Source organism: Phaethon aethereus, assembly GCF_964289735.1.
Source record: "Phaethon aethereus genome assembly, chromosome: 1".
Taxonomy (NCBI): domain Eukaryota; kingdom Metazoa; phylum Chordata; class Aves; order Phaethontiformes; family Phaethontidae; genus Phaethon; species Phaethon aethereus.
The window spans coordinates 4888526-5140484 of record NC_138575.1 but is presented as its reverse complement, the minus strand read 5'-3'; the positions used below and the strand labels follow the sequence as shown (position 1 = coordinate 5140484).

Sequence of the window (251959 nt, the reverse complement as noted above, 5' to 3'; positions counted from 1 at the left end):
GGACTTTGCTGGGATGCCATTTTAGGAGAGGGTTTTTAGGTGAGGAGCAATACAAGTCTCCTTCCTACTCTACCTACTGTATTCCTTGGAAAATTCCTTACTATCAAGTAGCACCAGACCACTTTCAAACCAACCAGAAAATCTCCTGTGCAAAGGTCAAGGGCCAGCAAAGTCACCCTTGCCTTGCATAAAGACAATTCTTACAAATTTTGCATTGATGTTTGGGGTGGGACTTATCTTTCCTACCTCCAGGTACTGGCAAAGCCAGTATCTTCTGTAGAGCTACTCAAAGCAAAGAAATGGGCACTGCCACAATGTACTTGATGTCCTAAAATGACTGCCTAAAATATGTTTAAGGTTCAGACCTTCGAAGTGCATTTTTATCTCCAATTACTGGTGAGAGACTCCATTACCTGTAAGTAAATCTCTTCTCTGTAGGGTCCAAAGCTGTCTGGGAAGAAACTCAAGCCTGATGACACGTGATAGTTGACTAGATATACCTGAAAAGGGCATTCCTCCAACTTGATAATTAGCCTAGTCTAAGGACCTAAGTCCAAGCATGAGGAGATAGAGGAACATGCAAAATGAGCCAGGTAACACAGCAAGCACAGTCAGAAACCTGCCGTAAGAAACATCAGGGGGAAAACTCAGTTATTTTCTGTGTCCACAGTGAGTCACTGGCCATTTCCCATAGACAGTGATGCAGGTTTGGGAGATCAGAGGACTCTAAGTACGTGTCATTTTTCAGAAACAGGAGTATTGTTCCTGGATATTCACTACAAAGAGTTTGAACACAAATGTTGTTCCTATTTCACACGGCTCAACTGGTGGGTATCATTCAGGACATATCTTCATTCTTTGAATTAATTCCAGCTGTAGTTTCACAGCTCTAACACCATCAATTACATTGATGCACTTGAGGGCAGAGAGAAACATTTCCTGGCCACCTAAAAATGTAAAGGACCCTGCCCAAATGCTGATCTCAGTCCAATATAAATAAGGTGTAACTCCACCTTCCGTAGGTATAAGGGAGGTATAAATGTACCAGGATACCGGTATAAAAAAAGCAATGCCAGAGAAAGATCAGGCAACATCTTTTTCATGTCTTTTTTCATTGCTTGAGTACACGTGTTGTGAACATTTCGAAGGAAGACTACCACCACCATAACACCCCACTCACTGAATATCAGCTGAGTGTGGTCAAGATTACATCCCAGGCTTGAATGTCCTCCTGGGAGTTTCTTTTTGAAAAGCCTCACACTCCAGGGCAGGCAATGACATTTATTGACAGGTTGTTTGTTCCTTTGAGGACCAAGAATGGCTGACAGCCCAGGAAATCCAACATCTGACCCTTGCTCAGGGCTGATCCAAAGCCAACAAATGAGGCAGGAGTCTTTCCATCAACACTAATGGCTCTGGAGATGGGCTTCAAGGGAGAGGACAGGGCCTTTTCAGAAGCAACATCTTCCAGAAGATCAGGATTTGAGTGGTTTCATATATCTGAATCAAATACTGAATCAACTGAATCAATCCTGCTGCACTTACTGCTGCACGCTGCCTCTGCTTTGCTGAATGCAAATAGCAGAGTCAGCAAATAATTACTTGGGCAAAAGCTAGAGGCCATGGGAAAGCCTTAAGGATGGAGTACATAAGAGAGGGGAATGGACTCTGAAATTAATGAGAAGACACTTGAGTGCATGGTCTTTTGAAATGAGGTCATGAATTTTTATACATAGGAAAGGTTTGGCTATGGTTTAGCAGAAGGGATGCAGAATAAACCGTTTTGCAGGTCAATCTGGTTAATTATATTTGTGGGTGCTCATCCACCTGACATAGACTCTGACATGCTGAGATGTGCTAGATCTTGTGCAGACCTGTGAATCTATCACGGGTATTGCAGCTCCTGATACATTACTGCAGCTCGTGTGGACACAAATATCTCTGCAGCCAGGAGCTGTGAAAAGGATGCATGCTCCATTTAGGTAAGGCAGTCCACCCATGTTCCTAAGGCATAGTCAGTCACCAAGCTGAAAAATGGTCAAAGACGACATCTAAGATATATTACAGAACTATCTAAAAACACCTAGAAATCTTTGTGATTATCCTGAAACAGCAGGAATCTGTTTATCTGGATTGATCTTAGGCCAAGCACTTATCAAAATCAATAAACTCCTATAGGTTTGATAGATGTTTTCCCTTCCATACCACTGGATTCTCATTGACCACAGACTTCCCACTGTCTTAAAGGAAAAATGGCTCATGTTCCTAACACAGCACGAGATTTACGGTGGAGAAGAAAGAAAATTTGGGTATCCAATGGCCTGAAGGGACAACTTAGTCAAAGGAACCCAGTTATCCCTGGGAGTGAGCAGAGAATGAGACGTGGTAATTGATCTTAACAACACTGGGATGAAGACCTGATCCTCAAAGTTTGAAGGCAGATTTGAATTGAAGGGTTATTCACTCTACATACACATTAAATACGCATGACATCCTGTCAGAGACGTGGATCAAGTAGACCAGAGGGAATGGAAAGAAAATTCTGTAAAAACACAGGATTTCCTCATCTCTCCAAACATTGTAAATCATGTCTGAGCTGCCAGCACATTCTATGCTGATCCATCCTACTTGGATAAAGCAAGCACTTATGTGACTGACCAGCCTGAGGTCTTCAAGAAGCCAGGAGGCATGAAGACATACCACTTGAAGGCTTGGAAAGCCTGTTGCCTCTTACCTGCCTCCCAACCCAATTCTTCCTAAAAACCTCCCAGAGACCAGCTAATTCCAATGGAACGGGTCAGGAACAGGTTCAGCAGATCTCCTCTGCACCATGGCCAAGTGAAATCTGAGACACACCGCTAAAGCCAGAAGGCAAGAAACAGCCGGGTGTTGTCCATTCTGAGAGCAAGAGGGGAGAGAAGGGACACTGAAACAGTGACTCAGAGCAGATACTGAATTTGATGCTCGGGGCTTGTGTGATAAAACTTCAAGTCAATTTGACAATGAGGTGGTAGGGAGAGGTGTCTTTAAACCAGAGCCTGCACCCAGCTTTTAGATCCCCTGATCTGCTCTGTAGAGCAAACGTTAACAGCCATTCCTGTGTGTCATCCATTAAATATCTATGCATACACAACAGGGACAGATACACATCATCAAATCCATAGGCTTTCACCTTCCTCTCCCATGACCCTTTTGGAAAGGGTCCACTAAGTACAAACAAGGTTGAGAGGCCCATATGCAAGCATAACTCTTTTTTGATGTACATGATTTTGTAGAAAAGCCACCCTACAGAAATTAATAGACAACAATATCCTTATTATGTACATATATACAGCACACACAGTATGAAAATTCTTATAGAAAGGTTATCAGCGTCTGACAAATTTAATAAAAGAAAACATCCTGCCTGCTATTAATGGAAAGACCCTGGGTGACTGGTCAGAAATCCATCATAGGTTCAGTCCCTCCTTCCTCATTTTAGGCTTTCCCATGGGTCCTGTTCAATTCCTACTTGAGGATTCTCCTCTCTCCAGGCTCAGAATAATTCTGTATTCCCCTCCACTTCCTGTCCCATACTGGTACTCTTAAAAAAAGTCTATTATGAAGCAGCTGCAATCAAGAATCACAGTTCAGGACCTGTGCCTATTCATTATTGTTTCCTCAGAGTCCCTAAATATAGTTTAAAATTTATCACAGAATCTATAAATCTGCTCTAGTACGACTCCACAGGAAGTAAATTCATCAGCAGCGATCATTTCTGCATGCATGCAGAAAAGGGACAACCTTCTGCAGCTAGCTTGAGCTTCTGCAAGTGAGACAACTTCACCTCTTGCAGAGAGGGCTCCTCTGGCCTCCCTGGCCACGCACAGTCTTGGCACATGGGGGAAGAAATCAAGAGTGTCAAAAAGCCAACAGTCACCAACCCCCTCCCTGTGTTTACAGAAGTTCATACTGCTTTCTTCTGACGTCTTAATTATCCATAATGATGCCAGCTGAGAGAGGAAGCTCTCCTATGAGTGGCGAGTATTAGGGAAGAGTGTAATTAAAAGCAGAATTGGAGCTGAAGGGTTGTATCCTGACCAAAAAAAAAAAAAGTTACCATGAAGCAACCCAGATCTGCGGACAGCAGTGCTCCCTGCAGTCAGTGGGACCACCCCGGTTTACACACCGGGTGATTTGTGGCTTAGTGAGAAAAAGAGTTATCCAGCCAAGTAGTGTAAGGAGATTAATGTGGTTCTAATACAGAAACAGTTAAGCAAACGATTGCACTATAATACTGCAATATAATATTTATTGGGAACTAGAACAGTTCATGGGCTAAGCCTAAATACGCATGCAGAAGGTCAGCTAATCATCCACGTTAGCATGAACATCAGCCTGTGAGGCTCACAAACAAGCTTTCCCCGAGCATTTCAGTCACTCTGTCTTCCCAGAGGACAGGTTCTCATGAATTATTTCAGTGCCTCTGGAGTCGACAGTAACCCAGAGTGGAAATGTAAAAGGACAGGTTAAATAACCAGGTGTTTTGTACCTTTAGAGGAAAAAAATGAGTTGAGCTTCAGGTCAAAGCCTTAATTTAAACTTATAACAGGGAAATATACTTCTAAGATAGAGTGATCCAACATCCACCCGGGAGTCTGCATAGCCTCAGGGAATTGTGTGAAACAGGTATAAATTTGCTCTACGTTCGTGTTGTGCCTTGGTTTCTGTAGAGCTGTAGCTTAGATATCCGCACAGGCACACACAGAACATCGCACAACCAATAGAGACAGGTGACCACAGGCGGCCTCCAACTCTCTGGGTATAGACACACTTACTCGTAGGCACGACACACACCACATTTCCTTTGCTGACAAGGTATGGAGTCCATACCACCGATAAGCACCCATCTATACCTTTACATGTATAATTTTACAGAAGAATGCAACCAAAAAATGCATTTAAAAAAGTGTCAAGATTAAAAAATCAACCACTGAAATGTTAGGAAACACCAGATTCAATTACTCACCTTCCCTCCACCTCCATTGTTCCTTCTACATATGACAATCACACCAATTTTTTTTTCCTTTGCCTCATTCAGGGCAGGGGGAGGACATTGCCCTTCATGAGCAGTGGACCTGTGTTTTGCTTGCTCCTCACGCCTTCCTTCCTGCAGTCCTGCTGAAGCTGGTGGGTTGCTCATCAATCTGCATCCAAGCACATCATAAGTGATGGATTTATCTTCACAACACATCTTTGAGGAGAGAAGGAGTTATTATCTGTTCTCCAAATTCGGGGATGGAAGGAGGTGGAAGAAATGAAGCCCTGGATTTGCCGTTCAGGTTGAGATTAACCCTGTATTTTTAAAGAATTTGGTATTATGTGGCATTAATCCAGGCACAAGATCCCCTGGCTTCAGATATCACTGAGAGCAATGAAGATTTCGGCAAAGCAGACCTCAGGGTGTGAAATTAGGCATCTCCGAAAGGGAGGATCACATTATTAGTGGCTGTCCCAATGTGAGAAGACTGAATTGAGTTCCCAAATGACATATAGAACCTCCATGAAAGACGTAGGAAATAACATGATGCTTTTTAAGGCTTAGGTTACAGTTTTTTCATAAGAACATCATCTGGTCTGTTGTCCCAAACATCTCCTAAACTCTGCAAAAAACAAGAAAGGTTCCCTCTAGTCCTGTCATCACTCACCCAGATTCTTCCCCAGACTACAACCAGCCCTGAGTGAATTAGGGGTCTCGGTGACCAAAAAAGAGTATGAGAACATGTGGTTTATAGCAACGTGTTCATTAGCAACAGGAGTGACTCTGGAGGGAAAAACGATGCGTGCTGAGGACCCAAAGACCGTATTTTGGGGGGTTGCTTCAGGGTAGTTTTAGTCTGGCCCTGTGGTCTGAGTTCCCGTTAGTGTAGCAGCACGTTAGGTGGGGGTCCAAGGAAACCGTGTTGCACGAGCCAAGGTAAAATCTCATCACTCTAAGGTGGGACTATTGGGAAATCGCTTCAAAAGCAGACTGCTAATCTGAACCTAAATGCAGGTCTAGATGCATCCTAAGACAACTCATAATTCAAATGCATAGGAAAAAAATAAAGATTTTGCAGATGGTGTTAATTACAGCATTACTTGTTTCTTCAGCCTTGAAGCACTGAGCTTGGTAATCTTAAAAACGTCTCTTCGATATCACGTGTGTATGTGTGCACATGTGTGTACTGACATAGGACTGGTGCAGCTGAAAAGTTAACTAAAGCAGATAAATCAAGGTGATAACACTGAAATTAATACTTAGGAGGTCTTGAGTCAAGTCTTATTGAATTACTCATTAGGAGTCTTTCCACTGATATGAATGGACTTTCTCTTGGATCGTGAGTAAAATGTAGTTACCACAGTCCCGTCGGCACAGCAGCTATTACTCACGGAAATTCCCAGAAGGTATTTTGCCTGCATAAAGACCACAAAATTTGACCCCCGCTAATGACTTCCATGGTGTTTTCTACAGAATATAGATTATCAAAGTAGAGAGCGCCTTCCTGCTCCAACCTGCCTATCAACAGCTCTTCCCTGCAATTTCAGAAATTAAGAAAGGCAGAGTTACTCTTCTCAAGACATTTGCCCAAGAACAACAGCTCTTGGCCTTTTCTGTAAACCAGCTTTTTCTCATGTGTTAAAGGGAAGGAAAGAAATAAATAAAAAAAAACCCCAAGCAAACAAACAAAGCAAACAAAACACAAAATATAACAAAAAACAAACAAGGAAACAAAACCCTTCAAGACATTAAAATTCTAGAATATTTGCTTTTGGAGAAGAAAAGAAAAAAAAAAAAAACCACATAACTGAGAAACTGGTAGACCACTCATGTTAATTTAGACTCTCGGGCAGTAATTAGGTGGTATGTGACGTGAGAGGTCCTATTCATCCTGCTCCTGGCATCAGAATATAAGATAATTGATGTAAGAAATCTCTAGACAAATTGTATATGTTTCCTATACATATATAGGAAACATATACAGACAGAGCGTCTGCATTTGTGTGTGTCCTTTCCAGGATGCTTATTCTCTGAGCTGGCCCCAATCCTGCTTCATCTCGCTCAATGCCCCTAAAACCTGTGAAACAATATCAGAACGAAACTGCCAGAAGAAGATGTTTCCATTTTTTAGAAAAAAAATTAGAGTGAGAAGCTCAGGAGCCAGTTCCCTTCAGAGCAAATTGAAAGGTTCAAACACAATAATACACAAGTGCAAAATTCTGCCATGCAAATCCTCTGCTAATATTCACCATTGCTGAGGTCCTGGAATCACTATCTTAGTCCAACTGCAATCTGTTGATGAGCAAAAGGAGGGAAAGGTTGTAGCATCACAAATTAAAAAATAATAATCTCTCAAGCTTAATATCAGCAAAGATGATTATTTTCTTTGATTTGTCAGACTAATTGAAAATAGCTTTATAGTTCACAGATGATTAATTAGGAGCCAACAAGATCTCCATTAGCATCTCGGTAATTCTTCACTCTGTTTTATTTCGACATTTAGTCTTTATGCTTAAAATATTCATTGAGAAAGCAGAAAGGTGATTAACATAAGATTTTAAATGTGTGCCATTTGTTCTGACTTTTTTTACATGTTTTTGTCAACAGAGAATAAAGGAAAGAATATACAACATTACAAAACGATTACTGCCTGTTCCGCTTACATCTGCTAAATCCTCCTTCATGGTATACATAGTTTAACCAGGTTCATTTTGAAACAGGGGAGAAAAAGCCCAAATAAAGGTCAGTCCTCTTCCCCTCCTCCCCCATTCCCAAATTAAATGACTATTTGACCTCTGTATAACCATCCTGAAAGTTTCAAAGTGGTCTTTCTTACATGAAACCTCTTTACTCATGTGAACCATCCTGCAGAAGAAGATTAGACCATGCCACCGTTACGCTCTCCAGCTATCACCCAAGAGGAAGTGGGTTCAAAATAGCATCTGACAAATACAGTGGTATTTTTCCACCCTCTTGGCACTCAAGATCAGGAGTGCACATATTTCTGGGTGAAAGAACTCACTTATTTCATTCCACGTCAAAAAAAAAAAAAAAAAAATCATTTGCAGGTCACGTCTGTTGAGGTTTTTAAGTTTGGGGGTTGTTTTTTTGTTTGGGGTTTTTTTAAACATTTTCTCACAGCCTTGGCAACCTCTGTCTTATCACACCATGCTTAAACCTCCAGCAAATGGAGTGGGGTGATAAGACGTTTAACCTTTCATTTGGAAAGTAAAAGCCCAAACTTTATGATGGTATAAAGAAGATGGAAGAGTAAATACTGAAGACTAAAAGGATGACCAATTCCTAAGGATTAAATCATCAGAAATCGAATTATAATAAAAGCCAAACTTTGCTATTAAAAATAGAAATATTAATACAAACGGCTCTATTTCAAAGCAAACTCTTGCATGAAGGGACTGAATGATGGCCTTGGAATTTTGGGGAACTGTCCTCTATTTACCATCATCAGGTTCTACCCGTTTCTCCAAGCACAGGGGCAGGGTCTGGTCCATCTTGATTTCACATCAAGATCTCAACTTCAGACGATCAAATTATACCACTGAGGACCCGACGGGACAGAGCAGAAAGTGCTTTTCCTGTTCCTGTCCAAAGTCTCGGGGTCTTCCCTAGTACTGCCCAAAAAGTAGCCAGGACCGAAAGGGCTCTGCCATACCTTTGCAGTTATCCCAATCCCAAATTGTCATCGACACAGATTTGCCACCGTGGTGGCCACGGTTGACTGAGACCAAAAGAGACCCATCCCACGTGGGAGTCCAACATCAGGCAGGGGCAGTGGCTGGGCTGTGGTCTGAGGGACAGGGAGCACACACCAGACAGTGGGGTTACTGCAGCCCGTTTATTTCTGAGGGTTTTTTTTCCTTTGTTCTGTGGGGTTTTTTGATCAAGGCACCACAAACTCTGTGTTGGTTGTCAGCATGAGCACAGAGACGCGCATTCCCATACCCGTGGTAACTATGTAATAAATACCATCAAAACAAATTTAAAAAAAAAAAAATTCCTTTTCCCACCCCCAAGCACAAAACACTTTTAAGTCAACAGAATTTAATCTAGTTTATTCTCCAAAAAAAAAAAAAAAGGAGGAAAAATACGAAAACAAAACAAAAAAAGCAGGTCTTATCACTAGCAGTAAATAAATTTGTACAACCATTCAGTCTGTATAATAGGATGAAATAAATCTACATCTTTCTTATTTTGGTGCGTTGAATTATACATACAAACAACAATTACAGGAACTTGTTCACAATGCGTATAGACCTGGAGAATGGCTATCTGAAACCCCTTGTTGGCAATGTCCGCATGTTAACACTGATTGCCTGACACCATTGGTACTTCCTATGTAAAAGGCCCATGGCCCAAAATGAATGATCTCCCTACAGGTTTTATTTATTTATTTATTTAGTTATTTAATTAGTTAGTTAGTTAATGCATCATCAAAACCGTTCTAGCCAGCCCCCTCCCCCTCCCCAGAAACAAAAAAGAAACAAAACGAAACAAAAAAAAAAAAAAACACAAACCAAAACCAAAAACAAAACCAACCAAAAAAAAACAAAATAAAAATAAAATAAAAGGAGAAGACATGACTGGCAGTTGGTCCATTTGTTCGTAAGACCGCGTTTCCTCTTGGTCTGCATTGTTTGTTTTTCTGGTTTTTAAATTGTCCTCCCGTCCTCTTTTTTTTTTTTCTTTTCCTTTAAAAAAAAATTCTCTCGGAGTCCTTCATGCCTTTTTCTTTACAGCTCCCCAGATGCAATAAAGTCTTCCTCAAATGTACAGTATTTCTTACAATATAAGTTATATGCAATGTTCAGCGTTTTTTATTTTATTTTATTATTTTTTTCACAGCACTAGAGATCCTGTCCAATAGGGAATGCAAGTTCTGAATGGCTTATTCACAAATGGTATCCAGATTCAGTGGGTAAGAATACATAGACGCCATAGTGAGTTCCTTTAAAAAGTGGCAAACATCACTTTTTTTAAACTTTTTTTTTACTTTTTTCTCTTTTTTCTTTTTTTTTTCCCTTTTTTGTGCTTTTTGTAGTTTTTTCTGGGTTTTTTTTTTATTTATTTTTTTCTCTCTTACGCCTTCAAATAACTTTTTTTTTTTTTTTTTTATTATTCTTTTTTCCCCCTCCCATTTGATTCGGGACGTCAGACCCATAACCACACGCCTGCAAAAATGCAAGTATATAAAGTAAATCTCATTTTGAGACTGTAAGCATTCAGCAGGGGAGTCTCTCGCTAACCCATGGCAGTGACCATGCTGGAAGGATGGTGAGGTCCAAAGGAGAGGCTGGATGGAGGATGCATCGGTGTCGGTGTAGTCAGCATGTGGCTGGAGTGACTGAAAGGTGAAATGTGGCTGATGGAGGACATGTGTCTGGAGAGGGCGGCAGGGTTAAAGGAGCTGCTCTTGGGAAAGTCTTCCAGGTTGTCATGGACCTTTTTGCACTTTTTGGATTTGCTAGACATTTTTCGGTTTCTGGTCTGAATTCCTTCTTTCTTCATAGTCAGGGGTCTGTTAATCTAAACAAAAATCAATTATTTTTTTTTGTGCTTCCATCCCTTCTCCCCAAATCACCGTGGGATTTGTGTACCCCGTGCCCGGGCAGTCCCAGGGATGCGCCCAGAACCAGCTGGGCAGCCAGCAGCCCCCTCCTCCCCTTGCAACCCCCTATGTCACGGCTATACAATGCCTCCCCCCGCCCCAATTCCACCAAGAAATCCCAAATTCGGCTGAAATTTCTGAAGATGACAGAAAACTGCTGGCAGAGCTTCACGGGAGCAAAACACACCCGAATAACGTGCAGCGGCTGAAAAATTTCGGCTCTCCGCACATGAGGTAATTGCGCCGTGTTTAGGAACGAAACCAATCGTTATCGCCGTGAAATGTTCCCCGCAGACACCATCCCAGCCCGAGGCTTCCTGACTGATCTGAAACCAGGATTTCAGTGCTACGGGGGGTCCCAAACTTCCACAGCGATTTTAGGGAGCTGGGCAAACTCTTCACAACAGTGACAGGTATTTGCCTTCTTTTTCTTCTTGCGAAGGCTTTTGCTCTGACCATCCTTTCAGGTTTACTTCAGCCGATCCGATTTTATTTCTAAAGCCTTTCAGGGGTTTTTTGGGGGTGCTGAAACAGATATCTCTGCTGCCCGGCAGAGCATTTTCGACTTTCATGCAGAAATATGGGAAACTTAAGCATTATATTCTTCCGTGTGTGTATATAAGCAGCCGCAACGGCCAACGACACACGCGTCAGGGCTGGGAAATGGTAGGTCTGTCAAACCTCCCGTAAGAAACTCCTGTTGCTGCACAGAGAGCCAGCACCGCAACATGCATTAGCACAGGTGCTGTGAAAGCCCCGAAGACCACTCTTGGGAAGGGACTTATGCATCCAATACCCATAAGCATCCTTAAAAATCTGGACTTGGGAGTCTACATGGGGAGGTACATAAGTCCTGGACTGGCTCCTCTGCAGAATTTCACCTGTAGCAGAAGGAAGGAGAGCCCAGCAAACCCCCCAGGGCTGAACACCGCTTTTCATAATAAATGTGAGCACACGGCAGTGCTGATGGATATTCTGCAAAAGGGGGAAAAGGGGGGGAAAATGGATCTGCTATCCACCGGTGACCACTGTCTCAAGCCCAGTGAAGGACAATGAAAAGCGTTTCCTGCAAGGGTCCTGAGCAGATCTTCATCCATAAGATCTTAAGTCCGTGCAAAGGACAAAGCACTCCCTTCTTCCAGACCACAGCAAAGTTTCACTTCTTGCTCATCAGCCACTGCTTGTGCCTTTCCCCGCAGCATGGGAATCATTCACGGATTTCTCTCCCCGGGGAGGCAGGGATACAATAGCTCCCTGTTACACCCGGGGATGGAGGCACAGGGAGAGGAAGGACCAGGCTTATCGGCTCCAGTTTAGGCATCCCAAAGCTCGTCATCCTAGTTTGAATTAGTGACTCCAGGCTCTCCGTACCAGCAGTGATGGGAAACTTCACCTCATCCTAAAAATAGGTGAATGAAAGACTTGATTCCTCTGCCTCTGGATGAAGGGAACCGGGGGGAGCAGCCCTGCTTGCTAAAGGTAGGAAGAAGGAATCTGCCCATGTGCAGCCCAGCAGCAGCCCTGGGGCAGCAGCAAGCAAAACCTCAAATGTCATGGGTTCTAAATACAACACCAGCCGTCTCCCTGGCTTCCTGTCCTCGCTGAGAGAACGGGGATACACACTCAAGGAAGGCCCTTTGCTCCAGCTGGATGGCTGGGATGGGAAATCTTTGCCTGACCTGTTTTAAGTCAGTCAGCACGGTCAATCTGCCCAGGTTCAAAGCTAGGAGGCAGCCCCAAGTGAGGCCCACCAGGCAGCGATGCTAGAGGAGACCTGGAAGTTTCAATCCCTGATGAATCTAGCTCAGATTTGGGGAGGCACGCATGAGCCCCCGGGCTCCCCAGCTCCTAGTGAGGATTGGCATCCCGACACTGAGGCTCAGGGACAGCAAGAATTGATTTCCAAGTGGAGCAGCAAAGGGGCAAGCTCAGGAGCTGGTGGTGGCAAAGCGACATGAGCTTGGTGCTGGGACTGGAGCTGTGCTGGCTGTTGGAGCAAGCATGGGGTCCTGACCTTGCATAGCTTGGTGTCGTGTCCTGCAGGACAACGACCACTTCCCCAAAGCAACGTCTCACATGTTTCACTCAACCGCTAAGAACAGATTGGCCCAGGCCATGATTTGATGTGAAACTTAAGGATGGGAATACCAGTTTGGCTTGGGACAAAGCCATGGCCAGCCCTGCAACTGGGGTCAAAGATGCCATCCAAGCTGTTAGTTGGAAACATCAACCCGGTGTACATGGTCTCACCCCCCAGCAGGTACCTGACCCAAGTGCCAAACAGATAAGGACTTCGGATAAATGTCAGGAAAAGTGAGACCAGCACAGTCACAGCAGCAAGCTGGAAATTTTTTCTAGTGACTTCAAAGGCCAGTCACAGGACAGTTAAAGTGGTGCCCATCAAAGCCATGCACCCATCTCTGTTTCTGGGTTAGAGAAACAAGAGACCCAGAGGGAAGACCTTCTCCATGAAAATTCATTGTGATAAAAATGACAAGCACATGCTAAATTAAAATTAAACCAGCCCAAGACATGTATATGAAATCCATTGATTTCAGATGGAGCCAATTAATTATGGGCGGGAATTACGCTCTTCGTTTTATCATATGCAAAATATCGACTGCTCAGCTCTTGGGACGCGTAGCCCTGCTTTAGGATATTGTGAAATAAGAGGCCTTTTCTGAGGACTTTTACCAAAAACAATGGCAACTCACTTATTTCTATGGGAACAGGCCAGTCTGCTGTGCACCTCCACCAAGGTATGCTCCCACCCATCCCTGAAGTGAGTGAAGGCTGATCCTGCTGCTAAGAAGGACTGAAATAACAAGGATGAGAACCTCACATACAGCAGATCAAATCCAGGGGACAGCCTTAGACAGTATAGGTCTGATCTTGCTCTGACTGAAGACAATGGGATTTTGCCATTGACCTCAATAAGGTCCTGTCACTGAAGCGGATTTATCCTTCAAACACAGTCATTACAATGTTGGGTTAATCTTCCAGCTGGCTGTATCTTACAAAGCACTCTGGGATGCCACAGGATGAAAGGCACCATATCAATGTCAAATATTAGTCATTGTTAATACTAGTGTTAATGGAGCCGGCTCATGTTGAAGTCAGTGGGAGAAATGCCAGCAGCTTCACTAAATGCACCCCAAGACTGTTACGATTATTGCTTATATCCTGACAAATGGGTTCGCTTAAGCTGTGGGAATCAACAGTAAAACAAACTGATATAGCACCATGAAAAAAAATAGCCTTTTCACTGCAATCGTTCCTGGTGAGGACTTAAAAACTGGGTGAGTTTCATCTTCAGATCAATCCATTCAAATACCCTAATGATCGGAAAGTCCAAGAAAAATTCATTAAATGCAAAAGGAAAGCCAAAAAGGTGTGGGGGCAATAAAAAAGCAGCCAGGAATTTGCTACAACCTAGCCTGAAACGGGGTTAAGGCATCTTCCGAGCAGCCAAAGACCTTCTACTGGCATTGACACAACGTCTGTGCAGACATTCAGCTGCCTGGGAAGGACACGCTACAATGAGCTTCTCTATTTCTGACACCTCTCCTGATGAACTGATGCAGATAAAGCAAAGGGAGCAGGACCACAGCCTACACAAATGGGTCTTGCACTTTAACAGACCAGACCAGTTTGCACCAGCCAAGGAGCCTCGTGCAACCACCAAACTTCCTCCCTGCCTTGAGCTGATTAAAGGATGATGCTGGTGCCATTCACCAGGCCGTTAGCACAGCTCCCTGGGTCCTGCCTCCCAGCAGCCAAAAAGAGAAGGCATCTCTGTGAAGCTACCACCACCTTACCACTGGTCACAAAAAACTCACTCGTATTTGCCTTCTGAGGCACAATGTGGCTTTCACGATCACAGCCTCTAAAGCCATTTGGGCTGCAGAATAATACTCCAGTGCTCTGCCATCGTGAACCTTTAAAGCTGAGGGTGGTCCGTTCAAGGGCTATCGGCTGCGATGTTGCCCGTTTATCACCGCAGTACTAACTAAACATCATCTTAAAAAAGTTTAAAGAAAAGATCTACCCACTCATAGCCAGATTTTAGTATCCTTGCCTAGTAATATTGCTACACACTGTATCTCAGTCCTCTAGGGGTTTCATTTAAGCAAGTCCCATTAATGGAGTTGCTCGTAAGGCAAGATACTACTTGACTTGAGTAAGTAACTGCTGAGCTTTTAAGCAGCTGTCGGGGTTTTTAATGAATATGAAAATGGTTCCAATGTGCTCAAGGCCTGCCCCATGTCACAAATTTCACAGCTGCATCAGAGTTTCCCTAAACAGTGGATCTAGGGGTCAATTCAGGCCAACTAAGTTCACAATGTTAGTGTGAAAAAGAAAAGGAGAGAGGGAACGAGGGCTCATGCAGGCATGTTTCTAGAGAACTGTGGCACCCAGGCGCCATTCTAGACACCTTAGGTGGGATTCTTCCAGTCAGATGTCTACAATGCCGGTACTCACATCTGAGCTTGTCACCCTGCCACCCTTTGTAGTCCTGGGCAGAAACTACACCGTCTTCAAGGATACAAATCATCTCATCCAAACACAGGCATCTCCACCAGGTCCAATGAATGGCACTTGAGAAGAGCCTGTTTTCTTCAAAGGGCTTTGCTGGGGTGCAGGGGGAGCAGCTCAGGTATAGGTGTCCCTATTGTAGGTCTCCCAAGCTACGTGATTTAAGTTCTACCACTGGTGGTTACAAGGCCAAAATGAAAACATAGCACACGTGTGGACTCCTCCAGTGAAGCTGGCTGACCTTGCTGCCTTCTTACCATGGAAATAGCAAACAGAGTATGTTCTTGTCAGATATCCTGAGAGCTTTCACTCTGGCTCCAAGCCCTTTGTTTGCAGTGATCACACTGAGAGTTTGATGGCAATCTTTGCTTGCTACATAGGACTCAAAACATGCTGAGATGCCTGCCCACTAAAGAGTAAATACATTTTCCTTTTTTCCCCCGCCAAGAGAGATGCCTTTCACAGAACAGGTGAAAAATTAGCCTGGTTGGTTTTTTTTTCTACTTAATCCAAACTTGTTTACTCATCCCAAGAAACCAAAGAGCTTGAAATAACAAATAGAAGGGACTGAGACACCACAAGGGCTGGGTGCCCCATGAAACCCGATCCATCTTTGATGTGTTTGCGTGGGTGGACATGAGGGCGAAACATAGCCAGATTTCTAAGCCAAACATAAAACAAATGACCACTAGGAAAAATTAAAAAAGCGATATCAAAGCAGAGAAATTGAAAGTCTTTTCCTTCTTTTGACATAATAATTATTCTAATGCCACATGTGGAATGAAAGTAACAGGAGTAGCCTTAAGACTCCTTTATTAACAGTATTACTCAGTAGAAGACTTCAGATCCCTTTAGCTCTTTCCCTGGGGCACATATCCCTGGTTCCTGCAAGCTGGCTTTGCATGGAGATATTAGATTAAATCTGCCAGCCATTTCATTTCATTTTTCCTTCCCTTCCATGACAGACACTTTAAAATTCACATCACAGGTTGAGCAGACTCTGCAACCCACTAACTAAATCAAGTCCTTTTTGGTTTAGGAATTGCTTGCGTCAACCGGGGCAAACACAAGACCTAAATAAATCATCTTTGGGGACGGGTGGAGGGACGGGACAAAGGCAGCCACAAACCCAAGAAAGATCTAAATATTTGCTGGCACATTTTGCTTTTTTTCCAGAGTTGGTATTTGCTGGAGGAACCAAGCTACGCGTAGAAGGGCAATTGGCGTGCAGGACGGCATGTTGCCTTTTCCAACGCACTGAGCCCAATCAGCAGCAGATAATGTCTGTGTTGATCGACCTGTCCTTTCTTGGCTCAGGCATGGGAAAGCTCTAACACCACCCATGTACAGCCCTGCTTTATACCTCCCCAAGTCAGACTGGCTACGTGCAATGGGATGCCAACTCATCGCTCCAACCCCCAAGGTCCTCAAAGGGATAAAGGAGGTCTCAGCACCACCCGAGACTGGAAATCCTTAAGTCAAGGAAGAGTTTGGACCATCGAGCACCGAAACCGAGGCCCCACTACTGAGCGTTACAGTCACACTTACATTGTGCAGCTTGTAGTAGAGCCCGCAGGCGTTACAGACGGGATCGCCGTTGGCATTTCTCCTCCACAGGGTGGTAGTGGTGGTCTGACAGTTCGCGCAGGACGTGCCCGCCCTCCTGGCTGCAGACTGTGGGGAAGGAGGGGAAGAGACAGAGAGAGGGGAAGAGGAGAGGGAGAGAAAAGCACCCGTGTTAAAAAAAAAAAAAAAGATGCAATCAGCAAAATTGCTGAGAAAGAAAACATCAACCCTGCAAGACTGACGCACATCGGCAGAGGCCTCCAGAAACTGGCTTGTGAGAACAAATAATAATTCTGAAAAAAATCCCCGAGGTACTTTAATCCCAAATTATATATGAACTGAATCAGGTGCCAAAGGGCATCCTAAAAGTGAGTGCTAAACCTCTGATAGAACTCATCAAAATTAGCAGCGCTGGCACAGCCCATTCCAGAGGGGAAAATATTATTTAAATGCCAACATGTCTTTCCATCTGAATTCTCTCAGACCCCCCAGGGGTCTAATTCTGCAGTCAGGGCCTGAACCAGCAACTGCTGGAGTCGACGGCATGAGTCACGCTGGCTCCAGCGAGCGCCGGGTGAGCTCTGCGCTGAGCTTGGTGGGCAGATGCTCGCCGGGTCCGACCGCAAGCATGGCCCGGTCCCGTAAATTCAGCTCAGCTTCAAAGGATACGGGCTCCAGATCGGAAATAACACTGTGGCAAAGAGCGAGAATCCCAACTTTTTAATTACACCCTTTTGCAGCCTAAACCTTCATGTTTATTTAAGGATTGGTAATGAGCCTGAAAGAAGAATTTACCATTTCATAAAGGGGGAGGAACAAGAAAAAAAGTCTACGTGTCAAGGTGTATAAAGAAGTTTTTTGTTAGCTGTGATAATGATTTAGCGAAGCCAAATTTAGCAAAGTCGCTCCTCTTTCACATGCATGAATTCGTGCTCATTAGCTAAAAACTGTAACTTTAGCAGAAAAATCTTCCTTCTGCCACTAAAGGAGGAAAAGGGGTTTGCAAACTTCGGTGTGAGCGTGTATGCATGTTTGTGTGTGTGCAAGAGCCTACAGCTCCTAAAAAAAGACCTTTAGATCCCCGTCCTATCTCTTCTTCATCAATATGACACAGTCCCACAGCTCTGATTTCATCCCGATGCGTTGCTTTCAATGGGACTGCTCATGTGCTTAAAGTTAAAACATGTGCTTAAGCGATTTGCCAGATCATAGCAATGCTTGGCACCTTGCAGAACTGAGCCTTTAATGCTCTCTTTTGTGCTCTTACTGTTTCAAATTTACCCCTCACCCCACACAGCCGCACACTGTAGCACATCCAACATTTAGGGGGGAAAAAAAAAAAAAAGAATACCGCATCTTTGGATACCGTACAACAAACCCCAAATGCAAACATGGACACTGGCACAGCGCTAGCGTTAATACCAACTCTTGTTAGGTCATGTTGCAATTTTAATCATAATTGAATGCGGCGTAGGTGGAGAGAGGACGAGTTGGTTTTGTTTTAGATAGAGTAGGATTTTTTTTTTTAATTAGACAGAGAGGACTGCGTAAAATATACATAATATGATGCCCATGAGCATTAGGAAGCATCAGAGAGTGCCTGATCTGACACCAAGGGGTTCTCACCGGCTGCCCGTGGGGACAGTTCCATTTTGCCGACCATAAACCATGCTGAAACAAGCCGATCTCAAGCCCGATGAGGCCTCGAGCTGACTTCTCCGTGCTGATGACAAGCAGGAGCTGGGAACGGCACGCAGGTCTCCGGTTGCAAAAACCCCAGCGCTGGCAGGAGAAGCTGAAGCATCCCACCACGAACAGCCCTGAGCAGATGTGCGCACACACGCCTCGGTCCTCTCCTCCTCTCGACCGTGCCACGGCCCCAGATTTGGTTCCCATCAAATTCACCGGGTTAATACACGTGCTACAAACGCAGCACGGGCACAACCGCGCGCAGAGCCGGGCTTTCGCCGAGAGCCGGGGCCCGCAGGTCTCTGTCCCCCCCGGCTCCCACCAGCCGGCACGGGTGGCTCAGAGGCTGGACTGAGTCTCTCGGTGGCAGCTCTGCCCTTATCAGACCCAAAAATCAAGCCTAAGGAAATTTCTAAAAACCAGTGATATTTGACTCAGCCCACACAGGGGAAACATCCCCTTTGAAGATATTTGGGGTTTCTACATGGTGCTCACCATAATTTCTCTTACAGCAAATGCCTTTAAAAGACAAGCCTAGTCACCGCCTTGCTACCTTCACACTAACTCTGCCATTAAAAAAACGAATCTGTCACAACATCCAACCTCTTCTCTAAAACCTTTTCCATCTGCCGCGTTTCCCCTACAAGAATTCAACATCCTTAGCTGAACATTTTAAACTCTGTGCTCTTTCACTCCCAGACTGCACCTTTTGTGCTGTACCAACTTACACCGGAGACACTGGCAGCGGGCAGGAAACAATGAATAATAACGCTATTGTAAAAGCTCCCAGCAATGGCATCCACTGACGCTAATCACCAACCGAGCCTGGCCACGTAGGTAATGGGATGACTAACAGGGTGCCCCATATCACCTGTAGGACCAGACCCCATGGCCCAGTTGCATGTGAGCGAGGGGACAACTTCGGGAGTGCTGACAGTGACGGGAAGGTGGAATTGAGGATGGTGCAGATGGAGGAACCGAGCACTGATAAAGGTCTTAATTAAGGGGCATTTTTGGTGTCTGGATTTACATGGGATAGCCAGAAAGCTGCAAACAACAGCTTCCTAAAATAAGATCACACGTGCATGGTCCTTCTGAGAAATTGGTTATAAACCTTCCCAAACCAGGAGGGCTAGACGCAGAAACGGAGCGCTCTGCGTCCACATGGGCAGGGAACTGAAGAAAATCCAAAGGTTGGTTTTATCTCAGCAACATCAGTGACGGAGCTGCCGCTGGCTTTCACAGGGACACGAACAGCCTCCAAGAGGGCTGCAGATCTTTCAGGCAGAACGGCGGCGTGGTACCACCTGCCCGTTCCTGATGCCCCTGCCAACATCTCCAACTCTTCCACCTTCCCTCCAAAGCAGACCTGCTTGAGCCCACTCAATCGGCAAGGCTCCGTCCCTCTCCCCTAAAGCAAGACCTTGCAAAGACACTCATTGAATTTAATATGGCTTGGGCTGCGTTCTCAGCATCTGAGGATTTATTTGCCTTCTCTCCCCAACCCATCGGAGTCCTGTCATTAGTCTCAGCACACCTGGGATCAGAGCCTACAGAACCAGCCCGAGGTCAAGCAGGAAACTTGCGGCAGAGGGAGAGGAGCGTGGATCGGATCCCCACCTCGAGCCTCCATTCACACGTCGCCTTCCCCAGCCCACTCGCCTTCACGAATCAGGAAAGATCAAGTCAAGCCACAGACACATACACATCTACATCCATGCGCACAAAATGCAAACGTGGGCCCAGCTTTTTTTTTTGGAGGTTATCAAGAGAAATAAATATAGACGCAAACAGCATTAGAAATGTTTCTCTTCCCCCCCCCCGGCAATGCTGGGGAAAAAAAATATAGAAAAATGTTCCCATTTAGCAGAGGCCGTATTCAAAGAACGGGACCTTTTCCTAACTTAAACTTTAACTGAAATACCCAAGATTGAAGTGATTATGCAAGACAAATTCCCTCTTGACTTTTTTTCTTTCTCTTTTTTTTTTCCCCCCCAAGAATGACCTTTTACAATGTATTTATTTATATAGTTCATTTTACATGTGCCGGGCCGAGGGTGACTCGGGACATTCTTTCATGGTTCCATCAGACACTTTTTGAAAGCTCTCCCCCCCTTTTCCAGCCGCTTTCCTATTCTGCCTCCCCCTCCGCTTGTTTGGATACGCTCAAGCTCCTGTGTGTTTGGGCTGGGGAAACAGAGCTGTTGTTTAGGAGTTATCTCCAGGGCTCAGATATCCGGCAGCTTTTTCCTAGGAAGTTAACTTTACACATAAAGGGAGAACGAGGGGGGGGGAGGAAAAAAAAAAAACAAAACAGGAAAAAAAAACCACCCAAAACCACCCAAGGGGTGTGTGTGTAAGACAGAAGGGCCAGGGTAAGGAGGAGACGACAACAAGAGAGCTGCCCAAAAAAATTAAAATCCCAGCCTGTACTTCCCTCCCTAGAAAGCTTTTCCTTTTTTCTAACAAGGCTGTGAAAGATGAGGGAGACCAACGTTTTCCTACACGGGGAAAGCCCGTAGAGGAAGGCACAGAGAGATCCTGCCTCAGGCTGTGCTTCGCCCACGGGAAGTTTGGGGGTAGAGGAGCAAACCCACATCTTCCCCAAAATCCGCACGGCCAGAGCGAGCCGACGCCGCTGCCCCGCACAGCGTAACCCCTCCTGGGGCCATGTCCTGCAAACGCTTCCCGGTGCCTGTGGGAATAATGCCGGTCCGAGTTTGTGGGCATCTCACAGGTGAGGAAGCCGAATCCATGCCTGAGAGTTGCCGGACCGAGGCCGTGAGCACCTTCGCGGGGAGCACGAGGCCAGTGAACCACCCCTTTCCTGCCGGCAGGATCCGGCCATGCCGGGCACAAGCCTCCCGCAGCCGGGGAGATCCATCCATCAGCTCCGAAACTCCGTGGAGAGACTAGAGCCGCTTTTCCTCTGCATTTTGAGCAGCCCCAAGCGCCCGTCCACGTCTTTAATCCTAACGAAACCAAACATGCCTCGATTCAAAACGTTCAATAACTTCCCAAGCAGGGAACATATGTGTTTTCCCCTGCTTGATATATTTTTTTCCCCTTGTGGTTTGCCTGATTATTTGCCAAATATACTTCAACACATGTACTAGCCATGCCCACAGCTTCCAGACCTTTTTGTGGCTTCCAGGGAAATTCATAAATAGATCACTGGGGATGCTGTACCGTATTGCCTGTGCGTAGTACGGTTGTGAGCCTTGCAACTATTATTTCAAGTATTTACCCGCGCATTTCGTCTTCCTCAAACTTCTGCGGCCCCGGGCACACGCTCGGTTTTGGCCGCTCACCGGGTTTGCTCCTACTTTGCCATCCCCTACCTGGTGTCCTGCCCACTCGGAGGGGCTGGCAGCTGCCCACCGGGGTAGGAGTAACACAATTTGAGACCCGCACGGCTCGGGTACAAATGACCACACCAGGTTCAAGCAGTACCTGGATCATCAGCCGAGCACTTTGTAGGACCAAGGTCCAACCGGTGGCCAAGTGGACACCAGCCTGGGTCTCCCTCCACGACACCGCCAGCCAAGGGGGATGGAGACGCACTCGGGAAGGGGAGGACAGCAGCGTGGAGAGCCCAGGAGAAATCCTGTTCTCCTGATAATCTCTTCCATCACTCAGAAATTATTACTCTGCCCTTAGCCCCTGGAAGAGCCACCGTCCTTGGGTCGCCATCCAGAAGCGCTGCGCAGCAGCATCTACCCCATTGCAACCTGGGAGAAAACTCCATTCTGGTTTGCAAGAAGCCCTGGATCTTGATTTTTTTTAATCTGTTTTGCAGTTTGCAGGAGGACCAGACAACCGAGGCCCACAGCGGCTGGGAGCATCTCTCCCAGCATCCCCCCCTCCCAGCCCTCTGATGCAGTGGGACCGGATTTTGGAGCTGGCTGAGCTTCCCCTCTCCATCCCAGGCTGCACACAAGGAGAAAAGATCACAGAAGAATGAAAAGAAAGAATAAAAAAGGAGACTCACCAGCCTTCTCTTGGGTTTGATCAGGGGCCGGTTCTGCCCGTTCATTTTGTGATAGAGTCCACAGGCATTACACAAATAGTGCCCGGTGCCGTCTCTTCTCCACAGAGGGGTTGAGGTAGCCCCACAATTTACACACTCCCTGCCTTCTGGAAACAAGAGAACACATAGTTCACTTAGGGAAAGCAGAGGTAGAAGGGGCTGGGGAAAGCCCCCCCAAAAAAACCCAACCTCCCAGGAGTCCCAGCCATGCCAGACCCTGCCTAACCTCTTGGAGCTCAGGATGTCCAAGCAAGGGTCCAAGGCCATGGCTGAGCAACATCCCCAGCACAGGCTGAGGAGAGTCTGGTGGGGCCTGATCCTGTCTCCCTCCCCAGCACTGCCCACGGGCAGCATCAGGCCTGTGTCCCAGCAGCAGGGAGGAATGGTGACAGTGACAACCCGAACCCCACGGTGGATCTAGGGGCTCCCCGGAGAAGCTCTCCCTCCTCTTGCGGGTCCCTCCCTTGGGGAGGGCAAAGTGAGGGGTTGGCAGTTCCCTCTCACCTCTGGAGTAAGGCTCCTACGGCCCTCCAGACCCCATCTCGCTATATGGACCAGACGAACTTTGGCAGGCTTTGCAGGAGTCTCCAGCCTCCCGAGATGGACAGATACCAAATTGAAGTCCATGCTCCCCTTTCTGACGTGTATGGAGACCCTGGGGTCACGCCGTGAGCACTGACCCAGCTCCCAGGAGGGTGCATGAGCCAGGGGGGCTCTTCCTTTGGCCTCAGGTCAAACCACATCAAGGACCTCCAAAACGATCTTTGATCAATGACCAAAGCACCTCTCCTGGCCCCAGCCAATACACAAACACTCTGCCAATACCCACTATCGATTAATTTGCAATTAAGCTTCCACCTCCCAACTTGCAGAAACCCCTCTGCTTCCTCACCGCATCCACAGCCTGATGGAACATCCCTGATATTTGGGACCCCAAACCCGCCTGAGCCCTGATTAAGGTCTTTCCCTCCTTTTTCTCCTCCTTTTTGGCACCTCTCTATCCTCTCCCCGGCTTTTGGGGAGGGTATCCCCCAGCCCACCAGCTCCCAGCTTGGAGGAGGGAACTGAGGGGACACAGCCATGCCTCCCCGGCTGCTTTCAGAGGGTTGAGTGTGTTTTTTGGGGTGTTTGGTGGTTCGTTGTTTTTTTGCGTTTTGGTGTTTTGTTTTTTTCTTGCACCTAATGACACTCCCAGCCCGTCTGAGAGCAGCAGAAGACCTCAGCCGGCCGGAGCAGAGCTACCTCAGCAGAGAGCCAGCTCCTCGCTGCCCCAGCCCGTGCCGCGTTCGAGCAAGAGGCATCCGCGCCCTAACCACAAACAGCAACCGTTTTTCCAGAGCCTTTGCACTAAACCCCTCTCCTCTCACCCCCCCAACAACAACAACAAAAAAAAAGAAATACATTTGCAGCCGTTTCTCCTTCTTTCATCCTGAAAAAATCACCCTCTCCCTCCTTTTCCTCCAGCACTAACCCTCTTTGTCTGCGAGCTTCCCAGCTTGCTAAAAATCAACTTTTAAGAAAGAAAACCAAACAACAACAACAAAAAAAAAGGTATTGCTCCTGGGGTTGGTTTATCACGAACCGCAGACGTCTCTCTAGAAGGTAAAGTAACAGAAAAGTGGCAAAAGGAAAACAAGAGGCGGGGTAGGGGCGGTGAGGGGGGGTGGGCAAGACGGTTTGAAAATACCGCGCAGCCGGGGGAGCACAGCACCGCCCGGTTTGCACCGGGAGCGAGAATAAACCGGTCCCTAACCCCGACACAGCACCCGGTCGGTATCGGGGCCAGGCGGGGAGCCGCTCCCGTTAATACCCAGGTCGTTTTGTTCCCCTCTGGTTAAAGGGGGCAGGCGCTCTGGGGCTGTTTGAGTCTCTGTCCCTCTCTTTTGTTTCACTCTCTCTCTCTCTCTCTCCTGCTTTCATGTACAAAACATACAGGTCTGGGGTTTTTGTCACTCTAACCGCATCCGGACTCTATTAAGGTTCCTGGCGCTGGATAAACAATGCAACTGTCGCGTGCAGCAGTCTGAAAATAATTGGATTAGCTCAAACATATCAGCTAAATAGAGACAGTCCCTGCTCAGACAGACAGAGTAAATGTCACCCTGGAAAAACCCTGAAAACTGATCTCATTCATGCCAGGCAACCCTGCAGCAGCCTCCTCGGAAAAAAAAATAGAAAAAAAAAAAGGGGGGAAAAAAAAGGGGGGAAAAAGAGTTTTAACTAATCGCCCTTTCCTCTGCACACACGCAGACACAAACACACACCCCTTGGTGCACCCAGAACGTCCAAGCCCGGAGCGTTCAGTCAGAGCCGCGCAACTCCCGCACCCCCCCGCGCCGCTCCGCGGGGTGCGCACAGCGCTGGGACCCCCTCAGCTCCTCCCCGAGCGGTACGGGCCGGGGGATGCTTTTGGGGTTTCACTTTTGGGATGGTGAAAGACCCTGGCACGGAGCTGGACGAGGCTGGGGGCAGCTTTGGGCTAACCCCCCTCCCCACCGCCCCAGGGCAAAGCCCCCCCGCACCTCCGGGCGCCGCACGGGAAGGCGGAGGGCAGGCGGGGGTGGCCGGCCGGGATTTAGTACCGCTAGTAAAATAGAGAGAGCTACACCAGAGCGGCGGTTCCCTCGGTTTCGCTCGCTCCTGCCGTCGCAGCGGAGCACACCCGGGGCGTTTGAGGCGGCGGAGAGGGCCGGATCGACACACACACACCCCCCCCCCCCGCCCCGGGCAAGAGCCCTGCGGCAGCGGTGGGAGGAGGGATTTGGGCTCCTGGGCCGGCGCGTACCCCCCCAGCCGGGTTGGCCAAGGGGGAGTTTGGTTATAAGCCCAGCAGGGCAAGGTAAAACCGACCTCCGCCCCACACACCCCTCCCCACCTCGGGGCTTCAGCCCCCACTGCTTTCATCACACGGATGCTTGTGAGCATCCCTCTGCCTGCGGAGAGGAGAAGGAGGGTGGGATGAAGAAGCCGAAAGCCCTACCTGTGCTTGACCGTGCTTTCGGTCGCGATTTACACCCGAAGCCCGTGGGCGATCCTCCTAAGAGGCTACTGGGGGGAAAAAGTCCAGAGCCATATTCTGGGACATACGGTGGGTAGGTAGTGATGGGGTGGTGAGCGGAGGAGGTGGCTCCTCCTAAAGAGGCCATGCTGCTGCGAGAGTGGGAAGACTCCAGCTTCATGGTATCGGCCAGGGACACCTGGTATTTGATGCATTCCTTCTCGTCCTGCCGGGTGGAGCCGGTGGAGCCGGGGGTGGAGATGGACGGATCCGGGGACACATCTTTAGGAGGGGTCGGTGGGAAGGTGAAAAGGTGCGGGCTGGAATGGCCGGCTGATAAAGTGGAAGAGGAGGCGGGTGGATAGACGGAAAGGGGTCCCGGTGAGCTGTGATGGATGGAGGTCTTGGAGAAAGGGCTGAGGTTCCAGGGGGAAGCGCTGTGGTGGCTGCTCAGCGCTTTGCTCCCGTCCAGCCAGGGCAGCGAGCCGTGCAGCAGCGGGGGGCGGCACACCTGGCTCCCTGCTCGGAGAAAGCACAGCGGAACGCCCGTTACACTCCCCCTGCCGCCCCGGCACCCCCCCGGGGGGCTGTGTGCCCCCCCCGGCGGGGTGCCGGGCTGAACACCCCCCCACACCTCCCCCTCCTCCTTCCCAAAGGGCTCAGCATGCTGGGGGGGGGGGAGCAAGCAAAATTATTACATCTGATGCAAAGCCCCACTCCCCTGTAAATATTCAAATTTAAAAGCTTCGATAGCCCGAGGTGGCGGCCCCGATCCTGGTCAGGACCGGGGGGCCCCGCTCGTCGGGGCCCCCCGAGCAGGGCTGCCAGCCCTGGAACACGGAATTTGGTGAGCTCTGCTTCACCCTTTTCCCAGGCAATCCCACGCGGACTTGGAAGCCAAGATCCTGCGTGAAATTGCCAAGCCCCGATTGCAGAAATCCTTTTTTTTTTTTCTTAGCTGGAAAATAATTTTCTCCGAAGGCAGCCGTGGGCTATAAACCCTGGGAATATTCTGGCCAAACGAAGAAGACCAAAAGATCCCCACAGCCGTGATAGTAACCTTTCCACCAGAGCTGCTAAACTTTGCAAACAGCCTAGTTTGTCTTTTTTTTTTCTTCCGTGAGGCTGCACAGAAATGTTAGACGGCTTTTTCGTGGCGATGTGGCACAGGCAGAGAGTACCAAGTGTCTCAAAAGAAACTCTCCGCCCTTTTCTTATGACAAGAGATTGTCACTTTTATTTCAAAATACAGACCTGGACTTTAAAAAAAAAAAAAAAAAACCAACAACAACCAAAAAAACTGAACCACTAGATTTAAGCAGTCAAATCTTGTTTTCTGTGGTTATAACTGCTCTTAAGGGATGGTACCTAGTATTTTGCATTTTAAAATTAATCGCTGCTCTTGCTAAAATATATACATATAACTATTTCCAAAGGATCACATTTACCCAAATCCACAGCAACTTGAACACCTCGCTATAAGCTGAAAAACAGAGTTCTTCAGCTGGAAGAGAGCAAGTTTCCGTCTACTAATAAAGCCCTGGAAACGCATTGACATCTAGAGAGCCTTTATCCTCTGTAGGTATCGTGATACGTGTATAGAGACGGCTAAATATACAGGAGGAGAGATGCAAACACAGATCTATGGGGCCACAGAGAGTTAAAGAGCTGGGGCAGTGTGGACACGAATGTTTGCATGGGAGCTTGGGTGCATCTAGAAAATCTCCAAGCTGGTTTTCACCGTCCCAGACATTGGTGAACAATACTGAAAGTAACTGCTCGAAAGGAAGGGAAGGTGGGTTATACGAATAGAAAGGGTCAAGATTCATTATCTTCTCCAGGAAGTAACATAGTAAATAATATTCAGGCTAGATCAGAGAGACCGCATTTCCACTTTCTGATGATATATTGGGGGAAAAAAAATAAATGAAAAGAAAAGAAAGAAAGGACAAAGGCTGCTGATCCTTAGAAATAATTGTTTTAAAGGGACTAATAGCAGAACAATGCAGTTACTGAGCGGAGCCTAATGCAGACTCGCACTCAACAAGTAGCTGAGGGCTGGAGCAGCCTCCTGATCCCGGCTCGCCTCTACCTCCCCTCGCTCGTCCCCCTTTCTTCCCCTTCATTTTGGGGTGATTTCCACTGCTAACCTCGGGATTTTTGGATTTAACTACTACAGAGGCCACGGTTTCACAAATCAGCATCTGCTTTTTTCCCCTCCGTTTTTTAAGTTTTCTCTTTTCCCGATTTTTTTTAACCATACAGGTGAACTCCAGCTATAAATAACTGGATCTGCCCAATTCTTCGTAAAAAGACGGCACCGAAACTCTCATCCCTCCGCAGACCTGGGCCGCATCAGCCCCAGGTATTTCACCTCCTCTCTAAAAACTGTGGCCCAGGCACAAAATTCACATCGTGGATCGCTACCTTCCTGCAGGAAAACACACCAGGTCTGATACCTAATTACACCACGGGATTTTGGTTTTTTTAATTTTTTTTTTTTTCTTACTTTTAACACACGTCGTGGTGCGGCCCTGGGTGGATGTGTAAAACTTTCGACCCAAGCCTAACAGGCTCACCAAGTGTGAATGAAATAGCCCAAGCGTGAGGACAGCAGGGTCATTTTCACACCCCTGCTCTCCAGTTTGCTTTTCTTCTCCAGAGCAGCTTAATCGTGCAAAAACTAAACACCGTATGAAAACCCTAACTGTTAACCTAATTAAAAAGGGGAACGGGACACACACACACACTAAAGCGAACGAGAGAGGGAAAAAGGAAGAAAACAAGGAAGATGAAGGGAAGCGAGAGAGAGGGGGGAAAGGGAAGAGAAGAGAGGGATAAGAGGGGAGAGTGAAAGAGCGAAAAAAGTATAAAAAAAGAAAAATAGAAAGAAAGGAATGAGAAAGAAAGATGGGGAAAAAAGAAATAGATAAAGGGAAAGAAAGGACAGAAGGAAGCCTGGATTTTTATTTATTTCCAAGAAGTCAACCCCAAAATCCACCCGTGACCTGGCTTCCCCGCCGGCAGCCGGGCCGGCGGGGCCCGGGGCCGCCCGGTGGGAGCGGGGTTCTCGCCGGGGACACTCACCGTGGTGGGCCGTGGGGTATCTCTGCACGGTGGCTCTCACGGAGTTGCCGTAATACGGAGGGACGGGGTTGCCTTGTCCGTCGATATTAAAAAGTACATCCACCTCCTCGGCGAGAGGATACTGCGTGGGGTCCATGTAGGTATGGCCAAGCGTGGGGTGGTGCGAGTCCGGGTGCTGCCCATTGAGCACGGCCGGGTGGTGGTGGCTCACCCACCGCGGCTGGTCCGTGGAGACCTCCATCTTCCGCGCTCGATGCTCCGCCGCTGCTCTTCTTCCTCCTCCTCCTCCTCCTCAGCAAGGCGCGGAGGGCTTGAGATAGGAGGGGGAGACGGTGCTGAGGTTATGCAGAGGGAGGGGAAAGTGCTCGGCGAGTTTGGGGATGTTTCTGGTTAGGTTTGGTTTAAAGTGGAGGGAGGGGGGGTTATGGTGATAAACGATCGATTCCAAAAAAAAAAAAAAAAAAAGGAAAAAAAAAAGAATATAATAAAAAAGGGGAGGAAGGGAAAATAAGCAAACTCAGAGAAAAAAAATCTCTATGAAGTGAGATCCCTTCGGTATCTTCCGCTCTTTTGCAGATGTTTCTCTTCTTTGATCACCTGTAACGAGAAAGAGGAAAGGAAAGGAGCAGAGAGAGAGAGAGGCAGAGAGAGAAACGTGCTTGAGAAGTTCTGAACTTTAGCACCTGACTTTTTAGGCAGGAGAAAACCCATCCCATCCCTGGGAAGCGCCTGCTCTGCCCTGGACCCACCTCTCCCCAGCGCTTCTTTCTCTTTCGCTCTCTCCTCTCCCGGCTCGCAGCGCAGCCGAGCAGCTCTTACTCTTGCTTTTTTTTTTTTTTTTTGGGTCGTCTCGGTCCTTTGTTTATTTGTTTATTTGCTCTATTCGCACCTGAGAAGCTCCAGCGGCTTAAGCCGGTGAGAACTTGTGCCATTCGCTGCTCTGCAGCCGAGAGTCCCTTTGATTGCTCATTAATTATTATGCAACCCAGAAAAAGGGGAAGAGGGGGGAAAAAGAAGGGAGGGAATCGAGGAGAGGAGGGTAAAGCGATGGAGAAAAGCGTGGGGGTGAAGGGAAGGAGCGAGGGGACAAGCGGGGAGAGAAGGAGGGGAAAAAAAAAAAGCAACAAGTTGCTAAAGAAATTCCGCACAAACCTTGGTGGAGAAGCAGTATGTGACCCAGGAGGGATGAAGCTGAAAGTGCTTGATCAGATCAGATTGTGCTCGCTCGCCCTATTTTTTTTTCCCTATTTTTTTCTCTCTCTCTTTTTTTTTCTTTCCTTTTTTTTTTTTTTTTTTTTTTTTTTTACAGGGAAGGCATTCTTTCTGAAAGGAGCAGGATGGCGCCAGCCGGCTCAGTGCTTACAGACAGCTGTGGCGAGACGCAACTTAAGGAGGTTCCAGTGTCATAAGCCCGGGGGAGGCGGAGCCTGTCCCCGCCTGCGGAGGAGACCGGCGGGGCGCACCGGCCGCCTCCGCGCTGCCCCCGCCGCGCACCCGCGGGAACCCCCTTGTACCAGCTTCTTTATCCTTTCCCCCCCCCCTTTTTTTTTTTTTTTAATTCTTCTTTTTTAAGGGGGAAAATAAGTTTTTCCCGTCGAACGGGAAATTCGGCGGCCGGTCACTTGGGTTCTCCTGCCGGCACCGCGGGGGATGCGAGGAGGGACCGGAGACCCCGCGGAGCGAGGCCGGGCCGAGCGGGGGGGGATGCACAGGCAGGTGCAGCGCCTCGGAGGGGCTGCCCACCTGAAATCTGCCTCTCCTGCTACCCCGGCGAGTTTAGAGCTGCTCCGTCTCATAAAGGGCTCTATTATCATTTTTAAGGGCAGAAGCGCAGAGAAGCGGCCGCCTTTGGAAATAACATGATTTTGGGATATTTTTTTTTTTTCCCCCAGTTCCGCTGGAGATCCCAGTGGGGCGCCAGGAGAGACGGGGGTGGCCGGGCTCGGGGCAGGGCAGAGGGAGGTCCCCATCCGAGGCGGGGCGGCGGGGGGGGGCACACCCCCGGGCGCCCCGGCCCCGCGACACCCCGCGGGCTCGCGCCCGCAGCGTCGCCCGCCGCCCAGCGGGGGCCGCCGCCGCCGCAACCAATGGGGGGCGAGCAGGAAGTGGGGCGCCGGCCCCGGGAGGCGCTGATTGGCTGCCCGCCCGCGCCCCGCCGGTCGGCCCGGCCGCTGCGTTGAGCCAGGGCATCCCCTAGCGGCCCCGCCGGCACCGCGGCGCGGCCCGGGAGCGGGCACGGCCTCCCCGCCTCGGGGCACCGGGCAGGGGACAGCCCCGGGCCGGGGGACCGGCGGACGGAGAGAGGGAAAGGGAGACAGGCAGCGGGGCACAGAACAGAGAGAAAGGGGGAGAGAGGGCAGAGGGAGGAGAGAGGGGGAAAGAGAGAAAGTCAAAAGACGCAGGGAAAAGGAAAGACGGGCAGAAAGACGGACAGAAAGACAGAAAAGAAAGGAGGAAAGAAGGAAAGAGAAAGAAAAAGAAAAAAGAAAAGAGACAGAAAAAAAGAAAAAGAAAAAAGATAAAAGGAAAAAGAGAAAAGGAAAAGGGAAGAGGAAAAAGGAAAAGTTCGGGGGAAAAAAGCAAAAAGAAGAAAGAAAAAAGAAAAGGAAAAAGAAAAAGAGAAAAAAAAAGAAAAAAGAAAAGAAAAAAGGGAAAAGAAAAAGAAAAATGAAAAAAGAAAAGAAAAAAGATAAAAAGGAAAAGAAAAAAGATAAAAAGAAAAAAGGAGAAAAGAGGGGGGGGGGGAGGAAAGAAAGAAGAAGAACTGAAAAAGAAGAACTAGAAGTCACTTACAGGCTGCCTGGGCGTGCTGTCTCTCCGCACGCCGGCGAGAGAGCGGCTGCCCGGGCGCGGAGGCAGCGCCTCTCAGCAGCTTTTATACAGGGGCTCTAATTAAAAACCGGGGCTCGGCGGCCGTTGCCGTTGCCGTTGCCGCTGCCCCCGCCCGGGAGGTCCCCGGGGCCAGCGCCGTTCCCCGCGGCGGCAGCGCCGGAGTGAGCTCAAGCTGCAGCCTGGAAATGCCTCGGCGGACGGAGGAGCTGAGCCTCCAGACGGACGGACGGACGGATGGATGGATGGATGCTCCGGGTCCTTGCGCCCATTTTAAGCCCGGTTTTAAGCCCCCGGTGAGGCCCGTCCGCCGTTGGGCGTGGGGACAGAAGAGCACCGTTGAGGTTTCATGCTTCTCGGTGGGGATGAACACCCATATCTATATCTATAAATTTATTTTTTAAAAAGTCGCCTGGGGCAGGTATAAAAGCCGGGGAACCAGCCGTGCGCTGGGGGCTCTGCAGCCCCCTCCCCGAGCCGGGGGCTTCACCTCGCTGCGGGGAAGCTCGGGGTTCCTGCTCCCCCCCCCCGCCAGGAGCCGCTTCGCCTGAAGCTTTTTTTTTCTTTTTTATTTTTGGGGGGGGGGGCAGGGTACCCCCTCCTTTCCCTACCCCAGTTTTCGGGGTGCAATGGGTGCTGGTGGGGGGGGGAAACCAGCGCCATCCCTCCTGATGCGTTTGCGCGGGTGCCCCGCCGGCTCCCTCCGAAGCGGCCGGCCCCACGGCCTCTCCCCACCGACACCCCGGCCGTATGGAGGGGCGGCGGGGTGCCCTTGCTCACCCCTTCTCGGCAGGGGGGAATTTCTTTGAGAGAAGGAGAAGAGTAAAGAGAGGAGCATCGATTGCAAAGCGTTTATTTGCTTTAATGCATTTCATGGACGTGAGGACGAAGTGTCCCCCCGGATTTTGCCCCTGCGCCTCAAATCTCCCCAGACCCCAAGCTGACCCTGCGGGTGAGGGTGGTCTCCAGCACTTTGGAAAAGTCACTTTAAAAATAAATCTCTTTTAACATTGCGGGGGGGCTTAGTCCCGAGCTGGGATCTTTGGGCAGGTGAGCTGAGATTCCCAACCTCCCCCTCCCGCAGTTACAGCCCTGGGACCTACAACCGTGGGATCACAGGAGGGGAATTTCCGTCTAAAGGTCACAAAATTGCTAAAACATCGAGAAAACGTGCCTTTCCCCCGGTCCGGGGGTAGGGGAAGGTTCCTGAAACCGCTTTTCTTCGGCTGTTTCGAGGGCACGGAATTTTTAATGCAAAATAAAATGAATAAAGTAAAAAAAAAAAAGTTAAAAAATATAAAATAAAACAATAGCTACACCAAGTCTGATCTGTGGTGGGAGCGAGAAGTGGGAACAGTCCTGAGGGCCCCGTCCTGCCCCGACGAGGGGGACGCACCCAGGGGACAGGGGGTGGCACGGCGAAACTCTGCGCGCCGCCTCCCCCCGGCCGCCCCAGCCTCAATTTCGGGAGGAGGTCACCCTCTTTCAAATCAAGTTTTCTCAGCCTCCTCCCTGCATTTTTACCCCTGCCCCGCAGCCGCGATCTACTTGTCGTCTTCCCAGCCTGGGAGGGGACACGACACTGTGGTGGGGAGAGCAAAAACATCCCCTTCCAAGGGAAAAAAAGAATAAAAAAGGCCAAAAAACCCACCAAAACCATTCTTTTTCCCCCCTCCTCGGATTAGTCTGCGATCCCCGGGGGGGCTTGCGAGGAGCGCTGGCCTTGACCGTCCTTTTCCCAGGCTACAGCTGCCGGCCCATCCCCTCGCCCCCCGGCCCCCCCGGCAGGGTTTCCAGTGACAGCTCGGCGTTAATGAGAGCCCGTTGTCGGAGCAATTAGCCCCAAGCTCGCCACCAGTCGCCAGATAAGGCTCGGGGGTTAATTCTGCCGGAGGGGTGTGCTGCGGGGAGGGGGGCTCCAGCATCCCACTTAGCTAGGGGAGGGGGAGAAAATGGGGCTAATTCTGGCGCTAAAAGGTCAGGAGGAAACTCTTTTATCCCCAAAGGGAAAAAAATAACAAAAAACCCCAACACATCAACCAAAAAACCCAAAACCAAACTCGGGGAGATGGGGCGGTTACCCAGCCCACCCCTCCCCTAAAAATGAGCAAAGTGCTGCCCCCCAGCACCCTTTTTTTTTTTTTTCCTTTTCCCCTCCAGCTTTTCCTATTAAAACAGGTACAGGGGAGGATTTTCTGGTGCCGGGGCCACCCGCTGCCTCCGTCCCCACCGGTGCCCGCCGCTGCGACCGGCACCCCGGGGCGGGGACGGGCAGAAATATCCCCCCTTCTCCCCCCGCTCCTTTAGCCCCCTTTTAGACGACAGTTGACTGAAAGCGGATTAAGTTACGTTTGCCGGGCTGGCTTTTTTTGTGTGTTTTTTGTGGTGGGTTTTTTTTTTTTTCAACAGGGTACCAGAATAGTACAGGTAAAGCTGTACAAACAGCCGGGAGCGACAGTCGGGGGGTTATGGAGAGGACACGGCCCAGGGCAGAGCTCCGAAGATTATTTTTTATTATTATTATTATTTTTATTTGATTTTTTTCCCGTCCTGTACACAGCAATTTGCTCCCTTGCCGGGTTGTGAGCGGTGTTGCCATCTCCCCGGTTGGGCCGGGGGAGGGAACCGCTCCCGGGGGGGGGCACAGAGCTTGCCAGCCCCCGGGGACAGCCCCCGGCGTGAGGCTGGCTGGGGCCCGCTAACGCTGCTGAGAGAATCTCGGGTGAAACAAAGGCGCAGAGAAAAGGGAATATTTTGTTTTCCTTTTTTTTTTTTCCCCCCCGCCTCTGTGAATCAGGCAGGAATTATGATCTGTTTCCCCAAGGCCACCTCCCCCCTCGCTCTTTAACAGTAAAATGATAATCAGCTTCCCTCCATTTTCTAGGGGCTGGCAAAATAATAATAATAATAATAATAATAATGATGATAATAATAATAATAATATCCAAGAAAAAGAGAGACGGAGACACTAGACTGGCGTTTCTGCGCCTCCCCTTCCTCATCCCATGTGAGCATTCCCCTCTGCTTCAAAACCAGCCACATGGCTGGTTTATCTTCTTTACTCTTTTTTTTTCTTTATATAAATACATATAGATATTTACGTTCTCTTCTAATAGTTGATTTCTCTCCCCTTCGCGAGGGGGGAGCCGCAGCTCAGGCACACAGCGCGGTGCCGAGCCGTGCAAATTCAGAGAGAACAAATCAGCGGCTGATGACACTGGGACCAATTTTTTTTTTTTTTTCCAGCGTAAATGATGCTATTTGATTGGGGCGGGGGGGGGGGAAGAAGAGGGGGAAAACCCTGCTCTGCCGAAGAGAAGAAATTCGAAGAATTAAAACTGGGAGGAGAGAAACTGGGACTTTTCTTTCCCCTCCTCCCCCCCCCTTCTTTGAAGCCGAGAGGAGGGCGACTGCCCCGGGACACTGCAGGAGGGTTTTTTTAAAAAAAAAAAAAAAAGTCTGAGAAAGATCAAAAACCGGCTCCGCAAGTCCCAGAGGCGGCTTCTCCCCCCGCCACATTCCCCAAACTGCGTGCAGGGGCGCGGAGCCGGGCGGGGGTGGGGGGGAGCCGTGTCACCCCCGCCGCCGATGCCCCGTCCTGCTCCGGGATGGGAGGCAGAGCCCGGCTCCCTTCCCTCCCTCCTGCCTGCCCTCCTGCCTGCCTGTCTCCTGCCTGCAGCACAGCCCCTGTTCCAAGCTCAACCCGGTAAGTCCCTTTTCTCCCCCCTCCCGGCCCTTTCCCTTTCTCAGACAGCAAACGAGTGGCTTGAAAAAGGGTTCTCCTTCTCCCTTTCAATTTTTTCCCCTTTTTTTCCTCCCTCTCCAAGCTGCGCGGAGAGGCTCTCCGCAGCACCGCGCTGCGCGGATCCCCGGCCGCGGCACGGCGCTGGGGTCGGACTTCTACCGGATAAATTAAAAAAAAAAAAAGAGAGAGAGAAAAGAAAGACTAAACATCTACCTAAACAGCCACTCCAAATTACGCTGAGGTTAAGGAAATGCGCATTAGGGAAAAAAATTAAATTTAAAAAAAAAAAGGAGGGGAGGGGGAGTCGGTTTATTTCGGGTTTCTCGGCTTTACTTTATCTCCCAGGTCGGGTTTGAAGGCGGATAGGAGCGAAGGCTTTAAACCCGAGCCGCGCCGTTTTCCTCGCACCCCACGGAGAAGGTGAAGCTGCCGTCGGGTTTGATGACTTTTTTTAAATTTTTTTTTCCCCAAAAAGCAGAAATTACCCTGGGACTTAGATAACGGCAGAAAACACAAATCGCCAGGCGCTTGGCGTGGGAAGAGGCGGCAGAATTAACACCGGTTCCTCGCCGAGGCGCGGGGGCATATCCCGACCTCCCGGGATTAAAAATGCGATTTACACTGGGAAGAGTCCGGCTGCCGCTAGTTTAGAGCAGTCCCTGCACCCTCAACACCCCCCAGAATAAAACTCCTGTGTCCACAGCCTCGCCCCCCCCGATCCCGCGTGTAACCCCGGCCGCCTGGCACAGTGGCACACCCGTGGAGGGGGGTCAGGCTGAATGTCCCAACCTCCCAAATTCAGACGGTAACCAGGTGGGGACGACAAAATCGGCACGGTTTTTTTTGGCTCTAAGGGGAACACACAGTACCTCACTCCAAATTCCCCTGAGGTGCCCTTATAGGCACCCCCCCCCACCCCCTCCCCACACCCCGGGGGGCCAGCGGAGCCCCCAGACGGGTGATCCCCCCCGCACCCCGCTCCCTCCCTGCCCCTGCGGGAAGCACGTCCTCGTCCTTTTTTTTTTTTTTTCCCTTGAAATTAAAACACCCCCCTCGGCTCTATAGGAAAAAAACCCAAACCAAAACAAAAAACAAACAACAAAACCAAACCCAAAATCGTCCCCGGGGAGAAGGCAGCGCTTTGCCCCAGCAGGGAGGAAAATGCCGGGTTGGGGGGGAGCCCCGGCTCGCCTCTTCCTTCACCAAAATAATGGAGAAACCAAGGCAGGGCCGGCGGTTATTAATTAGCCGGTTGCATTAAAATCCGTCACCCGGAGCCCGCTGCCTGTGTACGGACACGCAAAGGTAAGAGGAGCTGGGATGGATGGATGGATGGACGGACAGACAGACAGACAGACACATCTTTTGTCCCCTTTCTGTTCTGAAGACGCCCAGTGACAACTAAGGCGCATTTTTGGACAGCCAGGAACCATTTCCGAGCTCCCTCCCGAAATACCCCCCTCCCAGTGTGAAGGATGAAAAAATTTTCCTCCAAGGCGAGGAAAGAAAAGAGAGAGCTAAATCCAGGGGTGCAGGGAGAGAGGAGGGATCCCTCCTCGTCCCTGGGGCACGGGGATACGGTGTGGAGCCCTCTCCCTCCTCGCCTCCGCGCTTCTCTCCCCCGCGGCTGGGGCAGCTGTGATTCGGGTTTGCAAGGTTTTAAAAAGGAGGAATATTTGCAGAAAGGGGGCGGAAAATCGCCCCAAGTAGATCCCATTAGAAGCGCGGTACGCTTGTTATCTATCATATACTCTCTATATATTTAAACGGCAATATATATAGCGCTAAATCTATAGTATCTGTTATGTAGTGTACAGCACAGATGGACCTGACACAACCCGAATCGGGCAGCGGCACACACTGGGTCTCGAAATGGACGTGACAACGCGTCTGCGGGCCCCTATATACAAAGGTATATATGCCTATAGGTTACAAAGGCAGGCAGGGGAAGGCCCCAATCCCCTATACAAAGATGCATCCCTCCCCTGTTCGGAGGAATATTTCACGTTCAGATATGACAGTGCCGTGCCCCATCTCCCACCCCCGACCATCCTACCCTCACTCCTTCGCCCCATACACCCGGTGCTAAACCGGCTTTTTCCAGTCCTTTTCCCAAATTTCGGAAGGGGGGGGGGGGTACCTTTCCCCAAGGTCAAAGTCAAACCCCCCCCCCCCAAGCCCCAGCAATAAGGGGGGGTCGGGTTGAGTTTTAAGCCGGCGGCTGGTGCCCTGAGATCCCTGATGGGTCATGATGCACGTGGAGAAGGAGTCAAAAAAGGAATTAAAAATAATAAATCAAATCAAAGGGGGTGTGGACACGGAGATACGGACACGGGAATCGGAGCGTTCACTGACCTGGGTTTTCTGCTCTGTCCCGCTCGGCCGGAGCTCTCAGGGCCGGGGCGCGGAGCCGCCGCTGGCATGGCGCAAGCGGCCAGCGAGGGGGAAAACCTGGGGGAGCCGCATCCTCCAACCGCCCACCCTCCTCCTCCTCCTCCGGGCTGGGCTGAAGATCAGAGCTCTTCCGGGTTGGGAAAGGGTAGAGAAAGAGTGAGAGAAATAGGATGGGTCGTTTCTTTACACACCCAGCCCGGGCATCAGACGGGGCGGGGAGGTGGGAGGGGGACACACACACGCACATACACGCACACACACACACACGCACACACACACGCCAGGTCCTGGGGATCGCAGAGGTGTGAGAGTGATGTAACCCGTCCCGGAGGCAACTGTCATCGCCGTGAGCTCACAACGCCTGGGAAGGGGGAGTGGGGGTGGGAGTGTAGAAATAAAAAAATAAAATAAATTAAGCGTATGATCATACAAATAAGGCAGGCGATCGCCCCGCTTGCATCGAAAGCTTTCGAGGAAAAGCGGTGACATTAGCTACCAGGGGCTACTTCTTCCTCTCTGTCCCCCCTCTTCCTCGGGAGGGACTTTTATTCACCTTGTTTTCCTTCATTTAAATTTTAAAAATATTTTTTTGTTTATTTTCATGTTGTATATATGCCTGTACAAGGCTCCAGGATCTGGACAAAAAAAAAAAGAAAATACAGAATCCACTCGCATCCCCTGGCACTCCGAGAGCGGGGGGAGACTGTTCCCCCGTCCCCCGGACCCCCCTCTTCATGTAGAGGAGGAAGGCTCCCGGACGCGGACAGGAGCACGGCACCTCCTCAGCGAGACCTCGACCCTGGGGTCGATCCTAGCCCGGGGGTCGCTCTGTCTGGCTGTCTGTCCCGTGTGTGGCCCCCGCCCTCCGCCGCTGTCTGTCCTCCCAGAGCTGGACGGGCTTGAACCCCGGGCCGATCTCCGTGCGGAGCGAACGAGGCGGCCGGGGGGGGGCCGCAACCCCTGCCCGCCCCCCAACCCTCCCCCACGAATACCTGGGGGCTTTCGAGGGCAATAAAAGCCCCCCCCCCCATCTGCTGTGGGGACGGGGGAGAAGCCTGGGAGCCGGGCCGTGGTCACGCCGCTGGCTACGGGGGGGCCCCAAATTTTGCACCGATGAGAAGGAGATGGAGGGACCCGGAGGAAGCTGATTTTCCACATTTAACCCTCCCACTCGTGACAGTGCCCAAAACCTAGTGCTGCAGCCTCAGCGTGGGCCCTCCCCCCCCCCGCCTTGATCCACGGCAGATTTGCTTGGGAGGAAACTTCCCCGCGGTTTGGTGATGCTCTTTTTTATTTATTACTGGTGGGTGCTCGTTTCTGCAAAGCCCCCACGGATGGGGGGGAATCCGTCAGCAGAGTCGGATAAGACCTGGAGGACTAGACAAGGGAGGGGGTTGCTCCTCCACGGAAAACGCGTCCGAGCGGCCACGCTGTTCCACTTCCCGGAGTGGGAGAAGAAGTGGTAAGGGGGGAGAAACACCCTCCCCCCCCCGATTTAACATCAAACCACTGGGTGAAATGCCCCCACGGGAATAAAACAGAAGCGCTTTATTCCCAGGGCTAAACAAGGGGCGTGCAGCAATCCCCAGGCCCCCACGAGTGAGATACCCATCCGTATTGGGGAGGGGGATGCAGAGCCGTCCGCCCCGTCTCCGCGGTACTCGGCGGAGATCCCCGCGCATTGCGGCGGCTCTCAGTCCCGGCGCTTCAGAAACGGGGGCGAAAATTGATCACTTAGGCGGAAAAAAAAAATTAAAAAAATATAAATACACGCTCCTGGTTCTGGAGGGATATTGGTTGGTTTTTTCTGCTGACGTTGGGAGTTCGCTATCACCGCTTCTAGAGTGACGCTCAGTTAAGGTGAAAGGTAACGCGATCGCCTCCCAATTCTATCTTTAGAAAACACATTCAATTAAGGTAATAAGTTAAAGCTCATTAGAGGTGCGAAGGGAGCCTTCCTGTCGCGAAACACCGATGGAAACAGCTCGGGCACCCCAGCAGCGGGGGGAGGCGGGTTGAGCCCATCTCCCCCTGCCAGAAAAATGTGGCTTTTGTTAGGGAAAATCTTGGAAAATGAGTATTTTAAAGCCGTGAGGTTTGTGTGGTTTTCCCGGAGCCGGGAGAAGGAACCGGGGCTAAATACTTGCAGGGGGAAAAAAAAAGGAGAATACAGCTAAAAATCATTGGGGAGGGGGTGGTGGCTGGGGGTAGTGGGGTCCCCATCACCAGGCACGAAAAATCCCTGAGAAATCTTCCGCTCCTCTGCGGGAGGGAGGCGAGACCAGCGTGGAAGAAGCTGTTGCCGGATCCCTCCAAAACTGCCCAGAAAAAAAAAAAAGAAGAAAGGGGGGGGGGCCTGGAGGTGGAGGGAGCTGAAGCTGGGGTGTCCGAGCGCTCTGTGGAAGTGGGGAAACAAAAAAAATCAAGGATCCTCCTGCAGAAAGCGTTTGGGAAGCCCATGGAGACGGAGTCCCCGCGTTACTGTCTCTGTTCCCCGTGCTGGGGCTTGCTGGGGAGGGGGGAGAGGGAATTTGGGGCAGAGGCGCAGGCGCACCCCCACTCCCCCGCAATCACCCCGCACCGTGAAGTTCATTTCCAGCTACGACGGCTGGTGCTGCAAAGGTTAAACGTAACTAATGAGGCTTTAAATGGCACCCGGGGTTTATCCTAAATATCACAGACCTGCCTCGACGCCTGCAGTTTAGGTCCGAATATACATTAAAAAGCAACAGTCAGATAGCCAGAGGTCATCTAAATAAATAAAAACATGTGTATATATATATAAAAATATAAAAAAATATATATAACTCGTGTGTGTGTGTATATGGATTATATTTATACGGCGTGTATATATATATATGGTATATATATACACACATGGGATATATATGTAGAATATATATATGGGATATATATGGAATATGTATGTAGAATACATATAGAATGCATATGGAATATATATATGGAATCTATATGGCAAAATATATAAATGGAAAAAAAAAATTATATATTCCTTGTGTTTCCCAACTAACTGGGGGAGCCTGTGGTTCTCCGAGAGCGTGTGGCTTAATCCCACCTCTCGCTCTCCTCCTGGCACACATCTAGGCATCGAAATAGATACCTACACACTACACACACACACAATCCATAGATTACTGCTGGCGATGAGGGCTCCGCCGGCCGCAGGCGGGGGGTGCAAGGAGGTGTTTTATCCGCTAGAATTAAAGCGCCTTGGCTGCCTCTGGGCAACCCACCCCTCTCTGCCCCCCCCCCGGTCCCCCCCGGGAGAAAAGTTGTCAATAATCAATAATTTCCCCCTCCCCAGCGAGGAAAACACGGTCTCAGCGAGATTATTTTTTAATATCACGGTTGCGATCTCCATTTCCAAGGAGGGGGAGAGAGCACCCTTTGCCTTGATCTCCCCAAATCAGCCGGTTTGGCATCGATCCCGCGCTTTGTGCGCGCACGGAATATTCGCTTTAAAACGATTTCCATTGAACGCAGCCTCCGCCGGCGGCAGGAGCGACCCGATGACTTTGCGGGAAGGGTGGGGAGGGAGAGCCGGGCCGGGGGGGGACCCTTGGAAATTAAAATAATTCCTTGCCCCCCTCCCCTCCTCCTCCACCTCCTCCTCCGTCCACATCTTCCATTCGCCCACATCAGGGACTTGGAAAATAAAGTCAAATCCAGAGCCCGACAAATAGCCCCGCTTGCAAATTCCTATCCCTTACAGCCGAGGTGCAAAATATATTTATAAAAATATATAAAGCACGTGGAAGTGGAGAATTTTAATTAAATCTTACTGCGGTTCTAACAACATCGAAGTGATATTTCATTCGGAGCCCGCCTCTTGCTTGTGTTTTATAGCGTTTTCTTGCCTCTGACTTTATTTAAAATATTAGACGAGGTACAGAATTATAAATGACTCTTTCCTTATCTGTGCTGCTCACATATCCAGGATCAGAGGAGCTGATTAAGAAAGAAGTCAGAGGCAACGTTGGATTCATAATGATTCGGAATAATGAATCCTTATCTCTGCTTTCCAGATTATCACCCTTTCAGCTCCCAATGTTTTGTTACATGGGATAATTTATTGCATCTAATACATCACAATGAATCTGATGGCGGAAAGCGATGGGCAACGTTGGGGGAAAAAGAAAAAACCACAAACGGGGGTCCTTATTTTAGTTTAGTTTCATCCTGGGGGCAGCGACACTGATTTTTTTTTTTTAATTGGGAAAATGCAAAGTAAATCTGATAATAATAATAAAAAAAAGTGTAGGGGGGTAAGGCGCTTTAATTAGTGTGTCACTTTCAGACTGAAATTAAGAAAATCGACCGGAGCTTCTCCTCTCGGTGCCTGCGAAAGCCTAATTTTACATGATTTATTTTTTTATTTAAGGGGAAGATAATGCATCATAAACATTGAATAAAGCACGGAGCCGGGTTAACATAAAACACAATTTGCATCTCTCTCTTTTCCCCCCCTCTTTTTTTTTTTTTAAAGGGAGGGTTGCCGATAATGTTCAATATTCTCCCCGCCCCGTTGCCAAATAAATACACGCATAGCAAAAAATCGATAAGACTTCTGCTAGGAGTCTCTCCTCTCTCTCTCCCTGGTCTCTGCCTCCTTTTTTTTTTTTTAAGGCATTTCTCATAAACTGGAGAAACTCCGCTGGTTGCTTTGTATGCAAATGAACGCTGCTCTGTGTTCCTGGCTGCAGAAATTAAAAAGGAGTGTGTGTGTGTGGGGGGGCATTCACCTGGAATTATTGATATTCCTGTGCTGGAGGAGGGGAAGATCTGCTGATGTTTTGCTGGATTTGAACGTTTTCGTTTGAATCCTTGAAGGGAAGAAGCAGCCGGTGTCTCTGCCTCCTCACCTGCGCAGGGAAAAGATGCATTTCAAATATTTTCTGCGGCGAATAACCCCCTGTACTCCCCTCTAAGGATGGGGGGTGTTTCCCATCGCAATAACAACTCAGCCCAAAAGTTCATCTCGACTGAACCACCGCGTGGGTCAAACCCGATAATGGCTCAACCCCCACCCCCCAAGAAAAAACTAAACCTGCGAGGGGCTGGGGGTGCTGCTGACCCGCGTTAGAGCATCCCCGCCTCTTAATTTCTTGGACAGCACCGGAGAGAAAATGGTGCCTAAAATCCTCTTCGCGGTCAATTTGCTGCGCATGGCTTTTTTATTATTATTTTTTCTTTTTAATTATTTTTTTCTTTTGTGTGTGTGTGCACAGACACTCTTGATGCTAAAATTTCTGGGCACAGATGCTGGCAGCCCTCTTCTTGGTTTAAGTTTCCCTGGCTCTCTCTCATCCCTTTTTGGCTCTCACGGCACAGGGACGGTGTTTAACCATTAACCAGGTTTAGCGCGGTCCTTTTTTTTTTTTTTTTTTTTCCCCCCCAGGAAGCGGGAGAGGCTTCTAAAATGAGGTTGAAAAACAACTTGTTTTTTCCCTTTTGCCTAAAGGGTAAGGCTCTCACTTGGGGGTTCGGGTAGGGGGGACAAATGTACATCTGTGCGTGTTTCAAATGTACATCTCCCTGCTATAGGATCCTCATTTTATATACGGCGTTTCACAAATCCCATCCAAACGGTAATCTCTGCTTCCCTACTCTGCCGCCACCGTATATTCCCTGCAATATTTGTCAAGGAATTTCAAGTATCAATTATAACCGCAATTTTTGACACCCCCTCCCCCCAATTTGAAGTGTAGATGATTTGATAGGAATATACGTATATATAATACCGGTTCTCCCTCAGATGCATTTATTGGACCGCGTCCCACCCTCAGATGAACATTCAATATTCCAGCATTATCTCCGCACTTAAACTCGCTTTCTCCGTTTCTCTGCCAAGATAAATTTGCATAATATTTGCAGTTGTAATTAGCTGATGAACATCTCCCAGCCTTCCCCTTTGTTTTCTGTGCGTTTGGTCTTCAATTGATGCCACTTTTGATCTTTAATATTACACTATCCCGATAAAGTATTTTATATCTTATCTGCAGCGCATGAAAGTCGCGCAGAAAAGCAGCGAGAAAAAAAAAAACACCACCAAAAAAACCCAACACCAAAACTGGCGAGAAAGGAGAGGGAGGAAAAGGCACCGAGGGAAGCTGAACTAATCAGAGTTTCGAAAGGATGCCTGAATCCACAGTTGCGGGGCAAACGCCAGAAATGTTAAAATTAGAGCCATTTAAAAATAACATAGGGCTTGATCAGGTGAGGTACCGCCAGCATCTCTGCATCACCCGGGAGGGGCCCCGGGGCTGGGACACGGGGCACCAGGAGGTGTGGGTAGGAGTGGGGGGTGTGGAAGTGTGGGGGTCTGTGTGTCCTCGGGCTTGGGGACCTGAGAGGAGGCGCCCAGCGGACTTTTAGGGACTCGAGCACCAAAGTTGAGGGGTTTTTTTTAGTTTTTATGGGTTTTGTTTTGTGTGTTTTTTTTGGGAAAGATGCTTTTCTTCACCTGGCAATTGCATCAGGAGCAGCCCCCGGTACCCCCGAGCATCTCGAGTGAGCAGCCCACCCCCCACACACCCCCCCGGGGTCACCTCCGCTCGCAGAGCCGGGAGTGAAGGATGTTATCACGTCGGGAGGGTTATTAAACCGCTAATGAATGAGTGTCTGTGAGACTCTGGACAGGCTGGAGAGACTGCGGGAGGGGGCTGGGGGGGGAGAGGAGGCAGAAAGGCTCGATCTTCATGCCAATCTCTGGAACAAATAGCTAACATTTAACGTTTACACCCTGCTTGGCGACGAACTGGCGCTCCACGGACCCCTGATCCAGGCTAAAATGTCCAGAAAGCCTTTGGAGAGAACGAGTTCCGAGCTATCAGGTTCTTCTGATCTCTCTCCTCCTTTCATAGGGCTTTGGTTTCAGGCTGGACTTGTCCAATGTCTGCTTTACCGCTGCGCGCTCCTAAATGAGTGTCAAGGAGGCGAATATCAAATAGCAGAGAGGTCAAGGCGATTTGGTTAACCGTCGGCTGGGCTGATGGCTTTAAACTTGTGTGGGAGGCTGGGGACGTGGCGGGGGGGGACGTGGTGGGAGCCGAGGGGAAATAAACCCAAAAGAAAGGCAAGCAAGGAGGGGAGAAAGGAAAAGGATGGGGTGTGGGGAGAGATGCGGGGCTTGGAGAGCCCCAAAAAGCCAGGGTCGAGGGATTCGTGGTGGTGGAGGGCCATGCAAACCCTTGGTGGAAGCTTTACTGGTGGCCCTGGCTAGATTGGGGGGTGTCCAGCGCGTGCAGTTTGCTGGCATCTACATTCGGGTTTGAGCGTGCTTGATGCCGGGTGTCTTACATGGGAGGCTGCAGGGCGCGGGTGGGTGCACCCCGGACGGGCAGGCGCAGCCGCAGCGGGGTTTGAAGACGCGGGGGGATTTTGTGGCGTGTGGGTGGAGGGGCCCCGCGGTGTTTGCGTGTGGGAGAAAACCCTGAAGATGCACCCGGGAAGCGACTTTGTGCGAGGGGAGCACGAGGGCAGGACGGGGCGGCAGGGCTGGGCGCCCGCCTGCGCGTTGCGGTCCCAGGGGTGACGCAGGGCGCGGATGGTTTGGGGTGAGGGGGCTGCAAGGGGTCTGTAAGGGGGCTGCCATATGCGCCTGTGCATCAGGAGGGAAGAGGGATGTGTGGAAGTGTTTATCTGCCTGTGGTGATGGGCTACGGCAGGACAGGGGCAGGCGAAGAGCCTGTGCACGTATGGAACATATAGGGGCGGTTGTAAAGCAGCTGCGCCTGTAGCTGAAGCGCGAGGTGTGAATCAGCTGCGGGTGTAGGATGAGCTGTGCCGGGGGTCATGCAGGGGTGCAGGGCCGTGGGCGCACGGGGCCCACGCTGTGCTGGCGAGCGGGTGTCAGAGGGGTGTGGTGGGGGACGAGCACAGGGAGAACCTCAGGCTGTGGAGGGCTGGGTGGGCCAGTGATGTTTTCGGGGTGCAAATCCCCTCCCCGAGTGCTCTTGCACTTCCCGACGTGGGGATGGGCTGGACGGCTCAGCAGGCAGCGGAGACCCCAACGAGAAATTTTATTTTCCCTGTAATAATCATCTGCTTAAAAAAATTAAATAAAAAAGAGGGAGAGAATTTCTTGGAAGAGAAAGTTTTGTATTACTGAAGCGGCCAATGAACAGAAAAAATAATGGAGGCTTTTTCCAGCCACGCTCCTCCGTTACGAAGCCGCACGAGCCCCCCCCTTCCCAGCAATCACATTTTGCTCCCGACATTAGCAGAAAACTCACTCTGCTCGCAGGTAATGTAAAGCTCGTCGGCTGAATCAAGGCAAACAATCGCCATAGGAAATGTGTGCACAGCTACACACGGCTGAGCAGCGCCGGGAGTTGTAGCTAACAGAGAGTTTGCAGTAGCTAAAACCAAGAGGGAGTTAATCGTGGCTTTAGTTCCCGTGCCCTTGACCTACGAGTTGCAGGGCCCAGGAGTGCGAGGCCCACGGCACATACACGCGGGAAGCCACCGAAGCCCTCAATCTAAAGCCATCGTCTCCATATCACCCCGACTTTGGCATTTTGAACATGTTACAGGGGAACCAATTCCTTCTGCTCTCCCTTTCGGAGGTGCAGGAGGGACTTCGGGGGGTCCAGCCCCTGGGCTGTCCCGCAGGAACGAGGGATGCCAGCGGGGACACTTTAACAAAGCCTGGTGAGGACAGGAGAGAGGATGAGCAAATGTCAGAATCAGATACGCATTTTGGATTATTTTTAATTTTTTTTTTTTTTTTTTTTAATTCTAGTGGTTTTCATTTGCTCGGCTGCTCGGGGGAGCACGGAGCCACGCATCGTATGGGCATTGCAAAGGTGTGTCCCTATGGAGAGATGCCTCCCGCGTGTGTTTGGACACGAACGTATAGGTAGCGTGTGCGCAGGGGATGCTTGTGCATGTGCACACCAGCGCTCGCAGATATCTTGCGAGATAGAGATATATAAAAATATATATATATATATATATTCCATACGAGGCTCAGAGCTATACGTCTCTCCGTCATGCCTGCATACATCCACATACATACACCCACTAAAGGTTGCGTTTCCGGAGACATTCTCAAATAGAGCAGTGTAATTTCTCCGCTGATTTTGATTGACATGCTGTCCCTGGGATCATGTGTTAATCCCTTCTTCACTCAAGCCTTTTCATAACTCATTTCTCTCTGCTAGATGGAGACTCTGATGGTTACCGAGGCAACGATGATAGCACTAAGCCATTTCCCTCTCTGCACGGAGACCATTATTCCGCATGCATAGGCCATTTGCAACAAAGGTCGCCACAAAGTCATCCACAACACAGCACACGTTTATTAAACTTTTATTCTTCTTTTTTTTTTTCTTCCTTCCCTCCCCCTAACAGAGAAACTAGCCGGCACGTGCGCAATCTCTCCCCCCTTTTTTTTTTTTTTGAGATCTTTGTAATATAGGTAATAATAACTGTAGCTGATATTATTGTACCCAAACTATATATCACGCAGATCAGGGGCTTAGAGTTCCTGGTCCAGAAAGATCAGGCTTAGATGGCGAGGTTTTGCACCAATGATTCCTATTTGTCTTTTGTTCTCCTATCAAATACTAAACTTTAATAGCAGTTGGAGGAAAAAACCAGCCAACAGCAACGATATGAGAGCGGTGCGAGGCGAATATCTGAATGTAAAACCCACATGGGGATTCGCCCTGCAAAACCAAGCACCTCCCAAGCACAAATAACTAAATGGCCGTCGGCAGTGACCACCGCCTTGCCAAGGTGACTCTCTTTTTAAGGCCAGTTTCTACCTGGCTCCTTACCTGGGCTTCCCAGCTCTGGGTGTAAGTTGCCGGGGGTCCTGGCTCCGGGTATAAGTGGTGTTAGGGGCTGGTTTAAGGGTGTTAAAAGGCAGCTTCGGCTGTAAGAGGACAACGGGTCCCCGCTAACCTGAGGTGCTCCCTCCCCACCAGCGAGGCTTTGCCCACATGGGGCCACGCTGCTGGATTTGATTTCAGCCCCGTCCTTCGCCTCTGGAGACCGAATGCGATGCGTCGCTTTGGGCTGGCTTTTAGCGAGCAGCCCTTTCCCATCGGGAACAGCGTGGATAAAGGCACAAATGCCATTTCGTGGATTCGTGAATTTGGCAGTGCAGCCACCCGCAACGGATGTCCACACTCAGTACCTGCTGGCCACCAGCTCTACCACCTCTCAGTGCCTGGGATTATGAGTCCGTGGCCTGAAGACATTTATCACCTCTGTCAGGCTCTGTTTTAAGGCAGCTAAACATCTCCGGAGGTCTAAATTTCCAAGCGCATCAGGACAGAGACCCCCGCGCTGCTGCGATGGGTCTTGCAGCCGCGGCGCCCGATGGCAGCGGGGAAGGGCGAGGGCTGGGCGGCTGCTCGGACAGTCCTGCGGCATCAGGGCTGCTGCGGATGTGAAAGAGGAGGAGAAGATGGCCCACGGTGATAAGCTCCCAGGAAATTTCTACGGTGCCTCCTACTCTTCTCTGTCCAGACAGCTCCAGCACCACTCCAGGATCTTATCTCTCCATATTGCTGCACTGCTCCGGCCTCCCTCCTACAGTGTCCTGCTCAGCTTCGTGCAAAACACACTCCTAATTGCACCGGCCTGGCCCAAAGCTCTGATCCCATCTGCTCTCCCTGACTCCCATCACTGGCTTCACTGGTTTTATCACCTATTTCGTTTAAATTTTTGATGCCGCCTCTTCAAAGCCACACAGAGGTCAGCCCTGCCCCAGCTCCTCCACTGTTTCTCCCTTTATTTTCAGTTTGGGAATTAAAAAAAAAAAAAAAAATTAGCAACCTTTAAACATTCAGCTGCTTCTCTTGGATACACGGAGCCACCAAGATGACTGGGAGCTCCACATGAGTCCAAGTGCATGAAGTCTGGAGCTTGGAGATCCACCTAGAGCAAAACATCTCCCAAGAGCAAACCGTCACTTGCAGAGAGCCGCAGTGGTTTCCAAACCAGGCCGTGTGCTTGTTTACAAAGTTTCTGTTTTGCAAGATATTCAAATAATCAGAGACAAACAGGAGTTGGGGTTAATCCTCCCAATCTGTTGTTTAGCTGAAGAATCACTTTCCCACTACCATGCAACCACCGTGGAGGAGGGTGAAACACCGCCGGTCCAGCTGACGCACGGGAGCGTGGCTTACGGCGTGGGGTGAAGTGGCTCCTCTGCGGAGGTGGTGATTTAGCAGAGGTGTTTGAAGAAAGCAGCTGCCCTGGATCCTCGGCCGTTGGTGTCCAAGACCTGCCACGTCCACCCCTTTGAGCTGGTGGTGAGCAAGAGCAAGGCTTGCTCCATGAGCGTGACGTTACAGTGGGGACCCGAGAGGGACTGATCCTGCAGACGAGGCCCTGCTGTCAGGAGGATGCACTGTCTCATGGCACTTTTCACTGTGTTCCCAAACCGCCTTTTGGACTAGAAGCCCGTTTCCCCTTTCCCCATCCCCTGCACCATCCAGCGCCCTGCCTGCTCTTGCACCTCTCCTTCCATGGGAAGTCTCCAGCCTGCCTGGCTGGATATGAAAAAAAAAAAAGGTGGAAAAAAAGTATTTATCCTGATTTCTCCTCATAATGAGCTCTCCCAGCTCAGGCAGGGATGCTCGAGGCTGGGAAACGCACAGGGCTATTTGCTTGTGATGCAGCCCTGGGATGGTGCTGGGACTTTTGAGCGAAGCGTGGCAGGTATTTCCGAGCCCCCTGCACTAATTGATGGGCTCTCTATATATCATGCCAGATAAAGGGCTCTTGTGCAGTAAATGCTGATGTTTAGAACATCCTGATAGTGTTTTGTTAACAAGAAGATAACAGGAGAGCAAGATACGTTTGTTTAGCTGCCTATAGATAAACCCAATAGGGTCTTTGTTAAGTTTTCATGACTGATGGCAGGTACTAAATGCGATAAATAATACCCCAGGTCCTGATTGGAGCTACTGTAGCACAAATTATAACCCACAGCACTGACCTGTGAGGGGGGATGGAGTGGTCGAAGGCTACAGGAGTGAAGATCTGGGTTTTTTTCTGGGCAGTGACCCCTTGGTTCTGAGCCATCAGTGGTCCGCTAAGGCTTTTCCAACACTCCTGCAAAGTGGTACCCACCAGAAAAGTGAGGGGTGAAATGGATGTTGGCAATAAGGTGTGTGGGGCAGCAGAGAGGGGGCGAGGCTGCAAAAATTCATGGGGAGAGGGTGGCAGTGGACAGCCCCCGTCTCTAAAACCGGCGGTGACCTTTTCTCCAGGGCTTTTCACCAGCTCATCCAGGATAGGATGCCCCAAGAGCCTTTGGAAATGGAGTGTGAGCACGGCTATGTCGCAAAATCACGTCCAGCATATCCCGAGCACCCTTCTCCCCCCGCCCCAGGAGGACGCTGAGTCAAGGCAGCGTCCGCCCCCCTCCCGGGCTGGCTTTCGTCAGGGTGCTTATTAGCTTTTCGCCCCAAACAACCTGCTAATTGCAAGGTGGGTCGCTGTCAGCCCTCTTACAAAAGCAGGAATCGTTATTGCGAGGCGATGTGGTCGCCCTGGCCCTGAGTCACGGGAGGGGAAGAGGGGCCACGGGGTCTGCCCACGATGCTCCAGCGTGTCCCAAGGGTGTCCCCACCGACGCGCCCGCCCGCGAGGCCAAGGCTCGTGTCAAGCCCATGACGAGTTACCAGCAGAGGGAGAGCTGCTCGGCGGAAGCTCTCCAAAGCCTACGGTTGCAAAACCTGTCAAGGTTTAGAAGTCAGGCCATGAAACAACCCAGCTCCTCTCAGCCGCTGAAAGGGATTATAATTACACTATCTCCAGCACCATCTTCCCCGAGAAGTCAGTAATTTGCTCCCGTGTTTTTGTTTTATTCTTCTCGTGTAATTTTTTTTTTGTTGTTGTTTTATTCTTCTCGTGTCTTTTAGGAGAGGAGGCTGCAGGAGCTGCGCCGGGGTGATGCTAAAGCATCCATGACCCTTAGGTCGGTGTCTTCCTGGTGCATCCCACTGAGCAAGGGGATGAGGAGAGCTGCAGGCCTGGCTCCCTGGCTGAAAACCTCTGGGATGCCGGGAGTCTCGGCTCTTTTTCTGATGGAAGGGAAAGCAGAAAGCAGCCGTGGCACCTCTGAGCTGGTGCACGAGAGCCTGCTGCCTGGCCCGACGGGAAATTTCGGCTCCCTAGGAACTGGGAACAAGGAGCTCCCAGTCCCTGTTTCCGCTTAGGAAAAGTGTCCCGCTCGAAGGGCAAAGAGCGTGGACGCGATGCTGCTCTGGCTGAGCAATCCAGCTCGCAGGAGATGAGCAGGCTGGAAACAATTCAGGGAGAAAGAAACGGGGGATTAAGCAAATTCTGGAGGGTTTTCTGCCTTTAGTTTTGCTGATCGTAGATAGTAGCAGCCAGAGCATACTTGTTCCCATCCTCTGATCAGCTCCATTTTTGCAAGGGCAGCTGTAGGATTTGGCTGTAGATAAACCTACTCCTGGCAAATAGGCTCTAAGTCCAGATTAATTTCCAGCTCTGGATTCTCCCCAAGCAGAAATATTGAAAGAGGAGGGAGATTTTGTACCCAAGGCTGGACTATACACATTTAAACACTCAAACCTTGAAAATTTATGGATGGGGTAGAAACTCTGCCATGTAAGTGGTTGGGAAGATCCTAAATTTCTATTTTGCATCTGTCTGCGATGCGGGACTCATGCTGTGCTGCCAAGCGAGCACTCGGCCACGGCCTCAGAGCTGGCCAAGAGTGATGGAGAGATGTAAATGAAAAACTAGTGGGTCTTCCTGAGAAAACTCTGAACAGGCATCCAAAAAATGAATGTGTTTTCTTCTAATTAGGAGTGTTCGTTATATCTCATGGTGATCTACAAAACAAGCCACATGCCAGTTATTGTTGGTACAAGCACAACAATTCTGACTGTGGGAAAAAAATATTTCCAGGCATGTAGGACACAAAACGTACTAAAGGCATTTTAATGACACTTTAATTAATCTCTAGGCATAGGTTAAACAGAGAATATCTAAAAAGGTGTGTATGTGTGTGGGGGGTAATAATGAAAGTTAGGACTCAAATCAAAAGATGCTTTAGTACCTGCAAAAGCTATTAAATATAATTATATTCATTTAAAATATCCCCACGCACAAAAAATGGTAAACTGGAATGAAGGTTGCAAGCAAATCTCAGTAAATCAAGGCTTAAAAAAAAATGTATCAAAAGAATGTTGTGATTATCATACGAATAAAAACAAACCCGAATAAATTTAGAGTTAAGGTGAGACTTGACTTAAAAAAAGAAATCCAAAGAAGCTAGGTGTGGAAAATTACAGTGGAGGCAGCTAAACCACTTCAACTCGGAGCTGCCGTGCAATAACCTAAAGAAAAAGCAAGTGTGGATTTAGAAACGCATTATCCTGACCTGGGACCACAGAAATGGAAATGCCTTTCTCAGATGTCTGTTGGCTGATAGTTTATCGCAGCCAGTTGGGAGACTCTCATTTCCAGTTAGCTCAGCAGACCACAGTCCTGTCTACATGTACATCTGTGACAGAACGACTGGGGTCTCTGCAGAAACGCGTCTTTTGGTTCAAGAAGAAATGAACCTGATTTTACCCAAAATCATCACTTCCTGCCCAATTCTTGCAAGTGCTTTGCTGAGCTCGCTGTGCGTTGTATCCCGGTTGTGGTTGGGAGGTGCGTCAAGGAGCCTCGGGGGGAGCCCATGTACAGACATCTCCCCATGCCTTTGGCTTGGAAGGACCTTGTTGAGGGATCCAGACTTCTGCATGTCTATTATATAGAGATCTTAGCAGCTGAGATCCACTTTTGGGATAAAAACTCAACGTAAGCTGGTGCCCCCAGTGACAGGTTCATGTAAGGGTGTCTGGAAAAGTACCTGGAGAGATACCCAATGATGAAAGAGGCTCAAAGGTGTATTTTGCAAGCGGTGTCACTATTAAAGCAAGGATGAGCTGGTAGAGGGGTCCTCAAGATTAGAAAGCAGAAGAAAGTTTCTCTTCTTGAATCATCAGGCAACTTCGCCACAGATACTGACCCTCTTGGCCTCAGACAGCTCCGGCACCAGCCCAGTCTGCTTGGTGTCAAGGGGAACTGGGAGTTCAGAGGTGCCCATTCCCATCTCAGCTTTGCCTCTGACGTGCTCTGTGACGTGGCACAAATCACTTCACCACCCTGCTTCGGTTTTGCTGTTTGTAGTGCCAGCAGAAAACAAATCAGTCCTTGTTCGCAGAAAAAGAGTGACGCTAGCCCGGCCCCATGATTTCTCCAAGAACATCTGATGGGAACTACTGCAGCTCTCGAGTCTTTAAGCCATTAAACTAATACCCACGCTGAGTAGTTACGTGTTTTTATTACCTTCTCCCAGCGACTGCTGGGGACATCCACCCACCTTGCCCAAACGTGTGCAAGTGTAGGAATGGCGTGGTGGGACGTGTTGCACCGTGTTGGCAATATTTGACTAGATGTCTCAGGAGATCCCCTTATGTCTTAAATTCCTATAAAGAGTCATCAGTTGTGTTCCCCGGCTCTGGAGTGTGTTGCCAGCACGGAAAGGGCAGGTTGCTATCTGCTAAGTCTTATCTCCAGCAGCATCCGTGCCCCTGGACACCAGAGGTGTGGAAGGTGTATCTCCAGAAGATGACAACAGGCAGAATGTCCTGCACAGAGGGGAAATAGGCAGTGTCAGACAAGTAAAAGTGAGGGACCCATTTCAAGCAGCAGGACACTTCTGATTGAGATAAGGATAACTCAAAATGGAGATGAACAGCTAAATTACTAAGTTGTTGCAGAAAACTGCAGTACCTTGGGGGAGGCAATGCCAAGAGCGGACTCAGCTCTGAAACTATTTTGCAATGTGTGCATCCAAGGCTGGATTCATACCAGAAGTCCGAGTAATGCTGTTTGGTAAGTGTTAACTCCATGACCAGTGCATGCGATCCAGAAGGGAGAAGAAAAACAAAAGATGTGATGCAGCTCTGCAGCCATTTAAGCATGGCTTTGGTAAACAGAGCTGGTAGAATACTCAGCGGAGCCTCAGGCACGGGTTAAGGCACTGGCTCCTCCCTCCACCCACCTGCACACCGGATGACTTGTAAAAAATTTCTCCTAGTGGGAGACCCTGCAGTTAATCTGGCCCCCCAGTGTCTCCCCACCCTCCTTCCTTGACACCAAACCAGCATGCTTGGCTCTGCTTGTAAACACAACCGGACCATCAGCTGAGGCCAACTGAAAATGAAGAGTCGGGTGGGCATCCCAAGATCTGTAGCCTGTTAAAAGCCCAGGGAACGTTTTCCAGTGGAGCGTAGCTTTGCCAACATGGGCACCTGGGTGTGGGAAGAATGCTGGCAGGGCGATGAACTCATTAAGGTGGAGCTCTGTCACCACCTCCCGAAGGAATCTGAGATGAGTCCATCGTGCTGCCGTACCCTTGTGCAAGCAAGTGTAGGAAGGATCAGTCACTGGAGCTCCACGCTCCCCTTGCTCTACCCACCGAAGTCAACGTCACCGGGAGAAATAGGAGCCCTTTCCATGTAAGCGAACTGACCTGGCTGATATCAAGTGACTCATTAAGGGCTTACAAAACTCAAGTAGACCATAGCGTTGCTCTCTAGTAGTGGGAACTTCTTGGCTTGAAAGGAGGATTTGATACCTACCAAAAGCTCACCTTGGGCCTCACCAGCTTTAGCAATAGCAGATCTGCCCTTGGACTTCCTTGCAATAAGTGGCAAAGTGTGCCTGTTTGAGCCCTGCAGAATTGAGTTTTCCGGAGATTCTGGGCACAGAGATGAGCTGGATCTGCACTGGGCTAATGATGAACTCCAAAGCCTGCAGCACAGGCGATGAGGGGTGAATCCAGCTGTTCTTATGCTGAACAAATATATCTACTCAAACTGTGTGTTTTCTCAGTAGTTTACAACATTTCACCCTATGCTCATCCTTTTCTCATCCAAGCCCCTCAAAAGAACGAAAACATCCCATGATGATTAGATTCATTAGAGACAAATTAATCTAATTTTCTATATTGGCAGAAGCCACGCTAAGAAAAATAGGTCCATGCCCTTAGGTACAGAAGAATCTGTGTTTGGACAGATGTGGAGAAGAGACTCAAAACTGCTGGAAAGGTGACTACCACGTATACAGAGAACAGCTGAAACTTTGCCGCCAGCAATATGGATCATGTAAGAAGTACCTGTTTCTCCTGCACTTTTTATTACCACAATAATAAAGAGGAAAAAGGCCCCACAAGGTCCTGAGCATTGGTTTCATCACGTAGCCGTGCTACCTAGTGTGTTGTGGGTGGAAGGCTGAATGCACTTCAGGTTTACTCCTTTCAAGGCGTATCTGCTTTAACAACTGCTAATCCAGAGGCTATAAAAAAAGGACAAACTTCCCATCAGTTGCCTTCAGTGTGCTGCTCCCAAGTACGTTTCTGTTGTCCATGGCCCAGATACATGCTTGCTTGAAAGGGGAGGTGTATATATTGTCTTCAAAATCACTAAATAGCCATCTTAAACACATCTGAATGGGAATCACTGTGGCTTGGGAGCACAGGGCAAAACTGGTCCATCCTTCCGGCCCCCATAGCTCATGTAGCCAAACCTTGCAGAGCACAGAAACATGAGATGTAGAGAATCAAATGGAGCAGGATTAGCTTCCAAAGGAGTTGGTAGGCAGGAGACATTTTTCCCGACACTAAGGGACACAAGGGTTTTGCAAAATAAATCCCCTGTGGTCTGAGTAAAATGGGTAAATAGAGTCTGAATAAAGGTTAAGCAGATGCACTGCGATGGTTGCTTGAGCTCACGGCTTTGCCCTGTTTGCTGTGAAACCTCCAGCTAGACTTAAAAAACATCCCAGGCAGACATATGCGTGACACCTGAAGTTTAGGTTGAGTGAATTTGAAAGACATTTCTCCATTGCAAACTGTCCACCAAACCTTGGAGCCTCTCCAAGGGACTCTTTCACTGGTTCAGCTCAAGGCTTTGCACAGGTCATGGTTTCATTCCCTAAACGTCATCTCATGTATTAGATAGCTACGACACCTCTGGTGGGACCCTCAGCACAAAATTGCTGAATATACTTTGTGAAATTTTTTTTTGGCCAGGCCAAAGCAATCCTGCAAGCAAATAAACACAGCAGTTAGCCAGTGGCATCTGGGAGGGTTGAAGGGTTGTGCTTCCTCCTGAGCCGCGGCACTGCAAATCCAGTGTTTTGGAAAGTGGGTGGCACTAAGAGTCGATGGTTGGGGTGGGTTATTAGATACTGAGGCCAAGGCCTGGATTTTGGACTTGACTGAGCGTCTGTCTTTGCAAAAAAACATAGAGAACAGCAGCATCACTTCATTCTCAGCATCTTAATACATGCCAACTGCAAGCACTAACTCAGGCATTTCACAGCCCACAAAACCTAGAGAAGGGAGCTATTGTATGAATTATGAGGGGTATATTTTGATGTCCCTGAAGTAATTCTAAGCAAGAAACGGTTTCTCAGATAAACCCCACCAGATATCCCTGGAAGAAAAAAAAGAACCAGTAGCAAAATAAGGTCTTGATACGAGCCCAGCCAAGCTCCTTCCACAGAAAGGCTCAAAATCAGCCTTTCTCAGCATCAGGGTTGGATTCATGTTGGAAAACTTCTTGGATGAGGGCCAACTAAAACCTGGAACATCACAGGATCTGCCTGGTTCAGGAGTGTAGTAGATGGTTTCCAGCTCCCAACCTCAAGGAAAGCACAAGTGCAGAAGTGCAGAGAAAGGCTCAGTTGAGGAGCAAGTTCAAGGACAGACCTGGCGCTGGGGGAGCTCCTAATAGTTCTGCAGTTTTATCCACCTCACGTGAAGGGTGTTATTCCAGTTATTTAACCCGTGGGAAGGTCTGGCCTGTCTTTACAAGCTTCACATCACCTGGGTCCAAGGCCAAAGCAGAGCAGCCAGAGCAGGAAACGTTATCCTCCTCCTGTGGATGGAAACTGGGACACGCACCGATACTGCGCCCAAACGCACCAGTAAAGCCACGACAGAGCTGAGAACTGTGTCTGACTTTCCCAATAACAAGACAACGTTTCTCCCTTTGAATACGTGCAACGGTTACCACGTGGACAACAAAACCTACGAGCAGATGTATAACCCTAAGATGACAGTTCTTACAGCATTTATTAGAAAAGTGCTGTAAATGACATCTCAATTAAAACTAAACAATTGCACATTATTCCTTGCCCCTATTTCCTAATTTGTTTCTGTAAAAGGAAAAAAAAAAATTTTTTTTTTTTAATTTGGATAGATGCCAAATTAAAAAAATCGACAGCAAATAGTGGCCAGTCCCACACTTGGGGAGGGATTAGCTTGAAGGAAGATGACCGAAGGTCTCCTGCAACGCAGCTAAGCAGCAGCGGCGCCGGCGGCCCTGGGTGACACCAGGGTGGCAGGACGGTGACACCCCATCACACTTGTCATTAGTCCCACAGTAAGCAAATGACAGGCACAGTAAGTTGTCAAAACCACGCTGGCTTAGGGAGGAATTGACAGGCAAGACTTTCCAATTTATCAACCAAATTCCTCCTCGTGACAGGTGACGAAACCTAAATTTTTGTAAATGTGTTTTAAGTCTCTTTTTCGCTCATGCCCTCGTTTAGGCAATAAAACAATCTAATTATTTTCTGTTTGATTTTATAAATCTGTTTCAAAGTCCTTATGGGAACACCCACATTGAGAACACAACAGGGAGCTCTATATTCATTTGAAAGGTCTTTCTCCTTGTCTTTTTAAAAATATGTGGAAGATATTCCACCTAACCTGGGTCTACTTGACATTTTGCTTCTTGAAAAATTGGCCTCCTTGGTCGAAGCTCGAGGCAGCAATATTTCACCGAATCTCAACTCTCAGCACCCGCTCAATGCCCCCCTATTTGAAGGCAAGTCCCTGTTTGTGGAAGGCACCCAACAGCCGCCGAGCTGCTGTGGTTCCAGCACTGGCCACCAGAAACCTGAGTTAAGGGTCAGATCTCTGAGGAAAACAAGGGATGGAAAGAAAATTATGGGGCAGAGGGAACACAGTGGTCCCATGGCCCCCAGCTCTCCTCCTCTCTCTCTCCGGAGAGCATCACAGGATTTAAAGTCCTGGTACAAAACGTCACTCCTTAAGCATGAAGGGCTGCATCTTAGAAACACAGAATAGTTTGGGTTGGAAGGGACCTTTAAAGGACATCTAGTCCAACCCCCCTGCCATGAGCAGGGACATCTGCAACTAGAGCAGGTTGCTCAGAGCCCCGTCCAACCTGACCTGGGATGGTGCCAGGGATGGGGCATCAACCACCTCTCTGGGCAACCTGGGCCAGGGGTTCACCACCCTCATCATAAAAATTTCCTTCCTTGTATCTAGCCTGAATCTGCCTTCGCTTAGTTTAAAACCGTTACCCCTTGTCCTATCGCTACGGGCTCTATTAAAAAGTCTGTCCACCCTTCACCCGGCGTCAACCTTGAACAGGCTGCAACAGCACCTTCGAGGGAAAGCCCACCAGGACCAGCTGCCACAGCTCACCTTTAAAGGCTTCTGCTCACGTCAGCCAGGTACGAGCTGTCTGCTGGCCGTAAAGCCCCTGTTACAGCCTCCCCTGCCCTACAGCACACGGGGGTTAAGAGCAGTTTTCTACTTTTTAGGTTACAGCGGATCCGAGAGTCCCCAGAAGAAAGGGAGAGTTTCCTAAGCTGCATGACTGACAAGACTGCAAAGAGGGAGTTTATTCAGAGCATTATCTGCTTCATTCCCTGGCGAAGGAAACTCATCTACTTTGGAGACTGAAAACTTCTAAAGAAAACTGCTATGATCTAAAGAGATTGGCCATAAAACTATTTGTATTGAAAACTTAGCCAGCGTGCCTTTAGTGAACTTCATTCATTAGCATGCTTCCTGGCAAGGTTTCCATATCTCAGCGTTCATTTTATACTTTAATTTGGTTAGTAGGTCTTTGTTTAATCGTCCTATTGAAAGGAGAACAAAGAAGGTTTAGGTGATACAGTGAAGCAAGACACTATATTGTATCTCTGGAAAGCCCAGACAAAGTCAGCAGGCTCTGATACTCTCCGATTCTTTTTTTTTTCCTTTCTCTTCCAGGACATTTGGAATCACAAATCAGTTGCGGAGCATAAAGATCCTCACTGTACTTAGCTGCGGACACCTTCAGAAGAGAAACACCTTGTCAAGCAGAGAAATGATGCTTTGAGCACGACTTACAGCCCTGAAGGAAGATTATCTCAGGAAAAGCGCATCCCCATTACTCCAGGGATGGATGCTCTGCATTTATCTCTGTCCTCCAATAAAAACCAGTAGTCATGATAGTTTCTTCCATTTCTGAGCTTTGTGCTTACCGTCTCGATATTAACGTCATGTTTTTTTCTGGGTGCAAAACTCGTTAAGAAGTTGCACTTTTGCCTAACGACTAACACGCTTTGCAGCGAGTGTCCGGCACGGCTGTTTTCTCCAGCATCCTGCAGGCAAAAGCTGCCCTGAAGGAGGATTTACAGGATAAAAAGGATAAAAAAACCCGCCTCGTTTCAGAATAAACGGAGCTGCTCCCCAGCCCCAACGTCGGCCGCACGAGAGGGCAGATCCTGGGCTGGTGTAAACTGACACAGCTCCAACTGACTCCCAACTGACTCCAGATAATAATCTGGCCCCAGAGTAAAGGCAGGATTCAACAAGCTGTTCTCACGGAATTGCTTTTACGCTCTGGAGTATTTGCTGCCCATACTGGCGGTGCGGCGTAACTCCCCTCTGTACGGTGCATCAGTAAAGGGGTGAAATCGGTCTTTCCTTTATCCCGTGGGCAGACAGCGAGTTGTCTTCTCCTCACTAAAAACTCTTGAATTTTTGACTTTCTAAACTTTTAACCAGTTCTACACCAACTACCTGTGGAAATAGATGTTTTCCAGAGGCAGTGCTCACAACTGACTTTGCTCTTTGATGAAGCTGATGCTCTTTGACCCTCCGAGGCAGGCAAACCGTTCAGAGACACCGATGCTCTCCCATGACATCCAACGAGCAAACCAACTTGCAACCCACCCACCGTGCCCTCTTCCCATGGGCAGCGGTGTCCAAAACCCAGATCATAAATGGATTCAGAGAAACACAAGTGCCCAAACCTAAAATCAAGCTGCGAACCAAGGGAGCAGCCCCAACTCTGGCAGAGTTTTTGGAGAAGAAACACAACCTGTGAAGTTACAGCAGCCAATACAAACATCTGGGGAAGCAGCTGGGCTTGCCCAGCGTTGGGTGGTACGAGGGGCTGTAAGAAAGGTCCATGCCACACAGCTGCTTGGGGACCACTATTTTTGGAAGCCGATTATTCTTTTATGACACCGATTCCCAATACACCCCAGCGTAAGTGACAGGGGAGACAGGCTCCACACGGCTACGGACCAAGGCTGGCTTCAAACCGATGACCCGGAGGTGAAGGGCCCCTTCTCCCGTTACTAATCCCGTCAGCCACACAAGCCTCCTGAAAATGATGCTTTGGTTTTATTGCCACAGGGGTCATTTATAAAATCATAAAACCCAGGGTAGGAAACCAACCCGGTGGCAGCAACGCACAAGCACACACAGAAATCGCTGAACAGCCGTTGAAACGGCAAAGTTCAGCCCTCTCACGGCACCTTGAATAATTTAGTTCATTAAGTGTGAGAAGTTCTGATTAACGGAGGGGAGGAGGAAATGGATAAACAACTTACCAAAAGCTAGTTCTTTATTATTGCAACCAGATATGACCAAAGACTGGGTATTTTCTATGTCTGCACATTACACGTGGAAAAAAACAAGAATCAGGTTTGCAACATCCAACAATTCAAAATAATAATAAAAAAAAAATCAGACCCAAGAACTTTCTTGACTGGTAATTAGCAGGGACGGAATATAAATGAGGTGGCATTGAACAAAGAAGGTAACAGTGCACTTTTAATAAACCAATTTCATCCATATCTCCACCGATTTGCAATTTAACACTTCTATCAGCAAAGCCTCATTTCCCTAACTAGACTGGTACTTTAAAAAACATGACTAATTCTTTCTCATTAATATCAATTTGGATGCATTTAAAAAAAAATCTCTTAACATCCGCGCAACAGGTTAAAGGGCCGTATTCTCAAACATTAGATGTTTCTCACTGTACGGTTGAAAGTAGCAATATCTCCAAATTAACCAACGACGTCTAAAATCGCTTTGGAAACAAAAGGTATAAATTCTTTTCCAGATTTATTTTTACATTTTATTCAGCTCTCAGACCCATTGCACTACAATATCTAATACTGACTTATTTTTTTTTCCCCCTCTGCAATTTCCCCCATCATTTTCAATGGGGAACACGACGCGTATTCTCTTCATTGGTCTTGCCAAGGGGATACACAAAGCAGAGTAACGCATCTTCTGGCCTCGATGCCATTCTCTACCTCCTCCATCTAAACACGAGCCCGAGTGTTTTGGCAAACTCACTACCGCTTGTTAAAAAAAAAAGAAAAAAGAAAAAAAAGCTCAGTTCCAGCTACAGATTAACGCACTGTAGCTACCGTTAAAAGCGCGGAGCCCCTGGCCTAAGCTCTCAATTCAGAAAGCATTTAAGCACATGTAGAGCGAAGTGTGGGAACAGGCTCCTTGAAGGCAACAGGATTACTCACTTCTTAAGAAGTTACCACACGTTTAAGTATCTGAATCGAGGCCTAATTATGGTGCTGGCCGCCTCCTCGTGCGCGTACCACTGGGGCAGAGCTCGCCAATCCCTTACAGCCGTACGGACAGGCGTCTGTCGCACAGGCTTTCAGTAGCTGCTAGGTTTGTATTCTCAGGCAAACGAAAATAAAAATCCTCAAGCCCTAAAAAATAATAATAATAACAATAAAAAGTACTTTATAAATATCAGGTATTTACACGTGTGAAAATCTTTTAATGGGAAGTGTTTTTACACACCAATGAAATGTACAAGCAATGAAAAGGTACACTGACAAAGACTAAAAAACAAAAACCAAAGTATAAAATATATTACAGGTCCACTGAAATAAATTCACACAGAAGAAAAAAATCGACACAATAGAAACTTTTTTTTTTTAAAAAATAGAAGATATATCACAAAAGCTTGACCATGTTTATTTTATGTTAGTACTAAAAATCAAGGAAAAAAGCTTCATATATTCTCGTCACAAAAATATTTACCAGCCACTTTTTATTTCCACATTATGATTATCTGGCTCAGCAGCAGTAGAGGCTGAACTGTATCCAGACTACAGAAATCATTCCAGAAGGTCTCCTCAGTTTACAACTTACTGCAATTTACATTTTCTCCTCCTCTCAGCACCTTACTGCAAAGGTTCAAGAGGGATTAATAACAAATCGAGAAAGAATAGGACAGATATCTGTATTTACAACATTCATCTTTGCTGCTGCCGAGCCGCGGGAGCGGTACCATGAACTACCGAAGTCTTCGTATCGCTCTGTGCAAATTTCCCTCGGTAGGTGAAAAGGCAGCCTCAGAATGTACCAAAATCCGACCCCCGGGCTCGGATGGTCCGCGAAACGCAACAGCCCGCGAGGGAGAGCATCTCCTCGCCCCTGCTCCACTCCAGAGTAACCCGAACAGCCGGTGACGGAGGGTGAGACACGAGCAGGCTGGATCCCCCCTGCGTCGGCGTCAGGGCAGAAGGTGCCGCGGCGACCGCACGACTTCAGTCCGCTGCCAAGTCTTCAGTGTGCCCTGTGCTTCCTCTTCTTGTGTTTTTTATCTTTCTTTTTGTTGGCACACTTGGAGCAGAACCATTGGATTTCTTCTGGGGGTGCAGTCGTAATCCCAACGCAAGGCCTGTGAAGGACAGGAAAATATCGTACCATCTCAGTGGAGTAACGTCACTTTTGTTTCTTACCCAAAGAAATGGAATTTTCCAGTGGGACACAGAATCTGGCCTTCGAATTAATATAGTAATTATATTATCATTATCGTAATGAATATAATGATCGAACAGAAACCTAAAAAACCACTTGCTTTGAAACAAAAAACAATAAATCGAAAGGACACTCAGGTAAGAAATGTTATTTCAATAGCAAACATGAGCGCACTTTCAGGTATAATAGGCTAAATATAAAATAATTTCAAATGCTTCTTTAACACATCTGCAAAAAACCTTATGATTTTATGTAGCTGTTTAAGAAAACACCTAAAAAGTAGTGATTAATTCCCTCCAACCCTTTTATAAGAGCTGACATTTATATTACTGTTCATACAATGCTTCGTAATTTGAAATGCCTATCTTTATACACTATGCTCATCATCCCGTAGTTCTCACAAAATTACCGGAATCAGCAATATTTTTCAAAAACAACTGTTATCACCAATGCCCATTAATTAAAAAGTAACTCTCCTTCACAGCGTAAAATCTGCTTCTTCAAATTCCAGAGAAACAGAGATAAAAATATCTTCCAGATTATTAAATTGGACAGAGTAAAGCCATTTAAATATCCCCGGCGTCGCGAACGATAAAAAAAAAAAGAAAGGTTTTTAATAATACAGCCCCGATCTGCAAGGGAACGGCGGAACAGGATGGATGAGAGCAACTTACCAGTGATACCAATCGTCGCAGTCGTCACAACCTATCATTGGACTGCCATCATCTGGCTTGTTACAGCCAGGACAGATCCAGATCTGGTTACCCCACTCGTCTCGGATCTGGGCAAAGAAAAGGAAAGTTAGCTGGTTTTCAGGGCTAAGCAGGCAGCAAAGCTGACATTTAAACAAACAAACAAACAAACAAACAAACAAACAAACAAAGGCAGCTTTCTTATCTGCAAAGCTATCCAGAGGCCACCGTTGCTGTTTATGAATTCTCCGACTGTAAGTGCTCGGCGTTATGTTTTAATTGATTTCTCTATACTGTACTTGTTGACAAAGGCGTCCATTTTTCTGTACTGTCCTGTAAACCAGTAAAGCCAGTTGTACCACCCGACCTCAGCACAGGCACTCGCATACAGCAGCCAGGGCTTAAGGACACGGTTCCTTCTGTCTATACTGTCGTGACTTTTTAAATTCTACCCTGTTAATGGCAAGAACGAGCAACGGCAGCCTCCTGCGTAAGATAACAGTCTGATATGCATGTAAAATATACAGTGCCATGTGTATATGTTGCCGTATTACTTATTAGCCAAAGTCTTCAACTTCAACTGGCTGATAAGATCAGGATATAAAAAAAGTTGTTACTGAGTAACTTTCCATTCCCCTTATGACATTTATGTCACAGAACAATTTACTAAAGGGTAAACGAAACCAGAGAGGCAGATCATTTACAGTATTAGGCAGCTGCTTACTGGGTTTATCATATTCAGAGCTTTATGAAATTTTTTTTAATGTTTATATCCTGCTAGACCCGTTATTTGTATTTTTAAATTTCAAGTGGTTTCTTTAACCGTTCTTTGGTAAAAACATACATGCAAAACGTCACGAAATCCATCCCAAGAAGTGCCATTAACAATACAACATACAAAATGTCTGGGGTATTACCCTGATGTCATCATGCCTTTATGAAGATTTGCACATTATCACTGGATCTCAAAAACGTAAACGGCTTTGTTCTCAGCTTTTGTGCATTAGTGCATTTACACATATCTAAGGCAGTAACTTTTTGCTATCTGTACAGCTTACAAAAATGATATAAAAAACTAGTAGGTGAAAAGCCCCTCAAATGCTCTTCGGGAAAAGTAAAAAAGCTACTACACGGTGGTCTGTACACCTTATACCACTTCCCAAAAAATCAGTTGGGGAATTCACACCACTCTAGACTGACTCTTCTTAAAGCCCTGAATTTTTTTTATGACTTAAAACTAGAAAACACAAAGCCCAGGAACGTCAAGCAGGGAACAATCCCCTTCCCAACAGTGACACGGAGCAGGCAACGTCACGCAATGAACTCGACTGTAAAGCTGATTGATTGCAATGACCATTCCTATCTACGCATCCAATCTCACATCCGCAAAGACATTTTAAGTTGGTAGAGAAGCATCTGCTCCGCAGGTAAACCGCCTGCGCCCGGCGTGAAAAGGTCCGTAGTCATTCCTGGGGGATAATCCTGCTGGGGAAGGAGGAGCCGCTCGCACCGTGCTGCTGCAGAGAAGCAATGCTGCGGGCTGTCGGGCTGACAGCTACAGTCCTTTACAACTGGCTTGAGCAACCTGGCTGTACCCGCACCATCCTCCGGCACCGGCACCCACCCCGTCCAGGGTGCTGCCCGGTTTCGGCACTGGTGCTGCCAGGTGTAGGCGGCACAGCCCGACGTTGCCCCAGGAGGAGGCAGATATCCTGACTTTCCCAAACTCACGTTTTTCAGGGGGGACGTTCACCTGCAGAATACCTGCCTCGGGCTTTCAGGGGCTGGAGAGGGGCAGGGTGGTCTGTAATTACTGAAACCTCTGCCTGTTTGTTAAACAAGAACTTGGGCTGCTGAATGAGGATGTTAAAAATATTGTGTAACTTCTCATTCCTTAACGAGCCAAGGGTCGTGGAAGGAGGGACAGTATGTGATTGCCAAATGCTATTTTAGTACAAACCGCTGAGAGTTAATGATCAGAGCACACTTACTGAGATGCTATCCTACAGGAAGATCCCACATTGTATTTTTTTTTTTTTTTTAATCTATAAAATCATCCTCCTGTCCTCCCCTGCAGAAGGGAGTTAGGCACCTCTGTTGCACTGGCTTCAGCCTTATCTCCGGAAGAGCTTTCCCGTGCGATTTGGGGAAAGCCATTTCATCATTCGGTGTCCCTGATTCCCTTCGTACAAGGGGCTAATAGTTATTAATTATTCCCCTCTTTCTCAACCTCTCTCTCAGCTTTCTGACCTATAAATGTCTCGCATCTGAAGTCTCTCTGCCTGTGCACATAGCTGGATCCCAGTGCAGTAAAGCCCTGGTTTCAACGATAATGCTGTAAGAGAAAGAAATAACCTGGAGCCTACATGTCCTCTGAATTCTCCGTAAGGTGCTAAGAGTGTTACCACCAGAAGTACCTAAGAAAACCTCTAGGTTTTCATTCTTTAAACTAACATAATCTCTAAATTATTTGCTTTTAATACTTACTGTACTACATCCCATTTTCTTCAGTATGTTGGAAATGTTTCTCTCTCAGAGTGAATTTCCAAGCTTCTGGGCACTACTGTGATACGTCAGAGTGACACTGCACTTACACTTGTGATACAGAAGGTGAGGATGTGTGTCCTACACCCTAAAGATATGCACAGCCTATGTGTGGTCACTAGTGCTGTAACCCACTCGGGAGTGAAATGTAGCAGCTGTTTAAATAGAGACCAGTAACACGATACAACTGTTTAAGTCCAGCAGGGAAGAGCACCTTTTCCATTAGAAATGTCAGGGTAGATTTACACTAGGAATCGTTATAAAAACAGGAATGATAAAAAAAAAGAGAAAACTCATGCAGACGTTGCAATGAAAGCACAGAAAACTCTGTAATAAAAGCAAGTCTCACATGTTTTAAATTGTGAGATTTTTAAACTGCTACCCACTACAGATAAGCAAGGTGTCATCAACCAAGCTGGAACTTAGCCAGGACAGGGAGGATAACACCACTGCTACCGTTGTTAATGCTGTCTGCTGTTCTTCAATGACCAGAATTGGTCAGGACTTCCATTTTACACTGCATCTCAAGCAGAAATTTTCAGTAGCATAGCAATCCTAGTCCTGCCCAGGGGTATGTCCGTGTTCTTTTAGAGAATGCAGTTCCTACAGCATGTTGAACGGGAGACTTTTCTAAAGGAATGAAGAAGTCTTAATGCTACCAGAGAGAAGGCAAGTTCAGAGCATATGTCAAACAGACTAATGAACTGTAGACTGATTAACTATCTACAGATAGTTAATCTGTAGATAATTTTGGTGTTAGCTTGAGATACACAATGTTAATTTGAGATACACAAACATCTGCAATTTTGTATGTTGAGGAAAGCAGAAAAGAGAGTAGTAGACTCCACACATCTCGAATGAGGGCTAAGTCAAATTCTTGATGTGGTATGAGGGTTCTGACCTGACAGACAGCAAAATCTATGGTGAGTTTGACATTTGAGGTTTCAATTCAGCACTTAGGAAAGCTTCTGTAAAAAAATCCCCACCTCCAAAAATAAATGCTCTAGCTCAGTTAGCAGAAAATACCAAGTGAGATAGAACTGGACTTGTTAGAAGAACCTTAAACATTGAACTGGGAACACAGAAAAAATTCAGTCCAAGTAGTAGTGTTTTAATTATTAACCCCTCAAAACAAGTGCATGGAAGCAAGGGCTGGATAAAGAGTAGCTACCATCAGTTTGAGATGATGAGTTCACCCAGGAGCTCAACAATTCAAGAGATGAATGTCACTGGCACGGACAAAGCATGGCAGCACGTGTTACCTACCACATAAGTACTGACGGTCTCGGTCACCACGCTCCTAACCGGAGCTTTGGAGCCTCCTGCTGCTGAGACAGCTGGAGAGGGCGGTGGGATCAGGACCGGTGAGACAGTAGCCTGTGGAGGAGGAGGAGGAGCTGGAGCTGGAGGAGGGGTGACATGAACGGGAGCTGGTACCGGTGACGGCACGGGTGGAGGTGTTTTGGGCCGGCTCACAGGAGTAGAAGGTTTGGCCTCTGGAGCTGGCACCACTTTGCTGATGACACTGTAGGAGCAAAAATGGGAATCGTTAAGAGTTGATGGGAAAGAAAGCAATGATCGATCACCCACTAGATGTAAAGAAAATATAGTGCTGCTAATTCACATCACCTTTGAGTAATCAAAGAGTCTGTTTCAACCCAACACAAGGACTGTTGTCACTGCTACACCCATCCATTGGATAGGGTAAAGCACAGAGCCATTACAAAGCAAACACCAGGACTGCCTGAACCACTCTATAGCTCACTGTCACATAAATATTCTCTGTGGCTTTACTAAACCTTGTTTCGTTAAGTTTTATTACATTAGCTCAATTTGTGGGAAATATTAGAAAGGAAAGTTAATCAGCTGTGAACAGCACTGATTTTAATCTTCAAACTGAGAGACGATATCATCCTCTTAAGATCCTACATTAGGGGGTTCTCCAAATATTTGCTAGTTTGGTATTTCTTTCCCCAAATGTTTATGAAATCAGCAGTGGATCTAGTCAGGACAAATAAATGACGCACACTATATACTCAGCAGTTAAAATATTACTACTTACTTGAGTAGCTGAAGTAGACAGGATGTAGCTCTAGTAAACATACAGTATAGAATAATCTTGCCCAGGAAGGGGGATACATAGGGGACCCAACATTTATTAATGGATGTTGATACAGTGTTATAGATGTGCATGCAATTTAATGGACAAGACAGAAAAAGCCCTTGCTATAAGGCTCTAGATTGGAAACATAAAGAGAAGGAAAAGGATGTTTTAGAAAACAAAACAAAAAACCCTCAAACAAAACACAGGATAGGTCTATTTGGTTTACCACATTTTGGTAAATCATTTAACTAACTTATTTATATTTGAATGGTAACTGTGGGAGTGCAATTGATTTATGATGGGACTGTAGGAAGAAGGTGATTTAAAGAAAGGTTAGACATTCCAGAGAGGAGGATAACTTAAGAAAGCAAAAAATGGAGACATCAGTAGGAAAACCATGACGAAAATCAAATTCCGGCAACTTCTGAGAGCCAGGAAAGTCCAGCTCCACCGGGAATTTTAAATTCAACTTTAGATTTTACTGCAACTCTCTTAGGACATTCAAAAGGCAGTATCACTACGATCGGAAACATTGTCTGCATTTCAAGTCAATAATCCAAGCAATCATTTGAGAAAGGCTTGGAATTATACAGTATTTAATGCTTGGCTGAGATAATAGTGTTTTTTTCCCAAGATATGCCACTTGCACTACTAAGTCAGAACTATGGCAAGTTATAGTAAGAGACTTAGTAAAAGGAAAAAGAACAATGGGTTTGGTATTCCTGCCTAACCTGCCAAGTGTAGCATCACACCTACCTTCCGAGACCTACTATGACTGACTAGGGGAAGAAAACCAACAGCAAGGAAGTTTAGAAACTTAGAGTGGAGCAGAGTCTAACAGGTGTTAGGTGATTTTTCATCAGCAACACCGAAGGCATTCACACCACTTGATGTCCTAGTGATTGCTTCAGGTACGTAACCTGGGAGCTCAGGCTCTTTCTATGTGTCAGTAAGGTGCTAGACTGTGAGTCAAAGTACAGGACTCCTAATGTACGTCTGTGACTTGCAGAAGGAAGAAAGTCTATTATCAGGCCATCCTGGGAGCAACCTACACATCAAATCCAGCCTCTTTCTCCTGTTAGTGGGGTACATCCAAAACCCCACTCTTCTCTCCCACCAAGAAAATTTTCTCTTTGGCTCTTGTGAATGTCCATGATGTGTTTCCGCTTCAGTGAAAGTCTTAGCATGTGGCTCCCTGGGGGTCCTGCCAGACTGGCCACCCCAACTCAGGTGTTTCTTCTGTGCCTTCCTCCCCGCACTGCTCCCCCAGAGAGCCCTGGCTCCCAAGGCTGAACGCCTAAGACCTTGGTTGGTGGCAATACTCCCATGGTTTGCAAAGTCACCCTCACGACTTGAGAGTGACCTCTCAATAAAAAAAATAATTTTAGCAAATAATAAAAGCGAGGAGAGGGACAAGAAAGCAAAATATTTGGCATGGCAGAAGTAATTTGGATGGTCTCAAACATCATTACCCCTTCTCTCCCCTCCTCCCTCTTCCACCCCCTGCAAGTAAACAAAGTCCTGCTATGAGTTCTTCAGGGAGTCAACCCTCCCCAAGTCTAGACTAGGAAATGTATTAGCTAATAGGATTTTAAACACAACTTTGCACACAGTGTAAACAGTTTTAAAGAAGTATTAGCTAATACAATTTGAATGAGTGACCATGCCCAGCTAACATATGAAATTAAATTCCACAGTTTCTTGGCCTAGATAAAGCCAGGTTCTCCTCCTGCACAGGGTCTTCGAAGTCATGCTGCTAATAGCTGCAGAAGCTACAAGCAACATCACATATGAAATCTTCCCAAACTACAAATATTCATTAGCGGGCGACACACACTCACTGATTGGCTGGTTTGCTTGAAGTGTGCAATTAGGACACAGTCAGTATATAGGGCAGCTTGTTTATCTTGATTTTAGAGCTCAGTTATCAAAACAGGAGATCGGCATTTCGGAGCACGCTTGGGCCTACCACTCCCTTGGGCTAATAAAGTTCAGAGGCTCCAGAGTGGAGAAATGAATGGCTTTGTGCTACACCATTAGAGGTGATGGAGTAATCTCAGCGAGGGTGGTTTAGCCTGTCCTCCTTCCTGAAGAAGGGGCTGCATACACGGCAATATGGAGGTGGGGAGAAATCAAAGGGAAATAGCAGTCCCACGACTAATAATTAATGTTACTTCAGACTTGGAAAGAAACCTGATATCAAAACACTATGTAAATGATGGCAAGATTTATGAGCTCTATTTTATGGACGGGAAAAGTGAGGCACAGAGCGCACTGCAAGCAGGCAGTACTCCCCACAGCAAAGCTTCGATCCGCCTGGTACCTAAGTCCCTGCTAGGATTTAAACCCTACATTTGGACATCAGCATACATACATTCTTTCTCAAATGTGCTTTTCATCTGCTTCCAAAAGCAGCGCTTGTATATTAGAAGTCTGTAAGTACAATACTAAATAAGACAAAATTTCACCTCCAGCTCCCCTCCAAAATCCAAAGTATCTAAAACTGAGGTTGGATTAGTATTTTTTGAAGTAATCAAACACAAATGAACATCAACCACCATCAACACTCTCAGAGCCCTGAGACAAGAATTGCAGGCTGCTTGTGTGGCAATATATCACAAACACATTCTACACTGAAACATAAAAACTTGGTTAAAGTTGTTTTTGAATCAAAATCGTTCCTCCAGAACGAAGGGGTGTTAGAAAACCCTTGGAATAGAAGTGGTAATAAAAGTATAAATCATAACTAAACCACTCCCTTTCAAAAAAACCCAGAAATAATGTAAACATTGTGTATCTGGTTGTGTCCAACCTAAATTCACTTTGGATTTCTTTTTAAATGCTAGCAGGAACTGTATTTCTTACAGAACCTCAGCATATTTATAATTGAACGCATGTATCGATACACCTTTTCATAATGGTAGAATGAATGAAATCCAATTTTCATCATTACTCTGGGGGAATCACCCCGTTCACAGCTACAGATCCAAACCCAAACAGGATGAAGTGTTGGCTTGCAGGCAAAGTGCAAATTCTACCAAGATTTTAAGTGTCACGATAGGTCAGTTGGTTTCTAACTGGCATGAGTTGTAACACGCTACATCTGGAGCAAAATGTGGCTCCAAGGTGTGAAATGGTTTCCTATCTTTGGAAGTAATTGATTTGATTTCATTTGGATCCTTGCGGCCGAAAGCCCCATTGACTGCTTCATATAAACACGGGGAAAAGACATTTGCACCAAAAGGAAACGGCTTTTCAAAAATAGGATATGAATCACAGGGCTGAATGACTGCTATGGGTGATGAGCTCCAAAAAAATGCTGTATCAGTACTTTGAAAGGTCTAGTAAAAAATCACAGCACTCTCTCGGAGGTAGAACTCCAAGCAGCTGTTTCACATATGCTCTGCCCAAAAGAGAAATGACATTTGAAAAGTCCTAATTCTTTTAAAACCCAAGACTCATTTTTAAGCAAGGAGCAGGAGCTAAGGGAGTCTTTGTATGCAGGAAAATTATACCATCAGCTGCACCAACATAACTAAAACGAGTACCACTCACTCGGATTAGTACAAGTGATATTATTAACCATTAGTATTGATACTCCCTTATTGACAGAAGTTCCTCGATGCTAGAAAGTTAAGTGGTGTAACTATTTTATTACTAAAAAATCTCACATCTGGAACTGAGATTGATGTACCAGAAAAAACCTAAATACTCTAAGAGCTATGGGTAAGAGTATCAAAAACACCCAGGGGAATGAGGAAGATTTCCATATGGTTTAGATTCTTCACAGATTAGAGGTGATTTTGAAAATTTTATCCCAACCCTGGAGGAGAATCAGTGTAATTTAAGCTCTGTAATGTAGGCTAATTCCCATATTACTTTTAGAAAGAGAAATTTAGTTTTTATCTCTTACGCCCTACTGAATATTTTATTCTGTGCAAGCAACTCTTATTGGCAGATACAAGCTCCACAAATACACGCTATGACCAAGTCACGTGTTTGCAGAGTGCCAAAATGCACCAAACCTCCAGCGGAATCCCTAGCAATTTTGCAACTGAAAAAGAGTTCAGTACTTAAACTTCAAATTAAAAAAATATAAATATTTTCACGTGATGTGATATTCTTTTCTATCATGGAAAATGAACACTTGAACACTTATTCCAAGATGTCATCCATTTTTGTGGACACTGCCTGGTCTCATACACATGGTACAACTTCCACGTAAGCGTGTTGACCTTCAATGGTGCACGTGGAGCTCAACAGCCCATTCTCCATTTCATCACTATGGCAAAACCCCGCAAACATACCTTCCTGGGCAAATGAGTCCAGTGATTTCGCAGGCATCGTGTCACTTAATCCCATTCACAAGTTTCTTGAGCTTCATCTTAAAACCGGTTAATCTTTTTGTCCCCACCATCACCCTGTTCCACAACCTCACTGCTCTGGTGACACAGCAACCTCTTCTAATTTCCAGCCTACACTCACAGCCAATTAATTCCCATTTGTTTTTATGCCAACTTGTTCTTTAGCTTAAATAGCTTTCTCCCTCCAAAATGTTTACTTGTCTGATGTATTTGTAGCCAGCAATCATATCCCCTCTCCACATGCTAGACTAAACACATGAAGTTGCTGTCCTCTCCTATGATAACACAGGCTACCCTATGCTTCCCCTAACAGTGCTCCAAGCCCTCTTCTGCACCTGCTCTTCCCAATTCATCCTCCCTGAACACCACCTGCCTTCAAGAACGGAATAGAACATTTCAGATGAAGTATCACCAGGTTCTCACATGACAGCCCAGACACTTCCACTATCTCCGCTAAAATTACCTCTTGCAATGCACCCTACGGTCATACGTGGATCATGTTGACAACTCTGTTATTCTGTGATCAACTAATGATCCCTCACCCACTTAATGCATCTACTGTAGCGATACGTCTACTGATCAGCTTTTTACTTCTCGCTGAAGCTTCTATCGGTACACTTCAAATGCAAAGCCTTAACTGCAGTTTTTCATTTACTGAATTAAATACCATTTTTTCCCTTCTACTCTATCCAGGTCTTTCCAGACAATCATCAGATCCTTGTTTGTAATGACACAATCCTTCAGCCTTACTTCCAATAAAAAGCATCAGTGTTCTACCTCCTTCTGTGACAAAAATTTAAATGAAATTATGAAATCAAACCAGTCCTGAAATACATCCTTGAGCATATTCACTAGTAACCTCCTCTCTGGTTAGATAACTCTTACAAGTCTCAGTTGCTATCTTCCTTTGAGCTAGCTCCTTACTGCTCAGCAGTTCCTCTGCTAATCTCCTGTCTTTTCCAGCTTCACTATGAATGACCTGTGTGATAGTATTAAACGTTTTCCTGAAATCCAGTTTGGATTTGCCACCTGTTATTCACCCAGAAGAGAGCATTCCTTTCTCCCAATGGTAGGACAGATGTCAACTTTATTCCAGCTACACCCATGCGAGTGTCCGAGCTCTTCTCCACCGCAGCTGAGACTCCCTTGGAGGTGAAGCGATCTGATCCTGCACCCAGTGACTGCTTCTCCAGTCCAGAAGAAGTCTCTCTGCAGTGGGAGGCAGAAGCAGCCGCTCTCAGCATCGGTGGTGGAAACAGATACTCGAGATGCATGGCAAAAAAATTAGCCACCGCCAGCCACATCTCTTGCAGGGACTACCAACCGGACTAGGCTAATCTAGAAAATCAGTTGCTTTATCAAAAGATAAGATATCAAGGCTGTTGGTATGGTTTCCTTCCGTTTTGTGTTTTATTCCATTACTTCCAAGCCTTTAATCAGCCCTTCCTCCAAAATGTGTTTTGTAATTATGTGTACTGCTGTCACCAGGTGTCTAGATCACTTTTCCTTTCTCCCCTTCTTCAGCACTTCTATTTTTTCTATTATTTATTAGAAATAGATTTAACAAACATTGCATTTTTAAATAAAAGGAGATGTATTAAAAACTACTTGTCACTGAGTCTTGAAATTCACGACCCAATTCTTCTGGAACTTGGGAGAATGATTATCCCATTCCTTGATTTCAGTGTGTAAAGGTCCCTATATTTTGCTTCCCAGTTCATTATGGTAGTTTCCACTGCTGTCAACCTGCTGCTGGTACCCACCTTGTCCCATTCCTCAGTAAAGGAGAGACTGAACATAGGGCCAGAAGGAAAGTATTCTTCCTGTTCTTGTCTCATACCTGTATTACCCTTCATCTTCTCCCTGTCTTCATTTCCCTGGTCCTCCTTTTTCCCTTCTTCTCCTGTTTGCTCAATATCCTTCACAACATTTAATTCAGCTTGACTTCTGCAAAGCCTGACAGTCTTTTGCCTGGAAGAGGTAACTTCTTTGCTAACGGTCCTTTTCTCCTAGAGGTAACACGCTTATTCCCAATGTCCTTTAGGAAGGAGTTATTCATACAATTCACTCTGTAGTCATTTTGCTACAAGTGCCCCCTTCCCACAGGCAGAAAACACCACTTTTGAATCCATTAGGCCTTCAGTCCAGCTGACATTTCTAGGTAACTCCTTTGGTTTATGGACATTTGCACTCTTGAAATGGAATTACAGGTTTTCTACTGTTTATTTTTCCATTACTTTAAGTGAAATAGAGTTCTGCCCTTGGCCTCTGCCCTCTGTATCTGTTACACCAGGGTACTTCTCCCAACAGCCACAAACACCTTTCTGCCGATGACTCCTCAATCTCCCTCCCATTCTTTCTCACCATTCTTACATCTCCGGATGGTTCACTGCCAGTCTGACAAAACAAAACTGAGCTGGTAGCGTGGCGTCTTGGTATCTTTCATCTTCTTTTCTCTCTTATCATCAATAACAAGCTGCTCAGAGCTTCGATGTGAAAACCACCTGGCATTATCCCCTTCTGCTGAGCTCTCAACAGCAAAACCAGAAGCTGGTAAAACATGTTTATGCCCATGAGCTCTTTGCAAATCTTCTCTTACGTGTTCCTTGCAAACTGCCCTTTATTGTCGTTTGTTTTGGGAAATGTTATGGGATGAATGATCTAAAAGCTTGCCCGTAAAACCTACATCTACCTTCTTTAATGGGAACTAGTGTAGAATATGAATTTTATGAACTACCAGAAAATTATGCCAGCATAGGTTTAGAAACCTCTAAAACTGTAATTTCCAGCTTGTTACTGAGACATGTTTTTGTAAGAACCAAGCAAACCAGCCAGTCCTGAACTTGGAGGCTCTGTACAGCTACAGATCAATTGCTCACAGGACAATTTCATGAAATTCAGGTAGGACCATCGTTTTCCTTTGTGTTTACAGTTGGCTACTTCTCTACGGCCCTCTTGTCCACATCCAGCTCCCAGGAACTACACTGTGAATCCCCTGGTCTACACAGTTCACTCACTTTGGTTTAAAAACTTCAATAAAAGAGTGAATAAAAAGAAGTACCTCTCTCAAAGACAAGAACAAATCAGCACCTTTCTCTTCCAGTCATCTTCTATGGAAGCAAAGTATTTTTTAAACAAATACTCATCTGTTTTTCTAATCTTTCACACATATTTGATCGGTTTCTGTTGTGCTTTGGCAGCTGCTCATGCTCATTTACACAAGCAATTCTCTTATGTGTCTAAACCTGCCTGAAGTATTTTTTTTTTTTAATTGTGGTATACAGTATACAATTTCTTTACTCTTGAGTAATAAGCAGCAAAATCAAAGAATCTCACAGTAAGTTGTTTTGTTTTCTAATGACTCAAGCCTTTTTATGGATTCACTTTTGGAGTCATCACCCAATGTGGCCAGCAGCAAAATGAAAATAATTTGCCACAGCCTACCACCTACCATAAACAGGATGAATAATTAGTTGGGGTGGCTTCAGTAATTAAAAAAAAAAAAAAGAAAAAAGCTAAGGACTACATCTGAAGTTGGAAATAAATCATGCTCAATGAAGAAAAAAACCTCTGCTAAATCACCTTTAGACATCTAAACAAAAATGATCGTTTACACATTTTGGTAAAAGGGATGCAGTATTCTTCAGGTTTGTTCCCCCCCCGTAAAAGCTGCAATCCTGCAGCAAGGGAGGAACCTCCACCGAAGTGAATGAGACTTCTGAACGGATACAAGACCACATACGGGGATTTTACTGCAGGATCAGGGCCAATATGTTACACTCAAAAAGAACAATCGGGAAAAGGATATGAATCGTACCCAAGACAGTATCTTCATTAAAATATGTTCAGCGTTTAAAAAGGCATTGAAAATCAGTCCTCCAACTCTTAGCATTTAAAAGACTACAGAACAGAAAAATGCAGCTGTGTATAGACACACACAAACACACATGCACAAAGAGTTATGAAAGCTGTAAAGATCACTGGAATTCCTAAAGCACACCTCTGAAGCCTTGGAGAGGAGCAAGATGGTTTGTCATTACTCTGCCTCCTCACTCAGGTGGTCTATTGATCATGTCAAAAATGATTTCACCATTACACGCTCTTTTCCGTCTTACAGCAAAAGTTGGACTGACGCAAAGAGCATTAATTCTGTCAATGGACTGTTAGCATGGTCTTCTCTTCTAAGTGCTACACTGTAAAATAATTGGGATGCCCACTAGTCCTGCAATAAAGAGACTTTCACTGCCCGGATTCTATTGTTTAATTTTCCCAAACAGTGGTTTACCCTTCTACATTCTTCTCCCTGAAGTATCACTTTTTCCCTCCTATTTAATCCCACAATAAGTTCTCCTCCAGAGCTTTCTGTTGAATAAGCAATGTCTCGCAGGGTAACCAACACCGCCCACAGCTGTGTCCCACAATAGCCCCATGCTGCTTGCATTACGTCTTTCGGAGGATTTGGTCACGGTGCCTTAACTGCTCCAAACACTGCTCTTATTCATAAAAACGTGCGGAAGGAGGGGCTTCCAGCAGGATTCCTTTACCTGTTTCCCCACCACAAAACAGTGAAATAAATGGAACGGGTCATGAGCTACTTGGCCAGTAATGCAAACCTTCGGCTTGACAAGTCAATAAAAAGCCAATGCTTTCCTCCCCAGCCACACGTAGGGAGCCAAGGCTAGAGGCAAACAATTTGGATATGCCTACACAGGGAGGTTAATGAACCCCATTATTCAGCTATTGTGGGCAAACACTATGAAGACAGTAATGTAAATTACCAAAGTCTGAGTAGCTCTCCACTAAATAGCACCCAAAGTTCAAAAGTTTCTTCACAAGGCCTGATATATCTGTATGAGAACAACCCTATTAAAAATCAAAGCTCCTTGAATATCCACCAAAGATTATATTGTAAAAATAAGATGCATTCTTGGAAACTATGTAGGGCCGAATTCTAGACTAATTGAAGCTAATAGCAAAGTCCTGTCTTAGATATTTAGCTTTTTTTTTCCCCAACTCCCAGGGAGTTTGAGCAGTTTTCAGAAAAAATACATATTCTCATTACAGCAGCAACTACAGATCCTCAATGAGCTTAGGGGAACACCAACACAATCCTTGCCTAGTTTCTTGTCTTCAACCAGGTCAATAAAAAGCGTATCAATGGATTTGCTAATACCTTTTTCTTGTCTCTTCCCTTGGTGCCATTGCCTTTTTAAAGTCTGATTGTGTATCTGTGTGTATAGTTTTCCCAAGAAAATTCAATCCCTGGAGAGTTTGTAGCTCAATGCTTAAGTAAATTAAGCTTGTTGCAGATAGAAGATCCATCATTTAGGCATCTGTTTTTTTGGAGAACATTACTCTATAATACACTTGGTGGTACTCTGTATGCTGCAGGTTAGATAATAAAGTTTTACAGGATTTCAAATAGTATGACTAAAGAACTGTTCTGCTGCAATTCTGTTGCCCAACTGTGGCTGTACTTAAAAGAATGAATTCTTGAACAAGTAGCAGTGATGACCCAAACCATGTAAATTTATGAAAAACAAACTCCTCTAACAGTCCAGCTGTGTTTCAGGTAGGGTTACGGCTTCAATGTGGAGATTTTCTCTAGCTGTATATCCTTTCAGGCTTCCATTTTTTTCAGACACATGTTATTTTTCCAATTTATAAAAATACGTGCTACGAGCATCCTATTTTGGTTGAAGTTCTGAGATGGATGATCATAGAAACTCGGTGTAGTAAAACAGAAAGCAACAGGACAGCTTCCCCTGTCCTCTTAGTCCCAAAAGTATGCTTCTGGGTCACCAATATTACACAGAGAGGTCACGTCTAATGGTCACAAAATGATTTGGTCTCTATATATTATATATATGCCACTTGGCTTTGAGATTCCCTACAAAGGATGTCAGCTAGCTATGCTGGTGGCTTTTGTCATGGGGATATCATGCAGTCGAGTGAGCCTCAAAGCAAACCTAAGTTAGGCCTTGGACCAATAACATCCTACCAAGCAATAAAAAGCGTTAGTGGAGTCAATTAAATATGTGGATAACAAAATTTCTTCTATCCCTTAATCCTTTTTCAGGATTTTATTTTACAATCCACAGGTTATTTAATATACATTTTTCATAGACACATACACATACATATCTGAGCACACGTGCTATTTTTTTGGGAGAAAGTCACATATCTACTCACTTCAAAAATATGTAAGACAAGGGGCACCTTTATGAGAGCGGCAGGTCATGTTGACACATTAAACACTGTTAAAATACCTGTCTTTCCCCTTCTCATGTCTGGTTTCCAGGTTCCCTGCTGATGGCAGAGGAACTTGTACAATGCAGTACAAGTCTGGAGCAAAAGCCTGACATTTGAAGGTAAATTTGGAGACCTGATTTAAGAAAAAATATATATCCTGCTCCTAAGTCAGAGGAGCACTGCAACAGCAACCAGTGAGTGGTACTCTTCTTTGTGGTCTGGCATTAGTGTCAGAAACCATGTGTTTTTTCTTTAAATGTAGAATAAATTTATCTGAAGTATTAAAAATTACAGCACATACTTTTGCTGAAGTTTATGTCAACTGTGGTAGCAGCTGGAATGTCAACACCTCATCGATAGATGCCTTTAAAAAACTTACATGTATGAAAGATGATTGTACTTAGGAAAGATAACTAGACAAAAAGAAACCATGATGCAATTGAATAAAAGTATTAATTTCTGCTCATCATTTGCAGTTGATTTAAAATTTAAAAATCTATACTAGCTGTGGTTTTTTGCTTTGTTTTGTTTTTTTAAAAAAAGATAGCATCTCTAGTTCCTTCCTATACTAACTCAGTTAGCAATCTACCTTGATAACACTGGAATGGGAAAAAACCCCAGTGAAAAACCCTTCCAAGGTATCATTCAAATCATATCTAAAAAGGTGGTCATAAATATTTTAGAACCCAAGCAAACTAATAAGAGCTAGGCCCATTAAGGATAAGATCTTTTACAACAAATTAAATAAAACAATTTATTGAAGCCTGGACTTGAGATAAACTAGATTTACTAGCTGACCTTTTATTCATTTAAAGAACAAAATTAGCTCTAATTGCATTAGAATGGAATCCAGTAAATTTCTTCTAATGTGGCATCCATGCAAGTATTGCTGTAATTGTTTACAACGAAGATGGAAACGCTTTGATTATAATCTACTTTCTTCTCGTTTTACTGTGCAGTTAAAACACTTGCAAAAAACCCTAAAGTAGAACAGTTTTTCCAATATTGGTTTCTCCATCCTTCAGCAACAGTACACTTTCATGTCTGTTAACCTAGCATTATTAATAGCCATCGCTTTTGAACTGATGTGTGTTGTAAGAATATTTGCACGCCAGACAAGCTCGAATGCAGACATCACCTTGAATCTAGGAGCAATACGTGCTTGTATTCACAGAAACAAGAAAGAAGGAGTCCTCTCTGCCACTACCATCACTGCTTTGTGTGCTGGTCCAAGCGTAGCCAAGAAGCAAAATGACAGAGACCAAACTGTCTGCTACGCTGCAAAAGCATTTTCCTCACCATTGCTGCATTATTTGAGTAAACCTGTGTTACCGTCGTTGTGCTGTTTATAGTGTGATGCAAATCTGCATTTCAAGCACCATCAGTCTGACACTTTTTCTTCAGACACCTGAAAGACTTCGTGGCCTCACCAAGATCTGTAAGTACTTCCATTAAAGACAGTGTTTTATATGAAGTTGCCCCAAAACAAACCAACCTCCAGCTGCATAGCTACTTAAGTACCTCCAAAAGCCTCCAAAACAGCTCTTCTTTCTGACAGAGGAAACTGAAATAACTCATTAGTCCATCTAGTTCTTACTCATCAAATTCTATGAATCCCCAAAAACTTTTCTCATCTCTTTCCATGGCGATTCACGGTATTCTTAAACAATCCCACGCTAATAAAGACACAAGACATGCTATCAGAAACACGTTTCTGTATGATCATTACCAGATATTCAGAACTTCATTACCAACACAGACGAAACTGAAGTTTAACTTTCCCTTAACATAACACGTCACAAAAGCTTTTGTTTCTGCCTGTTACGAGGTACTTAAAAGGATGATGATGCTACTACGGTCTTTTCAACTAATAACTTCAAATAGAGGGTCACAGAGACTTCTAGTATTACTTCAGACGTCCATGCCACACACACGGCTATGTAATCCTTTGCCTCAGAGCTATGCCAGTCCTTTTCATAATGATCACAACACATGAAAATTAAAATATGCCCTGAGTTCAGGCCGAATATTAATTGCTGAGGATGAAAGCAAAAGTATTATTTAGAGCAGGACAGCTACGCTGCAAGCCCGGCCACATTAGACACCAATTGCACGCAACGCAGAACAGTTCCCAGAGCCACGTGGCGCAAACTGTATTTACTTGTGTAATGGCAAATTTCTTCCTGGATTTTGGCTTGGAAAACTATGACGAATCCTAAAAGCTATTACAAAGCTCTTAAGTTCTTGTTTGGCATCAGTCAGAAGGTGTAACTGGGTGATACAGTCGTTGCAACGGGACAACTTTAGGGTGTCAGTATGGTGGGCAGTGAGGAGATATTTAAGGTAGAAAAGGGAAACCAGTAAGCACATAGAGGTGGAATACTAATGACTCAACCTCATTTGGTTATGCAGCCTAAAGCAATCTCAAGGATGAGTGTCATGTGGAGAAGGTGAAGTTCCCCTCCTAGGCCCAGGACAGATGCTGCAGAGAGCTGCAGCACAACCACTTTTTAGCATTTGCTACCAGCTGGCTCCAGAACTCCACCGCCCCTGAAGACCTCAGCCTTGGTGTTTAATTCTCCCCTAATTCATCTAGAAACTTTGAGCTACGTCAGCTTTGTGTAGCTCCCATGCTGGAGTCGGGGTTTAAACTCTAGGCTCTGGTGTGCTAAGGATCACTACATCTGAGGTCCTCAGATGGTGGTCAAGGTGCCACTAAAGATACACAAACAAAACTGGAATAGAAGCAAGTTTCCCCAAAGGCCATAAAACAAGGTGTCAGTATCTCTGACCCACTATGGGCTGGCAGGGCTGATGATGACGTACCCATATGATTTGTAGCAAGCAGATGGAGTTTGACGTCCCTTCTCAAAATGCGTGTGGATATGAGACAGACTGGGGTGAGATAAGGGCAACGGAGCTGGTGAGGGGTCTGGAGCACAAGTCTTATGAGGAGTGGCTGAGGGAACTGGGGTTGTTTAGTCTGGAGAAGAGGAGGCTGAGGGGAGACCTTATGGTTCCCTACAACTACCTGAAAGGGGGTTGTGGTAAGGTGGGTGTTGGTCTCTTCTCCCAAGTAACCAGCGATAGGACGAGAGGAAATGGCCTCAAGTTGTGCCAGGGGAGGTTTAGATTGGATATTAGGAAGAAATTTGGTCAAGCATTGGCACAGGCTGCCCAGGGAGATGATGGAGTCACCATCACTGGAAGTGTTCAAAAAACATGTAGACGTGGCACTTCGGGACATGGTTTAGTGGGCATGGTGGTGTTGGTTAATGGTTGGACTTGATAATCTTAAAGGTCGTTTCCAACTTAATAATTCTATGATTCTATAAGATAGGAAGCAAAGTCAATTCTTTGGTGCTAAAATATAGCTTCAGAACTTTAGCTGTGCACAGTCAAATCATGCACAGCAGGACAGACAACTGCTCAGAGAAAGCTGTAGCTTTCCCACAGTAATCTGAGGCACAGAAATTTTAGATCACACTCAAATATTGTGAAAGGAAGAACAGAAATGGTTGAAGAGCAGGAAAAAGCCCTGATATTTAGGGTGGGGGTGTCCCATAGAAACCAAGAAATGACTGAAGTCCCATAGCAACTTCAAACCAGTAAAACTCGCAGTTACCTGCTGAGGAGGAGTAGGACAGCATAGAAAAACAGAATAATCAACAAAGATGCTATTTAACTTATAAAGCCGAAAAATTAGCGATTAGGAGATTTAGTTCAGAATGGCTATAAAAGAGAAAAAACTACATTAGTGAGATTTAATGTGATGAATGGAAAGGAAAAATCTGTTTGGTGCTCATGTTTACCATCAGACATGAAAGTGTGCTCTATGCCATTAAAAACATGAAAAACCTGATTAAAAGCAACCCTTCACATACAACACAGGACCAGTCTAAAAAGCCCAGTGATGCATGGTTTCCCCAGCCTCTCCAACCACCTGTTTATGATGTATGATCTCAGGATAAGGATCATCCTATTTATGTTCATACAGTACAAAGTAACTATTATTTGTACAACAGCACCCAATAATTAGGGAGCTAATGAACCAACATTTGAAATGCGTTAGGTACACTCATGAATAATCATCAACAGTTATAATAAAACAGATGCGTATAAAGGAATTTCAACTGTTACGTTTTAAAGCATAAAACAACTCTTGGCTGAAAAGCATTATGAAACTTAGCTGTAGGTTACACTAGGGATAACCATCCATTAGGGAAACCTCACTAAACGTCACCGGAGGCATCACACAAGTCTAGATGAAGTCTTGTAATCTGTGCCCTAGAAAGGCACGGAGTGGGAAACACAGTAGGATGGATAGAAGATGATGGGTCCCACTTGGAAAGCAAAAGAAAAAGGGCAAAATGTCCAAAAAGCTTTTACCGTTAAGTGTTCTGCTTTGTTTTTCATTAGAATGGTCAAAAGATGTCATAGCTCTATGAATATAATTTGCCACTAATTTTTAAGCATCTCCCACTGAAAAGATGAGCTACCACAAGTGACAGAGGATGAACTGTGGTAAGCATACTCTTTGCAGATGGATTTATTTGTACTCACATCTTGTCTTGGCCTGCACCCACTCTTAATGTCAGCCGAGGAATAACCGGTGATGGAGCTGGAACAACTGGTTCCACCTTTATCTGTACAAGGGAACACAATCATCAATCAATGACTGCAAGCAAACTCCCAAAATATATTCATTACATGAAAGCACTGATGGAGTTAACCAAATAGAGTATATCGGCTTAATGAGACAGACCTATGACAGACTGAGCACCACTCTCTCATGCTTCATGATGTAGCATGGATGGTCAGTTTGTTGGGGAGCTCCCAGCCATAGCAAATCATAAATATGAATTCTAGACTAAAAAGTCAACTTGAAATTTTGTTGCCTTTGTACCTGCTCACACACTTTGTTAACAAGTCTTCCCAATTTAGTATTTTTCTAGAGACACAAAACCCCCCAGTATGTTACAAAACAATGACATGAAATGCTTTGACCTTAGTACTCAAACTTGATAGGTGCCCACTGGTGTTTGAACTTTTTTCTGAGATTTAAATTCAGTTATTTCCCAGGTTCATCACATAAATGTACCATGACCCTCTTGAATCAAAATTAGACACAGAGGAAGCAAATAAATCCCAAGCACCAATGCTGAATGCTTTATGAAAGTGCTTATCCACACAGGTATAACAGAACCACTGCTTGTCAATGCAATTAGGCTGAGGTTTCTAATGGCTATTTTTCAAATGGCCTGGTTTCCAACCTCAGTATCTGGTGGAGCTTAGACAACTTGCATGTGTCCTTAAAACTCTTTGAACCAGTATCTGCCAAAAATTTGAGCATGTGTGTCATTGTATTTAATAAAATAACCACTGAGCTGAATCTCGTCTAGGAACCTTTAGACAAAAATAGTATCCATACACTAAATGGAAACCTGAGCAACTGTCAGTGGGAGAGATCTGTTTTAAAAAGCTTTCATAAGGAAAAGGAGGGCAAACAATTAATTCAAAGCACAGAAAGAAGTGCAGGAGACAGCAGGCCAGACTGGGAGGACTCAATTAGGACTTACACCGAGGAACGGTAATGACAAAGTCCCATGCCCCAGACCTTGCTCAAAGAACCAGAGCTGCTCATGAGGAGATGTCTACTGGAGAGAAAGAAGGGCTGCAGCCTGAGTAGTATTGCTGTTTTGACACAGTTACGCATGCTTTTCAACAAAGCTCTCTATGGATATGTATTAGCCTACTTCACAGGTCTCCTTCTACTCTTTTGTTTATATAGCACATTTTTTTTTATGTCATTCCCCTGGAGTGTTGCAAAAGGTTGTTTTCTCTGGAGCTCCTAATGCCTGGAACGATTTCACTGCCACTTTCCATAGGTAATCTCATAACTGCTTTCCCAGCACCTTAACCTGTAGCATCGTCCACCGGATAGAGACATGGAACTGAACCCTGGGTACAGGAGGCTCAGGCACGTGCCTTAGATTATCTTACCTCTTTTTCTGTAGGTTTTCCTCCTTCTGTAGCGTCTATTTCAAATACAAAACTTCCTAGGACAAGCAGTGCTACTTAGCTTCCAGAACACAGCGCAGAAAGATCCTCATGTCATCCATCCTTTGTATTAAGGTCTTTTGTATTATTATTATTTGTATACCACCAAGATGTTCTAAACAATGGTGGTGTGGGCTCACGTGGCAGAAGAAAGCACATACAATACTTCCTTATGCTCAGATAGCAACACTGCAGTCTGCTGAGAGAGGAAAACTGGCCTCCAAGACAATCCTAAATCTTCCCCTTTGATACAGGAGGAGAGGAAGCATCTTTCTACAATGTGGGTTTGTGTGTAGGGTTTGCATGACTGGAGCAGAGGGAAAATTAAGGAGCATTCACAGATATATCCTGGATATCCTCGTTTTCCTCTACACGGACAACAGGATTTTGGTTCACGAGTACGGGCAGTCTACTTTGGGGCAGCACTGGCAAGCCTTGCCCCGATGCAAGAATGGCTCCATTTCCCACGAAGCTGTTCCTCAACTACTTTAGTTTACAGCTCAGTGTATTAAGGTTAGCCGAAACTGGGTCAGCAGCTGCCTCCTGAGCTGCTCAGTCACTCCTACAGCACACCCCGTAATCTCCCTCCTAGAAGTGGGGTGTAACTGTTTCAACTGTCTGCTTTTAATTTGGTACTGCCTGCCCCAGCTCACTGAATCCTTTTCTGGCTCCAGGGGCAGCACCCCAACGCTGTGGAACCCAGAGCTGCAGGCAAGCCCTATGCAAAAGCTCCTCTTCCTCGTCCCACCACCACCGAACACTTCCAGCGTGCAGCCTTCAGCTTCTGTTTTCTGCCATTTATGCAGAACATTGGTTGCTGTTCTCTGTCTTCCAGCAGCCCGGGGCAAAATTGCATGGAAAACTTGATAAAAAGCTTCAGTTCCCCAACCGGATGGGAAGCACAGTTAGGGAATACCTATAACAATACTCAAAAATGGAAACATTACCGTTGAATCGCTTTTTGTTTCAGTATAGCAATATTAGAAATAGAAATCTGGTATTTTCTACTGGCCATCAAGAGCTGAACTGCAGTTAGCCCACAAACTCATCTTTCAGGTCGCGCTTACGCCGCCGAAGTGGATGCACCGTGGAAGGTTAAGCGTCCGAGCGGTAACTTGATCATTTGCTCTTACAGCACAACTGCTGGCTAAATAAGTCATTGTGTGATCTAAAAGCTAAATTAAGGAAACATGTACTTTTAGGGGTTAAAATGAAAGAGCAGCATTCTGGAGTAATACTGGGAATTGGGGCCAGCAGAAGAGCATTTACAGTGGATTACTAAGCTTCCCAAATCACCAAAGAGGTAAAGTCCAGCAATATAAGACTCCTTTGTAGCTAACTAAAAATACATTGTCAGTGGATTTGTCCAGTTTTATGTATAAGCAATACTTCTTTCACCTGAACTAATACTAGTAGTCATATAAGCCCCTTATTGCCATGTGCTGCATTTTTTTTGCTAATCTTCAAGGATTTAGCTTCTTTGCCACATACCTCAGGGCACCAACTGATAAAGCTCTAACTCTCCATTTTTCCAGGACACCAGCAGTGCGGCCTTGCAAAAAATGAAAATCGCTCAAGAGATTTAAAGGGGAAATTTATTTTTAAAATCCTGACTTGCAGCAAAGAGGTGGATTTAAAAAAAGCTTATCTATCAAGAATCAGTTTAAATTTTAATTCTGTCTGGGGCCTCTTTCATGCATTCTAGCTTTAAAGTTTATCTCTTGACAGGGACTTTTTCCCAAGGTAATGGGCAGCTTTGTCAATTTAATTTGTCCAAGTTTTTATTACTGTTGAACTCCTTTTCCTAATATATATACGTTTAGTCTATACTGAAGCTTTACCAGTTTGTATTTGTTTGTGTATCTGTTATAGTGCTCTAAAGCAAAATAGATATAGAGATTTGCAGAAGAAATGCAAAATCGAATGTATGAAAAACAAGCAACTCGTTTGCTTTATTTATATACACACATATTTAACTTAAAAGGAAATCTCTGCAGAAATTCTCAACGAAATACTGACAAAACATCTCAGGCATCAGGGACAGACAGACAAAATGGGGAATCCGTGAAAGTGTTTCTGCAGTCTAAAACTGGACATTAAATTAACATGGACAACTGGACCACCACCCTGTTGATCACCGACTCATCCACAGCAGACAGATGTTAGTTCTCCAGGTCACCTGGATTCTGCACTGAAAAACCATCTGTCAACTTAAAAAATATAGGAAGTTTTTAAATCAGAAGTTTGTTTCAAGTCCAGAAGGTAGCACAACAGGGCACAGTGACAAAAAAGGAAAATGAGGAATGTCCTAAATCTGAGCTTGTACAAACTATTACACTCAAAGCAGGATGTAAAGAGTATCTTGGTAAAACCAGAACTGGTATAGTGCTTCCTAATGCTAAGGATAGAGATTTAGGAAATGCTGTATCCAAGGTTATCACATATGAAGACAATCTCTTTCTTTTCTTCTTTTTTCTTCTTTTCATATTAACAATTTAATGCGTATTATAAGGTGAAGTGGCAAAAAATTAGAGCAACCCCTGAATTAGGGGAGCTGTTTCTAATGGGATTTCAAATCTGATAACATGCAAATATGCTGGGTTCATTTCTTAAATATTAAATATATTCTCAAGATTAGGTGATATTGGAAAGAAGAAATTATCTTTGGCTGGTGCAAATCAGTAAGAGTTACAGGAGTGGAAGGAACTCAACCCAGTTGAAAACTAGCTCTCCTCTCCCTCAAGCATAAGAATCAAAACAAAAGGTGACATTTGAACATTTAGACCAGAATTTGAAAACAATTTTCTTACTTCAAACAAATTGGAGCAACAAAGGGGTAGTCTTGCTAAGAGAGGATTTAGCAGCTCTTCCAAACATTTGACATAACTGATGAACTTGTTTATTTGAAGGCAGTCCGCTCCTCATTTCTGTCCATCTGGTAATTTACAGATTTCTACAAGCTTCGAAACACTCTAGACTTTTAGAAACTAAATTTAAAGTTTATGTGGAAGGTACACGGTTGCTGGCCCTACTAGTCGAAATCTACAGAACAAAATTTGTGCATTGCAACACTACATACATTTGTTACGTGCATGCTGATGACAAGTCTGAACCCCAGCTTTTCAAAGTGAAACGTAAGTTGAGAAAAAGCAGGAAAACAATCTCAAATTTCAAATTGACAAAATTGACCTTCCATTGTTTTGTCTTCCAAAGAGGTGGGGCAATCCCTGAAACTCTTGGGGGCATGTCTTCCTTGGAGCTGTTATTTTTAAAAAAATACCAAACCTGTAATCACACATCTCCTCAAAGCTCTTAAACAATGCTCAGGAGCAAATATAGGAATCCATGTGCATTTTTCAAGCAATTATGCCATCTCAACTCATCTAAGAAGCTTACCTTTTCATGTTTGTGTTTCTCTTTTTCTTTCTCTTTCTTTTCTCTTTCTTTCCTCTCCTTTTCCTTCTCCTTCCTTTCCTTTTCTTTGTCCTTCTCCCTTTCTTTCTTTTTCTTCTTCTCTTTTTTGTCTTTCTTCTTCTCTTTTGGTTTCTCTTTGTCCTCAAACAGTTTTTCAGGAAGCATCGGAGACAAGGAAGGTAACATGCTGGGAAGCCTCATGGCAGTTGGTGTGCTGAACAAGGGCAAAGACATTTCTTTGGGAGGTAACACAAGAGGTGCTGATGGAGCCTTTATCTTATCTTCCTTACCTTTATCTTTAAGTTTCTCTTTGTCTTTCTTATCCTTGTCTTTTTTACCTTTCTCTTTCTCTTTCTTTTTATCTTTATGTTTTTCTCTCTCTTTTTTGGTATTGCCATCTTTCAACTTTACTTTTGTGTCAGCATCCTCAAAGTCCTTTAGTTTGAATTTATAGGGGTCAAGATCATCATCTTTGAGTAGTTCCTTCCACTGAAATTTCGCTTCCTTGTTTCCTTCCTTGTCTTTATCCTTCTCCTTGTTCTTTTCCTTCTCCTTATTTTTCTCCTTACTTTTCTCTTTATCTTTTTCCTTTTGTTTTTCTTTCTTCTTCATTTTTGTCTTCAGCTCCTTTTTCAATTTCTTTTTCACTTCTACCGATGAAGCCAACTTGGTTTTCTCCTCATAGACTTTGAGAAGAGGTTCTGGAGTTGGTGGTGAAGCAGAAGGAGAGGAGAAATAAGTGAAGTTGGTAGGTGGATTAGAAGGTGCCCCCATGTTTGCCTTTCGAATGACCTCATCAATTGAGTCATCCATTGTCCATGAAATGTCTGAACTTGAAGTTCCACCTGAGGGAGGTATTGGAGTTGTTCCTGCCTTATTTGCATTACTGGCAGAAACAGAAGGTTTAGGAGTTGTTGTCTCAGAAATAGAAAGTCTTTTAGGACTGGTAAAAATTTCCCCTTCTGATTCGGAACCAGAGGAAAACTCAAAAGGATCTGGTTCTCGTTCTGCACATGCACGAGCAATCACAGCATCGATTGAATCATCAATGGTCTTGTCCATTACTGGTACTTTCTTAGTCTGGTTTTCAATATTTGGCTTGGTGGCAGGCTCCGGTGGTGTCTGCCCTTGTTTTACTTGAATGTTTTCCTTTCCTATCTTGTCACTTAATGCAGCCAGAGGGGTTCTACTTGGTGTTTCAGGCTTGACAGGTGGTTGGGGAACATGAGCAGGAACCTTTGGACTTTTAGGACTTTTTGGGCTCTTGGCACGAGCTGGTGACTTTTTTTCTTTGGATCCAGTTTTTGGTGAACGTATGGGACTTCCGGTTAACACTGGCGAGGGTGTAGTTTTAGGTGATTTTGTCTTCTGTCCTGGAGAACTTGTTTTGGACTTTGTTTTGGGTACAAACGGCTTTGCCTCTAAAGTTTTGGGGGTTGGCACTTGCGATTTTGCAATGGGAGCCAACATTGGTGGTTCTGGTGAAGGAGGGGCTAAGTCTGTACTGTCCTGAACATGAACTGGAGAAAGCATTGGTGGTACTTTTTGAGTATTTATTGAGCTAAGAGGCTCACGTGGTTCCAAAGCTCCGTCCAAGGTGTCCCCTTTGGAAACAGATAGTTTTGGTCGTTTCACAGGTGGAAATTCCTCAGCATCAGGACTTTCTAATGGTCTCTTGCTCAAGTAGTTCTCATCATTAATTGCCTCATCCTCTTCCATATCTCCCTCTTCTTCCAGTGGCACCTGCATGGCCTCCGCAGATGTACCTCCATCGGTAGGCACCTGTTCCTCTTCTTCTTCTGTAACAAAGAACATTTTAAAAAAGCATTAGGATAATTAGAAATGTGTTTCCATTGTTCACAGAAACAAACAAGCATCAGAGCAAATGTTCACATGCATCTCAGCCCGTAAGAGATAACTGGCCACCTAACAGCTTCTTACTGGTCTACTTGGAAGGTAAGTGTGGCACCTCCTCTGTCTCGTATCAGTCACCATGACAACTGGCAGGTGCCCTCATCGTGTTGTAATGTCAAACCCATGAGCAAAGGATATGAGGGTAGAGCTCACCAATGATGGTATACCTTGTGGAGCAGATCCAAAGTGTCAGTTCTACCTAAAAACATCCTGATTATTTCTCACTGCAGTTGTTGGGATTACAATGACATGAGCCTGCTTCATTCATTTTAAATGAAGGGAGAGAGGTTGAAGCATTTTTTGCTGTAACAAAGTGGACTGCAAAGCATACATCAAAGTAAAATTCACTGGAATTAGCTGTCTTGCTTATGTATCACACAATTTTGACTGCAGATTAGCTACTTGGAAAATGTCTTCCTAAACCTGGTTTTTCCTGAAGCAGCACAGTCTGAAGGTTAAAGCAGAGGACTAAGCCCCATTCAACCTACCAGGTTCTGTCTCTGATACCATCTTAAGAGCTTGCTGCACATGGACATTAGCTGCTACGTTTATATAGGAACACTCCAGCATTGCGTGTGTGCGTGCTGGTCTGGATCAGGAGCACGCCTTTGAAATGCATCTTCCCATCATCCCCACTTACTGTTGCTTTGTTTGCAGCACGGAGCAATCCTGGAGTGCATATGCTGGCTTCCTGCTATAGTGAGACCAAACTGAGAGATGTGTTGCCAGAGGCAAACACCTAACACACTCCAGTTGCAACTGGGCATTCGGGCTATGAGACCAAAAATCCAGCCTTTGAAAAGAAAATAAAGCCTGAAACATGCACAGTGTGAATATCGGGCACCAACTGCTTCAAGCCAGCATGCACACCACCTGTGTGATTGCTCTGGTTTTTTGTTTAACAGCAATTACTATTTTTCCCTACATATATGACCATCTTCAGTCCTACATGTGTGATGTGATGGTGCAAAGAAAGGAGAAAATTCACTTGAGATTTCCCAGCAAAAAACATGGCAGGTTTGAGAAGAAGAGAACCTCTGATCTACCCAACCATAGCCAAGCACTTTATCCTTTTGGATACACTTCCTCGCTTTCAAAATGGAATTATCCAAGCAGGAAAAGGGATTCTTAGTCTGGAATAAGAACGTTCACACCGGCGTTAACCTGACACATTTATCCTGGCTGTAATTACGTCATTACACCTATGCCAGTTAACATTCCAGCGTAGGCAACCTCACTTCATTTTACCTTATGTCTCTGTTTACCCACCTGCAAAAACACATGACATTTTGCCCAGCAGGGTTTCTGTGGAAAGATATCAAGTGCCCAAAGATTCTCGCATCAAATAGGTGGTAAAAAAACATTTATTATGACAGTGGATAAACCCCAACTTCTTAATGAGCAAACACCGACAAACTTATACAGTTCCACTAACACCATTTAAAGCTTTGCAAGACAGCATCTTTCTGAAATATCTCTTTTCGAGGCATTTATTTTCAGGTTTTCTGTGCTGCTGTTTCTCTACTGTAATGTGTCAATGCTCTGATTTAGGAGAGTTGAGTCAAGAGCCCTGGGCTGCAGCACAAATCTTGCCAGCATCACAAATTAAGTAAAATGAGCTAGCAACTCTGGCTTTTGCCAGGGCCCGGAGGATTTACAGCAGCCAGCCCAGAGAGGAGACTTTGCCTGAGGATAAAGTCTTAGCCTTCTGTGAAAAACAGAAATGTTAGGGAGTTAGGTTTTGCCTGGCTGGGCACTGACATTAAGTTTTTTAAACTGCAAAGTTAGAGTATAACTGGGAAATCACTGTGGACCGAGCCTGCACCTGCTATGGGGGGAAAAAAAAAATCTGCTTCCAGATCATGGAAGTCATTTCAATCTCTGTTTAAGCTGTTGCAGAAATCAGCTGCCTTCATCTGCTCAAAACTGTTTTGGGGATGAAGAATTAGCATTCATCAGATGTCATACAGCACCAGTTGCTACTGAGCAATTCCCTCCCAAACCCATTCAACCTAGTTCACCACTAGGAGTTTGTTTTCATTTAACATTTTGAAGAGCAATAAAATTTAAAACAAACACCATACTTTAAAATTGGGATTTAGAGAAGTCTTTTGCCTCAGCTACAAGGTGAAAAGTGTAGCCAAATTCAAACATTAGGAAAGACAGGGTTTGACCACGCAGGCTTTAGAGATAGCAACATAAACCATTTCAATATAAAAAACACAGGAATAAAAAGAGTTAATAAAGTGGAGGAGAAACTACTGCAGTGAATAGTTAAAAAAAAAAATTTACTAGAAAAATCAGAACATTTATTTGCTAAAGATTTCTGCCCGGTGTCCGCTTAAAGAGCCATTCCGTTACACTGTGTCTCACGGAAGTGCACTGCAATATTTCATATTTTTGTAACTCCTTCTCATCCCAAGGTGCTTCTCATGTTTTACCTACTTGGGATTGCAGAAAACCAGCAGCTGCTGGATCAAAGGCAAAAAAACAGTTTCAGAGGAGGTTTGGAGAACAGGGACCGGAGTTTTGTACAATAAAAAAAAAGCAATGCTTATTTTTTTTTAATAAGACCAAGTAAAGTTTGCAGCAGGCCCACGAAGTTTCTGTGATCTTGTGTGGAGATGCCAGGGAAGGGCAGAAAAGGTTAAAGTGCAGTTTGTAGAGGTGAGACTAGAAATCGGGGTGTCTTGGCTCCAGCTTTCATGCACATTCCTGCAAGCCACAAAGACAACTTAGTAAGGAAGCAGAAGCATTACCATCCCTTTTATATGGACTTGGATTCCCCAAAACATCTGGAATAAATTGCCTGGGTCAGTCCTGAACAATCCAGGGACTAAGGAAGTTCACGAGCACTTAACTACTGACACACATTCACCACTTTTCAGACATGCTCAGATGACAATCTGGAATCCCATCGTGGTCAAATGAAACCCAAATTTCTCTTGGAACAAGGCCACGGTCTGATCCTCAGCGAGGACTGGTCTTCTGCCAGGCAGCGGCTTTCAAACCTGAGCCACCGCAGCTGCGACCGTGGCAGAAAACAATAAAGCACTTTTTTGGGGGGGTTTAAATTAAAGAAAGTGAAATCTCTGTCTTACGTACAAGAGGTACAGGCTCTTTCCTCCAGGAGGATTCACACAGGAGCAGGAATCAAATACGGGAAAACATCAGCTTTTAAGTGCAATCTACGTGACTTGGCGATGAGCATTTAAAACCACGCAGCCACTTTTTCACCTTTGTCCATCTCATTCGCCACCCGGCACTTCTCGACGCGCAATCCTTTGTGCACAGCATTGCTTTTTAACTCTCTTTTACTGCCATCTCTCCCTATCTCCGGCCACCTTATTAATGATCCGACTCTTGAGTTAGCATCTACAGGTCAAATGGATATCACCTCGGCCATCTGCCCTAATAACTCTCTCCCGAAATGAAAGGAGACTAGAGCTGTTTGGGAGGTTTCTCAAGATAACAGGTACAATTTTTTTTTTCGGTTGTTGTTAGAGAAGTCAGTGCTGGATCAATATTAATGCTCACATTACTAAGCTATAGAGAACAATTGTTTATTATGTCAACCGGCCCCACGTGCAGAGCCCGGGTTCAGCCGATGCGCAGGTTACGGGAGGGACGGGTTCAGCCGTCGCAGCGCAGCCCCGAAGGTGAACTTGTCCAGCGCCGAAATAAAACACGCTGACAGCTGTTAGCATGCTGCTTCTGAAAAAAACGTTTGGTAAGACAGCATTTCTTACTGCAGCAGATTAGGAGGTGTAACATCGCCCGTGTCTACGTAATGAGGCAAGTTCCTCACTTTCATGGAAGGGTGATTTTGAAGTTAAGGGAGGAAGGAGCCCACTCCTCTCTTGACATGGGTCTGCAGTGCAATCTCAGGCAGGTCACACTACGTACTGTTGTCTTCCCATCTGACAAGCGATGGTAATTTCATCTCACAGAGGCACTGTAAAAGCTGAACTTGATAAATACGTAGCTCCTCGGGATCTCTGGACAGAAAGCATGAAAATCCCAAATGCAAGCTGTGGGGATCTGTCACCACTTCAAATGCTGGAAAATTTCTTCAGCTGAACAGTTCAGGCAAGAAACCAAAGCTCCTGCACCTTTTTAACAAAAACCCACTAAAGAAGCACAAAATTTCTTTCTTTGTACGTCACAGTCCTATAGCACAGCAGTGACTCCAAAACCAAAGGCTTATTGAATATACCTTCTTAATTTGGCCACGGTTTGGTTTCAGGACAGCAATACTCAACACTTCAGTAATGAACTTCCAAGTTCACGATGATCGAGGGACTATTTGTCCCTAAAACTGACACAGGGGTACAAAGGAACAGAGATTCTGTCTCTATTGCAGAAAGAGGTGCAATCACCCATACCACGCTATCATGCTCTCCTGGCTGCACACGTTCCTCTTTCAACAACAGGTCAGATGGGAGTGAAGGCAGGAAAAAATAGATGCAAAACTCTTTCAATTGAAGAGAAACACAGCTATGTATAGACATTCTTCAAGCAAGAAAACCTATGACACACGCTTATGTATATAAAAATAGATATATAAAATTAAAATTGTCATCATCTTGGTCACTACCAGACTTTTTACTTGGTAGCTTTAGAGATAGCAGCATAAGCACTTACAGCTAGATGATGTCCCAAGGAACATGGCACAGCTTGGGACAGGTAAGACCTCTGCTCAGCTCTTGACTCTGCCAAAAACTTTCTGTTGGCTGGTATTTAATTTAAGCAAAGTTCCAGTCTCTCTTCTGGAAACTAGATTCATATTTCCCTATGTCACAGGGTGGTGGTAGGATAAAACCATCTGGCTAAGACCTGGAGATCTAAAAATAAACCAGTATTTCTTAGGTACAAGATGAAGCAGAGTCAGACATGGTGGCCTCAAGAGAGACATCACTTGCTGAAGAAAGCATAACATGATGTTAGTAATAGCAGCCTTTTACCTCCAATGCAAAGGCTAACATATTACTTGCACAAAGCTCTGGCAGGTAACGGTTCCTGTGGTAGCCAACTCTTATTATAATAATGCAAGATTTTGGCATTTGGTATTTGATATTAACTTTAGTATCAGTTCTCAGCGCAAACCCACTAAGGATACAATTCTGAATGAGCAGACATTTCCATGCAACTCAGACATGCCTATTTTCAACAATTAAATTTCTTCCATAACCCTTTTCTTTTTAAACAGAATTTGAACATTTTATTTTCTAACAGAATGCAAAATGGCCAAATAAAGATCTATCACTAGATCATGTATTTCTTTCACACACGGTTCTGCTCATATCAGGTCTCTGGGCTGCTTTGCACTGCATGGCACCAAGTACCTAAGCATGAAAGTTGAAAGCATCAGAGTTTTTAAGGAAAATTAGGGCTCATGAAAGGAAATACTGTGGCAGTACCTGCATTGAAATCTTCAACCCATTTTTCTTTCCAGGCATATGCTTGGAAGGTTTTATACACAAGCCAGCTCAGCCTCTCAAATGCAAGAAAGGAAGTGGTCATTCTACAGCATATGAAACTTTTTAGTGAAAAAGAAGACTCCAAAATTTTTCTGCAGACTTCCAAAATGATTTTCCTATTGTCTAGATATAGCATGAGATTAAGCCAAAGATATCTTTTGGGAAATTTTAAGTCACCAAGTCAAAAGCTTAGCATCCCTATCCTATCCTAATAACTCGGGGCTTTTGACTTCTGTTAAAAGTGAAAAGTTTTTTTGTTATGCCATGATAGGTTTTATCTCTTTAACTTGTAATAACAATGGCTTTTTCCCAAAACAAACAGAAAGTGTGCTTGTAGTCCATAAAGGAAATGAATGAAAGAGTGACAAAATTCAATCCTGATATCCTACAGGCCAATATCTTGATACCCTAATGCAAAACGAACACACTAAGATACCTGCAATACATTTTGAGCTTAAAATGCCAGATTTTATACAGATATATGTGTGTGTATATATATGTTATATTTATATATTATTTATATATAATATTTCTCTGCCATATGAACACAACCGATCACTGATGTGACTTGTTTGCCAAACAGACGATACACCAACAGATTTCTCTTTTACTGCATAAAGGAGATCAACCAACCTATTCCCAAACCCCAACATTTTCCAGCTGACACTTTCTATGGGAAGAGAGCTGGTAAGGCAGCACCACCAAGGAGCTCATCTTCCACGTGTCTCAAATTTTTCCACTGACACTGCCAGCGAGTTCACTCCAGTGCCTTCTCGGTATGCTCTAAAACGCAGAAACCACAAATACATTAAAAAAAAAAAAAAAAAGAAAAAGAAGATCTTTCAGGTGTGGGTAGTGATTTTGCATACATAACCGAAACACTGTAAAGAGGATGTTAAAGGTGCCTGAAGTTAAGCATTCAGACTCGTTAGTCACACTGGAAAATTTTGGCCCAAATGGCTGGGTGGTGCCTTCAACCATCAGTATTAGCTAGGATTGAACCTGGAGGTGTTCCACAGGGCTGAGAGACTTGATGTATACATTTATCAATCACTCCAAAAGTAGTTATAAACCTGTCCAAGAAGCTACAAGTGGTCAACAAAACCCCCCTCCATCCCTAACGACAAAATACATCCATCCATCTCGAAATATGGATGATCGCAATAATCTGGTTCAGGACTCACAAATTTCCAGACCAATTCAGTTACCCCTCCACCTTCTTGAACAACTGCTTCACACTCTTGATTAGGCATTTCTTGGTATGAAATCAACAGAGACACACTTTTGAAAACCAGCATGACAGTAAGATATCAATAGTTTGCCAGAAACAAACCACAACTTACTAAAGCTGTAGTTCTACATCATAGCACTGCTTTAAAAAGAAACAGTTCCATCTGTTTTTTTTGGTCCTGGTTCAAGCATTTGTGCAGGAGAATGAGGAACTGGTTGAGGCTAAAATAAGAAAGATTATCTGTTAGTTAGAACTCAGATCACCAATCTGGTCTGTCATGATACTAATCACACTTTTGGGCTAGAACAAGTCAAAAGTCCTGCACCTCCTTTCTCATATCATCACCTTGCCCCTTCTCCATACTGAAGGGGCTTAATGGGCTAACTCAGGTGGAAATACATCTGGGGGTGGAAGGGGAAAAAAAAAAGCCATTCTGTCCAGTTGCCAAAGTAAAAAGCCCACCTCAGTATCATGCAAGCCTAAGGATGTGGGAAAGATGAGGAGAGAGGTGCAGAGCATCCCTCTTCGGGCATCAGATCTTGGCTTAAGGTGTAATGTGCAACTTCGGCTTCTAGTGCTGCTTTAGGATACTGGATGCAATGAGAATAACACTTTTAAATACTTACTAGTGGCGGTGCCCATTGTAATACTTTTTAGAATATGCAATCTTTATGAAGCCAAACTACCCAGGATTCTTAAAATGACACACCCAGCTTCCTGCTGAAGACAGAAAAACATCGTTGGCAGATTGTTATCAGTGACACTCACAAGCTCTCTCTGACCTGACAAAATACCAGTCCTGCATTTGCACTGCATATAGCAACCAAAAATGTGTTTCTGCCTAAATTACAAAGAGGGAGACTTTATTTTTGCTTTGACTTTTTCATAGTGGCTCAAGAGTTTTTGTAGATCACACACACATACACAAAGAGATGGATGTGCATGGCATGTGTCTGGAGCTGTTATGCAGACTTTGGATGGAGAGTAAAAACAACCACAGAAGTATCTTTAGGAAGTGATTGAGCGAGAAGATGCGTGAGAACCAGCCAGCACCCTCTCAGCAGGGCAGCCTTGGTTCAGTCACTTTGGTGTTGCTCTGAATTACCTGTGATTTGAGTCTCTCCCCTGAAATCTGGAGAACGAAATGTAACATGAAAACCACCGCTGTTCAGTCAAGACATACAGCTGAAGACAGAAGACCTCCATAACAAAATCTGGACAAATCTGCATGCTTTTTTTAATACTTTTTACTCCCTATGGGGTGTGTGATCCTTAACAGAATCGAGAACTCGCCCTGACATATGTGTGCAGGTGTAGAAGTTTTCTCTTTAAAGAAACATTTTGACTTCTAAAAAATGAAATTATTAGCAAAGACAAGGTAATTAGGCAATGACAATTCATAGAGTACATCCAATCAATAACAGAGTACATTAGCAAGACTGACAGAGGTGTGAAGCCGATGCGTTATAAATGGCTCTATACTGACCTGTAAAAATGCAGCGTTTCCCTAACATTCGGCACAATAAAAACCTAAAATGCTATATAAGCAAGCCAACCTGAAATGACACCTAGTATTATAAATGGCCTAATCTATATGTTAATACTGTTGTATCACATAACTGCAGCAAGACTAAGATAACAATATGACTTTGGGGTTTCTATGGCTACATCCTGGGCTAACGTGCCTGAAAGGGCTTGCTGCTGACACCACACAAGCTTTCTGAGTGCTTCTCTTTGGTTATTTATGATATGATTTATGATAACGACAACATCTCCTATTTTCTCCCCTCGTCAGATACAATAAATTGCCATCGTTAATCACCGTTCTTGCTTCAGCTATGATTACAATAGTATAATAGGGCCTAGCTATGGTAATACTGTGCATTAAGGTGGTTTTTCCCCCCCTTTAAAGAAATATGCACAAGTAGATCTTTGTAGCTGATGTCAGTACCTGTAGTATTTTAACAATCTTCCTGGAAGTATTTCTGGATGAGAATTTCTGTTACAACCAAACTTCGGTGCTGCTCCTCTTGGAAAGATCGAATTTATGATCTAAAGACTCAAAATCCACATTGTATTATCTGTATCTAACAATTCTCAAATGTAATACGAGGGGTTTATACGTATTTTTCGTGACAAAAGGAAAGCAGATGGTCAGTCTTTTCACTTGCACCTCCATATCTAATCTTCCTGGCTGAGCTTTCCAAACCAGCTTTTCAAGTATCACAAATCTTACTAAAAACACTGAACCTATATAAACATTTGGAAGGATTTTACAGTCCCTTTCCTTTTATATATTATGGTCTTGCGTAAGAAAAATATACTGTTCTACCTTCAGTAAAATCCTGTGCTAAAAACCCCCAGACTTTTACAAATATTTTAGGAAGTAACTATTTATACTTCGTAACAGAGGAACAACCTAGGTATTTATTACATTGCACTAACTGTACTTCTGCCATACTAATTATTTTTATAAACACACCTAGCATTGCAGAATTCGTCTGAGCCCTTCACAGATTTGCAACTTGCATACGCATTCAGGTACTTGGATTCGGAAGTGAGAAAATACAGTGATTATTTAATATCTTATTTTGCAGCAGAGCTAAAGAACCCCAAAAAGGGTAAGGCGTAATTGTCCCATAGACATCACATATTTCTTTCACCATCTATTACCTCGGGCCTCACTCATTCTTCCCAAAAGTTCAAAATTTAAATACAAAAAGCTTTACTTTCTGTGTAACGCACCCACGAGAGCAGAACTGTGGTTTAGGGCACAGGTGCTAGAATTTAAGAGTCGCATTTCTTGTCCTCAGGAGTCTCGGAGACGGCAAGTAAGAGACAGACGTGATGGCATGGTGGGGTATTTTAGATTGTATTAATAAGCAGGTTTCTATTTATATTGCTGCTATAAATATAAACACGCCCTTCAGCCCAGCGATCATTAGTGACCTGACTCGTTACTGGTTTTGTGGCAAAGGTAGAAGAGATGGGAGGGGAGACGGTGGCAATATTGATCCAAGCAGGGAAGACGTTTGACGTGTAAGCGGTAGCATGCAAGAAAGGGGAGCATGAAGACAGTGGTCTGCTATGGAATGACTGGCTCATCTCCAAGTTCTGCGGATAAACATGGGCACCGCCGTGCTAGGTGGGCACAAAATCCAGGCGGAGAGAGAACAGCTCTGCCAGAGGAGGTCTGCGATCAGCTACAACTACCTGGCCTGCCCGTGACTTGCCTTCCTCCCTCAAAAACAAAACTGAGCTATTTTGGGTATTAATCTGTTATACGCTTGCTCACATGATGGAGCTTCTGCAAAAATGCATTAACAGAAGGAAGCTTTGGCTCAAGACAACTTAAAAGACCATCATCACTCTTGCTATGCAGGACAAAGATGTAACTTTGCCATCGTAAAAAGGCTGTGAGTGTTTATATCACCTTCAAATAACTTTTTAGTTCAACAACTCGTTTGGCCATTAATTGCCTTTCCGTTCCTCTTCCTATTGCGTGTTACTTGCAATTGCAAGGGCACATTCAAAACCAAATGATAAGCTGTTCAGGGCAAAAACTGTATCTGTATTTTTCAAAGTGCTTTGGTTACTTCTGGGCTCTATAAAAAAACCCAAACAACGGAGCATGTATTTAGGGACTCTTCCATTCATTTGATTGTCTTCATCGGATAAGAAAGGGAAATGAAGCACTTTCCCAGCAATAAAAAAAAAAAATTATATCAAAATGAGGAAAGACTGGGGGAGGGAGAATTTTACTTTCACTATATGAATTGAGATGTATAAAAATGTCAACCAGGTCCTGTGCTTTAGAATAAAATGAGAAAAGTATGTCTACACTGTTACACAACCCCGTGATCTGTGGTATCTACCCATAGTGACACAGATGAACATAAGCCACTGAAATTTAATAATAATAATAACAACAACAACAACGACGACGACAACAACGACAACAACAACAACAACAATAAATAAAAAAGCCCTGCCATTGATTGGAAACTCCCACTAATGCAAACAGAGTTACTACATCTTCAAAGTAAAAAAAGTCATGTATTCACCCTCTCTCTTACTATATGTAGGCACACCATACTCAGAAGTGTTTACCAAATATTCCAGCTGTTGGGAATGGGTATATCAGCTCATTTCTTTAAGGATACCAGCAGCAATTAAGGAATGCTTTTGCCATCCAGAGCAATGGAGTTATTTAAATAGTTGCTAACTCAGAAATACAAACGCAGTTCCAGTTTACGACTTTGAACAGCATCCGAAGTCTTCACGAATACGTGTTGACAACGCACACCCCGGGACTTGACTACTCTGAATTGGTAGTGGTGTGTCTTGGTACATACCTGAAAACCCACATTTGCTGGGAAGAATTCTGAGATATAATACGAATCCCATAACAAATATAATCTTGATCTAGCAGAGAAGGAAATCACTGGTGATAAGGCTTTAATAAAGCTTGACAAGCCTCAAAATTAAATTTGCTGGGAAGGGTTCACCCCCGAAACGGATACTTTCAAGCTGTCTTCACAAAAGAAGCCAAGGAAAGACTGAAAGAGAGCAAAATATTTACTTTAAGAGTTTTTTTCCTTACAGCTACAAATCCAATTAGTGACTCTCTCTGTCTTTCAGCCTCTCTGCCTTTGGTCTGCACGGGCGCACACGCGCGTCCCGGCTCTCCCCGTAACCCTGCCCACAAGAACGGATCGGGGCAGCGCGCTCCCCCGGACACCCCGGCAGCAGCGCTCCTGCGGCGGCGCGCACCAGCCACCTGAACCAGATGGGACAGCCCAACACTCAGGTGGCTGCAAACCGCTGCTCTCAGCACCCCGGGCAAAAAAGTGCTATGAGAGCATGGGGTGACCATGCTGAGTAATAATTCCGCGGGCAGCTTCCCATTCCGGCAAGGAGCCCAACTCAGGAGGCCGTAGGAAAATTTAAACCACATCCAATTTAAAACCTCTGCTTTTTTTCCGGCGACCTTATAATTTTTCAGGGACAGCTGCTAAAATCTATTGCTTTTTTCCATAGTACCTCATGGATCACAGCAACATCTTCAAATAAATCTCACTTCCAAGGGAGCTCAGAGGCGAAAAACAGAGCAAAGGAGTCTGTTAGATGCTCTTACCACACAAGAGCTTTTTGGGGGACAACTGGAAGGACCTCGTGGTCTTTTGCAAAGCCACAGCCATGAAACAATTCTACTCTTCCACAGTTGCTGCGAGCCCTTGTAGGACAATTAAGCTATGCAAAAAGCAGTGTAAAAAACCAGAGGAAAAGGAATAGGAGATTCAGAGATATCAGAGTCCTGCAGGTTCACCAGGAGAGCTGGGGTGACCATCGCACAGAAGTGAAATGATTTGTAATACACTCCTCTGGGTATCACTGGCGATGGATGCGAAATAACAGAGGATGTTATTTCATGTGGAAACATGAGGCAAGTTTCAAAATATTGTCTCTTTTTAGAAACATTCCAAGCCATTTTTTAAATAAAAAAATGACAGCTCCGTCAACAACCCCAAAAGCACCGTTGCGTGATGCCACACTTCACACTCAACTCACTCTGACGTACGCAGCAGCCTTCATCTTGATGCAAGGTCTGCCCCAGTGCTCCTGATGACCTTGGCAAAATTCTTAAAACAAAACAAAAACAAACCCAAAAACCACACACACAGCAACCTCCAGGACCTCAGGCTCTAAAGCCATTTTAGAATTAGCTTTGAATAATTGTCCCACAATAGGAGTTTTCTTGATTAATTGCTTCAGATAAGGCCTCCTTTTCCTTGCTGGCCTCCAGTGACTCCCTCTACTTCCCATAATCACTTTTGTCTCAGTCTCCTGTTTGCTGGGAACTGCTAAAGGAAAAATCAGAGATACACTAACTCCATTACCTGAGGATTAGCCACGAGATAACCCTATGTATTCCATTACTGACCATTATTTGAGTAATTATTCAATCAAGTTTAGGCCATGTGAAAGATGCGCTAATTGTTTTGCAAAGCTTGCCCAAGCTGTATATCTAAGGGATGCAACTTGTGTCCTTTAAAAAAACAAAAATGATGTGCTGATTGCAAAGGAAAATGAGAATTGGTTTTATATCGAACAGTGCTCTAAAAAACCCCAAAAAACTAATCAGGCTTAACTAGAAGTTAAGGATCTATTTTCATCAAATTTCCGCACAAACTGGATTGTACATATACTTGATCACAGAAATTTTGCAGGACACTGCTCTTCCATCTGAATTATTTTAAAAAATGGTACTTGGCCATCAGTTTTCTAGCAGTTTATGCTTTCTAGAGATAAGCATCTTGAATATAGGGAAAACAGGGATAGCGGAGAAAAAAAGAGCCAGTAACCAGCAGGCTTAATTTAAACAAGAAACTTGTGCACACACATCAGTACTACACTCAGAGGGCTTGATATCCTGATTTAAACTGAATTAATGTCTTTTAGCTAAGTAATATTTTTCTTGGACACACGGGAGAAATTAAAAAACCCTGTGAAAACAAATTTAGCAAAGGAATTGGCTTCAGTAGGCAGCTTTACGTAACATCAACTTTCCACTCAGACATAAAAAATCTTTCATTTAGAGTTGTCAGATTCCCATGTAATTTTCCTGTTTCATGGACCTGACACTGGTGCACTACCAGGTGACTCCCTGCTGAGAGGGAACTGAAATTCCCAGGGACACCAGCCGATTACAAAGATTCCCAAAGAAGCCACAACCTAAAGACAATTTCTTCATCTTGAGATACAAAACCTCCCTTAGCTATCAAATGCAACAAAAGCATTTACAGCCGATGCAAAATTAATCTGTAATGATTTATTTGACCACCTTCTTCTTCCTGCCACACCTTCTAAACCTCTGTTCTTAAAACTGCCACCATCAAACAAAATCTACAGCCTTTATTTTTAAAAGCCCATCAACCTTCCAGCTCCAGCAGAGCTCATGTAATACCTTGTATAAGCTACTTTCTAGACATAGTTTCCTCGTAATTATAAGTGCCATTCTGGAAGATGGATATAAGTAGCCCTTGCTAGCATCTGGAGGGGTAATTGGAGGTAAATTGGAGGGATAATTGGAGGGGTAAAATTTGGCACTTTTTAACCTAGGTTGCTTGACTGCCTTCCAGCTCTTGGCTAACGCAAATTAAGCTTCCACATGGCTTCCATAAACTCAGACCTTTACACCTCTGTCTTCATGAGTTTCGAGGAGCGGAGGGGAGATTTATCTATGGGAGTGAGCATAAACGGTTGGTATTCTCGCGATTCAGGCAGAACGAAGCGTGCTCAGCCGTGGCGAGGGAGCTCCTTCCAAGTTAGGATTAAAGCCAGTGGTAGGGAAGCTTGGGTTTTAGTGGATAAATTGTTGCAGAGTACGCTCAGCCAAACACCTTTGCTGATGAACAGGACTTGAAATTCGGTGAGGAGGGATTATCTTCCTACCATGGCATGTAATTTTTAGGAACACCCCCCTATTAATCTAGTTACGTGCCAAATAGCAAGCAGCAGTTTGACCCAAATCCTATTAGCAACAACAATCTGTCGTTACCTCCTCTCCCCAAAATGAAATATTCTCTGGGATGTGTTACAGAGAAATAAACTGAAATGTGGGAGGTTTTCTGCATTAATTTCTCCCACCTCCCAATTCAAATTGTAAATTCACGGGGCAGGGACCTGAATTATGTTTGTAAAGCACTACCTTCACCTACACCGCTGCATGACTAAATCACGAACGTAAACAATACTGAAGATTTTCTTTCCCATTTCTTTGTTTCTTCTTTTTGTTCTTGTTCTCTCTTTCCTCTCATCATTGTATTTTCCTCCTTTGGTTTGGTCTTCATTGCCTGTCCCTTCCAAAACCCAGAAAATATTATTTTTTCTGTATTACAGTTTTTCTGCCTTTTCCTGCCCCTCACTCTGAGCTTTCTCTTTGGCTACCATTTAGCAGAAAGATAAAAACTAGAAGAGGAGAGAACACATTTGAAGGAGCCTGGTGGCCAAAGGCAAGACTGAAGCACAGGGTAAAGGACAAAAATCCAGGAAGCCCATGAAACACTGGGAGATGAGATAAAGAGGAGTTACGCTAAATAAGTATTTCAGGGGCAAAATGACGAAGATGGGACAAGTAAGGATGTGGACACATGGTCAAAGTGACTGTGGAACAAGACAGAATGTGAATGGGGAGCAATCACTTGCTAGTTTGGTCTCTCCATCCTGTAGTGCTAAATCCCACAAGTTTTGATCCTCGAACACTCGTTTAGGGAGAGTCTCATCACTCCTGAGTTCTTCCATCTCACACCTGCCAGTGCAGATACTGTGGCTTCATTTCTTATGCACATCCAGAAAAACAAAAAATGCCTGAGGATACTCTTAGATAAGAAGCTGTTCAGCTGTGACGTATCTCAGCAGTTATTAAAAAGTAATTACACCTCATATTCTCGTGAAGCATTCATTACTTTCAGAAGGGATTTAGATACCTAACTTTTAGATATGCAACTTTTGCAGATCCTGTTTTATTATTCATACGTTATAGCAGAAACCAGGAATAGCTGAAGAATCCCAGTTTGGTCACTAAGTTACAGATTATCTTGCTTCCAACGGTGCATTCAGTGCCAAACCAGGAGAATATATCTGTCCAGCACAACACAGCCAAGATGAATTAGCTTACAATCTCTTGTTTTTTCTGGTTTCTAATATAGTGCTCAAGAGGATGAAGCTGCTTGCAGTGATCAGCAGCTTGGGACACGGGGTACCGACATGGTCTAACACAGACTGCCTTAGAGCGTGGTTGCACGTCACCCTTGCTTCAAGCACAGCCATGCTCTGACATTCGTGCCACAGCACCCTGCAGCCGTGCAGCCACACGGCAGAGCAGTTCAGTGCGCTGAAGGAAAAGCCAAATTGTCCTCTCCCTCCTCCCTGAAAAAAACCCAACTTTTAGCCTAATCAACTTGTTTAACCAACTCAAAGGAAAGGGGAAGAAACGAAGAAACGACCAGCCAGAGATGAGAGCACGCCTGCTCCTCTTGGCAGCATCCCACAGCTACAGCAGATAAACCTTCGCCCAGCACGGAGCAGCCTACGTCCGACATGGGGGTATCAATCCTCTGACTTAGAAGAACGGCACACGATGAAAACACAATGTTCAAAGACAGTATATCACAGTATATGTACACAATTTCTGTTGCTAACTTTGCTTATTGTATTTTTAATAGACTTAGGAGCCCTTTCAGGTGAGATGGGACTTTTTTCAACTTCTCTTAAGGCTAGATACGGGCGCTTGTGTACCGATTCAGCCTCTTGTTGCAGATGGAGGAAGCTCAGGAGAAGACTTACTCAGATCTTTTACTTTGCGGTAGGACAGAGGATTCTTCTTCCATCTGGGGCAGGAGATTTATTTTTTCTTCCTGAATGGCATCTTTGACTCAGTAGAGATCAATCCTCAGTTTACCTTCTAAATTTTGTTTTGTTTCCCTCCCTTTACACCATATTATTCCCTAACAAAGTGGGAGAAGGAAAACCCTTTCCTCTGTCCGTCCCACCAAGAACTGTCACTGCTCTGCATTGACAGACAGCAGAAGAATTTCAGGTAATGTCTAGAAATTGCTCTCAAAGATCGAAATATCACTGAGATGTACAAAAAGAACCCGCCACCACTTCTTTTGCAGGGATCTAAAGAGCCTTTAACAAAGAATTTCAGATCCACAGATATTTGAGTTTGTTTCAAGTGCTTGATAAGACCCTTGCAGACACCAAATTCTTGTTTTATTTCTGAGCTTCTCCCCCCTTCTCCACTATTTCTGTGCTACAGAAACACAAAACATTGGTGTAGTCTGTGTACACCCAGGAACTCATTAACTTCAATCAAAATGACCTCCAGAACTGTGGGATGAAGTAACAAGAAAAACAAAGCATTAGGAATTTTAATACAATAACTACTTGCTTCCTTTTGCCATAAATTTTTTAAGGGTCTCTAACATACATCTGCTACCGTGGGATAAATATCTCATGCTCTGGCTATTAAGGTTTCCTGCAAAAACCCAAGACTCACTGAGCTATCTGCACAGAAAGTTGTTTAAAAAAATCTAGGTGCCTTACAGGGAGAAAGAAGTCCAACCATAAAATCTCTGAGCACGAACAAGGACACCTTCTTAATCCTTTAAGAAAGAAAGGTGTTGTCAGGACCTGCATCTACACCTTCTGCAAATCAGAAAAGAAAAAAAAGTCAGTTATGGTCAAAAGTATAAGGAACTGGGAGGTGAAAAGACAGGTAACAATTCTAGTCAGGACAACAGAGAAACTGCAAACACATTATTTCAGTTTTCAATATGCTACACCACTGCAAGAGAATATTACCCTTGACATATGCCAGACATGCTGAACGACAGAGTGGTAAAAAATATAATTTATCATAAGCAATATGATTAATAAGCTCTGTGACTGCTCGAGAATAGCAGGTATTTAGAGACACAAGATACCTGATTCAGAATAAAACTCTAAATTCATTCTTGCCCAGGAATAATATTTTTGCCAAGCCACTGTTCTATTACCAAGACCAGATATTTCAGGACAACCTGCTCATGGCACAGCCACATATTTTCACAGGTTCTTCATCCACAGATGGCAAAGAATTTGCACAGACAAACAGAATCAGGGGTCTCACCTTACAGAGGAGAAGACAAACAGGGCTCAGAAAGGACAAACTATTTACATATGGCCACTGTCACGCAGAATACATGTGGCAGAGCTGAAAATTAGAAGTACTGGATGAGTCTGGAAATCTAACACTGAACCTACCAGCTCACCTTTTGCTTAAGAGAAGGTGTAATCTGGCTAATCAGGTATTTTTTATATAGTCGGAAGGAGAAAGAGTCCATGTCTCACTCCTTGGATTAGGGCAGATGTCTTAAAAAAAAAAAAGGAAATGGTGTTTGTTCATCTGCAGTATGATCCTGCATCTCTCCTTAGGAGAGGCAAGCTCCTCCTGCCACTGAAACCGTTAGTAGTTTCTTCTGACAGAAAGAGTAGTTTAATTCCTTGGAATTCATTAGCTGCTTTGGTCACTGGGCTATGTCCGATTTGGGAATGCCCATCACTTTGTGGCTGACGCCTCATTTGGAAAAAGTATGGTTTTTAATTTTAAAATAAATCACAAAAGGACCATGAGACTGTAACATCCACTTCTTGTACCACATCCTTCTCCCGGCCTCTGCCCCCCGCAGTGTGGATTAGGATGGGGAAAAGGATGAATTATCTCTGGAGAACTATAAAAGATAGAATTGATTTTTGGTAAGAACTCCAAGTTCGTTCTTAATACCACCTTATCTTTGTGAGTAATACAGAAATATTCCTCCGTTGAGTGAGCGCCTATCTTCGAAGCTATCCTTGCCAATGTTATCTCTACAGAAAAGCAGCTTTGAAGGATAGAAAATAATATATGTTCCCCATTGGTTGAGACAGAGTTGTGTCAAAACTTCTAATACAGAGTTCAGGTTCGACACTAGCTATTTCCATAACTTAGGGGAATTCAACAAGTTCGCTGCTGTGACGCTAGCATGAGGCCAAGATAAGATTTGCCCATCTTGCATAATGAAATTTAATAACCGTGATGCACTTCAGAGCACCTGCACAAAGCTAATGATTTGACATCGCCCAAATTCACAGTTTTGCACGTTAATATTTTTATTACAGCATGAATTTGTGAAGTTTCTTTAAATCTCAAAAGAAATTTTAAAAATCCATCATCTTCAAGTATTGAAGAAAGGCAGCAAAGTCTAGGTTTATAAGGCGAAGCAATCTCCTATTAGACTAGTAAGAACAGATAGAAAAAACACGTTGTTTTGGATGCAGGACAGAGGCTTGTGTGCTTGAAAGTGGGTTTTTTTTTTTTTTCCTGACCACAACAGGAGGTCAAAGAGGATATATTACTGCCTCCTACAAACTGTCTGATCCTGGCTGCAACATTATCAACACAAATACTGGATTGTCCCAACCTTAATAATTTAGGGTAGTCCCCCTACCCACCTTCTGAGCATTTAGGTCAAATGTCGATTTTCTGAGAAAGAGAAGCCTTTGATTCTGAAATTCCTGTTTCTAAGACAGGCTCATTTAAATGTGCGTGAATCTCTGAATGTCATCTTCCTGCCAGTCCAGGGTTATGCTTATGTATAATACTTTCCTCTTTATTTTTAGCCCTTGACAACTGGCAAGGAGAATACACACAGAAAGCATCTTGCAGCTCCTCTAAAAACAATCCTCTACTGCAGCCGAGCAGTCTCTCCCAAGAAAATGAACTTCTTTTTGGTCATCTGCCGAAGCCAGTAATTCTGTTCTTCAGACTCCCAGGATTTCTGCTATCTGATGGAATATTTAAGCGGAGACTTCATTCCCCCGGCGGAGCGCCGACGGCTCAGCCACTCCACTCCGGTGTTCAATGAGCTCTTGTGTTCTATTACAGAAGAAATGCGATTTTCTGCCCAGCTGGAAAATGATACTTCTTCCTAGTGCAGAGATTTGTACCCACTCTAACCCGTCTAAATAGGTCACAGTCACATTTTCACAACACTACCAATACATCCCTTCAGAAAATGCAAAAGCTTATTGCACCCAGGGCAAAGACTATCTAACATGGAATACTCCAGACGCTCTCCTTTGTGAGGAAAAATAAATAAATCAAACTAAAGAACATGTTACATCTCTCTATAAAACCTCCTCCTCCGATCCGGCGGGGTGGAATAGGCCTCCCGTATCCCCTCTCTCATCAACTTCCCTATTTCAAGCAGATTTGAAGGCCCCGCTCTGCCAGTGACCAGCTCAGTGGTGCTTGACAAGACACAGTCTTACTCCCACCGTCCATCAAATGGGGATTATTGATATTTTTCCCCGAGTGCTTTCAGCTTCCCAAGTGTACCAGGAAGCCTTATTTATTCATTTGCCTGCCCCAAACGAAACAAGCTCTGTCAGTCCTACCAGGCAGGATGCTATAGCTTTACTGTTCTACATAGTGTCAGTCTGCCAAAAACATGGACATGTCCAAAAATATTAGGAGTTTGAGGTCTAGTAAGATGTCTTGAGGAAACAAGAAGTGTGATATGCTGTTAGATTTTTTCTTCAGGTGTCTTCTGTGCATGCTTTTCTTATGCTGCTTCACCAGTCAAACACAGTAATTAAGCACCGATCAATGTGCCCTTCAAAAGCACACACTGTTCCCAGTTACCCTGGTGTAAATCTGGATTACGCTTAAAAAAGCCAAAGAGTTAAACCCTGCATGTGAGCAGACTGAAACTTCCAGTGTCAAAATACGCTCGAGGTAAAATGAATCAAAACCTGGAGAAAGGGGATGCTCAGAATTGATTTTTCCAACAAGGCATTTCCAGGCACGCCAAACACGATCTCCGCTTCAAACATAAAATAGTCATTGTGCTGATTTGTTACAGTACGGCTTGCTAACGTATTTGATTCCACATTATCTGAAACTCCCACTTATCTGAGGTCTCATCTTCTTAATGGAAGGGAACGTACAAAAGCGGAGCACTCACTCTAACACACAATGTATTATCTATACAAATTGGTACTCATTCAACAGACAAACTTAAAAACCAAATTATGGTTGACTATCAATTTGATACTCTGCAGCAGAAAACACCGCATAAAGTCTGACAGCTTATAAAACCTTTTAACGACATTTCTTGGCATTATAAAATACTGGATCTTGACTACGTGCTAGAACTCGGTAGAATGCTCCCATGAGAAGAAAACTTTTGCTAGCTGGTTGTTGCACCTGAGACCTTACCAAATATTAAACAAATATCGTACTGTGGGCTAAGATATCAATATTACAGAAATGTTTCTTGGCATAATACCCCACTGCTGTGTCAAAAGCGAAGATTCCTGATGAAGGAACATGCTGGGTATCTCAAAGGAGATGGTTTGGAAACAAATTCCACAGGCAACCCTGCACCTACGACACTGAGCCAGCAGCCAACTGTCATCTTTGCTTTGCCACCTCTAAACTAAGTTGCCTGCAAAATAAATTCAGAGCCTTGCCTCAGTTTCCCCAATTTCAGAGACTGCAGAATCTGCTTGAGAACGGTGAACTAAAACTCAAACATGGAAACGTAATTCACCAAACACACATACGTGTACACACGCAGAAATGCAAATTGCTTTTCCATTCCAACAGACTTCCTGCATTTAACAAAGTCAGATGTAGAGGTATTACTATTTATTTAGATATTTCTACAGGGTAGTAAATAACACTTTCTAAAGTACATGGGTTTTTGCCTTCAGCAGATATTTTTGAATGCGGGGCCATATTCTCAACAGCGTTTCAGTAATCCAGGAATAACAATCCCAATAACTTTCAGCAGAAATACTATTTTATATTTCTTAGGTACTCAGAAGAACCTACCTTAATTTGCCAACTCCTTTAATTAAACTTATTGGAAGTTCTAACTCGCAATCAAAATTCTGTAATAAAAATGGTAAACCTCACATCTCATTCTACAGCTTTTCATCAGGATATAAGCCAGATCCTCGTCGTACAGTATCAGACATGCTATTAACAACACAGCACACTGTACAGTTTACTAAATAAAAATTCAAGTCCACAGTACAGTGACAGATATTTGGATGCTACTAGGCAGTTCATGTTATAAACAGAGGCATTTCTCTTGAAAGTTCAATAAGGTTGAAAGCCAAAACAGTGATATGGCATCAGGGATTTATCATCTAATAATAAAAGAGTGTTTGTTCCTCTGGATCTGCTCCTAACAAGTGGAGTCTCATGCTGAAAGAGCAGGTTCAGTAGGCATGCAGCTTTTCAATTGCACTCCTTATTGTATGCTTTATATTAAAGAAAGCAATTTAACTTTTGAGGACAAGAAAATTATCTTGAAACTGAAGACCTGCCTAAGCTCAAGGCCAAGCTAGAAAAGAACATATAAAATTATTAAAAGGTCTTCAATTATTACTATAGCTGGAACACTCGCAACAGCTATAATTCAGGGTGCCTACACATTTTAATTATAACCCCCACGTTATAGCTTTCCCTATCATGCTAAAATTTATCAGTTCTGGCCTGTCATAACCTTTAAAAAAAAAAAAAGTTTAGCCATATTACTCACTCCTGCTCAAATCATGGGGAAGTTGAACAAATCCAAAAGTAACTGCAGCTCTGCTGCTCCACGGGTGACAGAGCAGAGGTGGAAACCACTCGAGTAACCTCTCTTAATAGTGAGGTTTTTGGTGAAAAAAATCTTTTGGAGTTTTTTGGCAAAAACTAGGTATGGTATCATTGAATCCCCTCATGTAAATTCAATAAAGTATAAAATAATGCAAGCGAGAATTTACATGGCTGCCAAAGCAATGTGAAGCAGAGGGACATCATCCTCCAAGAAGCTGCGTTGTACCACGCATATATGTGAATTATTTGGCCCTACTTTCACAAGTATAAATGAGGTTTCCTGATTAAACATGTCAGGGCTTTTAGGTTTTTACCTTACTCCTTATCAAGCAAAAGTCAACAAAACCGGACTCTGCAGAAATTATCTAGGACAGCATCTCCTGGACCTTAATTTTCTACTCATGGACTCTCCTACAGTAGTAAACCCCGCTTCCCCCATGTGTGCAAGCTTCGATGCAAGGCACAACTCTGGTCACGTGCAGAACAGACCAATCTGCTAGTGTGCAGCCAAAATTAATCCTATGTATTTTTTTTTCTTTTAAATATCCAACAAATTTCACATAAAAATATCCCGAGACAGTGACAGGGATGCCTGTTAACTCTTGAAAGAGTGGAAGTGCTTTGACTTGAGTTATATATCTTTGACAGTGCAGACGGGCCCAGCTGATGACCTGCTGCTTCTGTGTGTCCTGCCAGAACAGAAAAACCAATCTGCTGCCCACTCTTCTACAGCAGCATGTCTGGGGAATACCTGGAAAAATCAGAGCAGGCTGAAGGACTTGCCCTGGCCAAAGCATCTCGCTCCCCTTGTTTTCTTCTCCTAGGTCTGCTCAGAAATGGGTAGGCTGCAAAGGCACAGTCAGCTTTAAACTGGGAAGCACTGGATTAACTGCGTGTATACAGATCGCTTGTACTAGGCTTCAGCACTAGGTTAATTTACATGACATACACCGATTAAAACTTTGCTGTTCTTCTAAAATGCTCCTCTGGATTCTGCAATAGTCAATGTAAAGTATAATATTACAAGTGAATAGAAGTAAAGCAGAAAAGAATCTCATATACACACAATGACGAGTACCTACAAAACTATACACCAATGACTATATTAGATATTAGGTGCCTGGATGTAAATATCAAGCAGAAAGTAGTTTTGTACATCCAGATTTGCTGAATCAACCTCCAGAAAAGCACTGCTCTGAGTGCACAACATCATGCTGCACCCTTCCTGTTTACAGAGTTCTGAAAAGTCAAATATTAATGGTACCGTGCACTGGAGAAATAAGTTGTGATTGTAACACACTCAGGCAATGACATGTTAAGATTCTATGTCCAACCTCACCACTGGTATTTCCTGACTTTTTTGAGCTTAACAAGTATAACCTCATACGTCTCAGCGTTTAAAGGAATGATGTAACATAATAGTAGCTTTGAATTTATGATTGTTGTTATTAAAGAAGCATCTTGGAGACCCCAGCTAACAACAGAACTCCATTGTGGTAGATGCTGTCCAGACTTAACCTGGAAAGCCCTCAGTCAGAACAGTTTACAAATCAAATACGGAAGACATATCTAAGATGAAGGAAAGGAAATATTACTGTAATAATACTGATTTATGGAGGAAGTGACCTACCTAAGGTCATGAAGCAAGGCTGACCCCGATCTTCTGAATCCCAATCCACCGCACTAATTGCAAACCTGTTCTTCATCTTCCTCCTGAGACGAGGAATTGGCACAGCAAGGCTGATGCTGCACCAGGAGAGCTCAGGGCTCCAGTCGGCCAAGACAACAGAACAATTTTACAGCTGCAGACAACAATGATAATTTTAAGGATGGGAAGAAAAAATCTTTAGTTGCCTTTTCCCTTTGCCATTTTGCCTCACAATTTTTTTTGGTTTGGAAAATATAGCTCCAACAATCTGTGCAGGCTCTCAAAGGACTTTCTAAATGGTGTACAGTATCTTCCTTGGTGTCCTAAAAAGTTTTATTCTCACACAATACTCAAAACCCACAGGTGTACTGTCCCTTCTACACCCTCTGTGTCCAGAAAATGTAGCATATACCATTGTCCTACCACTCAGAAGCAAGTTCTCTATACACAACATTCTATTTATTTGTACAATATACTGGTATTAAGTGCATTTTTAAAGTATTACATCACACTAAGCTGTGAAAACACCCATTTCGCAGGTGAACAAACTGAGATTAAATGATACAAGACTGCTGGATCAGCTGAAGGCTCGACATAAATTCAAAGAGCTCTTGAAATAAGATTCCTTATTCACAGTAATGAACTTGCAGGATGTGCAGAGAAACCTGTTAAAAATATATTTAACAGGATCCACAATACAGAAAACACTCACTGCAAAGGTAAGTGGTCCAAGACCTTCAGCTTACACTGGCAGAAGGCGATGAAGAACATGAAACGGGTCACCCTGAGGCTAGCGCAGAAGTAGCCACCCCTCCAGGGGCTCTTTAACTCTCCTGGATGCTGACAGAGCGTTTGTATTTAAAATACGCAATACCAAAGTATTTTAGGTCACTCCAAAGGACTTCAGGTACAGGTTTAGTTACCAGTTCACTGGGAGGTTCTATATATTTAAGCTGTTAATGTAAATCATCATTCTGGTGATTAAACCATAAGCATTGCAAAGCCCTTTCAGCAGAGTGTGAAAACACGCTGATCTTGGAAGCCGACAGGCGTCCTTATTAGTTTATTTTTGTCTCCACCTCCAGAAAGCAAAAAACTCCTGTTCTGGGTTAGCACAGGATCAATTAAGAGCCTCTTTTAACTGAGTGGAAGCCAAGCTTTCCTTCAGAGCTACACGGGCTCTGTATTCACTGATGAGAGGAATTTCTCCCTTGCGTGACTCTTTGGGAAAGTTTCCTTCCATGTACACGGGAGCTGGAGAAACTCAGACATCAAACCTTAATTGCTGGGCCGAGTTTTTCTTTAAGTTGATTTTTAGGTACTTTTAAACTTTTCATTTAAAACACTAAAAACAAATAAGAGGCCAAGTCTTCAAACACAGTCCATGTTAAATGAGCATTTATAAGGTTACAACTAAGGAAACAAGTGCATTTGTAGGAGAAAAGCAACTTGAGCTTCTGCTAGAAGGGAGAGGGGTGGGTGGGCAGGGAAGGAAATACAAAGAAAGTTTCGGGCAATTTTTGCATGACCTGCATATTTTGACTTCTGATTTTTCTGCCTATCAAACAGTAACACGCACAGACTCAACAAGTAAAGCTCATTAGGGACGGAAATCACCACAGGAAAAAGCTGCTGAAACACAGGCTTGTTATCCTCTGCTGGAGCAGCCCGACTAGAAGATGCTGGCGTGGGGGAGAAGAAAGGACCACCGTGGTGAGGAACCCGGAGCAAGTAATGCCGGTAACTCTTGAACCGCAGCTGGTTTGCAAGCCATGTACTTCCCCGACACAGGAAAGCACCAGGACATCCTTCCCGTTACCTGGACTAAACCTCATTTCATGGCTATTACAGAACAGAACAAGACAAACCAAAATAATAAATGCAAGTCATGCACATCGTCCACCCCGTAAAATCCACGAAAAGAAGTTTTGCTCTTCCCTTCTCTCCCGCCCCTCTCCCTGCAGCCTGGCGCCAGGCTCGGCCCAGGGAACAAAACCCACGTCCTCACGACGGGTATTTTCCGACGTGAAGCCGTTGACGACACGCAGCCATGAATACCTTCTCCTCTTACTGTAGGGAGCGAAGAGCGGTCGGGTGGCGTTATTGTTTTTACCCAGTTACATCCTCGAGCCTGTCATCGGGTACAGAAGAAGCCTTTATGCAGCAGTTGTACCGTCCCATTTCCTGGCTTCTGTCAAGCTTAACAAAACCCAAGTACTAAACACATTTTATGCCTTGGAGTATCAAATGTTCTTTGCTATCAGTCAAAATGGAGCTCTGTTCATTTTCATTATTGCTTCATATGAAAATGTTAGCTCTATTCATATTCCATATTCAAGATGTTTAACCTGGGTTCGCTGTATGAAAAGTCAATCATGTGTGCATAAATTCAATATATTTTCCCCATTTATTGCAGTACAATGAATATCTTACAGAGAGCAATGTTTGTGTACTGATTCAAAAATATTATCTCTTTCTTTTGCCCAATTTATTTTGTATTTATTTGAGGTGAGGCAGGTATATTTGGGTTAAATAAGCTTTATCATTGCTCAGGTTTTATTACGTTCAGCACAAGAAAGAAGGGCGGCGTAAAGAAGGAAATAAAAAATCCATCTTCAAAATCATGCCAGCAAGTGGGAAGAAACACTTTTGCTGATAAACAGGAAATATTTTATTTCTAAAGTTAACATTCTTAAGTGAAAAAACAAACACTTCAGCTAAATTTGTGGGTTTTAAAACAAACTGTGGAAAACATTAAGGGAACTAAATAGAAACCATCTTTCAAGATGGTAAAACTGGGACAACTGCAAACACGAGGTATTAAACAAGCCATGACAACGAACATACACAACAGCCAATTTTAACACCAATTAAACATCTCCACGATCAAAACCTGAAAAAAGCAAACCTTCGAGAAACTTCAATAAAATTATTATGTGACAACATAAACCCTTTACATGATTATTTATATTTCAGGAAGTTGCACGTGCTCCAACTAGCATCCAGTGCATTCAAAGCACCCTCCAACCTACCAAAAAGATAAATTAAGAGAACCCTTGCTCCAGAAAACATGTGGCAGATGCGACGTCTGGAGAGAGCTGGGGTAGAAGGGCAAGAGAAGAATGATTAATTGACGCAACTCATCTGGGAAAACCCGCAAATGTTGGCAACGTTCTGCCTGGGTTCTCCTTTACTGCAAAGGCATTGGTTTTGCGCTGTTCATGGCATGGCAACGGTACATACTGTTGAATTGAAAATAAAATATAAGCAGAAAACATCAGTCTTTGGATTTTTTCCCGCCCCTCCTTTCTGCAAGTTTGCTCAATAATTTAAATGAAAGCTCTAAAGGGAGTTTTCCATCTCTGCTGCCCTGTGCTGGAAGTGAAAACTGGATTTCAGAGACTCTTTAATAGAAGAATTGTAAGGTTTCCTTCTGAACCGAAAAAGCAATTTTGCTGTATTTTTTTGCACAGAAAAAAAAAGTAAATCAACTACACACACGGTTTCTTTCCATCAATCTGCCTATTCTATCAAGTTTCTTCACCTAATGGGTCAACAGACTGAACCCAATTTTTGCAGCACAGATTCACATGCAACACGCAGCGGCAGCAATCCACCACCCATAACAGGCCCAGGTTTCTCATGGGTAAACATGCTTTTTTGTGCAAGCAAAATTAAGATTTTTAGAGTCAGCGTAACACAACACACAGCATGTGCCAAGGCGTAATACGCACAAGTGACTGAGGTCTGTTGGACTCCTGCCCACCTGTGCACCCGCTCTGGGCACGCTGCTGTACCGCAGCAAGCACTGGGCAGACTGGGACACCGGGGAGGTCAATTAATGTGCAAAAAGTGCTTTGAAGCCGAAAAGCAAGAAGCCAGCACTAAGTATTATATCCCATTTCAGCACGTCATTTCAACAGCTGTGCAGGCTTACGATAAACGCAAAATACCTTAAGAAAAGGGCACGCGGGTAAGGAAAATTTAGAAATTCAGCCCCAAGATTCTACCTGCAAAATACTTGATGTGATCAGGCACGACGCAGCCCTTGTAACCAATTCATGCTGTACAGAATGGGCACGCAAGAAGATCCTGAAAGTGCTACTACACACCCAGACAAGCATAAAACTTTTCTTTAAAATACCGGGGTCGAGTCACCAGCCATGCATTTCGCTTAAGCATGGAGCATTAAAGGAACTTAATATTCTTGCGACAAGAGGCAATCTGGAGGAAGCCCTGCTCTAATTTCTCTCTTCTGTTTAGATTCGTATACCAACGTCAAAACGTCGATGACTAAAGCAACACGAATATTATGCTATCATATTATTTACCTATGGTGGGGGAAGATAAAGAATTTTAACAGAGCGAAAGCAAGTAAAAAACCCTCGACTTCAAAGCAAAAACTAATTATGCGTTTTACTAATTACATTTTTAAAAGATACACAGGGCATTACCAGCGAACCCTGCAAAACTGAAAACACAACTGTGTCTCAAGCTGCCTTGGCCTGGAAAAGAGCTCCCGAGAATTACCAAGGGATTCCTGCTTCCCGCAAACACAGCGCCACTAATATTCTCCAGATTTGCTGGCCCTGCTACGAACCATCTCAAGAAAATGTTTACATTAAAGTCGGGTTCAGCTAGGAGGTCAGCTAACTTTAAGGCTTTAAGAAATCAGCAGCCGTCTTGTCTCCCCAGCAGGGCAGGGGGATGGGGAAAGGGTTTGGGTTTTTGGTGGTTTTTTTTTTTTAAAAAAAAGAAAAAAAGAAAATCATTAACTTGCCGGATGGACAAAACTTCAGTTTTTCACTCCATTTCATTTGCTGCCAGAGACGTGAAAGTTTTGTTTGGTTTTATTTTTTTCTCTCCCTGTCTTTAGGTGTCCATCAGTAAATTGTCAGCACATCTCCAAAGTTTCTGCATACTTCGAAGCTGCTTTTAGACTCAGCCACAACATCTCCCGTTTTAAGCCTACGGTGAAAATAACAGGTACTATCTCACACAATTAGCTGCGATTTTTATCAGGTTTCTGACTTTCGAACTGCACGCGCATATCAAGTAAACAAGATAAGGAATTTATATTGTATGTATTCAGCCTTTATTCTTTAAAAATTGCTTCGATGAACACAGAGGGGATGTCAGATGATTTTCTGTTTCATTCTGTACCACACAAGAATCAATACAATCTGGTTTTATTTGAGCCAGGCTCCTAAGCTTACGTCGTATTTACATCTCGCAACTGATAAATGATAGCAATAAAAGTGTGGCATTCCACAGGAAGAAAGTGAGATTACACTTTATCTAATTGTTTAAAGTAGGAGAAACACTATTCCCATTTGGAAATAAATGCCTTAAAGGCTTCCACTGGTATAATTGTATTGCAAAGGTCTAACAACTCTATGCTGAGCAACAATGGCTGCAAATACGACAGTAAAAAGTCAGCTTTTTTTTTTTTTTTAATAGCTGTGTATACATGTAAACACGTCAGAAAAACAGAGCCTTCGTTCAAAGTACTTGGAAATAATCAAAAAACATCTATGGCAGTGTGTGAGTAAAAGACTGTTCATGTGCAGCGTTAAATGAAATCAGATGCACCTTAGCAGAGAGCGCGAAGGCAACTGTTAATATTTGCTCCTACCACAAAATGCATTTAGCAGATCCGGGGTGACACACAGGGTGCTGCTTACAGCCACTGTCCCACCAGACAGGGACTTGTATTGTGGCTGATTGAATTTTTATTTTTTTTTTTTTAACTCCCAGAACCAGCTCATAACAGCACACAACCAGAGGGAAGGGAAATACCTGCACCGTGTTCTGGTTCTGTCTCATTAACTTTAATTTATCTGTACTAAGTGCAACTATTTTAGCAAGAAAAAAAAGCGTAAGCACGCATGCATGAGCTACGCAAGTAAAAAGAGAGGTATAAACAGACAAGTAAAATCCAAATGAGAAATAATTTGTGTACAGAAACAATCTGAGTAAGTTAAGAGACTGAATTAGCACGAGGAATGGATGCAAAAAAACTTCTGGAAAGGAATTGTTACTGTCCATTTTTAACTTGCGAAGTCAGCCTTTCTGCAGGGTCTGACTCCTTCGAGCAACTCCTTTTCCTGCTCAATGAATCCCAAAATGATTTCCAAAGCTTTCACTCATTTTGACACAAAGGATACAGGAGACTGTTTAGACTCCTAATAAGCCAGGAGCCGTTAAAGCTGCACAGTACTGTTAAACACTGGATGGCGGCAGCCAAGAAAACAATTCCTTTGAGAGGAAAACAGCCAGCATGTGCCCTCGTGTAGGAACCACATACCAGAGGAAAAGAACTTTCTCGGGCTGGTGTGGGACGTGGCTGGACGATGCTTACTGTGCCTGGAGGGGCTCCGTTTCTCTGGCGTGCCCCTGGAAAAAGGACATTTATTTCAGCCACCCAACCTCGCCGCCACCTGCCGAAGAGCTCGGTGCTTGGTACTGCTGTCCACTGGCAGTGCCTAATAAACAGCAGGGTCTTATTAACACTGGATCTTCCGAAAGTTGTGCAGAAAGATTTTTTTAATACTACTATAAATGTTCTTTTTTTTTTCCCCTTCTCTCCTAGGAACAGTCGGTCACCCCTTAAGAGCTCCTCAGCGGTGCATATAAAATTGCGCTCATCCGAAGTCCGGTAATCTCTAACTATGCTATAACATGGGAAAGAGCACAGCGCAGTAATTAACACATCACTACCATATTTCTTCCAATTCAGCCAATTTACAGCTGAAAACAATTCTGTGTAACCCAATTTAATTACATTAAAAATTATGCAACTTATTTTATTAAAACAGGATTGATTGCTCTACAAAGAATTTAGATCCAACAACGACCTTCTGTGCTACTGTAAAAGGTGTTCAAAACCCAATAAACATACAATGAAGGCTCTAAACCAGAAACTAATTAGCTCACACACAAAATATTAAATCTGTTTCACAAATTATGTAAATCATATAAAAAATGAGGTATAATACCAATGGCAAACTTTATAGTGCCAAAATGGAATAAGCTGTATGTATACCTGCCTTCAAATTAACTAAAGCAATTATACTGTAAAATCATTAGCCCAAGACATAGTTTAAAGTCAAGCTTTAATAACTTAATGCTACATGTATTTTCTAACCACAGAAAAAGCATTACATACGTTTACACTTCCCACTAAATTTAGAGGAGGTTATGCTGCATTAAACCAAGCAGGAAAAATAAAGTATCAAAAAAAAAAAAAAAAAAAAAAAAATAAAAAAAGAAAAAAAAAAAAGGAATGCCAAAAATGTTTACTGCAGAAAATATGCACAAAATCAAACTATCATTTCCTCTGGAGCTCTGTTTCCCCATAAAAACAATGCATTATTATGCTTTTTGAAACACTAGCACATTTATTCTAACTGCCACTGTCAAAAAAAAATTAAACAAACAGCTCTCCTGAATGATGAGAAAATAAACCACAATTTTACATCATCCTGGCAACACTTTAAAATGCCAATTATCTGGTCTCATGGCTCTGTATGTCCTATGGCCAAAATCTCTTACTACTTCGCATCAGGGTAGGTGGAAGAAACGGCAACTGACGGTACGAGCGTCTCTGTACCGCGAGGAGCACTGCTACGTCCGCAGTCCGAAGGGATGGGCTGAAATGTTTAATTTTTTTTGCAGATGTGGAGTGCTCAGAGACCCTTGTGCAGAATCCTAATGGGATTTCCAACCTGCTTTTCACCCTTTTAAGATAACTGCCGTGGAGCTTGATGCATCTACGTAGGAGTGAAGGGACTGCAAATAAGGCAAAAATAAACCAGCTTTCTTCCTCTGCTCAGATGTGAAATTTGTTATTGCAGTTTTCGTAACACCAGGGTATATAAGACAAAGTCCTTTGTGCCATCGTGTGGGAGAACAAAGTTTAGGCAAAGGGCTGTTACCTTTCGCAAGAGATGGCTCTACTGTACCTTCATATGGCTTTCTGCAGGCGTGACTTTTCAGCTGCTTTGGGATTTCCTCAGCATAAAACCAAGACACTGTGTGCATGGTTTACATCTGAAAATGCTCACATACAAAATACCCAGATAACAGTCTTCCTGGCCTGATTTGAGAGGACTGCATTTTTTGGGGGTGAAGCTAAAAGCCAAAGCACAACAGTGATGCATAGGTGTGTGCGTGTGTGTATTTAGAAATAAAGATTATAGTTCAGCTTTAACAAATAATAACTCAGACCTTTTAAAATTTCTTCTAGCTTTTCACAGCCAAGGTGTTACTGTCAAACTTCTAATGGACAGAAACACTTCTTAGATTGCTACTTTTTTTTTCTCCCCATTTAAAAGAAACTAGCTTTTTCTCACATCAACATTGTTTGTTATATTATAAACTGTATAAGCTAAAATTTGGTGCTCCATACCCCTTCCAAATAGCTGGGATAATGTACTGTCACGATACACAGAACCTAACCACTGCTCTAGGAATGGATGTGGCTTTGTTGTGTTATACAGGAGGAATTGCAGAGGATCTTTCAAAAATTGAGTACAAAAGGCAAGAATTTTTCCTCTTTTTCCCAAATACTGATTAATAAAAAAGCCATTTTCTGACTTTGTAACAGAGCTTTTAATACTAGAAATTCAATGGGAGACTGATCAGCAGCAAGGTCAACTGGCCAAAGACGTACAACTATTTTTGCATGTATACAATCTACAATCATTAATCCCCATGTAGTCAATACACACAGACTCCACATTTGCTAGGGGCTGCTATAATACTGTTTTACTATCACCGTCCTATGAAGAAGAGTATAAAAAGATGGGCATATGCTGGGAAGAAGTACTTGGGATGAAGGAGAGAATGGAAAGAATTACGGAGGGAAGAAACTGGGAAAATCTGAGCCATATCTAGGCTAACCTGTAGTGAAAATTAATAATGTCCACGCAGCCAACTGAGAAAGGAGGACTGCAAGGCAGGATTGATGATTGAATCTTCTAATAAAATGCATTTGATTGGAAAAAGTATTTTCTTGCCTCAAAGTATTCTCACAGTGATCACACTATGATAGAAGTTGTCTCCTAAATATCAACTGCCTCTTGATGTTGCATGACCATCTCCCTCACTCTCTGCAAACAGAATATAAACACTATGGTAATTACAGTGACTGATGACATGTAAATATTTAATACAGTTTAGTTTTTGTCTTTAAAATGTGTTTTAGAAAGGGAAGTAAATTAGTTTCCTGAGCTGAGTCCGGAACTTGGTTATGGAGAGTAAGTACTGAAAAGGAGATAGTCAAGGCAAGGCGTTTTGCCTGCCTGGCACTCCAAATTTAAGGGAAAAATACTTGCTGGTGTAAACTGCATTTCTAATTTGTCAAAGTAATTCCAAAGTAGATCTTTGGCATCAAAATAGAAGCAACAAAGCCAGCTCCCTGACAATATTTTATCTGTGTCTTTTTGACTTATTGCTTGAATCTGCACACGTGCCAAATGCCGCAGTACTTGCTAACCACTTCATCTGTTTCCTTTGAAACTCATCATCAAATGCTCATTTCTGTACAGTTAATGGCAGGGTCTTTGTAATGTGTTTTCTTTTTAAAATGTAAATCCAGTGTCTTGGGAAGGCTCTTTTTTAAAAAGAAAAAAAAAACCCCAACACAAAACCAACACAAACCTATGAAGTCTCATTCCATGCTTTTAAACAGCAATGTTAAGTATAACACATTAAAGGAAAAAGATGTCACTGATTTGAAAATACCTTAGAGAGTCATACTTCCCCTTCTACAAACTTTTAATATATTATTAAATATTTTCTGAAAGAACAAAATTACAGCCTTTCCATCTGTTGTTTAAGCAGCCCTAAACCCCTCTTTAGCTTTGAGAAATTTGTATTTTTAAGGGAAAAGGGAGAGAATGAATGAATGAATGAATAGGTCATGAAATATCCTCAAAACAAACAGCAAGAAAAACATCATTTCAACTGTATTACAGCTCCAATTACTACTTACACCCCATTTTCCTGGGCTAGACTGTATCTTGATCAATGATATCCCAGCTGGTTTTAGTTGAAAAAGTTTCCATTTCTATCTCTGCTAATGGTGCCACTGATAAAGAAGGAGAAATCCGTTTGCGTCTGCAGCAGAACTGAAACTCCATCGAGGGATATATATTCATATACGCATGCATGAACTGAAACCGTCAAGGAACATATATATTTATGAACCCTCTTCCATACACGTAACATTTAGAAATACAGAAATCTGAACGGGAAAGTAGAGTGCAAGAAGCGTACAGTATTAAAAAATATGCCAGAAAAAGGACTGCAAATCTTACATCTCTAAATGCTGAATAACAGATCAGTGGAAAGCAGGACGTTTCTGCAAAGTTATATGAGAAACCCCCAGCTTTACTGTATCACAATATTTAATTCCCACTTCTAATTTTTCTAAGAGCACATTGTCTGCAGGTACAGATGCAACAGTTAGATGAAAAGAAAATAATATATGCAAGGTCAAGCACGCTCAGGAAGTGACTGCTATAGCTCAGCTGATCCTTATGCCATCCCCTTCCCTTGTTTTATTGCTTTCCTGAGTTACAGTGAAGCGTGGGTATAAAAATGCCTCCAGAAAGCTGGCAGGAGGATATTCTCACTCCCTGCATCCGTACAGCTTTGGCAGAGAAAGAAGGCACGACAAAAACATGGTAGCCTGCTTCAAACAACCAGTCTCCTCTTCTGTGACAGCTGAAACCACGATGGAGTCGGCGCCGATCTCCACTGCGCCCGGGGACCGAAGGCACAGCTGGGGACGTGCGGCCGGACACCGCGAGTCGCAGCCGTGCCCTATGGCATGCCCAGCCCGGCCAGCGAGCCCGCCCGGAGCTCGGCGCAGCTCCCCGCCGCCGCAGGCTGCTCCGTCCGTAGGTTAGCAACAACATCGGCGTAGGGGAGAAAAAACCCCAAACTCTAACCGAAAACTCAGCTGAGGTTTTGCTCATTTTGCTTCTCTCTGCTTGTATGGAGATTTTTGGGTGCTTGTTTCCTTATTTTCGTCTTTTTGGGGAGGGGGCGGAGGGGAAGGCTTGGCCTGTGTTTGGAAACAGTACGCAAACCATGGCGATATCTCACCACACGCACCAAGGCTGCAAACTTTTTGTTCCTTAAACGTTGCTACTGCATGCTTAAAAGACAAAACAGAGGAGCATGAAGCCACGATTTGGCTAACAGGAGTAAGCTGCAGAGCCCAATTACTTTGACAGGGTCCTTTTCAAATTCACATTCATCTCCCAAGCAAAGCCAGTCTGGCATCGAGGATTCAACAAGTTATACTGTAACTGGGTACTTGTGCATTCTTAAAATAAACATTTCTTCTCTTTGCGTGGAAATGTCATCCCTTTCAATTTACATCTTTGGAAACAAAAGCCCCTGGAAAAGTATACAGAAAAAGCTGGAAAAACCCCATCCTAGTTTGGAAAACTGAAGTAAGATACACAAAGGAAATGAACCTGTGATACTATTGCGGTAACACAAACACTCACTGTCCACCGCCACATTTAATTCACATAACGTGCTTTTTTTCATCCCAGGTTCTTCAATTTAGCAATGACGAGCCACATTAAAAAAGAAAACTTAAATAGTGGCATTTTTGCAGATTGTGTTGTGTTTAAAACCAAAACAATCTGCAAAACAAAGAAGGAAGCAGCCTGCCTGTAGTTTAGATATCCAATGTTCTGAATCATCTTCCCTGTCTCTCTGTTCAACGGCTTTATGGGAATCTTTGGTTCCCATTTGTAATCACGTGTCAAACAACGCAGATATCTGTATTAGCCTGTATTAGCCAGTGTGAATATTCCCATAAATGTTTAAAGAGGATCCTGAACCAAATCCCTCAACAGGAGCAATTTTCATTTTTTTAAAAAACGTTTAAACCTAAATTTCAGAGCTCAACTCTGCCTCCATATTCAATTAAAAGAAAAGTTAATGAGATTACAGTCAAGCAAACATACGAAGGCCTGAAAGTAACACTTTGTAGCTGAAATTATGTTGTTCCGTGGTTTTTTTTTTTTTAGTATGTATTTCAACATAAAATTCTCTTGTACAAGCAGCACATCCCCTCCTATCCATCCCAAAATGTTTTGTGCTCTATGCACAGCTCTTCACAGCCAAAACCAGACTTCCAATGCATGCAGAGTTAGGTATACCAAAATCCATATTCATGTTACAACCAAAGGACGTAATTTAATTTGTGGGCATTTTCTATGTAGCCAAATTAAAACAGCTATCAAAAACCCAAACCCAATTTCCTGCCTTTTCTGCCCTTGTATTTCTACAGCATCGTGTTAATAATCAATTTTTCTATGGGATTTCCTCCTGCCTAAGGAAGGGATCGCTACTGATCAGCTGCTCAGACACGGCACAACTTACTTGAACGAGCAATGTGAGATACGAATGAAGGCACTGGCTATGTCCCAGTGTCCTCACGCGTGTACAAGATCCCTCACTGAAATAAACGCAGCTGGGTCAAATTTTGATGCGCTGAGTGCTCCAAAACTACGCTCCCCATTACGCTGGAGGTGAAGATCTGGGTTACACCTTGCTACATGAAAAGCTATTGTTTGGTGAGGAGGGAAATAGGCACAACAAGCAGCCTGTAAACACAAAATTTAGAACCAGTGAAAAATTTGCTAGAACCTGGGAAAAGCCACTGTTTAAAGCCAGAAAGAAGAAACCATCCCATGCCATCAAAACACTCATGGAGTTGAGAGCTTGACGTTAGGAATAAGGAGGTGCATTCCAAGTGTTCTGCTTCTGCCCTTCAAATGAAGTTTTACAGTCTCAGAAGTACGTTGCAAAATGGGACTCCTCCACCACTGTTACACAGCTGCACTGCTTTGGCACTAGCCGGACCAAGTACAGGGATGCTGCAACAAAAAGAGACTTCACGTGGAGTTTTCCCACTGGACAAACTTCTGGGAATTGATTCACAGTTTGTACTGCTACAGGAAAAAAACAACCAACCAAACCACATGGACATATAACTCTTGCCATTCCAAGTACCATGAAACCCCAATTTTATGGCATATACGTAGCTAAGGTATTTTTACCATCTCCATTACCAGGGAGGATGCACCTCCAATCTGACTGATGTGGTGAGCAGCCACATACCAGAACGTTTATACGGGAATCTGTGGCAGCCTATCGCTATAGCAACTGCCAATAACTAAGAGCATCAACAAAGTTGTTTATTCATCTATTGTAACGTTGTTCTTGCTTGTTTGGGCTGAGGCCTCTGAACACATGACTGCCAAAATGAAAAATATGCAAATATTATTTATTTTCATAGTAAACCCTAACAATTAAACCCATTTTTAAAAAGGGTAGCAAGGAGGACCCTGGGAACTACTGACCCATCAGCCTCACCCCTGTGCCTGGGAAGATCATGGAGCAGATCCTCCTAGAAGCTATGTGAAGGTACATGGAGGACAGGGAGGGGATTTGAGACAGCCAGCATGGCTTCACCAAGGGCAAGCCCTGCCTGACCAACCTAGTGGCCTTCTATGGTGGAGTGACCACATCAGTGGACAAGGGAAGAACTACCGATGTTGTCTATCTGGACTTCTGTAAGGCCTTTGACATGGTGCCCCACAACATCCTTCCATCCTTCTCGCTAAACTGGAGAGAGATGGATTTGGCGGGTGGACTGTTCGGTGGATGAGGAATTGGTTGGATGGTCGCATCCAGAGGGTAGTGGTCAATGGCTCAATGTCCAGATGGACAAGTGGTCTCCCTCAGGGGAGTACTGTGACCAGTATTCTTTAATATCTTCATCAATGACACAGACAGTGGATCAAGTGCCCCCCCAGCAAGTTTGCAGATGACATCAAGTTGAGTGGTGTAGTTGATTCGTTGGAGTGAATGGATGCCATCCAGAGGGACCTGGACAAGCTCAAGGAATGGGCCCATGTGAACCTCATGAGGTTCAACAAGGCCAAGGGCAGGGTCCTGCACCTGGGTCAGGGCAACACCCGGTATCAGTACAGGCTGGGAGATGAAGGGATGGAGAGTAGCCCTGCCGAGAAGGACTTGGGGGTACTGGGGTATGAAAAGCTGGACATGAGCCGGCCATGTGCGCTCGCAGCCCAGAAGCCAACCGTGTCCTGGGCTGCACCCAAAGCCGCATGGCCAGCAGTGCTGCGTCCAGCTCTGGAGCCCTCGGCACAGGAGAGACATGGACCTGCTGGAGTGGGGCCAGAGGAGACCCCAGCAATGCTCCGAGGGCTGGAACAGCTCTGCTGGGAGGACAGGCTGGAAGAGCTGGGGGGGTTCAGCCTGGAGAAGAGAAGGCTCCGGGGAGACCTTCTTGCAGCTGTCTAGTACTTCAAGGGGGCTTATAAGGAAGATGTGGACAGACTTTTTAGCAGGGTTTAATGGTTTTAAACTAAAAGAGTGTAGATTTCAACTAGACATAAAAAAGAAATTTTTGACAATGAGGCTGGTGAAACCCTGGCCCAGGTTGCCCAGAGAGGTGGCAGATGCCCATCCCTGGCAACATTGCAGGTCAGGTTGGACAGGGCTCTGAGCAACCTGATCTAGTTGAAGATGTCCGTGATGATTGCAAGGGGGTTGGACTAGATGACCTTTAAAGTTCCCTTCCAACCCAAACTATTCTATGATTCTGTGACAAAATACCAATTATTTCAAAATTACCATGCTCTTTAAGGTCAGGTAAGAGGCCAGGAATCAAGAAATCTCACATGCTAATACTAGTCTGGCCACTTATTTGCTACACAAATTGACCTAAGCTGCTCCCGCAGAGTCTGGGAATGATACCTGGTATTGCAACGACATATATTTATAGGGCAATCCAAAGAGACCCATCATTATATTAATGAAGTGCCTTCTGACACGGTTTTGCTTTAACACAAATGCTGATGTTGCACATATGGTAAAGTAAGGTTAATGGGCAAGCACACAATTTAGCAAATACTAAGTGCTACTAGAAAGTGCTACTGGGACCATGAGGTTGGTTTTCATCTAAAAGATGAAAACCCAATGTATCCTTCTAGAACCACCATCACTGCATCGCATGGTCACTGCAGTTTGGTGCCTCTTTTTTTCCCCCTCCTTGCTGCCCTCTGTACATGCAGCTTTCCAACCAGACTGTTTTCTCTGGTTTACCAGCACAGCTTAATGAAAAGGCACAGTCATTCAGATGAAGAAACTGAAGTCCATCCAGGGAACAAAGAAGGCACACGAGTTGACCCAGGGACAACTTCCATGCCACGGTACAGCAGCATTTCCAAACGGAAACTCTGGTTTCTCCCTTGAATAGCTTTTGCCATATCAACATTTGGCAAAAATGTGACTTTTTCCTGGAAAAAGTCAATGTAACCTCCTCCTGTTTCCCCTCCTCTCCTATCACACTTTTTTGAAGGTTTTAGGCTGCTGCCATCTCCATGCCAGCTGCTGCAAGTGGGACCAATAAGCACAGTTTCAGAGAAGAGAGGAAAGACTGATGCAGCTAAAGCCCCCAGTAACAACTTTGGGGGCAAGAATACCCTGGTATTCATATTTTATTTTATTTTCTTCCTCTCCTGGGGTACAGGCAAAGGATAAAAAAGCAAGGACCTTTCCTGCTTTCAGTAAACCTCACATAATGTTGATAGTTTAGTATTTAGTTTCCTTAGGAGGCATGAGAAAAAACTGTAAGTGGTCTCTGCTATCTCTGTATTTTAAAGCTGGTCAGAAAATGGTTTCCTGCAAAGAACTTTTCCCTACAAGAAAAAAAAAAAGCTTTCTGGTTTACCACAAAATGGCAGTTTTCTACAAAAAGCAAAATCCCTTTCAAGAAAAGTATTAGTGCAATTGAGAACCTTATTTTCTGTTAAAGAATAGCTTGCAAATTTTTTTAAACAGTTTTTACAGTTAAAACTCTACAGAGCTGGTCACCGTTTACTGCTTCCCGCGTTATCAAATCATATATTTATGCCTCAAGACTGAGCTTTTCAGGGAAAAAACTGCCCCTTTGTGTGCTTAGGAAGCACCCAGAAAACGCTGCTTAAGCACCAGGTAAGTTAGGAAACTAATGAAGTTATGGAAATATGAAGATAATGAACTCTTTCAAGTGCTATTGCTATTTTTTTTTCCATACAGAAGCATCTATTTATGTTCTAAAACTCTACCATCTATAACTCCAAAGCAAAATACTAAGTTGTTAACATTTTCTCTATAATAGAAGGAGGCTGCCTGAATCGAAAAAGACACAGAACAGTCACATTTACACTAACAGCCTTTAAATCCTCACTGAAAGCTTAACCCTCTGAAGAAACATCTCCAAAATGCCAAAATAGAATATTAGTTTCTATTTTACTGACACGCCACGAAAAATAACCACACGGTGTAATCTGATGCATTATCACCTCAGAAGCTAAACGTGGTGTCAAATTTACTGAGCCAATTTAAATCTGTAGGAAACTGGAACTCTTATTATTATTACTAATACAGCTTCATTTTGGTGCAGGTTTCGAGCTCCGCGGCGTATTTGAGGTTCCTTCGTACTGGCCAACAGCAAATCCTTTGGAAGGGAGTCAACGGCAGAGAGAAGGTAGCATTTCGGTGGCTCCGATTCCCAGGATAAGCAAAGAGAAATGGTTTAAACCCAACAGTGTGCTGATCTCTTCACTGAAACATCTGTGCTTCTCTCCTTCTCCCCATCTCCTCCGAGCCATGTGGCTCCATTTGGCCACCCCGCTGTTGTCTGGGCAATAAAGGGACGTGCCAGCATGGAGCAGAAGATAATCCCGTTAGTGGCAGCATTAACTTTTCACCTGGATATTCATATATGGGTGAAGGTGCTGCACAAATCTGCCCAACCTTTTCTCCCCCAGCAAAGCCCCTGACCTTCCCTGTGCCTTTGAAAGGAGCAGAGCAGAGGACCCCACGTCCAAGCTTAGGTCACTCCTTCAAAAAAGCATCTGTAAAATAAACAGTTATCAAATGCAACTCTGATACATCTCAAACTGAGAAAATAATTAGTTCATGCTACAATTGTTACAAAAATGAAGAGGGAATAAACGACCGAATATAGCTGTGCACATGCACTGCTCCAACAACTGTAATCATGAAAAAATATTCTTTACACTTCTCAGTCTAGTATTAACCAACAACAGAAGAGGTAAAACATCAAACCCTTCAGGAAAATATATACACTGAGGAGACAGTCTCCACTTACAGTGCTAAGGGGTTCTTATATGAATTTGAAGGCACCTCTAATTTAGAGTACGTAAGTCTGGTCCCACTGCCGTTTGATGTATTTAAATATCAAACAGAAACAAAAAAGTCATGAGATACTGTCTCGGTAACATATGGATGTTACATGTAATTATATACACGTGTGCGTGTATTTCTGTGTGCATATGTGTTTTGTTTTACCTTACAAGACCGGTTATACGGTCAGCCCACCTGGGGCAAAACCCAGTTGGAGTCACTCAAACTTCACGTTCGTGGCACCGCAGCTCCCCTGCAAACACAGCGGAGCGCAGCGCGGCCTCGGTCCTGCTGGCAGCCACCGGGCGTTGCTCTGCCGTCGTATTTTAGGAAAGCAAAACAACTGGAAACACGCGAATTCTCTTACAATTCATTGTTCGACACGCATGAGGCCGTAGGCCCCTATAAAGTAATATAAAATGCAAAAATATTAAAGCAAAACCAACAGGAGTTTGACTCGGACTCTTCTGCAGACCTCTGCATCAAGAAAACATCCGAAGAGCAGTTTAGCCACACAGGTGAGAAGCCCGTGCTAGTACACCAGAGGTGGCTTTACCGGCTAGGGATCAGAGACTGCCCGGTGACGTAGCTGGAAATGAGAGACGGACTTGAATCCCGACCGCAGATCCGGACAGCAGAGCTGTGGATGGAGCGGAGAGCAGCTCCGACCCGCACGTCTCGGTCTCACTACGGTTATGCAGATCAGCTTTTTGGAGCTGTTGGCAGCAAAGCTAGAAGGCCAGCCCTTGAGCCAAAACACAATTATCAAAGAATGGGGGAAATGAAGAACGCCGTGTTGGAGGGACATGTGGGACCCGGTGTATTTGGGCCAACTCTTGCGGTCCCAAGGAACGGTGCTGGCAAGCGGCTTCTGACAGCTCCCTGCTCTTGGAAGCAGCCCTGGTGGGACCTCCAGGACCGGGGCAGGGGCACAACGCAGCAGTGGACAGGAACAGCAGAGGGAGGGGAGGCTTGAAGTTAGGGGAAACAAGCAAAGGAGAAAAAACCAAAACCAAAGTAAGCGATGGAGTCACTGAAGTGGCTTCAGTGAAAGGTGATCACCACCTTCTCCCAGCAGCACCTTTAATCATCCTTGATGCAATTTCACTAAAGCAAATTCTATTTAATTTCATTGTGCCTGACCAAGCAATGCAATTCCTACTAGCTGGACACTTTCTAGCCTTCATCAGGCTTTTGCAATAGCACTCATTGCCTCGAATTTATCAGAGCATTTATCACAGCGGTTCCAAAAGCACCAGCTCCATGAGGCAGAACCTGGTGCTCAATACTTTATTTGTATTCAGCAGATCAACCTTTGCATTCTGTCCTGGTACGCTGATAATTTCCCCTGTTTCCAAGAGAGCTCCTTCTGCCCTGCCACGTAATCACTCCCTCGGTTGACGAGCAGAGCACTTTCCTTCACATAAGCTCTGGCGCCTTGCATATTTATACAGCTTTTAGCAGTCCAACCAGCCTTAAGTTTAAACCCATAGATATTTAATTTTGTTCTGCTTACAAGAACAACAAAACTTAGCTATTTACATTATGGGATTTAACTCCAAATTTAACAATTTTAGTGATCCTTTGGAGGAAAAAAAATTAATATAAAACAATCAAAGATCAAATTGAGAATCTCAACATACAGGATGCACTTAAAAAAAAATTATATCTTGTAACAATGAGATTTATACTGCCAGTCTAAAGGACATGGGGCACTCAGTAAAAAAAACAAAACAGAACAAACCCAGAGAATCTTTCCCTTCCAGTTGTTTCAATATGCAATCACTTGTTAGCAAAGCAGCAGGAGATTAAAGGTGAAAGGAGATTATAAATGATATTGATGTGTATAGAAATAGGTAAAAGTTCTAAAAAAAAAAAAAGTTATTCAAGTATTTCTCAAGCATTATTCTTAAAATATATGTTATCACATCAGTTCATCCTTTGGAAGTCAGTATTTTTTTAAATTTGGGGTTTACACTTGCACCATTTGCCATTTTAACGGTAGAAAACGTGATCTATGTAGCATAATTCATCTTTAGGTTGGATTGGATCCAGGTCAAAGAGCTCTGTATTTTCAGCCCATTAGTCATGGGAATTAAAAGTATTATACAGTTGCTTTTAATTGGTAGTTCATGCTCAACCACTGCAATCCAGTCTATGATTGCAAAACTAGCTAAATTATATTCTCAATAAAACATCATCCAGCCTACAAAAAACCTGTCCCAAAGCAAACTACATCTCACATGCATAAGTAAAATATAACTAGCTCCACACTCAACGATCATGGGAAAAATGTTGATGACCAGCCACAACTGGCCGGCGGAGCAAAGCTCCAGCGCAATGCCACGTTCCACCCCAGCTCCCTTTCAAAGGAAAGTCGTTCTCAATGCTCGACTGGTCAAACACAACATTAAGTAGCAAGCACTAAAAAGTTAATTGAATGTTTGCCAGGAGACGTATGCCCCATTTTTATACTGGATAATTAATTTCTTTGTTTTTATAAGAATTTTAAAGAGTGACCAACATGCACCCTGAGGGTAATGATCTTCATTCAAGGGAGACTTCTGACTTTTTGTGACATGGGACTTATTTGCATTTGGAGACACTCCAAGATTATTCTCATGTAGGTGCTTGCTTTTAACATTACACAAACTCTCGTATCTGTTTTATCTTAAGCAGCTGGTACCTTTGCACACCTCTCCTAAAAGAAGACTATTTCAGTTCAAGGATCTCAAAAATAAATTTGTTCTTAACGTTGTTTTACAAGCAAGGTGAGAGAGGCACAGGTGAAGCACCTTGGGCTGGGAGCACACTGGAAGACCATGGATGGCTACGGAGAAGGGGCCGTCGCTACTTCTAGTCATGTACTTTACAAGACCTGTCCTTTCTCATCATGATAGCCTCTAAACCCTATTACACACAGTAACAGGGCTTTGCTGCTGACAGTGCAAACTACTCATTAAGATAAACTGCAGTTTCGGGGTTTAAAAAAAAAAATTTCTTAGGTTACTATCAACCCTGTCAGGATTAATCGTTTTAAAGTATACTTAAACTGTCAAAACAGTTCCATATTTAGAGCCAGAAAGGAAATACAGACTATTAGCATCTCACAACATGTGCCAAAGCTCCAATGTACCCGCAGACTTCTGGTCTACTACTGTTTTGGAATAAAAATCCAGAATGATCTTTACCACAATTATGTCTTTGCTGCTAACAATGAACATTGCTATAATTTAAATTCACATTTAGACGTAATCATTCCTAGATCATTGCAATCTGTGAATAATTTCTATTGTTCTGCAAACAAGTATTTCAAACAATCAATCCCCCATCCTAAAGCAATTATCGACAAGCAAAAAAGCAATATTGTGCCTCCCTCTTCAAACCCTCCCAGTGATAACTGCAGGAACTGATTACAGCTGTCATGAAAATATACCAGCTATGTACATGGCATTTAACTTCCTTAGGCTCTGCCATTAAACATGACCAACTATCAGAATGACCACAGAAACACCAAACTCCTAAACAAGCAAACTGTGAAATTTCTTTAAGCTTTCATCTGTTTTATTTAAAAGTTTGCGCAGTTTTCGGACTCTCATTTTTGACTGTCATCCCAACTGCTATGTCATCTAAAATTAGCCCAGTTAACATAATGAGATGTTTTTTATAATCAATGAAAATCAAACAAGGACAGGAGACTTAAAGAGTAACAGGGCAATGACACGAGTTTAGCCGCTAACCCAGGCTAGCTCTTGCAGGTCTGAACGTGTCTCCACTACAAAATAATCAACAGGCTTTCACTCTGCACAGGTACCTCCAATCTTCTTCCTGCTATCGCTACTAGATCTTTAAAGAAGTTTTTCTGCACTGCCTGAACACCTGTACAAGAGCAAATTTTAAGTATCCACACCATAAAAGGCAAATTGGTGTCGAGGTGGTCGCTGATGAAGCATCTCGCTACCGCTAGCTGGACCTTCTTCTAACTCTCAGCTGGAATTGCTCCTGGCAAGATGAGAGTTGTCAGTGAAACAAATTCTGCCATCCACCTCCCTTTGGTCTGCTTGCTCTCTAGGTTACCTACATGCTGGTTGAGGGTACAAGCATTCACAGTCATGACACCTTCCAGTTTTACTACTCTTGGGATTGCAATTTTCCTGCTTGAATGAGATTACCCTTAGCCTTTACGCTGCAGCTCCAAGTACGCCAGAAGATCGGAGCTGAAGGGCACAGTGGTGTCTCCACTGGTGAGACTCAGGTGATGGGCACAAAGGTTAATGTGGATAATCCCATAAGGAAGCCCAATCTTTTTGTCCTTGCTTGCATCTGGAAACACAGCCCAGAGTTATTTATGTTGAGACAGTCACCATAAAGCTCCTTCCCAGTCAGTGAAGTCAACTGGAGGAGAACTTGGGCGGAGGACACTCGGCAATCACCAGCACATAGACTGCTGCCTGCGGCTCACGGACACGTCCACACATCCCAGTTTGAGTGAAGGCAGCACCTGCACCCAGCAGAGCAGCCCAGTCCAGGGTAAAAGCACCTACAAATCAGATCTGAAGGTCTTCTGCATGTGGATGGCAGCAGATTTCACTTCAAGTCCAAGTAAGGCAAACTAGAAGGAACATCTCCTCTCTTCACACTACCAAAATAGCAGAGGAGATGTAAACCTAGTAGCTAGGTTTTTTTGCAGAGCAAGAAAAACCTGCACTGTGCCATCTCCCAGATCTTTGTTGACATGATGACAAATAAAAGAGAAAATCTACTGTTTCCTGTGGAAGCAGAAATACTTTTAATAACACGGGCACACACAAATATTTAGGGGCAGACAAAGCTGCAGTGTTGATGAGGGGCTCACAGTGTCCCACCAGCCCCGCAGCAATAATTTACTTTATTGCAACATGCCAACTGGAAGTGCTGGAGAAGCTACTGGGCTGGTGGCAGCTTATGTCTGAGGTTGTAGTAAGCTCAGCTTTATATGCCATCTTCTGTTCTAAAATAAAACATACATGTTTATTGATCAAATACGAATTGCTTAGCTGCACATGCTTTCATAGCTGTAGCCTTTCCAGACACTGTACTACCATGCTATAACACTCTCATAGTCAAGTTAAAGCCGATATTCCACGCACACTGGCAATTTTCCACTAACAACAAAACCAAGTCTAGTAGATGCAACATTTTTAAACGCATGCAAACTATTTAGATGAATTCTTTTTATTGACAATCCCAGGGGAGTGGAGAGAAAATGATTTGTTTTACCCTCAGAGCTCAAAGCTCTCTTGGGAGGTAATTCAATTGAAATTTCACATTCAGTCTAGCCAGGCAGTGATAAACAGATGCTTAAATTAGCTGCATTACACCATAATCAAATATCTTATGAAGGGGGAAAAGTTTCCAATAAACAACGGGGGTGGAGGGAGCTTCCCAGTATTTTGAGAAGAAATGTTTTTCATACCTCTCAAAAGCTCCTGCAGCATCTAGCACTCCTTCAGACACAGAAGCATCTAACAACGCAGGGAACATACACACAAACACAAAACCAAAACACAACTGGCACTTCACTGAGATCTCTGGCAGATCAGGCTACCTGCACCCCCGATGCTTCCTTTATCTACTACACTTAAAAAAGAAGATTTCTATGACGGTGTCCTGCTGCACAATGCTGCTACTTCGGCGATTTTACAAAAATGTTTATCTTCTTTTTGTTTAAGCAAACTGTTGCATAAAACGTTCACGCACAAGGAGAACTAACCAGATCCAAACACCTCCGTACAGCCCTAACGATATTGTGCATCTCCATCCCCTGCTTCCACTACCCGCCAGGTACTCCCTCTCCCCTTCCTTCTTGGTCTTTCCCCACCCTGCCAAGCAGAAAGGCAGCAAAAGCAAGAAAGCCTGTGTCTTGTTCCTGCTCCAACTGTCAGGAACAAGAAATTTCTCCGGAAATAACTAACTGCTTTGTCCATGCTGGGCAGTCCCCTTGTTACTCCTGAGAAATCCCTGGAAGGGCACGAATGGGTCCAGGAGAGTATTAAAAATACAAACCGTATACAGTTCTCCCAACTAAATTTGCTAATCCAAGCAGCTAAGGGAAATAACGGAGGGGGAAAAAAAAAGCATATTAGATGTTTTCTAAATGTTACCACTTTTTTTTCTTTTAAAAAGAGGTATTTTGTGTTTCTCTCGGGACTTTATGTGCAGGTCCATGAGATTGCATGAGTGATCCTGGCTTTCGCTGCAAACACTTTCTAGTTCTCATGGTTATGAAGGTAATGTGCTTTAAGCCCATCCAGAAGTTTCAAAAATCAGAAGGAACAAAATAATCACGATTATAATCAAGGTATTCCAATAATCAAGATTTAATCACTGAGAAGTTTCCAGTTACAGGGTTTTGTGCTCGCTTGCTGTGTCGCTGCAGACCCACAGCCATCCCTTTGCAACCAATACAAACAAAATGCCCTGAAACAGAGGGTCAAGTTAGCAGAGGTCAAGCTTTGAAACACTGTGTGTTTTAGGGGTTTTTTTTATTTCTTTTGAAGTTCACTGTCACTTTTTCTATCAGTAAGTGCTCCTTAGCCTGGCCCTGCAAGTGAAAGCATTTGCCTGCTGCAAGAGGTGTGCACTGGCAATACTAGAGGAGAAAGTTAAGATTTAAAATTCCAAACGTCCTGGACTCCATACAAAGCAAGCTGATGAGAAATCTACTGCCTGTTATACTGAAGGTTGTACTAAATGTTATAATGATTCCTCTGGCTTAAAAAACCAAAACCTGTGAATACATTAAAGTGACTGGAGGTTCAGTTCTGGTTGAATCATCTTGTGCAGCATCACAACTCTAAGATCCAAAGTGTAAATGGCTCCTTGGGTTTGTAATACTCAAAACCAGAAAACTACTATTTCACAAAACTTATTTTTCATTGGTTGTCTTGTCTAATTTGGAAAGTACTAAGTTTTAAGCAAACACAAATAGCAACATTGGGGGAAATTCTTAAAAAGGCAATTCATCCTTCAGATCAGCTACCACCTAAATTTTTAAACTACTTTTTGAAGCAAGCATGTGTTTAGTATATGAATGCTTGTAACAGAGCCATTCCTACAAAGATTAGATCATATTTTAAAGCAGTATGGAGCACCACAATCTGAAAAATGAGGCTAAGAGCTGGTGGATACTTATGGAAAGCTGGATTTTGCTGCTACTGGTTTGAAAATTTAAGCAAGCATCGAAAATGCACGTGATGGATGAAATAAAACGCAAAATGTTGGCTCGAGTTTTTAGTCAACTGTAGCATGTCCATGGTAAGATACTTAACAAGTCCTATCGTAAGATAAACATGGCATGCCAAAACATATTTCTTTTTAAATCACATTATTTGCCATCACAGTAGCTCAGGCGAAGTTCTCATCAGCGAGTGAAACAGGAAGGTAAGAGCTCCTTCTGAGCGGAGGAGGAGAAACCAGCAGATGACATGTATTTCTCTTCTCTTTCATGCCAAACACACCAGGAAGGAGCTGCTCTGAAAACTTTGCGGCAGCAGCGGCGTGCGAGCCCGGCAGCAGCGCAGGGAGTACCGGTTCACAGGAAAAGCTTGATAGACATAAGGACAGACCTAATGCTGCAGTTCAAGTTCGCCTGACCCTTAGGTTACCACCACACTGCAGGCGATGGTGGTGGCGTCTTTCTCTGAAACCCAATGCATCAAAGCTGTTTGTTTTTGTTTTAAGGGATGGCCAAGTTTCCAACTTCATTTACTTATAAGGTTAAGAATATACAGTAATTGCAGCAGATTAAAAAGCAGCAAGGAAAGGGTCTTGAATCAATCTCTCCTTCGTATTCCTGTACCTTGAATCTTCCATCTACGCTTTCATAAGCTAGACGGACTCCAAGTTTCTCATCTCCTAAAAAAAATTAAAATAATAAAATTCCCCAAACCCACAGCTTTCAGCCACCCACTACTTTTTAGTGCTAATATTTCCAAATAGAACTCATGGCGTTAAAAGGCTCCATGAATTAGAATAATGCCATGAAATCAGTAATTTAAATTAAGTAGTATTTTAATTGATTCTGACATTCAGAGACGTTTCTTAGCATTGCCACCTCTTTCCGCCCTTTCACTCAAGTGTGTTTCACTCCAGTGATGGATACTAGCTATTTATTGTTGTCTTTGAAGTTATAAATGCACAGTAGCAAAATCTGCACCCAAAGAAGTAAGGGGACATTTCCCACTAATCTTATTGAGAACAAGATTTGGCCATGAGAAGCCTAATAAAAATTGCTCGAGAATACTGAAATAATACACCCAAACATATCTAGCGAAAGGGCTACAAAATCAGAGGCCCCTTCAATTATTGTGGTTTCCCTTGATAGGAGGGTCAGAGGAAAAAAATAAAAATAAGTGATTGTTACATGCCAAACAACATAATATGGCAATATAACAGGGCAGCTAATTAGACCCCCACAGGCAGAGCTCACTGGCCAAAGCTGTGACATAAGTATCTAATAATCTTCCATGCCTACTTAAAAGAAAAAAAAAGACAAAAAAAAAAAGCTGTATAGGTAGAGGTACATAGAAGGTGAAGACAAATTAGGCATTTCATTCCCAAAGACAGCAATATAAAAATGCATCTTGACACCCCCAAACCCAAAAGTTACCACCAAATGCAGGAAATGTATTACCAAACACCTCTAAAGTTTGTAAAAAAACTTGGACATAATGTGACATATTTAATAAGACTAGCCAAAGCTCTAATAAAAAGAAAATTTCTAAGTCCTTATGATTCAGCATACAAGCCTTACAGGGGGAGGTAAGGGAAAATGTTTTTTTGGAGGGTAGAACATTCTACAGTTGTCCTCCAAAGGACATTTCATACTTTTCTGTGATATACTTGGAATTTACCTATCACATACAGGACAACAAACCAAATCCTCTGTCAGGATACAGACCCGCCATGATACCACCGGGATTTCTGCTTTCTTAGAAGTTAGAGATCTTTGTCATTCTAGCTCCTGCTGACTCCTATTTTCACTTCTGTTAATTACCAAATTCTGAAGAACTTTGTCAGCTTCTGACTCATCCTTTACCTAGTTAGTCATCCTCCTCCAAGCTTCATGTGACATACCTTCCCTAGTGCTGTCTAATGATTTATCATTTTTCTAATCATCAGCTCTCTGGAAAACACAGAACTATCTATATTCACGCAGAGCAGTATAAACATTTTAATTTAAGACTTTCATTCAAGATTTTAGACACCACCCCCCCACCTTCAAGTAGATTACTTCTTGAGCAAAACTATCTAACAGAGAAGTAACGTCTCCGTGTTTTCCCAGAGTGAATACATAAATATTTCTTGAGTGCAGTAAATCATCAGAAAATTGGGCAAGAGGGGCAAGAATTCAAGCAACGTGTATGAGAGCGTGAAGTCTGCAAAGTTCTATGTAACAAAAAGCATGAATGCAAATGCATACATGAAATATAAGAAGCCCCATGCAAAGCTTCAATTCCCCTTTAGCTCTCCTTTAAAAATAAAGGTTATCTCGAAAACTTTTGGTTTCTGTACTATCTGTTGTTTGTAAGGTCAATTGTGTATTTAAGCAACAGCAAGTTATAATCCTAAATCATTTATCTGCAGCCATAACAGTATTTTAATGAACTTATTATTATTTACAGTTCTACTTGGTTTTCCTAAACTTCACTTTCCAAAGCTCTGCACCTACCTTTTAAATCAATCACAATTAGTTTCACATCAATTAAATATAAGCAGTAATGAAATTAATAGCTGAGCACAGAAACCCCTTTGCTCCTACTACCCTACAACTGACGTAACCACCCACAAACGGAAGAGACGAAAGTTTCTCCCCCACCATCACATTTTTACCGTGTTTCTCCTTGCTTTTTAATTTCAGAGGATCACAAGTTCTCCGATCTATTCAAGCAATATCAACACACTCATTTTCACAAACGCGTGACCCAAACAGGCACTTTAACAATCCTACTTTATATTTTTTTGACTTGCAACCGCTACTAGCATGCTTTTGAAATGCAAGATTAAAATCAACCCTAAAAGAGAAAAAATACAATGCAATTTATTTGTATATACCATCCACATGACAACGTACCTCCTTTGTCTAATCGACTCCCGGGGAAAAAAAAAAAAAGGAGGTCAGAAGGTGAGATCTGAGGAGAGGATGGAGCTCAGTGGGACGGAGGAGAGCAGAAAGCTCCCCAGACCAGGGCAACACAAGTGAGATACTGTGGAACCACAGGAAGGGGAAAAGGAGAGACTAGAGGTCAGATCCTGGTGTTTTTGCACATCAAACTCGCACCAAGGCTGGTATTTTGCACAACCAGTTTCAGGCTGCGATCCCAGGACACCGGAGTCGAGGCACGGATTTTAACAAGGCACGATGCTGTGTGCGGGGAGCCAAGCATCTCGGGATCTCGCCCGAGCCTTGCCCTAAAGGGGTACGCAGTCAGGCGGGGGAACGCACGTTCTGCACAGGGAGCAAAAAATTGAAAAGAAAGCAAACAAGGACGAGAAATGGAGAAAATGAAACAGAAGAGCAGTTTGGCTCTTGCTTTCTGGCCTCATAAATTCTTACTAGCAGAAGAGAAATCGGATGGAACGAAGCATAAATAAAGTGTGAGGTGAGTTTTAACCATTTTTCAGGGCAGGGAGAAGGAAAGCTAAACAGACTGCACCTCTCTACCCTCATTGAGATGCAAACCACACAAAGGCGAAAAACTCATCTTGATGCACTGGTAGTTACGCATGTAAATTCCAGCGCAGGGAGCAAGATAAGCCCAAAGAATGCAGTTTCTCTCACCAGAAAGATTCAGCTCCGTGTATAATGCTGTAGTCTAACTACTGTAACCATCAGGACGACTCTGTTTAATATCAATAAAGTGAGCAATGTGTTCGCCTCATGCTAAACAAGCAGAAAACCCAGAGCAACCAATTCCCACAACCTAGAAACACCCATATGTGAAAAGAGCAAGCAACTTTGCTTCAATAAAAAAACCAAAAAACAAACCCAACAAAACCAAAAACCCAACTTCTTTCCACTTCAGGCTCTTCTTTCTTATCCAGAGCAGCAGAGAGGGGTCTGAAATGAGAACCCACCTGTGCAACGCAACGTGAACCTCAAGTCTGTTCTCCTAGGGGAAAATAAAGTTTTATTTTAATAAGACAGGCCCATGACATGCCCTTGTAGGAGCCCTGTATGGTAATGTTGACAGTACCGCTTCGCAACCTCTTTCTCTTTCCTCTGCCTCATCTTTGGCTAATTTTTTTTTTTTTTAAGTTATTTTGGCAGCTGCAGAGCATACAAATCTGCACACAGCAGAACACTAGTTTAGTTATCTAGATGCGAATTTTTTTTATTTTAACCATTAACAGCAATAATGAAGCGTTTCTTTTGAAAGGCGATAATTAGGGATCACAGACAAACAGTGGATGTGGCAGAAAAAGATAGTACCGGTTCTTTGATAGTACAAAGCAACTCACCAAGGCAGCGTGATAGTACTAGTTTCATTCCTTTTGGAGTTCATCAGTTGTGAGCGATTGAATTCTGCCTCATGACTGATAAATGCATATTTTGATTTGTTTCCCCTTGAAAGCCAAGTACTCTTTTATTGGCAGGCTGATTAAAGTGGAATTAAAATGTTCTCTGAGGAAAGAGGTGAAAACTTGTCACCTTTTCTGCAATGCTCTTTTTTCCCCCTTTAGTAGATAAGGGTTTTTCTGAGTCACAGACACCGGATACTTGGGGGTAAATTAACCAAACTAGTCATGTTTTAAAAGGACAATTGTTCTATTTTTAAAGCTGTCATTTTCTGAATATTTGATTAGGGCTGCGTTACAAAAGATAACTTTTGCAAACAGTCTGCTCCCCCCCCCTTATTAATTTTACATTAGATTTCGACTCTCTTCCAGCAAACCCCATGGTAACTCCCTGCTCCATAGAGGCTTCCTTACTACAGTGATCTCTGCAGGATTTCAGCACGGCAGAATTCAGCTACATCAGCAGCCAGAAACCTCAGGCCCCGATCCGAAGTGCAGCTAAGCTTGGAAGAAATACAAATATTTAAAGACAGTGCAGAGAACCAATAAAAAGCAGAAAAAAGAATTTCAACAAAGCGTTTACATGACATAAAGCTACTAGACTAAAATAAATGTGGCCCTCGTGAATTTGCTATACCAGAAGTTTACACTTCCCTCAATTTAAAATTTTCAAATAAAGAGACTAAGTACAAAGCCCTGGAGAGAAAAATAGTAGAAAGTAATATAATTATGAGAGCAACATCAGCCATTGCGAGTGATATTGTTATTCTCCATCAAGGAAGCAATAACTTTGATGAATAATCCCCTTAATGAAGACCAAGATGGGGTCCTGCCTCCCTAATTAAATTAAATTAAAAGTGTCAGGTATCAAACCTCCGTGGTAAAGAGGAAGGGAAGCTCCACAGCAGCTTCTGAACAATCAAAATCAATCCCGATTTTTAATTTCAAAGTATTAAAAATACAAAGAAGCAATCTTCGGTTGCTGTGGAGCCAGGAGGGGTAGAAAACATACCTACAAAAGATGACAAACAGGGTATTACTAAAAGACCCAAAAGTAGATGACTGTGGAGGAAAGGTGGAAACTTTCTCCTTAACTTAGTCCTTATGCTACCATGGCCTCATCGCATGGTTTAAAAGATCAACTGCAGAAAACAGAGAAAGCAAAATGAGTTCCAGGGAGCCATGCTGTCTTATATCCGGTAAAGATAATTTGTTGATAAGTCAGATCTTCAGTATTACTTTAGTAGGATTCTTCGTGGGTTAATTTTCTTACTCTCTATCTGATGCAACAGAAAAATACAAAGCCTGAAGGAAAATAATCCCTATAATTTGCATTTTTTAATGCCCCTACATAAAATACATATTTAAGTAGATGCATCATAATAGATGGAATTATTAAGTTACATAAGTATTTAGAGAGATTATGAAATACTTATTGATTTAAGTGCATAAATATGTACCTAGGGAAATTTATATCACAAATGAAACTGGCCTAAGCCACTCTGTCAAAGCCAAAACAAAGACAATTATCTTGTCAATAAAACATGGAAGGTAAAGTTCAAAAAACCTAAAAATAGAGCAACTTTATAATCATAAGAGGTAACTTAGTGATAAGCCTCATAAATCCCTATACAGACACCCAAGTGAACAGAAAGTAAACACATATTCTGATTGTGTCCTAACAATCTGTTAGGATTTGGCAGGGGGAGCATAAAGCTCCATCCCCGTTAAAAAACATAAAGTTGTACGCTTTTTATTTGTAAAAATACCTCAATCTATAATTGCTTAGGCCCTGTTATAAACAACCATTTAGGGCACCCACACTACACTGACAGAGTCTTACAAGCTTTAAAAATTCATTAGGATCTTGGCAATAAATATTGCCAATGTATTTTACTGTAACTGTATCGATCCTAATGCACTTGACTTATCTATAGAGATAAAACTTATCTTGACCTTGTCAAATACAAACAGTCTGGACTAAAAACCTGCGATAGCCTCTCATGGGGAAAACATACAACAGATAACAGCCACAGAGATGATACAGGAGCAGTACATCAGCATTAACGTTTCAGAGGAAACAAGAATTTCCTTGAATATTAGCCTACCAAGCAGATGTAAGGAGACGCTAATAAATAGGAAACAATATGAAAGAAAGCTTTAAAGAACAAAACTGTACATTTAATTAGAGTCTTCTTGGGCACAATATTAGTCCCCTTAGAAAATACGTAACGCCAGATCGTTACAAACCGCTACACAGCAATATTACCGCGTATGCTTTTTTTTTTTTTGGAGGCAACCGCCTCTCTCTGTGAAAGTAAAAGCCAGTTGCATTGCACTGCCCTGACGAAAAGCAACGCAACCAACTTTTGCCTTTGTTATTTCAAGTCGCTGTTTCCAGCTTCAATCCTAGCGGCGACTTCAGACAGTGGCATTGGCCTTGAGACATGGGTCCGGCTGCAGGCAGCCGGGCAGTCTGCGGCCAGATCCTGCAGAGCACGGGGCCCTCCGTTCCTAGGGACCCTACAGACCACGAAGGCACCAGGTCTGCAGCAGGATCAGGCCCCGGCCCCAGGATTTCCCGTGGCAGCCCTCGAAGCGAAGCACCGCACTGATCCGCACCGTACGCTTGGGTTTCAAACTCTTCGCTGCTCCTTTCCTCGCAATCCTCCCGACTGCGTTTAGCTGCAGATAACTTCATTAACATTCTCAACTACCAAAGGGGGAAGAGAAAAAAAAAAAAAAAATTTCCCACTATTTCTAAGGCAACAGAGATTTTTGGAGATGATGTCTTTTGTGGTTGATTTTTAAATGAATGTAAAAGTATCCTGCCAGTCAGCGGCAGAGCGTATCCCTCAATCTTTAATGCAAACTTCTCCAGGTTGTTCATTTAACTCAACCAGTTACAGACAAAGAGTCACTTTCTGAAAGAAAACTAGAACATGTTTTTCGCAATTAATTCTGTACATATTTGCCAATTTAAGAGCCAAACACATCAGAATATTAATAGACTTCCATCTTCCAGATATCTTCTCTTTACAAGCAGTAAGAGCATTCTAACGCACTGTAAGCATTAAGATTTAAGATCTCTAGTACCTCAGAAAATTATTTCTTTCTGACACAATGTTTTGTAGCTGGTCTTCATAAATTAGAAAAAAATTAGGATGTTTACAGGTATTTGGACAAGCAAACTATTTCTAGGTCACAGTAATTACTTTGCATTTGCAATTAATGAAAAATAACTATGCCTGATCACTCTGTAATTAATATTTCAATATGCTAAACAGTACAACTTCTTGCAAAGATACAGAGGAAAACAAATTAAAGAGGAAAAAAACCCCTGCCAAATAAAATCAATAGGTTGCCCACATAATTAAATATTACAAGTTTGCATATATATTTTTAACAACCTGCAAGTACTGACAATCCAAAAATATTATAATACACATTTGGATACCAAGGTAAAATTATTATGGCGCATTAACTCTGCTATTTCCCAAGCCACGAGCAGGAACTTTAAAGGTTTCCTATTTACTCTGAGCGACTAAATGGAACTAACTACACAGTTTTGTATTTCTACCTTTAAATATTGCTTAGCTTTGAGAGAGAGCAATAAAACTTTCTATGTTTTGATAGGCAACAGTATTTTGCATTGACTGAAGGCAAATAGAGACAAAAATAATACTATCCACAGCAGTGGCACAAAGAATAAGGCTCCATTGCTAATTATACAGGGAACTCAATTTAATTACATGGAGAACATTAAACACTTTCCAAAATAAAAAAAAATAATTAAAAAAAAATCAAGAAAAGCTGGAGAGGAGCCTTTCAAGTGCCTTTAATGCTACAACAGTGCCCTCTGCTGAGGCATCAACATAATGCTGAATTATTGCAGGAACGCCAAACAGGACACAAAACCAGGCATCGGTATTTCAGGGTCATTTCTGCTTAAAATTAAGCACCCTCACAAAACCAAATTAAGCCAGCTTCCCGCAGGATGAATAGGCCAGCGTGGCATTGCGTGGCAGGCGTGCATTTTTCAATGAGATTGCAACTCATCTTTTCAGAGACAGTCGTAGTTCCAAGACATTTAAAAAGCAATGTCTGAGGCCTGAATTGTTTCGTTCTCGCCCACAGGATCCATCTAGCGAGGATATTCCCAAAGACTAATCTGTTTAGGATCCTGTACTAAAGCACTGCTTTTCTGAAGAGCCAACTTAGTTTACTTATGCATTACAACAGATACAACTACTAGAAACACCTTAGAGAAAGCAAACTGGCTACGAAATAACCCAAACCAAATAAAAAAATCCATTTCATTATTCAGTACCTTTTAATAAGAAAACTGATATTTTTTTTTTTTTCCCTGGGTGGTAACTACCCCCGAAACACTGCTGTCTGGCTCCTGACAATAAAGCAGCAAGCAAAGCACCATCCTAAGCACCGAGGGGAGACTGGTTGGTGTTTTTCAAAATTCCAGTTTCAGATGGTCAAGTGGAAAAGGGAAAGGGGAAACAGAAATGGGAGGCAAAGGATCTTAGCATGACTGAAAAGTGTAGCACAGAAATTTCTGACAGCTCCCTCACCATTCCTTTTTTCTTAAGAAAAAATAAAACTAAAACATCCCCACCCCAACGACACCCACCCTCCCAGACCCCCATTTCAACTGGGTTTTTAAAAGGACCAAATGAAAGTAAACTCTGCCTGAGAGAGTGGATTTTCACAATGTAGTTTTGGGGCAATCGTTCTAATTTTATGTGTTTGGGGGAACTGTTGCAGCAGCACAATTTCATAGCTATAAAAAGGGAAGTTGTCAGGACTGACATCTTGCAGATATGAGGTAGGCAGAAGACCCTCCTTTACATCCCCTTGGCTTTCCTACCTTAATCTGGGAGAATAAAAAGAGCAAAGAGGTATTTCTTCCACTTTAATGTTTTTTTTCTTTGACCGAAGAATTTCAACTAATGCAAATGAACCCCAGTGTTGAAAGTCTGAGCATTGCCTTTTCCCCAAAGTCACAAGTTACTCAACAGCTCTCTAACAATTAACGTGCAAATAGTTTTTGTCACCTGCAAAAAACTACAGCCCCAAGCACCCAGGTATTTTAGATGAGGCTATAGCTGTAAAATTTAGGTAATTTTATGGCTGCAGGAAGCACACGATACCAAAATGGCCATGAATTGCATAAGCCTGTTTCCTACCAGCAGCTCCCTGAAACTTGGCTCCTCTCCACGGCAGACGCTGCGCTCGCCGGGTACGCAGATGAGCAAGGTGGACAGCGTGGAGGGGCAAACACAGACTAGGTTAAAACACACGTCTTTCTACCTTAGTGACTCCTTCCATAAAACTGGGGGGAAAGGGGGATCTTCCTGTTGTCCTTTTAAAAGTAGGAATTCAAAAAAACTACCCTATTCTTGAGAAATCTTAAATTTATGTGGTTTAAAATGACAGAGAACATTCAGTGTAAAACACAAATGCAGGCTGGCAGACCCGAAGGCAGATTTTGCACATACTGTAGATGACAGTAACTTTTCCACCCCCTCACCAGCTTCCCGAGAGGAGGCAATCTATCAGCCGCTCATCTAGACGGCGGTGATGGAGCAGGCGAGCGGGACGCTCGCTCAGGCTTTGATACGGACCCCGTCTTCTGTGATCTTTATCGAGCATGATGGTCTGAAATCAGGATGCTAAAACGAAGTATAAACCTTCAGGGTTGGGAGTCCTTACAGGTGCTGCTAATTTCAAAGATAGATAGGAGTTCTTAGCAATCCCGACGGCCTTTTTTTATTTGTTACATACTGTTACCAGCCCTGGGCTTTCTGCATCCAGATCTACCTCTCTTTTGCCTCTGTTTCACATCAGCAAAGCTGGAATACTTTTTGTTAACCGAGTCCTGAAAAATTAGATGCTTCAACACAGTAACATAGAAAAGGCTGAGATCAAAAGTGTGTCTTTTTGAGTAGTCAGGCACCCGTCCTCACACACCACTTGTTTAAATTTCAAATCTGTGTTCCGAGCCCGATTTTCCAAAGTCTCTCTTCCCCCCTGGCCCCAAGAGACCCCTGCAAAGATCGCAGCAGGTGAGCCTCCACCGGACTTATATTTAAACCCATGCACACCAAAGGTTAAATGGAGGTAATAAAATTACTTTAAGCCACATCAGTGCAATAACAACAACAACAAAAAGCATATTAATAATGCAATATCAAGGATGTGTAATATTACCATAAGTTCAAACTAGACAAAAACATTTAACAACTTGCTTACTCAAAATGCTATGCAAATGACGGAAGATTTACTGCTGCTGTTGAACCCTAAAGCTCCATTTGCTGTCTGTTTAAATTGCCTTAATGCGGTATCTGCTCGCTTGTAGGTGGCTTGCTTTTTGCCTTCCTTAAAGGGTTGTTAGTTTTGCAGGACAGTTGTACAATCTAAAATCTCAATCCATCGTCTTGCAGCTGTTTTAGACAGGTAGTGCTAGGAGCTATTTAAGTTACTGCTTTTCATTCCCAAAGGGGAGCCTTTTAAATTCAGTGTGTATTTCTAAGAAAATCCAACAGGCTGTGATTCACAAAAGTTCTCTGGCATAAGCTAATCTCCTTGTCAACAAAACTTAAAAGATTATTGCATAGCCTTCTGAATAAACACAACAACAAAGAATCGTGAGAGGTTTGACAGTTCAGCGTGCAAAATACTACAGAGGTCCAGCAAGCAATAAAAGTGAAAAGCATCATCTTCCTCTGAGTGTTGAAGTGAGCCTTTTTAGAGATGTGGAAGCTGAAAAGATCAGGCCACCTTCTTTTCCCACAGAGAGTTTATGCACAAAACAGCGAACAAATAATCAAAGAGAATATATATCCCTAATTTACTGCAGACCTATCTGTTCACTCATCTGAAAATCCACGTTTTCAAGAATTCTCCATTCCGGTGCCACAGAAGGACACATCAGCCACCCAAATTAATTTGCCACCGGGGCTTTAATCACCGAGAACTTTCCCCTGATCTCTGAGACCCATCTCCAAAGACACCAGGCTCTCAGCTCTCCTCCCTCCTCCAATATCTGCTGCCAGTCACTACAATAAGGAGAAAATGAAGGCTGGAGCTAGCAGAGGGGAGGAAAGGCAAAGCGGAGTAACCCGGGAGTGCCCGCTGCCCCCCCAACCACTCAGTGCTGCCCGCACAAACTAGAAAACCGTCTGTGAAAATTCAAGTTGTTCACAGAACAAGGGAGCTCATTTTAGGGGCAAATCATTTTTTCTTTCTTTTTTTTTTTTTTTAAACCAGGAGAAAAAACCTGAAGCCATATTTTATTACTCGCGAGCAATCTGTCCATAGCTTCACATGGTAAGACAGAGTGGTCGTGCAGATGTCAAAGCAAGCTAAAAAGGGAGAGTATAAACCCACCTTCTTCTGCATGCCCAGCACACTGTATTACACCTACAGCACAGACCTCACAGCACACAACAGTAACTTTACAGAGTCGCCTTCCCCAAATCACAAAAATCCTGGCTTCTGCCCTACAAGAATTTCTTTAGCGCCTGGTCAGGATATATTGATCTCTCTGCTCAATGGAAATAAGAAAGAATGCCTTAATTTCTGTGTGCTAAGCTATCATGATATACAGCCAGTTGCCAATAGCTGGGATGTACATTGCAGCTTTTGTGATTACTACTTATTATGGTGGTGAATTCAGGCTAATATATGCAAAGCAGATTTTTTTCCAAGAGTAGATTTATAGTTTTACCATAGATACATGCATTGCCTCAAACTATTTTTTTACATTTACATTTTCCGCCATGTGAAAATCAATGATAGTATATTAGATCTGATCTTACAGGCACATTTTTTTACATTCAGTAAACAAATAGAAGAAACATTTCCAAAACAGCATATCGCTAACCAAGCACTAAATGGAGAACTTTTTTCCCCATGGATCGCTCCTGTAAAAGTTAACGGAGTTAGCACATTTAAAATGTGGTCAGTAAAGGAAACAAAGCTTTCTGTATGACTATAATATTAGCCCAAAGAGATGCTTTAAGTTGGGTGATTTAAAAATTATTGAAATGCACTGAAATTTGATCTCTCCCCCTCCAAAACAAACCAACCCAACACAGGACACCTAATGAAAAGGAACAAAAGCAGCACATATTTCCAAGTTAAATTGTTAGCCAAATTCAGGAAACCATGTAGCTCCAAAAATTCTTATTTCAGAGTATAAATAATTTGGATATAGAGGTAGAAGACTGTTGCCAAACAGTGATGGCTGACAAACAAATCAGATGTAAATCATTTTCCTCTGAAAGATTTCTAAAGGATTCAGAAAAAATTCTGAAAGTTGAGAAAACAGAGCAGAATCACAAACACAAAGAAGTAATTTGACGAGGGGAAACTAAATGTGACTGTGAGAACTTTGCTAGGAGACACCTACAGGGAACATCTGACCTTTTTGGCACCTTAATATTAGTATTATATTTGATCCTTTAGATTTATACACAACAGTAACAAATACTGTTAACAAGATCTGCTTGTCAGAGCGACCTACTCACAGCACTGCTGCTCTGCAAAAGCAGCGAGAGCAGCAAGACAAGATGCTCAGTAAGATCATGAGCACCAGTGGTGAGAGCAACCTTTGATGGTCACATCCAGCTCACTGCATTCTTGCCCACCACACTATCTAAGCTTCAGAAAGCTCATCTAGGATCTGATCAAGGTGATTAAGCAGGCTGCTCCACTGGCAAAGTTACCAAATTTTTCTTCCCTTTTAGACAGCTGCACAACAGTTTGTTTATAAAAATTAAGCCAGTTGTTCATTAAAAAACAATGAAATTATTTACTGCCTTAACAGACAAATGTACTTCCAGCAAAAATGAACTTTAAGCATTTTCAGTCATTCTTCCTTGTTCCTTCTGTTCCATGTACCCTCAATATCTCACATCAGGCTTTACCTATAAGGAAACATACGTGTCTTACTGAAAGTTAGGATAAGGGTAAGCAAGCCAAAATAAGCACATTTAATAGGGAAAAATAATTGGATATAATAGTAAATCTTCTATTTGATTAAAAAAAATGCTGTTAACACTGATGCAACAGTGTTAAGATACATGTCAAAACTTTTTTCAGTGTTAAGGAGACATAAACCTTCAAACCTCTAAGATATGCTAAGTCTGGAGCACAAGTCTGGATGTAACACCAGGCAGACAAATTAAGAGTCAAAGACTCCTGCACTGTCCAACTACACAAGGAAAACCCTTTTGCCTTTTCAGAAGAACAGAAACTAGGGAAATAAAAGGAAACTCTAGCAAGAAGAAGGCTGAAAATTATTTTATTTTATTTTTATCCTTTAGCAAGAACTCTAGAGAAAACCATTTGCCTGTAAGGGTGGCCATGGGTTACAGCCACGTTTCTGTATCAGCAGTTGGTCCCGTGTACGAACACAGGGCAAGCTTCCAGGAAGGTGAACAGGGAAGGAAATACAAACTGCAACACTTCAAGCCTCTCTTGTTCTCTGCACTTTATGCTGACTTTTTTGAACTTTTGGGGCAATCTCCATTTTTGTCTGCTTCTGCTTACTTAATAATATCTTCCCATTTCTATAATAAAATTTGTATAGGAAAAAAGCTTTTTAAGTGATGTAGAAATAACATACTGTATTTTTGTTTTGCTTTTTTTCATTCTGAGTACTCTCAGACCATAACCATCACTACCAAATTCCAGAATTATAAACAGCCAGTCGGTACCAAACCGTGTATATGCTGAACACAAGAAAAATACGTAGCAGGCAATATTGTTTTGATACTGAAACAAAGAACATCTGGATTATTTTGTCCTGCTGCTCGAGAAAATTAATGTCTCAAACTATTGTGCTGTCTCTATCAGGAGTTCACTGATTACTAAAGCTGCTTGTTACGACACATATCTTATTAATACTACCAGTAAGTCCAGAATATACACACACTTCAAAAGAATGACCCTAACGACTACCACTTCAACCCATAACAGAATTAGGACATATTAAGAAAAACCCCACTACAAGATTAGAAAGAAAAAAAAAGATAATTTGATCAATTTTCAGATTCTTCTGAAAGAACTACAAAAATGATAGATAACTGGAAACTATAACAGAAGCTTTAAAGTTTGGTATCTGACAGTATCACAAAATCTTAGTTGAAAATTCTTAGACAAAAAATTAAACATGCTGAAAGAATGCAGACGAGTGCTAATGAACAAGTAGAGAAAGCTATCTAGTAAGGAACTAAGAGAATATAATTTAGACATGCTCTTATTGTGGCATATTCTAAAACCAAGGGCAATCCCATTTAAGGAAACTTGTCAGAAAGTATGACATTGCAAGTGTGGTGCAAAGGTTCACAGAAAACAACAGCTATGAGAAATACATGAATAAATAAATTATTATGCTTAGAACAATGTAAGCTGATCTCAGCATGCAGAAAAAAAATATTTAAAGCATTTCAAGAAACCTCTTAATTAGGAAGAGAAGCATGGAATACTTAGGAGTGGTAACTACTAATAACAGGAGACACAGCAAATTTGACCATAGCATTTAGGTCAGTCTTAGTATTAGAAGACCCACAACACTGCATAAAAACAGCATGGAACCACATGTCAGAACCAGGTTCCACTTCCAGATGGGAAAATGGCACACAAATTAGAAGGGGCTTAGGAGAACTGAAAATTCCAGAATGCTGGGAAGTATGAGCTTTGAGAAAAAAACCTAATTGCTAAACATGCCAGTTAAGCAAAGTAATACATATGTAAAAGCTAAGATGGGGGAAAAGAGTATATGAGGTTTGCAAAAATGCCAGCTAACTGAGAAAATCAAAACTCCCTGAGGAGCAGCAGCACTCAGGCTCCTTAGTCCTTTTCAGTAACATATGTAGGCACATATATACATGGTCTCTTCTGCATTGAGTGAAGCGCATTTAAATAAAAAGCCTGGGAGATACTACCTGATAGCTCTACTGAATCTATTTTATCTCCCCGAATGGTTTAACTACAGCAAATGAATACTGACACGATGGTGAAGGCTACGATGCTATTTCCATTTTAAATCATACCTCAGACATTTCTAAATCTCAGGGGAGGACAAAACAACTAACTGTACCTATTAGAAACAAATCATCTTATGCATAGATTCCACTTCGGAGCTGAATTTCTGTGAGAAAGTTGCTGTAACACTTCAGCTATTTGAGTTCACAAAATATTTCCTTCCACATTCCTTTTTTATTAGCAAAATGTAGCTAAAATATGAAAAATGTTTTAAATCAAAGTTTATTGAATACATTATTGAACATAATAACTACAGCTTTTGTTGCATGTGAAGAAGTGTTTAAAAATAGCAGAACTTGCAGCTGTCTGAAAAACGACATGTTCAATAGCCTTAAGTCATAACTTCTCTCAACTTGAGGCTTGGAACGATGCTATAAAATTTTTGCACGTGTGGTATCTGAGAGGAGAAGAGTGATATAAACCTTTCGGGCTTTTACACCTCGGGATTTTCTAACTAATATAAAGCAAGCTTACCGCACTTTCAAGTTGGAAATTCCTCTGAAAACAGTGTGCAACCTACGCATTTCTGCAGTGATTTGTAAAATATTACTGTTAAAAACACCCTGACTGCATCAGTGTAGAAGTCTGAACCAACATGATTATCGAATTTGCATTAAGCAGCAAATGAGATACGATAACTATGGTGAAAAACCACAGCTGTGTTATTGGAAAACACCTGATCTCATCTGATGGAGTTTTAAGAGGGAAGAGGAAAATATCTAATTTTCTGGGATATCTAGAAGACTGCTGAAGAGAAAAAAAACAGTGGAATGTGTATTTTCTGTACAGCTGGCTCGTGAACAGACTCTCAACACTGACCAACAGCCTGCAGCCATGTAGCCCCTTATTTTACAGGGAGAAAGGACATCTCAGAACCAGTTTGAACTCCGGAGTGGTGTACCTGTATCCCAAAATCTCCCTCAGGCAGAGCTAGTATAGTCCCTTAACACGGCACCCCACCTGGACAGATGTATTCTGCTGCTCAGCAGGGGTTCCTGCTCTTCCTTAGGTGGATCCATCAAGGAAGAGCAAACAAGAAGATGTGGATGCAGTGTCTGAATAAAGAAGTCCTTCAAGCAGATGTTGCTACACGTGTAGCTTGTACAAAGGTACTGTGCAAGCTCTAAACCAAAGCATTCTCCACCAAGTGCTCCCATTACAGGCCACCCGCCTAGTCCAGATTGCCAAGCAGGACCTGGGCTTACGTTCTTCCCAACAGTATAAACTGACTTGACAAAAGTGTCCTGTTCACATGGCTCTGTTGTTTCTAATACCCAAGTTAATTTGTTTAGCACCATCACCATTATGTGTCACTGAAACAGGCCTTAGGCACACACTTCAAAGTCATGGCTTACAGCTCTCACATCACACACCAAAACCTCCCCTTACTGAGGTATGCACCAGAACTACACTACCACAACAGGTTTGTAGGTAGGGTTTGGCTTCTTCCAAGTCATCATCGGCTTTGCCCCAGCATCACCATGTCCTCAGCATCTCAAATTCATGGGGGTGCAACTGGAGACAGGCTGTGGTCCTGTGCTTTTCCCAGGGCTGCAACAGGAGCGGGCCATGGCGTTACCGACAGCTTGGTGTGCCCTGGTGGCTCTGGCTCAACTCAACCACAGAATATGCACTTCAGTAGTGTGGATAGTGTTTTATTTGTTTTCCTTTTCTCCCAAACTCTAGCCACTGCTAGAGCCAGACCACTTTGGTGTCTCTCTTTTTGTCTCCCAGGGACAGAGATTGCTAGGAGCAAACCGCTGGACCTCATGCTCCAAATTATGCCAGGTGTATCACACACTAAGCTCTTGCTCTTTAGTAGAGATTACTGCATAGTAACTACTAATACAACCTCCAAGAAGATACACCATGACTGTAGTTATGTGATCTCCACCCCTCCGACTGGCCTGAAACATTTAATTTTCTTTGCATGTGCTCGTCTGGCTCCTCTCAGCTTCCCTCCTGAAGTTTCCATTCTGAAACAACATGTGGTGTACAAGCAATCACCCTCTCTGGATATATGCTCCTTTGTTTTGTTTCCGAGCAAGAAAAGAGGCTGTGGTAGAAAGAGCTAGTAAGCAATTTAAAGTTATAAACAAACACATTTAATTAATTTTAATTAAAACGCAGTAAACATTCATACCAGCCTTTGAGTAATGGTGAATTTTTAAAAATTGCAAATTTTAACTCAATACTTAAAATATTCCACTTGTGCAATGCATTTTATAGCTATATAACATGTAGCAATATAAGATGCTATAAGGTCCTGGATTAGAGAAAGCCTAGATCTTTCGTAATATTTCCTTGCCATATGTAACCAGCTTATGCTGTTGTTACTTTAGGAACACATATTTTGCTATGAATGCTGTAAACGAGACATGCACATACAACGCAAAATAAAAGCTCAAGAGAAATGACTTGGCTTTTGCTGAATAAAAGTTTCAGCGTTGGTACTGTATCAGCAGAGTGAAGGGAGGTGTGATATAACTCAATATAGATAGCTAACATTAAAGAAATGTAAATCCTTGATGAGTACAGTATTAAGATGCTCTCAAATAGAAGCGTGCGTGTGGGAATCTTTAAAATCTCCACTTATATTTCTAACTTTCTTTACATTAAATCAGAAGGCGTGATGACAGAACAGTCAAGGTGCCTCATGCTGCAACAAGAGGCAACGAGGCCAAGTACTGCTCTGGATTTTTGCCAAATGTCATTCTTTGTCAACTCCGTTGTAATTAGGAATCCGGCTCTTTGCATGAGGAAGCAAGACTTTTCTTTGCATACCGTTTCTTACAGAAATTGAATTGCCTTAAATATGTTCATGTACCATGCCCCCTATGACCAGGAGAGGCTCCTGGTTTAACAAAGCTTTGACTCATTAAAATTAAAAGGTTACAGCTGCTGTCTTAATACTAGAGAAAGAAATGAACTACTGTTCAGAAAAAGAATGGAACTAACACAGCTTTGGCTGTTCAAAAAGTAACCCCGACCTTTGTGGGATGCTGGGACACTAAATGCAGCAAAGGAAACAAAGTCACCTAATTCTGCAGAATAATGTTTAGCGTGTTATCTGATGGCTCGCGTGTTCTCTCCCTGTTAATGCAATACTAAGTGGGCACGACTTCTTCACGGGATCTCTCACTCTGAAGTTAGCTTGTTCCCTCATCTTGCTGCCTTTTCATAAAAGATTATCTGGGAAAGCAAAACTTAAACCAATTAAGGCAAAGAAAGTGCAAAACTGGACATTCAGAAGCTGCAGTAACTCTGAGGAGTTTGAACTGCAGTCAACTTGGAGTCATCTTTGTGACAACCAGAAGAAAGCAGGCTTTTAAACGAGCTTTTCCTTGTAAAACCAGCATCTAGAGTCTTTCCCTTGAGATACTACCAATATATTTCATCTCTTCGAAACAGCATTAAAAGGTAATAACAGCTTACTGCAAAGATGTGCTGCACTGAGAAACGGATCTAAGACAATTAGACTGTAGCAGAAACCTCCTCTGCTGCTTAACAATACAGAATGAAAACATTTTCATTTATTTTCACTTAAAAAGAAAGTCAGAGTCCTGTGACTGCATTGATAGGAACGATGTACACATACTTCTGGGCGTATTGCCTTGAACTAAGGAAAAAGGAGCTGGTTCTTTCAGATGGAGCGGCAGTGCACAGAAGTCTTCGGCTCTGACTCCCTTTGCTCTCGATAAAAGCTTGGAGCAATGAACTCTCAGGAGATTAGCGTACACACACACTAGCTCCAAAAACTTTAGGCAGCATACATGTTCCTTTGAGTCTTGTACATGTGTTGTGTATAATGTGCCCTTTTTGATATTAAAAAGTTGCTAAGTCGTTCTCAAGCTGGAAAGGGTTTTCCATTTAGATAAGGCCAATAGCTGCTGCATAGAATAAGCACATGTGTAACACTGGAGTCTGAAAGCAGCACAAGTGTTAGCCGTCTTACCAGGGGCTGATAAGAATTATTCCATTTTACAAAAATCCTACGGTAAGTTATTTAACCCCAACATGCATTCTTCTGGTGGCACACATACCACTGCCAGCATCACCTGCCCACGTCACACGCCTTCCCCTCACAGCAGATCATAACCAGTTGTCCTACTTGGCTATTTGCATCTAATTACGCTAAAAGTCCACACACCTTTTGTATACTTTGACTGTTAAAAATACTGCACAGAAATTATCTATATTATGCACAAAAGCAGTCCTCACGCATGTGAAAGGAAAAAAACCATTCAGATAAAAGGAATCAACATTTCTGTTTATTTGTCTCAGTTTCTTCGGTACCCTCGCAGTACCTGCACATCACATACAGTTCTCTCCTTTGCAAACATGGATTTGATACCAGGACAGGCTCCACTCAGCGTCCTGCTCCAGAAAAAGCATGACAATCTTGCATTTATTTATCATCACATACAGGTCTAACACTAACCTAGAACATACACATGCAGTGCTGGATTTACCCTTAAAAAAAAGAAAAACTATGCTTGTTGCATGCGTTCAGTTGATAGGACCTGGCCTCAACTCAGCATCGCTTCAGTTACCGCTGAAACGCGGTCATCTTGGTGGGAGGATGCGATGGCTATGCGGCGGCACCCAACAGCGGTGAGCAGTTTCTCCTCCACGAATCTGAAACCACCCGGGGGCATTTTAGGTTGGCAGAACTCTACAACCCAACTGGAACCACGCCAGCAGGGTTAACACGCTACGCTTGAAAAGTGAGCCGCTGAGGCTTTAATCACCACAAGTGGCAAGGACTTAATTTTTCATCTCATTTGAAATATGCCAGTCTCAACAGCAGACCGAGCGTCTTATAAAATGCCATCTACTAATCAACACTATTTCCTGCTTCATTGCATTGCCTTGGACGTCTCCTGTTACGAGTACTGCAGCAACCCTGCTTGGCTTAGCCAAGCCTAGGAAAATCGTAGGGCAGGGCACAGGACAGATGTCCCACACACAGGACATACGGACCACTGATACCGCAAAATTCAAGCTCAGATTTCTTCTAACATTCTTCACTTCCCATCCCAGTGGAAGCATTTTGTCTTTGACCAGGCGGCAGGGCTAGTTTTTAAGAGCGCAGCTTTACACTAGTATCCCATCTGTATGAAATTACACCGAGGGGTCTACAAGATGTGTTGGGAGTTCACCTCGCCCAGCTCTCTGCCTCTGACGGACCAAAAATACATGCAAGGAGCTCAGCTTAGCAAGCTCACATGAGAAGGAAATGTCTGTGTGAAGGAAAAATTCCTTAAATAGATGGGCCATTCATAAAACTGAGGTTTACACTGAGGTTTTGAAGAAATTCAGTGTTTCAGCTTGAATCACCTTAAGTTTTAAATAGATACTATGCATAAGCTGTACTCCATGAAAATTGGCTCATCTAAGAGAAGGTTGTTACCTGCAATGTAAGCATTAAGATACTTATCACTCTTTAATTCACATGAAGTTTACTTTCCCCAAGACTCCTAAAAAAAATATTGAATTGCTTCGATAAACCCTTCATATGCTGCATTTGTAAGTGTAACTGAACTATATAGGAACACGGTAACAATAAAATTCTACCTTGATTTTTCAGCTCATCACAACCAATGCGATATTATATCATGTTTTTAAGAACTCTGAAAAAAACATTTAAGGTATGATGCTAAAGGAGGATAAACAGATGGCTAAATCTCACCTAAATAGATTTTCATTTGTAATTCTAAAGCTTCTTAAAAAAACCCCAACACATCCCAACACAAGTTCCCTGGACAAGGATATGTGATTTTAACCATAGCTTTTATCTTAGAAACAAAAGAATATATGTGCATGTTTTGATCACATTGCAAATACTTGTTTGTAGAATATTTATACACACATACGCCAAAAAAAGGTAAGTGAATTATTATAAACCGTGCTGACCTGAACATTTAGTTTTCTGTAATACAGGCTTTACAACTGTTGCACATAAGAATGGTAAAAAAACGTTAATTCTCTTTAAAATAGCAGAAGAAACTAGTTATCTCTGAGAGATTACAGATGAGCTATGACCTTCAGCAATACTGTGATTTAAAATATTCAGAACAGAAAGAAAGCCTCTTTAATGAATGTGTTAAAAGTTTCTCATGCAAAACCAAACACATCCTTGTTTCATATTTAATTTGCAATAGGATACGCAGCAGCTGAGCTACGAGAGTTTTTCTGGCGGGTGACTGCCTGCCTGCTGAGACGGGCTCCACACGTAGGTAGCACACGATTGAAGCCTAAATCCTCAGAGCTGCCCCTCAGCTCCCTTTAAAGTTAATCTGAACACACTGGACTCGAAAGGAAATGAAAAGTGAGTTTCTCTCCCTTCCTATGGCAACGGGCCTTCCTGTGTTCCAGCAATTGGTCAAGAACTATTATTTCCTCCATGCTATTCCCAGTTGTGACTGTCAGACATAATTAGCGGTGTCCACACACAAGCGCAAAACATTCGTTTAAATACGCCTGGAACACAAGTCCCACATGCACAGAAACCTGGAGAAACGTGGAGAAACTTGGAGAATATTAAGATTCAAGTATGCTGTACCTGAATGAACATGCTGCTCTAAATATTTAGAAATGCAAAGTTCATTTGCTGAGATGAATATCCACAAAAATCTATGCAAGATAAGGGGTATTAAAATTATTCACTCTCCAATTCAGGATGGATTATTTGGCCAATCTGTTAAGCCGTAGCTCTCAGACGCACAGAATCAGTACCATCCTCCTCCCCTCAGGGAAAAGAGCTCATAACGTTTGAAGAAAAGTATGCTTCATCCCAACTGTAAGAATACACATGAAACACAGAGTCTTCCTTTAACACAACTCTTTGGAATGGGAAAGCAGCAGACATCAACCGGGCGAATGCAGAGGGCAAACAAGTTCACCACAGAAAATAAATTAAGCAGAATGCTGCAGATTGTAAAGTGGCCAGGATAAAGGCCATTTAAGTTGTTATCGGACTGTTTTAAACACACACACACAGAGTTGAACTTCACTTTATCTCTCCATATAAAATACCACCTCTGGCAGCGTGGCGTCATCACTTATAACCATGATTGAAACATTAATCTCAAACCAAGTCAGAGAAATTTGTGACTTACTGTGTTACCACCTGAAGACCCTATGTTTTCCAGCCTTGGGCTAAATACAAGCCAGATCCAGCCCTGCTCAAGTTTGACATTGCTTCTCAAAAACACAGGTATGCTCGGGTAGCTTTTGCTTAACCGATCCAAACAATATACATTTATACACAACATGCAAACAGAATTACATTTTACCTAGTCACGCAATACACAGCTGTTCAAGAAACAAACTGAAGAAATATATAAAAATATAGTCTTGTCAAGTCATCAGAAAGCCATTAATGTTTCTAATGAGCGCAATTACAAAAATGAAAGATTCCAAAAAACCGCTGAATTACAGATGAACTTTAATTATCCAAGCGTCTTGCTACATGAACCAGGGTCATGTCTCCAAATGCCTTCTAATTTGAACTCTCCCTGTTATCCACCCAACTTTACACTTCTCAGGCTCTTGCAGAACGAAGTGGAACTGCCTGCACACAAAAATGAGTTATCCCTTCCTAATGACTTACCCACTCACTAGTATTCCCTTTAGTTGAGAGTTGGAGAAAACAGGAACACGTACCAAAGGTGAGGACTGGAAGAAGACAACGAAGTTAAGAGCTGTACGGTAAAGTTATAGTGCTTATCTGTGTGTGGCAAAAGACAAATAATTCAAATGAGCATTCTTAGTCATAATTTTAAAAATTAGAAGGGAGAATTCCTTGGTCTTAACCTGGACTCTACCACATACTTGTCTGCAGAAGCTTGTAATGAGTCATTTACCTGATTAATGCAAGAGAGATACGGGTCCCCTAATCCACTAGTGATCTTTGTCTAGACAACGGTTTGTTCTGATGCTAAGATCAAGGTTAGGCTCATCTACACTTGAAAACATGCGTGTAAACATCATGCAATGTCTATTCCTGAATAGCTTCAAGCATAGATATTTTTCACAGGAGGAAAGAAATGTTTCAGACACTTCAAAAGTGTTTAACTGAAAAAAGTTACTCTGCAAGTAACTCTTCTTTGGACAGGAACGTTAATCAGAACAACTACCTGGAGTGCCAACTCCTGAACTCCAGGCATGGACCCTTCTCCGTATCCATGTACATGCCACAGCTGTTAATCGGCAGCAGGAGGATGCTGGCATTACTGGAGAAACTCAAGTCCACATGTCTCAAAGTTAGATAGACATACGATGTCTCAACCAACATGTTCTACTTCCATGTCCTTCCCAAACAATTCTCTCAAATACAGTACAAAATTAAGGCTTGCTTGGGTTACAAGTAATTTCTCAAAATGTTTGTCACAAATTCCTGTGCAGGGAGGTAACAATGAAATTTGTGGTTTTGCTCCCAGTAGTTAAAATAATTTTTATTTGCTTTTTAAATGCCAGGAATTGTTAGTAATCAGTAACATTTTCACTAAGCTAAAGCATTCTTGGTGGCAAAAGTCAAAGAGAAAAAAAATAAAAGCATTTGATTAGAAGAAAAATAGAAAAGGCTCCTGCATGAAGCGAAAGCACTGAAAAATAAAGATACAAGGTTAGCCCTTAAAATAGGCCAGTTGTGCTTCTCTATTATCCTGCTTTATGCGATGGCTGGACTTTCCCTTTCTCACTCCCTCCCCTAGAGTCACCAAAAATACTCAGTGCAGTAAGGGAAAGTCTGAAACGCTTGAGAACAGCAACACACAGCTATCAGACGATAACCTGATTTGAAACTTACGCTTTCAAAGGCACAAAGGTGTCTGATGATCCAGATGAAATAAAATCCTCAAGTATAGTAGCAGCAGACAGCGCAGGAAGCAACACAGGCGCTAAACAAAGTCATACATTGTCAGAAAAGGTAAAAAACTGATCTGACACGGCAAGTCAAGACAAGTGACAAAAGTTTTTCTGAAAATGGATCAGTATGAAATTAAAATCATGACAGCACTTCTGTTCTAAATATACAAGACAATAGAATCCTTTTATCATAAAGTCCCATTTTCTCCTCCAGTTTTATTATAGCCAAAACTGCAATTGGCACATCACAATGCAGTGAAAGAATCCAGGACTTTCATTCCAATAAAGTGTAAGTCATTTACTGCAAAAGGCTGGCTTTTATGAGACAACTTCTGCATTGTGCAGTTTTTATTTTGAAGCCTTAAGAATCACTAACAACTTGTAAGTTATCTAAACAGGTCTGAAAAACAGAAAAATCTTTGTGGGAAGGTTTTAAAAGAATGATATCCCCTCAAAGAAAAATCGTGTTAACTTCATTTCATTTGCTATATGCAGTGAATAAAACTAGACAGCTGAACAAGCTAAAGAAATACATTTTCACAATGCTGAATTTTTATAGTTAGTATTACTAGCTCACTGTTATTACTTCTGAAAAAAACTGCAGTCAGCATCTTTATAAAAATTGCTTGTTCAGGTACAGCCAGGTTCCAGCTGGTTTATTTGTTTTGAAGGATACAACACTTAAAAACCCCCCAACAAAGAAAAACATGAAAACCTATCACAAGCTCTCTCCCCAAACCAATGCAAACACTTTTAATCTATTTCCTCCATTCTCCACTTCCAGCTGCCACCATGCTTCTTACAAAAATAGCAAGAGGTTCCCCTCCCCACCCCAAGACATGAATGATCAGGAAAAGTGAGGTACTAGTCTCCTACAGAACATAAAATAGCATATGCTTCTGTCTGCAAGGTCTGTGGATCCAACATCTATGGATGTGATTTGGCACTTATTACATTGATTTCCACCCCCCCACCCCCCCCGTCCAAGTGCTGCAAATTAAATGAAGCTTTTTGCTGAAAGTCTATTTAGCTTCGCATTTTAAGCTTTTTTTTTTTTTTAAAAAAAAATCTTCTTCATTAAATCCTTTCTTGCAGTATTTCACTGGAAATTATTCTTTCAATTATGATACAACTTCTTAAGAAAAGGTAAAGATACAGTTGTCTTCCCAATCACAGCTTTATCAGCATGCCTCCTATAAAACTTATTTTTCTCTCTAACGGCAAAATTTAAACCGGGCACATTTTCTGTACATTTTTTTTGTTTCTGTCTCAGATTTTCCTTTTCCTTTGAAACCTGCCTCTCCTATTGGCTCCTTCCCAACGCCTTTCTTCTGTCTGCATCTCAAGCTTGGCTGCCTTTCTCATTTTGTCTGTTTCTCCTGTTGCTTCTTCCTTGCTAGGCTGCTGCATACGTGAAGACTCATTCACACAAAAGCAATCAGCGTCTAACACTCAGCATAGCGCACGGGCGGCTGAAGGATGCTTGCAAACACTCAGCAAGCAGGCACGGTTAGCAGCCAGGAGCAAAGCGTTCACAGCCTGGCAGGGGTTTAACTCTTCAAACTGGTTGACTACACAGTACCTGTTTGTTGATGGGTGGTTGTTTCCTAACCAAGTGTACTGGAAAAGCTCTGTTGAAAAGATATTGCTGCTTTTAAATCATTGGTGCAGCTGTTAGAACGAAGAAGAGTTAGTCTGCGGGGTTAAACTAGATCTGAGGAAAGGCAGAAAGGCTTAAAAATGACAATAGGGAGACCTGTGTTGTTGAAATGGCAAAGTTGATATCCCAGTAACCTTTTTATAGCCCATCATGCGCTAATTTAAAAAGAGGTATTGGCTTTGTTTAACCCTTGAGGAAACCAGAGACTGAAATGATACTGGTCTGAGACCCAAGACTTGCTACATTCAGTTCTGGACCACAGCCAAGGAAAGCACTGCTAGACTGAGGGGCCAGTGACAATTTTAAAATCTGATATAATTTAGCCACTGGAGCTAGACACTAATGCTTTATACCATCGTGATGCTTAATGCTTTATACAATTACAATTCTAGCACCGGTAGACCCTAGATATCAGATACAAAAATCGTGTTATTAGCACCTGCTTCACACCCCCCATTCTCATCAATTCAAATGTGATTTTTAGCAACTAACATTGTATGAAAAAAACCTAGAGATGTTCTGAGATGATGTATAATTTGACAGCTGGGTTTCCATGCTTCCAGGTGACTGCAAGCATCAGGTTTTGTTGGGTAACAGCTCCCAACATCACATCAACAGCAAAGAGTGGAAAAGGCAGGACTGTAAGAAGATCGACAAGTTTTATGCCTTGATCTGCCAGGGAAACAAAATGCTCTGACAGAAAAGGCTACAAATAAATCCAAATTTATGCACTGTACAAAGAACTGGTCCTGGCTAAATGATCAGAAATACAATGCCAGTGCTTGAACGCTCATTATCAGGAATGAAAAACGCAAAACTTAATGCCCAGTAAAAAATGACATTTGTTTCCAGACCTTCTTTCAAGAAAAGGAGCTAAACCTCTATGAAGTTGGAGTGAAGTGGTATGAAACAGATGACAGAAAAAAATGAAGCAAGAATTGAGGAGGAAGTTTGACTCCCCAAAAGCTATCCCTCTCCCCAGAAAAAGTCTCAACTACTGGGAAGAGACTCTCATGTCTTCTCTCTCATATCCTTCTGACATACCCCAGCACAATTACAGTGTAAGAGGGGAATAAGGGTCTAATGCAAATATAATAGACTATGAATGGTATTGCATGCACAAAACCAACATATTTTCTGCAGTCTCCCAGTCAAAAGAAATGGGTGGACTACCTGCGACTTCAAAAAGTCAGAAAAAGAAGGCGGTTGACAAAGTGGTTATTTTTTAAAAAAAAGTCATTACTATTGTTTAAAATGAGGTAGTAACAAGAGGCAGCAAGCGCAGGTAGAAATTCATTCCAGAAAGCTTAAAAATAAGGTTACCATGGCACATGTAGGATTCACACTTCACTTCTCTTTGGTTTAATTGTGGAGAATGGTACGTGTTCTTAAAAGCATCAGGACCCAGGGCTCTCAACATTATCACAAAATGTAAAAAGGATTATTATTAGTTGTAGAAAAGTATCTAGGCTTTCTCAACTGGCCTAGTTTCAGCACAGTACTGTTTTCCTTCAAATGCAATCAACAAATTCTATGAAGTTTATGTATTATTGCAAAATGTATGTTCTTTTACATTAAAGCACAAGAAATACAGCATGACCATCATGTTTTGCAACTAATTTATTTTTTTCTCCTTTTTTAATCTGTCTTTCAAGTTTACCATGACATTTTAGTGACAACAGCGCTAAAATAACTCAAAAAACAAAAAGGAGACTAATTAAAATTAGGCAGACAGTGAGCATCATGATACATTGGCATAAAATTATCCCTTCAGTGTCCTTTGTAAAAATACTGCTAAAACCCCAACATTTTCCATGGCAATACTGAGTCAGATTGTTTTAATAAATATATCATTTTATGTGCAGATCCTCGCAGTGCAAGCATTTGGAATCTGCACCAGATCATTTAGTTAGTGCACGTTACTGAAATGAGGCATGACATTTAAGGCAAGAAAACATTGTCTGCTTTCTTGGAATAAAACTTGTACCACTGAACTGAACTTCCAACTGACACAAATGACAGATCTTGAAAACCTATTTGCCTTCCTCCCTTTCCCCCACAACTTCAGGAATCATTCAGAGAGCTGTTTCAGCATTTCTTACTATTGAGTATATATGAAGGAAAGGGCTCCTCTCAGGCTGGACAGGACTTTTTGCTTTTATCGAGTCTTTGGCAATTATAACTGCTGGGTAGACTGTATACTCTGAACGCACCACCACCAGTTCTAGAGTAAGTGGAAATAAGAAGGTAGTTACATGTGCAGAGCTAGAGGACTTTTGAGAAGGAGGTTAGCAACACCTACTGGTCATGGTGCATACTGAACGCTGTCTTTTTATTCTTTAAGTGAACAATAAAAAAACGACCTTTTTCTTACTAAAGCACCTAGCTAAAATTACTTGTGAAATCAGTTTGTCACCAGGGATAATACTTCTAATTAGATCAACTGATAAAATTAAAGGATATTACCTCTGTCAATAAACCTTGTTCTGCTCATACCCTTAGACCGTCATGGCTACATTATTGCTAAAATACATCAGAACAGTAATTTCTGAATCATATCTGTAAATAAATATTCATAACATGAGCTGAGCTCAAGACTTCAATATAAAATGGGACGTAACGAGTCTTCTTGACAGTTCCTTTAAGCGACTGAAAGATTTACATTATACATTGTAACGTGCATAAAGCCTTCCTTCATTACTGACTAATTATCTTTATTGCCTACTCAAAGCAACTCAAATGTTATGAACTGCACAATCTTAGCAGCAGCACATTTTTTTTCTACTCTGTAAAGATCTGCAAACTATTCAAACAGCTTCTGCAATTCTTCAGCATTTTTACAATGCATTCCTTTAATCTGCAGAAGTAAAAGTTTTTCTTCCAAATTTTACTTGGATTAAAATATAAAAACCAATATACAGAGTTTCTTCACCCACCCCTTCCAAAAAATCCCCAACACAGGGCAGAAAATTTCAAATAGCATTTTCAGAAAAGACTTAATTAAAAATTAAAAAATGTCCTCAATTATAAGTATTTTAAACCAACTATAACAAACCTGCATTCAGCAGTTGTTTTTAATGCTTGCTTTAAATTTCCATTAAAAAAATACTGTATTCATTTTTTGAAGTTGTGACTATAGGTGCTCTGATACACTAGCCTTAGGCATCAGAAGTTTTCCTGGTTCTCATCCAACTTTGGAAATAATATCTTCTTGCTTCAGGTGTTAAAAGGACTCATACATTATTTATAAGGACTGCTAAAATCTAACTCCTAGATCTAACTTGCAAGAGAAAGAGTGTAAAAAGTTACATACAAAAAAGCGCACAAGTGTCTCCATTTCAATTTTTAGCCTCTCTTTTATGTCATGTTTTCCAGACTCAGTCTGGCGATATTCTCATCTCTCACTCCCCACATTCAGATATTCCACTGCTTTGAGCCTTGTTGAATTTGATCTTTCTTGCATATTTTTAAAGTATGATTTTTCCAAGTTAAAAAACAAAAACAAACCCCAAAATGCAAAACTGCCGGGTAACTTGTTACCCTTCAAAGATGCTGGATTTCTGACAGAATGGTGTTTGTTTACATCCTAAAAAATCAGGCTAAAAAGCCTTTCCAGTAGCCAGAACACAGTAGCTAAGATCTCTATTCGCTTCCCAATGTCTTCTTCCTCTATACTTTTCTCTTTTTAATGTTGTCTACATATATGATACTTACATTCTGTTTGTCTCTTCCTGGTTTAAGAGAGTTCATTGTTAGATTTTAAAAACGAACCCTTTTAACAAACTTGACAAGGGGCAGATTTTAGTAGCTTCTTATCAATCCAATAAAATACTTTTGCAGTTTCACTGAAACCCAGCAGTTTCACTTCCTGGGTTATATTAAGGCAAGAGACATTAAAATGCTGCTGATCTATAAAATAACTGTGTATCCTATGCAATTAAAGAAAACAGAAAAATCAGGTCTACAGAGATTCAGAAATACTCATCAGCATGAGTTAAGATCTCACATTGTTACTGGAAATAGCGTATTTGTTCTGAACACACTAAAACCACTGTATCTCTCTGACAGCCCTTTACACTTCAGATACCTGTTCCTGACTATAATTTCACTTAGTCTAACTGAAGCCCATAATAACTGCATCTATCTAGCTGAACATGATGTATGAAAGACTGAACATACAATTACCACAGCTTACCAAATCATTGAAAAACTGCCCCATGTGACATGTGTAGCAGCACGACGTTGTTTACGTTCATCCTTACACTGGGCAGAATTTATACACATATTTCAGTGCTCACACTTTGAGACCTTAGCTCTTAAAAAAGAACAATATGCATAATAAAGCATGATACCCATTCTGTCCCCATGACAATTATTAATTAAATAAGCATCTTGTGAGGATTGCACCTGTTCATTACACTCTTTTGGGAAATAAAGTTCTTCTGTCTGGGATTTTTGTACCTGGTCCACAAGCTTGCATACGTTTATCTCCCCACAAAGTATAGACATGTGATGTTCACTATTCAAAGGGAAAGTTAGACTAGGTTGCGTATCTTAAAGGTTTATCTTATTAGCAATCAAGTCTCATGTAGCTGAAAAATAAAAAAAAATTTGCTTTTTCCACTGCCACTGCTAGAATTCTCAGTGTAAGAGCAGCTCGTGTGTTTGTGCACTCAGCTCAAACTCGCTCACAGCATTTATGTAGTTGGTTTCACTGTTAGTGATCCGCAACCCCTGCCTCTGTGGGTCCTTTACACAAGAAAGGGAAGGAGAGCAGTTGGAATAGCGATGCTGAAACCCTAATCAACATTAGCAAAGAGAATTAAGAGCAAGCACCGTGCCTCTAAACGACTCTTACTTCCTTACTCTAAATGTGACTTCATCTGAATTGGAAGAAGTTGGTTGGGGTTTTTTTGTTGGTTTGGGGGGTTTTTTTGGACGTTGTTGTTGTTGTTAAATTTGTTCAAAGTAAGAAGGAATTGCTGTCAGGAGCTGGAAATGCTGTGCCAGTCTCACCAGCCTTCCTTCTTCTACCTTCGCCAAATATGTAAGCTCTTGCAGTATATATAAAGAGGGAGGCTAACACATAAAAGGTGATAAAGCATCCATTTCTACTGTCATCCAAAAACTTAAAATTTAAATGCATGACAGAAACATGTATTAACACGGTGTATTTTGACACCAATTAATCTTGGAGGAAAGTGAAAGAGTGGAAAACAAACTTGCCACAGCACTGCTACCTGTTTTGAAACCATGCTTGGGTAACACCCAGTGGGTCCTTTCTGAGCGACCTGCCACGGGCAGCACAACTCAAACTGCTCGAGGATGCAAACAAATATGCAAGAGACACACACAGCGACCAAAACTTAAAGCAAAGGATTAATTTCGCACCTTCTTGAGAGGAGACAATAGGTGGCATGTAATCAGGGATGTACTCCTTCCTTTCTTCTGCATCTTTACTTCCTGGCTGGGGAAACTGCAGGACATTGTTCTTGCTGACAGGAAACGAAGGGATTTGATGTGCAAAGGTGACAGGTTCAATATTGTGTATATAATCTTCTAGCTCATGCAGGTTAACCCCCATAAGCTTGAAGGCATCACCTACATCATCCAAAATTGGATCTGTGCGGCCGTCTGTAACAAAAACACAACAGAAGAAAAACATTTTTGCAAAAATCCAGTTTAAAAAAATTGAGCTGCAAATCTACGCTTAGCCATAACTATCTGCCCCAGCTCCCCACCAGTAATAGAGATTACCGTCCCTCAGTTCTGCCAGGTTTACTGTTCATCAGGCTATACCACATTTCAGGCCAAGACCTCGCGCTCATTTAAAAGTGTTTTGTTTCGATCCATATCACTTTGTTTCGATTCATACCATTAAAGAACTGCACCTCAAGAAGCAAATCAAGCAACACCAAGGGAGCAGCAACAGGCAGCTTTACCTGGCAATAGTCAATTAACACCGTGCAACACCACTTAAAACAGTTTTCAGTTTCATAATGTACATTCAAATGAACAAAACAAGCTCTCAATAAGCAGAAAGGGCCCCTTTCCCAATATGTAACAGACTACACATTATTTTTCAATCTAGAAAATGAACAATTTCATTTTCTTGAGCCAACTGTAGTTTATCGGTAGCAAGAAAAAAAAAAAGACGGTATCTCGTGCATCTTTTGATAATAAAAATACTTCGTATAGTATCTTTCCACCAGATGAAATCTACAGGCTTCATAAACCATGAGTCACTTTACCTACCGGTTAGATATACCTCCCAGATGAAACACAGGAATATTAAGTAGTAGTCTGATGAGGAAAGAATATTTTATACTAAAACTTCAGGAGCTGATTTCCTGGGGTGCAACTTAAGTTCGACTCTACAGCAAAAATCTTATTTTCTTTATGAAAAACATAGTGAAACCTTACTGGCCAAGCAGTCAGGATCTTTATTTAATACGATCTCCAAAAAACCAGTCCAAGAGATGATGCAGTTTATTCTACACATGTAATTTGGCTCGAAGATTTAAACTATACAGCATGGAAGCCCTCCAAGTGCCTCCGTTTCCCTGATCTGACAGAGGGAAATCCCTCCAAAGATGTCTGGAGGGAGAACTGGGCACCTGGCTTTGATACCCAAGGCACCACTTTGAGTCTTATCCTAACTTTTCATAACAACAGTAACAAAACAAACCAACCAACCAAACGAAAAGCCTTAAACTGCAAACATAATTTTTTTTAAATTCAATAAAATTATACTGAATTATTAAAATGCTGTATAGTTGGCTTATGAAGATATTACAACCCTACATGATGATAAGCTGTGATTTACTTTAAAAAGTAATTATGGAAAACCAGTCCGTGCTTATTGAAGGAACACAACTGCTATTGTGAAGCCTCAGCTTCAGAGAACGGAGGGGGGATGCTCTTTTGTTTGTCCTTTAACCTAATCTCATCTTGGTTTATCTTGAACCTGAAGCAGTCGAGCAGGCTGGTTCTCACATCTCTGGATGAATTCAAACCCCCAGCCAACTTACGCCTGCAGGTATATTTAGAAAATAAGAATTTTGTTCTAGAATTTCTCAGTCTTGTGGGGAAGATAAGGGTAATACTCAGATTATGGTTTTGATTCTCAGCTCTGTAACACTGGCCTCTTGTGTGACTCTGGGCAAGTTGCTTATGTTTTAATTCCCTCCACAGCTAAAAGGGAGATCAGACCAAGTTGTCGCCTCTTTTGTCCATCTGTATTTAGAACATGAACTCCATACGACAAGAACCATCTTGGATTTTGTGTTTGTATAATATCTAGTACAACTGTGATACAAGTTTCCCCTGCAGACTCTAGGGACAGAGAGATGTGGAGACTTACATAATTAAAGGAGGATATCACCACTCTGGAGTAGTTATGAGATACCCATAGTTATTAGGCAGACACAAAAGTGTTTTATCCTTAAAAATTAAATTTAGGGTATTGACACAGCAAAGAATCTTTGCATTGTCACTTTTAGTTGCTCTTCAGACTACAAAGATACCTTTGAACTTGATTTTTGGCACCTTAGAAAATGGTTCAGCAACAGGTGCAAGTTGGACAGCCAGTTAAAAAGAAAAACTTGGGAAAAACTTTTCAAGAAGCCCAGAAGTAGAGCATATTTATTCCCTGGACACTCCTGAAATCACTGGCTGTGCTGTTAGCAGGATGGGGGGATTCACGGTGAGTCTCACAGCACTTATTCCCAGGTGGGCATTGCCTAGACCTAGAAAGTGTACCGACAGGCATGGTCACACTGTGCTTGTGTCCAGTTTCCCTTGGAAGAAAAACCAAGTGGCACAGGCATGGAAAATGCTGCAACAGGTCTCCCAGCTGGACAACCTGGGGCAGAGGACTGGACGATGCACCACCAACCCCATTTCTGGGGCTCTGTGAAGGTGTTTCGAGTACCTTGCACAGCGTGTGCCTCTTGGCACCAGCACCATCATGTACTCGGGGGAAATTTTAGTCCAGTTTATCACTGCAATAGGAAAAGGTCTTTTCCTAGATCTGCACATGATCTTTTTAACCTCCAAACAAAGTGCACCAATACGATTAGCAAGTGACAAATGCTAAAAAGGACTTCTTCCTACAAGTGCTTATTAAGAACAAGTGGCAGAGAAGCAACTATTAAGTGTAATTAAAGCATGGAAGTATTTAAGCAACCATATCACAAACCAATTATGTATGTTAGAAAGCACGTTCAAAAAGTGACCAAAAAGACCCTGGGGAAGATTGAGTTTTCCCATATCTTTGACATTTGCCTCCAAAGAGACAATGGCGAATCATAAGATTGATTAAAAGCTAGTAAAATTTTAAAACCTGCAACTGCCACAGGGATGAAAGGACTGATTAGTTAACCTCTCCTTTTCAAAAGGGTGTCCTCAGCAGTAAAAGTGCAAAAAAAAGTTTTAGCTCTGTATTTGTATATGTGTTCAAATCAAAACACTTATCAATTGGAAAAATACACAGCACAAAAACGCATTAAATGTAATTTCAGGTGATTCATCAAACAAAGGCTTGTGCCTTTATTACTTATATTTGAACAGTTTAGCATTCCCCTTCTCCCTCTGGTTTAATAAAAATTCACTAAAATAGCAGAAGCCAGACACATGAAAGAGAATGCTGACAAACATGTAACACACTCTCTCCTGGTCTTTCATTTAGTCTTAGGCTTTCTTCTGTAAGTAAATGATGGAAAAAAAAAAAAAAAGTTTAATTTGTGCATATTGAACTTGTCTCAATATTCTTCAGATATTTGTGCTACCCTCAGTTTAAAAATTCAGATGCTGAAGCCTCCTAGTGAAATAATTAATCCAATGACACACAGCATGTCAGTGCCAGATCACAAACAGCTTTGGAGCTTTTGGTTTCCAGCCTCTTGCTGTTCCCTACACTTCAAATAATATCTGTTGTCCATCATTGGGAAGAGATGGAAGGAGGTGGGAATAGTTCATCCAGCAAGTTACAACTCTCTTCCTTACCCCGCAAACAGTGAACCAAAAAAATATCTTTATCACAAGCTTTTAAGCTGTACTGTCTCCCTGAATGGGAACTGTGCTCCAAAACCGATACAGCTGCAGCAAACAGCAGAGCTAACTTAAGACCATTCGGTCTCAAAACAGCTCACCAGAAGCCTGTGGGAATGGCCGTGTAGTTATGTTACTCTCAGCTTCCCTACGCAGGAGAACGAACGCTGAGTGAGGAAGAATCTGCACACAGAAATGGATTCCCCAAAAAGTACAGCATTGAAACTATGGGCAAACAGAATCCACACAGAGCCGAGTATTTGCATGGGAAGTTATCCAGCCCTCAACCCTACTGCTCAGCATCACCTGCAGTTAAATCTAGCTGTCCATAAGGAAAAGCAAATCAAACAGAATAAGGGCGGTGCACCAACTCCCCTTCAAGCAATAAAAGCTCACTTTCAGTTTGTGAGGAAACGGAATTTTTAGAAGCTACTGAAGCCTAGTTATTTTTGCAAAAGTCACAAGAATTCCTCCAGCAAACAAGCTGACCAATGCCCATGTAATCCGAAGAAACTGTGAGGGGGTAGGTGGGAGTTAGGGCAAAACTATCTGGCTTTCCTTAAATTCAGTCTCAGGAATAGCTGATTTACTTTTGTCAGACTCACTCCCATCACCTCCTCCTTCCTGGCCCAAAGTTTGTATGAATCGGTGATAATTTAAGAAGCAAGTCAGTTAAGAACAGAAAAGCTTTTAGTTTCATGATGGGTTGTTTAAAGGGAGCAACTGCCTCTCTATAATAAATACGTTGAGAAAAACTAATAAGTCACTACCCACACAACATGTACGTTCTATTACAAATAGCTCAGCATGTCTGCTATAAAAGAGGGGTTTTAAAAAATTTATTTTAATCAGCAAATTATTAGGTATAGCTCCTCAGTATTTTTTTTTACAGGCTCTATCACAGATTCCTTGTGCTCCAGCATATCACACAACCCTGCCACGCAGTAAATACCACTCCATCTACTCTGAATAGTTACTCCAGGATAACTCTTTCAAGCTGACAACATAGCACTTCCATCCAGCATCCACAAGAACAGTCAGAAGCATACAATGTAGAATACTTAATAAGTACATATGCCTTACTTGAGAACACTTAAGCAGGCAAAAAGGGTCCTATTCATGCCATTACCAGGCAGGCAAAAGCATCTTCTTGCTATGGCTGCTCAGAGTCTGCTCCTTTTCCAGGTAACCTCATAAATGTCAAACAAAAACCCAAGTTGTCTTTCTTTGTTGGTAGCCAGCAAGAAGTTAATTAGCTTAAAAACACCAACATTTAAGGTTATCAGAGGTACCACATAAAGAGGTACACTTACAACAAATGTTACAGGCCCTGAGATATTTGTTACAACAATCATTCAGCATCAGTACAGGGAATCAGCTCATTTAAACTGATCATCAAAATTTAACACTTGATAGAGTTTATTATTATATACAGCTAAAAGTGAAACAACTAAAAAGAAAAAATAAAAACATAAACGAAATAACGTACAAGCTAAATTTGACATTTGATTAGAAAGAAATAAAAAACTTCTTGATGACAGGTCAATTCTCTCCACTGTGGTAATTCCCAATGAAAATAGTGGTCTGTTGCTTTCATTCTCCAAAAAAGAGATTTGCTATAATGAAGTTAAGTTTTCCTTTACAAGAGATTGTGCAGTGACATTGGAGCAGGTTTTGAGCTAGCTCTGTAATGGCAAAAAATTTTGCAAGATCTGTTAGTTTTCCTTCCATTCACACTGTTGTGCTCACCAGATCACATCCTGCCTTTTTCATATAAATGTAGTTGCAATATTAAGATATTATTTAAATTTGTAATATTTAATATTATTTTATATACACATTTAATTAGTCCTTCAAGAAGCAGGGAGTTGGACTCTATGATCCTTACGGATCCCTTCCAACTTGATATATGCTTCTATGTTTACATAAAAATAATCTTCATAAAAGTAGTCACACAATGTGAAACTAAAGAGCAACTTTTACATTTTATTTCCTTACTGTAAGCAAATTTCAGCAGAAAAAAAAAATAAATCACAGCATAACCAAGTGTATGCTCAACACTGAAAATTCAAGGAGAGAGTACTGAAAAACCCACTTCTAGATCCAACACACTTCAGATTTAATTATCTAGTTTATTACCCTTCTAGTTTTAGCAGCAGATAATCTAAATTTGTCCGGAGTAAAAACTGGAGTAAAATTAGTTCCATTATGTTGCACTGCTTTACACCACTGCTGAAATATGCCTCAGTGCCCTCAGTGATTAACGTTAAGTAGTTTCTACCTGGTTGTTTTTTAAAGCAATGTAACAGAAAAAAGAATCAGGCTTTTGGGGGCATAAACCACAATTCCCTTCCTTGTCCCTCCAAGCAATAATAACACCCATACAAATATACTGGAACCTGAGCTCTCTTACTGGACAGGCTAAGCTATGAGGTAAAAAACAATGTATTCTGCATGTCTATACCCAACCATCCCACTGCCAAGCTGCATTAGCTAAACTCATAGCATATGAAGCAGATACTGGTCTGCCTTCACTGGACAGTTCCCCAATATAAAAAAACCCCGACATATACAAGAAAATCCAGAGCAGTTAACCCAAAGCACCAGCTGTGCTGCCGCCTCTATCAAACCACATGAAATATGACTGCAAAAGGACACAGCACATAACAGAGAACTTTTCCCTTTTCACCTCTGCTTAAAACAAACAACAGCAACAACGTGGAACTCTGCTCTCAGAAACCACACAATGTCTGTTTGTTTTCTAGTTCAGTACTTTAATTACATACTCTAACACTGTTTTTCAAATATTTTACTTAAATTTTAGGATAAAAACATGTGTGAAGTGTACAGCATATTGAATAGGCTTCCTCTTACAAGCTTTCCACAAATTTGAACAGCATAATATGATGTACTTTAACAGGAAAACCCTTATTTTCTCCCCTGTAAGTTCACTCTCTCCTCCACCCCCACCAGTATTCAGAAGCATTTCACGGCATCAAACAATTCTCAAGCCCACTTTGCAAATCCCTCTGCCTTCTCTTTGCAGCCACAGAAGATCCCATCAACTACAGCTACCACAAATGCAAAAAAACAACAGCAGAAAAGTAATGAAAATCTTGAATGTAGCTCTCCTAATGGGATGTAACAGCTGGAACAAAGATCTAACACAGCTGGGAAAGCCATCATTTTCTTTTGCAAACCAGAAAATACGTGAATGGCAATGACATGCTTTTCAGAGCAATACCACACTGTCTCAATTACGTCAGAATAAATCCATTCAGTTTTGAATACAAAGATTATGTCCCTCCAGCTGACAGCCCTGCTAACTCAAACCCCACTGGTTTGACTCTGAGATAACACACTGACAATAAAGATGCTACAACTAGAATTTAATTAATTCTACTTATGCAAAACCATGGCAAAATTCAACTCATTCATCCAGAGCTGGATTTGTACAGCAACTTATTTTAGGAGCAAAAGGAAACAATTCTGAAAAAGCAGGGAGATAGCAGCTGAGCATTAAGATGCCTTTACAAACCTTTTAAAGAAATAAATACAGGAATCATTTTAAGAGAGGTAATGTAAGAAATACTGCATCACTGGCATGAAAACAGCATATTCCCCTTCTCCTCCATGAAAAAAAAAAAAAAAAAAGACTGATACTTCCTTCTCCATTTGTGCAGGGAAAAAAAAAATTCCTTTCCCCACTTTCAGAAAGCACACCCAAAGCAAGAGAGGGATACCTTATTTCTATGCACTTTCCATTCCTCAAGCGCTGAATGGAAAAAAAGTAGTATTTTCACCACCTCTTTTCTTCCCAGTCTTACAAACATGGCAGTACCTGTGGCAGAGGCAGCTGAGCTCAGGGGGCAATGCTGCCCAACAACTCATCTCTTGCACAAGCAGTGATCTAGTAACAAAAGCATCTCCCCCAAATTTGTACTATCCATATTGAAGGACAGCCCTGACCCTGCCTAGGTTAGCTCCCTTTTCACCCCATAACTCAGTTCTCCCAAACTCTCTATGTTGTCCCTTTTAATATCTTTACAGATCATTTCTGTTTGGATTGAGATACAGACTTCACAGGTGCAGCAGCTGCGCTGGTGCTGGTGGGAGATACAGGTTAACATTGCACAGTCCCATTTCCAGACTACCTATACACAATTTCACATCTAATTAGCTCTCAAATTTGGGAAAAGCTTGTACAAAGAAACCTATTCAACCTAGAATTGAAATCCAAAGAGCTTGCAGTGATCACTAAATCCCTCCTGAGCCAGTTACACTGGCAGCATCAGACTCGATCTCAATTATTCCCAAAATGCTGAAGCAGAGGCAGGGCCAGGTATCAGGTACATTCAGCTCATCACTTTGCTTTACGGGGGATCACTGTGGCAGTGAGAACTGCTTCAGAGAAGGGACATGACCACAACCAGCAGCACCTTCAGGCCATGGCTGCTCCTCTCCTGACCAAGCCGATCATGCTGCACTTCTCAGCTTATGGGTCTTTGCTCTGCACACTCTCTAAATTCACTCTTGCAGAAGATGACACCACCTTCAGCCTCCACAGTTCCTCTGATCTTGAGGCTGCAGCCACCACCAGTTGACAGCAATATGCCTTCAGTACTCCTCTCATCCGCGGCTGTGACACCCTCATTTGCACAGCTCCCATACCTTGGACAGAAGTGCTGGCAAACTTTTCCATTTATGCATTTCAGGGCTGCCCTCCCTGTTACCTCTCCCATAACCTCCTGCAGACCCAGAACTAGTGGTGGGTACGGTAGCCCCAAATCCACCACCAGTGAGTCACCTTCTCCTCACCCAGCACTTCAGGCAAGCAATCACATTATCCACCCCAGCTCCAACCCCTGTTTCCTCTAAAGGCCTTCCCTGCTGCCAGACCACATTAGCTCTGACCCCCACCCAAGCAGTTCTCCAGGACTTTCTCCTCCATGAGTACACACCAACACATGGAGCAGTGGCAGCCCACAACCCCCACAGCTCCCCAGCATGCCACAAGAAGGCATAACAGGGAACTAGACCCTCTGGACACAGGAGGCACAAGCAGCGCTGTTTCTCCATGCACACACAGCCTACACCCACCCCTCCAGGGCACCCTCACTCCCCCCAGCCCCTCCACTGTGTGCATCCCCTCCTGTATCTTCCCCTACAATACTTACAGATCCAGCAGCAGCACAGGCAGCCCCATCTCTGCACACATCACTGCTGTCCTCCCCACCACGTTACATCCTCCTTGCCCCACACGCAGGGCAGCAAAGGCCTCCGCACACACAGACACGCGACCCTCCAACCACACCGACAACCTGAGCCTTACTCCACACCCCTCACAATGCTCCCTGTGTTCAGACCCCACAGTGAGCCTGACAGCCTCCCTCTCCCCACATATTGCCACCTCCCCACACCCTCCCTGACCCAACAGGACACGGGTACCCCCTTCTTGACATTCCCACACCCAGCAGACCCCTACCACCCTCTCATTCCCCCAGTCAGCATTACTGACCCAGCAAGCAACTGCTCATCCCACCCTCCCACACCCCAATATCCTGCAGGTACCAGCAGGTCATCTGCCCTGCTCAGTGCCTCTGCTGCAGGCTGTGCAGGGATGCAGACAGCCCTGAGACACACACAACTTCATCCTTGATCACACCCCCGGACCCAGCAGTGATCCTTGTTGTCCCTTCCCCATCCCATCCACACACACACACACTCCGTACTCCTATCTGACGCAGCCAGCAGTCCTTGCACTGACTCCCAGACCTCCCTTCTTTCTCTTCTCCCACTTGGTGTAAACTCAGCCCTTCCACACTCCCACCCCAGCACAGCCTCACCCCCAATCCAGAGAGGCCCTGGGCATCCTGCTCCGCCACGATCGCTCCCAGCTCCTTCTGCATATGCCTCCTCAATGGTTAGCATTGGCTAACTCCAGTCTCCAAGCTATCCAGCCAAACCTCTTCCACTGCATCCACATGAGGACACTCACACCTCATGCCACGTGCACTAAAATTATCCCCTCCCGTTCTCCATATGCATACTCCACAGCTCCCACGTGCAGTTCCATCACCCTCCCACGTCCCATGCACTACAGCTCCATCTTCCCACCAAAAAACACTCTAGAGCATGCCTGCCTTCACACACTGCAGCCCCACATCCCCCACACACATGTTCCCAGCCCCACAGAACCATTGCTTCCCCCGTACGCACACATCCTCAGCCTCATGTATACGGCCCCATGCTGCTATAGGTGCATTCCTGACACCAGGTACCACAGCCCCTCATCATCCCAACAGACATAGGTCCCTGACCCCACACAGCATTGCACATCTGCATTCCACCCCAGCACTGAAGCCCCACACCTCCCCTTGCACATGTGCACCTCCAGCCCCACAAACCGCCACCTCCTTACACATATATACCCAACTCAGTGCACTCCAGTTGCAGCAGCAGTTTCCAGCCATCTCTCTCACCATGCAGGTGACTTCACTGCTCCCAGACATGTCTCTCGGATCCCATGCACTGCAGCTCCATCTCTTTACTCCTCACACACCTCCCACGGCAGGGATTAACCCCTCCCACCTCCCCACCCGGTACACCCAGGCCAAGCCTTGTGCCCTACAGCTTCAGCACTTCCCTTTGTGCTCACATCCTGGACCCTACACACACATCCCCACCCACAGTAGGGCCCCACAGCCTCCTCAGCATTCCCACCCAGACACAGGCCCTGACCCAGAGATGAGCCAGGACAACACAGCAGCAACATCACATCCTCTCATACACCCATACCACCCAGCAAGAGAGCTGGCCGCCCCTTGAACCCACTGCCTCACAGACCCCAGTGCTGCCCAAAGCCCACCTCCCGATGCCCTCCTGCACTGCCTCACAACCCACATCTCCATGACCCTCCCCCTGCAAAAGCACCCCCCAGCAACTGCCCTACAGCCTGCCACCCCACAGCTGCCCTCTTTATGCCTCCACAGTGCTACCCCACAATCTTCCTCCCCACAGACTCCTCTCCCCAAGGCCCACAGCACTGCTCCGCAGCTTCCTTTCACGGAATGGCCGAAGCTCGCAGAGACTTACGGCGGTCGCTTGGGTCCAGACCCCTGCTCCAGCAGGGCCACCCACAGCCGGCCACCCAGGACCGTGTCCAGACGGCAACGACTACGTCCCTTACCACAGCCCCTCTCCCTACAGCACTGCTCGCCGGCCCCCGGCCCTGCCCGCACTCACAGAGCTCGCAGTAGCGGTGGCAGCCCCGGCCCAGCCCCTGCAGGTACCGCTGCAGCACGTCGGTGAGGAGGTCGCAGGCCGAGACCTGCACCGAGTCCCAACCCAGCGCCTGGCAAATCTGCGCCACCGACACCCGCAGCAGCCACCGCGAGTAGGTCTCGCACATGCCGGCTCGGCTGGGCGCGGCGCGGCCCGGGCCCGCCGCCCGCCCTGGGCCGGGAGGGCCGAGGGAGGCTCACGCACAGTCCGCCGCCGCCGCCATCTTGGCGCCGCGCCTCCCCGCCGCCCGCGCCAGGCCGCGCCGCTCCAGCGCCGAGTGCATCGAGCGGGGCGCGTCGCATCGAGCGCTCGGCCGTCGGCAGGGCAGCGGGGCAGGCGGGAAGGAGGGGGCTGTGGCGGCGGAAGCGGCTCGGCCTCTGCGTGGAAACTCCCCAAAATCGGGGTTTCCTGCAGTGGTGTGAGGAAAAGGTAGTGTCGGGCGGCCCGTCGGAGCGCTGGAGGCTAGTGGGTCCTAGGCTGGGTTTCCTCAAGGGCGAGGGGCCGCCGCCGCCTCTCCCCCGCAGGCCCAAAGCGGCCGAGCAGGGGCCGTACCCGTGATGCGCTGGAGCAGAACCCAGGCGCATCATTTAAAAAAGCAGCAATGCCACGTGTTACCGGAGAGCTGAAAATTCGTGGTCAAAACAGTTTATCTGAAGGTCTGTTTGATTATTTTTCTCTTTTTTTCTTTTCAGCTGGATGGAGGAGGCAGATGTCAGCCCTCACCATCGCTGGGTTTCCCCTCTGCTGCGGGTCCTAATGCATCCTCAGGCAGCTCATACCCGAACGTTTGCTGCCAAGACCTTGCCATTAACTCTTTTGTGTGAAGCCCTTACATTACTTTTCACGCTAATCCTGTCAGTCGGTCACTTTTTGTTTTGGAGATTGCAGTTTTGGGTTGGTGGAAGTTGCAGGATTAGGCCTGTGCTGTGAGGAATGGGAATCCAAGGAACGGGAGAGGACATGTTAGTGTAGCTGAGAGAATGCGTTGACTTCAGGACACGGGAAGGAGCCTGATTTAAGACACTTTAAAACAAAATTGATTTTAATGCCAGAAGACTTGTAGGCAATATTTCTCCTTTGCAGGAAGAAAAAAGGGGTTAATTTGTTGCATTTCTCCCCTTTCTAATTTCAGTGATTCCTCCAGCATCAGAGCTGAGAAAGAGGAGAAGATTTTGTGAAGCTTTTCTGGAGCTGCAATTTTTTGCATATGTTGGAACCACACACACAAAAAATAGCATTACTAAGAGCCACTATGAGCCAAATTGAAGGGAGGTTTGGAGGAATCTTTTGGGGAAGCAGAACCTTGCAAGGTCACCTGTATGAAGGCAGGTATATAAATTATATATAAAGGCCAGGATTGCCCAAGTAGTAGAAGAACTGACTTTGGGAACAGCTGTAGCAAATTTATGTACAATGAGGAAAAAGTGCTTATGGGCAAGTTGTTAACTCAGTAAACAAACTGAGCAGGGAAAGGATGAAACTATGGTGGCAAAAGGGAGGATCCAGAAACAAAAATAACGGTTACTGAGTGGTGTGGGAGGTGGAATGAAGAGCAACAGAGCTGTTGCTCGGTGGTGGCTGTGTGTACACTAATACTGCAAGTGCTAAACTGTAACTCGGTAATTGTGTGTAACTAATCAGAGCGTGAAGGGCAGAGTTGTAAATAATAGTAGTCTGTTATTAGAAGTTAATTAGCTCACAAATTAGCTCTTTGATTTATTAGACCATTAGTAGTGCGTTGATTAGTCAGTAAACAGCCTGGTCTCTTGTATCAGTCACATCTCCAGTCTGCAGAGGCGAGCTGGACCTAAGACAGAGCCGTGTGTTTCAGGGCAGGTGGATGATCTTTGCTCACTCCCTTCACTCCGTTGAGAAACTTTGGGCAGTTTTGAACTGGCATTGCATTTTCCCCTCTTAGAAACAAATTTTTATCCAAGTGCTCTGGAAAGCTGCAAATGCACAGGCCCCTGTTTGAAACTTCAGAAGTATTCTTAAGGGAATTAATACAGGATTCAAGGATTTGGAAGGAACATCCCTCCATGGACAGGCTACTCCTTCGGTACAAGGATGTGAGCTGGGCTGCATGCGAGGTACTCCGTTTTGTCTCGGAAGGGGGAAGAAGGGAAGCCTGGAGGTTGCAGGAAGGATTTCCTTGCCTGAGAGGAATTAAAGGGTGTGTTGCATGGTGGGCGAGGAAGGGAATAGTTGGTGGGGTTGGGGAGAGCAGGGGGTCCCCACTGAACCCCGCTGGCTTGGCACGCTGCCGCCGAACCAGGTAGGTCCTGCCCAGGGCCCAGGCAGCCGTTTACACTTTGCCTGCCCTTTCAAATAGACCAGTGATGGGGCTAGCTCTCAGCTTTAATAAATGACAATCTACTGTCGTTATAGGCTTCCACTTTCAAAGCAGGTTCTCACATTTACATAGAAAAGGAAAGAAGACAAAATTATTTAAAAGAGATTCTAAATAAAAATAAAATTATGCTTAAAGAATTACAGGCTCCAGATTATGGGGGGTGTGAATTAAAAAAAAAAAATACATCAGGGACTTCTCTACTATCACCACATCCAGTAGCTGTTTTTTCTTCCCACATTGTATTGAGTAAAGCCTTTGACAGTGTCTCCCACAGCGTTCTCCTGGAGACACTGGCGACTTGTGGCTTGGACGGGTTTACTCTTCGCTGGGTGAGGAACTGGCTGGATGGCCAAGCCTAGAGAGCTGTGGTGAATGGCGTTAAATCCGCTGGCGGCCGGTCACAAGCGGTGTTCCCCAGGGCTCAGTTCTGGGGCTGGTCTTATTCAATATCTTTATAGATGATCTGGATGAGGGAATCGAGTGCTCCCTCAGTAAGTTGCAGATGACACCAAGTTGGGTGGGAGTGTTGATCTGCTGGAGGGTAGGAGGGCTCTGCAGAGGGATCTGGACAGGCTGGATCGATGGGCAGAGGTCAATTGTATGAGGCTTAATAAGGCCAAGTGCAGGGTCCTGCACTTTGGCCACAACAACCCCATGCAACGCTCCAGGCTTAGGGAGGAGTGGCTGGAGAGCTGTCCAGTGGAAAGGGACCTGGGGGTGCTGGTTGACAGCCGGCTGAATATGAGCCGGCAGTGTGCCCAGGTGGCCAAGAAGGCCAACAGCATCCTGGCCTGTATCACAAATAGTGTGGTCAGCAGGAGTAGGGAAGTGATTGTGCCCCTGTACTCGGCACTGGTGAGGCTGCACCTTGAATCCTGTGTTCAGTGTTGGGCCCCTCACTACAAGAAGGATGCTGAGGTGCTGGAGCGTGTCCAAAGAAGGGCAAGGAAGCTGGTGAGGGGTCTGGAGCTCAAGTGTTATGGGGAGCGGCTGAGGGAACTGGTGTTGTTCAGTCTGGAGAAGAGGAGGCTGAGGGGAGACCTTGTCGCTCTCTACAACTACCTGAAAGGGGGTTGTGGCGACCTGGGTGTTGGTCTCTTCTCCCAAGTAACCAGCGATAGGATGAGAGGAAATAGCCTCAAGTTGCACCAGGGGAGGTTTAGATTGGGTATTGGGAAAAATTTCTTCACCAAGAAGGTGGTCAAGCATTGGAACAGGCTGCCCAGGGAGGTGGTGGAGTCGCCATCTCTGGAAGTGTTCAAAAAACGTGTGGATGTGGTGCTTCAGGACATGGTTTAGGGGACATGGTGGCACTGGATTAATGGTTGGACTTGATGATCTTGAAGGTCCTTTTCAAGCTTAGTGATTCTGTGTTACTCCCTAATTCACCCATTCCAACCAGTCTGCTGCTCCAGTTGTGTGAGTAACAGCAGCATTAGAACCACAGTGCCTTAAAAGAAGTCATCGGAAGCATTCTGAAGATATTTAACAACTCTGCTCCAAGACAGTCTCCTTCCTTCCGCTGAATCCCACCTCGGGTGGTGATCCTGCTTTCCTTTCCCACAAGTAATACACACAAAGGCAGCACACAAAGCTGTGGGGTATCCACAACGCATTGTTTCATTAAGCCAACAAGTTGCCTCTAAGGAAACCTATCGGCTCAAGCTCAGCACTTGACGCTATGGTTTCTAGAGCAGCTGACTCGGGTCCAGCTTAGTCCAACAGCAACCAGCTTCCCTATGCCACACCTGCAGACTGAAGCTCAATGTCATTCCCAGTCTCTCCGGATCTCTTCTGCAAACCCTCTTCCCACCACTTACATTACCAAACCCTTTGGGGCTCCCGGTTTGTCTACCAAACTGGGAGCAGCAGCCTTCTACCATCCATTTCTTTCTTACATTTCTGCTATATTCTTACTTTTTACATTTTATCCTTTCTCACATTCCTGTCATGCCCAGCGAGGGCCAAAAGCTGCGATGTTACTGTATTTTATAGCATGCAAATATATATACACACACTGACCACGATAAAAACAGTTTACATTTTTATCATGTAAAATGTAATTATTACTAGTTCTATTAATAGAATAATTATTATTCTATTATAATAAACACAAAAATACCTCATGTAACCAGATCAGTTCATTTTAGAACCCAAACATCTAGAAATTGTAGTAATACGGTATTCAAATGAGATAAGAGATCAGTGTGCCAACCGCACAATGCAGAGAGGTTATTCCAGTCTCCAGCACACAGTACAACATCTGTAACAAACCAACACTTCTAAATACAAGGTGAAGTCAGGCAATCTCTTCCACTCTCCAAAAGAAGCCTCTGCTTCTATGTTTTTGCATGCCCAGATATGTTACAAAATGTAGAGCACAGCCTTTTAAAAGTTATCTTTCAAACAGGAACCAAGTCACACCCAGATATTTGGACACCAAGAGCATTTGCTCCGTGGACAACCAAGAACATTTGTTTCATGTAGGTGGTTTATTGTAAGAATTTACAGATTTCTGGGGCTTTACCACGTCTTCACAAAATAACAGAGCAGTCTTGTTAACACAGACAGAGGCAGGTTAAACCATATGCTCAGAAGAGCTCTTCTTCACCTGTAAGGAAAATTGAAGCACATTAAAACCCTTTTAATTGTTACGTGTTTTTTTTTTTATTTCAAACTTCTGTCTCCTTCAGTTCAAATACTTCAACTCACTAATATTCCTTACCCCCCCCCCCACCTCTATCAAGTCTATTTCTACTTGAAGTTTCAATTTTGAATATGCTTATTTTGCTACAGAAACCTATTTAGGTACAACATCTTACATACAGACATTTTTAAGTCATTGCATAAGGTCAGGGCACTATGAAAAAATTAAAACAGTAATTTTAAATGAATCCAATAATCCAGGGAAAAAAAAAAAACAAACTCAGAAAATTGTATCAAATGTGGATGTATGCTATCATGGACATATTTTGCTTAGTATTATTGATGCTTGAGAACTTTTTGTTCAGACAGATTCAAATTAGCAACGGGCACTTTCCCAGCTCTTTGGGAAGAGAAGTTTGTCTGACCAACAACACTTTATTCTGACTTCCTCACTTGACTTCAAGACTGTCTGCATTAATTCATTTAAAAAAACCCCAACAATCTGGTTTCTATTTTGTAACTTTACCTCTTTGATTTGGCTGAACCGCTTTTTCCGATTAATCCCTGGTTATGGTATTACGAGAAAAAACAGAACAAGCAGGTTAGGAAGCAACTCATGCAAATTCAGGCAACACTATGCATGTATCTATGACCACAAATGTATTGTGAGGAGCACAATACAGCACGTACCTGCTCTATGGTATGTATTCCAACTATTTTGTAAACACACAGGATATTAACACATGTATTTGCATATGAATATAGCACCGATTTTTAGCTGTTAGATGTAATACACATTAGCTACACAGAGTTACAAATTGTGGTCTAAGTCCACACATTTGTAAGCTGCAGCACACACCTTCACAAAACTTCTTAGGGAAATAAGCAATATACTGAACTTGAAGTAAAGTACACATTCAGTATCAACACTCTGGAAATTCCCTCTTTCCTCCATCCCCACATCTCGGCTTTTGACCACCATCACAGGCTGATTTGTCCCAAAGCATTTCAGTCACCTGAGTTACTCTCCCCAACCCAACACTACCGGGCTGTTTCAGCAGAATAGGAGAAATCCACTCAAAGCCAAAAAGAAGGAAAAATGCTGCCTATTCAGGCAAGGATGTGTGTTGAGGCTAAAGCTCTATTTTACCAGCTTTTTAACTTTATCTGGCCAAAAGACTGTCCAATTTCACACTTGTTAGTAGAACCGTGCAAGCTGAAAACTTGGGAGTCATGCCATGGACTGTCTTCCCTCCGGTTCTGGGACTTACATGCCCTTACCTTCCCCCTCAACCTGACAGGAGCAGGACATGCAAGCATTACACCACTTTGCAACAACTCCTGTTTCACATTTATGCAGGTACTCACAGAGCAGCAGCACCGGAGATGATCTCAATAAGTTCCTTGGTAATGACAGCTTGACGGGTACGGTTGAATGTCAAGGTCAATTTGTCAATCATCTCAGCTAGAAAAAAATTATGGTTGTAATTTAAACATATAATAACCATTCAAATAGAGATAAAGAGAAGCTGTACGAACACAATACCAAATAGTCTTTTAAATCCATGCAAACCATCAAGAGGCTTACTGCACTTTTCTGTTTTTCCCCCTACAGGTAACACTACTAGTAGACAATCTAGAAACTTGATAATTTGGCTTGAAGCATCAGGCAAACCTCTGAAGAACAGCTGACAGACTACTAAATACCATGGTATGACATCACTTATTTTAAGGTAACACAAGCATGCAGTATTTTGCTTTTAACTTACATTTCACTGCCAATAACTACATCAGTATTTCCTTCAAGTTACTGTTGTTCTGGCAAAGGGAGCCAGATTTTTTCTTTTTTTTTTTTCTTCTCCAAGGTTGTGTGTTTTTTTGTGGGGCTTTTTTTTGTTTGGTTGGTTTTTTTTTAAACGGAGAAGGTATCATCTCTTTCTCTCAAGATAAGGCGGTCAGCAGAGAGCCACACCTACAGTTCCAGGTAGCTCAACTGCACATCACATCAGCTTCACTTGGTCACCAGTATCCTTTATGCAACACTACCTTCACAGGACTGAAGTCTTATCGCCATGTCACTTTAAAAGATATTTGCTGTCTCCCACTAATACCAAGTGCATATTCTCTGCACTGCACTCAGTTTGGACACCTTCCAAGGGATACTTGTATATTCTCAACTTGCTGCATGACAGGTGGTAAAATATTTAATTGGTGTTTCAGTTTCCTCACCTTTAAATTGGGGCAGTACTAATTACATTTGGCTTAAAGGTTAGGTACAGGTTTATAAAAATTTTGGAAATACTCACACCAGCCACATAAGAGCATAAAGAATTTTTGGCCATTACAAGATTAGTTTAGTATTTCATATTCTTATTAAAGAATATGTTATTCCACTTCAGCTACCTAGTCTTGTTTCTCATATACCTGACAGCAATCCCTCCTTCTAGGGACTAAATAAAGGTCACATGTTCAGAAAAGAATCCCAGCTGAACTGGCTCAAAAAAAAAAAAACAAACCCCAGACTAAAATTGGAATTCAGAGAGAAACTAGCTCATTTCTTATAATTTTGGAAGCAAAGAATTACACAAAGGGAGGTCAGTACTTTCATGCTCAACTACTGAAGTCCTGGAAAACCCACAGAGTAGACTTACAAGCATTTTTGCTAGCGTTGTCCATAGCGGTCATCCTAGCACTCTGCTCGCTGGTGGTGGATTCTTTCAGGGAGTAGTACAAAATATTTGCTAGTGTAAATTCCTGGTAGTTTCTCAGCACATCAGCATCAATATCGTCATAGATACTTAGGCTTTCTGTAAAATATGAAAGAGTGGACTTAGAGACATTCAAGACATACTATTTCTAGCAAAACAAGATAATGCCATGTGAAAGGCTACTAGGCTAGCCTGTTTCTCTACTTAAGGCAATGCAGCGGCATTTTCTCTACATACAATGCATACTTTCATAATAAAATTTTAAACAGCAAAGAGATTATGTATTTTATGTGTTTTAATTCAATTTAATACTAGGAAAGTCAGATTCTGACCAAGGTCAAATACATTATTGGTGTATTATGTTTAATCTTCCCATACAATGCTGCAGAAACATTCTGGGGTATTTTTACTGAGTAATGCAAAATTACTCAGTGCCCAGGCTGCTCAGTGCTGAAATAATTAGAACTGACAGAGTTTGGCATGTGTAGTTCTTCCCTGAGAGAGAATCTCAAATCAAAATTAGTACAACTGTTCTTTTTAACCTCCTTGCCCCACAGCACCTTGATAGATCAGCTTTGCACTGCCAAGATAAAACAACCTGTTAAACGTATGATACATGCACCATAATAAGATATTTTAATACCACATTCTCATATGCAGAATACTTCTTCTGTGATTTATCACTTCACGTAACTGGTTTCTAGTTCGCTACTTACCAGAACCAGCAACTGTTTCAAGGGAGAAGATTGGTTTTTCATCAGTCTTGTAGGAGATGACAGACCTGTATAAAAAGAGCGTAATAGGGTTAGTTGAACTGAAGAGCCAGTTTTGAGTGTTTAAAATCAAATTAACATAGACAACTTCCGGCCTCCCAATTCCACAAAGTTTTCTGATACGCCTGATGAAGAGATCTCAGCTAACACATGGATATAATGATGTACTGACCAAATACAACAGCACCCGCCATGCAAGTAAAAAGAGAATTGCAACCACAGTATTAAAAAATAGCAGTTCTTCACACACACTAAAATGCACTCACCCCTCAAGAAATAGAAGTAAATGTGACAATTCACAGTCAGTTTTCATATTACTTCATCGGGCCAATGGGCTTTTTGAAGCCTTCTACCCACTGTTTTTCTAGTACAGTTTCAGTTTAATCTTACCTGAACCGATTGTAGATGACAGAGCCTTCATCAAATTCATACCCAGAGTTTAACAACTCCAAGGCAATGACTGAAGCATCTCCAAAGCTCGGAGGTCTCCGTCCCACTTCTTTGAATGTCAGCAGGAAGTAATTGCCATGTGTCCTGCAGTAATATCCAATTTGTGTTAGAACCAGGTGGATGCTCTAATGTACAACTATGGGGCACCAAGAGGGAACAAGTCCAGTAACTTACTAGCGTTCAGAACTAAGCACTTTTATTGAATTAGGGTCTGAGGTAAATTTTCCCCCTCCCCCCTCCCCCCCCAATTATTATGGTAGCTTCAGGATAAACACACACTTGTAGCAATGACACTATAGCTAGCTTTAAGACTTTGATTCCAAAAGTACAATAATGCTGTGCAGCAGTTTCACAAATGTCCAGATGATCAAAAGCCACCTTAGCATATTTGCAGGTTTTGGGTTTTAAAAGGAACTTGAATTTAGCAGTTTCATTAAATGCAATTGCCTGTGAATGCCACATAGCTTTCCAAGCAGTCCTGACATCTCTACTGCAGAAAACAACCAAAACCACCAAACCAAACCCTTCTCCTTTTCACCTCTGAAGTAGGCCTCTGATCTTGTCACCTACTCCAACCACCATAACTTCTTTCCCTGCATTTGAGAGGTTGGTAATCTCGTTCTTCAAGGTCTTTGCAATAGATGTATGGATAGCACCACACAGACCTCGGTCAGAGGACACACCAATAAGAAGGTGCTTCTTCTTGTCCTCTGGTGCCTTTATTTCTGCCTTCTCATAGAGAGCTAAAAAAAAAAAAAAAAAAAAGATGGATATGTTATTCAAGAGCACGAGGAAGCAAACGGGTCATATCAGAATATCTTTGAATTGTTCTAACCAAAACAATTTCTAAAGGGGTTCCAAATCACAGCCAGAATTTTATCTCCCTCACAACCATTCAAGTTTGCATGGGATCTGACCAGAGATGACAGCCACATCTCACATTGGGTATCACACAACCAGTGTCATTACTCAGTTAAGTTCACTGTGCAAGTCTAGTGCCTCAGGCACACACACAGCCCCAGAATTCGCAAGAAGATCTGTCAGTAGCCATAGATGCTACAGAGAGAGGACACAATTCCATTAACAGGTAGGAGCAGGCCAAAAATTCTGAGTTATGATGCTTTTATGACTAACAAAAACAACCACATAGAGTAATCAAAAATCATAATGAATTTCACATTAGAACTCTTAAAAATCACTTTCCATAAACTACTTATAAGGAATACGCAAGGTGGCCTAGAAATGCCGATTATTTTGGAAAAAAAAGGACCAAAAGGTTAAAAAAGTCTAGGTGTTTTATCACCACACTGAAAGCCTTCCTCTTCTGTTCCTGCATCACACAGTGCAAGAGTCTCTTCTCACCCAGTGCTCCTGTTCCATAGACTCTAGCAGGCTTCAGCTCCCTCTCAGCTCTTGCATATTTTGCTGCAGAAACCATCTTCATGGACTTTGTAATTTTCTGAATGTTCTTGATGGACTTCAAGCGCCTGGTAACTATAAGGTTAACAGTTGAAGGTCATGGGCTGTACTGGGCATAATGACATCAAAATCAAGCAGTAAAATGCTAGCAACAGCCATCCAAAAATTTCTTGCCAAGTTCCTCAAAGAAGAAAAAAATAAACAAACAAACACTGCACAAATGAACCCCATAAAAGACCTCAGTATTTACAGTAAGAAAGTAGTAAGAGTAGTAATCTGGCTAACCCAAATGCATCTTTACAATAGATCTGTTTTTTCCTCCAGGCATAACATTCATTTAATAATTAGCCTAGCAGAAAATCTATTTACTATTGTCTTTCCTTCCACTTCTACCTGTTTCACAAATACATCATTTGAGGTATATTGTCATCTTTTCCCAGATGACAAGGAGAAGAAACAAACAAACAGAATACCCCACAGTATGAAGACACAAGAATAAACTTCCTCCTCTGCTTAGACTGTGGCAAAACAAGATTCTTAAAAATACTGATGTGAACAGAAAACAAAACAGGCATACTACTGACAAGGAAAATTCCAAGGCAATATCCCTGTACGGGAACGTATGAGGAATGACTTAAAGAAACATTATCACAGTGGAAGCATCCAGTCAAACTTTTTTCCCCCAAATGCTGGATAAAATCACAAGGAAATAAATGTAAATCAAAATAAATTAATTCTTAAAGGTGAGCAAAAATATGGTTTAGCACATATGATAAAGTTATTATTTTAAAAAATATGTTTGAGTAAAACTAAATTGGTTTGCTGAAATGACACCTAAATTAGTACTAAAACCATTTTACACAATACCTTTTTTGAAGGACACTTGCTTAATGTAAGAAGTGCTGGAGGCTCATGCAGCAGTATTATGGTGTGCTGGATAAACAATGAGTTTATCCAACAAAGGCTAACCAAAATTATATTTTAACACTTAGTTTTCCTGCAACACTTTCCCTCTCTCAAAAGCAAACAAAACCCGTACTTACTGTCTTTCAGAGTTGCCATATTCCTGACTTGGCCCCTGAAAATGAATGCAAGAGAAATTAGGATAGTCCACTAGTTCTCCTCCAGCAAACCAACACCTATGAAGGGCAGGTCCCTTTCAAAAGGATGAAAATTTTAAAATTGCTGTTTCTTAAAAAGTATCTGTAGTAGGGACAAGGCACTCTAAACAATGCCTTGTATCCAGACCTTCCTCCCTTCTCCATATCTCCTGTAACACCATATATCATTTAATGTATTATCTCCTGCCTTAGATAATGGCACAATGTCAACGAAGTTCAGACAAAATGGCATCAGAAGGGTACAACTTTCAAAAAATATAACGTTTTTTTAAAACAATTAAAACGAAGCAAAGGAGGCTCCACCATTTCCTGACAAGAGCAGAGTCTCCTTGTACCGCCTGTCATCTACGAAGCCGTCCTTTTTATTTCTCCTGCCTCACCTATTCACCTCCCGCTCAGCTGAGCGCCCTTCCTCTACAAGCTCCCCTCTCCCCTCACCCCCCACCCACAGAGCCGCGGATCAGAGGACAGAGCCTCCGTCCCTGGCAGGTCACCGCCGTGCCCCCGGGAGGCCGCTTCTCCTCGGCTTCGCGGTCAACGCTCCTCCAGCCACACCAGAGCCCACAGCACCTCAGGGGCTGGGCCGGGCGGCTGCCCCGCCACCCCCGGGCGCCGCACGGCTGAGGGCAGCGTCGCCCCCTCAGCCCCTGGGGCAGGCCCCAGCCACCCGGCCGCCCCGCGGGGCTGCCCCACCGCTAGCCCACCGCCCCAGGACGCACCCGTCCGTCCTCACAGGGCCCCTCCCGGCCCGCGCCCCCGCCTGTTACCATTGTGGCTGGTAAAGCGCGACGGCAGCCCCCCGAGCAAACATGGCGGCGCCTCTACCGCAGCCCCGCTGAAGGTCAGCGCGCCCACATCGCGCATGCGCGCAGCCGGGCCCGGCGGGGGCGGGAAGTGCTTCTGGGGTGCGGGCCGCCCCTTCCGGCAGGGGCCGGGACGGGGAGAGGGGTGGCGGGGCGTTAACGCCGCCGCCATGGGGAAGTCGGATTTCCTCAGCCCGAAGGCTATCGCCAACCGCATCAAGTCCAAGGGGCTTCAGAAGTTGCGCTGGTACTGTCAGATGTGCCAGAAGCAGTGCCGCGACGAGGTAAGCCCTCCCCGGCAGTGGCCGAGCCTGCGGCCGGCGAGCGCGGCGGGCCTCGATTTCGCGGGGAAGGAGGACGATCCTCCGTCAGGGGCCGCGGGGGGCTCCAACGCCTTTACAGGGAAGCTCAGCCCTCCTGAGGGGTGCAGTTCTTTTGGGGATACACAGGGGTGTCGGATCCCCGCAGTTGGGGTCCTCAATCCTCTCTGGGGCCTCAGATCCTTCTTGTAAGCATGCCCAGTGCCACTGAGGGGGATGCGGAGGGGCTCTGGTCTTCAGTCCTTTTGTGGGGAGCTGCCATCGCCTTAGGGGGTGTGTGGCCCCATAAGCTTGTAGGGTTCCCCAGTTCCCTTGTGGGGGATACAGGGCTGGCCCAGATTCCCTTTGTAAGTGTCTCCAGTCTCCTTGTGGGGGCTCTGGTCCCATTTGTGGGACCTTCTAGGGAGCATACTGGCCTCACTTGCTGGGAGCAGGGGACCCCCAACCCTCTTTAGGAGAGCATTGTAGAAGGCCCTTATTCTCCTTTGGGGGTCCCCAGGCCTTCTTGTGTCAACCATGGTCCCCTTGGGGGCAGATTGGTGGAACCTGGAGGGTTCCCAGTTGCAGGGGGTGGGGCGATCCCTTTGGGATCCCCCATGGGAGAAATCCTCATCCATTTTGGAGAAGGTGTGTTGGCCCTGGTCCATCTCTGAGGACGTTCAATCTCCTGCAGAATGACTGATCAGCTGAGGGTGAGAGGGAGCACAGAGTGGCCCCAAACACCCTGGAGGGGTGAATCCATCATACACCCCTTGAGAGATCAGTGGGGTTAAGAATTCAGTGGCTCCCATCTGCCTTAGAGGGAAGTTGAGGAGATCCATGATTTCCCTTGGGGACAGGGTGGGTGCAGCAACATGCCAAAGGGGATGCACATCTGGTGCACTGTGATGTCTGTTTTCATAGAATCATGGAATCTTTGGGTTGGAAGGGATCTTTAAAGGTCATCTGTCCCTGCAATCAGCAGGGACATCTTCAACTAGAGCAGGTTGCTCAGAGCCCCATCCAGCCTCACCTTGAATGTTTCCAGGGATGGGGCATCCACAACTTCTCTGGGCAACCTGTTCCAGTATCTCACCACCCTCATAGTGAAGAATTTCTTCTTTATATCTAATCTAAATTTACCGTCTTTCCATTTAAAGCCATTGCCCCTCATCTTATCACAACAGGCCCTGCTAAAAAGTTTGTCTCCATCTTTCTTATAGGCCCCCCTCTAAGTACTGGAAGGCTGCAGTAAGGTCTCCCCGGAGCATTCCCTTCTCCAGGCTGAACAACCCCAACTCTCTTAGCCTGTCCTCACACCAGAGCTGTTCCATCCCTCTGAGCATTTTGATGGCCACCTCTGGACACGCTCCAACACATCCATGTCTTTCTTGTGCTGAGGGCTCCTTCCTTCTGATTCTGGCTTGGTTTCTTCCCTTCTCCTCTTATGAAGAGATGCTTTTTCTGCGAAGCTTCCCCCTGTTCTTTTCACTGGTCTATTTATTTGGACCCAGATGCCTGTGGGAAGTGTCATCTTCTTCCTGTTTTTCACCAGAGTTGTCCTTCAAAAAGTACCTCTACTTGGGCTGACTGTGCTTTTAGTCCCATTCTCCATGAATAGCCTCTTTAATGTGCCTTAGAGAAGAGAATTAAAGCATCCTGTGGATGTTTGTCTCATTCTTCAGCTGTTTCTACCCCCCTCTCCTTTTCATCAAAGAAGCTCAAATCCTATTCTTTTCTCAGTGACTACAAGCAAAAAAACCTCACTGCTTTACAACCAGATCTTTTTGTAACAAATTTCACTTATAAAATGTTATTTTTAATACTTTTCAGCTGTGTGAATGTTGCAAATGGAGACAAAGAGAGACAAAGTATTTACTTGTATTTTATAGAATGGCTTCAAGTGTCATTGCATGTCTGAGTCCCACCAGAGGCAATTGCTGCTGGCTTCTGAAAATCCTCAGCAATTCATGGATTACTTTTCTGAGTAAGTTTGCTATATATTCTTAGCCACGTCTTCATTCCTGTATCGCATCTGCAGTGATACCTCGAGGGCCCAGTCATGTCCCGTTGAAGACACTTTATTCTGATATGTTTTAGAGTCAGCTCTTTTTTTAATGCAATTTGAAAATTTAGGCAATGTCACTTTTGAATGCGTGTAAGAGGTTTCAGGGAGCCATGACATTTAATCAAATTTGCCGGTTTTATCCTGTGTCTGAGTCCCATTTTATGTTGCTCTATGTTACAAAATATGTCACCGTTCTGACCCCACCAAGTGACTGCCACACATACCGAGTTACAAAGAGCTAAAAGAATCATTACAGAGAGGTAACAAGTCAGGGGGGTGATTAAGGTCCCACAGCTTCCCCCAGTCCTTTGTTCAGCTGACCTACATGACAGCCGGGCTGACTGGAGCTGTCTTCAGCACGAGTCTGAAGCAAGGTTTTATACTCAAGCCCTTGAATTAGCAGTGAGATGAGTGATCCATCTACCCATCTACCACTGCTGCCCTTTGTCCTGCCGTGTGTTTTGTGTCAGCCTCGGAAGATACCTGGTAATGAAATACCAGCAGTTAGTGGGAAGTGTTTAGATTTTGTTCTTTCTATTTTATCCCTTTGAAAGGGCGTTATCCTTTTGAAGATTTAACTTGTGTATGCAAGTACCATATTGTGTTTCTTTGTGCATACGGAATGCATGTGATGCTACTTTACTAAAAAAGGGAAACGAGTGTCTGAATTTCATTATGCTCAGTTCAAAAGAATGCTCATTTTTATACTGCAGATATTTCATTGTTAATGACAGTAGAAAATTTCTTTGTAATCATTAAAGTTTTACTAAAATACTTTCTTTTTATCCTCTGAGGGAGTTCCGAAATGATTTCCTAGAACTGCTCAGGAGGCGATTTGGTAAATATTTTACTGTTTATTTGCTTGTTTGTTTGCTTTTGAAGTCTTTTATTAGTTCAGTGCAAGAAGTTTTGGTTGCTTTCTCCTAGGTCTCGTATTTATGCTTAATAATTATTCTGTATTTCAGGAACAAAGAGAGTCCACAATAATATTGTGTACAATGAATATATCAGTCATCGAGAACACATCCACATGAATGCCACTCAGTGGGAAACGCTGACTGATTTTACTAAATGGCTGGGGAGAGAAGGTAAATGTAGTTGCTCAGGGTTGGGAAGTTTTAAAATTATCGGGTAATTGCATTGCTGATAAGTGATCAGTAAATATTTATGTTAGTTCTCCTACTTCCTTTTTCTTCCCCTCCCCTCCTGTATATATATTAACAGATGTCCAAACATATTTCTGTGCTAAGCATTAGGAATTTGCTGACGAAAAATGTCAGAAGTCTGGAATAAATGTGTCAATCATGAACCTTTCCTTGTTTCATCTGTTGGTCTATATTTACTGGAGATATTGCTAAATTCTAAATCAACTTCCAACAGTTGCCATTTAAAAAGTAAAAACGATGATAGAACATTTCATATGACTACAGAATCCTTCCCTATTTAAGGTGACAAGAAGCGAGCAGTCGTTTTCATTCCTGGCTTGGTGAAAGGGTTAAAGCTTGAAATCTGCAGTTTTGTGTAGTGGGAGGAAGAAAAATTAAACGGCACTGTGGTATGACAGAAAGTTTGCTTTGGCTCTGATTGACTGTGTCCTACAGGATACGTTCATGAGTCATACAGTGTTTGAAAGATCACTCTAGTGAGAGTTAGTGTCATGGTTTAACAGTTAGTAACAATGGCGTAGCATAGTGAAGTTTCCTTTAGTATGATGCTATTAGTGTGTATTGTTTGTATATGTTAGATTTCTGCTTTCTTCCTTGTTAAAACAGTGGGGAGGAAACATTTTCTTCAATAAGGAAGGTATTATAAAACACTCCACTTTATTATGTACTCTGGCCTATTTCCAAGTAGAACTGGCTAGCTGAAGGGCAGAAACAGATACTAAAGGTAATTCAAAGTCAATTTTACCAGGCCAGGAAGGGGTATATTGTCTCCGGTTTAGTATCTCATCGTTGTAATGAACGTGGACTGTGAAAATGATCTTGATCTTTTCTTTGTACCTTGCTTGATTTTGAGAGTATTAATCTTACTTTATCTTGCATTGACTTTTTAGGTCTTTGCAAGGTTGATGAGACTCCGAAAGGTTGGTATATTCAATATATTGATAGGGACCCAGAGACTATTCGCAGGCAACAAGAACAAGAGAGGAAGAAGAAACAGGACCTTGATGATGAAGAAAAAACTGCTAAATTCATTGAACAACAAGTTCGAAGAGGTTTGGAGGGGAAAGAACTGGTGAGGAAATTGCGCTGTATGTCAAACTTCAGCTCAAAACTCCTCTGGGTTACATTGATGGTGAATTCGATGCTGCTGGGATCCATGCACTGGTATTTCCTTTGCAGTCAGTTGGAAGGTGATGAGTAAGTTTCATGCTTCAGGTTACAAGCTCATCACCAGTTCTAATTGGGGAACAGTGGGCATATTTGAGTGCATTGCTGTTCTTTTCTAAGCCACAAGGAATAGTCTTCTCCCAGGTATTTCTGATAACAGCCTTGACTAACTTGTTTCTGTTGAAATTCCAACTTGTTACATTTCCTTAAGTAACTAGCTTGCTGATGGTTTTTACAGCTGATGAACATCAAGGTGCTCTACGGAATAACAGTTTCAAAGAAAGCAGAGGTTTCAGCTCCTTCTAGATTTGATATGATTTTGAAGTCTACTGGAATTGTATCCTATGTCTGATCCTGGCCATTTCAGATTTTGATTTAGGCTGTCTTCTTCCATACTTGAATCGCCACATCAGTTCACTTATGTTCTGAATTTTCTGCTATACAGTTATCTTAGATTATAACCTGCTCTGAAGGAAAACTTGGAGTTATTTTGTACTTGGCTTGCTTTAGTACTAAAGGAGTAATAATTACTGCTCTTCATGTGATTAGTGATGTAAAAACAACTCCTGAATTTAGGAAGGGAGAGTAAACAATACAGTAACCCACGTGACATGTCTTCGTTTATGGTATTTCACAACTTTTAGGGCTGCAATAACACATACCTCATACAGGGAGGAAGCTGAGATAAATAACCAGGAGGGGCTGACATGATTGAATTTACATAGTGAAAAGTCTTATTTTGATAGTGCTGGTGTGGTATTTGGGATATGTTTATTTGGCGTCATTCCATGATTTCTATATGCGTTGTTGCCTGGGACTGGAACCTCCCATTTGATCCTGGGTAATGATAGGTGCATTTAAATGCTCTTATAAACAATTATCTTTTTTTTTAATATAAAACTAATTGAAATTTAAATGGTCTGAGCCTTCGGTGCTAAAAATTTGGAAAGATTCCAGAATTCCTTCTTTGAATCTGTCCGGAAACCAGTCTAATCATGGTTCAGAGAACACTGCTACAGTAAGGCCACTCTCTTTTCATGCTGGAATCAAGCAAGCTTAGACAGCATCTCTGTAGAGTGTGTTAATTACAGAATTATTGTTTTAAATTTATAATCTTCTATCAATCAAGCCAGATTGACTATTAGAGTTACTTGTAATAATCTCGCAGTAGTCTGTAAAACTGAGCTAATCAATGATCACCAGAAAATGGTATCGTGACTCTTGAAATGTGTTTTGTGTTTTTTTGACAGGAAAAACCGGTCTATACCGAACTGAACAGAGAAAGTGAAGAAGAAAAAGGTAACCAGATTTTGATAAATGTGATTTTCTAGTACCTACTGAAGATGATTTTGTGATTAAAATGAGATGGGCACTGAGCCCTGTTCAGTGCTTCATAAAATACTTTGAGATCAGTTATTAAGAGCACTGGAATATGGAAATTCAGAGTATTCTTTCTTATAAAGTTCAAAGTAATTTATTTTAAAAGCTGAGCCAAAACATAGATAGTAAATATTTTCAAATTTATGATCTTTTCCATTTGCGGATATTTAAAATTGTAACATCCTTCAATGTAGTTTTTTAAAGATAGAAATAGAGTGATGTCTTTTTATTTTTTAGTTACATTTAATTTAAACAAAGGAGCAAGTACTTCAATAGCAGCATCTTCTAAAACAAGGTGAGAAAAGAATTTAAGGGCAACTCTTACTATTGCAAAGCACTTACATGATAATGATATATGTATGGGCAGGAAGATGTATCTCGTCCTGAAATATTTGGAGTCTGATATCTCATCCTGTCATGTTCTTCAGGAGGGGATACTAGGTGACTTCATGGTTCCTTTTGTATTTAAAATGGATGAATGGGTGTAGCTTTCGTGTGTGCTGCGAGGAGCCTTCTTGGATGCACTGTGGTTCATGGCAGATGCCCATAAAGTTATAGGCAGTTATAGGTTCCTCTGAGAAGATACTGTTATGTGAAAAGGTGGATAGGGGATCTGGTCATAGCGTTTGAAGTGAATGCTGTCTAGTCCCAGCTGCCTTCTGTGAATGGGTATTCATGACTTGTTAATTTTGGTTCCTAAAAGGTTTGATTGCCTTGTCTAATTGGAGGTAATACTTTCTCTGATCATCATTTAAGAAGCTGAATCTATCTAATGTAAATCTTTCTAAAGCTCATGAATTTAATTGTCATCATATAATCACAAACACCGCAGGACAAAAGGGATCAATAATGCAAACAATACTGACTTATAGCAGGCTGTGAAACTGTTTGATGAGCAGTACATCTTTTCATGTGAGGCAATACTGTAATTAAATGTATTGCAGGTAAAACAAAAGCTTTCCTCTCATTACAAGCTCAGCTTTTAGATAAGTTATCTGATGGGAGATATGCCAGGCAGAAAATGAGACAATAAAGTAGTTCTTTGCTATAATAGATACAGATTTCAGGCTTTGAGGAAAACTTGCAAATTATCCCTAAGCATTGAGTTGTGCTTAAGATGAGTCTGAAACTTAATTCAGACACTCACTTAAATAGTTTCAGTGAGGAATATTTAAGGTGCTTGCTAAAATTTGGCTGAAGGTGAAATCATCCTTCAAGTAGTCTTAATTTTTTCATAGCATATGAGATGTACTTGTCTGTAAACTTTATAATGGTAGTATAGAAGCAAAATTAGGATACCCATTTCATGATAAAGTGACTGGGCGGTGGTTTATATATCACTGATGATACAGGAATCACTTCAGAGTCATAGATGGTAACTGCTTCCCTGTGTCAGCTAAAGGTGTGTTCTGCAGCTGTTAGGTGTTACTGAGGATCAGTTGAGTTCAACCTGATGTCCGGTACCCCAGCGCAGCGTGCAGTAGAACAACCTGGCTTCCCTCCTTCTGTGCTCACAGCACAAGATACAAAAACCTGGTGCTTGTATTTCTTGAGCAGGGTGCAGAAATAGGACCAGGAAATCGTAGGTAGTGGATGGTAAAATTTTGAGGGCATGGGGATACTGGTGGCTGGGTACAGAGATGGAGTTGGAGTCTTGCTGAGAAGGGGAGTGAGAGGGGAGGTGTCCCTTCCCTTGAACACCGGTGTGGCTCACATGAAGCTAGGAGTCACCACTGCCACTGCGGGCATGGCTTCTGATGCTGCCTGCCCTTGAGCAACCTGGGAGCCCTGGGCTTACTTTTTTCCCCTCAAGAGCTTACATCCTCCAATCCCTGCTTAACTCACTCAGTGGACAAGTAAGTTTAGAATTACTTCTAACTAAGGAATGAGCAGAAGCTACTATTGAGGTCACTGACTTTTGTCTGCAGTACTGCAGGCGTACCAGCGTACAGTCCTGTCCGCACACTGATCAGCCTCTACTGTACATGGTTAGGGTCTCCCCAGCCCTATAATCCCAAGGGAAGATCCTTCAAAACCTGTTTGCTCTGATGGTTAGGACATGTCTGTAATTTCCCAGGTAAATGTAGTCATGCCCAGTTTATACCAGTTGCTCTCATGTTGGTATGGGCGTTTAACACAAATAGTTCTTTTTTCTCCCTGATGCTTGCTTTCTCAGACAAAGTATTTGTGGAGAACATTTTTAGCCTCTCAGCCTTCACTGTGCCATGCAAGCATGCCTGAGTGGTGCTGGCCTCATCTCCCCGTTACCCTGATCTGCTGAATGTCTCTCCCTTGTCCTTGTTCCAGTTTCAGCTAATCTTCAACAGGGGAGCTGGTTGAATTTGTGCATGCTACAAATGAAACATTACCATGGCTTATGCAAGGCACTAATGCTTGTCTGTCTTGATGCTTCCTAGGATTGCATTTGACCCTTTCATGACTGGTCCACACTGGTAGCTGTCATCTGTGATTATAGCCAGACCCCTTTCTGCTTTTGTTGTTCTTAAACAGCTCCTAGTAGATAGAAGGTAACTAGAGTAAACTTTTCCAAAGTATTTGAGCTTGCATGATGTGCTGTTGAATTTTGTAGCTTTTAAAACATGGTTTTCAAGATAAACCAGTCCTTTCTGGTGTCCAGTTCTTTCTTGTGTCCTCCATATTGATGACACACCCGAACAGTGTTGATGGTCTCTCACTCTTTGTCCCAGGGTCCTTAATGAATATGTTAAGTAAGATTTGTTTTAGTATTGACACCCAGAAATCCCTTAGTAACCTCACAGCTAGGTATGTTTTCCTTCTTAAATATAGGCAATGCAGTTGTTACGTTTTAATTGTATGTTACCCCTTACGAGATGTTATTTTAAATACTTGCTATTTGATTTGTGATTTAATGTGCTATTTCTTCTAGAACTCTGCTACGGAGATTATCCAGGCTTCCTCTGAAACACATTTTTTTCTCTCAGTTTTGCTTCTACTGCCATTTCTGTATCTTCATTCCCATTACGTATCTTCCCTTTGTTAGCATATCCAGCATCCTCACCACAGGCAGAATACGCAATTTGTTGTAAGGCCGTATTAATATTACCTTACTGTCCCCCTCACAGCATCCGCCTTCATCTTTCTGGATGAGAGAACATGTACATTTTTTTACTGCATTCAAATGCCCTTTATAAAAATGGCTTAACTCAAGCTGCCTTTAGGCAGTTCTCACTTTACCTAAATGTTCCCTGATCCCTGAGGTGTAACTTTTTCTGGTGATGGCTCTTTTCTTTCATAACTTGTGGGCGGTTTGCCTATTTTTCGATATGATTGTGAAGATGGCATTTATCTGCTGGATGTGGAGGCCTTTTCTACAGATTGCAATGCGTTTTCTCCTGTTGCTGGATAGGTTAAGTATCTCTGTCTGGAAGGAGTTCTGGGCATCTACCATGTTTGAGAGTTGCTCTGTCGAGGTGGCATCTCTAAAGCCACAAGTTTGTCCTTTTGATTTTGAAAACCTTATTTGCAGACCTGCTTTTGTCTTCTCCAATTGAACTCACATCCCCGATCAACTCGTTGCTTTTGCACTAGTGAACTGATCGTTAGGTTGTTTTCATTCTCCTGGACTGCTAGCAGCAAATTTCAGTGGACATGGAGTTTACACCTCAAGGAGATCAGTTCTAGCTGCCAAATGCAGTCCAAGAGAAGGAGGCATGCAGGGTCTGGAAGGTGACTTGCACAACTGAAATTAAATAGATAAGCAGGCCTCTTTGCACAACCAGTTTTTCAGATGCATCTTGGTAGAGGAAACAATGTAAGTTCTGCTGTGAAAACATCATCTTACTCTTCCAGCAGCGTCCTTGGACCAAATGCTCTGAAGATGGTGGAAGGGGCAGTTAAAAGAAAAGAATCAGCTCATAGCTCTGGTCAGTCCAAAGAGAAAAAGAAGAAATCTGCACTGGATGAGATTATGGAGGTAATAATCACGCAGGATCTGTGTCATTGTAACCTCATGCCTATGACAATGTCCAATTTACCAGGGCATCCCTTTGAAGTGACTTCAGACCTTCAGTTCATGTGGAATTCAGACTTGCATATCTTATCAGGCAAAATTATTTCAATTCCCCATTAAAACTGCTTTCTGCTGCTAATCTGTGTCAATTCCCCAGACGACTGAGATGTTGAAAGTTAAAGGAATACAGATTTTGGAAAAGGAGAAAATATCTAGAAACACTTGACAAAAACCAAATACAAATCTTCATTTTATCATGGATTCCTGGTCTCATCAGATTGATTTTTATGCAGCAAGCACACACTGACTTACCCTTATTTAGTTTTTTTTATTCCCCACTTGATGTGGACCTGGAGATTTGGTTCAGCTTTTCAAAGACATGGGAAAGCTGCAGTGAAAGGGGGAAGTAAATGGTGATTATTTGTTGTTCTCTAGCTTGAAGAGGAGAAGAAAAGAACATCTCGAAGAGACTACTGGTTGCAGCCTGTAAGTGTCTTAAAAATTGTTATTATTGTATCAAATACAACCAGTTCTGCATCTCTAAAGCTGCCGTTGTTTTATGTAAAGATCCAAAAGCACATTCCAAACTAAATTCACTCATATTTTCCAAGCTGCCAAATGTGAAATATTACAGTATCTGAGAGGAATTAGTCTTCTGGTTGAACATGATCTGCAGTCTGAAGCACTGTATGCCTCATCTCAGTTGGGGTGGAATTCTCTAATTAAAGAGTTGGTACTGTGAGTCTCTACGGATGGTGTTTAAATCACGATATTGCTCACAGCCCTTTTCTTTCTACATAGTTGACTCTCACGGAGATGTAGAAGTCGACATCAGCCTTTGAGCTGTGAGACCTCATCTCGGCTTCTACTTTTTGACTGGACTTCTAGATCAAGAAGTCTTGGCCCATTGCGGGCTGTCACATTATATCCTGAATTCAAGTGTAACTGTATTTATAAAACAAAAAAGAAGTCTTGAGAGATGCTACTTTGAGGCAATAACTTGAGGATAAGGACAAATTCCTGAAAGCCAAGTCTTTACTATCGTTGCTTCCTGCACTGTGCTGTAAAGTCTGTGGTTGGAGTCAGAGTGACCTGAATGTACAATTAGTTTAGATTGTGTAGTTTTTTGTCCATTTTTGGCATCTTATTTTTTTTTTCTCCTTTCAAATCTTTCAGGAAATCATTGTAAAAATTGTAACCAAAAAGCTTGGAGAGAAGTATCACAAGAAGAAGGCAGTTGTTAAGGTAAAGTGTGGAAATGGAAGCATGTGGCATTGGTTAGGCTTTTCTGGTATCAGATGACTTCAGAAGTTTTGTTTCATTGTGCACGTTTTTCAGCCTTAAGTCAACACTGATAGGTGCTGAAACATCACCTTAACGGTGTTGGGATTTATTCTGGCCAGGGAGTGAATCTCTGGATGGTTTAATGTCATTTACGCAGCGATCCTTTCTTAAGCCCTCTTTTGTCCTGGATAGTTTGTCCCTATTAACACATCTATCTTGCAGAATAGTCACTTTGTCAATGTGGTATGACCAAGAGCAGTGCAGTTGCATTTTAATCTGAGACTAGGCGGTTTTGCATTTATATTTAAGCTGCAGGCTGCCTTTGAACAAGATCTCATTTGCATACAAAATCTTCAGGCAGTAAGCCTTGCTCTGTTCTTCAGAAGAGCTTTCCTTCAGCCACTGCCAGTGAAATGCTGTTGTACAAGGTAGTGCAAGGCTTAACAGTCCCTATAAGAGTGCCAAAGGTGACACCCAGGTGTGTTTTGAATGACTGACAAAGAGTGTGTAGAGCTCAAAATTACAGCTTTTTGGATAGACATCAGGGAGGGTTTATGAGTCCCAGTGGCTGTCTTCCCTTTGAGCTCATTCGAATATGAGAAGCGGAACACTGTTTATGCAAGGTGCAAAGGTGATCGGTAACTCATGGTCCTGAGTCTGTTAATTTTGAAATGTAAATTTAGAGATTTTTTTTTCTTTTCTGATTGGCCTCTGCTTTTCACAACAGGAAGTGATTGACAAATATACAGCAGTTGTGAAGATGATTGATTCTGGAGACAAACTGAAGCTTGATCAGACGCATCTAGAAACTGTAATACCAGCACCAGGTATTTTGTTCGTTTTTCAACTTTAGCCGTCACTGCAAAACTTATGTTTCAATTCTTTTAAACTATAATTCAATCACTTGAAAGTACCATAATAAGACCCATCTTACTCTTGGGACAGCATTTCGTAAGCTACTTTGATCATTTACCAAATATCCTCTGGTTACTTTCTAGGGAATTACTACATTGCTTCTGCTTTGAGTCTTAACAGTTCCTTCTCGTAAGAATTAGATTCTTTTCTGAGAAGACAAAAGTGCTTTAGGAATCAGTTCATTTGATGAGATGAAAACATCTCTCCAGCTGCCAGGAAGGATCTCTGGGAGCCTTTTCAGAGCCGTTGGTCATATTTATCCTGTATCTTCCCTTCAAAGTCATGCCTCAAATAGCTGTGGGTACTTGGCCAAGCTTACCTCATCTCCTGTTTGGTTCACTGGCGTTTCTTTGGCTGGTACACACTAATGTTTGTGTGTAGTACCTGACCAGTATTTCAGGGAATGGTCAGGGTAGCAGGTAAATGGAACACTGTCACGAGGAAGCAGGGCGTAGGATTTTGGGTTTCACAGATTCTTCAGCAAACCTGCCACCTTCTGCATTTCTGCAGTTGGTGAAGAGCTGGTTGACGGTGTTGGTGAGTGTGCTTTAGCATAATGGTACTCATAGGTGAGCTCTGCCCACCCTTGACTGATGCCCTGAGGGGACTGCCTGTGAGAGACAGAAGGCAAAAAGGAGGTACACTGAGCCGTTAGCACAGGGAATGGGATGTGGGAGAAATAGCTTTGGTTTCTTTCCCTGATGTAGTTTCGGTGGTTTCTGCCCGTAGTGTCAGTGTAGCCTGGAGCAGTAAACTTAGGTGCGCTGTGGAGATGGGCAGGCTGTAGGGCGAAGCTGGGTGCTGCTTGCTGCACCTGCTGGGAGAAACCTCTCCCTGTGCTGTCAGTGGAGACGAACACAACCCCATCAAAAGAAGTTGGGAGCCCTGTTGTCTAACTGTTTTCTTATTTCTCATTTCAGGCAAGAAAGTGATGGTGTTAAATGGTGGTTACAGGGGAAATGAAGGCATCTTGGAATCTATCAACGAAAAGAGGTTTTCAGCAACAATAATCATTGACTCTGTAAGGATCAAACACTGCAAGATCTCATTTGTGTAGAGCGCTTTTCATCTGTGCATTGGAGAGTTTTCACAAAGAAAAATGGCATCATTAATCCTGTCTTACCACTGGGACTTACGGTGTGCAAAATGCTGTGATAACCCCTGCCTGTTCCCAGCTGGTAGGAGAACAGCCACATATTCCCCACTGCAGACTAATGCTCTGCTGTTTGCCTTTAAAAAGATGCCAGGATGCTGAATTTGGCAAGTTTTGAACTTGAGACTTGAAAAATTTTTGTATGTTTATTTTGAACGTGGCTGTTGTGCAATTTTGTGGGAAGGTAAAAAAAATGTGAAATATGGAAGGAGGTGAATTTTCTCTTGGCTTTTCCAGACTGAACGTGAGACTTTAAGTGGTTATTTGTTGTCTTGTTCATAGTTAACAATTATGGTTGGTTTTTTGGTTTTGGGTTTGGTTTGTTTTTTTTTTTTTACATATCACCTTCCTCTGGGCTAAAATTAGGCCATGTCATCATGTCTGTTTGTGTGGCTACTTCTTTGCTCTCCTCTGCAAAACCAATCTTTAAAATCAGTGACACAGCAAGGAGAGGATATTGGCTCAAAGACAAATTTCTTAAACACAGCTTGCAGGAGAGAGACCCTGTTAGGATCCCGTGCAAGGAAGGGCTGCAGCAACTCAGCCCGCATTGGGTTCTGGAGAATTTGTGTGAGAAGAGACTGTAGAGACACCCTAACCACAGAAGGAGCTTTGGTTGGAGCTAAGGATCGTGATAACGTTGGTCTTGGAAAACGAGGATAGTTTTTCTCAAGTTCTGGTACTTGTAGGTGTTAAGATTTCCCCCTCCTGCATGAATTCTGAGCCTACACATTAAAAATGGGCAAAACTACTCCTAGACACCAGTGAAGTCTGTGAGAATTTTCTTATGCATTGTAGGATGACCACTATAAGAAGTTTGTATTCAAAATGAAATCTTTTACTACTTATAAGTTCACAGTGAATTAATTCAAAACATCTGCTTATATTTGCCCCAAAATTGCAAGGACTAATACAAAAAGTGTCCTGAAAGTGAAAACATTTCTGGGACAATGTTGAGACCCTGTCACAGTCGTTGGTCAGGTTGAAAATACTGAAACAGAAAACATTGTGTCGTGAGCAAATCCCAAACCCGCAGTTTTTTGAATGGTTTCTGCTATGCATCCCATGAACAGCAGCCACCATGCAGTTATACATGGCTTTTGGACAGAGCATTTAATCAGAAAAGTAGTTGTCATGCTTTTACTGTGTGCAGCACTGAGTAAAAATGCTAATGCCTGTGATTGCCAGTGCTATTCACTTCAGTTGTACTTGAAAAATGTCTAAGTGTGGTGAGTTTTCATACAGCCCCTTTAGCTGTCTTACTTTAAGCTCCCCGTTGGGAATTTGACAAACAAACCAGTTTATATTTTTATCTTATTTCTTCTACTGTGTTATCCTCCAGGGACCTTTAAAAGGACGCCGAGTTGAAGACATCCAGTACGAAGACATTTCCAAACTCGCCTGAGGTGCTAATCATGGATCAGAGAAGATTTTGATTCCCAAAAACATCTTTCTGGCATCTTGCAGACAGACACAAGACTCTACCATGTCAGGGTTTTAATTCTCTGTGTGTGTGTGTTGTATTTATAATGTATATAGAAGTTAACCACAAGCAAACTGGATTTATTTAAAGATCACTATGGATTTGTTACATAAAATGTTTGTGGAAATAATTTCATCTGATTCTATATCAAAGTTCTATTATAATATTTGGGTCAATTTCCTTCTGTAAAATATAGCAGATAGCTGCAAGCTGGAGTATTTAATTTACTGAAGTACATTAGCAGTTCCATAAGAGAGAGAATTACCTACAAATAGCCACTTGAGGCAGGCAGCGTGTGTCGGAGCCAGTGGAGTTTAAACAACACACTTCTCAATCTGCAGCCAAAATTGAGTTCTGGCTGCAGGAAGGGAAGGGATTAAGAGAATAGCAGGAAGGTAACAGTGCTACAAGGGATTATTTTCCTGAATGTTGTAAGAATGGTCTGGTTTATTAAGTGCTGTCACCAACTTATTTCTGGTTAGCACATCAGCGATAGTAGAATGCAAGTCATCACTCCTCCATCATCTTGCCTGTCAGGGTTCCTGATAATACCAATATGCAATTTACCTTCATATGGACTCCAAGGTGGATGTTACTTGTGGGGTTTCTAGGATGCCAGCCAAGGTGTATGCCGATATGAATTGGTGATTGCTGTTTTGGTTTTCCAGAGCCTTTTCCTTTGTTCATGCTTCCATTGTTGCTCTGCTACATGAGTAACATTACCCATGCTAAATGATGTAATATTACTTTTTTATTTTTTTAAAATGCCACGTTTTGTACAATGTTTAATGTCTAAGGTAGTTCAGGAATAAATGTGAATCTTTCTTAGGTCAGTGTATTTCTTATCAGCCTTTTAAACGCGCGGGGCGTCTGTTGGTTTATATCCATAAAGGAGCAAAGTGCCCAGCTGGTGCACTGCCTCATTTGTGTAAAAGAAAGATGCAGGTTGTCCCAGGCAAGATGCGAACTGTCACCTGGTGGTGTGTCTCTGGGACCTGATGGAAAGAAAACCGATAGCCCCATACCCCTCAGAGGAGGTCTCTGCTGAGGGTTGAAGAGGGCAGGATGCCGTCGTGACGTGCACATCAGTTACATTGCAGTTTAAAAGTTCAAGGTCGCTAGAGGCAAGTCAGTGTTCCTTGTCCCTTTGCCTGCCTCAAAGGGTCACTGTCTTGTTGATTTGTGGTTTCCAGGGGACCCCTGCAGGAAAACTGAAAGACTGCAGAGGCTTAGTGAAACAGCTGCTGTCTGGAGTAGCCTGAAATAACCTCACACAGGACATGAAATGGCTTTCCTGGGATCCTGGACATAAATGCAAGGCAGAGTCAAGCAGTAATACAGTATCTACAGAATGGAGAATTATGAGGAAGTGAACTGAAGACAGGAGACACGCTTGTCTGTACATTCAGGCTCTTTGTGCCACCTGGATTGTGTAAACAGCTCTGCCTTTTCTCGAAGAACAGGTACTGAGTGAGTAGAGGCATGCAGGAGAGTAATGAGGGTAAGTGACAAAACAGAACAGCTTCTGTATCACTGAAAATAATTGCACTTGACATTCTGGAGTCTGAAAAATGAGAGTGAATATAATAGACGTGTGAAGTTACAAATTGTGTGGAGAAGACCAGAGAATGATTATTCACTGCTTGTATTCACATACAAGCTCAGAAACAGGCAGTGGAATTACTGATTTGGGGTTTTAAAAACACAACAGGTTTTTCTTCCCACCACAGAGAGCCCAGTTAAACTGGGGAGCTCATTGCTGCAAGATGTTGGAGGCCGAAGCTGGTAAAGCAATTCAAAGAAGCCGTGAATGGTTTGTAGGGAAGTTGCTTACACGGCCCAGAGTTACTTTGAAGAAACACGTAAAACACATTGATCCTCCACTCCTGACACCGTGGCTGCAAGAAAGATCTTTAGCTTTTAAGTGAAAGAACTGAAGTTCAGAATGGCAAGTGGATTACTTGAGTCCCCTTCCTAGATTAGGGCTGCTGAAGAGTTTGGCCAACTTTTTTTTTTTTTTTTCTCAAGGTTGCCAGAAAGCAGAGCTTTAAATCTGGCTCTAGGTACATCCACGTGCATATTTGTTTCACTACTGATCTCATTCATTGCTGAATACTGTTGCAAGGGTAAGGTATCTTTTGGGAGCAAATCCCACCGGAAGGGAAGCTTTTAGTCCTGATGGCTATTTCTGTATAGTCTGAATGTTTCCTGCTTTCCCAGATTTGTATCTGTGTGTGAACTCGTCTATGAGGTTGAAATTTAAAAAAAAACATAGGCTGGAAGTTGGTTGAGTCTTGGACTCAAGGAAGTAATTTTCTTGCAATATGGCAACATCAGTTATTTCAAGGACACTCCTCGCCACTGGTTAACCCATCCTTAAAGAGTGGAGACTCCTCGTGATACCCATTGCAGAGCCTCATGTTCCTTTTCTGTTAAACTTCCTTGACATCTAAATGCACATCCCCCTTTTTGCCCAATCCAGCAGTGTATGAACCTACATTTTCCTGGCAGTCTGAAAAAGCAAAGGCATAAGTATTAAATCTGGTCACGTGCGTTGCCCACATTGCAGAAGCCACGATGCTGTTACGAGTCTACCATGAAATGCATATTACAAAACAGTTGAAATTTTTAATGGGGTTTAATATCCACTAAATCAGACACAGGAAGTGCAAGATACCTACTACAACCCATGTCACTGTTACAGATTTCCTTTTTTTTAACAGAAAAGGGAGTTACATTGCTTTGAAACACTGATCATCTCTAAAGCAAATGGTGGTGAAGTCACCTTCGGTCGATCGGGCTCGATAGGCTGACAGGTGCTGTTCGGAGTTGTTTGGGCATGAAGGAGCAGGTGAGAATTTTTTGTAAGGAACTGGTTTTGTGTTGGAGCATTCAGGGTTTCTTCAGAAAGCTGTACAGGTGGGGGACGAGGTAATCTTTGTAGTGGCCATCTATGAAACCTTTCCCGCTGTTGTGCACAAACCAGCACTGCACATCGGTCCCAAGCACGCGGTCTGTCCTGTAGTCCTTCTGCAATCCTCTGTGAGGAAGAGGCCACCCAAAATGAAGGTCACGACATGACAAGTAGACAAGAAGACATCAATAATCCTGCTCATTCATGCCGCTGCTCTGCCAAAGTGGCGAGACGTGTGTCTTCCACCGGCAGAAAGTGGAAACAACCAGAAAATGCAATGAATGTTACAGCTCTATGATCTCGTACGCCCTTTTGTGGGGGTCCCAGGCACTTCTACGCTGCCTGTCTGAGGTCAGATGCTGGGCAGCTATAAGGACAGGACGGTTTACGCACAAATATGAAAGAACCCAACTTGTCCTAAGTATTTTGCCACCTTGTTAGCATAGGGAAAGCAGGACTTTTTTCTTCAAGACCCTGGAGAGTTACTAAGCCTGCAGTCCCTGATGTCATTAAAAAGAAGTCAGATTCAGAAAGAGAGCAATAAAGCACATTATTCCTACCTGGTAACAGTGAGCTTGTTGCCTTTCACTTCCATGGTGGCTTGTGGTTTCTCTGGAGCTTGCCCAGGCCTTTGGTGGTGAATATACACTTCTGGTTCAGACACAAACTGACCTGATCAAAGAGAGGTTTAAAGCTCTTTGTGTGTCCTAATTTTTGAGGCGCTCATGTAAGCTGCTGCTGGGCACTTTTGGAAAATCAAACTAGCTGCAGCAGGCAAACCACTCCTGCATGGATCACAGGGCACCATGTCTGCAGCGCTATTGGATTGCCCACACTGGGAGGCTAAAAAGCTCTGCTTTTGAGCCTGCAATCTTTTTCTAGGAAAGCAGACTGGAGCTGTGAAGAGTTTTTGGGAAAACAATTTCTGCTGCTCAGGCTTCCCACATCTTAAAAGGAGCCTTGGGTGGGTCCAGGGCTGAGAGAGCTGATTTTCCCTATGAACTGAGCCTTCACTTGTTTTATACCGTTGCCAGAAAAGGGCTGTCATTCAGGGGAGAGTGGAATTCCAAATGTTTGCATGGAAATTTTTCAGAGAAAAGGTTTGAGGGGTTTGGTTTAGTCTTTTTATTTTCAACCCACAACAGATTAGCCAGGCTGGGAAAGCCCTGCCACTAATTCACTCAAAGATCTAGCAAAAACCCTCCCTAGTGCCCCGCCATTCCCACCGCCTGACCTGCAGCCCTTACCTATCAGCCCGTGGGCTGCGGGAGAGAACTGGTTTTCAGGGGGAATGTAGATGCCCAGGAAGTCAACATTAACCGGGTGATTCTTCCACACACGGTGCAGCAAAACCATGAAGGACATCTCCTCACCCACCGTGATAGTAACGTTATTTTCCTTCTTCACAGATATGAGAAGCCTAGCAGAGATGAACCAAAGGAAGGGGTCGGTTCAGCTGCCCACACATGAGCTCTCAGGCCCCTTGAGATGCTCTCGGGCATCCAGAACAACTGCACGGGGTTGGCAGCTATGACAGTGGATCCGTATGTAACCCCCAGTCTTGGGAGTGGTACCCAGAGGTCTGGCAGGACAGTGCCTAACAGGACAGACACTTCATGCCCATGTTCAGGCAACCAACTCTTGCCCTACATATTTAAGCTATTGCTACAATGAACGGAGATTTTGGAAGTGGCCCTATTGCCTAAACAGGTGTCTTGTGCTGTAGGGTGTCCAACATAGCTGCTGGCTGTTAATCTGCAGGTGAAGATCTCCTGGATATTGTGAGTCACATCTCCCATCATGTCAGGACCACTGAAGGTATCTCAAACAGGATTAGGTGCTTGTGTTTAGGCAACTGAATCGTGGTCTTAGCTAATGCAGTCAGCAGCAGGGAGAGGAAGTCAGCTCCTTCTACTTGTGTCTGGTCAGCTGACTCGCTCTCTTGGCCCTACTGCTAATTTCATTAACTATAACGAGAGCTCAGACATCTAGCTAAGATTCACGTGCCCATTGTAGGCACTCTATGACCTGGATCCCACCCATAGCTGGGGCAGACCAATGCTGTGTTGCAGGTGGTTTCCATTGGGCAGACAACAAATGCTCAGCAACTTACTGTTTCCGAATGATGTGCCCCGTGTCAGACCAGGTCAGCGTGATGCCATAAGATCCATCTTTCAGCGTTATTGTTTCTGTGGTAATCTCCACTTTCAGGCCTTTGTTTTTGAAATAAAAACCGATTTTGCCAAAGTATGTGTTGAGTTTCTTATTCTCTGTTTTTTTTGCCCCAACAAGCTGCCCATTGACCACAACTCCTGTGAAGAGCAGAGAAGCAGATGTCACCTAAATCTTGGAGCACCACCTAGAGACTTGGAGTTCTGATCTCAGCAGGGACTACCATGGGATCAGCAGAAACAGGAACCCCTCTGACCCCCTGTTTTTCTCATCTTGCCAGCCAACAGAAGAGAATAATTTATTAAATCACCTCCTGATGCTACTGTTCACCCCTTAGCATATTAACCTGGTGGGAATTGATGTTAGGTCTTGCTGGTAGTATGAGCTGATTCATAAGCCATTCACTCTCTTGTTGTCTGCGAAAAGCATGGGGCGGATGGGCAGTGGAGGAATGGTACCACATTTCCAGCCCAAGCTTAACTTGCCTCCAGACGCTCATCACTTTTCACATATATTTTGGAAGTTAAAGAAATGCTGATAGTTAAAAGCCTCTGAGAAGAGGCTGATTCCCTTTGATTTCTTTGGAAGTACAGTTACCCATTTTTTTTGCCTGCTACCAGGGATGCCTCCAGTTTTATTTCTCTTTGTGTTTATCTTCCACTTTCTTCTTTAGAAGTACAAAGGAGAGAAGGGAATCATCACCCATCATGGCGATTTCCTCACCTATCTTGGCTCCTTTCCCAGTGCTTGGCCATCCTCACAGTGAAAAGGTTTGTCCTAATAGCTCACTCCTGCCCTGAATTTCACTTGTTCCAATTTTTTTCTGTTGCCTCTTGTCCTTTAGATATGTGTCTTGGAAGATGTGTCAGGATCCATCTTTACCTTCTGATTAGGTGGTTGTAGACAGCAACAAGATTCACTACCATGGGTCTTCTTTTCTTAAGATTGACTGAACCTAGCTGTCTCAGCCTCTCCCTGTGTGTCCTGTGCCCCAGTCCTTTAATCATCTTGATGGCCACCACTGAATTTCATCCAGTTTGTCAACATCTTTCCTGTACTGGCAAGACTCAAAGTGAACACAATACTCCAGATGTGGAGGGACTTCCCTCAACCTTCTGGCCACATTCCTGTTACGCAGAGTTCTTCCTGTAGGCATTTCCCCTGCTCCCCCTGAACACCTTTCAGAACTGAGAGAAGAAAAGTGTGCTGTAAAGTAAACCGTGCTTTATTCCCTTACCAGTACCAGGATCAGAAACCAAGTTTAGGATCTTTCCAGGCTCAGAGTCGATATTGAAGCAGATGTTCCTTTGGCTCTTGGGCAGGTGTATGGTGAAATGTGGGTCATTGTCAACTGGAACATAGAAAAGAAACAAGCGTGAGAAGCAGGCCAGTACCTGCCCTAGAGGTAAGGGGCACAAAGACTGGGACACTTTCCTCAGAGGATTTTGAAGCACTTTTTGTGACTCCTCAGAGTAGGACAAGGGCCCTTTCCATCTCTGCAGTAGCTAAGGAAGTTCTTAGATGCTCCTTACAAAAGCCCCTTAGACATTTTCTCCTCATATACTTCCCCTGTTTAAGGAAAGGACATGACATTATTGGCTTGAGGAGCACTGCCAAGTGCAGTGAACTACTGGTTTAACTGGTCAGCTGCATACTAGGGTACCATAGGCTCAACCTGGAGTTCTAGAAGCCAAACTTCATTTATTTATGATGGAAGCCAGCATCCAGGTGAGACCAAGGACCCATCTGGACACCAGACACACAAGGACACATCTTTGAGGCCTAGAGCCGAGAAAGGACCTAAGGCGTGCAAAGCAGGTCGTGGGTGACACCTCTGTTTAAAACTAAGATCCACCACCCACCATGCCCAGCTGTTGCCTGTTTCTAGAAATGATACACTCCCGGGACATCACTCTCTCAAACTAAGAAGCTCTCAGACATGTTACAAGTCCATACCACTGTAATGATGTTGGGTAAAGACACATCCTGCCTACCAACTCCCCTGAGGAATACAGTCTAGGACTTGTTCTCACAGTATGTTTAACACCCTGGTGGGATTCGGCCCCTCTGAAAGTTATATGTTCTTTAAAATTTGCCTCAAATGAGACAAACACCTGCACCTATCATTGAAGGACTGCCTCTAGTCTTGAAGTGCAAAACACTGCCCAGGTCTTGCTGGTTTGGTGGTGGTTGGCATCTCCCTGTCAACATGGAGAGACATGCCCGTACTCAGTGTTGCCTATGGGGATAGCCAGAATGGCTTCCATTCATTCACTGGTGTTCCTCAACTTTTGGAAGTATTGAACTCTTCCTGTGCATTAGACAAACCCTAAACTCTTGACCAGGAATGTCTTCACAGGAAATGGTGGGGTAGGTAACCTCCAAGGGGTGAAGGAGCTTTTGAATGTCTTGGAGCTTTTGAATATATTGAGTCTCTTGAATATAGCCCTTGATCATTTTTCTTTATTCTCACCAACCGCTTGATCTTCCTCAACTTGATTCCAAGGCCTGTTCTGATCAATATTTCCAGGAACAAAAAGAACTTCCAGTGCAAACTACATGTATAAGTTGGACAGGTAACTTTGCCTTGTTCATTTTCTTTTCCAAGCAGTTTCTTGACTATCCGAAGTCTTAAATTATCCCTTGAGCTATGGGTTAAGGAGTTTGATAGCTCTTTGTTTGATAGCTATGTAAATACACGCATCCACACACAGGCACACTCTGGAGTTATTGTAGTTACACTGCTTTTACAGGCAATGGTTCACACAGCTGGTTTGTTTAACTAGGCACTAAACTGTGGCAAAGGTCCAAGTATTAACAGGATTCATCAGTCATCACTGCATTCAAAGATTTTTATCTACCACAGAGCGTTCATCTGTCACTTACAATGGCTGTAACTTTACATTAGCTTTGCTACTGCAGGGAAGCTGAACGTAAGCCCAGTGAGCAGCCTTAGCCTCAGGGAAGCATGGCGCAGAAGACAGAGTTGCTGGGATCCTATTAGGATCTAAACTAGTCTTATGCTTGTAACTTAGAGCATATTTTTACAGGTTCATCTATTCAAAGTCAAAATGACTCAGTATTTTATAAAGAAAAGCTTAAACCTTGGACACTAGATGGATTTGCAAAAATTTGACTGAGGTGGGTGTGCCTTGGGATGCAGAATCACAGCATCACAGAATCATTAAGCTTGGAAAAGACCTTCAAGATCATCAAGTCCAACTGTTAACTCAACACTACCAAGCCCACTAAACCATGTCCCGAAGTGCCACGTCCACATGATTGTGCCCTGCTCAGAGCTTCAGCAGGGACTGTATCGAGGACCTTTCACACTGATGTCATCTGCAACAGTAATGAAGTAGCTTCACCAGCTAGTCACAGCAATTGATTTATTCTCTTGTGGACTAGCCCCTAAATGAACATACAGCTTTTACAGCAATTCAGAAAACTCAACAAGAAAAATTAGGACGACTGATAGGTTCCTCCATGATTATAGAGCTTAGCATCTTATTCTCAAAGTGCCCAATAACTTTGGTTAAATAGCTTTTATTTCTTTATTGGGTAATGAGTGTTGCTGCCTGCTGTTTCTTTGCAGAGAAATACTGTAGCTTTTACCTTTGTTTATGCTCAGAGAGGACACAGGAGGACTCCTTTGCTCAGGCATGAAGCTGACTGGTACAGCTGTGACATTGGCCCAGGCTGGGATACCTTTGTTATTATTAGGTGCATTTGGAGTTAATCCTAGAGTACCTGTTAAATGACAGTTGCAATCAGTTTTTTGTTAGTGCTGACATTTTTAATAGTGTAATTTTTAAAGTATTGCAGTAGATCAGAGCCTGATGTTGTTATACCAATGCAAAGCACGTGCAATACTCTCTACCACAGACAGATTTGTATAATGAAGTTAGGGTGGATTTACTCCAGTGTCTCCACCAGAGGAATATGACTTACCAGGGCAGCTGAGCTAACCATAAGCTATTGGTGAAAAAATGGAGCCTGACTTTTTAACTCTTATTCATGTGAATAGACCCCACTTTATCAAAGCCCCCAAAGCAAGGACTTAAGTGTTTTGCCAAATAAAAAGCTGAATTTCAAACATTTAGCATGTGGTAAAAGCTTTGCTGATGTGGGTCCTGAGTTTGGGGTGCCTGAGTAAAGGTAGGATGACCCACATGCATAAAGGTTGCAAGTAAGTGCAAGCATTTAAAATATGATCCCCTAATGTGTCCCCTTCTGCTAGATGTCTCTCTGTCTTTGCCATGACAGAGGCAGGAGAAAGTAACATGTGCCCTCTCTCTCCCACCTAGGTCATAAAGCAATATGATCTTAAACGATCCATGAAACTTGGTTTGGTTTATTATGTTGGGCTGAAAATAACGAGCTGAAGCAGGGCACACGTTCACATCTGTTGGCCCTCTGAAGAGGAGTAAGGGGAAAAAGGAGCTGGGGGACAACAGCAGGACAGAATATTGCACATATAGATCTTCTAAATCTGTCAGCATCTTCTTCTTGAACTCCTAATTCAGGCCATAAACTCTTTTTACACAGGCAGTTATTTCCAGTTCGGTTTTGCAATAAGTCTGTCATGATAAAAGAACAACTTGTCAGTCCTTTAAAAAGTGAGTGATTTCAGTGGAAGACACAGTCTATGTCTACGAAGACAGACCGTGCAGCTCTGATGAGTGTCATGTAAGGACAGACAGAAAAATCTATTTCACATTACCCATTCTATGCCTTGTATATGCAAACTTTTTAGTACAGCCCATGTGTTTCACAATCCTAAACACGGGTTTACTTTGGTATTATTTTACAAGCTCTGTCCTTTGCTAAGGTTCAAGAGTCACGTCACACTGTCCCTGAAATCCATCAATGCCTTGACCTTGATTTTGGTGCTGGTAAGTTTTGAATATTCCATCAAAGACAGACACAAGAACCTATATTAAAGTCACTTAAGTCCTCTGCATCAACTAAATCAAGATAATTATGGTCTGAATTAGTCAGCTCGTGCCATGTATAATGAATTCATTATACATGAATGCAATACATGCTATTTCTGTGCTGGACTGTTTGGTGGTTGTGAGTTGTAGTGCAGTATAAGTAACAACTATTTAATTTCTCTTTGGGTTTCAGCTGCAGACTTTAAAATTGAAAAGAAGAATAAATTAACCTAGAAATAACAATTCTAAGACATAAGAACCTCATTTCATTGAGCCAGCATCAGGACATTTTTATAGTTATCCAGGAGCACGAGAACTGAGCGTGCAGGGCCTGTGCTTGGAGTTTCATCAAAGTCACAATCACTTCCAGTGTGAAATGCAAGATGGATGATGTTGTCTGTTGTAATGTAGGTTGCTTCTTTCCTTCACAACCAATTGTAAACTCTCCCGTTTATGAATAGGTTTTAAATCACCAGATTCAGTTGTTCAAGGAGTTGATCTTTTACTTTCAGTGCTTTGATTTCATCACACTGGCTGTGTTTTCCTGACAGCAACAGTTGTGCTTTTTCAAATCGCTGACTGGTGAGGGTGCAAAATAGCTGCTGTTAAGTTTCATTGGAAGCATGTGGCTGTGCAGGGATGACTTTGGATCTACTAGACATACACGGATGTCAACAGCTATCACTTTGAGACTAAGTCTAGCATATAATGCCAGAAAAAGCCATCCCTGCCTCATTTGGCTGAACATCAGGTTGCTATAAGAAGGACCTTGCAACATGTATTGAAGTAATGAATTTAAAGGAGATATCCAATACTTTAATTAATGAGAGTCTATATGTTGTTAAGACAACTCAGATTCCATGTAGGCTTGTGGCTGATTGGTAACAATCTTAGGAAGCTTCCAAGGCTTAAAAGTGGAGATAAGATAGGTTTTAGTCAATTCTACAGCTTCAGTGCAGGGAACTAGGCGTATCTGTCCCAATAAGAAGACATTCAATCTGTGATACTGTAGCCTTATTGGAAACCTCATCATTGCAATGTTGGCACATTCAAACCTCACTGAAGCCAATGGCTCCAAACAGCTCTTGTGTAACAGGATGCTCTCAAAGTGGATGAAGATTTGGTCGGCTTTCACTGAAAATACAGGCTATCCTACAAGCACAAACACCCAGAGTGAACAATGAACACACAGTTGTTCTAAAACTAGAAGAACAAAGCCAAAATGAGAGGTAAAGTAATGGACAGACTGAGACACTGACCTGGGCAGCAGCCCCTTCTGGGGTCTTTGGGCTGGTCTGCCAGCATTATCTCATCCTTTTCAGGATTCTCTATCAGCATGGCTGTGAAGGGGGTAACAATATGATGGTCAAGAGACATCTGTAGGATGGATTTGGTGATGTTCCTCTTCAAAGCTGCAGTGGGAGCTGTGTTTCTGGGTGGAAAACAAAACAGAAGGCATGGTTAGCAGCTCTACAGGGCAACTGCCACAACAATGCCTCCACAGAGTGGTCATAGAGCCAAACTGGTAGGTGTTGCAAGAAGGAAAGGCTGAGAGCCTGCATGAATGCACTCTCCATAAAACTATTCTTGGCTTCTGTGGACTTTGACCTGGACTCAAAGAAGCCCAGTCCTTCTCCTGGTCTCAGCAGGAGACCTCTTTCTGCCTCAGAGGGGATTCATCCTGAACTCCTCCATAGCTTTTAGTCAGGCTCTGTAAGGCAAGTTTCCCATTCATCTCATTCACTCAGCCCCACAGCCAGGTCTATTTGACCCTTATTCCTCTGATTAACTCCTCCCAAACTCTATTACTTGATACTTGTGAGTGCTAAAAATAGGAGGATTGTGACTACAGATATCACCTACCTTTATTTTGATTTGTTTACCTTACCCATTTGAAACCCTGTGAGCAGCCTCATGGCTGTGGTCTCAGAAAGGACCAGATTGCTCTCAAGCTTCACTTCCCTCCCATCATAGACCACAGTTTTCCTCACCTCTCTGCCAGCATCTGGTTGACAGTCAGATAGGCCCACAGCTTCCTAGTGAATTCGGGATCTGCATATTTGTCTTTCTTCATGAAGCCATCCAGTTCTTCAACATCTCGCAGGGTTTCCATGACGAGCTCCGCATTTGCCTATGCAATCAAGGAGAGATAAAGATAATGGAGAGTGAGCCAGGGGAATGCAGTGGCTTTGAGTTCCTCTCTTGTCATGACTGGCATTAAGGACCCATTATGGCTCTGCCTATGGTCACTTCTAGATCAGAAAGTCCCACCACTGTTCACAGAATCACAGAATCACAGAATCACTAAGTTGGAAAGGACCTTCAAGATCATCAAGTCCAACCATTAATCCAGCACCACCATGTTCCCTAAACCATATCCTGAAGCGCCACATCCACACGTTTTTTGAACACTTCCAGAGATGGCGACTCCACCACCTCCCTGGGCAGCCTGTTCCAATGCCTGACCACCCTCTCAGTGAAGAAATTTTTCCTAATATCCAATCTAAACCTCCCCTGGCGCAACTTGAGGCCATTTCCTCTTGTCCTATCACTAGTTACTTGGGAGAAGAGACCGACACCCTCATTGCCACAACCCCCTTTCAGGTAGTTGTAGAGAGCGATAAGGTCTCCCCTCAGCCTCCTCTTCTCCAGACTGAACAACCCCAGTTCCCTCAGCCGCTCCTCATAAGACTTGTGCTCCAGACCCCTCACCATCTTCGTTGCCCTTCTCTGGACACGCTCCAGTACCTCAACATCTTTCTTGTAGTGAGGGGCCCAACACTGAACACAGGATTCAAGGTGCGGCCTCACCAGTGCCGAGTACAGGGGCACAATCACTTTCCTACTCCTGCTGGCCACGCTATTTCTGATACAGGCCAGGACGCTGTTGGCCTTCTTGGCCACCTGGGCACACTGTCGGCTCATGTTCAGCCGGCTGTCAACCAGCACCCCCAGGTCCCTTTCCGCCAGGCTGCTCTCCAGCCACTCCTCCCCAAGCCTGGAGCGTTGCATGGGGTTGTTGTGGCCGAAGTGCAGGACCCTGCACTTGGCCTTATTAAACCTCATACAGTTGGCCTCTGCCCATCGATCCAGCCTGTCCAGATCCCTCTGCAGAGCCCTCCTACCCTCCAGCAGATCAACACTCCCACCCAACTTGGTGTCGTCTGCAAACTTACTGAGGGAGCACTTGATCCCCTCATCCAGATCATCAATAAAGATATTGAACAAGACCAGCCCCAGAACCGAGCCCTGGGGAACACCGCTTGTGGCCGGCCGCCAGCCGGATTTAACGCCGTTCACCACAACTCTCTGGGCTCGGCCATCCAGCCAGTTCCTCACCCAGCGAAGAGTAAACCTGTCTAAGCCACGAGCTGCCAGTTTCTCCAGGAGAATGCTGTGGGAGACGCTGTCAAAGGCTTTTCAAAGTCCAGGTAGACAACGTCCACAGTCTTTCCCTCATCCACTAGGCGGGTCACCTGGTCATAGAAGGAGATCAGGTTGGTCAAGCAGGACCTGCCTTTCATGAACCCATGCTGGCTGGGCCTGATCCCTTGGTTGTCCTGCAGGTGCCCTGTGAGCACTCTCAAGACCAACCGCTCCATAATCTTCCCCGGTACAGAGGTCAGGCTGACAGGCCTGTAGTTCCCAGGATCCTCCTTCCGGCCTTTCTTGTAGACGTGTGTCACATTGACAAGCCTCCAGTCTTCTGGGACCTCCCTTGTTAACCACGACTGCTGATAAATGATGGAGAGTGGCTTGGCAAGCTCCTCCGCCAGCTCTTTCAGTACTCTCGGGTGGATGCCATCAGGCCCCATAGACTTGTGGGTGTCCAGGTGGTTTAGCATGTTCTTGACTGCTTCCTCCTGGATTATGAGGAGTACATTGTGCTCTCCATCTCTATCTTCTAGCTCAGGGGGCTGAATACCCTGTGGATACCTGGACTGGCTATTAAAGACTGAAGCAAAGAAGGCATTAAGTACCTCAGCCTTGTCCTCGTCGTTGGAGACAATGTTCCCCGCCATATCCAGTAGGGATGGAGATTCTCCTTGCCTCTCTTCTTGTTGTTAATATATTTGTAGAAACATTTTTTATTATCCTTTACGACTGTGGCCAGACTGAGCTCTAGCTGGGCTTTTGCCTTTCTAATTTTGTCCCTGCTTGACCTAACAAGATCCTTGTACTCTTCGTGAGTTGCCTGCCCCTTCTTCCAGAGGTGATAAACTCTCCTCTTTTCCCTGAGTCCCAGCAAAATCTCCCTGTTCAGCCAGGTCGGTCGCCTTCCCCGCCAGCTCTTCTTAAGGCACATGGGGACCGCCTGCTCCTGCGCCTTTAAGATTTCCTTCTTGAAGGCTGTCCAGCCTTCCTGGACCCCTTTGTCCTTGAGGACTGTCTCCCAAGAGACTCTCTCAACCAGTGACCTGAACAGGCCAAAGTCTGCCCTCCGGAAGTCCATGATAGCAGTTTTGCTGACCCCTCTCCTTACTTCACTCACAACTGAGAATTCTATCATGTCGTGGTTGCTAAGCCCAAGATGGCCTCCGACCACCACATCTCTCACCAGTCCTTCTCTGTTTGTAAACAGCAGGTCCAGTAAGGCACCTCCCCTGGTGGGCTCATTCACGAGCTGCGTCAGGAAGTTATCCTCCACACACTCCAGGAACCTCCTAGACTGTTTCCTCTCTGCTGTGTTATACTTCCAGCAGATGCCTGGTAGATTGAAGTCCCCCACAAGAACAAGGGCCAGTGAATGGGAGACCTCCGCCAGTCGCTTATAGAATGTCTCATCTGTCTCTTCATCCTGGTTGGGTGGTCTGTAACAGACTCCCAGCAGGATATCTGCCTCATTGGCCGTCAAGTTGACTTGACTGCCATGGGGAGAGGAGCTGTAGCAAGAGGGTCTTCTGTTAAAGACACTTTTAGTGGATTAAAATAGGTAAAGGAGCTGTCAACAGTAGGCAAAGAGTGTGCTACCACATGCCAAAAGAAGAGGCTTTTAACATAGCTCTGCTGTCCTCTCCTCAGGCTTTTTTACATCCAACTCCTACTGAGGAACAGGAACAAAATTCTACTTTCTCCCACAGACCCTTGGATTGCACTGTGTTTTAGCAGGAAAGAATGTTGAACAGGTTTGTTTTTTCTAGTAACTAACACATGGCAACTCCTAAGCCCTGTAAGAGTGTGGATATTTTGGTTCCTCCTCAGACAGAAGGATCTGGATGTAGTATTCCTACCCCATTCCACTCCACCTGGAAGAGAAGCCCTGAAACATGGGGAAAATCTCATCACACATGCCACAAGACAGAGCATAAAAGGACAGTGCTAAGACTAGGCACACTGTAGACCCACGTGCTTGAACTCCCCAGCAGTTCAGCCATGAAAAGAGCTACCTTACAGGATGTCCCCTGCACCTTCACGAAGCATGGAGGAGGACTCCACAGACTTAGTCTGGTCTGCAATTGAATTTTGTATGGTACATTTATTAGAAGGGAGTTCCTCTGGCAGGCAGGCTGCAGGTACTGACTATTCGTGGCTGTACTTGGAAGTTATTGTAAAACATTGCTGTACAGCACTCCCCACCTTCCCTCCCGGAACCTGAGAGGACAAAACACTCTGCTGGCAACAACCTCCACTCGTACACACGAGTGAGTGAACCAGCCCAAACCCCAGGATCAGGTAGCCTCAGGAGACCCTCACTCACTGCTGTTGCTGTGACGATGCTTTCCAAGTGCTGCAGGTTTTCCGTGTCGACCTTCCCAGCCACTACTATCTCTGAGCCACCAAAGTAGTTGTGGAAGCTGCTCTGGGTGACATCTGACACTGACTCCTGGGGGTAGTTGAACTGAATCTTCCTTAAGAGTGGGGTGGAGACCTGGTTGTAGAAATTCTGAGATGGAAGGAGACAGAGAAGTGAGTCTGTTGTACCTGAAGCAACCCTCCCACATGCTGCACTCATACTGAAAGGACAGCAGGTGACAAAACCTGGAGCCCTAATGGGTGAGTGGGACTTTCCTTGTCCTGGAGAATGCAGACTCCTTTATACTTAGCACACTTCTAAGAAAGTACAGCAAGAAGCTCTAGCCCAAGTCTTGTGGAAGTCAAAGGATGGTCAGAAGCCCATGGGTTGTGTTCTTCCTAGACCTAAAAGGCTTGAACACACTTATATATGGTCCTGAATCTCTTATCAGGTTGGTCAGCTCTTGGCTACTGTGTAAGACACAGCTGCTTCCCACCTAATTCTTGCCAAAACCTGGACCTATATCTCACTTGTATTTGCTTCTGTGCTGTAGCCCGTCTGCCCTTTTCTGACCCTGTTGCACCTGGCTGGTGTGAACTGGGATGTGTGCACAGCTGGATTTAGCACATGGGACCAGAGAGGGAAAACACGTGCTATGGGGGGAGGCTGTCTCATAACGAGGGGCTGCACTCTCAGAGCTGCTCTGTTTGGCAGAACACCATGTAGTGTGACCTGGCACACCTGTGTGTGTCCTATCACACTTCTGTTTGGAAAGAAGTATGAGAAACCTACATAGGTGATGAAACCAGTGAATAGAAACAGAATAAGGATGTAACAGTTTGTTCATCAGCAATTGCTGCTCATGGATTTGGAGCCATAGCCTCCTAGAACTGAACTTTTTTTTACACTGGCAAACTTTGGATTAACATTTAGCATTTATATCTAGGCCTTTTGTAAGTGCTGAAGTGGTCTGAGGTAAAATCCAGGCCTTAATTTTAATTTAGAAAATCTTTTTTATGGTTCAGACTGTTTTATAGAATATCAATCCTACACAGACCAGTAAAGTATGTATTATAGATGCTACAGAAATTGTAACTAAGAGCACTTAAGCTAATGCATGATTGTCATCTTGCAGGTCTCTCCAGAAGAAACAATGCTTTTTGTGACTCTCCTTATGCACCTACGGTAACTCTACTCTTGCTAGTGGAGTTACACATCTCCACAGCTGCGAACAGAACTGGACCCTCAGTTTCAGAGGCAATGGGCCAGAAACGCACCTTCATTTGGGCAGAAGTCTCCTGATTTCCAAAAATTCTCTGGGCCATGCCACGGTTGTCAGTTGCGATTCTCTGCAGGAAATCGTAATCTACATCAAACCCAATCCCGAGACAGAAGAGAGAGAATTCATCTTTTATGCTCTGCTTCACGTTCTTCTGGATTGTTGTCAGCTTTAGCTCACCTTTGAGACACACAAAGGGTGACATCCATCTGAGCCATGGAGGAAGTCTCCATCAAGGTAAGCACATTTATACTCTTCCAGTGGTTTTGGTTCTCTCTTAATATAAAGGGAGTCTAGACAACTAGCTCAGATGCCCAATCGCCATTCTGGAGGGCCTACAGTGACATTTGAGCTTTTTCTGGATGGAGATTAACAAATTGGTTCCACTGAAGGAAATTCCTTTGAACTCTTTTTTGATATCTGACGCATATTCTTTCTATATCCAGGCTCTTACTAACTTCCTGGGGAGTTTGTAATTGTAACACAGCTAGACTTCTCCCAGAATTACTGCTTCAAGCTCTCTGCAGGCTAAGACATCTCCACAGAGCTTTACTTTGTTTCTTGTACTTAAGATGTTCTCTGCCACCATTGGGACTGACTTTTTTTGCAAACTTATTTTTAATGGCAGCGTATTCTGAGCTGGCAGCTTGCAGTAAGGAATTGCGTTTGACCTATATCAAATGCAATTCAAATTAATTTGCTTTCTACTTTATTTTCCTGATTTTGATTTACACTTGGGACTGCGTAGATCTGTGGGCTAAGGTCACCGGAAGAGGAAATTTTTTGTGAATGCCTCTTCTACAGGATTTGTGCATCTCTGTAATTGCAAGAAGTACATAACTTGCATTAACATAGTCTGCTCATCTTTTGAAAGCTTCTGTGCAAAGCCCCATGGCACCTATAGCACTTGGCAAAAGAGCAGCACAGGCATTGGAAGAACAGGGAACAGAATTATTTTAATTTACTGTCTAAGTTTCTATGTGTTGCACGATCTTCTCAGGCTAATCCCACTGGCCTTTCTTCTCACCTAAAGCTGGATCCTTACCTACTGTCGGATCTCCATCAGACACCAGTACGATCATGGAGACTGAGTTAGGGTCCAACATGCCTAAGTTTTGGGCTTCATTCAGGATGAATGTGGCTCGGAGAAGAGCTTCATTGATATTTGTGCCTGTCAAAGACACAATGAAGAAAACAAGTTTGACGATTGTTGAATCTCTTGTTGAATCCAGATCAATTCTGAGATCTTAGTGGAATTAGTCCGCATGGACAAAATCAAAGATCAGGGCAGCAAAACCCCTTCTTTGTGATTCTTATGGTACATCTGCTAGCACTCTGGTTCCCTAAAGAGATAGAAGCTGAAAGGTGTTGCATGTACGTCATTGTGTTAAACAGACCTTCTCTATTTTGCTTACATATAGTTATACTATTTACTGAAATCATCAGAATTAGTTAGGATGTACATCTCTGTAAGTAGAAATAGTCTATTATAATCCATTTAAATTTGTTCATCAGCATGTTACTTTTTTCTTATCATGATGTTGAAATATATTAATACATATTTATACCATAAAATCACAGAATAGTTTGGGTTGGAAGGGACCTTTAAAGGTTGTCTAGTCCAACCCCCCTGCAATGAGCCGGGACACCTTCAACTAGATCATGTTGCTCAGAGCCCCAAAGTCCAACCTGGGCATCTACCACCTCTCTGAGCAACCTGGGCCAGTGTTTCACCACCCTCATTGTGAAAATTTCTTCCTTAGATCTAGTTGAAATCTGCCCTTTTTTAGTTTAAAACCGTTACCCCTTGTCCTATTGCAACAGGCCCTGCTAAAAAGTCTGTCCCCATCTTTCCTGTAAGCCCCCTTTAAGCCCTGGCAGCTGCAGTAAGGTCTCCCCAGAGCCTTCTCTTCTCCAGGCTGAACAGCCCCAGCTTTCTCAGCCTTTCTTCACAGGAGAGATGCTCCGTTGTTCTGGTAATTTTTGTGGCCTAATGAATTTATATACATCTGTATATACACACACATAGGTGTTTTGCACTAAGTTCCATTAAGACACCAGATATTAATATCCTTTTTCATCCCAGGCTGTCACCTCCACATTGCCCCCCTGCTAATTCCAGTGGGAACATTTGTGGTGTTGGGAATTATTTGCTGTGGGGAGAAATAGTGGATTTGTAGGCAGATGATTGAATGAGAGAAGAAAATTTCGTTGTTGCTATCAGCCTGTTCCTGGGACATCTTGATTGTAAAAGAAGGGATGTATGTTTACGGACCCTATCTAAAGGTTTGGCTTGTGGCACAGAAGGGACTGAGTAAGAAATTCGTGTGAGAAGAACAGGAGTAGGAAGGCTGAGCAGTCAGAAAACAGGTATTTTGTTTGTCAAGAAAGAAAAACATGAGCGGCTCCAGAGACAGGATAATAAAATGCTGCATTGCAAACTGGCTTTGCTGAATGGGAGCAGGTCTCTCAGCTTGTCTATCAGTTCTTTTGGAGCAACAAAGCCAGGCTTATGAGGCATTCATATACCCAACTTGGGTTCCCATTCCCAGCACAGTGATGATCTCGGACAAGTCTATAACTTCGTGTTGATCCTACCTTATGTGTTGCCAATGCAAGTTGCTGGGAATGAAGGTGTCACAGCACCAGAAGGCTCTGATGTTGCGTAGAGCCTCTACATGCTATTGGCATACTAATAACTGAACAACTAAACCGGGATTGCACTTCAGAGAGCAATAGATTAAAATGATTGTGAGGCCTTTCTGTACAAGTAGCTCAAGCAATAACAAATGAAGCATCCAAAGTGCTGTAAGACTGAAAAAGGCAAATGTTCTTGTTTATCAGATAGGGAACGAAGGCACAAAAATGAAGAACAGTTTGCCCACGGTGGCATTTAGTAGACCATGATGTAGTCTACTATTTACAGCCAGTGGAGACCCTGGAGTTGGGCTGCTTATGATCTGCTTTAGAAAAGTATGAGATGGCCTTGGTCTTTCAAAGATATTTGGGATCTGTGAGGCTGGAGGTAGGACCTATAGATTAAAGACATCTGTTCTATGGTCTGTGTTCTATCTGTTGGCCTATGTTCTACCTGTCGTAGCTTATTCAGCAGAAGGAAATGCTATTCCATCCCTTAACACAATAAACTGGAATCTTTGCTCTCCTTTAGCCACAGGGCGTGCTTTTCCCATCTTGGGAATCAGATTTTTTGTTAGGAATACTCTGCCAATCTGAAGGTTGTCTGAGATACCATTCTTGTGATATCTAACTTCCATGAGCACCTTGCAATCAAAACCTCATACCCCCATTGGGATGGATTGTCTGGATGTACTTCTTAGCATCTTCAACCTGCGCTGGGGTGGCTGAGACTAGATTATCTCTCCAGCATCGGACATTGTGGTTGAAGTCGATAAGGGAGAACTGATCAGCAGCACGGAGCTCACTCAATATTGCCTTCATGGCCTCGATGGTCTGAGAAGAAGAAATTTAAGAGAAGATGAGTTTATGCTTCCTATTGCTGAAAGCATCTTCCTAACTTGTGACTACAAGCAAACAGATGCCTTTGATGAATAAGAACATAAGCATTGGAACCCAAAATAGCATCTGCTTTCCAGATCTCTCTGTTTTTTGCACTTCTTGCATAGTTCAACAAAGTTGAACTTTTCTCCAAAAAAACATGGAAAAAATGCAATTAGCAAGAACAAACCCACGTGCCTCAACCCATCCTTGCTTAACTCCTGCTAACACAGAGTGAGGTGAGAGAGAGAAGCCGTTTGTGAGACACTGTGGTTCAGGAGAGTGGAATTGCTCATATCAGCTCAGGAGGCTTAGCTCTGTCTGCAATGCTGTCACTTCAGGCTGAGTAACATCTGTTTGAATATGTGTCATTTAAACAAGCGACAATTAGCCTGTATCCCAGTTTTGCAGCACTGATTTCCCCAAGGAAGTAATCTGCCAAGCCTTAGTATTGTGCTCCAAAACAAATTCAAATATACCTAGATCATTCCCAACTAATGTTTGTCTAGCCAGTTCTTAAAAAACCTTCAGCAACACATGATATACAATTTCCTGAACTACCCTCTCAGCACTACAAAGTTTTTCCTGACATCTGATATAAATATCTCTTGCTGTAAATCCATCTGATTCCGTCTTATTCTACCCTGGGTGGGCATGAATTTCAGTTGATGAGTTTCCCTTTTAGAACAACTGTTTGCATATTTGGAGGCTGGTTATGTCTCTCCAAGTCTTTTCTTTTGCAGACTAAAACATCTTATTTTTTTTTCGTTTTTTCCCCGCTATGGGTTATGTTGTCTAAACCATTCTTACTGCTCTTCAGTGGGCTGTCAACAATTTGTCCACAACTTTCTGAAAGCAGGTGTATAGTATCCCCACTGAGACTTCCCCAGGGTTCAATCGAGGAGATTAGAGAAAAACAGGGTCAGAGCCTTTGCAAAATGTTTTGTGATCTGTCAACTAAAATTTTAATTTAGAGCTAAAGTCAGTATTCTGATGGCATAACCTCTTCCTTACAGCATGGAAGAAGCATTACAAATAAAGAGTGAAATCATGAAGTATTTGATTCACCAAATATTCGCTAAATTCAGTGAGGCTTTTGATGGAGTAAAGCGTAAAGAACTAAGCTAAGCTGGTAATTTTGAGTGCCAGTCTGCTACAGAATTGCATGGTAAGGCACATGGGAAAAGTTGGCAGGAGGTTTCTTTTGCAATAGAGGTCAAACACTTACTTGTTTCATTTTCAGTCCCCACATCGAGCCACTGACGTCTATAACAAATAAAATGTTTTTGGGCAGAGGATCAAGATTTTCCGGAGCAAAGAAGTGAATAAAATAGCCATTAAAAATCTGCAAAATAAAGTAAAAAAATTCACAGTTAGGTGAGCTATAGTAAAAATGTCAGAAAATTCAAGACAATAACAGAGCAGAAAATGTTATTTTTCTTTGTGGGCCAAATCTAACTTTCAGCTCTGCACATCTCTGTATTTGTAGCGTTACACTATTTATACTCCATATTTTTTTTCTTTTTATCAAGGAAAGCAAAGCCTTGTTCTCAGACAACTGCCATGGCTAGCATGGGGAGGAATGAAAAACATTTTTAAAACATCTGTTCTGTCTGTAATAATTCAACCCCACAACTCTGCTTCATGTTAGCATAAAAATAGTGATGTTCTGGTTGTCTCCTTGTGATATATTGGTACAACTTCCAATGACTCTGTCCTCTGATTCAACATTAAATCACCAGAGTACTGCTAGGTATAAAAGACATCATTGGCTTTTGAACAAGACAGGAGTCTGCTCCTGACTGTATGTAGGACCACGTCTTAGTCATAAATTAGAGTAAATCCATTCTGCCTACTTAAAATCTCTCTGTTCTTTCGATTGGATAAAGAGCTCTTTCTCCTGCATATTCTCCTGAACGATGAAGTTTATTTAGCATAGTTTGCTTAATTACAGCAATTCTGGTATTCACAGATCTCCCGTTCCAGTTAACCAGCAACACTCACTTCCAGTTCTCCACCTGTGGTTTCTCTGTTCACATCATATTGCACCACAAAATTTCCATCTACTGCTGTGGATGAGCACGTGGGGCATTTTCGTTGTTGAGCCATCGTTGGCTTGAAAGAAACATGAGCCTTGAAATGAGAAGTGATCATCAGTCAATCAGATGTTGTGTGAAAGGTGGATCATGGAAACAAAAAGAATTCATCTTTTCATGAAATACCTTATTTCAATGAACATTTTTCTTCTTTCTTTATTTATACTCTTAGTTTAAGTGGAAAATGGACTTTATCACTTCAAAAGGAAAAGAACACTAAGGTTTGCCTGGATATGCTGATTCAATAGGAGGAACTGTGACACAAATAAGATGACCCATCTACAGCATCAAATATTTCAGTTAGACCTGTGCAAACCATTTCTAGTAAGTAATATGTTGGCTTATTTAACATTTTCGTAGTTGAAACTATCCATAATTTTAGCTACTTTTAAAAATAGCTTTTTAATTTTTTCCTGAACAAACCAGAGCTTGTGATTTGTCTATAAAGTGAGTACTAGGAATCAATTTCCTTAGTCACATGATTGGTTATGCAGACTTTATGGCATTTTTTCTCTGCTTTGAATGGGTAACTTGAAATTACCTGAGAAGATAAAACATAATATATATAGCCACACATTACTTACTTCTGAAATAATTTGCTAAACTAGGAATGTGGGTGAATGAGACATAAAGTTGAGCCTGGATATTAAGAAACAATACTGCCTGATATATTATTATAGTAGTATAGATGGGCTTTTCCAGCCTGATTCACATATCCTGTATTAAATGTCTATGTAAGAGCAAGAAGAGCTGTACATTCCCAGAGTCACTGCTTGAAGTTTCTTGAGGAAAACTTCTCTGCTGTTGGAGTTATGCTGGAGAAAACTATGGTAAGAATGTCAAGGAAAAGAGCCACTCTAAAATAAGTCCCTATGCAGATGTTCCCTGTTGAAACTGAGACTGTGAAGTTATTCCAGAATGGTTATTTCACTTGATATCCATCACCTAACTTTTTCACATCCAGCAATCCCAGTGCATTGCCCTTCCAGAATTACAAATGAAAAGCTTTGCACAAAGATGGGTGGACTACACACTATTTCTATACTGCTGCCACTGAGCATCTTGTATATACGGTTAGGTAGCAATAAGGAAGATACTGTATTTTTTGCTATATTTTTGCATGCTTCCAGCAGGTATGAAAAAGTGCCATGACCGTGTAGGAACAAGTGTTGTGAAAACTGAAGTTTTCACGCTATTTCCAGTCTGTGACTATTACCTTTTTCTCTCCCTTGGAGATGGTGGTGATTCCATCGAAATGATCTCCGAGTGAATTAGGAACATGCACGTAGCGAAGTCCCTGCGGCTCAATAATGCGGACATCCACCTAAAGGCAGGAAGGGAGGACATTAGTATGAAGCAGTGTCAGTGTTGTATCAGGATCTCATGAACCCTCCATAGGCAAACTCCAACTGGGGGTTGGGATGCTCTTGAGAGTGCTCCTGTAGGGCTAGTCTCATTCATGGTGGGGATCTATGCAATGCTGAAAATAGACCACAATAGAAAGACAAAAAAAGTGCCCAAAGAATAGAAAGAGTTTGGTGGAAATGCTCGTTCTTCCTCTCTCTCCCACCCTATGGGGCAAGTGGTAGGACAGGAGTCAAGGGTGATACCGTTGTTTATGCTGAAAGCACGAAAGAAGCATGAAGTGACTGCGTAAGCGTTGCTTTGGGTTAGAAGGCCAGAAGGAACACTTGGTGATGAGTTCTCTCCCTCTCTACTGATGCTATTGACAGGACAGAGAGTATTTTTGCTTTTGTTTGGATGGCCAAGGTGATTTGGAAAATAAAGGTTTTATCCTGTCAGCCTGAGATAAGGGCTTTTTCTGGTTGTGTTTCTGAATAGTTAGTAAGGCTACTAGGAGGCAGGACATGGCGTCCTTTTCAGTAGGACTAACTGAGACCTTTGGACAGCTTGAAGCAGATCACAGACTGCACCGAGGAAATGTGATTAGTAAACTTTCATATACAGCTTATGCTGAAGCCATGGAAAGCTGAAGAAGGAGACATTTATGAAACAGGAACATAAGAGTGGCTGGATGGAAATGTCCATCTACCCCTGTATCCTGTGTCTTGAAACAAGGTTGTAAAACAAGTATAAGGTTTCAATGTGTGTCACTAATCAACTGTAAGATTTGCAAATTTCTTAACGTATGGAAGGTTATTGATTACCTGATTAGTTTAACTTTAGTATAGAATTCTTTAGCCTAATAACTATGTGATTATGTTTAATGGCCTACTCACATAGTCCTTAGGCTGTATTAGCCTCAATGCTAACGTTGTAACTATGTGTAAATGGCTAATCACGAGGAAAGCAGGCCTCATGAAAATTAAAACAAAGAAGAGTTAAGAGCAAGGACTGAGAGATTAAAGAGAACAGAGAAAATATCTTAACCTTGAGCATAGAGACAAACCGGCAGGAATGCTCTAACAAGGATGATAAGAAGGAACTGCTTGGTTGGACAACAGAAGTGGCAAACATTCAAGGAGAAGAAATTTTCCTCAAGAGACCCGTGACCATAAAAGGGAAAAAGGAGGAGGGGGCTAACTCCCCAAACGACCACCGACGACCACCTGAGACCCTCGCGCATGCGTAGTGTAGTTTTGCAATGCCAGCATTATGTAAATGTAATAGATAAACAAGGATCTTATCTATTTCTCGGAAAATGTGTGAATATTCATGTCTTTAAGGTATATAAATGATGAACTTTTGTTTCAGCGCACGCATGTTAGGAGGAGATATCCCCCATGCATCCAGCGCTGCAATAAATATGTCTGCTTAATAATACTTTGATGTTATTGAGTTTAAATTTCTTAAGTTTGGATTTCTTTGAATCAGTCTGTTGGTGGATGACAGAGGACACCTTTGGATGAGTGCAAGAAAGAGGGAAAGAGTAAGACAAATCATCTTCTGGCAGCCAGTTGTGGAGCAACTGTCATTCAGAGAACATCTGCTGTCACAGGACACTATCTCATGAAGTTAGGATTATTGTGAAAAGCATCGTTCCAAATAAATAGCAAATATTGTTTGTTTTCCTTCAGTCAAGGCAAGTTTACACAAGGGTATATATAGGCCAAAGCTTGTTTGCCCAAGTGGTTCTGACATGAGTCAGTCGTCATTCAGGAGATGCCCAACTGAGTACAACAGGAGGCCAGACACATTTGCTCCTCACTCATGTAGCTACATAGCTCCTGGCTATGTGTCTCATTCTGGTCTGCACAGTGACCTTGAGGCTATTTGTACTGAGCCCATGTAAAAGGAAGGAGCTGTAGATGAAGTGTCCTGCTGTGGGGCTCATAGGAACCTTGGCTGCTTTCTCTGTAAGGATTCACCTGTGGGGTGCTGCCTACAGACACCAGCTCTATACTTTACCTCCATGTGTTTTGCCAAGCGTCCTGGCTTCACAGAGATGACGTGCTCATAGGAGCTCAGTTTCCTTCGAATCATTTCATGGTAGTGAAGTTCAAACTGGATCCTTGTTCCTGGGGGCACATTCACTTCAGTTTTGAAGTTTTCCATATCCAAGGCATTGCTCCTGAAAAGTCAGCTGTGGGGTTATTTTGAGAAAATACAAGGAGGAAGAGAGATTCTTTGCATTTTGAGTTTAGAGTTATGCATTTGCTGGGTCTGATTCTAACTGTGGCCTGTTTCGGGGACCTGCAGTTGTCTGTTAGAATAATATGTTTTATCAAGCTGAAAGCAGAAACACAAGTCCTTGACAATTAAATATCAGAGCTGCTGTAAGCAAGCAACACATTTTCCTTCCCAGGGTTCATCTATATCCTCCTGAGATGGGTCACTTCAGTTCTCCTATGAATAAGTTCAGTACAACACCTATATGCAAACATCTTTGTACCTTACTATTCCAGCAGCTTTGCCTTTGGCTTTTGCTTGAGAGTACATTTTTCTGGCTTCAGATTTTTCCCGGATTTTGCTGGTAAATGTTATACCATTGACATCCCTAGGAGAGGGAAGCACAGTCAGTTTGTAAAAGAAACAACTTTACAATCGATGGCTGTTTCTTCACTTTAGAAAAACATCAGTGAAATCTAAGCTGGTGGGAAATAAAATAATAATGCTGGTGTTTATCCCCAAAGTAATGAAGTCTGGTTTCCAGTAGATCTATATCTTTTTCCCTACCTGCTTTTTCATTTCAAGTAGCCAGCACTCTTGTACTCTGAGGAGGATCTGCTGTCCCCCACCTCCTTCATACTTTCCCCAGTTCTTGGGCAGGGCAGGCAGTTACTCATGTCGTGGCTGTTTTGGAACATGGACCAGGACATGTCTCCTGACCAGCAAGGTGGCTGCTGCCTCTCTCAATGGATATTGAAGCAGGCTAGTTTCTTTCTGTTCAGTGAGGGCTCCAATTTGGGTCTCTCTTATCTCGTGAGACATGAGCCAGCAGTGTGCCCAGGTGGCCAAGAAGGCCAACAGTATCCTGGCCTGTATCAGAAATAGTGTGGCCAGCAGCAGCAGGGAAATGATTGTGCCCCTGTACTCGGCACTGGTGAGGCCGCATCTCAAATAGTGTATTCAGTTTTGGGCCTCTCACTACAAAAGGGACATCGTGATTGTTTAGTCTGGAGAAGAGGAGGCTGAGGGCAGACCTTATAGCTCTCTACAACTACCTGAAAGGGGGTTGTAGTGAGGTGGATGTTGGTCTCTTCTCCCAAGTAACTAGCGATAAGATGAAAGGAAACAGCCTCAAGTTGTGGCAGGGGAGGTTTAGATTGGATATTAGGAAAAATTTCTTTACTGAAAGAGTGGTCAAACATTAGAACAGGCTGCCCAGGGAGGTGGTGGAGTCACCATCACTGGAGGTGTTCAAAAAACATGTCGATGTGGCAATTGGGGACATGGTTTAGTGGGCATGGTGGTGTTGGGTTGATGGTTGGACCTGATGATCTTATAGGTCTTTTCCTTAATTCTATGATTCTATTCTATGATTCCTTTGATCTGGTGCCAACTTGCACAAGACAGGTAGGAGCTTAGTCTATTTGAGAGTTCTGTTCTTTTGTCAAATTTTGTCAACATTGGCCAATGGCCCAATAATTGCTGGAGAGGAATAGATGGACAGACAGGAAGTATGATGACATGAACCTTTTTTCTTTGAGAAAGCCTGCTAAAATTACACTGAACCTGGAAAATAGATGTGTTTTGCTTTTACAAATACCTCCCTCCCACCACATTCTGCCACCACATTAAACCTGACAGAGCACAAGGCTGATACCTGCCCACTACTTACATAGTAAAGTTGTCAATAAAAGCTCCTTTGGGGACTTGTACATCAAACACTATGTGCTGGGACCGTTTTGCGTTATTCACCATTTTGGCTTGGATCATTGTGTTGGCCAACCGTGATGTTATAGTGGATTGAACTTTGTAGCTGTAAAGACCTATCTTGTCATGGTCTTCCACCTGTAATTGACAAAATTACTCTATAAAGTTAGGACACAGCTAGAAAATGTGCCTTAGAGGGCAATATCAACCCTCAATTTTTAGTCTCAGTGTCTTTTTTTCAACTGCTGTTCGTTACAATATGGCAGCCAGATGGGACATGAGCTCAAGTTCAAGACACCTCCGTATGTTACCTGGCAATCGTGGCAGGACACTCATGTGAATATAGCTCATTATAACAGTTCAGGGAATTTATTAAGCTGGAATGTTTTCCTTCCTTTTGACCATGCAGCCAGTCCTTGGAATGACTCTATTGGTGCAATCCAGCAAAGAAGGGTACACAGTAATCCTCAGCATCATATACTGAGGAGGATAAAGCTTACAGTTTCAATAAAAGTCCTAAATAAGAGACCTGAAGCATTGGTTACCAACCTAGTGTTGTAAATGTTTAAACCATGCAGTGGGAGAACAATATTGAACTGGTATATGAAGGTATTGTCTTTGTCTAATCACTTTTGATGCTATTTCTTCATATTTACCATACCCTTCTCCCTCCAGGAGCAGGTGTATAAACAGTATTGTGCAAACAGTGCTCTGTTTAAAGAAAATAGGTTAATATCCAACTGGCAGTAAAAACAAGGAACTGAACAAACAACAGAATTGATTTCCAAAAAATGGTTAACTAGAGAATCACTTTGTTCGGTATTATTTTCCATAGAGGAAGAAAAAAAACTCACCAGATCTCCAACATACCCCCAGTCAGATGTGCTTCGCTGGAAAAGAAAAATATGGAGAATGTATTTCAGCAAAGCTAAGAACACAGATTGAGGCTGTTTCAAGACAGGGATCAGATAGTGGTAACATCGAAAATCTGCTTTCCAAGATGATCACAATTGGTTTGAGTTCTCAGACTTAGTGTGCATATTGCTTTTGTCTTGTTTTATGTATTTGTACATGGGATGTTGGAGCACGTGATCTCCCAGCTGTGACTTGGAGGCTATCAAAACCAGAAGGACAGCTCTCTTCCTCTCTTTCATTTTTTATAGAAAACATTCTCTTCTAGAACAAAACCAATCTTCCTGAAAGCAAAACATGCTGGCAAAAAGTCATACTCAGAAATCCTAGCTTTTAACACAAAAATTACGTTTTTGTTTTTCTAGGAAAAGTGGAAAAACCTTAAACACCAGACCTTTTAGCTCATCTTGTTTTTATTTACGTTATAGAACATATATCTCCAGTATTGTATTATATGGAATATGTATACATAAAAACCCTATTGTGAAATCGATATTACATTTATATGCTTATATATATGTAAAGTTAGTTATTTATGCACTGCTTAGAAGCGCTGAAACAGCTCATCAATGGTTGTTTTTCCCCCTGCTCTGTTGTATATGTCTATTTGGAAATTTCTATGATGAGGTGGTGACATCTTGTGGCCATTTGAATCATTCTGTTTGCCTCAAACTTAAGACTTGTGTGAATAACTGAGATGAGATTTGGCAATGGAGTGGTCCCTTTCATCTGAAAGTAGATACTCCTGTTTGGCTGAATGAGTCCTGCCCTAAACCGTGCTGACAGTACTGGTAAGGGGATTGGGTGCTCTGTGCCGCTGGAGGTGCCCAAGGGTACCACACTGACCTACAGCTGGGGCTCCAGGAGATCATGAGGCTTCTGTAGGTCTTGCATGGCATCTGACACCCAGTAAGATGTCTTGGACACTGATAGATCTGTACGTGTAGGCAACTGAACTGAGCCATTCAACTCCACTGATGATGAGCAGGAAATTCAGGAGACTAGTTCAGATACTGATAGTTAAATTATAAAAATGTACCAAAACATACCAATCTCATTTCAGGTTTCAGTAGCACTTGAATCCAAGAGGACCCAAAACCACAGAAGATGCTCAGGAAAGCTGCATTAGTCTCATGGTGCATATAAGGGCTTGCTGTACAGTTACTAAGTTCATTTGAAGCTAATTAATATCCTGTTACTAGGAAAATCTTGGCCTGCATAAGAGATGATGCATGGCATAGCAAAATCGTTTTAATGAGATGACTTTAAGGATCCATTAAAGCCAGATAGAAAGACTGCAGAATTTCCGCCTGCCTGAGAACAAATGCAGGTTTTTATTTACCAGCTGTACAGGATCCCCCTGCAACATTCATCCTGGGGTTTCAGGATCTGGAAATTTATGGCTCTCTAGAGACCCTCTGCGAAGCCTGATGGGTTGATCCCTGCTCAGTCCATCCTGACACCCTACAGACATCACTCTACAGTGAACTGGACCCTTCACATCTGATAAAGAACCACCCACACATACCCTTGGCATTGGAAACATCACCAGCATGAATATAAATTAAGACTAAACCAACCTTACCTGAAACAAATTTAATTTTGAAAGGGTGAAGACCAAGACCTTAGCACAGTGGGGATTTGTTTTATTGTGGTACTTTTCTGGTTCTCAGAAGAGCTTAGGGCTCCTGACTGACTTTACAAATGGCGCTTAAAGGTTTCAAGATGCCCAGGTTTCCTTCCTGTTTATTTTTGTGACAGTGGAGGAGAAGGAGGAGACACTGATGGGGACGTGAGCTTATCACTTGTACACGTAATGACTCCTACCACTGTTGTTAGAGATCAGACATGGGTTGGGCCAACCATCCCCCTAAGATCTCAAAGGTTGCAGAGGGCAGCCACTCCAACAGGTCAGGAGGCCAGAGCTGCAGCAGGTTTGAGCGCTGGTGTAGTTACTGAGAAAACGGGCTTTATAAGGATTTCTGTGGCACATGAGACTTGTGCTATTTCTGGGATGAGAATTCATGGCTGATGGTTGCCTTAAGCCACAGCCAGAACTGCTGATGACCACAGTGCATAGAAACAGCATCTTGTGAAATATCTAACATGTGGCAAGTTCCTGATTAGGGTGGAGATGAGTGCCTTGGGAACTAAGGATCTGGTCTTGATAGAGTTGGGCCCATCTTCAGGTACTGATACCTGTCTTCTCCCGACATCTGTGCAGGCTACGGATATTTAGCCCTCTGTAATGATCTTTATTCAAATCACTGTGCATGAATATTGCAGTCTACCATCAAGAATATATTGAATACTTCAACCTAATTATTATCCAAGGCTGCTGACGCTGATTCCTCCTGTCCTGTTTGGGGAGGAAGTAGCCAAGGTGCCTAAGGGAGGAATGCATTGCAAGAGGTAATGCATTACAAGAGATTGCAGGTTTTAGGTCATCTACAGGATGCCTAGCTTACCGTTGCTTTCAAGTTGCAGTCCACAGGCTACTTCTGAAGTGTGACAGTACAATAAGGAAGGCAGATTCAGAGACGTTATACTGCATACGAAGGAAATTACTTTTCTACTGGGGCATGAAAATTCCTAGGATAAGTGATAAGAAATTAAGGAAAAGGTTGAAAAGTCGATGCCCAGTATGAAAAACTAGAAAGAGGATGAGATGTATCTATCTGGCATGTCCTCCCAGTTCTTTGAGGTGACGTTTCCTCGTAGATGCACTTGTTTTCATGTGAGCCATTTCCTAAGCAGTTTTTTTAACACACTGCAATTTCATTGCAGCCTCTTGAGACTCCTTTTGGGGATCATGACCCTTAGTGTGAGGTGCAAGAAGAGCAATTTCAAACCTAGGTCTTGGCAGAATTTGTTTTCACAGTGCTAAAGATGAATCCTGGTCTTTCTGGTCACATTTATACCCTGGGAGCCCAGAGAGCTCTCCAGCCAGCTGATTCCACCCTCTTTCTCCTTCCATATTTTTTCCTATGCTGGTTCTTATGGGGAGGGAGCCAGGCAGGCAGAGCAGTAAGGAAATAGGTGTGATGTCACCTGGCTCTGAACAGACAGAGATCAGGACCAGGACTGGGAGACATGCTATAGAACATCCTGCCTCACAATCTAGGCACAAGCTCCATTATCTGTCTCCAAAAGAGAGATAATGGCAGTGAACAATCACACGGAGGTTCTTAAGGTTACCAGCATTCCAGCCCATGAGGTGCTCTGTTTCTGTGGTCACGAGGACCATTCACATACCTGAGACACAGTATTTTTGGAATTACTCAGGAGCAAATATTTTTCACCAGAATACCTGAACTGGACATAGAAAGCTATTTAGAGATAATCAAGTACGGCCTGCAGAGGAGTTCTGTTGCCTTGTTGCCAATGGGCTAGTGACCTCACTGTAGAAAAACATAGTGCTAAAACAATAATTTGGAAGATAGCCTTCCTCTAGTGATCCACAGTAAGTAACTTTATGCCTGCTGTTGGCCAAGAGCTACTGTCTCAAGATGTTTAGCGTAGTTCAGTTTAATTTATTAATCTTTTATTGTGACCCAACTAACGTAAGGGTAGCTCATCCTATACCTGGGATCTTAGTTCTACTGGTTTGCAAAGGATCATTTGATAGGTAAAGGATGAGAAATAATATACGGGAATAGAAGGAATAACTGATATAATAAAACTACTAGTAGAATTGCAAATTACTGCATGTATATGTCTATATCACTAGGTATCCAGAAAGCTGGGGAACAGAGGCAGTGTAACACATATGGCACTAATACAGACATGTTGGAAAGAAATGATGTCCTGAAGAAGTCCAGCTAGAAAGGATTTCTGCTTAGATCATGATTAAATTGTTTAAATGCTGGTCTGGCGAACGTAAACTGGCTTGATTCATATTTGTGCTAAAATCTTCCATTTTTCTGGCAGTGTAATGGGGACTTTAGGTGTCAATAAATTACATTGACAGTGTCTGTGAGGCCCCTTTCAAAAAACCTTAGGATAAAGAAGAATCATGTTTGCCTGTGCTTAACTTCAAAAATGCTGGGAAATCCAACTTTACTCAAGAGAATCTTTTGTTTTCATTGTACTGAACAAGCTCAAGAAAGGCAGCACCGGAGCTTGGTGGAGGACAAGGTCCACTGATCATAATTTCTTTCATTCAGTGTAATAAAAGCTAATACCTTCAAACAACCAACTTCATGATTATTATCGTTAATTACTACTGTGTAAAACACAGGAAAACTCCTGCAATGCTGTTGTAACTGTTTCTGTTTCAGAAGCCGACAGAATACAGTAATCTGCAAACCATCGGCATGCTGGAAACAAATTTTCTTTCCTGGTCTCAGAGTCCACCAGCTCATTACTCATGTGACACTGTGCTGCACTCTTTTGACCTGAGTTAAATATGAATGAATGGACTATGCCAACCATATCTGGGGCTGCCTCCAAAGCCGCGTGGCCAGCAGGTTGAGGGAGGGGATTCTGCCCCTCTGTCCCGCTCTGGGGAGACCCCCCTGCAGGGCTGCGTCCAGCTCTGGAGCCCTCGGCACAGGAGAGACATGGACCTGCTGGAGCGGGGCCAGAGGAGGCCACAAAGATGATCAGGGGGCTGGAACAGCTCTGCTGGGAGGACAGGCTGGGAGAGCTGGGGGGGTTCAGCCTGGAAAAGAGAAGGCTCTGGGGAGACCTTATTGCAGCCTGCCAGTACCTAAAGGGGGTCTACAAGAAAGTTGGAGAGGGACTTTTTGCAAGGGCCTGTAGCAATAAGACAAGGGGCAACGGCTTTAAACTGAAAGATGGTAAATTCATATTAGATATAAAGAAGAATGCTTCACTATGAGGGTGGTGAGGCACTGGAAGAGGTTGTCCAGAGAAGTTGTGGTTGCCCCATCCCTGGAAGTCTTCAAGGCCAGGTTGGATGGGGCTTTGAGCAACCTGACTAGTTGAAGGTGTCTCTGCCTGTGGCAGGGGTGGACTGGAACTAGGTGATCTTCAAGGTCCCTTCCAACCCAAAATATTCTATGATTCTATGACTACCTGCAGGACTGAAATGTTTCAGCCCACATTGCAAGTGTCTGAAGTCCTTTTCCATTTTCTCATGGAAAAGCCCCACCAGTATCAATGGGATTTTTCCCATACATGAAGTTAGACAGACAAGTATCTCCATTGTTCAGCATCTGTATTGTGGTCCTCAGGAACTCAGATATGGAACAAAGCCTTGTTGTGCCAGGTACTGCATGAAGGATAGTAGCAGTTCTTATCCCAACAAGAGATATGGAGGTCTCAATGCATGTAAGGACCTGCTGGTCCTACCTGATTGCATGCTTACAACCCTTGACATGGAACAGGCTGCCTGGAGACACCTCCCAGGCATTCTTGCTTCCCTTTTTTTTGAAGCATTTTTGGGTACTGTACCTGGTACCTGCCATTTCTCATCTTGGAGCTTGAAGGAAATCCATCATTTTCTAGGTCAATCAGATTTTCCACTTCCTAGAGGAGAAAGAGGAAGAAATGAAGAGGTGTTGCTACTGCCTTACTGTTTATCGCTTGATTCATTATTTATTAGCACTCTAACAGAGTTCCAAAGGGAATTTAGCTCCCCGTGGTGCAAATGGCGAGCAAAGATGCAAAACATTTAAGACCAAAATGCTGCATCTTCACACATTCGGTTTCCATCTGTGGCCAACTAGCTTTATACACTCATCTAAGACCATGGCCTTTTCTATCTTTTTGCAACCTTTTCTTCTGAAACAAGGAGTAATATTTAACACACTGAAATGCTCATAAAGAGCAAGAGGCAGATTATCATCAGGATGGGTCCACCCATGGTAACTACAGCATTTCAGATACTGATCTCACATACATCAGCAAGTTCAGAGAATTTCTGCTCAAACCAATACAAGTTGTCTCTGGCTTTCTACTAATATACCTGACAACTGAATTTATCCCATTGACAGCAAAGGAACATCAGGTCTTTTCCAAGAGCAAAGCTGCACTGATTCAATTAGAAGTGTGATTCTTACACCACAGCAATACTCTTAATTAAAGTTTGTTAGAAGTTTAATTTATGGCAAGGAAGAAGTTTAAATTCATGAGTTTCTCTCCAACTTATATGATAGTATACATGCAAAAGTTTGCACAAAATTAACTGAAATTGTTTAAGCACATTGACGTTAAACTGATATTGCATCTATGTTTAGAAAGGAGCACAGGTCTGGAATATTTTTTCTGGGAATTGCAAACTCAGGATAAAAATCTCACTGTGTCATGAAAAGTGCTGTAAGAAGATACAAAAAGAGGATATCCCTGCTCACTAACTCTTTTTGTTAATCTTGCGAAGGAAAAGAAAGTTTCATACAGTCCCTGCTGATTTCACAGAAATATTGCAATACAGCAATGTGGAAATGGGTGTAGACACTCAAATCTAAGTTCACCTGAGCCTGGGGGTTTAAATTTGGACTCAGCTTCAGAGTCAAAGCTATGACTATACTTTTCATCATTGTACTATCCTAAGCAATTACAAGCACTTCTATAAATTATCTCATCCCTCTGCTGAGGAATGTATGGTCAATAGGATCTTAACTCCACATCTGAATTCCTGTTAACAAAAACCTGAGTCCATATGAAGCTTTGCTGAAGGTCATATTGGTCCGTACTGCAGTCCCCATCCACAAAGATATCTAGGTGATCTGTTTATTCCAGGGAAACAGGATATAAAATATGCTGAATGTCTAAGAGTAGAAGCCACTTGAATGTTTAAAGGTTAAAACCACCAGAAGAGGCAAAATTGAGGTAAAAATATGAATCCTGCTTGAAAACAAATTTGGAGCTATGCCCATACTATCCCAACTTTAATAATATTAAAAAAGCAACACTACGAATGACAGGTCCAGCCATCAGAACAATCCCATTTACAGCTAAAAGTAGAAGAGAATTCACGAGATACAAGCAGAGCTGTGAAGCAGTGACCCAACTCTGCTCCCACTGAAGCCAGCTGCAGCTTCGATGTCGACTTCAGTAAGGAAGGGAGACCTAGGCCCTGCCTGGAAATACTCACATCTGGGATTTCGTCGATAACAAGATCAAAGCCTCCTACTCCAGAAATGAGGATCAAAACCAGGAAGCAGAGCAGATGCTTCATTTTCTTCCTGCTTGTCTCCCGAGAACAGCCTGCATAGGTACTAGACACAGGATCTTTCCTTCTCTGAGACAAGTTCAAGGAAACAGCTCAGGGTTATGCAGTATTTTGAACAAAGTTTTGAAACGCTGACTTTGTTTAGGCCATAGGTAAATATTTGCCTTGCAACGTAAGTCTGAGCTGTGGTGCCTGAGCAAGGGTTATCCAAATAGTGTCTTCACTTGCCTCTGCCCTTGATAACAGCTCAGGCTTGGATAGGCCCACTTTGTGCTTTTGTAGCTTCCCATGATGTTTGACTAATTTCCTGCTAGGCACAGACCTTGGAGTATCCAAAACTTTGAAGGATCAAAGCAAGAACTCACTCCTAGCTTGTTTGTTTATAGTAAACGAGGTGAAGACTGGTTCTGAGAGTGATGGAGGCAGCAACGTTGTGCTTCTCCAAGGGCCCTCCCTCCCAGCCGTTTCACAGCAGTTGGCGGAGACCTTTGGGCTGGATCCTGACCCACACAAATACCCTTTTTCCACTGTGGCTGGGTCATAGCTGGTGGTGGGATAGTTCTAGTTTTTCAAAGTTATTCATATGAAAACATCTGCTGATATTTTCAGATGCATGTTGTACAGCTCCTGGGTGCTTTTGAAACTGTTTTGCCCTCCCTGCCTCTTTGGGTACTTCAAGAGATGGGATCAAGTAAGCCAGCAAAGCAAAAGGGGAAAAGAAGGGAGGAAGCAGGTTTCTGGCAAAGGAGCTGGGGTACCCCTTCCACTCTTCCAGGAAGAAAGGAAATTTGCAGACATCTGAGCCTCAATGGAAAATTACCATATAAACCCAGGGACAAAACAGCAGACAAGTTTTCCTTTCCCTTCCCTTCCCTTCCCTTCCCTTCCCTTCCCTTCCCTTCCCTTCCCTTCCCTTCCCTTCCCTTCCCTTCCCTTCCCTTCCCTTCCCTTCCCTTCCCTTCCCTTCCCTTCCCTTCCCTTCCCTTCCCTTCCCTTCCCTTCCCTTCCCTTCCCTTCCCTTCCCTTCCCTTCCCTTCCCTTCCCTTCCCTTCCCTTCCCTTCCCTTCCCTTCCCTTCCCTTCCCTTCCCTTCCCTTCCCTTCCCTTCCCTTCCCTTCCCTTCCCTTCCCTTCCCTTCCCTTCCCTTCCCTTCCTTTCCCTTCCCTTCCCTTCCCTTCCCTTCCCTTCCCTTCCCTTCCCTTCCCTTCCCTTCCCTTCCCTTCCCTTCCCTTCCCTTCCCTTCCCTTCCCTTCCCTTCCCTTCCCTTCCCTTCCCTTCCCTTCCCTGGTGCTGCCTGACACCATTTCCTCTTCTTCAATCACTGGTTACTTGGGAGCAGAGACCAACACCCACCTCACTACACCCTCCTTTCAGATAGTTGTAGAGAGCAGTAAGGTCTCCCCCTCAGTCTCCTTTTCTCCAGGCTAAGCAAGCTCAGTTCCTTCAACTGCTCCTCATAAAACTTGTGCGCTAGACCCTTCACCAGCTTTGTTGCCCTTTTTGGACACGGTCCAGCACCTCAGTGTCCTTCTTGTAGTGAGGGGCCCAAAACTGAACACAGTATTCGAGGTACAGCCTCACCAGTGCCGAGTACAGGGGCACGATCACTTCCCTACTCCTGCTGGCCACACTATTTCTGATACAGTCCAGGATGCTCTTGGCCTTCTTGGCCAATGGGACACACTGCTGGCTCATGTTCAGCTGGTTGTCAAACAAAATAGCATAATGAGGAACGGAATAACCTTACTGTGCATCTTTGTCTCTGTTTTTAGTCCATGGAAATAAATAGATTTTTTCTAACCATATGGTGCCTGACCCAATTTAATTACCTGCTGATTCTAATTAATGTCATGTACAATATAGGGAGTTCAGTCAGAGAGCTCAGAGGAGGACACCAGGTCTGGGGACATCTACACTTCATCAGATGACTCCTACCTCCTGGCATGAGCTGCTCTGTATTTATCACCATTGTAGACTTTTTGAGCAGAAGGGAGTCTCAGCATTAAGATACCACCCATGCTGCTTCAAACAGGAGGTTGGCTTACAGCTCTGTGGTACATAAAGTATACAGGTTGGCTTTAAATCATGTAGTCAAGAGACTGACAACTAACCAAATACCTTGGACTCAGTGTTTACTCAGCCTCTTAGGTGGATTTTGCTCAGCGCTGTGCTCCTGTAGCTCTAGCAGTATTTGTTATCGACCTTCAAGTTAGCTTAGGAACACCTTCATGAGTGCGATCAGAGCTATCCGGGAAACATTCAAGGTCGGGTTGGATGGAGCTCTGAGCAACCTGATCTATTTGAAGGTGTCCCTCATTGCAGGGAGGTTGGACTAGATGACCTTTAAAGGTCCCTTCCAACCCAAACTATACTATGATTCTACGATTCTATGAAAAGGTTTATCCAGGACTGCAAGAGCAGCAGGCATGGGGCACCCAGTCTTTGCCACGTTGATGGTATCTAGTATAGCTTGCATTTTCCATCTAAGCTGAGTTCTGTTCACACATGTGCCCCTAGCTCAGAGTCACCAGTCCTTTCTCATCAGAAACTTAAAGCTTAAGCTAACTGTTCTGGAGGTATCTGGAACCCTGGACCGGGAAGATAATCACTGCTGCTCTGAAGAGATGAAAATGTCCCTTTAGAACAAAATTTACTTTAAACATTCATTTTTTAACCCCCTATTTCAGTGCTCTCATAACCACCAAACGTAGCTTAATTTTTTTTTACGTAAAAATAACAAGATTGGGAAATCAGTGTGACCACTAGATGGCACGAACTGCTCAAAGATACTGTCCAAAAGACTCAAAACGCCTGAAATTCCTCAGGGAGAAGGTATAGACGCTGTACGGGAGGAACAAGTGCCGGGAATTCTCAGAAAGGTCCCTGAGTCCTACTGCTTGCCATCAGGGTAGGTGAACTTCCGCAGAATTTCATTGAGATGTCAGGATCTCAGTAAGATGTTTTGTGGTATGTGTCAGGCTGTTTCATGACTAGTCTTCTCCATGGCCGGGATTCCTCCAGAAGGACATTTTCATGCACTGTCCTCCCTGAAGCCCTTGGGGTTACTGTTGGGCAGACTCTGTCCCTCAGAATAATTAAATTGCATTATCTTGGCTTGCACCCGGGAAAAAATGCTCACAATTTCTGCCTCTTATGAGATAGCCAGTTTCCCCTTCCCAAACTGAATTTCTTATCTGAAAATTGCCAATAATCCAGGTAAGAACAGGGTGTACCTGCAAGGCAACACAATTGCATGAGGTGCTTACTGCCCTGACATTCATCCCACTATGCGCTAGTCATTCTGGGAAAATGTACGTGGACATACCAAACAAGGTTTCTTGTTACTTCAACTGTAATCTCTTTGCATTGCCATTCAACAGAGGTATTTCAGGTATCAGGACCTGGTGACCTGTCTGTCTGACCAGATGACCTCTTCAAAGCATGTTTCACAGAAGCCCCCCAGAAAGACTTGGGCATCCCCAGCACTGAGGCCCCTTGGCAGGGGATTCAGGTATATTTAAAATTTTCATCCCAAATCTGAACAATATCAGATTTTGAAGTTCTGAAATGCTCTGCTGGGCTATGGCCCACACAGCTAATGGCAATGGGGAGATCAGCAGCGACAGGAACCCCAGAAAAGCCCTTTCAGGAACCTCCCAAATAGTGTCATAACTGAGGACCATCAGGTCCTATCCAGATGTTACAGAGGAAATTGATTAGATTAAGACCTGAAAGAAAATATTTAATGTAATTCCCTGAATTTACACCATAATTAATTTTACCTCTGGATGTTTATCTATGTCTATGCCTGTGTAACCCTTTGGGACTCTCGGCAATTGCTTGATCAAATTGCCTTCAATTCAAATGGCTTTGAATGCCACTAAATTCTATAGTTTGTTAGTGCTTTGGGTAGATTCTGTTCCTGGTTCAGATGCTTCTAGTTGGACATTTAATCCAAGTGCCTCTGTGTTAGGTGGGTGTCTGGTGTCACATTCTTCTACCTAGAAGAACAGAGAACTGGAAATCTTTCATTTATGAATCCATGCAGCCATGGCACTTATGATATGACCAAATGCAGCTCTGATCTTGCTCCCTCAGCTTCAGTCTGGAGTCTGGAAAACTCCTGCTCTTGAGCTAGAAGGTGCCAACATTTTCTTTAGCTTCAACACTCCCTACAGGGTTTATTTAACTGGTACAATGAAAATGAGGAAGACCAGTCCTAGCTACGAGCCTTGCATGGAAAAACAGACAGATGCAGATGTGTGAAGGCAGAGCATCACCAAGGTGCATGTGTTTGTGTGTCAACACGGAGAGATTTGTTGATATAACATGATCTGTTCCAGGTGAAGTGTGTGTGGAAGCTCAGCTGTTAGATCATGCCTCTCTCCAATGTCTCTGCTCATGCTGGCCGCAGGCATGCCAGGCAATTTAATTTGCTGAGCTCCCACCCAAAGAACAGCTGCTCATATTGCTAAGTCGGCAAAAGTCAGCATTAAACATGTCTAATGTGAACACATCTGAATAATTGCTTATCTCAGTCTCCAACAGCATCCCTAGAACAGTACCTGCCATGTTCTCCCCCAAAATCAGAAGACCGTATTACAAGGAGGGGGAAGAGGGGATAATGTGAACAATCAAGACCCCAGGCTTAATGTTCACTCACCAAACCTAACTGCATCTGACCCACGTTAAAACAACACCTTGATCTTATTTAGCTACGTGCTGTGTCCTTATGTGCCCTTGCTGAGGAGAGCACGAGCAGAACTGGCTGCTCCTAATCACTTTGGGACGGGTAGTGGTTTCCCAGCTCATTCTGTCACACTCGTTGGTTATCCCGTACCTGCTCTAGGGTCCTGTTTTGTTCTGAATATCCTCTTTTCACCAGATGTGCTTAGGATCAGCTTTATTGCAATATCTTTGCACTGTCTCACTATTTTGATTTACTCTGCCCCTCAGCTCCTCACCTGTGCAATGGGAGAAGCGGAGTGGCTGCAGAAATAAGCTAAATACTGATCAGGATGCAGAGAGTAACAGCTGCTGAGATTTGGATGTTTTTCCAAATATGTCCTGGCTGCCCAATGGTTACTTAAAACTGGCAAACATCTCCCTTTCCTGCCCAGGAACTACCATTACCTCTATGGTTAGCAGGGGGGTACTGACTTGCCTTTACAAGGGTGTGCCTTGGTTTTCTCTAGGTTTACCAAAACAGTAGGAAAATCATCCTATATGTACTGTTTTAAATGCCCATTTCCAGCATCTCTAAGCATATGCTGCAAGACTTTTATTTATCTGTGTCCCCTGGTTGGTGAAACATGGACAGAGCAGGTTGAGGAGCAGTCCACCCTAAAGTCAGTAGTGAGGGCACAGGAGGCTGCAGCCCTACTTCTCATGCTACTCCAGTGCACTTCTGTGTCTGAACTAGATAAAACATGCGGGAGCTGAAACAAACTGCACCCAGATGAAAAATACTTCAAACCATTTAAGGTGTGTCCTTAAATCAGGTCTCAGCCTGAACCATTGCTTTGAAGTCTTCCTTGATTCCCAACTGGATGGTTAAGCCCTCTTCCATCTCCCTTTGAAATGGTGAGGAGCTGAGTATAATGCTTTGACTATCTTCTGGCATAGACCAGTTGAGCAGAGCAACCATTTGAGGTGTCACTGAGGGCGTGAAGCATCCTGCCCCAGCCTCCCGCCAGCTTTCTCCCACCATCTTCTCTTCTCCAGCCACATAAGCCCTTCGTCATTCCCTGCAGTGCTGCCCAGCTCTGCAGCTCCCATTATGGAAGTGGCCGCTCCAGAGGCCCTTGTACCTGTGTACTGGTCCCAGTGGGAGAGGAGCTGGCCAGGCTTTTGATTCCTTCCCTCCTCCTGGAAATGCCACAAGGGGCCTGTGTGTGAACACAGTGTGGCCTCAGCCTAAGTCTGAGCCGTCAGTTTGCTAAAGGGGAGTTCCAAAGGTGTTGACATTGCTGTCCCTTCCCTTTACTCCATCTCCAGCTCCCCTTGTCCCTTCTGAATGAGGAGCAAGCACCTTCCTGCTCCTCCATTACACATGCTAGATTTGGAGGACATAATGATCCCAGGACATATGCTCTTAGTGAGCATATTTCAGAAATAGTGTGGCCAGCAGGAGTAGGGAAGTGATCGTGCCCCTGTACTCGGCATTGGTGAGGCCGCACCTTGAATACTGTGTTCAGTTTTGGGCCCCTCACTACTAGAAGGACGTTGAGGTGCTGGAGTGTGTCCAGAGAAGGGCAATGAAGATGGTGAGGGGGCTGGAGAACAAGTCTTATGAGGAGCGGCTGAGGGAACTGGGGTTGTTCAGTCTGGAGAAGAGGAGGCTGAGGGGAGACCTTATCGCTCTCTACAACTACCTGAAAGGGGGTTGTGGCAATGAGGGTGTCAGTCTCTTCTCCCAAGTAACTAGTGATAGGACAAGAGGAAATGGCCTCAAGTTGCGCCAGGGGAGGTTTAGATTGGATATTAGGAAAAATTTCTTCACTGAGAGGGTGGTCAGGCATTGGAACAGGCTGCCCAGGGAGGCGGTGGAGTCGCCATCTCTGGAAGTGTTCAAAAAACGTGTGGATGTGGCGCTTCAGGATATGGTTTAGGGGACATGGTGGCGCTGGATTAATGGTTGGACTTGATGATCTTGAAGGTCCTTTCCAATCTAGTGATTCTGTGGTTCTGTGATAGTGGACATATGCTTTCAGGTGGGTGCACATGTGTCTGTCCAGAGGATAAACTCTGGTGGCCCAAGGGTGTGTTTCAAAAGAAGCATGGCGAAGCCAGCAGGGTGAGGGAGGGGATTCTGCCCCTCTGCCCCGCTCTGGGGAGACCCCTCTGCAGTGCTGCGTCCAGCTCTGGAGCCCTCAGCACAGGAGAGACATGGACCTGCTGGAGCGGGGCCAGAGGAGGCCCCAGCAATGCTCCGAGGGCTGGAACAGCTCTGCTGGGAGGACAGGCTGGGAGAGCTGGGGGGATTCAGCCTGGAGCAGAAAAGGCTGCTAAGGGAGACCTTAGTGCAGCTGCCAGGGCTGAAAGGGGGCCTGTAAAAAACATGGTGACAGAATTTTTAGCAGGGCCTGTAGAGATAGGACAAGGGGTAATGGTTTTAAACTAAAAGAGGGTATATTTAGACTAGGTATAAGAAATAAATTTTTGACAATGACGGTAGTGAAACCCTGGTTGCCCAGAGAAGTGGTAGATGCCCCATCCCTGGAAACATTGCAGGTCAGGTTGGACGGGGCTCTCAGCATCCTGATCTAGTTGCAGATGTCCCTGTTTATGGCAGGGGGGTTGGACTACATGACCTTAAAATGTCCCTGCCAACCCCAAAATTCTATGATTCTATGATTCTTTCCTAGCAAAGCTGGAGAAACATTGAGATACTCACTGGACTGTCACTGCCATGGACTGGAGCTGAAGCAAAACAGCTTCAGTCCCTGATGACCCACAGCTGGAAAGGAAAAAGAAAATACAGTGGTTGTGACAGGTTTGTGTTTGCAGCACCTAGCACCCGTGAAAAAAACAACCAACACAAACAAAAAGAGAGGAAATTTGTGTCTGCTGGATTTAAGAAGTTACTGCTGGCATAGAAAAATGAAGTAGTAAATACGTCGGATTTGGGGTTAGGTGAGCGCTGCAGATGCCAGTTCCCGAACGCCTGGGGATGAGACGTGGCCGGTCTGTGCCAGCTGGCATGGTCGTGCCTGGGGGAACGCCCCTGGCAGCTGAGCCGTGGGGACCCAGCCTGCCCAGGCAGTGCCCGCCTTCGTCCTGGGGCTGGTCGGGGAGGAGAGGACTCTGCCTCGGGGAAACGGAGGGAAGAGCAGGAGACTCACCCTCGGTTTTCCCAGCTGAGAAACAGAGTCCAGATGATACGAGAGAGGGGTAGAAGTACAGGTCTTGGTCGTCTTCCCGGCAGGGAGGCACCTGGCTGCCCGGCGGGTTGCCAAGACGAGGGTGTGCAGGGAGCCCTGCCCTGCTCTGTGATGGTGGGCCCCCGGGGCAGCTTTTGCAAACAAACCAGGGCTCTCCAGACAGGGGAGTAGGAGAAGGTGTCCCTTCAGAGAGGGTGAAACCGGAGGGTTTTACCACTCCTTGGTAAAGCCCCAGCCTTGAAGTGTGTCCGTGGATTGTGCTCCCTAAGGGGGTGGGTAGGAGGGTGCTTTTTAAGACGGACTGTGGTGTAAGCCAGTTAGGCCTGCCCAGTGCCATGGCTGACCCCATGAGGAGACACCCCGGCAGCCCAGCATTTCCCGTCAGCTCCCACTGGCACTGGGCACCAGCCCCTCAGGCGGGTGCCGTGTGACAGCAGCCATCTTAGGCCCTACCTCAGCACCCAGCCAGGTGGAGGAAATGTCTCCTCAGCCTCCCCCCCTGCTGAGGGCCACCACAGGGATGGGGTGCAGCTGGTGCCAAAATGACAGTTGGCAACACCTCAGGGACCGCCAGTGCCACCCCCCTCCGCTGCACGAGGTGAGATGGGACTGAGGGCAGCGTTGAGAAGGGCATGGCAGTGGCTTGTGCCCAGCAGCCCACGGGTCCGCCAGCTGAGGGGAGTAGCTGCGGGATGGAAACCCTGCAAGGATCCCCTGCAGCCCTTGGCAGCACAGAGAGCCGCCCTAAGTGGAAAAGGGGCCGGTCCCAAGCTGGGAAGGAGGAGAAGAGGGTGGGTCATTTTGACTCCTGTCAGCCTCCTCGCAGCCTGTCTGGCAGCACAGGCAGCA

At 43.7% G+C, this 251959-nt stretch overlaps 5 protein-coding genes across 6 annotated transcripts; 1 reads left to right on the top strand and 4 right to left on the bottom strand.

The window, feature by feature from the left end:
* Positions 1 to 10079: 10079 nt before the first annotated feature.
* On the bottom strand, positions 10080 to 36166 carry GATA3 (GATA binding protein 3). 2 transcript variants are annotated; one of them, XM_082013685.1, is made up of 5 exons: positions 28553 to 36166; positions 25448 to 25984; positions 22429 to 22574; positions 16731 to 16856; positions 10080 to 10564 (listed from the first exon to the last, which is right to left on the bottom strand). In XM_082013685.1, exons 1-5 carry the CDS (start codon positions 28791 to 28793, stop codon positions 10280 to 10282), a joined length of 1335 nt encoding a protein of 444 aa, XP_081869811.1. In that variant the 5' UTR covers positions 28794 to 36166; the 3' UTR covers positions 10080 to 10279. The 2 variants fall into 2 exon arrangements, with proteins under 2 accessions (XP_081869811.1, XP_081869812.1); XM_082013686.1 differs by having other exon boundaries at positions 22429 to 22571.
* A 26069-nt stretch (positions 36167 to 62235) lies between these two features.
* On the bottom strand, positions 62236 to 180201 carry TAF3 (TATA-box binding protein associated factor 3; the record flags this gene model as incomplete). Its single annotated transcript, XM_081998932.1, has 7 exons — positions 62236 to 62350; positions 63105 to 63211; positions 66933 to 67191; positions 82950 to 83032; positions 87843 to 89659; positions 169131 to 169373; positions 180036 to 180201. 7 exons carry the CDS (start codon positions 180199 to 180201, stop codon positions 62236 to 62238), a joined length of 2790 nt encoding a protein of 929 aa, XP_081855058.1.
* A 6236-nt stretch (positions 180202 to 186437) lies between these two features.
* Positions 186438 to 192355, bottom strand: ATP5F1C (ATP synthase F1 subunit gamma; the record flags this gene model as incomplete). The annotated part of the gene is made up of 8 exons (XM_082010943.1): positions 186438 to 186538; positions 187725 to 187880; positions 188498 to 188562; positions 188945 to 189088; positions 189543 to 189747; positions 190367 to 190498; positions 191467 to 191501; positions 192312 to 192355. 8 exons carry the CDS (start codon positions 192353 to 192355, stop codon positions 186438 to 186440), a joined length of 882 nt encoding a protein of 293 aa, XP_081867069.1.
* A 162-nt stretch (positions 192356 to 192517) lies between these two features.
* On the top strand, positions 192518 to 207175 carry KIN (Kin17 DNA and RNA binding protein; the record flags this gene model as incomplete). The annotated part of the gene is made up of 13 exons (XM_082003714.1): positions 192518 to 192631; positions 194539 to 194633; positions 195509 to 195552; positions 195680 to 195802; positions 196771 to 196952; positions 198298 to 198346; positions 198665 to 198722; positions 202259 to 202382; positions 202854 to 202904; positions 203595 to 203663; positions 204430 to 204529; positions 205538 to 205638; positions 207113 to 207175. The coding sequence occupies 13 exons, from the start codon at positions 192518 to 192520 to the stop codon at positions 207173 to 207175; spliced, it is 1173 nt and encodes a 390-aa protein (XP_081859840.1).
* Positions 207176 to 210039: 2864 nt separating this feature from the next.
* On the bottom strand, positions 210040 to 243234 carry ITIH2 (inter-alpha-trypsin inhibitor heavy chain 2; the record flags this gene model as incomplete). The annotated part of the gene is made up of 21 exons (XM_082005242.1): positions 210040 to 210293; positions 210728 to 210839; positions 211415 to 211587; positions 212281 to 212479; positions 213577 to 213690; positions 215955 to 216089; positions 218536 to 218708; positions 219268 to 219407; positions 222975 to 223160; positions 224288 to 224469; positions 225335 to 225460; positions 227592 to 227760; positions 229034 to 229150; positions 229810 to 229938; positions 231118 to 231225; positions 233271 to 233433; positions 233755 to 233859; positions 235144 to 235316; positions 236033 to 236068; positions 241509 to 241583; positions 243151 to 243234. The coding sequence occupies 21 exons, from the start codon at positions 243232 to 243234 to the stop codon at positions 210146 to 210148; spliced, it is 2847 nt and encodes a 948-aa protein (XP_081861368.1). The 3' UTR covers positions 210040 to 210145.
* Positions 243235 to 251959: the final 8725 nt, after the last annotated feature.

Bases quoted from the DNA above. Each gene is read 5' to 3' on its own strand.
- GATA3 (XM_082013685.1), bottom strand. From the start codon at position 28,793: ATGGAGGTCTCCACGGACCAGCCGCGGTGGGTGAGCCACCACCACCCG. The intron at 25,985-28,552 runs GTGAGTGTCCCC...TTCTCCGAGCAG, and splicing joins ATACCCCACGGCCCACCACG to GGAGCCAGGTGTGCCGCCCC. The intron at 22,575-25,447 runs GTAGGGCTTTCG...TCTTGTTTCCAG, and splicing joins GAAAGCACGGTCAAGCACAG to AAGGCAGGGAGTGTGTAAAT.